The sequence below is a fragment of the Globicephala melas genome, chromosome 5, assembly GCF_963455315.2.
Source record: "Globicephala melas chromosome 5, mGloMel1.2, whole genome shotgun sequence".
Classification (NCBI taxonomy): Eukaryota; Metazoa; Chordata; class Mammalia; order Artiodactyla; family Delphinidae; genus Globicephala; species Globicephala melas.
Window position 1 is genome coordinate 23,107,062 of NC_083318.1, and position 288,358 is coordinate 23,395,419.

At 35.4% G+C, this 288,358-nt stretch overlaps 1 pseudogene; it reads right to left on the reverse strand.

Annotated features, from left to right (window-relative positions):
• Nucleotides 1-136,680: 136,680 nt before the first annotated feature.
• On the reverse strand, nt 136,681-137,069 carry LOC115857093 (large ribosomal subunit protein eL34-like; annotated as a pseudogene).
• Nucleotides 137,070-288,358: the final 151,289 nt, after the last annotated feature.

Sequence of the window (288,358 nt, forward strand, 5' to 3'; positions counted from 1 at the left end):
CATCTATCTAAAAGCAGATTCCTAAAGCACCAGGTAGGTTGAATTCATAGCAATGTCAAATCTGTCATGTAAAGATTAAGGCATTGATTAGGAAACAATAGGATGCTTCAAATTGGAAGGGTTAGATAATTCTAAGGTCTCTGAACTCCAGAATGCCCCCGTGTTTATCTAATTCTAGCAGAAGCATAACTTTCTCCCCATCATATGAAGATGCCTCTGTTTTCTATGGAGATCCTGTTACGATCACACAGCAGGTTATTATTTTTCAAGGAAATCTTGTCATATTCTACAGCAGTCATTATCTCCTGACCTATTACTAGATGCAGACCCCTGCCTGCCTCATGGGACCAATACAAAGTCAAAGCCAGGAGGAAAAGGGTAACAATGTCAGTGGAATTTCAAGACTTCCCTAATTTGTATTAAAAACCCTGGGAAATGTGTGTGGAAATTAAGTCTTATGGCGCTAGATAAGGAAGGGAGAGAACATGATTTAGGTGGGACTAATTTTTAATGAAATGCACTTAATGATGATTCTGGGTTCAGTTTACAAAGTTGAACATCTGGAAGCAATATCACTTGTGTGGTTGTTAAATGGAATCCAGGACTTGGTGATGGCTTACAAACAATGAATTGAGACGACAAGCCAGTCTTAGATGTAATGAATATTAAAGGACTCAACAAATTGGGTAGATACGTGTGGTACAGTGGATTCATCAAGAGTTTTTTTTGTTTTCATTTTTTATCTTGAGAAGACTGTTTATTTCAGAGAATAGATGTGATAGACATTCTTTAAAGTATAGAGAACTATATAAAATTACATGTAATAAAGATGGTTATGAGTACTACAAGGAAAAAAAAAAAACCACCAAAATAAAACCCAAACCCCAAAATTCTACTCTTCCAATTCTATGTCAAATGCAATTCCAGGGACTGTGAGGAGATGGAAGAGAAATAACAAAGATTGTTCATACAAAATGTAAACTCCCTTGAAGGCAGGGACAGAGTGGTATTGTATCTCTGGTGCTTACTACAATGTCTGACCATAGCATGCAGTTAATAAGAGGTTGTTGACTTAATAAATAAATACTCCCAATGGGCACAAAGGCCAAAGACAGCCACTTCCAATACAGTTTTCAGGAAAGGCTTCTACCACCAAGGCATTGAGAATACATAGTAAAGGGAAGCAGTCACATCCTCAAAAAGGCTGTAATGGGGGCAATAAAGGTTGGGTATGGTGACTTCCCTGGTGGCACAGTGGTTAAGAATCTGCCTGCCAATGCAGGGGACATGGGTTCGAGCCCTGGTCTGGGAAGATCCCACATGCCACAGAGAAACTAGACCTGTGTGCCACAACTACTGAGCCTGTGCTCTAGAGTCCATGCACCACAGCTACTGAAGCCTGTGTGCCTAGAGCCTGTGCTCCGCAACAAAAAAAGCCACCGCAATGAGAAGCCTTCACACTGCAACAAAGAGTAGCCCTCAGTCTCCTCGAAGACTAACACAGCCAAAAATAAATAAATAGATAAAGGTTGGGTGTGCCACTTTTTTTTTTTTAGTGGCAGTACCTCTTACATTTTCTGTGTAGATGATCACATTTTCTGCAAATGACAACTTTTGTGGGTTTTTTTGCCTTTCCAGTACTTACATTTTATTTGTCTTTTCTTGTCCTACTATATGGCCAGTGTCTTTAGTACAGTATTGAATAAAAATGTAGGTATTAAGTATCCTTATTTTATTTTGGATTTTTAAGTGGAATGCTTTTAATATTTTATAAGTACAATATTTACTGTGGCTTTTTTGTTGATATGATTTGTCAGATTAAAAGAAGTTCCCTTCTGTTCCTATTTTGCTAGGATAATTTAAATTATCAAATGCTTTTTTCTATATCAATTCCAATAATCATGTGGCTTTTCTTCCTTAACATTTGAATTTACTGAACTTCATATATAGAGCTCTTAATTTAAACTACTTAATTTAAACTATTAAACTATTAAACTATTCCCAATAAAAATCAACTTGGTCATTATATACTTATTTTAGTGTATTGCTGTATTTGGATTGCTTATGTTTTGTTCTTAGCTTTATGGTTTCAGGTCATATGTTCAAGTCTTTAATCTATTTTGAGTTAATCTTTATGTATGGTGTAAGATAGTTGTCGAGTTTTATTCTTTTGCATGTGGTTATCCACTTTTCCCAAAACCAGTTATTAAAGAGACTGTCCTTTCCCCACTGTATATTCTTGGCTCCTTTGTCATAAATTATTGAAATGTGGTCCCTAATTTTAATGTAATATTGGTAAGGAAGGAGCCAGGTAATAATAGTGTTTAATTGCCAGAAGAAAGGCAAAAATGTTTGCCATTCAATGCAGCAGCACTGAAGTATCAGTAGTAACTGGAATGGTCAACTGACCATGGAGTCCCTGGGACTTAAATAGGCCATCTTCCAAGGTCCTTTATTTAAAAAATTTATTTATTTATTTATTTATTTTTGGCTGTGTTGGGTCTTCGTTTCTGTGCGAGGGCTTCCTCTAGTTGCGGCAAGCAGGGGCCACTCTTCATCGCGGTGTGCGGGCCTCTCACTATCCCGGCCTCTCTTGTTGCGGAGCACAGGCTCCAGATGCGCAGGCTCAGTAGTTGTGGCTCACGGGCCTAGTTGCTCCGTGGCATGCGGGATCTTCCCAGACCAGAGCTTGAACCCGTGTCCCCTGCATTAGCAGACAGATTCTCAACCACTGCGCCACCAGGGAAGCCCCAAGGTCCTTTTTGGTCCATACAACAACATGAACTATAAATCTTGTGATAGGCTTGCTAGGAGTCACAATGATGGAGAGTCTTTTCCTTTCATCCAATCCCTGTCTTCCACCTGGTTATGAATCCCAACTCCTTTGGGGAGGCCTGATACACACCTGAGTACACACCATAAATCTTTCTCTTGATTGTTAATGAATTCACCAGAATCTTGTTAAGAAAATGACTGTGTAGTTGAGAAAGGAAAGTATGTAGAACTTTTGGAGAGGATAATAGATACCGGCTTGAGTTAATACTAGTTCTTGATGATTTAGAGGACTAGTGAGAATCAATATAGTATGCAGTATTTTGAAGGTTTAGGTGATAAAGTTTTGACTAAAAGTGATTTTAAAATTAGTATGGTGTTTCCATGAAACTAACTATTGTTTTTGTTCCTAGCTCCTGAGTGTGGTATATTTTCTCTGAAATTGGTAGACTCATTATTGGCTTCCAGACGCCTGGGGATAGGGATATTAAAGTAGGGAAGGTAGGGACTTCCCTGGTGGTACAGTGGCTAGACTCTGTGCTTCCAATGCAGGGGGCACAGGTTGGATCCCTGGTTGAGGAACAAAGATCCTGCACAGCAAAAAATTAAAAAAAAAAAAAAAAGGCAACTTAAAGTAGGGAAGCTAAATCCCTTGAATTAATACTTTGAAAAAAGATGAAGCAAATTCAATAATATATCCTTTAGGGAAAGTCAGATATTAGTATCACCCTAAAAAACTTGGAGGGTGGAAGGTTGATGATTCCTATTACATCCACATTTTACTTGCCTGTTTGTCCAAGATAGGACATGGAGAATGACAATATTTTAATGTAAGTTTTTCAGGAGATTTCTTTTGCTTAGTATAGGTTCATATACAACCTTTGTACTGGAGCAGATCAACAAAACCTATCATCTGGCATGTGGCAATAGGATTTAAAAAGGTTTTTCTTTTCTATACCAAATTCTACCCCCCTCCCACACGATATTAGAAGCAATTTACTTCACCTGGCAGGAGCAGAAATACATACTCATTATCTTGCCTCAAATCTTAGGCTGATTTCCCCTATTTTGGTCTTCATTGATCTGGATTTTCTCTCCATCTCATGGGTTTTCACCACCGGTCAACTGCACTAATGGAATCTTGATAACAAAACCAAGTGACAGAAAGTATCAGACTTAGAAAGACACATGTCAGAGGATAGGAGATAAACTCCATTAAATTAAAGGATTTGACATCTTAGTAAACTTTCTGAGTGACAGTAGTCCAAGTATGTTTGTAATGTCCTCTAGAATGCGTAAAAGTCCTTGTTGTATATCTCATTTCTTCTCATTTTGAAGGAGACAGGCTTGGTACATGTTAGCACCACTTCTTCTTCCTCTTTCCCGTCCCTCCTCTTCCTTTTTTGGTTTAGAGGCGTTGTATAGTGTTGGCTATAATGCTCTCATGCATTTACTAATATTTTTTAATGGAGTCCAGACTAAGCAAACTATCTCTGGCTGCTCTAAGATGGACAGTAAGAGAAGGTCATCCAGCTGTTCTACTCTTAGGGATAAGAGAAGATTCTCTAGGTGATTTGGAAAGCAAGTCCACCAGCTACTTGGCACATAGAACCTGATATATTGGACAGTGGTACTCAAAGTGTTTGTGACATATTGGAATGCAATATGAGACTTGTGGTAATCCTGAAGAAGGGAATTGTATGTTAGAATTCTTTTAGTAAAGCCATAGTATTGTATTCTTCTTTGGCAAATTACAGTTTCTTAGAGACTGCAAACCTAACAATGACACTTTTAGTGACAATGTGGTCTGAGATGTCCATCATGAACCATGTGGAAGCTGATCCACCAAGTGATGTTCAGAAATAGTCCCTCATCCGAGGACATGTACATATATGTACATACTATAGTGGACTCAAATCAGTCCTTGAAGCACAAGCAGTTGTATGAACAAGTATTCTGCTATAATGCCGACTCTTACCCCACACCTGTGGCCTCACACCGTGTTCATTTTGGCAAGTTGACCTATTTGTTGTTGTTTCTTTATGGTATATTGGCAGCTGCTTGCTTTTGATAAAGCAATATCATGCCTCTCAGGGTTACTCCCCAAAAGACAGTTGGGAGAGAAGTACCTCAATGGCACAACTTTGAGTGGCACATGTGATTATCCACTCTCCCTGGAAGGAGATATGACATGAGATATAATTCTACATCATTAGCCTGATGGGCTGACCAGATGGTCAGGGAAATAGAAAGAACATGATTGGAGACTTAGAACAGTTACAAACATGAATCTTTGCCAGAGTGTAGTATATTTGTTTTTCATGTGAACGCTCATGAAAGAGATCACCCTGTAGCTATGGCACTCAATAATAAGATAGAGAAGTGATCCCAGTTGAGGATCAGTTAACCTCTTTCCCCACTGCTTCTCTGAATGGGCTCATGATCAAAATGGCCATGATGGTAGAGATGGAGGTTATGTATAAGTTGAAAATGCAGATTTTGCCTTAGCAAGTTTGATCTGACTGATATCTTTGCTTAGCAACCAATCTACCAGAGAAAAATGATGAGTCCCTCATGTGATATTATAGGCTGGAGAGAATAGCCAGCTACCCTGTGACACGTCAGTTATATTGGACCTTTTCCACCGTGGAGGAAGCAGTTATTTTCTACCACTGGAATAGGTGCTTATTCTTTAAGTAGGTTTGCTTTCCCATCTTGCTATGGTTCTGCTAGCATTTCCTGCTACTCCTGCATTTATGCTTTATTGTCACTGGATATGAACACCACTTACTTTTCATTTAAAGGGATGAGGCAGTGGGCTTATTTCAGGAAGCTGTGACCCAGTCTTGCCATAAACTTCATCACCTAGAAGTAGCTGACATTTTTAGGAAAGTGGTGTAGTCTCTTGAAGACACAGTGGGTGACAATGTCAGTCTTATTTCCTGCATAATCATGAGTCTTAAAACAAGCAATAAAATGGAAGTGACAGACTTTACTATTATATCTAGTGACCCCCCCAGTCATGAAAAAATTAAGGCGGGTGGTCATTGTGTTGGCTGGTGGTCAGTCCTGATTATCAAAGGGGTAGAAAACTGTTGCTACATGGTTGGACAGGGGAAGTATGTCTGGAACCCAGGAACCATCATATCCTAGAACTGTCACATCCAGTACTTAAAAGTTAATAAGAGACTTTAACAAAATAATGCAGGCAGGTCCACTAAGACACATTTTTAAGGAATGAATGTTTTGTTTATCTCACCAAGTAAAGAGCTCTATCCAACTTATATCTGAGGAGAGGAAGAACATGTAATAATTGCAATGGAGAAAGGAAGTTATAAATAAGAGCTATAATCTTGTGACAGGATGAAGAAACAAGGTGTATAGGAGTGTGATAGCCACGTCTGTCTATATGTATGTCTGTCTCTTTATGTCTTTCTCCCTCCCTCCCTCCCTCTTCTCTCTGAGGTGTGTGTGTGTGTGTGTGTGTGTGTGTGTGTATTTATGCATGTGAGAAAGAGAGAAAGAAAAGAGAGAAGTGTGGTGTATCAAGAGCATATACTGTATGTATGTGCTGTATACATTTATAATTGGGCCCACAGGTTAGGGGATGTTAAGAGGGGCCTCTGACTGAAGTAAAGGGACATGAATATTATTCAGAGATGAATGCACCAACTGGGAAATTGGGTTCTTCCTTTTAGGAAGAGTGTGATAATGTGGTTTTTTGAAGTATGGTTGGGGTATTTTTAAGCTGGAACCTGTTACTACTATTGTTGTACACATTAAGTGTAGGAAGAAGTCTGTGAGTCCTACTGAATTACCAGAGATGGGAACTGTGGCCCATAGGTTAGATGGGTTCTCACCCATCCCCACCCACTTCTGGTGTGCCATCTTGTATCACAAATCCTAGAAAGGTAAATGCCAGATATTTTGTAACTAGGATTCCACATGTGTGATTTGTATTCCATCAATCATATGCACTTGCGCAACACTTGAGTTTGGAAGCTAGTTATGAGAGGAGAGAAGTGGCTACATGTGGGCCATTCTTTTTGCTAGCAGGAAGTGCCTGGCACTGTGACCCTGGGGCCAAGAGTTCTGTCATCATCTCCCTGATATCTGAATTACAGGTGAGGTGCTATGTTCGTGGAGCCAATGGTTGTTGCTCTCCACCTTCCTAATTGTTAGAATCTGGGATTGCTTATAGAAAAAAAAAGTTAAAATTAATTATAGGAACTCAACTGACTGAGTCTTTTGTTCATAGTGCTCTAATGCTTTGCTTTTCAGTGGGTGGCATTAAAAATAGGTTCCTCATGCTGCTGTTCTTTTCATTGATACTGAAATTTTATTTACCTCATGTTTATTTTCTTGTCTAATATCTTACCAAATGTCAATATATCTAATAGATTTATTAACAGCATACCCTGGCTAAAACTTCTGAGTATCATACTGTGTAAGCATACCTCATTTTATTGCATTTTGCTTTCTTGTGATTCATAAATAGTGTTTTTGTTTGTTTGTTTGTTTTACAAATTGAAGGTTTGTAGCAACTCTGCCTGGGCAAGTCTTATCAGTGCCATTTTCCAACAGTATTTGCTCACTTCATGTCCCTCTGTCACATTTCGGTAATTCTCACAGTATTTCAAACCATCCACCAGCAAAAGGATTATGACTTGCTGAAGGCTAGGATGATGGATAGCATTTTTTAGCAATAAAGTATTTTTAAATTAAGATATGTACATTGTTTTTGCAGACATAATGCTATTGCACACTTAATAGACTTACAGTATAGTATAAAAACTTTTATATGTACTGGGAAACAAAAGAAGTATATGTGATTCCCTTTTTGTGATATTCACTTGATTGCAGTGGTAGGGAATTATGTCAAATGTTTATTGCTTTTGGAAATGATTACTTCTGTGATCAAAAACAGATTAGCTTTTAAAAACATGGTTTTAAATATTTTAGCTGCTTTATTTACATAATTCTATTATAGAGAAAATAAAAAAAGTCACTCTACTTTATATGATAATTATGTTTCCATGATAATTATGTTTCCATGTCACTGTATGTATAAAGTGCTTTTATATACATCAGCTTTGAATTTTTGTGGATTACAGACCTATGAAATTTGAAGTATTTGTAAATATCATGTGTATTTTACAAAAGAAAAAATAATGAAATTCAGGAAAATTCTGTCCAACACCTAGGCCATAAAATTTAACAGTGAGAGTCTTCAGAGTATGTTCTACTATTTTAACAAAACTTTTTAGGTTTTTATTAAACAACCTCCCTAGTTTCTCACAATTTTTAAATGCATCAAAAACTCATTTATGTATAAGAAACATAAGTGATTAGAAGTTCATGATTTATCTTTCTAAATTTGCATTATAGAAAGAATTGATATTTTAAATAAAAATTTTGTTTTTATTGAATATTTTCAGTATTTAGATAGATATAACTTTTTAAACTTGACTCAAGCATATCATTATTTGCAATAAAAAATGATTTTGTTTTGCTGTATTGAAAATTAAGTGATTTTTAAAATGTGAGTTATGATTGTAACAAAACCATCTTGTCTTGTTTTTTTCCAGTAATATTGAGAAATCACATACCCAGGTAGATGAACCACTGACCTATTGTGGTTTAGAAATTTTTATACATTTTCACTATTAATTTTACTACTCCCTCCAGAATTTTTTCAGTAGATACTCAGTACTCATTGCCGCTGTAAATGAAGTATATCTAGGCAAGTAGGTAGGCAGTGCAGAAATTTGATACACAGATATGTTTAAAATATCTACACAGAAATCTGGCTTACATGGTAATTGTTTTTCACTATCAAGAATTTATTGTTGCTTTATTATAGTGGAACCTGAAACACTGCATGGAAAATACAGATAATCATCAAGATTCAGATATACTTCCCTAATGACTTCATATGATCTGCCACAAAATAAATGTTCAATAAGTGTGAACTGAAAGTTTTTGTGAGCTACCTTTGCAAATTATGGTCCCTTTCACCATGCTTACACACAAATAACCAAATCCATCAATGGTTTACTTTATCTCTTGAGAGCTTAGGGTAATTCATTTAATGCAATAAGCACTCAAGTGATTTCTTGTTAACAACAAATTGCAATAATCCACACAACCCTCTTATCTTTGTCTCAATAGCAATAGACTATATTTTCTTTGCCATATAATCCAATTTATTTTGTAAAATAGTCACATGAGCGGCCCCCATCCCTTGCAGTCTCTGAAGATAAAATATAAAGAGACACAAGACTCAAATGGCAATCTTTTATTTACAAAAATGATGAGGTATATGTGTGAGTTAGTATACACACATATGCATATATACAGATACACTTATACATACATACAATATATAAACACTAGTTAGGGAAATAAAATTACCATTTTAAACTAAAATGCAGTAGTTCTCATGGGAAATATTTCAGTGATGTAAAGAACAAAGGGTTTTATAATGGCTTTACTGTCATTTGTAGGAATATCTTAATAGGAATAAAATATTATATAAATGTTATATATACAAATTATTTGTAATTCTATATAATTTATAAATTTATATTTATACATTTCAAATTTATTGTAAGGCAATAAGTTTCTGCAAATATTTTCTGGTTCCAGCCAGACCCCGAAGGAAATGTGTTAATTTCTTTTTTCCTGTAGCCATTCACAGGTGGACCTGGTCAGACTATCTCCTGTAAGCTAAACAAAGGTATTTTAACTTTCAGGCATGGGAGATAGGGTTCCTGGAGATGGGCCATTATGTATACTTTAAGCTATAGGCAACATCCCTTTAGTGATTAACTTTTAGCAAAAGCAATAGAACACAAAGGTTAAAGTAAAAGAAACAGGTCCAATATGGAGTAAGATTTGTTCTTCTCTATTACAATAGGCTATGGGGAACACATCATTTTTGATAAATAGTCTTTTGCAAAGTAAAAAGGATGGATATCGTGGTTAACATTGCAAGCCAATACTTGGTGAATCATGTTTTTTAACATATCAGAAAATAGGGATACTACATAATACATGTTAATAGGACTTCTGCAGAGGCACTTCTCAAGGGTTTAAGCCTTTTTAAAATTAGGATATTCTATCAATAGAATATTTGTGTTTAAATCATGTAGGCAATGTAAATGATTAACTACATTTTCCATTTATCAATTTATACTTTAATTGTGAGAAAGCAAAGTTAGACAAATAAAATATTAAACATAGACATTTAATTCCATTTAAGATCAAATTTTGGTTCAGAGGAAATATTACTGTCACCTGCCATCTTCTGGCAAACTCTAATTCTTAATTCTTAAATTTAAAACAAAGGGATGGATATAGGGGGAATTCACAGCATCTCAAGAATCTGAATGTTCTCTTAAGCAAAGAAAATCTACATTTTTCTCTGCATTCCTTTAATTTCCAAGTTTTTAAATGAATAAGGACAATAGTGTGAAGTGAGCTGTTGCATTCAAGTTGAAAAAGAGCTTGAATTAAAGAAAATATGAATATCCTTATTGGGATAACTGTCAGTTGATCAAGCAGCTCGTTAAACATAATCCACCTATAGTCAGTTTATCAAGAACAATTGATCTACATTAAGGCAAACAAAACATTATATTCCTTTTAATTTTAGATCATAAAATATGTCCTAAGAAATGATTCTTTGAAATATATCTGCATCCTATTTGTCTCTACAAACTTACCTTAGTAAACCGTTTCTTCCCCTTTCCATCATTTCTAAAATCTATCTTCACGCCTTTATACATCAACCCTCTAATAATGTGCCTGTTAATTCCAACCACCAGATAGTTGCAAAATATTTTTAAGTAACAAAAAGTATATTCCTTTAAATTAGTTTAAGCTATACTCACATGCAACATTTTCCAATTATTTTAGACTAAATTTCTGTATTTTATGTATAAAATGCATAATAAAGGAAGCTTTTTTGCCTTTATACATGTATGCTCTTTTTTTTCTATGCACAGCGATGCCTCGATCTTTTATGACTCGACTCAAAGTCAACTTTTCTGGGAAACTTTCCTTGGCTGCTATAGGCAGAGTCAAGTGCTTTTATTTTGTTTTACTTCTTTGTTTTCTTCTAGATTCCTATAATTCTTTTGCTTGAGCCTCCTACCTGGACTTTAAAATGTGAGGGCAGGGACTTTGTCATCTTCGTGTCTGCAGCATTTAGCAAAGCAACTGCCACACTGTGATCACTTAAGCTTATTTTCAAAAATCCTTGCTGGTAAAAAGGAAAAGGAAATTATAATGTGAGTTACAGTATTTTCATTATGAAGTTGCATAGAAGGAGTAATACTGAAAAAGTAAGAGAACATAAATCATTTGTACATGGCTTTTCCCCCTATCTTTGGCAATATTCATTATGTGACCTAAGGCTTACAGTAACGTATGAAATTTGTTCTCATAAAACAAATACTATTTTGACACACTTTCACCCTCTTCTACCAACCGGCGTGTGAATTCTACATAGAGATGTGATTTTAAATGGTATATGTATATTTTAAAAACACACTATGGTTTAGGAGAAAAAAAATAATGCGAGGTAGTACTCTGGTTTTCTCCGCATTATATTCTACCATTCTAATGTGATTGTTGGCTACGTTTCCATTAGCAGTGATAAAGAATAACAGAAACATGAAGTTGGCACACAGCTGATGTTTGTTTACTGATATTTCAGGGAGATCAAGCATTTACTTGATATCTCTCTACACAAAGGCCAAGTCCTAGAGAATCTCATTACTTTGTCCATGGTCAAGCTGACCGGCTGAAAGATAATAAAAAAAGGTAGTCCCATAGCAGACTAAGAGAGTTATCAGGGAAGGCATCATTACTTCTCATGGTCTTTCTAAAAAAAATCCCTTAGAATTTCAGCTGAGAATATGATGTGCTGTGATGGCAACAAAATGAGTCTCTGTAAGTGCCTGCACCTTAGTTAGGTCAAGTACGCACCATGTTTTGTTGTCATTGTTTTCTTAGCCAATATATTCATATGTAAAGTTTGTTTCTAATCAATCAAGTTTCTCTGTTATGACCGACACTTATGTGTTTAACTCTACTAGCTATAATCCTACAATGGTATTTACATATTTTTTTACCTTTCTATAATAGTTTCATAGTGAACTGACTCTAATTTCATGATCAATACTCTGATCCACGTCTTAAGTACCAACGTCTTCACTATTTATAGCAATGATTTCATAGGATTTCTGTTTCTCCCTTAATTTCAATCCATGGTGAATACAATCCCTAGCTTGTTTTGCTTAAGACATCACTTTTATTATTCTGCTTAAAAATTTTAAATGTCTCCTGTTCTCTGAGAGATGAATTTGAAACTTTTATTTACATCTTCTCATTCTTGATCAACCAAAATTTCATCTCGTTTTCATACTTTTCTGTGGTACTCCTATATGCAAATTAGAACCCTCACTTTCCCTGACCATTTTTTATGCATTCCCATACCTGAGCCGTATGCCATTTTTCCTTCAGAAAAATTTTTTTGATCATCAAAAACCTAGATAGACTTGATTTTTTAATTTTTTATACAATTTTGAAAAGTTACTTTGCATTTTAGTTATTAAAAAATATTAGCTATATTCCGCATGTTGTACAATACGTTCTAAGCCTGTCTTACACCCAATAGTTGGTACCTCCCACTCCCTCAACCCGGTATCCCCCCTCTCCCCATTGGTAACTATTAATTTTGTCTCTATATCTATGAGTCTGCTTCTTTTTTTTGTTTTATTCACTAGTATGTTGTATTTTTTAGATTCCATGTACAAGTGATATCATAACAGTATTTACCTTTTTCTGTCTGACTTATTTCACTTAGCATAATGCCCTCAAAGTCCATCCATGTTGCTGCAAGTGGCAAAATTTTGTTCTTTTTTATGGCTAAGTAGTATTCCATTGTGTGTGTATATATATATATATATATATATATATATAAAATATCTTCTTTATCCGTTCATTCATTAATGGACACTTAGGTGGTTTCCATGTCTTGTAAATAGTGCTGCTATGAACATTGGGGTGCATGTGTGTTTTTGAATTAGTGTTTTTGTTCTTTTCAGATGTATCCCAGGAGTGGAATTGCTGGGTCAAATGGTAGTTCTATTTTTAGTTTTTTTGGAAGCCTCCATACTGTTTTCCACAGTGGCTGCACCAATTTACATTCCCACCAATGGTGTGCAAGGGTTCCCTTTTCTCCACATTCTTGCCAACATTTTTTATTTGTATTCTTTTTGATGATACCCATTCTGGCGGGTATGAGATTATACCTCATTTTGGTTTTGATTTGCATTGCTCTGATAATTAGCAATGTTGAACATCTTTTCATATGCCTGCTGGCCATCTGCACATCCTCTTTGAAAAAATTGTCTATTCAGTTCTTCTGCCCATTTTTTAATCCTGGTTTTTTTTTTTTTTTTTTTTTTTTTGATGTTGAGTTGTATGAGCTGTTTTTATGTATGTTGGGTATTAATCCGATATCGCTTCTTGCTGCTCTAGGCAGATTTCCACAGTGAGAGGCTTCAGCAGAACCTTGCCTGGAGTAGAAAGGTCTTTGGATGCTGATGAGGAGCGTAGATTGTTGTTTGGCCATCCTCATCCGCCAACAGCCTATATGTGTAAAATTCCAGAGAAAAAGATTCTAAAACTTTACTCTTAAAAATAATTGTTTTTTTTGAAAGGAAACCTCTAATATTACTCTTTAAATTACTTTTAGTGATATTTTTTAGTAAAAAAAAAATCACTATTTTTATGTTGTCAGCCCTTGTATAGTATCGGTACACTTTAAAAGTTTTTTTTTCCATTATTTTCTGGTCTCTCAGTCTGTCATCATTGCTTGCTTATTTGTTTTGTTGAAATGTGTTGCATTTAAATGCAACATTTTTCTTTTTTAAGATAGTTGACTTTGTATTTTAGCAATTCGACTATGTTGTGCTTTCTTTTGATTTTCTTTGTAATTATGCCATTTCAGGATGATTGAGCTTCATGGAACTGTGGGTGTTTATTTTTATAAAATTTAGAAAAATTAGACTCTTATTTCATCAAATATATTCTCTGCAACTTCTCTTCTTTTGAAACTTCAACTATATATAAATTCAGCCCCTTAAGAATATCCCACAGTTTACTGACACTTTGTTTACCTATTGTTTTGTTCTGAATATTTCTTCTCTTTGCTTTAGTTTGGAAATATCCAATGAGTTATATTTGAGTTTACTAATCTTTATTTTCCAGTGTCTAGTCTACTTTAAATCTCACATTTATGTGTGTGTATACATATTTTTTGACATCTTTATTGGAGAATAATTGCTTTACAACGTTGTGTTAGTTTTTGCTGTATGACAAAGTGAATCAGCTATACATATACATATATCCCCATATCCCCTCTCTCTTGCGCCTCCTTCCCACCCTCCCTATCCCACCCTTCTAGGTTGTCAGAAAGCACAGAGCTGATCTCCCTGTGCTATGCAGCTGCTTGCCACTAGCTATCTGTTTTACGTTTGGTAGTGTATATATGTCAGTGCTACTCTCTCACTTCATCCCAGTTTACCCTTCCCCCTCCCCGTGTCCTCAAGTCCATTCTCCTCCTAGAGAAGTGGAAATAAAACAAAAATAAACAAATGGGACCTAATGAAACTTAAAAGCTTTGGCACGGCAAAGGAAACCATAAACGAGACAAAAAGACAATGATCAGAGTGGGAGAAAATATTTGCAAACGAAGAAACTGATAAAAGATTAATCTCCAAAATATACAAGCAGCTCATGCAGCTCAGTAACAACAACAACAACAAAACCCACCTAACCCCCAAATGGGCGGGAAACCTAAACAGACATTTCTCTAAAAAAGATATACAGATTGGCAACAAACACGTGAAAGGATGCTCAACATCACTAATCAGAGAAAAGCAAATCAAAACCACAATGAGGTATCACTCCAGTCAGAATGGCCATCATCAAAAAATCTACAAACAAATGCTGGAGAGGGTGTGGAGAAAAGGGAACACTTTTGTACTGTTGGTGGGAATGTAAATTGATACAGTCACTATGGAGAACAGTATGGAGGTTCCTTAAAAAACTAAAAATAGAATTACCATATGTGTATACATTTTTTTAGAAAGTAATTTTTTAATGTTAGAATTTCCATTTGCTTCATTCTTTCCATTTTTATTCTGAAATACATCATCTAACTGTTAGGTCTACTTTATCCTATGATTTTAAAATATATTAATAATAATTGTAAAGTCCTTGTCTGCTACTTCTAATAATTGGTTTATCTGTGCTTATGCTTTAAAACACTGTCTTTTCTATTGATTACATTTTTTTTTTTGGTGGAGACTTCTAATCAACTTCTATTCACATTATATAACATAACTATATATATTGAAGCATAATATTTCTTTGTTTCATTCATTTATCAGAGAGTCCAAGCTTTTTCCTCTATGTGGAAGTTAGTTTGAGAAGTTAGACAAGTAAAGTTCGAGATTCCTTTTAAAATCGAGTTTGATCTCAACCATGGATTTAATTAGAGCCTCTGCCACTTCCACATTTTTTGGAAAACTGTGTCGTATGTGAAGTCTTTTTTGGGAGGCATCTGAAAAAATTCTGGGCTTGGATGTGATTTGGAGAAAATTCAGTATGTTGTTGACCCTTGAACAACAGAGGTTTGAACTGCACAGGTCCACTTATATGTGGATTTTGTTCAATAAATATGTACTATGATATTACATGGTCTGCCAGCTGGTCGAATCTGAGGATGCAGAACCATGAATACAGAGGGTTATATGTCAATTTTCAATTGCATGGAATGTTGACACCCCTAACTCCTACATTATTAAAGGGTCAATTGTACAAGTAAAATAATCAAATGAGAGATTTTAAAAAAGAAACAAAACAAATTCATCTTGATAAAGGAATAGTTAATACAAGCAAAAAGTAGGGCAATAGAGAACAGAAAAGGGAGAGAGAAATTGTCTCCTGGTATATTAGTCACGGTTCTCCAACTGGGAACAGAACCAACAGGAGGTGTGTATATATATATATATATATATATATATATATATATATATATATATATATATATATATATATATATATGGTTACATATTGCAGGGACTGGCAAGTCCAAAATCTGTAGGGCAAGCTGGCAGTCTGGAGATTCAGGAAAGAGACTTGAGTCTGAAGGTGGAAACTCAGGCAGAATTTCTGTATTCCAATCTGGAGGTAGAATTCCTTCTTCAGGATCCCTCAGGTGTTCCTCTTAAGGCCTTTAAGTGATTGGATAAGGCCCACTCACATGGAGGCTAATCCGCTTTATGTAAAGTCAATTGATTGTAAATGTTAATCACATATAAAAATTATCTTTACAGCAGCATCTAGATTAGCATTTGACCAAATGACTGGTCACTGTAGTCTAGTCAAGTTGATACAAAAAATTAACAATTATACCTGTAGAGTCAAAGAAAATTTTACAGAGAATATTTCAATTTAGAGTGCTCTGAAAAGGATGACTGAAATATGGAAGTAGAAGAATATGGGCAGGCATTTCATCCAAAAGGGATGGCAAGAATAAAAATATGGCAACCACTAAAATTTCCAATCATAAAGTGAAATTCCTTTGTGCTAATGCTTACAATTCAATTCCACTCCTTTTCAAGGACAGTTGTCCAGTTGACTGGAAAAAGGCAAAATTATATGCATAATACAATCACAAAATCTTAAAAGTTGACAACACATTAGTAATCATTTATTCCAAAATTACAATTAGTGTAGAATTTCTATATTATCCACCTGTCATTTGGAGACGTATTTTCCTCTTGATTATTTCCAGTTTGAACAGCTAACTCTCTTACAGGATTGATAATGCAAGATTTGTATATAATTTCTAAAACGTTCTCTACTTCTGAGAATGGCAATATTATAGTGGTTAGAGCAGAACACTGTAGTTGATACTTCTTGGCTCTAATCCAAGTTATAGCACTTATTAGCAGTGTGACCATGAGTATATTATATAAGTTTTCTGTGTCTCCAGGAATGTCATGTGTAACATGGGAATAGTAACAATACCTAAATTCTCAGAGTGTTGTTAGGAATACCTCAGATAGTCCAGATAAAGTGCTTCATCTTGCCTATATAACAGTCTATATCAGCTATTACTATTATTCTAACAGTATAACATTGTAACATTGTAATATTAATAATATAGCAATCATTCAAAAATAATAAGAAACAATATTACCTTGATGCAAGATGGCACCCCTGTAGTGGGGTTAGAACAGGATTTGTGCGAATTCCTCTTTCATAAGAAAAACCTTCTGATCATTTCCATTTCTACTGTACACATTTTCAATTAATTCGACTATTATTCATAAGGTAGTTTCTGTTCAAACCTGTGTGATTCTCATCATTATTCAAGATATACTGCATTTGCCAGTGTCCTTTTTGAAATGTGTTCCCTAGAAATTAAAGTTTTTCCAGATATGCCCTAATCAGACTGTCCCATTCAGAAGAACTATTTATTTCCTTGAGAAAACACTTTATTTCTACTTAGGCATCATAAGCTTGCTTAGGCTCCTCTCTACGCCTGCACAGTAAGTTGATGGCTTTGTGGTGTTTATAATCAACTGAAACTCATAGGTCTCTTCACATGATCCATTATTATGTCAAGTTCCTTATTCTTTTTTTTCCCCCTTTCTCTCTTTTTATTATCAACACTGTTGAATATTAACCATATATTTGCATACCTCTTTCTTACTTACAATGGAATATTGGAAGGCTTGATCATTAAGTGTGAGCCCCACCAAACTAGGACTCATACAACTCTCTCCCCCAGGCCTAAACTTGTGACATCCACTGGTTTCCTTTTCTTTTTTTTTGTTAGTTTCTGCTTTATAACAAAGTGATTCAGTTATATATATACATATATCTTTTCCCTCTTGCGTCTCCCTCCCTCCCACTCTCCCTATCCCACCATTCCAGCTAGTCACAAAGCACCTAGCTGATCTCCCTCTGCTCTGCAACTGCTTCCCACTAGTTAGCTGTTTTACATTTGGTAGTGTATATATGTCCATATATACACTACCACTCTCTCACTTTGTCCCAGCTTACCCTTCCCTCTTCCTGTGCCCTCAAGTCCATTCTCTGTGTCTTTATTCCTATCTTGCCCCTAGGTACTTCATAACCATTCATTTATTTATTTATTTTAGATTCCATATATATGTGTTAACATATGGTATTTGTTTTTCTCATTCTGACTTACTTCACTCTGTATGAGAGACTCTAGGTCCACCTCACTACAAATAACTCAATTTCGTTTCTCTTTATGTCTGAATAATATTCCATCGTATATATGTGTCACATCTTCTTTATCCATTCATCTGTCGATGGACACTTAGGTTGCTTCCATGTCCTGGCTATTGTAAATAGAGCTGCAATGAACATTGTGGTACATGACTCTTTTTGGATTATGATTTTCTCAGGGTATATGACAAGTAGTGGGATTGCTGGGTCATATGGTAGTTCTTTTTTTTAAAAAATATTTTTAAAGATGTTTATTGGAGTATAATTGCTTTACAATTGTGTGTTAGTTTCTGCTTTATAATAAAGTGAATCAGTTATACATATACATATATCCCCATATCTCTTCCCTCTTACATCCTCCCTCCCTCCCACCCTCCCTATCCCACCCCTCCAGGTGGTCACAAAGTACAGAGCTAGTCTCCCTGTGCTATGCGGCTGCTTCCCACTAGCTATCTATTTTACATTTGGTAGTGTATATATGTCCATGCCACTCTCTCACTTTGTCCCAGATTACCCTTCCCCCTACCTGTGTCCTCAGGTCCATTCTCTAGTAGGTCTGTGTCTTTATTCCCGTCTTGCCCCTAGGTTCTTCATGACCTTTTTTTCTTTGCTTTTTTTAGATTCCATACATATGTGTTAGCATACGGTATTTGTTTTTCTCTTTCTGACTTACTTCACTCTGAGAGACTCTAGGTCCATCCACCTCACTACAAATAACTCAATTTCTTTTCTTTTTGTGGCTAAATAGTATTCCATTGTATATATATGCCACATCTTCTTTATCCATTCATCTGTCGATGGACACTTAGGTTGCTTCCAAGTCCTGGCTATTGTAAATAGAGCTGCAGTGAACATTGTGGTACATGACTCTTTGAATTATGGTTTTCTCAGGGTATATGCCCAGTAATGGGATTGCTGGGTCATATGGTAGTTTTATTTTTAGTTTTTTCAGGAAACTCCATACTGTTCTCCACAGTGGCTATATCAATTTACATTCCCACCAACAGTGTATAAGGGTTCCCTTTTCTCCACACCCTCTCCAGAATTTATTGTTTCTAGCTATTTTGATGATGGCCATTCTGACCGGTGTGAGATGATATGGTCTTGTAGTTTTGATTTGCATTTCTCTAATGATTAATGATGTTGAGCATTCTTTCATGTGTTTGTTGGCAATCTCTATACATTCTTTGGAGAAATGTCTGTTTAGGTCTTCTGCCTATTTTTGGATTGGGTTGTTTTTTTTGATATTGAGCTGCATGAGCTGCTTGTAAATTTTGGAGATTAATCCTTTGTCAGTTGCTCCATTTGCAAATATTCTCTCCCATTCTGAGGGTTGTCTTTTCATCTTGTTTAAGGTTTCCTTTGCTGTGCAAAAGTTTTGAAGTTTCATTAGGTCCCATTTGTTTATTTTTGTTTTTATTTCCATTTCTCTAGAAGGTGGGTCAAAAAGAATCTTGCTGTGATTTATGTCATAGAGTGTTCTGCCTATGTTTTCCTCTAAAAGTTTGATAGTGTCTGGCCCTACATTTAGGTCTTTAATCCATTTTGAGTTAATTTTTATGTATGATGTTAGGGAGTGTTCTAATTTCATTCTTTTACATGCAGGTGTTCAGTTTTCCCAGCATCACTTATTGAAGAGGCTGTCTTTTCTCCACTGTATATTCTTGCCTCCTTTAGCAAATATAAGGTGACCATACATGTGTGGGTTTATCTCTGGGCTTTCTATCCTGTTCCATTGATCTATATTTCCATTTTTGGGCCAGTACCATACTGTTTTGATTACTGTAGCCTTGTAGTATAGTCTGAAGTCAAGGAGCCTGATTCCTCCAGCTCTGTTTTTCTTTTTCAAGATTGCTTTGGCTATTTGGGGTCTTTCTGTTTCCATACAAATTGTGAAATTTTTTGTTCTAGTTCTGTGACGAATGCCAGTGGTAGTTTGTTAGGGATTGCATTGAATCTGTAGATTACTTTGGGTAGTAGAGTCATTTTCCCAATGTTGATTCTTCCAATCCAAGAACATGGTATATCTCTCCATCTATTTGTATCATCTTGAATTTATTTCATCAGTGTCTTATAGTTTTCTGCATACAGGTCTTTTGTCTCTTTAGGTAGGTTTACTCCTAGATATTTTATTCTTTTTATTGCAGTGGTAAATGGGAGTGTTTTCTTAATTTCTCTTTCAGGTTTTTCATCATTAGTGTATGGGAATGCAAGATATTTCTGTGCATTAATTTTGTATCCTGCTACTTTACCAAATTCATTGATTAGCTCTAGTAGATTTCTGGTAGCATCTTTAGGAATTTCTATGTATAGTATCATGTCATCTGCAAATTGTGACAGCTTTACTTCTTCTTTTCCAATTTGGATTCATTTTATTTCTTCTCTGATTGCTGTGACTAAAATTTCCAACTATGTTGAATAATAATGGTGAAAGTGCGCAACCTTGTCTTGTTCTTGTTCTTAGTGGAAATGGTTTTAGTTTTTCAACATTGAGGGCGATGTTGACTGTGGGTTTGTTATATATGGCCTTTATTATGTCAAGGTAAATTCCCTCTATGCCGACTTTCTGGAGGGTTTTTTTTATCATAAATGGGTGTTGAATTTTGGCAAAAGCTTTCTCTGCATCTATTGAGATGAACATATGGTTTTTATACTTCAATTTTTAATATGGTGTATCATGTTGTTTGATTTGCATATATTGAAGAATCCTTGCATTCCTGAGATAAACCCCACTTGATCGTGGTGCATGATCCTTTTAATGTGCTGTTGGATTCTGTTTGCTAGTATTTTGTTGAGGATTTTTGCATCTATGTTAATCAGTGTTATTGGTCTGTAATTTTCTTTTTTTTGTGACATCTTTGTCTGGTTTTGATATCAAGGTGATGGTGGCCTTGTAGAATGAGTTTGGGTATGTTCCTCCCTCTGCTATATTTTGGAAGAGTTTGAGAAGGATAGGTGTTAGCTATTCTCTAAATGTTTGATAGAATTTGCCTTTGCAGCCGTCTGGTTCTGGGGTTTTGTTTATTAGAAGATTTTTAATCCCAGTTTCAATTTCAGTGCTTGTGATTGGTCTGTTCATATTTTCTCTTTCTTCGTGGTTCAGTCTCAGAAGGTTTGCTTTTCTAAGAATTTGTCCGTTTCTTCCAGTTTGTCCATTTTATTGGCATATAGTTGCTTATGGGACACTCTGTGCTTCCTGGACTTGATTAACTCTTTCCTTACCCATATTAGGGAAGTTTTCAACTATAATCTCTTCAAATGTTTTCTCAGTCCCTTTCTTTTTCTCTTCTTCTTCTGGGACCCCTATAATTCGAATGTTGGTGTGTTAAATATTGTCCCAGTGGTCTCTGAGACTGTCCTCAATTCTTGTCATTCTTTTTTCTTTATTCTGCTCTGCAGTAGTTATTTCCACTATTTTATCTTCCAGGTCACTTCTCCGTTCTTCTGCCTCAGTTATTCTGCTACTGATCCCTTCTAGAGAATTTTAAATTTCATTTATTGTGTTTTTCATGATTGTTCTGTTTGCTCTTCTGAGTCCTTGTTAAAGATTTCTTGTATTTTTCTCCATTCTATTTCTAAGATTTTGGATCATCTTTACTAACATTATTATGAATTCTTTTTCAGGTAGACTGCCTATTTCCTCATCATTTGTTAGATCTGGTGGGTTTTTACCTTGCTCCTTCATCTGCTGTGTGTCTTTTTGTCTTCTCATTTTGCTTAACTTACTGTGTTTGGGGTCTCCTTTTTGCAGGCTGCAGGTTTGTAGTTCCCGTTGTTTTTGGTGTCTGCCCCCAGTGGCTAATGTTGGTTCATTGGGTTGTGGAGGCTTCCTGGTGGAGGGGACTAGTGCCTGTGTCTGGTGGATGAAGCTGGGTCTTGTCTTTCTGGTGGGCAAGTCCATGTCCGGTGGTGTGTTTTGGGGTGTCTCTGGCCTTATTATGATTTTAGGTAGCCTCTCTGCTAATGGATGGGGTTGTGTTCCTGTCTTGCTAGTTGTTTGGCATAGGGTGTCCAGCACTGTAGCTTGCTGGTCGTTGAGTGGAGCTGGGTGTTGGTGTTGAGATGGAGATCTCTGGAAGATTTTCACCATTTGACATTACGTGGAGCTGGGAGGTCTTTTGCAGACCAGTTTCCTGAACTTGGCTCTCCCACCTCAGAGGCACAGCCCTGATACCTGGCTGGAGCACCAACAGCCTGACATTCACACGGCTCAGAATAAAAGGGAGAAAAAGAAAGAAAGAAAAAGATAATATACAATAAAATAATATTAAAAAATAGTTATTAAAATAAAAAACAAAAAATAATTATTAAAAAATCTTTTTAAGTAGTTAAAAAAAATGAAAGAAAGAAATAAGAGAACATCTAAACCAAAAAAGAAATCCACCAATGATAAGAGCTGAAAACTGTACTAAAAAAAAAAAGAAAAAAAAACCAGACAAACAGAACCCTAGGAGAAATGCTAAAAGCAAAGCTATATAGACAAAATCACACAGAAGCCTGCGTATACACACTCACAAAAAGAGAAAAAGGGGAAAAAAATATATATCATTGCTCCCAAAGTCCACCTCCTCAGTTTGGGATGATTCATTGTCTATTCATGTATTCCACAGATGCAGGGTACATCAAGTTGATTGTGGAGATTTAATCTGCTGCCCCTGAGGCTGCTGAGAGAGATTTCCCTTTTTCTTCTTTGTTCGCACAGCTCCTGGGGTTCAGCTTTGGATTTGGCCCCACCTCTGTGTGTAGGTCGTCTCAGGGCATCTGTTCTTCGCTCAGACAGGACGGAGTTAAAGGAGCAGCTGATTTGGGGGCTCTGGCTTACTCAGGCCGGGGGGAGGGAGGGGTATGGATGCAGGGCGAGCCTGCGGCGGCAGAGGCTGGCGTGACGTTGCATCAGCCTGAGGCGTGCCGTGTGTTCTCCCGGGGAAGTTGTCCCTGGATCACGGGACCCTGGCAATTGCGGGCTGCATAGGCTCCCAGGAGGGGAGGTGTGGAGAGTGACCTGTGCTTGCACACAGGCTTCTTGGTGGCGGCAGCAGCAGCCTTAGCGTCTCCGTCTCCTGCCCGTCTTTGGGGTTTGTGCTGATAGGCGCGGCTCGAGCCCGTCTCGGGAGCTCCTTTAAGCAGTGCTCTTAATCCCCTCTCCTCACGCACCAGGAAACAAAGAGGTAAGAAAATGTCTCTTGCCTCTTCCACAATTCCAGACTTTTCCCCAGACTCCCTCCCGGCTAGCCTTGGCGCACTAGCCCCCTTCAGGCTGTGTTCACGAGACAACCCCAGTTCTCTCCCTGGGATCTGACCTTTGAAGCTCGAGCCTCAGCTCCCAGTCCCCGCCTGCCCCGGCGGGTGAGCAGACAAGCCTCTCAGGCTGGTGAGTGGTGGTCGGCCCTGATCCTCTGTGCGGGAATCTCTCCGCTTTGCCCTCCGCACCCCTGTGGCTGCGCTTTCCTCCTCACCGAAGCTTCCCCCGCTCTGCCACCCGCAGTCTCCGCCCACAAAGGGGCTTCCTAGTGTGTGGAAACCTTTCCTCCTTCACAGCTCCCTCCCAGTGGTGCAGGTCCCGTCACTATTCTTTTGTCCCTGTTTTTTCTTTTTTCTTTTGCCCTATCCAAGTACGTGGGGAGTTTCTTGCCTTTTGGGAGGTCTGAGGTCTTCTGCCAGCGTTCAGTAGGTGTTCTGTAGGAGCTGTTCCACATGTATTTCTGATGTTATTTGTGGGGAGGAAGGTGAGCTCCACGTCTTACTCTTCCGCTATCTTGAAGCTCCTGTGTAGTTCCTTATTCTTATTTATCAGTAGTTGCCATGCACTTCATGTATTCAGACCAAAATGAGAAGGTTTTTTTTTTTAAATCCATACAAAGTTCCTCTACATTTATTACTTATTAAATGAACCGTTGTCGTTGTTGTTGAGTGTCCATGTCTTTACCAGTTCTCATTCTATTACCTTATTAAACTTGCCTCCTCTTGCTGGAAGTTATGGTTTGATAAATAAAACGTCTACATCTTAATCTAAAGCATTTAAAAACATTTCCATGAGTACAAGATCAAGATTAAGCCCTAGAACACATAATTATTGACACCTCCTCCAGAGGAGTAACTGATATGTTTAGACCCTTTTAGGTAAGATTGTTAGAATAAATAATAATTTATCTAATTCCTTTGCAATTTACTTCTCATTTATCTCTCTTGAACAGAATATTCTTGAAAAGAATATTTTGAAATGCTTTTCCAAAGTCCCTGCCAAATAGATAATCAATTTATATAACCCAAAAGAAAGAAACTATTAGTTTTTATTACTTATGTTTAGTAGATCTGTGTACTGCTCAAGGATATCCTCTACCTTCAATGTGCTCATAGTCATTTGGTTAAACATGCAATGAGCTCACAGAATAGAAGGCAATATTGATGGCATTCCAGGAAATGAAATGTTAGTGGCTAATCAGCAGAAGCTGCTAGCTCCTCAGGAGAACACTTGCTTTCCTTTCTTTCTGAGCCTCAACTAGCTGCATTTTCCAGGCTCCTTTACAGACAGAAGAAGCTGAATGGTTGAGTTCTAAACAGTGGAATTTGAGTTGAAATGATATCTGCTCTACAAGGACCAAGATTTTTAAAAGGCATATGTGTCTCCTGCATGTTCTCTGTCTCTCTTTCTGTCTATTCTGGATAGAGAGAATTATAATATCTTATGAAATAGATGAATGGATGCTGTTTTCTGAATCAGGACTGCTAAAAGGAGCCAGCTCTTCAGGAACACCTACTTTAACATGTTACGTGAGGGAGAAAAACTTATGCTGTGTTTGCTTTTTTATATATTTTTGGGTTTGTTTGATACAGCAGTTCAACCAACCAAACCAATCCATTCCATAATTACCATACAAAAATATTTTTAGCCCATGCTTAAAGAGCTTTAATAATGGGAAAAAAACTCACTCAGTTAAGTAATGTGCTTAGCCAATCAGAGCTCTGATTGTAAGAAAATTCATCTTTGTTAGCTGAAATATTTTCCTAAGGAGGCTTTATAAAATCCTGTTCTTCGTTCAAAGAACCACTCTTTAAATCTTTGCACAATGAGTATGTCTTTTGTCTGCTTCCTAAATGATGTGTGGTGCCTCACTTATCCCAGCAAAATTAAGAGAGCTCTGTCTTCCAGACCCAGGAAGACCTGTTTTTACAATATACAAATACCAAGTTTCAGGTATAGTGATTCTGTATCCCTTCAAAGTTACAGTTAACCCAAAATAATCTGCAGCATTCTCTCTGGAATACTATGAAGCATGTGCCAACCACCTTTGGGCACCATAGTGACCAAATGTGAGGAAACTTCTGGTGTTTAATTATCTGAGTCATAGACACCATCTGGCTCCTCTTCATGCAACTGATCTTGACCCAAACAAGTGAACCACTCTCAGGGTTTCTTCATTGAGGAAACAGACATCTCCAGGACATCTCAGAAACTCCACCATTGTTAAGCAGTAGGACCCCATTCCCAATTACTCTGCTAGGGGAAAAAGTTCTCTGAGGAAGGGGATGATGATTATTTGATTGCTTAGCCTTTCGACTGAATGACCACATCATTAAAAATAACTTCATTGGTCCATTAAAACAAGCCACAAACTCTGTTAGTTTTCTGAGAAATTGTGCTAAAATTTCTTTGTGCTCTGACATTACTCCTAATATCATTTTCACATATTTCCCTGACTTTCTGGCCCTGCAGTACTAGCCATTATTACCTTGATGTTTGTGAGGTTCAGGAATCCACAAGATCACTTCTGAAACCAAGTTTTGAAGTCCCCAAGATTACTGTCAGTTTTGATAAATCATCAGAGGAATTCACAGCTCACTGAAAGCTACTCTACTCAGGGTTATGATGTATTACAGTGAAAGGATGCAGATTAAAGTCAGAGAAAGGATGCATAAGGCAGGGTCCACACATGATCTTCCAGTTGTCCTTTCCCAGTGGAGTTGTAGACAGTGCTAATTTCTTTCAGCAATATTGTGTGAATATGCATGGAGTATTGACAACCAGGGAAGCTCACCTGAACCTTGGCTTCCAAAGTTTGATTGGGTCTTGGTCACGTAGCTACAACTGAATACCCAGGAGGTTGAGCTCATATTGAGTGACCCAAAGCCCCCAGTGTAAGTCACATTGTTAACATAAACTATCTGGTGTGGCCCAAGGCCCGCAGGTATACCTGAGGCACAGAGCTCACCTTCTAGAAGTTGAGGGCAAAGGCCAGAACTCTTTTTGGGTCAGATTAATCCCATACTGCAAAATACTTTACCTTGGGCTTCTTCTGATGTGGTTTAATGATAGTACATATGAAAGTTATAAAAGTCTATTTAATAACTGATTGATTCATTCAACAAATAACTATTGAATACTTACTACATACCAAGTTCTCTTCTGTGCCTTTCCTGATCTTTGGACTTCAGCTTACTTCATGTTTTTTTCTTGCCTGTTCTCTTGAGTTTGAAGTTTTCCATTGACTTAAGTGAGGATACTTCACTCATGATCCTAACAGAAGGAAGGTTATCCCAGCTGGCCTCCCTCATGGGATTTTGTTGGCACTAATTTGCCTGGAAGATACCTGACACTTTATTCCTAACCGCCTATGCGATCCCAGCCAATGCTCTCTCTCCCATTTCCTATCATTCTCCACCTCCTTCCTCTCCCACTCAATCCAGTTTCCACCACACTGGCTTCCCAACATTCTTCAGACACTTCCACATTAGGGATTCTGCACTAGCTATTCTTTCTTTTTGCAGTTTTACCCCACAGGTATCTATTTGAATTTCTTTCTCAACTCCTTCCTGCCTTTACCCAAGAGCCATCTCCTCTGGGAAGGCTTTCCTAATGCTTTATCTAAAATTGAAAACCTCTTCCAGAACTTTCCGTGCCCTTTCCCTGCTTCATTTTTTTCTCCTTAACATATAATTCAACTCAACATATTTAATATTTTAGTAATTATAATGTTTGTTAATTATTATGTTATATGTTATAATGTTAACTGCCTCTTCCCTCTAGAAGCAGACATCAAATGCCAGGAATTTTTGTCTATTTTGTTCACCATTTTTTTTTTTTTTTTTGCGGTACGCGGGCCTCTGACTGTTGTGGCCTCTCCCGCTGCGGAGCACAGGCGCCAGACGCGCAGGCTCAGCGGCCATGGCTCACGGGCCTAGCCGCTCTGTGGCAAGTGGGATTTTCCTGGACTGGGGCGTGAACCCATGTCCCTTGCATCGGCAGGTAGACTCTCAACCACTGTGCCACCAGGGAAGCCCTATGTTGTTCACCATTTTATCCTGAATATGTAGAATAGAACTTGATGGATAATAAATGTTCAATAGGTATTTTTTTAACGGATGAATAAATGAATGAATCTCTATGTATTTTCACATAAAATGTACTACTATTAAAAAATATCTTTTTTATTCAGTTGGATGCTTTAGATGTATCCTAAAGTGCATGCCTTTTTATTTAACCCCTTTAGCCTCATCTTTGAAAGTTTGTTGGGCTAGTTCAAGGTAGTCCAGGCTTTGAAGTCAGAAAGGTGTAGATTTGAATCTCAGTTTTTCCATTACCAGCTGAATGACCCAGTACACTTTAATAATTCCCTCTAACACTCAATTTTCGCAACTTGAAGTATAATATCTATGTCACAGAGTCATGAGAGTTGTGTCACATGAGAGACTTTCTTAATAAATGTGTTCCTTTATTTCCCTTTCCACTGGCATATTTTTAGACATTGATTTCATCCTTTAATTACTTCCACAATACCTCAGCTACATATGCTCAAAAAACCTGAAATCTTGCTCTCAATCTCTCTTTCCAAGATCATTGCTATAAATTCTTAACCTGACAAGGTGTAAAATACTCAATAGAACAGACTGTGAATGTGTTCCTAATGAATCCATTTGGCTGCTAGTAGTCAGCTGTTCTTTTTCAAAATATTAGTTAATCTTATATGTCCCATCAGGACTCTTTTTTTTTTTTCTTTCAGAAAAAAGAAAAATGTAAACAAAGTTGCCCATTCCCAGTGTTTTGGTATTTCTTCATGATTACTCAAATTTCTTGTGATGGTCAATCAATCCCATTTACAGTTACTTTTCATCTCCTTGGGATGACATTTTTCTGAGGCAGAAGACCTCATAGAGAGCAGTGAGATATACTCTGACAACTACTTTTCATGTCCTAGTTTTCACTTTCCCCTTATAGATGTTTGTTGTATATGTTTTAGTTTGCAAATTCTCTTCCTTCATGGGGAACACAGAAACAATAAGGTGGCATCTGTTTTTGCAATGTTAGTTATCAGTGTGACACCATCAACTCCATGGAGAGAGCCTAGCCATTCATTGTTAACCTTGTTCTGTATGCACTTAACAAATGCAATCTTTGAGCTTTTAAAAATTATTTTAAGTCCTCAGCTGATACTATTCTTAAAATTCTGTAATAGTCTCTAATCTTCTTCATATTGGTTTTGGTTCTTATTTCCATCTTATTAAGTGTTTTTATTTCCATCTTAATGTATTCTTCTAACATTTAATTTCCACAAAGCTCAGGTACAACTAAAATAATTTTTAAGGTAGACCCAATATTTCTTCCTTGCATATAATTGCATAGCCAGAAATACTTTTTCTGAGAGCATTCCAGAATTGCTTGAGTCACTGTCTGCCTCTGAGACATGAATTAGTACCTTTCTTATACCTGAACTTTTAAGTCTTTCTTCCAAAAGTCTAGGATACATTAATCATTATGCTCAGTCTTCAATTTCAAGGCTATCAAAATTCTGTGATGACAAAATTGCTTTCTCCCTAGGTTGCTGTCATTTCTTCCTCACCAACTAATTCTTTCTTTTTATTGGTATGAAATCATGAGAAATGAATCAGTGAATAATTCAGTAACTTCTTTTTCCCACAAAAGATCCTATTTCATTATTTCTCCATTGAAATGCATTGTTTTCAATACTTTATTTCCAGAGTAACATAATAGGCTATGTGTTCTTATTCTTAAATATTGAATTGCTTTTAAGAAGTTAAAAATACTAAAAGTAAGCCAAGGACCTCCATAACTAGTTTTAAAAGTCCTTGGTTGTAATGTCTAGTTGGACATATTTCCAATGCTTGGGAAAATAAAACTTTCAACACAATCAGAATTTTCAGTGGGTGTCTAGAAAGATGGAGTTTCATAATAACTATAATAGCTTGCCTCTGAGTCAGTTGTGTAATCTATGAGGAAGGTATTACTGGTACATTCTTGATAACTGAATTTTTAAATGTATATTTCTGCAATAATATAACTTTATTTCTCTCTTGAATCTTTCTTAAACATTGAATTAACTATGGTGAATAATGTGGTGACAGATGATATAATCAGATTGCCCTCGCTTAGAATCAAAATATTCTTCCTCAGATTTCACTGTTTCCAAGATTTCACTTCATCCATATATATTCCTGATATATTTCATTCACCTGACTCTCTACTGGATCTATTTATTTCAAACAAATGGAAGTGTATTTTCATCAACTATTAGAGTCGTGATATTCATATTTATATTTGTAATATGTCCATAAAATAAACATGCTATGTTTAAATGAGAATCATATTCAGCTTTATTTTTACTGACACAAATTTGTGATCAAAATGTTTGGAGGCCACTAATTTAGCTATTGCTACATTGATGCTATTTCACAGGGAGTGTACAGGCAAAGAAAAGTATTCCTAGTCAAAATTAATCGCTCAGTCCTCTATCTTCTCTCTGCTCTTTTTATCATAGTCATAATGGTTTTGCTGTCCTGTCTTGTAACGTTAATTGAGCACATGCCTGCCTTTGTACTTCATTGGGGTTTCAGCAAAATTGAACCAGTAGAATACTCCCTTGAAATTTTTTCTTCCCTTGGCTCTGGTATTATTACAATCTCGCAATTTTTATTCTGCTTTCATTTTCTCTGTCCCTTCTTCTCACACATTCCCTGTATGTTTTGTTTTCCCCAGGATTTGCCTTTGGCCCACTGCTGTTCTCATTGTACTACTTTTTCTTGGTATTGGGTTGGCCAAAAAGTTCATTTGGGATTTTCCGTAAGATGTTACGGAAGAACTTTTTGGCCAACCCAATAGTTTATCAAGCACCAGTGAGATTTCAAATACCTTGTAAATGCTGTTGACCCTCAGATCATCTTTTTAAAAATATTTTCTTTTCCTCCCTTTTCTCCCTGTCTCAGTGAATTAAACTACTACCAATTGTTCAAGCCTCACAACCCCTAACCTCCCTGCTGTCATTAAATTCTATGCTCAATTAGCCATAAATTATTATGGATTCCACATGCTTAATATCTCTTTCATTCACTTGCTTCTCTAATTTCCAACTGCCATTGCATTAATTCAAAATTCATCTGTTTTTACCTGGATCACTGGAATAACTTTAATGGAGTTCATCCTCATTCTGTCATGTGGAGCAGATTTATGGTTTCCAGTTTCAGCTAGGTTCTCAAAATTATTTGGCAATCCTTTTCCTTGTCACTCAAATGAATCTTGGCTTTATAGTCCTGACCTATGTACTAGCATGAGCACAGCTCTCTCCCCCACAATGTCTAGCAGTGATTTGGGGGTCTAACAATGATGCTTTACAAGTAACCGTATGGGAATTTGTCAGCTTCTGTCTTCATGGCAAATTGTCCCTGATTGGGTTGTTTGCTCACAGCTGCTTCTGTACAGCTGCTTGTAAGAAGCCTCATCATTGTTCCAACCTAAAATGCCAACATTCCTGCCAAGGAATTTATTTCTAGATATTCTGAGGATGTCTCATCTTTGGGATAATGGAATGATTCTGACTTTGTACTGAGGCAGGGAGAATGCTACACTTCATCACCTAAGCCCCAAAGCATAATAATCCAAATCTGTCTACTAGAATTTTGAAAGTTTCTGAGCCTCACCCCCTAATCATATGTGCACTCATTCAATCATGCTGCCACAAGTGTAGCAGACATCTATCAGCTTCCCTTGATCATGCTTTATTATTTTTTCCAATCTTTCCTTAGCCAAAATCTCACATGTAGTTAACAGATACAAAATGCAAGAAGATCGTCATTTTAACGGAATCCAGTAGATACTGAGACATGTTGAGGGGGATGGAAGGAGGGAGCAGAGTTTTTACTCCAAAACAGAAGTAGGAGCAAAAATATTCTTTGTTACCATTATCTGAACTCACTTGCCTTGTGGACTTCCCTTGGCTTATATTCTGAATATGGAACATTCTCTTTAAAGCCTAGTTTCCTTCTTTGTTGTTCATTTATCATTCTCCTTACTTTAAGTTGGATTCTATTGCTTCCAACTTCACAAAGAAAAAAACCAGTTCCCTAAATCATTTATTTATTTCTTCAACAAGCATTCACGGAGGGCCCGAAATATACTAGGAACTATACTAAATGTTGTGGCTATAACTATAAAACATACCTTTTTCTCCAAGAAGCTTACAGTGCAATAGGGGAAACATTAGTAAAGAAATAAGTAAAATTAAGTGTTAACACTGCTGTGGTAAAAATCCATGTAGAAATCAGGTGGCTCACAATGAAGGGATAGGAAAATTCTGTTGGGGATGGAAATCAAAGACTTTGTGAAGGAAGTGAAGTTTCAGAAGCCTGCATTTGATTACATAAATATTGGGTATCTATCCCACAGATATCTTAAGACTGTTTTGAGCATTAAGGTTTATAAAACATATGGAGTCCATTTGTAACATTTAAAACCTTAAATGTATGGTTTTATAAGCATGTGTATGTGTGAATACGTTTGCATGAGTATATTTTTGTGACTGTTCATGTGAATGTGTGAGGGGGAAGGGGCAGAGGGACAGAAGGGGAGGGGGATGAGGGAGAGGAGGAAATCATTCATGGCCACCTGTTAAAAATTGTTTTTGTTTTTCTGTTGTTATTCTAACCACACTGTGAATGGATTCTGTCAATTATATAAATATCATATAATTTGACCTAAATTGTTCTTGTCTATCCATTAAAGAACTCTTTTGAGCTTTCTATGTTCTCACTTTCTTCATTTATTTATTAGTTATTTAAGCTTTCATAGAGTACATACTTATGGAAAAGTACTGTGATAAAACTGTGAGAAAAATTAAGGTGGTTATCTAAATGAACAAGTTTGTTCTTAGCGTTCAAAGTAGTTTACATAGAAGGGGACGGACAAAATCATAGCTGAGTGTGAAATAGAGCAGTCCAAGTTTTCTAAAATTTTAGCATTGTTATTATTAAAAACCTTTTTATATTCACTCCTAATAGAGTAGTGAAAGAACATAGTAGTCCTCCTCTGCTTTGGGAGAATATTGCAGCTGAAGTATAAGGGAGAGACCCTACCATTAAGAGTGGTGTGCTCCTGGTAGAGGGTCTTGCTCAAGTTTCTTTATACACACTAACATGTATGTGATTGACAGCAGCTTAGAGAAATACCACTTCATGCATTTATGTGCAATAGAATAGAAAGCCTTACTTTCAAAAGCTATCAGGGTCTCTTATGGAAGTCATTAGTCTATAAAAGGAGGGAAATTTTTAAATTTTTGGCTGTTGCTTTTTGGTTATTGTTCCAGTCCTGCCTTGAAATAACACCACTGTAAGGGTCTAATATATAGCGTTGTGATTTTGTGATTTATAATAAGAACTATATATATTTGATCTTCCTCTAGCTTCGGGTACAGAGCTCCTAAAACTCTTGGAATGTCCTAAGTGATGAGAGCTAGAAAGTTGTCTTTTACATTAATGAGGTGGCTTCTGGACTCCACCTAAGGATGGAGACTGGTTGCCAGGAGAACCACCTATGTGATTAAAGAGTTGGAACTTTCAGTCCCTTTCCCCTGAACTTCTCCCAGTGGGGGGAAAATGGGCTGGAGGCTGAGTCAGTTGCCAATGGTCAGTGATTTAATTAATCATGCCTATGTAGTGAAACTTCCATAGAAACCCAAAAGGATGGGGTTTGGAGAGCTTCCTTGCTGGTGAGCACATGGAGATTTGGGAGGAATGGTGCACTCTGAGAGAGCATAGAAGATCCACTCCCTTTTCCCATATCTTACCCTATGTACCTCTTCCATATGTCTGTCCCTGAGTTAAATCCTTTTATAATAAACTGGTGATCTAGTAAGTAAAACGTTTCTCTGAGTTCTGTAAGCCACTCTAACAAATTAATTGAAGCCCAGGAGGGGGTCTTGGGAACCTCTGATTTATAGCCAGTGAGTCAGAAGCACAGGTAACAACCTGGGCTTTCGACTGTCTTCTGAAGTTGGAGAGGGTGGGCAGTCTTATAGGACTGAGCCCTTAATCTGTGGAATCTAATACTATCTCTGGGTAGAGAGTGTCAGAATTGAGTTGAATTCTCAAACACCTTGCTGGTGCCAGAGAATTGCTTGGTAGTGGTTGGAGAAGTCTCCCGCACCCCCCATGTTGGAATTGGATCCAGGAACCCAAAAAGAAGTGTATATTATATTTTTGAGTAAAGGTGTATTACTCTTATTTTGGTTAGGAAACCAGAACTTCTTTAAGGACTAGGGGAATAAAGTGATTCAATATAGAATCTGGGGCTTCTGTGAACGTGGAAAGAGGGGGTGAGGTGGGGGAGTTAGTGGCTAGAGGGGTGGAGATGAAGGTCAGGAGTGTCAAAAAACCAGCCGCTGATGACAGCAAGCCTGAAGCACTGAATAAGAGGACTCCAGAGTTGGTAGGGAAACTGCTACCAATTCTGGAAAAATATCTTATAAACTTTATCAGTCTTTAACAGAGAAGCAGGCAATTAGGGAGAAGTCTGAGAAGCCCCAGTGAGTGATCATCATGACCTCCTGAGAGAATCACAACTGCTTCCAAACCTGCTGGAGTTCATTCCCCTTTTGTTACTCTCTAACCCGGAAACAGATGTGAAATGGTGTTCTGGGAAATGTAGTTCCTGGCTTCTCTGCAATGTAGAGGAGTCCTTAGCAGTGGGTGCTAGTAGTGCAAAATGTACAGCTTAATGATCCAATGAGTGTGAATCGTGAAGCAGGACTTGATGTTTGCTATTCAATGATAAAAACATTGAAATTTATTTTGTAGTAAGAAAGTGAAATTGACTATACTTAAATTTTGCATAGTTTCTCACCATATTCTGAATATTTTGAAATTGAATGGCTCATAAAGAATATTAAGTTTTCTTCAGCCTGTAAAAAATCACAAGCCTAGTACACTGAATAGCATTATACTGAAAAATATTACTTATCTAACAAAAGTTTTTTTTTTAATTATCTTAACATTTGAATTTGGTTAAGTTGATGACATAAAATTATACTATTTCTGCTTATCACTAAATACATCATGACAAGAATGTATATGTGTATTTGTTCACCTGTAAAATCCAATTAAAATGCCATTTCTATTTCTAAAAATGTTTTCCTGAGCAATATGTGTCTATATATGTGTATGTGCATCTCTATATATGCATATATGTATGTAGATGTGTGTGCATGTGTGTATATATATATTCTCATATATCAAGCTATTTTGTCCACATTGCTAGCTAATCATAGTAATGGCATTTTTTATTTATAGCAGTCCAATTTATTTAATAAACACTGTTATTATCTGCACTCCTGAGGCAAATCCAATACCCCACACTAGTCATAATGCATTATTTTTGATACTCAGTATTCCCGGTGGTAGAACAGTGATTCTTTTCTTATAAAAATTCTGCCTTTTGGGCATCAACACTTTTCACCTTTAAATAAGACAAAATTGATTTTGTTGCGGCAGCCTAGGTTTTTGTGTAGACCTATGTTAAGATACTTTTTAAAATTAAATGTCAAATCCAGCTTGGCACTGGAACCATAGTGCATGCTTGACGTTTGAGGAAAAGCTGTCAGCTTGTCGCTCCTTGTCAAATTGCAAGCTGCGTCATTGTGATTAGTTTAGGCTGAGGGATCACTGTTGGGCAGGACTTCATATCACATGTGGCTCAGTACTGTGTGACTTGGGGGGGAAATTGCAGACAACATATTTGTCTTTGGGAGATTGAGTTTTATACTTTCAATTATTTAAGGTTTTTTTTTAGGTACTTTTCTCCCAGATGAACCAATACATCAGAAATCCTATTCAGAGTTAGGCATGAAAAGGAAAGCTGAAGTCTTTCTAAGTAGTAATTCTCATGAATCTTAGTGTCTGATACTATAGTTGAAATGGAAGATTTTTATTCTATTTGCCAGGGTGATATGTTATATTAATACTTTTTACATTTGGAAAATTTCAAACCAGAATGTAATTGGTAATTAACTACAAAGACTTGGAGAACTGAACATCTCAGTTCTTTACAATAACTCATTCCCTGTGGTGATAGTTTTCTGTGAGATTGTGTGGTCCTGTAATAAATTAGAACTCAGAAATAACTATCCAAATAATTAAAGCTTTCCACTTCTCCCAGAATACACAAACCAAAAGAAAAAGAGAGGAGACATTACCTACTCTTTCCCCACTCAGGAATCCAAAAGAGGATAGACACTGCTTTAACAATTAGGACAGCAAGCATAAAAGCAGAATTTGAAACTAAAATGAGTGACATAAAGGTGAAAGGGGGCAGGGGGGATTCATTCCCTGAGGCGGTACCCAGCAGCAGCCTTGAAGGTGTCTTGTGGTAGCAGCTGCAATATCCATGGGTAGTACTGGGGTCCTACTTTGTCTTAAAATCTTTTTTTTTTTCTATTAGTATAGCAGCACCAGGTTTCATTTGGTCTGAATGTGCTTAGTTTATCTTTTTCTACCATTGTGCTTTCAATCTTTCTGTATCCTTTTGCATCTCTTCTAAAGAGTGTGAAATTAGATTAAAAAAATTCAGTCTGATATTTGATTTTTTACTGGAGCATTTGGTCCATTTACAAGCAGTATAATTACTAACAGGTTTGCCTTTTCTATTTATCATCTAATTTTGAGTTTTGTATGCATTTTACTTGTTCCATTCTCCCTCCTTTCCCTCTCCCCCAACATCTTTGCCTTTTTTGGGATTGAGTGTTTTTACTATTTCCATTACTTTCCCTTCTACTTTGGAGTGTATATATCTGCTTTAGATGACTCTAAAAAGTATAGTACAAAGATTAAACTTATCAAACTCTAAAGTAAATGAATGACTTTTTCTACCTCCCAGAAAATACAAAGATTCAGATCCACTCATCACTCTATGCAAGTATTTAATTATATTTTTTACCCTGCAATATACTATTTTTATTATTTTATAAAGTCAGTATTTATTTACATTTACTCATACTTTTATCCCTTTTTGTGCTTTTTGTTTCTTCCTAACAGACTTTTGATCTGAAACTACCTTGTTTCTGAGTCAAGTATAACCTTATAGCAAGGATCTGCAGGTGGTAAACTGTCAGTTTTCATTTGTCTGAAAAAGGTCTTCCTGCAGGCTGCCCATAATATTTATCTAAAAGGTCTTTGTTTACCCAACTCATAACATTTATGGGAATCATAGCAAGAGATGAAATGGAAGGCTCTGGACTGTAGCATACCCCATATTCCCTTCCCATCCCCAGCTTTGTCCTTCACTGTGAGGACAAAGCCTTCACCTTGGGGACTTTGGGCAAGGCTCCTGATTGCCCCAGTCTAAGGGTAGGAGTATTTATTTTGTGGTCATTCATTCCTAAAAAATATTTTATCTGTATTAAATTCTAGTTTAATAAGTTCTTTTGTTTCTCAGTCATCAGAATTCTATCATTTGCTGTCCAGAGTCAGCTCTCAGCCTAAAGTCACTCATTTGAAAGTGATCTGATCTGCTTGTCTGACAACTTTTAAGATTTTCTATTTGTCTTTGCCTTTCTGAAGTTTCACTATGATGTGTTTAGCATGGATTTCCTTTTATTGATTCTGTTTGGGGTTTACTGGACTTGTTGAATTTGAGGGCTGGTGACATTAATGAGTTCTGCAATATTCTCAACAATTATTTCCATAAATGTTGCCTCTAACATTTAATCATTTCATTCATTCAATCATTATGTGTTTATCATTTACCATCCATATGAAAAGCGCTCCTCTTGGCACTGGGAATACAGGTCTGACCAAAATAGCCCTGCCCTAGTGTCACTTGCATTCTACAGAGGACAGACAAACAATTAACATACAAAAAAGCAAAATCCATAGCACTTAAAATGATGAATTAAGAAGAAAAATACAGCGGGAAAGAAGGTCGAGAGTGTCAGAGGCAGAGATGAAATTTATATAGTGTGTTCAGAGAAGGCCTCAGTCAGAGAAGGTGATTTGAGTAAATATATGGAAGAAGGAAGGAGGTGAGATTTTGATATATCTGCAAAGAGAGAATCTCAGGAAGAGGAATTCACAAGTGTAAGAGTCTTGATCATGTTCACAGATCTGTAAGGAAACTGACCAAGCTTATGCAGGGTAGTATTTTCATTTCTTCAATCCTTTCAAGAACAGCCAGTTAAGGTTCTCATACATAGAAGAAAACAATAGAATTGTTAATTTTCAATGAAGAGGCACATTAAACACAATATTCCTAGAGTAATAAGTGCTGCAAATGCTGATACACATACTACACACACACATATGACTATATCCTTTTTTGGTTTATTGAATGAAACTTAGTTTCTTCATAATAGCTAGTGGTCTATTTTAACACAGAGCAAGATGTTTTGTTTTTCAATGATTATTTTTATATTATTTGATCTAATCTTAAAATAGTGGAAATTTCATCCCATCACGTGAAAGTTCTCATATGTAAAAAAAAAAAAAGTTACTTCTAACATTCAATTAACACAATTAAAAAACTCTTTTGGAGATAAATTTGGGGAATGATTTTTCTCCTTTGGCTAGAAATGAATATTCCTTTTAAAATTCAGTTTCTACTTGTTGATCAAATTTAACCAAATTTAAGGTAACTTAGAATCTATACAGAAAGTGCATAAGTTTGTGTTTTATTGGCTTCATCATCTTTGATGGAGTTGGTACTAATTAAAGTGCTTTTAAATACTTTAAAAGAACTGCACTTGGGGAAAACGTTTTATCATCTTAAAATATTAGCTACAATTAATTTGCTTTAGCTCTTTTGTGCAAATGATTTATAGAATCTTCAGAGAAATGAGATGAAAGGTGTTCTTTCAGGTCAAGACTGCTTAACCAAATGAATGTCCCCTTTTCTTATCTGGGAATACTTATTTCCTAGAATCATAAGCAAAAGAGGATCCATGTATAGAACTTACTTTGCTTCTCACTTTACTTAAGACTTTATCTTACTTAAGCCTTTATCTTGGCAAAGATACCATCCTCCATCCCTGGCATCCTACTATGGTTCTTTGGGCTTCTTTTGTTGGGCTTCTAACCTTTTTCCTGTACATATCATTAAAGGTTTCATATCACATATTAACTTTAATTAACATCTGTATGATGATGATTCTAAGATATCTATCTCCATTCAAGGCTTCTCTCCTGTTCTAGGGACCTATATATGCAACTGCTTATTGGTTATCTCTGTTTTGATGCCTCAAGATTGTTTTATATTTACCCTATCCAATTTATTTTATTCCAAAAATCCCTTTCCTCCTCCCGTATTCTTTATTTCAGTGAATGACATTACTAGCTACTATGAAACTCGAGTGTAATTTATCTTTAACCCTGTTTTATTTCCCTATCCATATTAAGAAGCACCTGACCTTTCCAGAGAATAACTTTTATTTTTAAAAGCTTTACTGAGATATAATTCACATACCATATAATTCACCCACTTAGAACCTACAATTCAGTGGCTTTTAGCATAGTCGCAGAGCTGTATACCCATCACCAAAATCAACTTAGAACATTTTTATTACCCCATAGAGAAACTCCATGCCACTGTGCTATGTCACCCATTAATCTTATTTTTCACAGCCCTAGACAACCACTAATCTACTTTTCTTCTCTATAGATTTGTCTATTCTGAATTTTCATGTAAATAGAATCACTTTGCATTATGTTTATCAGTGTTATAGCATGTATCAGTATTTCAATCCTTTTTATGGTAGAATAATTTATCAGTGTATAAATATACCACACTTTATTCATTCCTTTATTCATCAACATTTGGGTCGTATCCGTTTTTTTTTTTTAACAATTGTAAATAACACTATAATAATCATTCATGAACAAGTTTTTGGTGGACATATGTTTTCAGGTATCTTGGGCATATACCTAGGAGTGGCTGGTGGAATCATGTGGTAGCTCTATGTCTAACCATTGGAAGAACCGGCAAATGGTTTTCCAAAACAGTTGCAGCATTTTGCATTCCCACCAGCAATGAATGAGTGTTCCAAGCATTTTTATTATTTGTCTTTTAGGTTATAGTCATCCTCACGTGTGTGAGGCAGTATCTTATTTTGGTTTTGAGTTGCATTAGCATGAAAGCTGATGATTCTGAGAATAGTTTTCATGTGCTTATTTGCCATTTGTATATTTTCTTTGGGAAAATTCTGTTCAGATCCTCTGCCCATTTTTAAACTGGTTTGTCTTTTATTTTTGAGTTCTGATAGTTCTTTATATATTCCAGATGCAAGTACCAGTTATGTATATCAACCAAAGATGGTCTCTGTGTATTTGCCCCTACAATGTTCATTTCTTCACTGCAGGTTAAGACTTGTTAGCTCAAAAGCCCACTGTGGTAACTCCAGTTTTTACACATCAATCCAAAAAGCAATTTTTAGCCATTTAGAGCCTACTTGCTTAGCACACCCACAAGACCTCACCCCACATCTGCTAGCAATAGATGACATAAGCCCAGAGCTATAAAGATATCAAGCAACACCCACACTTTAGCCAGCATAGCCCAATAAAGTTTGTATATGCTGCTGCCACCTCATGGTCTTATCTTTTTTCTTGATCAGTCCCCAAAACTCTCGAAGCCCTTATAGTACTTTATCAGATATATGATTTGCAAAATTTTTCTCCCATTCTGAGCGTTGTCTTTTTTCTTTCTTGATGGTGTCCTTTGAAACACAAAAGTTTTCAATTTTGATGATGTCGTTTCTTTTTTCTCTTTTGTTTTTGGTGTAATATCTAAGAAACCACTGCCTAATCTAAGGTCACTAATGTTTATACCTACTTTTTTTTCTAAGAATGTTATAGTTTTAGCTCTTATATTTAAGCCTTTGATCCATTGTAAGTTAAATTTTGTACACAGTGGGAGGTGGGTGCAACATCATTCTTTGTATGTGGGTATCCAGTTGTCCCAGCATCATTTGTTAAAAAGATGATCTTTTTAATACCACTGGTATTGATCTTTTTTTCCCCAGTCTTACTGTTGTTACTTTAGTTCATACCACCATTTTTTTCTGCGTTTATATGAAACAGTCCCCTAACTGACTTATATTTGTTTCATCTTGCAAATTTATTTTCTGTACTACAGCCAATGATCTTTCTCAAATAAAAATTCAGTTGTGTCCCTCTCTTGCTTAAAACTTAGTAAACTTCACTGATTGCAGGTACAGTGCAAATGTCTTAGTATGACACAGAAGTTTTGTCTTGTCTCCCACACTTGCCCCCTATGCTTCAGCTGTATTTTGTGTACATCAAGTGCAACCCCTTCCAATTTTGTGCCTTTCATATGCTGTTTCCTCTTCTGGGAAAATCTCAGTCAGTATTCTTTAGTTCTAATGTAGACATCAATTATTTGAGAACAGTTTCCTTAAACAACATAAGTCAGTTTCTCCGGTGGATTTGGACTCATCCTTATCATGGTGTTTATCACAGAGTACTATAATTGCCTGATGATTGTCTTTCCTCCTCAAGTTTGTAAATCCAGTAAATTGAAGGACTGCCTTTTTCACCCTGGTATTTTCAGGACTGAGCATAATATTGGGTACAAAGTAGATATTAAATTAACATTTACTGTATTGAGTTATTTTCCTGTATGTGAAACAAAGTCTGTAAGAAACCGTAATATGAGGCCAGTTTCGAAAGGCATAACACTGAGTACTGTAGAAGTAAAAGTATTGATTACTTAATGAAGAATAAGATTGCTATTCTCAAACAGTTTATTGTGCAATTTGCCGTGTTAGGTGTAAACCCATGGAGTATAATAAGCAATAAGTCATCTATATATTTCCAGAAAAAGTGTTGGAGAGGAGTAGCCCTTGATATTGAATACATTTAGAGCAACTTTATATTAGGTAGTTATATTTATTGGGAGGCAGAAAGACACTTGATAATTCAATACGTTATGGTAATTGGAATGATCACATTCGGTAGCATAATAGGAGGGCCTGGTCTAGCTTAAATATTTATGAATCTATGATATATTTGGGAAAATGAATGGCAAAAATTATTTTTAGCAACTGGTTAGTAATAAATGAAGAAAATAAAGCATTAATGTAATTATTTTGAGTATTTCATCTACATTTATTTCTGATATTTAGAAGCAGACAAACTGGTAACATTCCAAAATATCTCCCTTAGTTGGTAAAATATAAATACTTCAAAAGTTGTAGAGGTAATGGCGGTTGGGTTAAATCTCAGTTGCTCTGTTAGATAATTAGATCTCATGAATCTTTACTGTGTGGATTAACATTCAGCAAAGCCTTATATTACAGGCTGGCTGTTTTACTTAAATCATTTTATGCCATAGGGTAGAAATTAACCAGAAATTGAATGATGGTGAAACCTTAATAGCTTTAGTAGTTTAAGGCAATTCAAATAATTATACAAAGGAGGTTCTCAGAAAAAAAGAATCCATAATTTACAAAACTGAAATTTTTGCAAGATATTTTTCTTGTGAGTTATCCAATGTTGTAAAGGCAGTTTTACAAAAATATATATACGTAGGAACTCCACACCCAGCGAGGGTATTTTCCTTCTTTTTTAGTATTCCTGACCTTAGAATAATTAGTTTGTTGTTTTTGAATCAATATTCAAGGTCTTATTATATGTGGAACAGTTCCCAGCTCTTTGCCAACTATCTTCCTTGAGAGGAATAATTAGAAAATAGCGTGACCTTGGAGAGGCAGTAATATCATATTTAGGAAACTAGGCATGAGTGGTGTCATTCTCTGTGCCCACATAGGCTTTGGGAAAGCAAGTGTTTTTCTTCTTAACTACCTCAAGAACAGATGTGAATAAATAGTGTTTCACCAGAAGTAAAAGTAATCCATGGGAACTTTACAACATGCATGTTGCTGTCCATCAGCATTGCACATATAAATGATGCTAAATGAATTGGAGGTCACCTCAGTACCAGTGCCCCAGTGGAGAGGCCATTGGCACATTGATATAGATTTTCCTGCCACAACCTATTTCTATCTTATACTTGATCCAGTCACTCTTCGTTATCCAAAGACTACAACGAGGGATCAGCTGTAACTGTTTAACAATGTCATGTTCTACAGAGTGACTCAGACAAGGAGACTTTTAAAGAGCTCAGGTATTCACACAAAAATGCTACTGTAGGAAGATAATAATTAATATCATAAAGTCATAGCCCTATCAAGGGATCTCATAATTAATTCCAGCATATTATAGGATATTTTGGACATAGAATGGATGGATGGGTGGATAGACACCTAGAACCATTACATTTCCAATTTTCAAATGAAACTTTGCTGCTGATGAAGATAGTGACCACTGAAGAAAGACACACAATTTGAAATTAGAGAAAAATATGCTCAGAACTAATCAAATAGAAGGCAAATAATCAACAAATTATAATTAACTGGATAGAGACCAATAATTAGACTGCGTATTTTTTCCCATTCAGTTTAAAAAGTGATTATCAAATCATGGGGCTTGACATTTAAGTATAGGCATAATATGCCTATAATTTCTGAAACCCATATTTATTTATAATCAGCTTAACATTTGTTACTTTTTCTGGAATTTGATTGTTAGACTCAAGCGGTTTTTATGACAATAGTTTTAACGGGTTTCGATGAAAATAACTATGTAAACAAAATGGAATCTAATTATGTAAAGCTGATATTGCCACATATGACTGCTGTAGATATGTGTGTATATATATTATATATTAATACCCATATCTGTATGTATCAATAGCCATGTTCACTTTAGTGTACTAATATGAATATAGAGTGTCACTCCTACTGTATTTTGAAATGAGAAAAATTACGTTCAAAACATTTTTGAACTATCCACCCACAATAAACTTTAGAAAATCAGACTCTGAAATACAGTGCAATTAGAGTTTTAAAATAGTGCTATCAAATTTCACAACTCATTTGGAAGTTTTAGTGTCATCACATACTGTGCACATGGATGCCTTGAACAGGTTTTTGACTTCTTAATGTAGATTTTAAACAAAGCCTCTTTCAAAGCCACAAGTTGTGTTTGTGTCAGCAGTGGGGATACATAGAGTAGACATGTAAAACCTTGTCTTTAAACTGAGATCTAAAAGTATCTGAGAATCTAACAAACAACTGGACCCTTTGCAATCCATTAGATAATCAGACTTTGTCGAAAGTAGGAAAAGAGCGAAGGTGTTAAGTTAGGTCAAGAGGCACAATAAAATAACAAAAGATAACTTTGTATTATAGCTAGTGGTCTGAGAATTATTTTCAGTTTTTTCAAATATCTGATGTAGATGTGACTATAGGTAGCATTCACTGAAACTCAGCATCCTGGCATTCTCAAAGATGTGTCTGTGTGATTTTTCTTTAGAAGATGTTGTAGTTTCCTAGGTTTTGGCACCATGAAGTCTAAGTACAAGGTAACTTAGAAAATTCCCCCTCCCCTTTTTGGTGATTTTAAGGACGAGGAGCTGAACAGAAATTAATGTGTCTTGTTGATATACTTCTTATATTATAATAAAGATTTTAGCTTTGTTTTATGAAGGGATATAAAATTGAAGGGATTAAATTACACACAGATAGATATGCTGAGCTTCTCAATTTGGGATGTGCTGACAGTATAAACAGCTCCCAAACTCTGGGTTTTATGCTTTCATTTCCTTGAAGTTAAGCTACTTTCTCTTGAGCCTTAAAAGGAATCCAGCAATTTATATTAGCTCTTAATAAATATCCTAGCTACACAAATAACCAGGTGATTTTGGATAAACCTATAGAGTCAAACTTTAATGTTTCTAACAAATAAAACACATATATTTACAATATTCATAGTTATTATTGTGCTATAGTATCAGTAAGATTTTTAAGGCAAATACCTACCATTTAAAATACTTTTGGGGAAGAGTTGAGCACTGGGGAGACTCAGGAGAAGTTATGTTTTTTTATTTAAATAGATTACATAAACTTTTTTTTTTAACATCTTTATTGGGGTATAATTGCTTTACAATGGTGTGTTAGTTTCTGCCCCATAACAAAGTGAATCAGTTATACATATACATATGTTCCCATATCTCTTCCCTCTTGCGTCTCCCTCCCTCCCACCCTCCCTATCCCACCCCTCCAGGCGGTCACAAAGCACCGAGCCGATATCCCTGTGCCATGCGGCTGCTTCCCACTAGCTATCTACCTTACGTTTGTTAGTGTGTATATATCCATGACTCTCTCTCTTGCTTTGTCACAGCTCACCCTTCCCCCCCCATATCCTCAAGTCCGTTCTCCAGTAGGTCTGTGTCTTTATTCCTGTCTTACCCCTAGGTTCTTCATGACATTTTTTTTTCTTCTTAAATTCCATATATATGTGTTAGCATATGGTATTTGTCTTTTTCTTTCTGACTTACTTCACTCTGTATGACAGACTCTAGGTCTATCCCCCTCATTACAAATAGCTCCATTTCGTTTCTTTTTATGGCTGAGTAATATTCCATTGTATATATGTGCCACATCTTCTTTATCCATTCATCTGATGATGGGCACTTAGGTTGTTTCCATCTCCAGGCTATTGTAAATAGAGCTGCAATGAACATTTTGGTACATGACTCTTTTTGAATTTTGGTTTTCTCAGGGTATCCCAGTAGTGGGATTGCTGGGTCATATGGTAGTTCTATTTGTAGTTTTTTAAGGAACCTCCATACTGTTCTCCATAGTGGCTGAACCAATTCACATTCCCACCAGCAGTGCAAGAGTGTTCCTTTTTCTCCACACCCTCTCCAGCATTTATTGTTTCTAGATTTTTTGATGATGGCCATTCTGACTGGTGTGAGATGATATCTCATTGTAGTTTTGATTTGCATTTCTCTAATGATTAATGATGTTGAGCATTCTTTCATGTGTTTGTTGGCAGTCTGTATATCTTCTTTGGAGAAATGTCTATTTAGGTCTTCTGCCCATTTTTGGATTGGGTTGTTTGTTTTTTTGTTATTGAGCTGCATGTAAATTTTGGAGATTAATCCTTTGTCAGTTGTTTCATTTGCAAATATTTTCTCCCATTCTGAGGGTTGTCTTTTGGTCTTGTATATGGTTTCCTTTGCTGTGCAAAAGCTTTGAAGTTTCATTAGGTCTCATTTGTTTATTTTTGTTTTTATTTCCATTACTCTAGGAGGTGGGTCAGAAAGGATCTTGCTGTGATTTATGTCATAGAGTGTTCTGCCTACGTTTTCCTCTAAGAGTTTGATAGTTTCTGGCCTTACATTTAGGTCTTTAATCCATTTTGAGTTTATTTTTGTGTATGGTGTTAGGGAGTGATCTAATCTCATACGTTTACATGTATCTGTCCAGTTTCCCCAGCACAACTTATTGAAGAGGCTGTCCTTTCTCCAGTGTACATTCCTGCCACCTTTATCAAAGATAAGGTGTCCATATGTGCGTGGGTTTATCTCTGGGCTTTCTATCCTGTTCCATTGATCTATCTTTCTGTTTTTGTGTCAGTACCATACTCTCTTGATTACTGTAGCTTTGTAGTATAGTCTGAAGTCAGGGAGCCTGATTCCTCCAGCTCCTTTTTTCCTTCTCAAGATTGCTTTGGCTATTCGGGGTCTTTTGTGTTTCCATACAAATTGCAAAATTTTTTGTTCTAGTTCTGTGAAAAATGCCAGTGGTAGTTTGATAGGGATTGCATTGAATCTGTAGATTACTTTGGGTAGTAGAGTCATTTTCACAATGTTGATTCTTCCGATCCAAGAACATGGTATATCTCTCCGTCTATTTGTATCATCTTTAATTTCTTTCATCATTGTCTTATAATTTTCTGCATACAGGTCTTTTGTCTCCTTAGGTAGGTTTATTCCTAGATATTTTATTCTTTTTGTTGCAATGGTAAATGGGAGTGTTTTCTTGATTTCAATTTCAGATTTTTCATCATTAGTATATAGGAATGCCAGAGATTTCTGTGCATTAATTTTGTATCCTGCTACTTTACCAAATTCATTGGTTAGCTCTAGTAGTTTTCTGGTAGCATCTTTAGGATTCTTTATGTATAGTATCATGTCATCTGCAAATAGTGACAGCTTTACTTCTTCTTTTCTGATTTGGATTCCTTTTATTTCCTTTTCTTCTCTGATTGCTGTGGCTAAAACTTCCAAAACTGTTGAATAAGAGTGGTGAGAGTGGGCAACCTTGTCTTGTTCCTGATCTTAGTGGAAATGCTGTCAGTTTTTCACCATTGAGGATGATGTTGGCTGTGGGCTTGTCATATATGGCCTTTATTATGTTGAGGAAAGTTCCCTCTATGCCTACTTTCTGCAGGGTTTTTATCATAAATGGGTGTTGAATTTTGTCAAAAGCTTTCTCTGCAAAATAGATTACATAAACTTTTGCAAGCATTTTTCCTTTTCCTTTCATGGTGACTTGCAGCATGGACACATCCTCAGCTGGAGTTGACAAGTGCTCACAGACTGATTAGGAGACACATATTCCTGGTTTCTACATAGGAATATGCATTTCCAGTTGATATGTTCATTGAAGTAGGAAGCCAGCTAGAAATGCTAAGTTCTATTGATACGTTCTTCCATTTTGAGAAATGGATGGTAAGAAAAAATAATTTGCTTAGATTAAATTGGAGCAGCACATCTAGTAGTAATGGCCGAGAGGTTACTAATGCCACACTTTTAATTTCTAATTGATTTGTTCTGCTGGGTTTCTAAACAGTGATTGTGATAAATTTAATACAACGTACTAGACTTGCAGCCAAATACAAAAATATATAGCTATTAAAATTTATACTACTCAAACTTATCAGATCTTGTCTCAAAAAGTATATCCTCAAGGCTTGTTCCAGAAAATTTAAAACTGCTTTTCAAAAATCAGAAACCAGTGTTGTGCTCTAACTGTCCCCCTGGATTCTACCAATCTGGCCTCACTCCTGAAATTGTCTTCTCTCTCCACGTTGTCATCACCTTTTTTATTATTTTCTGAGACTTAACCTCATGATACAATTATGCTGTAATATCGTCCATTTTAAGAATCAGCAAACAGGCAATCCTCTCTTGATGTCATTTTCCTCTTTGTTGCTTAACACAGTGATTTTCTCTTTCCTGTTTCTTTACTCCGTATCGTAGCAACTTTTCTTAAAGGTGCCTCCCATTCCTTGCCTTCCATTCTCCTCTAATCAATTCCAATTGGAAGTGGTCGGCCCCATAGCTCTGCTAAAATGGATCTTGCCAATATCGTCAGTTACCCGTGTTGAAAGACCTGGTGGTCATTTGGTTTTTCTCATCTTACTTGAACTCTCAATACTGTTGGATAATGTTGTTGCACTGTTCTTCGTCCTCTTGATGCATTTTTTTCCTGGTTGCTGTAATACCTTGAATGCTTTATTTTCCTCCTCCATCACCAGCCATCGGTCAATTTTCTTTGTCAGTTCTTACTAATAGGCTTGATGTCCAAATTTGGGATGCCCCATGGCTCGGTTTTAAGTAAGCCTGTTCCTCTTTTCTGTTTATATGCTCTTCATAGATTATCTCCTCCAGTGCTTTTGTTTAAATATAACCTTTATGCTGGTGGCTACCAAATTAATCCCCTAGATCTACCATTCTTCTGAAATGCCAACTACCTACTAGGATGCTTAAGAGACATGTCAGAGTTAACTGACCAACACACAATCTTGATGTTCATTCTGACCCACAAATACATTTCTCCTCCAGTGCTTCCTTTCTTAGTACATATTTTCATTATCCTTGCTATTTGAAGTTATTTAAATATAATCCATTATCTTATCTCATCTTTATGACATCAATAACCTAACTTATCTCTCTGCTTCCATCTATATGCATTGTTAAAAAACAAATCTGGACTTAGGTAAGGAGAGACTTTATTCAAAAGGATTATTGCAAGAAGAGGGAAAGGGCAATAGGGAGATGAAAACTCTTAGAAACAGGGAATGCTTTCCTATCATGAGCTCTGCAAGCACCTGAGCAATTGGGCTAAAGAAGATTTTCTCCTGTGGGGAGGAATAAACAAGGCTAGGAAAATGGAATGTGAGGAAGGGGGATGAGAGGGTAGCTTGTAAGGATAGGAAATCAGAGAATATTTTATCATGAAGCCAGCCTGTTTTCAGGAGAGAGTGTATGCTGGCTCAGCCTGAAGGTGCGTCCAAGTTCAGGAGTCTTGGAGGAGGGAGAAAAAACTGACCATGTTTCATTAACGAGCATTTTATTCTGATTGATCAGTGGCACAAGCAGTTCAGCCAATCATTTATAAAAGGGGATTTGGAGGGTCTGTGTCTGGCCTTGTGAGAGGTAAATGTGTTGTGGGGTATCTGTGAGTGTTACTAAGTCTTCGGGGGAAGGATGTTTCTTTGCAGTAAGCCATTTCCAAGAACACAAAAAGGGGGATTTCTTAACTGTCACTGTTTTCCAGGAGCACAGGGCTTAGGTAAAATTCAGTGTTGACAGAAGTGTCCTATCATCTATTCTTCATTGATTGGGGAGAATTATCTTTCACAGAGTATTTGTTCCATAATTAAAAGCTTTTCATCTTTTCTTTTTTTTCATTTACAATGAAATCTAAACTTCTCATTATCTTCAAAGCCCTATCTGATTAGGAACCTGCTTTCTCTGAATTCATTGTGGGATTCATTCCCTCTTTTCCAGTATACTGAGAGCCCCTGGCCTTCTCAGTATTCTTCAAACAAACCAGGTTCTTTTTAAGACCTAGAATGTAAGCTCTGAAATCAGGGACTTGTGTGCCTGGTCTCTGGCAAGCTCTATTCTCAGAGATGGAATTTCCTTGATACATAATAGCCAGATATTAAAACAACATTTTGATGAATAAACACCTTAGGTGTTAACATATTTTCATGAATGGTTCTCAATTTGTATTTCACTTGATGATATATTTTGACAGAAATTCAGCTTTGACTCAGGTTTACTCACTAATTATTGAAGTACAGTGGAGTTATAAAATTTTTTTGTGGGAACCATGTGACTCCTGTACCCTAGATTCATTATTTCCTATGGATATTTTAAATTTTTTCTTACTTTAAAGAGAAGAAATAAAGTATTATTTCATGCATGATCATGGTAATGCCCCCAAATTTTATGTTGTAGCAGTTGAGAATATTTCAACTGTTACTCTATAGACCTAAAAGGCATATTTGCACTGCCCTTAGCCTGTGTTCTCTCCTTCCCATTTTATAATGGTCAGAATACAACAATTTTCTGTTCACAAATAATTTCTCCTCCTCTGCACTCCTGGGTTCAAAGTAAAAATCTAAGTCACTTCTAGCCTATAGCATTTTGACTGAACTCTGTTAACCAGGAAATAAGAATAACTTTTTCATTCCTTTCCCAGGTATTTGGCAATTTTCTATAGTCAGAAGGAGTTTTGTCATTAAGAGTTCAGTGACTTTTGAATGAATCTGTAATATGGAGACAGTAATTAATGTTTGAAGAATTCTGTTTATATTTCTTGTACAAAAATCCTTTAATGGCACAGTTCAAAATGCCTCATCACTAAAGAATTCTGGATTATTGGTGATATATAAATGTTGAATAAAGGGAGGAGGATTGGAAGCCAAAATTATCTGGGATTATGAAGGACTACTCATCTAAGAGTAAAATATTTAGTGTTCTCATAGGTTTGACACATTCAGATTTGATTTGAACCACTGTTGATGAAACAGATCCAACACATTGGATGGCATTCAGCTGCACAAGAACATAAAGTGGTCAGTGTTAAAATCAGCCAAGGCAAGCACATCATGATTTCAGGTGGCTAGGACTCTAGGAGCAGAACAGCAGCCAGCACTTAGGTGTATGGAGAAGACGCTCCAAAGTCAAGTCTGGGAAGGACTGAGTCGGATGCCAGGTCAACAGCCAAGAGGTCCAGCATTCTACTATCCAGACTCAGTGTATAATTGTGGTTCTAAATAGGAAATTGGATCAAGCTGACAGAGATTGAGGGAAGAATGCCTGAATTTCAAAAAAACAGCCCTAGAAACATACAGATAGCAACCTCTGGATAGTTTTCTTATCCTGGTCAGTGTTGGTTGCAGAAACTGGGTGAGGCCAGCAACGTATCGAAGGGACTCAATGCCAGCAGCCAAGTAGGCGTAAAAAAAAAATGTCGGTTCAATGTTTACATAATTCTGGAAAGCATCTTTATCAAGCTTCAGCAAATTATCACTTTCACGTAATATTCTCAACTCACACTAGTACAACTAAGGTTTATATAGATAGTGTCTATATTTGCCATGAACACATGCATATGTGGCATCCCTGCTTTTGACACTTAGTACATTTGTTTATACTCTGCCATTTACTTTCCTCCATTTTGCCTAATTTTGCAATATGATAATGGGAAAATATACCTGCAGTTTGCATTTTATTTTCATTACCTCTTGTCAAGAAAAAAAAGTTTAGTTTATAATCACTTATTACAATGGTATCCTATTCTGAATTCTGCGTGTGGACTTGTTTCCTTCAATTAGCAGAGTATTGACAGTTTGAAAAAATGTATTTAGGCAGATCATGTATTCTCCAGTTTTCTATAGTCCTGACAACTCCGTTTTGTGTTAACCCAGCTGCTGCCTAACTTTACAAAGCCTGCCTGGCCACAGAGCCATTTAAAATTTAAACCTTTGCTTTATATGCATGGAATGGTATGAGGACGAAGGTAAGCACTGGAAAGAAAAATGATTTTTCACGTATTTGCATCTGAAAACCTATTTTATGCAGAACCAAACTAAGCATCTGATACACTGCATCCTTACAAATAGAGTTATAATCACTTTGGAATTAAATAGGAAGAGGTCCTATACTTAAATAAAGCTTTCTTTATTATATTTTTTCTAAACTATATAGCCATATTAATTTATTTTCCCCCTTTGCTTTCATGATATCAAAGCAATGCATACTCATTTTGTGAGTTTTCAAAGTGCAGAAAAGAGTGGAGATATAGGAAAATTGACTCTTAAATACATCATACAGATGTAACCAATGTTGAAATTATGGTATATTTCTTTCATATTTTTTATACATCTTTATGTATCTATGTATACATCTTATATATCATACCTATATATGAATATAAATATGCAGATATCTAATCTCTTTTTTAATTGAAAATGGATCAAAACAAAAGGAACAAAATGTCTTAGTACTGTTTTATTTTATTTTTGTTATTTTCATTCATTTGATTTAATTTTTAGATTCCCCATATAAGTGTAACAAATTATTTGTCTTTTTGTGTCTGACTTATTTCACTTAGCATAATGCCCTCTAAAACCCTCCATGTTGTTGCAAATGGCAAACTTTCATTCTTTTTTTAAAATTTTTAAAATTTTATTTTATTTACTTTTTTATACAGCAGGTTCTTATTAGTCATCAATTTTATACACATCAGTGTATACATGTCAATCCCAATCTCTCAATTCATCACACCACCATCCCCACCCCACCCCCACGGCTCTCCCCGCTTGGTGCCTATACGTTTGTTCTCTACATCTGTGTCTCAACTTCTGACCTGCAAACCGGTTCATCATTTCTAGGTTCCACATACATGCGTTAATATACAATATTTGTTTTTCTCTTTCTGACTTACTTCACTGTGTATGATAGTCTCTAGATCCATCCACGTCTCAACAAATGACTCAATTTCATTCCTTTTTATGGCTGAGTAGTATTCCTTTGTATACATACACCACATCTTCTTTATCCATTCATCTACTGATGGACACTTAGGCTTCTTCCAATCTTGGCAATTGTAAATAATGCTGCCATGAACATGGAGGTACATGTATCTTTTCAATTAATGTTTTTGTTTTCTTTGGATATATACCCAGCTGTGGAGTTGCTGGATCATTTGGTAGCTCTAATTTTAGTTTTTTTGAGGAACCTCCATACTGTTTTCCATGGTGGTTGCACCAATTTACATTCCCACCAACAGTGCACAAGTGTTACCTTTTTTCCCTCATCCTCGCCAACATTTGTCATTTGTGTTATTTTTGATGATAGCCATTTTGACAGGTGTGAGGTAATGTCTCACTGTGATTTTGATTTGCATTTATCTGATAATTAGGGATGTTGAGCAACTTTTCATGTGCCTGTTGGCCATCTGCAAGTCTTTTTTGAAGAAGTGTCTATTCAGGTCTTTTGCTCATTGTTAATCAGGTTGGTTGTTTGTTTTTGGCACAGAGCTATTTATATTTTGGATATTAACCCCTTATTGGTGCTATCATTTGCAAATATTTTCTCCCATTCTGTAGGTTGCCTTTTTGTTTTTTTGATGGTTTCCTTTGTTGTGCAAAAGATTTTAAGTATAATTGGGTCCGATTTGTTTATTTTGGCTGTTCTTTTCCCATAGGAGACTGATCCAAAAAACGTTGCTACGATTTAAGTTAGAGTGCTCTGCCTATGTTCTTTTGTAGGACTTTTATGGACTCTAGTCATACATTTACATCTTTAATCCATTTTGAGTTTATTTCTGTATATGGTGTGGAGAAATCATCCTAATTTCATTCTTTTTACATGTAGCTGTCCAGTTTTACCAGCATTACTTATTGAAGAGACTGTCTTTTCCCATTGTATATTCCTGCCTCCTTTGTCATAGATTAATTGACCATAAGTGTGTGGGTTTTTTCCTGGGCTCTCTATTCTGTACCATTGATCTATGTGTCTGTTTTTGTGCCAATATCATACTGTTTTGATACCTTTGTAGTATAGTCTGAAGTCAGGGAGTGTGATACATCCACTTCTGTTCTTTTTTCTCAAGGTTACTTTGGCTCTTCACGGTCTTTTGTGTTTCCATACAAATTTTAGAATTATTTGTTCTAGTTTTGTGAAAAATACCACTGGTATTTTGATAGGGATTGCTTTGAATTTGTAGAGTGCCTTCGGTAGTATGGTCATTTCAACAATATCAATTCTTCCAATCTGTGAACACAGTATATCTTTCCATCTGTGTATGTCATTCTCAATTTCTTTCATCAGTGTCTGAGTACAAGTCTTTTATCTCCGTAGTTAGAATTATTCCTAAGTAGTTTATTCTTTTTGATGTGATGGTAAATGGGGTTGTTTTCTTAATTTCTCTTTCTAATAGTTCACTGTACCTGTATAAAAATGTAGTAGAATTCTGTATATTAATTTCATGTCCTGCAAATTTACTGAATTCATTAATGAGGTCTAATAGTTTTTTGTGGCATTTTTACGATTTTCTATGTATAGTATCATGTCATCTGCAAAGACAGTTTTCTTTCTTTCCAATATGTGTTCCTTTTATTTGTTTTCCTATCTGATTGCTGTGGCTAGGACTTCACATTACTATGTTGAATAAAATTGGTGAGAGTGGCAATTCTTCTCTTGTTCCTGATCTTAGAGGAACTGCTTTCAGCTTTTCACTGTTGAGTGTGTGCTTATTATATATGGCCTTTATTATGTTATGTTCCCTCTATATCCACTTTGTGGAGAGTTTTCATCATAAATGGATGTTGAATTGTGTCAAAAGCTATTTCTGCATCTATTAAGTTGATCATATGATTTTTATTCTTCAATTTGTTTATGTGGTGTGTCACATTGACTAATTTGCAGATATTAAACCATCCTTGCATCCCTGGGATAAATCCCACTTGATCATGTTGTATGATTCTTTTAATGTATTGGTGAATTCAGTTTGCTAATATTTTGTTGAAGATTTTTGCATCTATGGTCATCAGTTACCGCCAACCTATTGGCAGGCAGAGCCTGTCCTGCTGTCTCTGGCTATAGGGCCCAGGGCTTCCAGAGCTGGTGTCTGCCTGCTGGTGGGTGGGGCCAAGGCCCAGGGCTTTCTGGGGCTAGTGCTGGCATACTGGTGGGTGAAGCTGTGTCCCAGGATCTCTGGCTGCAGGGCCCTTGGGGTCCCGGAGCTGGTGTCGGCCTGTTGATAAGCGGGGTCAGTTCCTGATACAGCTGGCTGTGGGGCCTGGGGCATCCTGAAGCTTCTATTGGCGCACTGGTGTGGGGTCCAGATCCTGGGGCTGCTGGCTGAGGGGCCCAAGGTGTCTCAGAGCTGGTGTTAGCCTGCTGGTGAGTAGGCTGTGTTCTGCCATGGCAGTTTCCTGGGCTAGGATCATCCTGGTTTGTGTGTCAGCCCACTGGTGGGCAGAGCTAGGTCCCAGGGTCTCTGGCTGCAGGGCACTGGGAGTCCTGGGGTTAGTGTCTATGCATTGGTATGTGGGAGCAGGTCCTGAGCTGTCTGGTGGACAGGATGTGTCCTGGGATGGCTGTGGGCTCAGGGAGTCTGAAAGCAGCCTGCCTGCTGGTGGGTGGGGCTGTGTCCCTGCCCAGCTAGTTACTTGGTGTGAGGTGGCCCAGCACTGGTGCCAATAGGCTGGTGGGTGGTGCCAAGTCCCAGCACTAATAAGCTAGATGAAGGTTTCCAAAATGATTCTTGCCAGCACCAGTGTCCACATGGTGGAACAAACTCTTCAGAATAGCTGCCACCAGTCTCTATTTGCCCAGGGTGAGCTCCATTGCCTCCTACCTTTCCAAGAGATTCCTCAAGATCAGCAGGGGGTCTGACCCAGACTCCTTTCAAATTACTGCTTCTCCCTTGTGTCCCAGAGGGTGTGTGATTCTGTGTACACCCTTTAAGAGTGGAGTCTGTTTCCCATAGCCCTCTGTGTCTCCCAGAATTAAGCCACACTGGTCTTCAAAGCCAAACATTCTGGAGGCTCCTTTTCCCACTGCAGAACACCTGGGCTGGGCAACCCGATGTGGGACTCGGACCCATTGCTCCTTGGGGAGAACCTTTTCAATTGTAGTTATCCTCCCATTTGTGGGTCACCCAACTGGGGGTGTGTGTCTTTTTGGGGAAGGAGGGTATGTATCTTGACTATACTGGGACCCTGCCCCTCCTGCCCATCTCCTTGTGGTTCTTTCTTTATATCTTCAGTTGTAGAAGATTTTTTCCTGCAAGATTCTGTTTTTTCTCATCACTAGTTGCTCTGTAAATGGTTTTAATTTTGGTGTGCCCTTGGAGTGGGCTGCTCAGTGTCTTCTTACTCTGCCATCTTGGCCAAGTTCCTCCCAATGTCTTATTTTAAATGGATATTATTCAAAACACAAGAGGACTGTTGTAAATAATAATGCATGGTAATATTATTGTGTATATGTTTTATATTATAGTATGTATAAAACAGCTTTTTATTCAGCATAAATTATCTTGACTTGAGTGATTAAAAGTGATTTGAGGCATTGATATGATTTATATTTATTTGTATGTGATTTATATATTTTGGAAATATGTAATTATATAAATAATACCCATATTTGTATTCCTCTAATTTCCTAGAGTTGATGCATTTCAGTAAATAAGAAGTCAAAAGGCTATATTATAAAATTATTTTAATTTATTTATCTGTTTTAAATTAGAGTCATGAGGAGAGATTAGAAATTAACTATTTAAATTTAATAATTTAGCAGACCATGATGTTTAGTCATAGAATAAATGATCTAAGTTTAAATTACTAAGGATAGACCTGGAACCAAATGTTAATTCATTTTTGAACTGCATTTTTAACTAATAAAGCTTTACTTTGTATTAAATATTTAAAGATAGGTTATTTTTTGGTAGAAAAAATTTATTTAAATTCTGAAGATTTTAGGTATCAGTAAAAAGAGGCTGTGTGATCTAGCAGTATACCACATCTTCCATTGGTAACTGTCTACATTGCCGGTACAACAAAATACAGAGATTATGTCAAGAGAAGTAAAACCTATTAGTAATGATAGTATCATAAATAATTGCCTGTTCTGGAACAGTGGTTTCTGTTGTGGAGTAATGCTTCAATGGGGCACAGAAAAAGACAATTAAGCTGTTGTTCATACTTTATTTTCTAGTAAGAATAAGAGAGAAGTTAGTACCTTAAACTGGACAGGGAGTAGGTATCTTCACAGTTCATAAGTTGTCCAGCCATAAGTTCATATGAGAAGCAGACCTGACAAGTATTTTCAGTCAAAACACGACCATGTATAAAAAAAAAAAAAAATTAACATCTTAATAAAAGTATTCATTTTCTCAAAAAGGCAAGAGACCTAAAATTTTTTAAATTCATGGTTCAAAATGTGCCCTTACACAGCTCATTGTCAGATTGGTCACATTTCTACAGTGGCTTTTGCTGCCAATGACCCAATGGTGGAAAGTCTGTTATTGTTTATGGCTTATGTCTCTCATTTGTCTTCAGAGGATTGTGACGTGTTGCAATTTATTTGTGCCAAATTTAATGGATAGTTCAGATCTTTGTTTTATCTTTGCTACCTATCACAAAATACACAAGTGGATTAAACTTTTCCAAAAATAAACTCTAAGTTGAAAAGTAAAACTAATGCTGTAAATAAAAGTGGACAAGTTCAATGGCAGAGCTGTGATTTATTTGTTTTAATATTCTTCAATGCCAGAATATAAGAAAAAATGAGAGCAATATAATCATACATATAAATGAGTTGGTCAAAAATTCAAATTATAAAGAGAGGTATATATGTATACTGTTAAAAATCAACCTTACTCTGAAGCATATTTGCCCTGAGATATTTGTGAATTTCTGAGCACATTTACTTAAAATAAATCTACTTAAGTATTGGTAATATGTGTTTACAATTTTAATTTATAATAGTTATTTTGGTTTTCCTATCTATACAGGGTCTGAAACCTTTTAATTTTGCTCCTGAAACTCTAGTGTCTAAAACAGTGGAACATAATAGAATTTCACTAAATATTTATTGAGTGAATGAATATTATGCATGGGGATAAAAATAATGAATATTTTGCACACCTATAAAAATATTAAAGATATAAATAGCATATGTATATGTGTGTGTACATAGATATATAAATATAATTGTTAACTGCATCTGTCAATGTGAGATGCATAATCTACTAATGTTATGTAAAACCAACCCAAATCAGCCTCACTGCTTGGATAATTATATCTAGGTATCTTGAATCAGATAAGCCATTTGAGTTTATCCAATCTGACTATACTTGTATTTGTATCTGGGAAGAATAGTTCCGGCCCCTAAAACATAATTGTTGTAAAGCAAAACCATTAGATGAGCTGGAAAAAGGCACATAGCTCCTGGAATTAGAATGGCACATGATGGGTGAGGAGACAATGTTATAAAAGCTTCCTGTTAGGGAAGCTGGAAAGAGAAGGTTTGGCCACAGTGTCAGAAAATGTGAAAGATAAGCAGAGCAGTAGCATTTGATCCACTGAGGAAAGAGAACTTCAAAGGCTTACTTTCACCAAACATTGTTCTAGATGCTTCCTCATCAGCCCCCTCACCATATGAGAGGTGTGTTTCCCTGAATGATAAGAACCAGACATAAATAGTATTCCACAGCCTATTTTATTTAATTTAAATTTTTTTGTATCTCTCAAATATTGCAAAAATGTATTTTCCACCTCTCCTTTTTTACAATTTCCATTTTTTTCCCGTAATGCTCACAGAAACTTTCTTTAGAGAAAGCATGTTGGTTATTACCTGTTGACCTCTTCCTTTTTAAATGTCTTTAGATCAATTTTATAAAGAATTTTTTCAGCAGCAGTAAAATATAGTATTTCCTTTTGTTTCTAAAGAAAGCTTATGCTGTTAATAGCATATCTTAAATTCATTGGTAACATGAAAAATGACAATCCTTTTCATTTATGAAGAATTCTAGTTTTAGCTTCACATTTTGAAATCAAACTTAATTTTTACTTATAAAAGCACTCAAGTTTCAAAGGGCTTAGCTAATCAAGAAAACATTAGGATACCACACGCTGAATTCCTTGAGAATGTCTAATGCTTGGGGTCAGGTGTTTTTTTTCTTTCTGCTTTTGAGAAACACTGATTAAAGCTGACAGATTTTTAGTTCCAGGGAATGGAGTTCAATGTTGTGTGGTATATGTCAACCAGTTAAAAGCGAAATTTAAGTCCATTTATTCATTAATAACAAACTTTCATTGTACTAGCTGCTAATATTGTGCTGGTGAGTAAAAGAATCTTGGTTACTGTCCTTGATCTGGCAGGGATGGCAGATGAGAAACAAGCAAGAACAGTGAATTAATATTTAAAATGAGATATGAAGACTTTTTAAGGAGGTGGCAATGAAGTGTGCCTTCTGTTAAGAACCGAGTTTACATCAATTCACTTCAAGAAATATAAGTGCAGTGATATATACAAGGCTGTAGAATAGACAAAGATACGAAGAAGAAAAGTAACAAGCATGGACCACAAGGAGGTTGCTGAATGATGGCATCCATGCCTATTTAGAATGTTTGTTTTTTTAAAGATAAGCCTTTCTTTCTTATTTATTTATTTATTTCTGACCACACCAAGCGGCACGTGGAACCTCCCTGACCAGGGTTCCAGCCTGTGCCCCCTGCAGTGGAAGAGCATAGTCTGTAACCACTGGACCACCGTGAGTTCTGTGCTTTGCTGAAATGAGTGCTAAATTCAGCTTTTAACTTACTACATTACCTACTTATTACATTATGTAGCTAATAGGAAGTTAATCTTATCTTTTCACGGTAAGTTACTCAGACAAATAAGTTCCTCTTTTTTTTCCAAGTAGAATTCTAGTTATCAATAGAATTGATTTGGGGGAGGGGAGTATTTTTACTTTTAACAATGAAAAAAATTACCGTGAATTCAATAATGCTTAAATGTGTTTTATTCAGAGGATACTTGCTATATATTTGAAGTCTATATATATGTTATCTACGTAATGGAAGTATTGTGCATATGTGGTTGCAGTGGCTTATTGTTAAAGCTGGAAAACATTACTATATTTGCCTAAACTGGAAAACATCACTAAATTTAACTTTATTTCATGGTGATGGAAAATCTCATACAGTAAAATGTGTTTGATGTTTCAAATATGTAAAAGATATGTTGAGTGTGTGTGTGTGATACACACTGTCATTTACATTTGAGAGATGCGTATATATTTATATTGTACATGTGACTGAATTTTTAAGAACTTATTTAGTTTTAAAAACAGCACTTGACACAAATGAAATAGATATCACCTCAGGGGAAATCGAGGCTTAGAATGGTTTGAGGACTTCTCAATATCACACAGCTGTGAGAAATAAAGTGAAAGATTGACCCTTACTTTGTTAACCATTATTCAGGTTCATATTATTAGTTTCTTATGCTGAATTTATATTCATATAACCTAGAAATATGCCTTTAAAAGGCATTGGCACATTTTCTAAATTATGCTTTTATATTCATGTAAATACCAGTGACAACCTCGAATTTATTGATTTTATTGTAATGAGGATTGAGGAAGGTGGGTAGCTGTTTTTTGAATTAAGCAAAAGAAGACACTAATAATCTATCTTGGTATATAAATATTTTGCAGTGTTTGATGATCTATGTGAAATCCCAGTTGGGCACTAAGAAATGTTCTATATTTTCTCAGATTTTCTTCCAGCCATGAGATTCTGTACACTGATATGAATGATGCTGGTAATGTTGAAATAGTGTGTTCTAAGTTTGGGGAATTTAGTTGTCATTGGCTTAAAATAGATTTTTTTGCCTGAATCACAAAGCATTCTTTAACTTGGACCCTAGGCACTTCTAGTCTGGAAGGAAGGTGTACAGATTACCACTGTGAACTTAGTCTAGCTCTCATCATCTGTAATTTTAAATGAACCTTTAATGACATATTACATTCTGCTGTCATCTCAGTTAATCAAGTATCCCCTTAAATTGGAAGTTGATGCTTTAGTGGATTTAACAGATTGTACAATGAAAAGGTTAACTGAAACAATTAGACACTATTCTGTAGCCTGAAAGCAAATAATGTCACCTGCCAGAAAAGATGGAAATAGCAGGTGAATCACCCCAGGAGCATATTTCTTATGCTCTGATTCCATGTTGTTTGACTACTCATAACTGCCAGGGGCTGAAAAGAGCCTAAAAAGGTCTTACTTATAGGAAATGGTGAAACCAACAGAGTGAAATGATAGAGAAAAATCTCAATTTAATAGTTTGGAAAATTATGCTTTTTGGTAAGATGGATTTGTAATTTTTTTTAAATGCAATTTAAAAATGTAATAATAATGAAAAAAAAACAAGCAGTGATCCCTCTATGAGAAGCATGTCCACAGGTTCTTTGCTTGAGTGTTTGGAGGGAAATGTTTGAAGTAAACAAAGCTTCTTGCATTTCCAGAAAATATCTGCAGGTGGGGGAGATGGTGTTCTTTTGAGGGGTATTTGTGACTCCACTGTAACTCAGATCCTGTTTTCCAGTCTAACTGTAATTCCATCTTCTCAGCAACATTGTTTGTCTCCACATTCTGTTGCTTGTGTCTTTCCAACAGAAAAGCCTTCTCTGACGCACCACTGTAATATATTTCCAAACCTGCAATGTCCACTCACATGCAGGTGCTCCACTGTGATATTTCCAGTTTAAGACATTAGGAGTAATGACATTATTGCTGTTGGAGAGCTTCCTTTTATGTGAATACTTCTCACTGGGGCGAGAGGAGATCTCAGCTTAAAAATGTGTTTTCTATTTATCCAATTCAGAAGGATAGCACTGCCTCTTCATTATGACACTGAAGAGAATATAAATTAATATATTAACAGGTAAACACCATAAAATGAAAGACCATCACTGGCTAGGGAATGCTATTTGGGCATAATATTTTGTCTCTTTTTATTCAGAATTCTAATTACAGCTATTATGTATTAAATCTTTTTTTTTTTGGCGCTAGATATTGCAGGGCTTTTTCACATAACACCCATTTTATATGCTCATTATAAAAAGGAGCAAATGGAAGCTCAGGCAAAATTCCTTCCTAATGTTTCAGAGCCGTAGCACTATTGTTAGACTGAAAATACCAAACTGTCAATGCTGAGCAACTCTCATACCTTGCTGATGAGTGTGTGAAATGGTATAACCACTTGGAAAATAGTTTAGTTTTATCTACTAAGTCTGAACATATGCATACCCTATGAAACAGAAATGTTATATCAAGATATAAACTCAAGAGAACTGAATTCACACATGCAACAAGAGACATGCTGTTACTATTATAACAAAATGCTTTGAGAGGAAGATAAGATGAAGGAAGTCACTGTGTTTCAGTCTGGCTTCAGCTTCTTTGAACGTTACTTTATAAGAACACTCTCTGAGTCAGTAGGTAAGATCAAAAGAGATACCTCAAAAACATGGGACTCAGGGTGGTTGGAGATTTTAGCATGGGGCTTACATATTTATTTAAGGAATGACATATTTAAGCATTATTGAATTCACGGTAATTTTTTTCATTGTTAAAAGTAAATATTGAAGGCAAATATTGGAAAGCATAAATCAGTATAAGACCCTTAAAATTCAAGCAATAGGAGTGTGTAATCTGATATCTTTTCCAACTTTGTGATTAATCACCTACTTGCACTTGCATAATAATACTTGCTAAGGACAAATACCTTGAATAGCTAGTAGAGCAAAATTGTTGCTTTCAGAAAATAGTTTACAAAAAGTTTGTTTCTGTAATATACGTTGGTGGAGTCCAAACCTCATATTAAGTTTTACTCCTAAAAAATCCTTTTTTTTGTTTGCAAACGTAATTTTTTGAAAAAGAACTTAACACCTTGGGTGACATGACTTGAATTTCATTTTAATGTTGCTTTGATAACTTATCCATTACAATCAAGTACGTGCTCTGTTTTCTATCCATATTTATTGAACTGCAACAAAAAATGGAAATGTATCCAACCCTTTCCCTCTTTTCCCTCCCAATAGCCCATATGTATGTTGCAAATGCACTGTTCAGAGGAAATATGGAAGTGTTCCTCGATCCACAGGGAAGTGCATAGAATAAATTAAATGAATCAGCACAGTATACCCTTTGATCTAATGGGTCCAATATGAGTAGTATTTCAGGACATTTGGTAGGAATTAAAGGATACAGATCCTTTCTCTGGATGGTGTTTTGTGCACTTGTAAGAACGAGAATAAAAGTGCTGTATTTATTTTGCTATCATGATCTGAGAATGAATTTGACTTATGAGTAGGACAGAGCTAAGGTAGTCGCTCTCTCTCTCTCTCTTTCTCTCACGCGCGTACACACACACACACACACACGCACACGCACACGCACACAAACAAGATGTGGAGTCTTTATAAACTGAATGTTAACCCTGAAACATCTCTTGACATTTAGTCATGTGGGACATTTTCCTGCATCTTTTGCTAGTTTGATTTGGTATTATTAAATTTTCAATCAAAACTATATAACTGATGCCATATTTGGTACCAAGAATGAGGTTTCACAAGTAACAGCCTCTAAAATACTGGATTGCCCGAATTCTGTTAGGATATGGTAGGTGAGAAATTGAAGATACTAGTTATTTAATTGCTCAACATAAGGTTAAAGGATTTTTCTTTTACTGTGGATCTCATATCATGTACCTACTGAGGCTTTGGTATTAGGGGAAGTGAGTCAAAAAGGTTTCTAAAGCTAGAACCTCTACTAAGAAAGAGCCAAGCTTGCTTTGCAGCTGTTTTCTGAGTCAGAGAGAGAAGGAAAGTTTTGCTAAGAGTTGCTCTTCTGTTTTTGGTCTACAATCCAAATGTACTGAGAGTTTGATAATTCAGGTACTTGAATGGTCAGACAAGCTTAATTTTGTACAGGAGGTGAAGATAGTGTTAACAGGGAAATGGGAGACTTAGTAGGAGAAAATATGGGGAACTAAGAATTACATGACTCCACTGGCCTAAAAGCCATGAGCATCATCTTAAGAATTCCCTGCATGATAAAATAACTTCTTACACTGTGGAAATGAAATAAAAATGTAGGCTTAGGGCAAGCATATAGATAGGCATATTTTACCAACCCAATCATTAATTCAAATTGCTCCAAGAGACAGACTGCTTTAAAAAGATCCAGATGAATAATCAGAGCACAGAAGATCAATAACAACTACTAGGAGGGAGAAACCTCCAATTCTAGTTCTAGGTTCAAGGTCTATGATTAAGTATGATTTCTGGTTTGGTTTACCAGAACACGGAATTGACCAAATATAAATAGACCTAGAGTTAGCTGTGATTTTAAAGGAGGTATATTTATAAATAAACCCAAGCCTGGTAACTAACAACCTATGATTGGTCAATTGTGTATTTCCTAGGCACCCAAAGTTGCACTAAAAGAGCTGGGATGCTCAAAAAAATATAGCCTCAATTGGTTAGTCTCTCAAATGCCAATTGCCATTGTTTACATAGAATAAAATTGACAAAGATTATTCTCGATATTGACAGAATTAGGGTTCATGTAGAAAATGGATCTAGGAGGCCCTCACTAGAGTTAGAACCAATACTGCCAAATTGGCCATTCAAGGCCATTCTAGAGCAGTAGATGCCTTTGACTTCTGCTTAGGAGGTGATGATACGTGGTGTATATCAGTGGCTAATTTTCCTCATAATCAAATGAGAATTTTTATTGGACAGTATTAGAGTATATTGGAAGTCAATAACTTAGCATTGATCCCTAATTTACTAGGTTATCAAGAGCTCAATGCAGAACTAATAGGACTGCCATCATCCAGAAATCCTGGATGCAGAACTGGTTACAGTATATTTAAGTTAGGGAGGGAGACAGTAGGTTTCAAGTGGGTGCTTCTTATTTAGTATATGTTTGGGAAGCGAAGAGGTGAAGCACAACTGCCACCTTTGCTTGCTGTCCTAGCATCCATCACTCTTTCCTCTTCTGTCTGCTTCTATTTCCATCAAAGAGCCATTTGCTTTGAGAGAGGTTGGCTTCAGTGTTGGCTCTAGGGTTTGAGTACATTATTTAGCTTACTATTATAGGTGTTACTGAAACTTTCATAGACCTGAAAGAACCTTTAAAAGCATCCGATCTCCTTCATAGAACTTCTTGTGTTTTTGCCCCTTCATTTCCTGTAAATGTTTTTCTAACGTGACCAAAAGGAAGCCAACTATTCATGGAAATGTTACTGTTTAGCACTCTAGAAAAATGATTTGGTAAGAGAGAGATGTATTGTTAAAGTAAGGTGTTATTAAATATATATATGTATATATATATAATGTTCTTTACTCTATGACCACAGGTAAATAAAGGTAGCTATAAATAGCATTACTCAAATTATTTCCAAGCATTCTTTCTTAATGGGACCTATAAGACTAAATTCAAGGCAGAGAGAAATATTTAGATAACTAGGTTTTTTAAAAGTTCCAAGAATGTGTCTTATGGAAAATAGTTCTCGAAGATAATATTGTGTGAACTCTTTCTTGTCCTATTTCTTTCAGTACTGGCCTAAGACTTTTAAAAAGTAACTATATATTATAGGATTTATGTGCACAAGAAATAAAAAAATATTTTTGTAATATCCTCCCTGAGGGAAAACTTTTTATTGTTATTTATTGAGCTGCCAGTGATTAAACTCGGTTTACTATAAAACATGGGGGTGGACATGGTCCCTGAGCCTTGCAAAGTATTTGAGTTTCAGAGGTGTTTTAAATTTTTGTTGAATGGTAAAAAGTTTCTGACTTCCTATGAATCAAATATGCCCTTTGATTTCCTGATGCTTTCTAGCCAGCATTCTGTTTAATTGTTCAACTTTAGGGAAATACATCCAGTGGTTTCGCCTGTGAATCATAATCACACTGGTTAAAAGCATTCTTGGGGCCCGTTCTCCTCTCATTTAGCACCTCCCATGGTACAGAGTGCGGAGTCTACCCTGCCTTCAAAAGTCCTCCTGTGCTTGGATCCTCCTAGTGGGGCAATGAAAACACGCTGAGCATTTGGTCCTTCAGTTCCCATTACAATCCCTCTGAATTTCAGTTGGCAGACGATGAGACACTATTTACTTAGATTATATTTAAGGAGGAACTCTGTGAAGTACTTGAAAGAAAACTGCCAAGATAAAACCTTCTGGGGAAGAACTTATTTTATTTTATTATTGTTATCCATGACATCTGAATATATATCATGAGATTGTTTAACAGAATGAGCCTGATTTTCTTTCTCCTCCACAGAAAGGATAGCAGATTGGCATAAAAACATGGCGCAGGAGAAGCTTGGCTTGGCTTCATATAGAGTGCGTGAGGACGTAATTTTACCAAATCAAGAGTGTGCACCATTGGGCAGACTTTCAGGCCTGCTGCGCAGGAATTGATCAAGCTGCAGCCGAGTCTTGCCCTTTTGTGCATTGATCTTCTCCCCTCTGTGTGATCACACAGTATGTCCAGGATTAAGAGAAGAACACAAGAAAGCCTTAGGGAATCGATGGACGGTGGAGAGTATTCTCTAATCCTATCATTTTGGCCTCATGTTTAGAAGTAAGAGGTTGAATTGTTAACATACTTATGGGATCAGATTGTTTATTTAGATAAAAATTCATAACAATCATTCTCGGTCATTTTGTGGGAGATCAGACAGGATCAGATTTAGGCTAAGAAGCCTCTCCTCAGGAACATGCACATATGTGCCTATGCTACCACACTAGGTAAGGGTGTTTGCAAGTATGGAAAGGTGAATATGTGCAATTTTAGAAGTACTGATTTAAGGCACACATTTTATATTTCTACATGTCATTTCAGGTTTAAGGACTGGGAAAAAAAATTCCAGCAGGGAGACTGCAGTTGTCACTTCTGTTATTTATAAGATAGCAGGTGCTTAAGGTTTTGTGGTTTCATGTGCCTTCCTCTTTAGCATGTTTCCAGGGCTGTGGTTCATAAGGCCAGGACAGTTAGTTTCATATCTTTAAGGACGCTGAGAATTCTAAAGTCATGATCTGTAGTTCTGAATCATAGGCAAAGTACAGAGATGTGGGATAAAGGGGAGAGTTGATGATCTATTCAGAGTGCAAACACTCTACAAAAATCAATTAAATAATAGTGAATAAAACCAAATTTGACATCCCATCTATATAATTCAAAATGCAAAAATCTCTGAAAAACAAGGTGATTTTTATTCCTGGATATGTGTGATAAATTCATGTGGCTTTAAAATCTGAGCTGAACTGATGGAGTATATGGAATCTTTATGCTACTTATCTTCAGTGCAGAAACATCAGTATGTTTGTTAATGAGGTACTTCCCCAGATAATTCTGAGAATGTAATATAAATTATGATTTTGTACTATATTTCCTTTATAAAATCTGAAAAAAAACATTCCCTGAAATAGATCTGGACCAAGTCTAGATCTGTATTTTCATCTTTGTGTGCTAAAATATTAAGAAATACAAGTGTATTTGAAAATCTCACACTGAATCATGCATCTAGAATTTTTAAATTAATTTAAAAAATATATCCCTTTTATATAAGATGTATATAAAACATTACCTTCACCTTGTCTTTTCCTGACATAAGAGAGAACCAACCAAATGGCATTACCTACTTAAGATAAGGATCCTTAATGTACCCTTGAAAAGAGTCCCTTGAGAATTCATGTTCACGGGCAAAGGCAATCTGAATTGGTGGGGAAATTGTCAGGTATGGAGTCATAAACCAACTACTTTAAAAACCATATGCTTTTAACTAATTCACTTAGATTTTATGAAACTCAGTATTCACACTTGAAAGTGGGAGATTATATATGTCACAGATTATTGAGAGAATTGAAGTAAGTCAGATTATAGAATGCATATAAAATGCTTAGGGAATTTCTATCTTACACACTTTTATAATCAGCTCAGAGAGAGGTGGAAGACAGATTAAAAAATGTAATATCTGAGAACATGTTCATAATTATTTTTCAAAGCTATTTTCATTAATAAGACACAGTAGATGAGAACTCTGATTATTCTCCCTTGCAGTAGTGGTTATAATTTTGTATGCATGTGTATCAGAGTGCTATTCTAAGCACTGTGAGAGCCCTATGAGACAAGTAGTATTGTTGTCCTATTGCTTTATTGCAAATGAGAAAATGAAGGCACAGAGAGGTTAAGTAACTTATCCAAGGTCACATGGGTAGTAAATGGCAGAGCCGTGATTTGAATCCTGACAGCTTGAACTCATAACATTCATATTATGTTATATACACTATGCTATAATGCCTCTCACTGAAAGTCAATTGTATGTGGAAGTCTCTTACTACAGATGTGGCAAAGCATAGATGAAAATAGCTCCTTGTTGACAGAATAGTTCTTCAATGAGATCCTATTTTCCATTCAGCATTGTATTTTGCTATATTGAATGGTCATTGCAAGGGTGAAGAGAACTAATTATTAGTTTGTGGAAAAAAGATCAAAGTCCACAGTTTGCTGTGTGGACCAAAATGAATTTTTTTTTTAACTTTTGTAGATAAAAATAGCATGTTTTATATTTCACTTATCTGGTTTTGGATGTAATCTTTCTGAAACTCAAACTTCAAAAGTTAGCTTCTTTAATAAATGATAATGGCTTTCTAAATTAAAATTCTAGATTTGTTATATCTCTTTGAACTGGAGGCAATTACTTAGCTTTTTTGTGTCTCTTAAAATCACAACAATTAGTGATAGAGTTATGGTTTGAAGTCTGTGGTGTAGGGTTATAGAAGTTGTAAATGATTCAAAGGATAATGCATATATAATACTTAGAATTCCTAATTGTTTTATTTTCATTATTTCTGCAGACAATGAGCTGAAAAGATATTTAACCATTTTGTGTGATTCTTTTTACAACATGTAACGACATCTGTGATCAGCAGACAGTGCTGCCTTCATTTTCCTGAGCAGCCGAACAATTACTTATGAGATGTGATCGCAGAAAGCTTTCCTGATTTAAAGAAAGCGCTGCAATATTGTCCCATAACATGAATTTCCTGTGCCTTAAAGTGCACCTCACGTGTCATTCCATTCTTTTTAAGGCTCCTCTTTACTGTCTTTTCTTTTGTTACTCCAGCTGTTATTCAGTTCTTGGCTCTGTCAGCTGGATTGTGTGTGTTATTTGAGGTTAATTAAAATTAATGATGAATTATAAATTGAGGTGCAAAACTCAGGGCAGCAGCAAATGGGAAAATTTCAAACTAGTTGTATGAAGTCTATGGGACACCAAAAGTGTTGGACATTGTCGAAGATAAAAGCAGAGCCTTGTGGGAAGTGTTGAGTTTATGCAGTGAAGTTGGCATCTACTTTTTGGTTCTAATTATATTCTCAACTATAAAATTCAGAAATCATTTTTACAAACAGACAAAATGATAGTTATTGCAGTCATTTAAGGGAGCACATAAAGTAAACACAAGCAATAATAACATAACGCTGCATTTGGCAAGTGTGTTTATTTTTGGCTTCAAAATTTGTTTAGTAGGACTTCCATGACAAAAATAATGAACTTTGTATCTTTTCCTTAGATTTCACATATCTTTTAAATACAAAATAAAATATTAATTTTCTGGAATTATGATGCTTGATTTCAGTTGTTTGAGTGGTTCTTTAAAAAAAACAAAATGTACTTAACAGTCATTCAATATTTTTGATACTTATATGTTATTTTATGTAATAGATATTGTGGGATTTCTCTATAAGTTCAATGCTGTGCCTATGGTTAAAAATAATTATAAGAACTCTGATTCAAATACTGAGCTTCCCAGTATGATAGCCACAAGTCATATGCCACAAACCAAATAATTAAAATGAAATACATTTTAAAATTTATTTTTTATTTATTTAAATTTATTTAAAAATAAATTTTTATTTCCTCTAACACAGTAACCATATGTCAAGTACCAAATAGTCCCATATGGCTAGTGGCTAAAGTATTGAACAGTGCAGATGCAGAACATGTCCATCATGGCAGAAGGTTCTATGAGACTGTGAACTTAATTAATTCAAAATAATTGCGCATGACTTTGGTAAATACTATATTAAATTGAAGTATTTGGTTTATGTAATTACCTATTTTAACAATATGTGTATATTCTGATAATTGCAGTCCTTATCCTGACAATGTGGTCATTTTAGTAAGTCACTGAAAAATTAGGATTTACTGGAAATGAGTCATACTTTACCAGAGTAATGTAGGTTTATTAATATTTTTCTATTAATCTAATTAAAAAATAATTTTTTGAACATTTTATTCTAACAAAGTTAATAAAATTCAGGAGGACTTAATCAAGTAATAAACATATAATTGTGAGTATATGCTAGGTTAAATGTATGACATCCTATTAGCTGTGGTTCAGAGAACTAAAACCTAGGACAAAACAAAGTCCTTAGTCTCAAACAGCATATAGTCTAATTATAATATGGCATATATGCAAAAAGTTATAAGGCAAATATTATATTATAGGGCTTTTGATGAGAGATAACAGGGCTTGAAAATCAGGGAAGGTTTTGTGGAGAATGTGGGATTTTAGATAGGTCCTGATAATAGCAAGATAATAAAAACAATCTATGGTAAATTTCCGAAAGCAACATGTTGACTGTTCAGTGTTTTGAGATACTTAATTTAAAAAAAACCCTGAAAGCAACATTTAGAATTTATCTAGTTGAATCATTCTCAGTTCTATCAGAACTAATATCTATTTTTAAACAAATATTTTTAATGCCCCATGATCAAACTGGCTTTAACATTCTCCTAAGATTGATTAAATTTTAGACTGGATTTTTCCTGACTATGGGCCCCTGACCTCCCTTTTCTTACTGCATTTACTTTGGAAAACTTGAGATTGAAAATTCTTTCTCTGACTTTAAAATGCAGATAAATCTCAGAAGCCTCTTGCCAGTTTTACAACTCAGGAATGCCTTTCCCAAGTACCTGGGAGCCATCCCTCTAAAAGGTAATCATCAAGAAAGATAGCACCCCTATCTCCCAGGTTCTGTGGGAGAGTAGGAGCCTAACGTGGAAAAACAATTAGCAAACATACATGGCCTAATTATGTTTATCATCCTCTCCACTAATGTCCTCTAGTACTTTTCCATTGGCTCACCGTGCTTAAAACAGGGTTGAATTTAATCTCTCTCCCATATTGCAATAGTCTTGAATAAAGTCTTCCTATATTTTTATCTCTATCCAGTGCAGGTTTTCTTTGAGAACCCATGTTAGTTTCCTATTGCTACTATAACAAATTCCCACAAACTTACTGACCTAAAACAACACAAATTTTTTATATTCTGGTTCAGGAGTTCAGAAGTCCAAATGGGTCTCACTGGGCTACTGTCAAGGTGTTGGCAAGGCTGTATTCCTCTGGAGGCTCTAGGGAACCATCTTTTCCTTGTTTTTTCCAACTTCGAGAGTCTGGTTGCATTCCTTGGTTCTTGGCCCCATTCTCCATCTTCAAAGCCAGCAACTGGATCACTGTGACCTCTGCTTCTGTCACCACATCTGTGACTCTGGATCTTCTGCCTTCTTCTTTCACTTATGAGGATCTTTGTAATAACATTGGGCCCACCTGGATAAACCAGGATAATCTCATCTGAAGATCCCTAACTCAGTCACATTTACAAAGTCCTTCTTAGTATATACAGTCACATAATCACATGTTCTGGTGATTAGGACATGGACATCTTCAGGGGAGGGGGATATTGATCTTCCTTGAAATATTTGGAAATTAAATATAAAATAATCTACCAGTAAATGCTTTTTTTTTTTTTTTTTGTGGTACGTGGGCCTCTCACTGCTGTGGCTTCTCCTGTTGTGGAGCACAGGCTCCGGATGCGCAGGCTCAGTGGCCATGGCTCACGGGCCCAGCCGCTCCACGGCATGTGGGATCTTCCTGGACCGGGACATGAACCCGTGTGCCCTGCATCGGCAGGCGGACTGTCAACCACTGCACCACCAGGGAAGCCCCTACCAGTAAATATTTTGAAAAAGCAAGATAATGCCCTGACTTTGATAAAAAGGAGTTATAAAAGCAATTTAAAATAAATAATATATATGTATTTCAATATGTAAATGGGAAAGAGATGCTCAAAAGTAAAGTGGTCAAATGCTTATATCTACTTGTAATGAATAAGTTTGAAGATAAGTAACACAAACAAACAGCATATAAGTATTGTCACTATTTTTTATATTTAACATTTGGAAGTAAAGGTTACATAGATTTATTCACACACATACACACACATACATGTATACAAAAATCATAATGAATGGGAAATATAGAAAAACAGACTCACTAGGGAGTGTTATATTAGTAAATACAACAAAAGTCTTTTCTGTCAGTAGTGTAATCTTCCAAAATGATGAACTCATGGGAAAAAATAAGGTAAAATTATGCCTCAATAGTCAGGGAAGCTTCATATCTGGAAAGTCAGTAGATACTGAAACCATCTAAAATGCTATGTATTTATATGTAAAATAAAATATTTTAGCTTTAGATAATCAAAAACGGATTGTTTTACCCATATAAATGCCTGATCATACAGTCAAAACTTGTGTAGGGTATACAGTAATTTTCATTGTTTACAGTTGTACGACATAATTTGAATTCCTGGTACCCATGCTCTAAATAATAGTATGCCCCTTGTACACACACACACACACACACACACACACACACACACACACACACACACACATACACACAGACACCAGCATCCCAAACTTTCCAAAATAACTATTGCAGGCAACACTTCTCACCCTTGAAAGTCACCAGTCTTTCCAAACTTCTCATTTTATAGAGGAATACACTGCAGTTACCATTGATTAAGTGATATTTGGAGATTTAGTCTAGGAGCCATTTCAAGTGCTAGGGATACACTAAAGAACTAAATTTACCCAAATTTTCCTTTCTCAAGGGATTTTGTTTTTGTTGTGAATATGACAAAAATAATTTACAACACAGAAAATTGTGTCATATACTAGAATTCGGTTGTTTATTCATAATGCAGTCATTAAACAATGTTTATTGTGTACTTATTTTGATCCAGGCACAAAAGCATACTTGAAAAAAGGTAGTGCCATGCCAAGCATGCTAAAATTTTGGTAATTTATTTATTTATTTATTTTGCTGTTGAGAAGTGAGACTGTCTTGAGCATTATCTGATTTGTATTTAAGTAAAATCACTCTGTTCAGCAGAAAATGGAGAATGGTATAGACGATTGGGAGGAGATTTAAATCAGAGGAACCGATTAAGAGTAGATTAGGTTAGAAATGATAGTGAGTCAAAGTACAGTATGGCAGTAGGTAGGTAGAAGTGCATGGACTTCACATATATAACAGAGATAGAACTGATAAGACTTACTGAAGTATTGAATTTCTGAGATACTGTAAGGAGGCATTTTCAAGATTGACTTCTTGGTTTCTGAATTAAGAAAATCAGTGGCACTTACTGATAGAGAATTCAGGAGGGTGTGTGGTAATCCATGGAAGGAGGAACTTGAACGTTATTTTATTTGCCAGTATTGCAGGGTTGAAATCCACATATTTAAATTTTTTTTGCAGAATTTGAATACTTGCATTAAATTAAGGTTTATGCATGATGTAAATAAAAGTAGATCATTAGAAAATAGAAGGGCTTGATTCTTAAGCACTTTTCATACATACAGGAACAATTTTTTATTGAATCTCAGCTTCTCCCTAGGAAATCACTAAAAAAAATTCTGACAGATAATTAAACTAAAAATATCAGTTCCAACAATATTTAATACCAACTATTTTCTTCTTTAAAACTCAGGCCAATAAATAAGAAATGACAATTGTTTTTGGAAAATATTTCACCAAAAAGACTTTTTTTTGCACAAATTTTACCTCTAGTCAGCACTTTCACATATTTGTGTTTTTAGATTATTCCTCTGTACTATCACATTTAAATATGCCTCGAAGTCAGTAATGAAATTTCCTTAGTTGAAAAAAAATACTCTGATGAGTAAAATAGAGAGAAAAGAACAAACACTCAAGTTACTGAGAACTTACTCTGGCACCTTTTTTTTTTTTTTTTTGCGGTATGTGGGCCTCTCACTGTTGTGGCCTCTCCCGTTGCTCAGCGGCCATGGCTCACGGGTCCAGCCGCTCCGCGGCATGTGGGATCTTCCCGGACCGGGGCACGATCCCGTATCCCCTGCATCGGCAGGCGGACTGTCAACCACTGTGCCACCAGGGAAGCCCACTCTGGCACTTTTTTAAAGCCCTTGTTACAGATGAAGTCACAGAAACTTAAACCATTAAATGAAACACCAAAAGACTCACCATTGAACAGGAGGTTGTCATTCAAAGAATTAAATCTTACTAGTTTGCATATACCTTCCATGATTGTCTAAAGTTCTGGCAGTTCGAATGTTGGCAATACAAATGTGTCAGTTTGCAAAAGTAATAGATTGCATTTTTTCAATGAAGTAAAGAAAGACAAATCAATAATGCTCTGTCCTGTTTAATATGTTAATATGTTACTAATTTCCACTTTATTTACCATGATTTGTATGAGATTATACAATTGCAGATAGATAAATATTGTGAAATCAGGAACAGCCACTACAGCAGTCTGTTACACCTCATTATTTAAAACTAAACACATACACACTCACACAGTCAACACAAACACATATGTGGCATATAATGCTATGAAAACCTTATTATTACAAACTGTTCTGTTACTTTCTGTTAAGGCAGTTTGCTCCTTTCTACTAAATTTGGAATTCCTATTGGTACGTCTCATTCCGTTATTAATGAGAAATTTAGGGGCCTCAGGTTCAGAGAGAACACAATTCAACTCCTATTCTGCCACCTATTTTGCATCCCTCCCTCCTTTATTTTGGGTAATTTAATCAACTCATCAGAATTCTGGTTTCCTTCTCTATAATATGATGATAATATCTAATCTCAATGGATAACCTTTAGAATTTAGTTAATTTTGAAGATTAACTGAGATAATGGATAGGTATTTCCTAATTTAGTGCCTGGCACATAGAGATTGCTCAGTAAAGAAGAGGGACTATCTAGAAGTTGTGCTCTTTGACCAACATCTCCCCACTTCCCCCACCCCCAACCTCTGGGAACAAACATTCTACTCTCTGTTAGGCTTCTTAAGACTCCATATATAAGTAATACTATAGAGTACTTGTTTTTCTCTGTCAGACTTACTTTTCTTAGCATAAAACCCTCAACGTCCATCCGTGTTGTCCCACATGGCAGGATTTCCTTCTTATGACAGAAGAATATTCTATAGTACAAATACACCACATCTTCTTTATCCATTCATCCATTGATGGACATTTAGGTTGTTTCTGTATCTTGGCTATTATGAATAATGCTGCAGTAAACATGGGGGTGCAGATGTCTCTTTAAGATACTGATTTCATTTCTTTTGGATATATACCCAGCAGTGGGATTGCTAGATCATATGGTAGTACTAATTTCAACTTTTTGAGGAACCTTCATACTGTTTTCCTTAGTGGCTGTATCAATTTACATTTCCAACAGTCTACAAGTTTTCCCTTTTCTCCATGTCCTCGCCAGCATTTGTTATCTCTTGTCTTTTTGTTGTGATTATGGTTAATAATACTGTATTACATACCTGAAAGTTGCTAAGAGAGTAGCTCTTCAGTGTTCTCACCACAAAAAAGAAATGTTAATTATGTGATGTGATGAAGGTGTTAGCTAAAGCTACAGTGGTAGACATATTGTAATATATAAGTGTATCAAATCAACACATTACATACCTTAAATTATTTACACAATATTATATATCAATTATATCTCAGTAAAGCTAGGGGAAAAGGGCCTATGATATAAGTCTTGCATAAAATTCTCAAATTTTCTTACTTCTTTTCTGGATAGTAATAAAGCATTTCAGAAAGAGAACAAGGTGGAAAGAACATCTTTGATATCTAGTCTCATGGGTGGCTCCAGTCTCTTCAATTATTAGTCATTATATAGCCCTTCTCACATTGAATCAAGACTGGTCATATGTGATTAATGGAATTCAGCAAAAGTGACAGTATTTGACTTCCAACACTAAGTTACAAAAGGCATTGCAGCTTTTACCTTGGTCTTCTGGACAGGTTAGTATAAAGGAAGTAAGAAGTCATACTTGAGAATACTCAAGATACCCTGCAGGGAGATCTATGTCAGGAGGAGCTGAAATACCCTTGGCCAGTAGCCAACACCAACTTGCCATCCATCTCTGGAAACCACCTTGAGAGAGGCTTCTCCAGCTCAAGTCAAGCCTACTGATGATTGTAGCCCAACCTTATGAGAGACTCCACAGCCAGTAATGCCTGAGTCACTTCTGAAATCCTACCCTACAGAAACCATGAGAGACAACTAATGATTATTGGTATTGTAAGCCACTACGTTTTGGGGTGATTTGTTATGCAATGATAGGTACCTAACAGAGACTTTTGTACCAGGCAGAGGGGTGCTTCTGTAAAAACAAAAAAAAGACAACAAAAAACCCTAAATGTGTGGCAGTAATTTTGGAACCAAACAGCAGGCAGAAGTTGAAATGGACTTGAGGAGACTATCAGAGGAGACCTGAAAGTCCTCGAGGAGCCTGTGAGAGAGTGATGAAAGGAAAGTGAAGAAAACATTACTGGAAACTTGAAGAAAGAGGATCATTGTTGAGTAATAATAAAATGTTTAACAACGCTTTAGTCTGCGGAAATGTGGAATTTAGAAACTCTGTCTAATTGACTGGATGATATAGCTAGGGAAATTTCTAGCCAGAGTGTTGAAGGTGCCACCTGGCTTCCTCTCTCTGATTAAAGTAAAAAGTGAAAGGAGATATGTAAGCCAAAGGAAGATTTGTTAAACATAATGAAGGCAGGATTTGCAGAGTTTGACATTTTTTTCCTCATTCACAGCCTTTCCAGATGGCAAGAGAAATGGCAAGTGGCTGCCAGGAAAAGATCAAATGTGTGCTACTTCCAGGAAAACGTGATCTAAAGATGAAGCCAAGGTTGAAGCCATACAATTCTTTAAGATGTCAGAAAAGTCTAAGACAGTTTCTCTAAGAACCACTTGGTCATATTAAAGCCCACTAAGAATCTTAACAGTGAGCCTCAGAGATCTTCTTCCTTTAAACTATATGTGTTATAAGAATTTTGATGGCATTGTCCCTTACTTACCTTAGTATATTCTCAAGAAAGACACTGACTTATCTCAAAGAAATTTGTGAGTGACACATTTATATAATGAAATGAACCCTCATAAGACTCATATGAGACTCACAAGGTTTTAAAGAAGATTATACTATCATAAATACCTTCAGTTTCAATTAAAAATGACAGAACACAATATGAAAACAGGCACATGGACTCTCTTACTGTTATGAACAAGAACAAGTTGGAAAAACTCAGCTGCAAACAACAGCCATTTCTTATGTAAAGACAAGGATAACACAGAGGGTAGAATCTAGAATCCAAGGGGCAGAACAAGAGGCAAGACGAATTACTCCTGGTGAGTAGGGATCATTTTTAATTAAAGAATCATGGGCCTGGGAAAATTCCAGAATTGTATGAAATAACGACAGCTGTGTGCTCCCTTTTTTTCTTTTTGAAAATAAAGGTCTAGAGAGGTGTTCTCTCTTATCATTGTATCGTAGATGTATGGAGTTGGAGGGGGTGGGTAGGAAAGAAGTTAACTTCTCTCTTCAGTTCACAGGTCCTCACTTGAAAAGAACTTCTTCTAGGTGGTTGTACTCCAGCAATCATACCTGCAGTGTTTTATCTACACTTGGAAGCTGAATTACTGCTGATATGAGACATTTTAGGGTCTTGAGAAGGGGAAAATGTTTTTACATATAGAGGGTCATGAATTTTAGGGGCTGGTGAATAAACTCTGGTGTCACACTCTAAGGTAGACTCCAATGTTGCTCTCCTCCTGGTATTCCGTCCTTGCTTAGTACCCTTCACATGAAATCAGGGCTGGCCCTTTGTGCCCAATGGAATATAGTGGAACAGATGAAGTATGACTTCTATAGGAAGGTTATAAAAGGCATGCAGCCTCTGCCTTGGACTTTGGGCTGCTTGATTTTGGGAAAGCCAGACACCACGCCATGAGGACATTCAAGCTGTCCTAGGGAGAGGTCTATATGGAGACAAGCTCCAGCTACCAACTATCAACCACTACCAGTTTGCCAACAATGTAAAATGTGTGATCCACCTTGGAAGAAAATTGTCTAGTCCCAATTAGTTCTTCAGATGACTGCAGCCCAGATGACAAGTGATTGCTACCTCATGAGAGACCTCAAGTTAGAACATGTCAACTAAGCCACTGAAGTTTCTGACCCACAGAAATAGTGAGAAATAATAAATGGTTATTGTTATTTTAGTTAAGTTTCAGGATGAATTAATTTATTTATTATACATCTTTATTAGAGTATAATCACTTCACAATGCTATGTTACTTTCTGTTGTACAACAAAGTGAACCAGCCATATGCATACATATATCCCCACATCCCCTCCCTCTTGAGCCTCCCTCTCACCCTCCATATCCTACCCCTCTAGGTCATCGCAAAGCAACGAGCTGATGTCCCTGTACTATGCTGCCACAAGCTATCTATTTTACATTTGGTAGCTTATATATATTGATGCTACTCTCACTTCACCCCAGCTTCCACCCCCTCCCTGCTGCCGTGTCCTCAAGTCCATTCTCTATGCCTGTATCTTTATTCCTGTCCAGCCACTAGGTTCATCAGTGCCATTTTTTTAAATTCCATATATATGCATTAGCCTATGGTATTTGTTTTTCTCTTTATGACTTGTTTCACTCTGTATGACAGACTCTAGGTCCATCCACCTCACTACAAATAACTCAATTTTGTTTCTTTTTATGGCTGAGTAATATTCCATTGTATATATGTGCCACATCCTCTTTATCCATTCATCTGTTCATGGACATTTAGGTTGCATCCATGTCCTGGCTACTGTAAATAGTGCTGCAGTGAACATTTGGTACATGTCTCATTTTGAATCATTGTTTTCTCAGGGTATATGCCCAGCAGTGGGATTGCTGGGTTGCATGGTAGTTCTATTTTTAGCTTTTTAAGGAACCTTCATACTGTTCTCCTTAGTGGTTGTATCAATTTACATTCCCACCAACAGTGCAGGAGGGTTCCCTTTTCACCACACCCTCTCCAGCATTTACTATTTCTAGAGTTTTTGATAATGGCCATTCTGATCGATGTGAGGTGATACGTCATTGTAGTTTTTACTTGCATTTCTCTAATGATTAGTGATGTTGAACATCTTTTCTTGTGCTTCTTGGCCATCTCTATGTCTTCTTTGGTAAAATGTCTATTTAGGTCTTCCACCCATTTTTAAATTAGGTTGTTTGTTTTTTTTGATTTTGAGCTCCATGAGCTGTTTGTATATTTTGGAGATTATTCCTTTGTCCGTTGTTTCATTTGCAAGTATTTTCTCCCATTCTGAGGTTTGTCTTTTCGTCTTTCTTATGGTTTCCTTTGTTGTGCAAAAGCTTTTACGTTTAATTAGGTCCCACTTGTTTATTTTTATTTTCATTGCTCTAGGAGGTAGGTCAAAAAAAATCTTGCTGTGGTTTATGTCAGAGTGTTTTTCTGATGTTTTCCTCTAACAGTTTTATAGTGTCCTGTCTTACATCTATGTCTTTACTCCATTTGGAGTTTATTTTTGTGTATGGTGTTAGGTAGTGTTCTAATTTCATTCTTTTACATGTAGCTGTCCAATTTTCCTAGCTGGGAAAAGGCTGTCTTTTCTCCATTGTATGTTCTTACATCCTTTATCATAAGTTAGGTGACCATAAGTACGTGGGTTTATCTGTGGGCTTTCTATCCTGTACCATTGATCTATGTTTCTGTTTTTGTGCCAGTACCATACTGTCTTGATTATTGTAGCTTTGTAGTATTGTCTGAAGTTGGAGAGCCTGATTCCTCCAGCTCCGGTTTTCTTTCTCAGGTTTGCTTTGGCTATTCAAGGTGTTTTGTGTTTCCATACAAATTTAAAAATTTTTTGTTCTAATTGAAGAATGCCATTGGTAATGTGATAGGGATTGTATTGAATTTGTAGATTGCTTTGGGTAGTATAGTCATTTTCACAATATTGACTCTTCCAATCCAAGAACATGGTATATTTCTCCATCTGTTTATGTCATCTTTGATTTCTTTCATCAGTGTTTTATAGCTTTCAGAGTACAAGTCTTTTACCTCTTTAGGTAGGTTTATTCCTAGGTATTTTATTATTTTTGTTGCAATGGGAGATGGGATTGTTTCCTTAATTTCTCTTTCTGATGTTTCATTGTTAGTTTATAGGAATGCAAGGGATTTCTGTGCATTAAATTTGTATCCTGCAACTTTACCAAATTCATTGCTTAGTTCCAGTAGCTTTCTGGTGACATTTTTAGGATTTTCTATATATAGTGTCATGTCATCTGCAAACAGTGACAGTTTTACTTCTTTCTTTCCAGTTTGGATTCCTTTTATTTCCTTTTCTTCTCTGATCGCTGTGGTTAGGACTTCGAAAACTATATTGAATAAGAGTGGCGAGAGTGGACATTCTTGCTTGCTCATGATCTTAGTGAAAATGCTTTCAGTTTTTCACCATTGACTATGAGGTTTTCTGTGGGTTTGTCATATATGGCCTTTTATTATATTGAGGTAGGTTCCTGCTATGCACATTTTCTGGAGAGTTTTTATCATAAATCGGTGTTGAATTTTGTCAAACTTTTGTCTCCATCTATTGAGATGATCATATGATTTTTATTCCTTAATTTGTTTGTATGGTATATCACATTGATTGATTTGCATATATTGAAGAATCCTTGCATTCTTGGGATAAATCACACTTGATCATGGTGTATGATCCTTTTAATATGTTGTTGGATTCTGTTTGCTTGTATTTTGTTCAGGATTTTTGCATCTATGTTCATCAGTGATATAAGTCTATAATTTTCTTTTTTTGTGATATCTTTTTCTGGTTTTGGTGTCAGGGTGATGGTGGCTTTGTAGAATGAATTTGGGAGTGTTCCTCCCTCTGCAATTTTTTGGAAGAGTTTGAGAAGGATAGGTGTTAGCTCTTCTCTAAATGTTTAATAGAATTCGTCTGTGAAGCCATCTGGTCCTGGACTTTTGTCTGTTGGAGGATTTTAAATTACAGTTTCAATTTCATTGCTTGTGATAAGTCTGTTTATATTTCTTAATTCTTCCTGGTTCTGTTTTGGAAAATTGTACCTTTCCAAGAATTTGTCCATTTCTTCGTGGTTGTCCATTTTATTGACATATAGTTGTTTGTAGCAGTCTTTTATAATCCATTTGTATATCTGAAGTTTCACTTGTGATTTCTCCTTTTTATTTCTAATTTTATTGATTTGCGTCATCTCCTTTTTTTTCTTCTTGAGTCTGGCTAAGGGTTTATCAATTTTGTTTATCTTCTCAAAGAACCAGCTTTTAGTTTAATTGATCTTTGCTATTGTTTTCTTCATTTCTATTTCATTTATTTCTGCTCTGATGTTTATGATTTCTTTCCTTCTACTGACTGGGTTTTCTTTGTTCTTCTTTCTCTAGTTGCTTTATGTGTAGGGTTAGATTTATTTGAGAGTTTTCTTGTTTCTTGAGGTGAGATTGACTTGCTATAAATTTCTCTCTTAGAACTGCTTTTGCTGCATCCCATAGGTTTTGAGTTGTCGTGTTTTCATTGTCATTTGTTTCTATGTATTTTTAAATTTCTTCTTTGATTTCTTCAGTGATCTCTTGGTTATTTAGTAGCACACTGTTTAGCCTCCATGTATTTGTGTTTTCTGCAGTTTTTGTCCTGTAATTGATTTCCAATCTCATAGTGTTGTGCTCAGAAAAGAAGCTTGATATGATTTCAATTTTCTTAAATTTTCCAAAGCTTGATTTGTGTCCCAAGATGTGATCTGTCCTGAAGAATGTTCCATGTGCACTTGAGAAAAAAGTGTATTCTGCCACTTTTGAGTGGAATGTTCTATAAATATCAATTAAATCTATCTAGTCTATTGTATCATTTAAAGCTTGTGTTTCCTTATTTTCTGTGTGGATGATCTGTCCATTGGTGTAAGTGGGGTGTTAAAGTCCCCTACCATTATTGTGTTACTGTAGATTTCCCCTTTCATGGTTGTTAGCATTTGCCTTATATATTGAGGTGCTCCTATGTTGGTTGCATAAATATTTATAATTGTTATATCTTATTCTTGGATTGATCCCTTGATCATTATGTAGTGTCCTTCTTTATCTCTTGTAACAGTCTTTATTTTAAAGTTTATTTTATCTGATATGAGTATTGCTACTCCAGCTTTCTTTTGATTTCCATTTGCATGGAATATCTTTTTCCATTCCTTCACTTTCAGTCTCTGTGTGTTCCTAGGTTTGAAGTAGGTCTCTTGTAAACAGCATATATATTAGTCTTGTTTTAGTATGCATTCATGCAGTCTGTGTCTTTTGGTTGGGGCATTTAATCCCTTTACACTCACGGTTATTATTATTATTTTCGTGGTATGCAGGCCTCTCACTGTTGTGGCCTCTCCCATTGCAGAGCACAGGCTCCGGACACACAGGCTAAGTGGCCATGGCTCATGGGTCCGGCTGCTCCATGGCATGTGGGATCCTCCTGGACCAGGGCACGAACTTGTGTCCTCTGCCTTGGCAGGCGGACTCTCAACCACTGCGTCACCAGGGTAGCCCTGAAGGTTATTATTGATATATATGTTCCTATTACCATTTTCTTGATTGTTTTGGGTTTGTTTTTGTGGGTCTTTTTCTTCTCTTGTGTTTCCCACCTGGAGAAGTTTCTTTAGTATTTGTTGTAAAGCTGGTTTTGTGGTGCTGAATTCTCTTAGCTTTTGCTTGTCTGAAAAGCTTTTGTTTTCTCCATCAAATCTGAATGAGATCCTTGCTGGGTAAAGTAATCTTGGTTGTAGATTTTTCCCTTTCATTACTTAAATTATATCCTGCCACTCCCTTCTGGCTTGCAGAGTTTCTGCTGAAAATTCAACTTATAACCTTAGGGGGATTCCTTTGTATGTTATTTTTTGCTTTTCTCTTGCTGCTTTTAAAATTTTTTTCTTTGGATTTAATTTTTTGTTAATTTCAGTAATATGTGTCTTGGGGTTTTCTCCTAGGGTTTATCCTGTATGGGACTCTCTGTGCTTCCTGGACTTGGGTGACTATTTCCTTTCCCATGTTAGTGAAATTTTCCACTATAATTGTTTCAAATATTTTCTCAGACCCTTTCTTTTTCTCTTTTTCTTCTGGGACCCCTATAATCCAAATGTTGTGCATTTAGTGTTGTCCCAGAGGTCTCTGAGGTTATCTTTCTTTCTTTTTTCTTTATTCTGCTCCTTGGCAGTTATTTCCACCATTCTGTCTTCCAGCTTACTTATTCGTTCTTCTGCCTCAGTTACTCTGTTATTGATTCCTTCTAGCATGTTTTTCATTTCAGTTATTGTATTGTTCACCTCTGTTTGTTCTTTAGTTCTTCTAGATCTTTATTAATAATTTCTTGTATTTCCTCAATCCGTGCTTCCATTCTATTTCCAAGATTCTGGATCATCTTTACTATCATTACTCTGAATTCTTTTTCAGGTAGATTGTGTATTTCCTCTTCATTTATTTGGTCTTTCAGGTTTTTACCTTGCTCCTTCATCTGTGACATATTTTTTTGCTGTCTCTTTTTTTTTTTTTTTTTTTGAAGGGTGGGATTGTGTTCCTGTCTTACTGATTGTTTGGCCTGAGGCTTCCAACACTGGAGTTTGTAGGCTGGTGGGTAGAGCTGGATCTTGGTGCTGAGATGAGGACCTCTGGGAGACCTCACTCTGATGAATATTCCCTGGGGTCTGAGGGTCTCTGTTAGGTCAGGTTCAGGCTTGGAACTCCCACCACAGGAGCTTTGGCCAACCTTCAGCTCATGAACCAAGATCCTGTAAGCCGCAGAGGGTGGCAAAAAAAAAAGAAAAAAAGAAAAAAGAACAATAACAAAGAGTAAAAAATAAAATTAGACTAGGAAACTAAAAGATATTTAGAAAGAATATAAAAAGAAAAATATAGATGAAAAAAACAACTGGAAAGTAAAACAGAACCACAATAGTAAAAAAGAGGAGATAAAACAAAAAGGTGGAAGGGACCTTGGATGTGGGGGTGGGCCTTAGGGGCAGGGATTAGGTGGTGGGCAGGGCCTATGCTTAAGACACACAGGGTTGGAAAAGGCCCTAGGGGGGTTGTGGTGTGGGGCTTAGACTCAACAAAATAGGTGGATCCCAGGTCTCAGAGGGCTGGGGACTCAGCCTGGGAGGCCATCAGGCTTCCCAGACCTGAGTTGGTGGGGCAAACGTGCTCTGCTCCTCTTTCGCTCCTTTGTCCTGGAGGGCCCCTCCTGACTGCCTCTCCTGTTGTCCCCTGGCCTCCCTCCTATGCCCCCAGGACCAACCCAGCCCAGAGGGGGCCTCTGAGGGTGTAGAACCTGGCCTGAGAGCTGGTAGGCTTCCCAGGTCGATTGGACAGGGGAAACGCTTGGCATGCTCCCCACTGATCCTATCCCCCAAGGATCCCTCCAGGCGTGGGAACCCCTACCCCCCGTCACCCCTCAGGGGCACTGGTCCTTTCTGGCCTCCACTTCTCCTTCCCCCTCAGTCCCCCCACATCCTACTGGTTGGCTTGGGGATTCCTTCTGTCTCCTTAGGCATTGAGGTGCCCCACCAGTGTCCAGCAGGTACCCTAGTTGGGGGGAGATGCAAACACCATGTCTTCCCATGCCACCAGCTTTACTCTACCCCTCAGGATGAATTTATGTAACTATCAATGATATCCCACTAAAGCATGACTGATTCAAATTCACACTTTTTCCATTCCAAAAGGTAAATATATTTGTTTATCTTCAAACATATTAAAGAGAAATTTGGTATCAGACAACATATTGTATAATTTCTAAGATGTTGATCTGGCCTTTGAATAGGGAAAGTGAGAACTGTAAAGAGTAATTCTTGGTTGAAATAATTGGTGAGAGATAAAAATTAATTTATATTGGTCATATGACCTGGCTAAAATATAATTCCTAGTGTAAATTAAACTTTATATGCCTAAGAAAAATGAAGCACCTGAGTTCAAACCTGAATTAACTCTTGATTATTAAAGTATCATAGAAGAAAATAAGTCCCTGGAAGAAAGCCCTGCCTCTGATGTAATTAACAACCTTAGTGGAGAGTAGCAAGTGTTCTGATAATTAGGTGTTGCACATGCATGTAAAGGCTAGCAATAGAGGACTGAATCCTGGTCCTAAGGTGGAACTATTTGTATGAGCCCAATATGATGATCTGAATGGTGCACTGAGATCTAGTCACCCTCGTTATTGTTTTGCAGAGAGGAACATTGTGAAACTCATCATGTTTGTCCTCATATAAAGTTGTCTATAATTTTAGAGGTCACTTATTCTATCGGAATGACAAGGACCTTTGACACAATGTGTTTCATATGTAAAAATGTGTCAAATTTCTTCATCTCTCCTACTTAACTGTTTTCTATACATTTTGTGACTATGCAGAGTTTGTTAGTAGGAGTGAGAAAAATGATGTTTAGGATATATAGAAAGTAGATTTAAAAGAAAATTGCTAGAGAGAGCCTCATAACCACTATCAACTGCAATATTTTTTTCCTATTTATTTATTTAATTATTTTTAACAAGGTATAGTTGATTTGCAATATTAGTTTCAGGTGTACAACATAGTGACTCAAAATTCTTATAGATTATACTCCATCTAAAGTTATAAAGTATTGGCTATATTCCCTGTGTGGTATATCATTGTAGCCTATTTATTTTATAAGCTTTGTGACCTATAATTCCCTACTCCTGTTTGACTCCTTACCACTTCCTTCTTCCCATGGGTAACCACTAGTTTGTTCTTTTTATCTGTAAGTCTATTCTGTTTTGTTGTATTCATTCCTCTGTTTAAGTCTTTAGATTCTACATATAAGTGAAAATGTACAGTATTTGTCTTTCTCTATCTGACTTATTTCAGTAAGCATAATACCCTCTGGGTCCATCCATGTTGTTATAAATGACCAAATTTCTTTTCTTTGGCTAAGTAGTATTCCATTGTGTGTGTGTGTGTATGTGTGTGTATATATATATATACACACACACTACATCTTTATCCATTCATCTGTTGATGGACACTTAGGTTGCTTCCGGATATTGGCTAGTGTAAATAATGCTGCTATGGACACTGGGGTGTCTGTATCTTTTTGAATTAGTGATTTCATTTTCATTGGATATATACCCAGTAGTGGAATTGCTGGGTCATATGGTAGTTCTACTTTTAGTTTTTTTGAGGAAACTCCATACTGTTTTCCATAGTGGCTCTAATAATTTACATTCCTACCAACAGTGTACAAGGGTTCTCTTTCCTCCACATCCTTACCAACACTTGTTATTTGTGTTCTTTTTGATGATGGTTATTCTGACAGGTGTGAGGTAATATCTCGTGTGGTTTTGATTTGCATTTCTCTGATAATTAGCGATGGTAAGCATCTTTTTTATGTGCCTGCTGACCATCTTTATCTCTTCTTTGGAAAAATGTCTATTCAGGTCTTCTGCCCATCTTTTAATTGGGTTATTTTCTTTTGGCATGGATTTTATGAGCTGTTTATATATTTTGAATATTAACCTCTTATTAGTATCATCATTTGCAAATATATTATTCTATTTAGTAGGTTATCTTTTTGTTTTCTCATTGGTTTTCTTTGCTGTGCAAAAGCTTTTAAGTTGAGTTAGGTTCCATTTGTTTATTTTTGCTTTTGTTTCCTCTGTCTTAGGAGATAGATCAAAAACATTTGATATAATTTGTCAAAGAATATTCTGCCTATGTTTTCTTCTAGGAGTTTTATGGTTTCCGATCTTTCATTTAGGTATATAAACCATGTTGAGTTTATTTTTGTGTATGGTGTGAGACAATGTTCTAATTTTATTCTTTTACATGTAGCTGTTGAGTTTTCCTTGCACCACTTATTGAAGAGACTGCCTTTTTTCCATTGTATATTCTTGCCTCTTTTGTCATAGATTAACCACTACAAGTGACTGGGGTTATTTCTGCATTCTCTATTATGGTCCATTGATCTATTTATCTGTTTTTGTGCTAGTACTATACTGTTTTGATTACTGTAGCTTAGTAGTATAGTCTGTTAGGGGTTGGGATATCTCAAGCTCTGTTCTTAAGATATTTTGGCTATTTGGGGTTTTTGTGTCTCCATAAAAATTTGAGAATTATTTGTCCTAGTTCTCTGAAAAATACCATTTGTATTTTGATAGGGATTTCATTGAATCTATAGATTACCTTTAATAGTATGGTAATTTTAACAATATTATTTCTTCTAATCTATGAACATGGTATATCTTTCTAACTATTAGTGTCATCTTCAATTTTTTTCATCGGTGTCTTATAGTTTTCTGAGTACAGATCTTATATCTCTTTAGATAAATTTATTTCTAGGTGTTTTATTCTTTTTGATGTGATGGTAAATGAGATTGTTTTCTTAATTTCTCCTTCTCTTAGTTCATTGTTAGTATATAAAAATGCAACAGATTTCTATATATTAATTTTGTATCCTGCAACTTTACCTAATTCATTGATGAGCTCTAGTAGATTTTTGGTGTCATCTTTAGGATTTTCTACATATAGTGTCATGTCATCTGCAAACAGTGACAGTTTTACTTTTTTCTTTCCAGTTTGGATTCCTTTTATTTCTTTTTCTTCTCTGATTGCTCTGGCTAGGACTTCCTACACTACATTAAATAGAAGTGTGGGGAGTGGGCATCCTTGTCTTCTTCTTGATTTTAGAGGAAAGGCTTTCAGCTTTTCACTGTTGAGTATGAGGTTAGCAGTAGGCTTATTATATATGGCCTTTATTATATTGAGGTATGTTCCCTCTATACCCATGTTTTTGATAGTTTTTATCATAAATGATGTTGAATTATGTCAAGAGTTTTTTCTGCATCTATTGAGATGAACATGTGATTTTTATTCTTCAAGTTGTTAACGTGGTATATCACAATGATTGATTTGTGGATAATGAACCATGTTTGCATCCCTGGAATAAATCCCGCTTGATCAGGGAGTATAATCCTTTTAATGTATAGTTGAATTTGGTTTCCTAATATTTTGTTGAGGGTTTTTGTATCTGTGTTCATAGTGACATTGGCTTGTAATTTCTTTGCTTTTTTTTGGTAATATCTTTGTCTGGTTTTGGTATCAGGGTGGTGCTGGCCTTGTAAAATCAGTTCTAAAGCATTCTTTCCTCTGCATTTTTTGGGAATAGTTTGAGAAGGATAAGTGTTAACTCTCTGTAAATGTTTGGTGGAATTCACCTGTGACGCTATCTGGTCCTTGACATTTGGAGTTGTTTTTTGTTTTGTTTCTTTGTTTAAATGATTGATTCAATTTCATTAATGTTAACTGGTCTGTTCATGTTTTCTGTTTCTTCCTGGTTCAGTCTTTGGAGATTGTTCCTTTCTAGGAATTTGTCCATTTCTTCTAGGTTGTCCATTTTATTGGCGTTTACTTGTTTGTAGTAATCTCTCATGATCCTTTGTATTTCTGTGGTGTCAGTTGTAACTTCTTTTTCATTTCTAATTTTGCTGACTTGGGCCCTCCATTTTTAAAATTTTTTTGATTAGTCTAGATAAAAGTTTATCAATTTTCTTTATCTTTTTCAAGAACCACCTTTTGGTTTTATTAATCTTTTGTATTGTTTTTTAAAATCTCTATTTTATTTATTTCTAGTCTGCCCTTTATTTTTTCCTTTACTAATTTTGGTTTTTTTTTTTTTTGTTCTTCTAGTTACTTTAGGTATAAGATTAGGTTGTTTATTTGAGATTTTTCTTGTTTCCTGAGTTAGGCTTATATCACTGTAAACTTCCTTCTTAGAATTGTTTTTTCTGTAACCCATAAATTTTGGATAGTTGTGGTTTTGTTTTCATTTATCTTCAGTTTTTTTTTAATTTCTTCTTTGATTTCTTCTGTGATCCATTGGTTGTTTAGTAGCATATGGTTTACCCTTCACATGTTTGTGTTTTTTGCATGTATATATATATTTTTTGTAGTTTTCCAGTCTCATAATGTTGTGGTCAAAAAAGATACTTGATAGGATTTCAGTTTTCTTAAATTTACCTTGACTTGTTTTGTGTCCAAGCTTGTGATCTTACTCCCTGTATTTCACCAAATTCCATTCATAATGTGTCTTCCCTCATTGGGTGATATGGTAGCTGATGATTACCTTGTGTGTCCACAAATGCTTGGTAGGGGAAGATATGTCAAGTTTTAACGTTTTTGTTTGACAGATGAAATATACAATTGTATGTTTGTACAATAAGAATGGTAACTATTCAACATCTTCTATGTGGCAGGAACTGCATTTATGTTATTTTGTTCTTTACTTACAATAACCAGAGTTTCCATTAGAAAAAATAAATTAGTTTTCTTAAAAGACAAGTGAGGGCTTCCCTGGTGGCGCAGTGGTTGAGAATCTGCCTACCAATGTAGGGGATGTGGGTTCAAGCCCTGGTCTGGGAAGATCCCACATGCCGTGGAGCAACTAGGCCCGTGAGCCACAGCTACTGAGCCTGCGCGTCTGGAGCTTGTGTTCTGCAACACAAGAGGCCGTGACAATGAGAGGCCCACGCACCGCGATGAAGAGTGGCCCCTACTCGCCGCAACTAGAGAAAGCCCTCACACAGAAATTAAGACCCAACACAGCCTAAATAAATAAATAAATTAAAAAAAAAAAGACAAATGAGTTGGCCAAAATCACACAGTACAAGTGCAGGGATTTTGACTCATTTCTCTGATTCCTGAGAGGGGATTGATTCTTCTGCACTACACTACCTCCAACTTACAGACTGATCCTTGCAAATATATTTTTGTGGTACTTTTGTACTACAGGGTCACTGAAGTAGTGAAATACCCATACTATACTTCAAAAGCAGTAGCATCAAGACAGTTTCCTTTTTATAAAGAGTTGTTTTCAAACCAGATGCTTGTGAGTTAGGCACTTCTGTCAGGTTTTCATCCATTCAGAAGATAGTTCTTGAGAACACTGAAAATACCCTCTGGAGATTTCTTTCTCAATATTACATTACTCTATTGGACAAAAAGTTCTGTTGCTGGGACCTGATTCTTCTGAGTTCAAAATATATTATGGGTGGGAATAATTTGAACAAATGTCTCATAGCATTGGAGGGGAAAAAAACTACAAACAAGCCTCAAGAGAAAATCATTTCAGTGACTTGCCAAATTCGAAGAATGAAGCCATTATACCTTAAGCTAACAGTTAAGGCCTTTCACTGTCTGCCCACAAATTGTTTTCTTCACTCCTATAATCCTATTACCCAAAGCCAAGTACCATCCTTACTAATTCTCCAAGTGTGCATGGTTCACCTTGTCTGAGACTGTTCAATCTAACAAACCAGTTGATATTTGTTTAAACAGAGCTTCAGCCTAAAGTGCATTTCATTTCTGTAGCTTATAGCCTTAAAAAATGAAGGCAGTTTTATGAAAATACCATTCTTTTCCACGCCTTCTATGAAAAATCTCAGCCTAGATTTATGGCTGTTTACTCACATGGCCTATGTAAGTTATTGGGCATCTTTCAGTCTTAGCACTTATTGCTTCCTGTCTTTTATTTTTAGTTATCTTTCCAAAGGTTTACGTATTGTTTCCCATTTAGAGTGTAAATTCAAATGAGGATAAAACTTGTACTGTGTGCTGTTGTGAACCCTTAATAAACCCTACCACTGTTGTTCATGCAAAGTATATAGACAGTCATTTAATACTATTATTTATTAATTGTATTGGTGATATGCCTATAACTGTAAACAAATCAAAAGTTTTCTAATATATAATGAACAATAATACCATAAACATTCCATTCTTATGTGAATATAGAAGTAGGACACTATTGATTTAGTGGTAATTAAGATGTTTGGGGAACTGTCAGACAAATTGGTATTATAGCCCAATTTTATAGGGTTGAAAATATTTTATCTATGTAAAGTTTACATATGAAAATATAGTAATGTCCACAGGTCTTTAGTATCACTTAATGATTAGTTCTATCCAAGAATTTATGTAGAGAAGTGATACTCTGCTGTGGAGATCTCATGTGTCACAAACTCAGATGTACATGAATTATTTTAACCTATATTTTTCCCTGTAAGTTATGAATCCTTTGAAATAAGAATAGATATATGTATACTAGATCTGTTTTTTAGACTGAATTCCCAAGGTGGTTTAGAGAATTTGAGAGATTAAGAGAGTGAAGACTCTGCTCTTGTAAACGAGACCTCAACAGGTGAATTGGGCTGTACATAGTTGTACTTTTCCAGTATGATATTTCAATATTGGAAGTCTATGGTTTATATCCAAAGAGCCAATTTTGATGAGAAATATGATGGAACACACTGTTAGGTATTGGGTATAGTTTTAATGGTACTATCAGAATTTAAAATTATATTTTATCCTAAATGACAAATTATGAAATATTTTATCCTAAGGATTCATTTTGCATGACATTCTTTCAATTTTATGTTTTCCTCTGTTGGAAATCCCTTAACATTTTTTTTCAAAGGACCAGAAATAATATAATCAAGAGAAAAATGTTTATGAAGTTAAATAATACCAAATAAGAAGATGTAGTTTCAGCAAGAGTAATGAGATGGGACATTCATTGATACCTGCTTTCTCCTGTTAATGAAATTATTTAAAATATTACTATGTACTTCACAAATAATTCAGAGAGATACATTTTGACAAAAAAGATATATATGCTTTATGTTATTGATTCAGAAGTACATTTCTGGTTATTTCTGTTTTTTTTCTTAGGATTCTCTAAGACATATATGCTTTACCTAAATATACAATAGCATTGTATTCTATACATAATATAAAGTAATACTTCAGGAAGTTTACACCCTTGGTTGTAAAAATAGAGGAAGAAATAATCCTCAAGAAATTTACAATTACATGGGGAAAATAAGAGAAATAACATTGTGGGACCAAATTTGAGAAGTGCCAAACTATGGTCACTGTGTTGGCCTGACTCACTATTGGCTCTGAATCTCTCCAACCCATGCAAATAGAACACATTACTCTCCAATTAAATGTCCTATTTCAGATCTGAGGACCAATTCTGCCTTTAGGCTGATGGATTATAAAGATCTCCATATCTATAGCACATTTTTGGAAATACATTTTTTTCTTTCGGCAACTCATTCTGCCAGATGCAGATCCCTAAGAAATACAGCTGGGGGCATGACCCAGCCAAATGCACATTCTTATCTTTGTCCCATCTTATCTGTGTATACGGGCTCCATAGATAGAAAGGAACTTAAACTTTCTTGCTGAAGTCTAGAACCTCAAGCGAGTTTAGAGGAATTATCTCTGCCCTGGGCCCCTACCAGTATTTCTTTAAAATATGCCTTCTGAAGATTGAAGCTCTCACTCTGTGGATCCCCCTGAACTTTTATAATCCCCACACTCTTCCTTTGCAAAACCCAACTGTGGAGTCAAACTATACATTCTGTGTGAACAATGGCAGGCTGTCTATGTCCTCTCCTCTTGGAAGTAATTTTTTCATTTTAATGTACTAATTAGATTCTATTGTTATTATTACTTAGGTGATGAACGATGTCAGTTAAGGAGAAGAAAACCAATAACCAAACATTGTTATTGACTATATGATTGATAATAATATGTTGTAAATATGCACACAAAAATATGAAAATATCATTGAAATAATATCATAAAATGTTTAGGTTAGTACTGAAATTATTTTTTAGTCAAAATATTTACTTTTTTTTTTTTAAACTAGAATACCTTTCAGGTTTATACCAGAAAGTATAAACCCCTCTTCTCACCCTTATTTAGTATAGAGCACTTAATCAAATTTTACAACACAATGTTTTGTTTTTTAAAGTGAATTTTAGCTTATTCAGTTAGAATAATATCCACAATATAGATAAGAAAGATAGACTCAACTTTTTACCGTTGATCTTCTATTCATGCTAGAAAACTTCATAAAGTTCATGGAAATGGCAGTAGTTATTCTCCTTTCAGAAACTTTGGTTACAGTATCAGGAGTTTATTTGCTTTTGTTGTTTTTTAGTATATTTTAAAAGATAATAGCTTCTAAAAACAATCTTATTAATGTAAAGTTTTAAATGTAATATTCAGTATCTACCATAATGGGTATGTATCTCTCATTTCATATTTTATTTCTCTGTTATCCTTTTTTCATTGTCAACTAGTTGTACAAAATATCTGCATGTCGTGTACTTAGTTGCAAATATATGTTGTCCATTGTACTCTTCAAATTAATATCTATTAACAAATTGATACGGGTAACTAGATCGGTATGGGATGAATAGGTTTCTGAAAGTACTGCCTAGAGAATGGCCTCACTTTCGGCCAACTGTCTTGTAAAGTGCCGTATTGATTTTGTTATAAGGAACATTTGAAATTCTGAAAAGAAATCAATAGGAGGCCCAAATAATTTAGATACTATCACTTAAATCAATACTAATGTATATTGCTTTCCATTAGCTATTTGATGTGACATTTTGAAGTATATATTTTGTGATTTATGTTATTTATATAAGTTGGTTATAAACACTAAAAAGTGATCTTTTATATACCTTATTTAAAAAGTATAATTACTTTAAAATATTGGCTTTCATTGTGACTTTGTTAAATAATCAAAATAAAGACTTCTTTGGATTTTGTCTTATTGTTTATTAAAGCTCTCTCAAAATAAGAGAATAATATAGCCACCCATTTATACTTTCAAAGTTTTTTTAGAAATGTAAAGAGAATTTTAGAGTTCAATAACATTTGAAAAAAAATTAGGTTAAGAGAAAACCAATTAATGAAAATCATATCCGAGTCACTTTGAGATGACCAAAATGCATTTTATTAGTTTATTTGTTTATGTTATTATTTAGCAGTCATGATAATTGACTGTGGTTACCAAATATTTTTTCCATTAATCAAACTGTGTTTGAACTAGTGCACAAAATTACAAAGTTGCTTGGATTTGACTGGTTTAAATAGTCTCAGATAATTCATTTATTCAATTATTCTAAGTCAGTTCCTTGTAACTGATAAGCTATGTTAATACATAATCTTTTAAAAAATATGCAAGTTTCTTAAGTAAGCATATTTAATATGTTTAGATAAGGAAAACTCCATATAATATCTTAAAATTCTATGATGTCCGATTACATTTTTAATATGAATCCCTGCCTAGCTCTTAGAAAAGGTTCATAGTGTCAGCTTACATATGAATAAATTAAAATTGATAAAAAATAAAAATCAATATTGGTAAGTTTATTTTTTAATATATTCCTTTTAGTGACTAGTTAAGTATCATGGGATGGGGGCACTGAAGTCCCTCATATCTAAATGTGAATCACATCAGTGACTTTATAACCTTGAGCAAGTTCTTCAGCCTTAGAGAGCATGTTTCCTATTCTATAAGTGATAAAATAGCATCACTTACCTCATAGGGTTTTGTTGGGATTTAATTAAATCACGCAACATTAAGATCTTAGAATACATCCTGACAAATAGCATTTTTTAAAAATGTAGGTTAAGTTTTATTTTAAAATTGTTTCACTTTTGAAAGGATAATCCCTCGGTGTTTGTCATAAGTTTAGAAGCAGTTGTTTCTATTATACTTATCTACCATAGCCTTTTAATAGGCTATCAATTATCAGATAGTAAACTTTCTCCTCAGCAATGATTTTTGAGCAGAATGACAAAAATTTGGTTGTGTATCCCTTACCTTAGGAAGATAATGGTATAGAAATCAAAATTGCTTATTCCCATGATTGTACTATCTTCTTCTATCACCTCAGTGATGTGGTGTGGGCTTGTGGGGAAGCTGGGCTGAAGGTAGAGTGGGCCTGAGGCCAGTTTCCGATGGCCACTGTTATCCACATTCCTGGGGAAGATCGATGACTCTGGACACAATGACAGCTTATATACAGCAGCTGTTCAAACTCTTCTGGTCACCCTATACTGACCACTCTAGACAGAGTAACCATATTGGGCACCCTAAATTCTTAGGATAAGTTGTAAAACACTTTCAGCTTTCTGTGAATTCCTACTTGCCCTCAGGAAAAACATATCTGATGATATGTTAATATGTGTGTGTGTGTAAATACATATGTATGTAGATATATGTCAGGGTTCTTCAGAGAAATAGAACTAGTAGGAGATATGTGTGTGTGTGTGTGTGTGTGTGCATGCACACGTGCATATATTTATTTATTTATAGATGTATGTGTATATAGATATGTATATATGAGAGAGAGAGAAATGAATGAATGAATGAATATGGGGGAGATTTACTGTAAAGAACTGGCTCATGTGATTATGGTGGCTGAGAAGTGTTGACCCAGGAGAGCTGATGGTATAGTTCCAGTCTAAGTCCAAAGGCAGGAGAATACCAAAGTCCAAGCTCAAAGACAGTCAGGCAGAGAAAAAGAATTCTTTCTTACTCAGCCTTTTATTCTATTTGGGCCTTCAACAAATTAGATGAGGCTTACCCACGTTAGGGAGGGCAATGTTCTTTACTCAGTCTATGAGTTAAATAGGTTTACATTTTTTAAAGATGATTTGTGATCAGAATCCAAATTCAACTGACTAGAGGGGGTAGGCAGGTGGCATAATGGGTAAGATAGGCTTGATATGCACAAAAGGGAAGAGCTGTGATAAATTGGAGGGCACATTCTCTTTCTGAAGACACTCAAACTTAATTAAAATTAAATATCTCCAGGATAGATATGCCTTCAGACATCTAGTCTGTGACACTTGTCTAGATGCTCTTTGGAAAACAAATTGTAGGGAAGGTGAATAGGGTTGCATGGGTTTTTGTAGGAGGCTACTTCAATAACTGAGGCCAAAGATGATGTAATCTTGGAAGATTGATGGCAATAGAAATAATGACAAGTGCATATATTTTAGATATGTTTTGAAGTTGTAACCAATAAAACTTGGATTGGAATGTGGAGAGAGGAGAGAGAAAAATGGGGTAATTAAGTGTAACTTTTAGGCTTTTGGATGAGCATCTAGTTTATGGTGGCATTTTCTGAGAATGGAGAAGAAACAGGTTTGGGGGGAGTAATTTCAGTTTGGATATGCTACATTTGAGGTAACTATCAAATTTCAAGCGGAGACTTCAAACAGTTGTGTACATAAATATAAAAGTCTAGAAATCAGAGGAGATTCTAGTGCTAGAACATAATTTTGGAAGGCATCAGTATGGAGCCATGGGACCAGATGAAATCTTTTGGAGAAATGCTGTTGATATCAAGGACTGAAAACTCAAGCACTGAGAGAAAATGTGGAGGAGTATATTCAGCAAAGGAGACTAGGAAGGAATAGCCAAGGGGTAGGAAGAAAACCCATAAAATGCAGAGTCAAGAAGTCCAAGAGAAGAAAATACTTCAAAAAGAAGGGAGTGGTCAACCTCAAATAAAGTTCTAAGAAATATTCTATGATGACAACAAACAGGAATCAATTGGCCAATATGAAGGTCTTTGGCAACCTTGATAAAAGACATTATAGTGATTGCAGAAGACAGAAATCAAAATGGTGCAGATTAAAAAGTGAAAAGGAAATGAGAAGATGGAGATGTACTTGCACATTTTTAAGTTTTTATGAAGAGAAGAAATGGGGAATATCTGGCAGGACATTCATAGTAAATAGGAAATTTTGTTTTGTCTTGGTTTTTACAGAATAATGATAGCATTGTCTTTCTTTTTATTACAGAATAATATTAGAACATTACAATATTGAACAGAAAAAAGTCATATAGTAAAACAAGGACTGACATCCTTAAAGTGAAAGGGAATGCATAAGGAGCCCACAGGGAAGAGGTGCTCTGAGAACTATAGTGATATTTCTGCTCTGTAACAGGAAGACAAAGAATATGTGTATAGGTTTAGTCATATTTGTAGTTTTGATGGTAGGAGATGAGGGAGTCTGTTTATACTTCACTGAGAAAATGAAAGCAGTTTAAAGACAAGCTCATCAGATGAGAAAGGAATGAGGATGTTGGAGAACTTAGAAAAGCAGACTTTGTGAAATCACCCTTATAATGTATGGGAAAGTGCACTCACTAGGGAAGTGTAATAGGATTGTTAAGAAGTGTTCTTTTGAACTTTGTGGTTATGAATTAAATTAAGAAAAGTCCACACAGTTGCGTGATTTTCTCCCACTCTTTCAGGTGGTCCTATGTAAACAAAAAAAGCAGATATGTAGGCTGACCTGGTGTATTAGTTTCCTAGGGCTGCTGTAACAAAGTACCACAAATCTGGTGGCTTAAAACATAAATTTATTTTTGTCTCCCACTTCCAAAGGCTAGAAGTAAGAAGAAATCAAGGCATTAATGCGGCCATGCTCCCTCTGAAACCTATAGGGGAACACTTTCTTGCCTGGTTTACTGACAGTTTCTGGTATTCCTTGGTATACAGCTGCATAATTTCAATCTCTGCCTTTGTAGTCACACGGCATTCTCTCTGCATGTTTCTATCTTTAAATGGCTGTCTTCTTATAAAGGCACCAATAATATTGGAATAAGGGCCAACCTTACTCCAGTATGATCTCTAACCTAACTACTTACAAATGCATGGAACCTGTTTGCAAATAAGGTCATATTCTGAAGAACTGGGGTTTAGGACTTCAGCAAGTTTTCTTTGACAAGGGAACACAATTCAACCCATAACATCTGGGTTGATCTTTGCCAGGTGAGTATGACTGAGGGAGAAGCTAAATGTTAACTCTTCTAACTCCAGGAAAGTCAGGTTTGTTTTTAGAACTTTTTCTACACTTATAAAATGAGAGAGTTTGTCTTGATGGTCTTTTATGTACCTTCCAACCTTAACATTATATGATGTATCTATCTGTATTCTTAAACTTCATTTTAGTCTAAGGGTAGTAAAGCTTTCCACTCATTTTAGATAATATAAAAACTTTTAATTTTTTCTTGATCTATTTCTACAGCACAAAGTGAAATGGACATGTAGATTTGGCTATTTTAGGGAGATCTAAAGAAAATAAACAGTTAACACAGGCATCATAGGATTGAAATATTTAGCTTGCTTATCTATATTTACTGTTACTCATCAGGAAATGGTTATACTGCATGAGTAAAGAAATAAAATCAGCAGAAATAAAACTGGTGGTTGAATTGGGGTCTACATGCTAACTTTAGTCCTTAAACTAATCATAGGACTGACACTATTAACCTTATCTTTATATGATGCAGTAAATTATATATTGCAGTTCATTGATAGATGCAAATTGTAGTTTATTAGAGAAGTTACTCAAGTGTTATATACAACAAAAAGAATTTATTGTTGTAATTTTTATGATTTTAGTATCAATAGAGAAAAGAAAAAAATATTACAGCTCAAAAAATACATCAGCTACTGGGATGACACTTATTTTTCAAAGACTGTACCTTGCTTCTAGTTCTTCTTTTTAATTTTAAATTATCTAGCTTGCTGAATATCTGTATTCTGCAGCTTTTTTTTAAAAAGCTTTTTGGATTAACATTGCCTTTTGTCTCAGGAAAAAAAGTGGCATATATTCTTTTTGATGGATTTATTATATGAATGACAATGATGCTATTTGATTGGCTACACTGTGTATAACTTATGCTCCAAATTATTATGGAAGTGTTTGTATTGAAAGGTAGCAGAAAATTAAAAATACAGAGGCAAGTACCTTCTCTGTCCATACAATCAAGTGAAATTGGCATTTTCTATAGTGTAGTAAAAATTTTCTTCAGGCCCTGTGGTATTCTTAAAGACAAAATGCATTAACAAATGGAATTAAAATACCTAAATATGATTATTAACACTTTCAAAAATGAGAATTATCCCTTTTATTTTTTTAATAATACTGTTGTAAAAATAATACATATACATGAGAAAAAATATACAGTGTGAAATCGTTCCTGTGTCTCCAGTGACTATTATGTCCTGGGTCAATCTCTATTCTCTTCTCCTCTAAGTATCTAAAGAAAGTTTCAAATATGCTTTCCTAAAAGTGCACTTGCTAGCATTTGATTCTTGCATTTCTCTGTGTCCTTGACTCCTCTATAAACCAAACTACATGGAACTCCAAAGTTTTATTTGACTTTTTATTAAGGGATAAACTTGTGAAGTACAGGCTTCCACCACTGCTTATCAGTTCACACCTATTTATTGTCAATCTATAATAATATAACTAAAATATATACAATAAATAATATATAAAGTAGTATTATAAACATTTTTATTACAGGTGGACAATAAATTACTATTGTTATTAAAATGTTGGCACTTTGTTGATTGTATAATGTATATAAGGACATTTAATTCAGGTTTCTTATTAAGAGTTTACATTCTATTTGGGGAGAAAGCAAAAAACTGTTTTAAAACACAAACTTTGGGGACTTTCCTGGTGGTCCAGTAGTTAAGACTTCACCTTCCATTGCAGGGGGTGCGGGTTTGATCCCTGGCCAGGGAGCTAAGATTCCACATGCCTTGTGACCAAAACAACATAAAATAGAAGCAATATTGTAACAAACTCAATAAAGACTTTAAATAAAATGCTCCACATCAAAAAAAAAACCCATGAACTTTGGATTCAGGCAGAGCTGAGTTCAGATCCTAATTTTATCATTTACTATCAAACCAAAGACACTGGGCTTTGTCTTTTTCAGGAGAAATCCAAAGCAAATTAGCTCAAGCTTAAAAGGGAATTATTAATTATTGTCAGGGCTAAGATTCCTTTCAGTAACTGCTCGATCCAGGAGCTCAAACAAGTTAGGCAAAGTTCTGTTTCTTGCTTCATGTGTTAGTTCTGATTTCCTCAATGTATTGATTTCAGTCTGCATGTAGTTTCTTCTTTAATATTCAGAAAAGTGGCCACTAGCTGTTCCACACATACACCATTTGTATATGCAAGATAAAGAATGGTGTACTGTCTCCTACTACCCTCATTTCAAATCTGAGGGAAGAGTCTGGTTAGCCTAGCTTGGCTCACGAGACTTCCCATGTGGCACGAGAGGACTAAAATGCATTATAGATTGTCTTGTCAAGATATGTGGAACAAGAGGGCTTCCCTGGTGGTGCAGTGGTTGAGAGTCCGCCTGCCGATGCAGGGGACACGGGTTTGTGCCCCGGTCCAGGAAGATCCCACATGGCGCGGAGCGGCTGGGCCCGTGAGCCATGGCCGCTGAGCCTGTGCCTGTGCTCTGCAACAGGAGAGGCCACAACAGTGAGAGGCCCGTGTACCGCAAAAAAAAAAAAAAAAAAAAAAAGATATGTGGAACAAGAAAGTGTAGATTGCCAAAGGAAATATGGTTGAAAAAAGTAGGGTATAAATGAGACTATGGGAATCGAAAAATAGCACAAATCCAGCTACATGTTCAAATTCCAGCTTTTTCAACTTTAAAATCTGAGTAATCACACTTATCTCATGTAAATGTATGTAAAGTGTTTGGCGTAGTACCTGGGACATAGTGTGTATTAATGACAGGATTCTTATTATAATTATTATATTATAATCGTTTTTATTACTTGAAATAATGACTACTAATACTCATTTAATGCACACAGACATGTACCAAACACTCATGCTTGATAGTAGAGAACTAGAAATAAATCAAATTTCCTTCTTTGGCAATATATTAGACTACATATATATATATTAGACTTTTGCATATATTAGACTATAATTTGAAGGTATTTCTCTGTGTACACCTACATACATGCATAAACATGGGGGGAAGAAAGGTAGAGAAAGAGGCACTTAGCAAGTATACATTATACAAGATACTGTATTTGACCTAGAATCATTATATGGGAGTGCAGAAAGAGAGTGTTTGATTTTAAAATTTTAGGCCAGAGACGTCTTCAAAGAAAAGATAATGAAGCGAAAATTTTCAAACATGCACAGGAGTTTTTTAGTCAGAGATAGTAGGAAGGACATAGCAGCATGAGTGATGGCTAGAGGTATGAACAAGCGTGGAAAGTTCAAGAGACTAAAGGCATGTATTCATCTATTGCTGCAAAAAAGAAATTACCACAAATTTAGCAGCTTAAAATAGCACATTTTTTAAAAATCTCATGGTTTCTGTGAGTCAGGAGTCTGAGAATGGTTTAGCTGGATTCTCAGCTCAAGATCCCACAAGGCTGGAACCAAGGTATCAGCATAGTGCATTCTCATCTGGAGGCCTGACTAGGGAAGAATCCATTTCTATGCGTATTTAGGTTGTGGGCATAATTAATTTTTTATGACTGTTTGACTAAGGTCCTCATTTTCTTGGTGGTGGTTTGTCAAGGCTACACTCAGCTCCCATGTGCCACCTGCAGTTCCTTGCCATGTGGCCGTCTTCATAGACTCTCTCACAACATGGCAGCTTCCTTCTTCAGAGCCAAGAAGGGAAAGTCTCCCTCTCTCTCTGGTCTGCTGAGGTGGGGTCTTATGTAATGGTCATATTTACTTCCTATTGTTTTTTCCATATAACACAGTCTAAGCCTGTAATGTCCCATCATGTTTGCCATAATGTGTTGGTGAGAAGCAAGTCACACTTGATGAGAGGCAGTGAAACAAAGGCATAGATCATTGGGGAATCTTCATAGGATATGTTTGCCACAGGGCAGTTGAATAAAGCTTGGGCTGGGAATTAGTCATGAGGATAGAAAACAGTAAATAGAAGCCGTATTATGAAAGGTCTTGAATTTTTTGCTAAGAGATTTGAACATTATTTTCCAGGAAATTGAGTATCATTGGGAAATTTTAAGCAAGGAAGTGGCATAATCAGATCTGTGTTTGGGAAAGACAGCACTGCTGAGATAATGAAGAATGGGATGGAGTAGGGACAAAAGGGAGGCAGGGAGATTAAGGTAAAAGGCAGGATCACACAGCTTATAAGGAACCAGAAAGAGTGGGAATGGGAATGGAAGATTAGTCATAGAAGATTCAATATATTGAATTTAAAAATGTAATTCAAATTTGTGCCTAGATACCACATCAATAAAAAAGATAAATACTTGTTTCAAATATGTTCTTCTCTAATAAATTACATTTTAAAATTTCATTTAAAAATGTTATAATGTTCATTCACTTGACATTGAAAGTCCATTAAAAAGTAAATGATTTCATAAGTTTCCAGTGTGCTGTGTTAATAATGATGTGTTGCCCAAATGCCACAAAATTTGCATATTCAATGAATATTTGCATATTCAAACAAACAGTATTTGTTTACCTTTTATGTTAAAATAAAATATGAACATTTCGATAATATTTTACTTAATAAAGACAGAGCTTAGAATTTTGTGAATATTTTGGCTATGCATGAGTCACTTTGGCACATACATTTGTAGTACACATATTTGGCCCATTTGTATTTCATCTTTAGAATTGGGAAATTATTTTGCAACTGAAGATACTTTATCCTTGAAATACAGGATTGAGCACAAATATTATATATGAATTGCCACATTGCCCCTTTAATTCAGATAACATTTCATTTTCCCTTTGCAGGCTGATGTTCCTTTGCCTTGCATATGCTGTGAGGTCCTATGCTGACAGCAAAGCTGAATACCAAAACCATCTGTCAGGACCCAGGGGAGTTTGCTATTTTTCACTGCTTCCTCATTGTGTAAGGTCAATACTACAACAAGGTATGTTTCAATAAATATGCAGTGAGAAGAGAAATTGTCTCAAAGTAGGAACTACCAGCTGTCAGTACAATTAGTTACAAAAGAGCAGGGAAGTAGCCTTGAGGGCTTACAGATTCATTTGGGAATTGATTTCCATGGGGTTCTGAGCTTTGTTCTGCAGAATGTCTTTTATCAAAAAAGAAGTATATGTTGAAAGTGGCATATTTTAAAATATTTCTTTCTACATAATCTCTCAAGCATTATTGTTACAGATCTATGTACATTTTGTTGTTGACAGATACAACTGTAGGATATAATGTATATATATTTTTTTCTCCAGAGAAAAAAGGCTTATTATGTTTAAAAGGAAAAAAAAAGAGATTTGTGTTCAGCCATCTGTGGTGCTGGCTGTAGGTTAAGAATATTGTCATTGGAGCACTGATTCCTGAGATAATTAATTCTAAAAGGACTAAGTTAAGTATTAATGACTTTCAAGAGCAGGGAAGCCCGGTGAAACATATGCCACTCCCACATTAAGTATACTGTTTTTTTTTCTTCAAAAAACTGCAATAATCCATTGCATTATTTTGAGGTTGGTTAATATTTTTAAGAGAGAATAACGAAAAACACTCAAGGTCAAATAATTATACACTGTGCCAATCTTAAATATCAAAAATGGTGTCTTCATTCTTTTACTCTTTTCCTGAGTATGATTAATATTTTGGTGCAACCCTATGTAGTTTCCACTTTTCGTGGCAAATTATAAGCAACTGTCTTTCTCTATCCTTTTCTACACAAAATAGATCATTTTGACTCCAGTGATAAATACTTTAAAAGGAATAAACAGCATGTTCCAGGTATTTAGAAGCAACAAGGTACTGAGTACCAAGACAATTTGTTCATTAATATGGAGGAGAGAGTTAAAAACAAACAGGAATTGTTGGTTGTAGGTTTTCCTGGAACTACAATTTGCCTAAGCTACTATCTCCTAACTGCTGCTTTTGTAAGGACAAAGAAAACTTAAAACTAAAAGGCTTAATGCTGTCTGAAAATAAGGGAAGTGATTTCCCTCCTCTCCTTTTTCTTAGAGAATTTACTTTAGACAAAGCTAGGTAGGCCTTTTGTCAATTTTTGTTACCCAGGAATTTTTTCTCAAGGACGTGGTCACCATCTCTTTCAAACGTGGTCGTCAAGAAAGATAGGGTCCCTGTGTCCCAGCTGCTCTGGGAAGATCGGAGTCCAACTGCAGTGGGCACCTTGCCCTGAGCAGCAGAGCAACCTCCTGACATAACGTAGGAGGAGTTTGTTTTTCCTCAGGATAAACCCTGTAAGTTGAAACAGATGGCCACCCCAATTACCAGGTAGAGTTAGCATAAACTATTTGTGACAAAAGGCACTGTCCAGTCATTGTGCTTGAAGACTACTCACTGTCGATCTTGTAATGAGTTGTATCTGCTTGGCTGTATAAGAAAGGAAGATTTCTGTCTTCCCAATTTATTAACAGATAGCCAATGGAATGTATCACATTTTGGTTTAATGTTTATTCAATAATATAACTGTTTTCGGACTCCACTGCATTCGTGGAGAGGTTTTCTGGGTTGAGAGGAAAAAAATTTTTTTTTGGTTTTGTAGTTTTTTTTCCCTTTTAAATTATATTTCCCTGATAGTTTCTTTCCCTTTTACAAGTAGAAGTCATTAGGGATAAGGATTGTTTACAACGTGGCACTTCTTTATTTACAGCCCACTAAAGATGCTGTGAGTATTTGTGCATTATATTTTGTTTGTTCATTCCTGCCAATACATCTGTCTTAAATATTTAAATCAGATAAACAATTGTACTTGCTTAGAAAGAACTTCAGTGCATGGTTTATTGTAAAGACATGATGTCAATACTAATAACTAATCAAAATTACTACATATTCTAGTAGGATTCTGTCAAAAAGTGTCTTTTGCATTTCTTGTGTGTATTCTAAATACATTAAGATTTTCATAAAATTTATATGTTTTATAATTCCAAGGCATTCAAATATAAACTTTAGAAGAGACTCTCATATTCTGAAAATGAGTTAAACATATTTAAATGGCAAATCTTTATTTTCTCGAATAACCTACTGTTACAATGCCACTTTTTCTCCCAAGAATATCATGCTGTGATTATGTTGAAATCGATATGGTGCTTTTAATGGAGTAGGTAAAATGGCATGATGGTTAAAAGCAGGAGCTTTGGAGTCAGATTTTGTAACTTAAAATCCCAGCTTTACTTTTTGTTATCCGTGAAAACACTAATGTATTACTTGGTCTCTAGGCTTCAGTTTCTTCTTTAAGGCAAGAGAAATGTGTCTTGTCAGGCTCCTTACAATGAGACTTTGTGGTGGAAATTTGCCTGCAGGAGATTCATTGGGGATTGCTCACAGGAACAGCACCTCTAAGGAAATAAGGGAAAGAAGTTGAAGTCAAAAGAATCCTTAGCTGATCCTAGGTAGCTCTGGAGCTAGGGTTGTCCTTCAGAAGTATCCCAAATGAATGCAAGAAAGTTGGGCTGTTGTATTAGGTCACTGACCACTCAATAGTGTGGGCTGTTCCCCCAGTAGGGGCATAAACTTAAATGAGGCAGTCTCTTGGGCTCCAGAACATGTCCTGGAGAAACAATAAGGTGCAAACCTTTAGCAGCCAATACTTCCAGCAGCTGGGGGAATAAATGCTTTGGTCCTGAAAGGGGGCTAGAGGTGAATCCATCTGGGCAGCCTAACACAGCATCCATTCAAAAAGATATTACTACCTATATATTTGTTTTAATATTTAAAAGAAATCTTCGGTGTAAGCCCTTAGCTCATACATAGTAAATACACTAAAAATGTTAGCTTGTAAAAATAGGTAAGTTTTCATTCTAGGTAATTTATTTATTTAGATTAAAATGAAGTTTATGTCTGAAGTGTACTGTTGGCTTACTAGAACTTTTAAAACACAATTATCATTCTAGGGAATTTTCTTTGGGAATGACCTTTAGCTTTCATAGTGAATTTGAAAATTTCTTTTGTACTAAACTTGTCATTAAGATGAGCCATTTTTATACTCTGCAGGAGTTTCAAAACTTCTGACCCAAATTATGGCAGAGATTTTCAAATTCTGACAATTCTTTAAAGATTCAAGACAGAATAAGACAGAGTATCAATGATGTTGCTCCTGTATTGATAGCAATCTATTATGTTGACGGAGAGCCATTCCATAAGCGTGGGTCTGTATTACAGCAATAAGTTTTTGTTATTTAAATAAATCCTAAAACTAATTACTCAGTGGAGTGCTCTTCATCAATGGAATCAACTTGAGAGGCATTATATATATTTCAATTTCTATTTTAGAATTTTCCATATGGCCAGTTTCCTAGCCATAAGCACACAAAATTTAAGATTAATATTCAATAAGACAATTTTGGACATAAAGTAAACTCCCCCATCTAACTGACAACTATTTTCATCATGCCTAGTTTAAATATTTTTCTTATTGTCATATTTAAATCAAATATATTCACTAGACACAAGATTGGACAATGTGAACTTGAATATCATCCATGTTAAATGGGAGGTGGCGCAGTGTAGTGATTTTGAGTTTGATGAATTTGGTGTAAAATTCTTACTATGCTACTTATGAAGTATGTGTGATCTTGAGTAGTTTATTAAATCTCTCAAGGCCCAACTTTCTTCATCTATGAAAAAGACAAAAATACATCCATCTTTTGGTTTTTGTGAAGATACTATCAAATGGTGAATTTAAATGAAACAAACAAAATAGTGTTTGATATAGACTTTCTTAAATTATGCTTGGCTTTATTAATAGCTATTGTGGTGACCCAAGCCCTGAGGGCAATTTTTAAGAGAAATTCCAGAAAATGTTTTGATAATGGGAAACATTATTAGAATAAGTATTTAGCCTCTGAACGTGACCATTTTGGAAAGAAAGACACTCATCCAAAGGTATAAATATTGGGATTAAAAAAAAAAATTATGTTACTTAAAGGCATAACTGCTGCAATGTGGCTTACCCTCCGAGGGCTGGATTTTCTTTGGAGAAACGAAATGAAATTTGAGATTTTTGTCACTAGATGGCAAACTTTAATATAATCCCACAAATTCCTTCCTTTAAAAAATGTGTCAAATCTGCATTTTTCTTAGAGAGGAGAAATTCCCCCCATAGCGTTAGCCTTATTAGTGTACAAAAAACTTAAGCTCTTAATATTTTTTATAAGTGTTAACTCTATAAAAATCACATAAGAAATATTGTATCAATTTTAAAGATAGAATATAATATAAATGTACTTGAGGATAATTAGTGCTTTATTTCTTTGAATAACTTTTCTGTGCTATTATTAAATTTACTCCAGTTTGTTTACCTATTTTATACCTCTCCTACATGAAGACTTCTGTAAGAGCCCTTCAGTACAAAAAAGAAAACAATTTTCTCAGCTTTGGGGCTCCTACTGAAAGTTGGGAATCTTGCTGTGTTCCTGCAAGCTCTTTATCTTTTTATCCTTTATTTAAGTAATCAAAAAACCTCGAGTCTCGTCTCTCTATGAAATAGTTAAGGCCACTGACTGCCTTCATTACACTAGGGGAAAATGCACAGGAGCTGGATTTTTCTTTTCCATTCTGCCCTTTATCTTCCTGCAAAAAAACATTGATTTCCCCAGAAGAATTCTTTGTGCCTTTATTCTGATGACTGTGTCTTATCTGGCAAATGCTACACACAAAAAGATGATGTTATAGACATGTTACTATAGAGAAGTAATGTTCATTTCCATTTGTGTTCATGTGGATTTAGAAGACTGATCATTTCATGATTATGTCCCTTTCTGTTTCATTTTGCTGCTGACAAATTTAAAGGTTGTTTAAATGAACTGTTGTTTTTGTTTAGCAACTACATCATTTGCTGAAGCATAAGCTGTATTCAACTAAACCAGTTAGGAGATAAAGATAGATATAGACATATCTCTATCTAATATAATCTATCATCTATCTACCATAGAGTAAACTGAAGTTAATTCAAGTAACTCCATTCCCTAATTATGTAGTTGTTTTTATTTTCTAGCCAAAGAGCTAGATTTTGCATTTATCCCTGTTGAATTTCATTTTGATAGGATCAGCCCATCCTTTCAACCTAAGAGCATGTAGATTCTCTAGCTCAGCAGTCAGCAAATTATAGCCAACAGGCCCACGGCCTGTTTTTGTAAATTAAGTTTTATTGGAACACAGCCACATGCTTTCATTTATGGAATTCCTATTGCTGCTCTCATGCTACAGTGGCAGAGTTGAATAGTTTCAACAGAGACCTCATGACCTGGAAAGCCTAAAATATTTACTATCTGGCCCTTTACAGAAAAAATCAGCCAAACTCTGTATCTAATCTAACCTGTTAACTATTTTTTCCAGATAAAATATGCAAGTAGTTGTGCAAAAAAAAAAAAAAAAATTAACTGCACTAACAGTTTAAAGGTTGAAAGGGATCTACTCATTAATATATAAAACAGAAGTGTATTTTGGTTCTCACTGCCATGAAAATAAGTGACTAAGATTATTAGCAATGATATTAAATTTTGACTGATGATTACTCTCTCCCTAGTATCTGACTCCAACAATGCTTCTACCACACAGAGAGAGTGGTCCACTGAACCTCTTCATCTTCATTACCCAATACTCCTCTTAAACTCATTCCTAGAGCAGATGGAGATTTCATAGGGCCTGAGCTGCAGACAATTTAGAGGCCTTTCTTATGATGAAGAATAAAAAGTCAAATATAAAATTAGAAATGAAAATGAATCTCAGATAAATATTCTAAATATAGCTAAAATTAAGTAAAAATGGGAAAAATCTCAACAAATTGCAAATTTTAAAGTTAAAAAATACCACAAACAGCTAAAAAAACAGAAAAATAGCACATATGATATTAACTGTTTGACTCACCCTTTAATGTTTCTTATTTAACACTTTTAGTTGTAATTACTTCTTTTTATGATAATGGTTTTGTAATATAATTTCCTGTAGAGAGACCAGAAAGATTTTTTTCCAGCGTGAATGGTCAAAATTTTTGTTTTTAGTATTAATAGGTTATAAAAATGTCAACTTCCCAAATTGTGGTTAGTAATACCAAGTGATTTTTTAAATTGTCAAATGTGGAGAAAGCTGTATCAGATTTTTTTCATACACAAGCTGAAAGGTTCAAATGACACTGTGTATTTTGTCTCTATACCTGTCCACTCCCCAGCCACATTTACCTAGTTGCAAATGCTGTAAGCTACTTCAGTATCTCAGTGTGGCCACTGGTCCAGCACCTTTGTGTCAGGGCTCATGGTATGTGGTAGGAATATTCCTGGAAAACATTTTTATATTAGAACAGTTAACATCAGTCACCATACATAATTAAATTTTTTTTCTTGTGAGGAGAACTTCTATGATTTACTTTCTTAGCAACTTTCAAATATGTAATACAGTATATTAACTATAACCACCATGCTGTAATTATATTCTCATGACTTACATATTTTATAACTGGAAATTTTTACCTTTTGACCCACTTTACCCATTTTGCCCACTCCCTACTCGCTGCCTCTGGCAATCAACTATCTGTTCTCTTTATCTATGAGCTTGGTTGTTTGTTTGTTTGTTTTTTAGATTACACATATAAATTAAATTATACAGTATTTGTCTTTCTCTTTCTGACTTACTTCGCTTTGTATAATGCCCTTGAGGTCCATGCATGTTGATAATGGCAAGATTTTATTCTTTTTTATGGCTGAATAATATTCCATTGTGTGTGTGTATATCACATTTTCTTTATTCATCTATTGGTGAACACTTAGGTGCGTGATGAACACAATAGTCCTTATCTTGGCTATTGTAAATAATGCTGCAATGAACATGGGGGAGCATACATCTTTTCAAGTTAGTGTTTTTGTTTTCTTTGGATAAATTCTCAGAAGTGGGATTGCTGGGTTGTATGGTAGTTCTATTTTTTAATTTTTGAGAAAACTCCATAGTGTTTTCCAGACAGACTGCACCAATTTACATTCTCACCAACAGTGCATAAGCGTTCTCTTTTGTCCGCATCCTTGCCAACACTTGTTATTTCTTATCTTTTTGATAATAGCCATTCAAACAGTGAGTTATCTCCTTATGGTTTTGATTTGCATTTCCCTGATGTTTAGTGATGTTGAACATCTTTTCACGTACCTGTTGGCCATCTGTATATCTTCTTTGGAAAAATGTCTATTCAGATCTTCCATTTTTCACTCAGAATGTTTTTTGCTATTGAGTTATATGAGTTCTTTATATATTTCAGATATTAACCCCTTTCAGATACATGATTTGCAAATATTTTATCTCGTTCAGTAGCTTGCCTTTTCATTTTGTTGATGATTTCCTTTACTGTGCAGAAGTTTTTTAGTTTGATGTAGTCCCACTTGTTTACTTTTACTATTGTTGCCTTTGCTTTTGGTTTCAGATCCAAAAAATCATTGCCAAGACCATTGTCAAGGAGCTTACCCACCTATGTTTTCTTCTACGAGTTTTATGGTTTTAGGTTGTCTTTAATCCATTTTGTGTTAATTTTTGTGTATGGTATAAGACAGTGGTCCAGTTTCACTCTTGCATGTGGCTGTCCAGTTTTCTCAGCACCATTTATTGAAGAGACTGACCTTTCCCCATTTTATACTCTTGGCTTCTTAGTTTCTGCTGTTTTTAAGGCACTCAATTTGTAGTAATTTGTTATGGCAACCATCGAGTACTAAAACACCTTTCTAGACCTGAATGGTTCAGAAAACAAAACAAAGCATATGCACAGGCATACACATTGACACAAATGTACAAATACACACACACACACAACCACGTTTTCTAACCTGAGGTGGGAAATGGCACCTAATTTTCTAAACTGGCACTCCAGTTTTTCAAGACATTTTGATTGTTTTAAAATGTTTGCTAGTTATTTGTGTTGGAAGACAATTTTCCTTGGGTTTCTTTTTCTGTACCTTGTGTGAGCAAGCTATAGAATTTTCTTACTTTTAGACTGTCTTCTCAAAGATGTTTGAGTTGAAAACAATCTTGGAAAATAGGGATAGTATCTCTCACATAGGAAAGGACAGACATATTACTTACTCATTATTCAGTATTGGGATTCCTAAGCTCTGAGTCTTCTATAATGCAACCCTCTAAGCATGCAGGTGTCATCTGGCCCTCTTTATGTGGCCCTGTGAAAACTGGGGCTTGTGGCACCAGTGCAATGTTGATACGCTGGCTAATTTTTTTGCCCTGAGTAACAAACTGTTAGTCTCTGATCCAGGAGTCTCACATCTTCTACCAGCATCCACAAAACTGTGGCAGGCTAACTTGTTAGCTTGCAAGTAGTATAAAGTCTTGACAAATTGGTCTACTTTTCAGTAGTTTTCTTAATTTGTATGACCACCAAACATACTCTCTGGCCTTTGTCTGTGTTATGAGTTGATGATGAATACTTATAACTGTCTGCTAAGCATCATTCCCCAGAGGACCCATAATATCTCATTCGGGACATGTCCCAAAATTGAACTCATAATTTTTCCTTCAAGTACTCTTTCCTCCTTTTTTGAAACCTCATTTAATGTGATCACCGTTTCACACTTGAGTAGTACTTGCTTCTTATTTCTTCTGCTTCACAAAACCAGCTAATATTTCCTGTTAATTTTATTTCCCGAATTGCTTGTTATAAACTCCTTTCCTGTCTCTGCCCTTGTGTTAGTCTAGGTCCTTTGAGAAACAGATGCCAAGATGGGATTAAACATATTAGAATATTATTAGGGGAATTATCCATGTGTGAAAAAGTGGTGTGAATTCTGGAACGGCTAGAAGAGCCGTTGGGTCATGATGCATGATTGCCCTTGAGAGAAAGAATAAAGAATGGATGAGAGCATCCAAGAATGTCATGCAGTCTGAGAGAAGCTGGGAAAGCAATGGGAGATTCTCAGGGTCAAGCCAGCCCTCAGAGGATCTTCCTGTCCCTGAGTAATGAGCCTGCCTTAGTGTTCTGCTGAGAACTGCAATATTCTGGAGGACAGGCTGTGAGAAGCATGGGTTGGCATAAATGCCACAGGGTGGCCTAAGTCACTTACTTTCCCTTTATTTAGAGTCTGTAAAATGCTTTCTCCTGATTGCCACAGCCTCATGCAGGATTGTGTGTTTTAACAATAGTTTTAATATTCAACCTTACCCAGAAACTCACTGTGCTAATCTGTCTTGAAACATGTTCTAACAGTTATGTTCCCTAAAGTAAAAAATCTGACCATTTACCTCTTCATCTGAAAGTATCAGTATTTTCTTATTCTCAAACCTATCCTTCAATGTCCCATACCTTTCAAAGAATATGCCTACCTTGACATTTCAAGCAAGAAAATCCCAAGCTCTGCTCTCAAATTTGATTAGTTAATTGCACATAGTAACATTTTTGGGACCATTTTATCTGACGTTTAGTGACATAACCAAAAGTTTATAAATTTTAGCATTGGGTAAGAGTTTCCTTGTGCCATTTTCTCTGCTTGGTGTTTTAAATTACAGTTACAGCACTTGCAACTAGAAGTCTCTTGGTTAGGACCCCAAGCTCTTCTATGCACCTTATCTTTCACTTCATTCCTCTCAGGCTTCTGATTTTGATATTAAAATCTCTGCAGTAGCATGTCTGACAAATTAATTAGATCTCAGACAGCTCTTGTGGAGAATCTCATCCTCCTTCGGGCTGTGGAACTCATCCTTTCAGGGCAGAGACTGGAGTACACATGGAAATACACTTGCATTCTCATGGCTTTTGCCAGTAATTAATATTCATCTAATAAAGACCTGGTTTTGTTCTCTTCATAAATTTCAAGTGGATCATGCATTATAGATGTATGCTCACTTTTATTATTTAAAGGTTTTAAAAAAATATAATAGGACTGAATATTTAAAGATTTTTGTTTTCTTTTTTCCTTTTAGAATTTTTCTGGTATTTATTATTACAGTTTTATTTTTCCAAATCTTAATTGCCTCACTCTCAATTATTTAAAGAATTAAAAAATAAAAGTAATTGTATTTAACGTTTTCAAATTTGGTTGTAATTTCATTAAAATTAGATTAAATGTAAAAGTCAATAAAATGACATAGTATTTATATTTTCAAAGAATATTATTACTAAAATATTCAAAATCATATATTAAAGTTAAAAAAGAATGATGTACATTGTAATTGAAAAGTGAAAATAAAAAATTTTAAATAAAAGTTTTACTTAATTTTAGGCATTTTAATTAAGTTATGAAATATTTTCTTTTTTTTGGATTGGAAGAATTAATATTGTTTTTTTCTTGTTTTGTTTTGTTTAAATTTCTTTACTTTTTAAAAATATCTTTATTGGAGTATAACTACTTTGCATTGTTGTGTTAATTGCTGCTATATAACAAAGTGAATCAGCTATACGTATACATATATCCACACATCCCCTGCCTCTTGTGTCTCCCTCCCACCCTCCCTAACCCACCCCTCTAGGTGGTCACAAAGCACCGAGCTGATCTCCCTGGGCTATGAAGCAGCTTCCAACTAGCCACCCGTTTTACATTTGGCAGTGTATTTATGTCAATGCTGCTCTCTCACTTCCCCCAGCTTCCCCCGCCCGCCGCCGTGTCCTCAAGTCCATTCTCTGTGTCTGTGTCTCTATTCCTGTCCTGCCACTAGGTTCATGAGTACCATTTTTTAAAATTCCATATATATGCATTAGCATACGGTATTTGTTTTTCTCTTTATGACTTGCTTCGCTCTGTATGACAGACTCTAGGTCCATCCGCCTCACTAAAAATAACTCAATTTCATTTCTTTTTATGACTGAGTAATATTCCATTGTATATATGTGCCACATCTTTATCCATTCAGCTGTCGATGGACATTTAGGTTGCTACCATGTCCTGGCTATTATAAAAAGAGCTGCAATGAACATTGTGTACATGACTTTTTTTGAATTATGGTTTTCTCAGGGCATATGCCCAGTAGTGGGATTGCTGGGTCATATGGTAGTTCTATTTTTAGTTTTTTAAGGAACCTCCATACTGTTCTCCATAGTGGCTGTATCAATTTACATTCCCACCAACAGTGCAAGAGGGTTCCCTTTTCTCCACACCCTCTCCAGCATTTATTATTTGTAGATTTTGTGATGATGGCCATTCTGACTGGTGTGAGGCGATACCTCATTGTAGTTTTGATTTGCATTCCTCTAATGATTAGTGATGTTGAGTATCCTTTCATGTGTTTGTTGGAAATCTGTATATCTTCTTTGGAGAAATGTCTATTTAGGTCTTCTGCCCATTTTGGATTGGGTTGTTTGTTTTTTGGATATTGAGCTGCATGAGCTGCTTGTAAATTTTAGAGATTAATCCTTTGTCATTTGCTTCATTTGCAAATATTTTCTCCCATTTTGAGGGTTGTCTTTTCATCTTGTTTACGGTTTCTTTTGCTGTGCAAAAGCTTTGAACTTTCATTAGGTCCCATTTGTTTATTTTTGTTTTTATTTCCATTTCTCTTAGAGGTGGGTTAAAAAGGATCTTGCTGCGATTTATGTCATAGAGTGCTCTGCCTATGTTTTCCTCTAAGGGTTTTATAGTGTCTGGTCTTATATTTAGGTCTTTAATCCATTTTGAGTTTATTTTTGTGTATGGTGTTAGGGTACTTCTAATCTCATTCTTTTACATGTAGCTGTCCAGTTTTCCCAGCACCACTTATTGAAGAGGTTGTCTTTTCTCCATTGTATATTCTTGCCTCCTTTATCAAAGATAAGGTAACCATATGTGTGTGGGTTCATCTCTGGGCTTTCTGTCCTGTTCCATTGATCTATATTTCTGTTTTGGGGCCAGCACCATACTGTCGTGATTACAGTAGCTTTGTAGTATAGTCTGAAGTCAGAGAGCCTGATTCCTCTAGCTCTGCTTTTCTTTCTCAAGATTGTTTGGCGATCTGGGGTCTTTTGTGCTACCATACAAATTGTGAAATTTTTGGTTCTAGTTCTGTGAAAAATGCCATTGGTACTTTGATAGGGATTGCATTGAATCTGTAGATTGCTTTGGGTAGTATAGTCATTTTCACACTGTTGATTCTTCCAATCCAAGAACGTGGTATATCTCTCCATCTATTTGTATCATCTTTAATTTTTTTCATCAGTGTCTTATTGTTGTCTGCATACAGGACTTTGTCCCCTTAGGTAGGTTTATTCCTAGATATTTTATTCTTTTTGTTGCAATGGTAAATGGAAGTCTTTCCTTAATTTCTCTTACAGATTTTTCATCATTACTCTATAGGAATGCAAGAGATTTCTGTGCATTAACTTTATAACCTGCTACTTTACCAAATTCATTGATTACCTCCAGTAGTTTTCTGGTAGCATGTTTAGGATTCTCTATGTATAGTATCATGTCATCTGCAAACAGTGACAGTTTCACTTTCTTTTCCAATTTGGATTCCTTTTATTTCTTTTTCTTTTCTGATTGCTGTGGCTAAAACTTTCAAAAGTATATTTAATAATAGTGGTGAGAGTGGGCAACCTTGTCTTGTTCCTGATCTTAGTGGAAATGGTTTCAGGTTTTCACCATTGAGGAGGATGTTGGCTGTGGGTTTGTCATATATGGCCTTTATTATGTTGAGGTAAGTTCCCTCTGTGCCTACTTTCTGGAGAGTTTTTGTCATAAGTGGGTGTTGAATGTTGTCAAAAGCTTTTTCTTCATCTATTGAGATAACCATATGGTTTTTATCCTTCATTTGTTAATATGGTGTATCACATTGATTGATTTACGTATATTGAAGAATCCTTGCATTCCTGGGATAAACCCCACTTGATCATGGTGTATGATCCTTTCAATGTGCTGTTGGGTTCTCTTTGTTAGTATTTTGTTCAGGATTTTTGCATCTATGTTCATCAGTGATAAATTGGCATGTGGTTTTCTTTCTTTGTAACATCTTTGTCTGGTTTTGGTATCAGGGTGATGGTGTCTTCATAGAAGGAGTTTGGGAGTGTTCATCCCTCTGCTATATTTTGGAAAATTTTGAGAAGGACAGGTGTTAGCTCTTCTCTAAATATTTGACAGAATTCGCCTGTGAAGCCATCTGGTCCTGGGCTTTTGTTTGTTGCAAGATTTTAAATCACAGTTTCAATTTCAGTGCTTGTGATTGGTCTGCTCATATTTTCTATTTCTTCCTGATTCAGTCTCAGAAGGTTGTGCTTTTCTAAGAATTTGTCCATTTCTTCCAGGTTGTCCATTTTATTGACATAGAGTTGCTTGTAGTAATCTCTCATGATCTTTTGTATTTCTGCAGTGTCAGTTGTTACTTCTTTTTCATTTCTAATTCAATTGATTTGAGTCTTCTCCCTTTTTTTCTTGATGAGTCTGGCTAATGGTTTATCAATTTTGTTTATCTTCTTAAAGAACCAGCTTTAGTTTTATTGATCTTTGCTGTTATTTACTTCACTTTTTTTCTTTATTTCTGATCTGATCTTTATGATTTCTTTCCTTTTGCTAATGTTTTTTTTGGTTCTTCTTTCTCTACTTGCTTTAAGTGGAAGGTTATGTTGTTTATTTGAGATGTTTCTTGTTTCTTGAGGTAGGATTGTATTTCTATAAATTTCCCTCTTAGAACTGTTTTTGCTGCTTCTCATAGGTTTTAGGACATTGTTTTTTCATTGACATTTGTTTCTAGGTATTTTTGATTTCCTCTTTGATTTCTTCAGTGATCTCTTGGTTATTTAGTAGCATATTGTTTAGCCTCCATGTTTTTGTATTTTCTACAGTTTTCTTCTGTAATTGATATCTAGTCTCATAGCGTTCTGGTGAGAGAAGATACTTGATATGACTTCAATTTTCTTAAATTTACCAAGGCTTGATTTGTGACCCAAGTTATGATCTATCCTGGAGAATGTTCCATGAGCACTTGAGAAAAATGTGTATTCTGTTGTTTTTGGATGGAATGTCCTATAAATATCAATTAAGTCCATCTTGTTTAATGTATCATTTAAAGCTTGTGTTTCCTTATTTATTTTCATTTTGGTTGATCTGTCCATTGGTGAAATTGGGGTGTTAAAGTCCCCTACTATGATTGTGTTACTATTGATTTCCCCTTTTATGGCTGTTAGCTTTTTCCTTAAGTATTGAGTTGCTCCTATGTTGGGTGCATAAATATTTACAATTGTTTTATATTCCTCTTGGATTTTTTTTTACCATTGATCATTATGTAGTGTCCTCCTTCTTTGTATTTTGTAATGTTCTTTATTTTAAAATTTATTTTGTCTGATATGAGAATTGCTACTCCACCTTTCTTTAGATTTCCATTTGCATGGAATATCTTTTTACATCACCTCACTTTCAGTCTGTAGGTATCCCTAGGTATGCAGTGGTCACTTGTAGACAGCATATATATGGGTCTTGTTTTTGTATGTATTCATCCAGTCTATGTCTTTTGGTTGGAGCATTTAATCAATTTACATTTAAGGTTATTATCGATATGTATGTTTCTGTTACCATTTTCTTAATTGTTTTGGGTTTGTTTTTAGGTCTTTTCCTTCTCTTGTGTTTTCTGTCTAGAGAAGTTCCTTTAGCATTTGTTGTAAAGCTGTTGTGGTGGTGCTGAGTTCTCTTAGGTTTTGCTTGTATGTAAAGGTTTTAACTTCTCCATCAAATCTGAATGAGATTCTTGCTGGTTAGAGTAATCTTGGATGTAGTTTCTTCTCTTTCATTACTTTAAATATGTCTTACCACTCCCTTCTGGCTCACAGAGTTTCTGCTGAAAGATCAGCTGTTAACCTTATGGGGATTCCCTTTTATGTTATTTGTTGCTTTTCCCTTGCTGCTTTTAATATTTTTTCTTTGTATTTAATTTTTGATAGTTTGATTAATATGTGTTTTGGCATGTTTCTCCTTGGATGTATCCTGTATGGGACACTCTTCCCTTCCTGTTCTTGATTGACTGTTTCCTTTACCATGTTAGGGATGTTTTCGACTATAATCTCTTCAAATATTGTCTCAGTCCCTTTCTTTTTCTCTTCCTCTGGAACCCCTATAATTCGAATGTTGGTGTGTTTATTTTTGTCCTAGATGTCTCTGACATGGTCCTCAATTCGTTTCATTCTTTTTTCTTTATTCTGCACCGAAGTAGTTATTTCCAGTATTTTATCTTCCAGGTCACTTATCTGTTGTTCTACCTCAGTTATTCTGCTATTGATTCCTTTGAGAGAATTTTTCATTTCATTTATTGTGTTGTTCATCATAGTTTGTTTGCTCTTTAGTTCTTCTATGTCTTTGTTAAATGTTTCTTGTATTTTCTCCATTCTATTTCCAAGATTTGGATCATCTTTACTGTCATTAGTCTGAATTCTTTTTCAGGTAGACTGCCTATTTCCTCTTCATTTTTTTGGTCTGGTGGGTTTTTATCTTGCTCCTTCATCTGCTGTGTATTTCTCTGTCTGCTCCTCTTGCTTAAGTTACTGTGCTTGGGTCTCCATTTCATGGGCTGCACGTTCGTAGTTCTGTTGTTTTTGGTGTCTGCCCCCCAGTGGGTAACGTTGGTTCAATGGGTTGTGTGGCCTTCCTGGTGGCTGGGACTGGTGCCTGTGTTCTGGTGGATGAGGCTGGATCTTGTCTTTCTGGTGGGCAGGACTGAGTCTGGTGGTGTGTTTTGGGGTGTCTGTGAACTTAGTATGATTTTAGGCAGCCTTTCTGGTAATGAGTGGGGTTGTGTTCCTGTTTTGCTCGTTGTTTGGCATGGGGCACCCAGCACTGAAACTTGCTGGTCGTTGAGTGGAGTTGGGTCTTAGCATTGGGACAGAGGTCTCTGGGAGAGCTCTCACTGATTAATACTACATGGGGCTGGGCAGTCTGGTGATCCAGTGTCCTGAACTCAGCTCTTCCACCTCAGAGGCTCAGGCCTGACACCCAGCTGAAGCACAAATACCCTGTCAGCGTCACTGCCGTGAATGTGCTGATCTCCATTATGAAGTCAGATTATGAGGGTCTACAATAGCTGGTCAGGTAGAACAGGTGGACTTGGTCACAATTTGTCTATGAGGCTGTCTCCTGCAGCCAGTGGCTGAAAGAGTAGGTCTTCGCATGTGCTGCCAGACTCTTAAACGTTTATATAGAGGTCTCCACTGGGTTCAGTAATGGACTTGGTACAGATGGTCTCAAGAACACCTTACTCTCAAGGTTGTGTGCTTGAAACTGCTCCTAAGTCTGAGGGTCTAAAGCTGCAGGAAGACGAGACTGCCCTGCGCTGACTGCAAGCTGTGATTCTTGCCACGAGCCCTGTTGCTGCTGTTGTGGAATCCGGCTTCCCCTGCCACTCTGTCTGAAGCAAGATCCTGGAGCAACATCCCACTGGGTGCAGCAGACTTCAGGCAGGACATGGCAGCAGGCTTCGCTCAAATATTTTCATAAAAATAAATCTCTTTACAATATAGTGAACATTATGTAGCCAAAGAAAAATTGGCATTATGCTTTGTTGTAGTTAATTTTATGTGTCAACTTGACTGGCCCACAGAGTGCTCAGATATTCGGTCCAACATTATTCTGGGTGTTTTTCTGAGGTTGTTTTGGATGAGGTTAACTTTTAAATTAGTAGACTGTGTAAAGCCCTTGCAGGACATTTGGTCCTATTCCAAACATCCATTGAAACATCCTCTAATGTGTTAAATTATGCAAACACTTAACTTCACCAAAAGGATTTTAAGTTGTGGTACTGTCTGAGACATTTGGCTCATGCCAAAATACCTTGAAATTTGGTACTATCCAAAATACCTACTGAGACGTTTGGTCCATGCTTTGTTAAATAATACAAGTATTTAACATTTTTGAAATTGTATTTACATTATTTTCATTGTAATTCATGATGAATTTTGTATTTCACATTTATTCTTGTTCTTTCTTGCCACGAAGTTTGGCAGGGCTGCTCTTAAGTCAACAAACAATTGCTCCAACTATATAGAGCTGATTATTGGCTTTGTATTTGTCATATCTGATAACAGTTTGGGTTATATGCATTTGATTTTGCAGCATATTGATGGGTCTTGTTCTTTTTTTATGCAGTCAGCCACCCTATGTCTTTTGATTGGAACATTTAGTCCATTGACATTTAAAGTAATTATTGATAGGTATGTACTTATTGCCATTTTATTACTTGTTTTACAATTGTTTTTATAGTCCTTTATTCATTTCTTCTTTTTATTTCTTCTCTTGTGCTTTGATTAATTTCTTTAGTGGTATACTTGTGTTCTTTTCTCTCCAGTTTTTGTGTGTCTACTGTAGGTTTTTGATTTTTCATTGCCATGGAGTTCATATATGCTGACCTGTAACTATATCTACTTTTTTTTTTAAGCTGGTAGTCATTTAGGTACAAACACATTTAAAAAGATCTACATTTTATACTCCCCTCCCCCACATTTGTGTCTTTGATGTCATATTTTATATATTCACTGTTTATTGTAGTTATAGTTGTTTTTGTAATATTTTTGTCTTTTAATCTTTGCTAGTTTATTTAAGTTGTTGATCATCATCCTTTACTCTTTATTTGCATTTACTAGTAGGATTTTTACTTTCTTATAGATTCTTGCTTCCTGATATAGCCTTTTCTTTTTGTCTTAGAAAAGACGTTTTAATATTTGTCTTTGGTTAGATTTAGTATTGATGAACTCTTTTAGTTTTTGTTTGAGAAGTTCTTTTTCTCTCCTCCAGTTCTCAATGATAATCTTGCTGGCTAGAGTATCCTAGGTGGCAGGTTTTTCCCTTTAAGCACTTTGAATATAATGTGACATTCCCTTCTGGCCTGCAAAGTTTCTGTAGAAAAATCAGCTGACAGCCTTATGGTGCTTCCCTTATTTATGACTTTTTATTTTTCTTTCTGCCTTTATTCTCTTTATTGCCATTTTAGTTATGATATGTCTTGATGTGGGTCTGTTTTGGTTCATCTTGTTTTGGAAACTCTGTACTTCCTTTATGTACACATCTGCTTATTTCTTCAGGTTTGGGAAGTTTTCAGCCTTAATTTCATTAAATGCATTTTCAACGCCCTTATCTCTCTTCTCCTTATGGGACCCCTGTATTGTGAATGTAGATACACTTGATGTTATCCCAAAGATCTCTTAAACTGTTCTCATTTTTTACATTTGTTTTTCTTTTTGCTGTTCTGATTGGGTGATTTGTATTATTCTATCTTCCAGATCACTTATGTGTTGTTCTATATCACCTAGTCTGCTGTTAATTCCTGCTACTGTGTTTTTCATTTCAGTTATTGTAGTCTTCAGTTCTGACTAGTTCTTTTTTATATTTTTTAGCTTTTTGTTAAAATTCTCAGTGATCATTTATTCCTTTCCCTAATTCACTTAGAATTTTTATTACTAACACTTTGAATTCTTTATCTGGTAAATTATTTATTTCTGTTTAATTATTTTTTTTTCAGGGCTTTTATCTTGCTCTTTCAATTAAGACAAATTCCTCTGTCTTTTCATTTTGCTTAATTTTCTCTGTCTCTATGAAATTAGGTGAAATAGTTACCTATTGCAGTCTTGAAGGGGACGTCCTTATGTGAGAGTGTCCCTATACAGTCTGCATGTGCCCTGTGCCTTTGGTGGGAGAGCTGGGTGTGATGTGAACACAAGTCATGTCTTTCCTTACAGTGTGCTGGCAACTATCACCTTCCTAGGAAGTAGGGCCAGAGAAGGAGGGGCCAGTGCCAGAGCCAACTGTGAGCCAGGCTTCTCCTCTACCCATTGGCCATCACCACACTATCAGGTTCAGGGGTGTGTCCCAAGTTGCTGGACAGAAGCCACGAGGGTCAAGTCCAAGCTGGTTCTGTTCTTTAGGTATGCATTCTCCCCACTCCCAGCACCATCATTCTTGCTCCAGAAGGGAGCAGTACTGGCAGAAAAGGGGCCCACAGTCTGTTGGCATGTGACTTAGAGTGGGCTGCAGGGGTCTGGCTGCAGACAGAAGCTTTTTTTTTTTTTTAAATATTTATTTATTTGGCTGTGCTGGGTCTTAGTTGCAGCATGTGGCATCTTTAGTTGCGGCATGCATGTGGGATCTAGTTCCCTGACCAGGGATCAGACCCAGTCCCCTGCATTGGGAGGGAAGATTCTTAACCACTGGACCACCAGGGAAGTCCCCAGGTTGCTTCTGATGTGCTGCTTGTGAAAACTATAGTAATGGCTGTCCCTGCCCTGCTCAGAGGCCAGTTCAGGTCTGAGTCTCCTTCATCCTTCACAGCCAATCTCTCCCTCTGTCCTCTGCTGCTCCTGCCTTGATGTGGACGTGTGCCACATGGGAGGTGGTGCCCATTTATCTCCGGTTCTGGGTCAGAGTGGGAACTGTGGTGTTTTGGCTGCAGACAGAGTTCAGGGCTGCTTCTGATGTGTTCCCTGTGTAAGCACCAGTAACAGCTTTCCCTGCCCTGTTCAGTTGCCACTTTGGATCTGAGCCACCGCTGTGTCTCATGGCTGAGTGCTTTCCTTGGTCGTGACAGCCCTTGGTCCAGCGTAGAACCGCGACATGAAGCAAGCAGGCTGGAGCTTTCACTTGGCTTGGGCTGGGTCTCATACAGGGATGCTCATAGGAAGCCAGTCAACCACTAGTACAGTTTGAATCCATCCTGTCCACCCTGTTTCAGGAGTAAGCAAGTATGCACGCACTCCTCACAAGCAGAGTCCAGGCTTCCCACAGCCTACCTGTTAATCCCAGCAGCCTTCCAACAAGCCAAGGGGACTTTTTTCCCCTGTGTTTGTACCCAGGGCTGGATGCCCAATATGTGGCTCCAACTGTTCACCCTCCAGGGTGGATCTCCCCCTGTGTAATCTTCCTTTCCCTCTGAGTCCAGTCCCAGGGGCACATGTCTCAACCCTTTTTGTCCCTTCTTACCTGATTCTATGTGGACATTTCTTACATCCTTGGTTGTACAGGAGTCTTTCTGCCAGTTTACAGTTAGTTTTCAATGAAATTGTTCTACTTGTAGATGTATTTTTGATGTGTTCATGGGAGGAGGTGAGTTCTGTGTGTTCCTACTCCATTATCTTGATCAATAACTAAAACACTAGTACCTTTTACTCCTATCTCTTTTAAAGGAATGGAAATGGTGACAAAAACCATTACAATGTAGCACTGGCTTTTGTTTTTATGAGTATATTACTTCTGCCATATTTTGAAATAAAAATATATTGCCAAACAAAGGGGAAGAGGTTTTTTGTTTTGTTTTGTTTTAGTAGTCATCTGACTAATGGTTGCTGGTTTACTGGACGGGGAAACCTTACTGATGTCTTATGAATTCAGTATCCATTTTGACCAGGTCAGATCAGCCAGTAGCTAAGCACTAGCCAATTGGCAGGTAACTGTGGGCATCACATCCACTAAAACCTCTCCAAATAGCAGCAGACACTTCTTGTGATTTACGACAATCATACCTCTATAGGACATCTATTCAAGGGAAACATTACCTCTTAACCTTGGGCAGTGGGATAGATGTAGAGGGTTTAATTAGATGCCCAGTAACCCCTCTCATGGCAGCTGTTATACCTGACCACTGTGTGGTGGGAGAGACACACTCTTCTCATTCTTCGAAAATAAACAAGATGCTCTGTAAAGTGTTTATGTCAACATGTTTGCCACATATTTTACATAGTGGCTTGAACAAGCTCCTCCTTTTAAACTCCACCCTTATTTAACAACTCAGCCACATCCAGTCAAATGTCCAGTGACATATAAATGCACCATGCATCATGAGATCCCATTCTCATTTGTTGTCCTTTGTCCTCTAACTATAGGACTCCTTTTGGTACTCCTAGTTAATACAAATCTCACTCTTCTGCAAGATCAAATCCTAATCCATCTACCTAAACCCACAGTCCATTACCAACTAGGCTACAGAGGCAAGAAGGTTTATTTCTGGCACTGCAGCCACAGCACAATGATTGGATCAATAAAACATGATAGTATTTTTAATGTATTCATCCTGTAAACCAATAGTATTAATAAACTTTGTGGACTATTTGAACTTGGGGATGTTTTCTAAGTGTAAGTGTTTTTGAAAGGACAAAATATCAAGGACCATTTTGCATGGACCAAATATGTTGAACATTTTTGATAGAACCAAATTTCAAAGACCTTTTGGCATGAACCAAATGTTTCAATGGACATTTTGGACAGAACCAAATGTCTGCTAATTGTGTAAAGCAGACTGTCTTCTTTACTGTGGGTAGGCCTCATCCAGTTAGTTGAAGGCCTGAATAAAGAAAAAAACTGACCCTCCCCCGAGTAAATGAGAATTCCTTGATTCCTTCCTTCTCTCTCTTAGTCTTCCATGTGGGACATTGTTTATTTCCTGCCTTTGGACTTCAACTGAAACATTGACTTTCCTGGATCCCCAGCTTGCCAACCACCCTGCAGATCTTGGAACTTGTCAGCCTCTGTAGTAACATGAACCAATTCCTTCTAATAAATTTCTCTTCTCTCTGCCTTACCCTGTCTCTCTGTCTCTCTCTGTCTCTCTCTATATATATTTTAATGGTTTTGTTTCTCTGGAGAACTCTGACAAATACCTATTTCATGCATACACAAGTTTAGAAATAGAACAGAATATTTAATAGTGAAAAAAATTCCTCAGCCACCGCATGCCATTGTTGTGACTATTGTACTAACTTGTGGGTACCTTGGTATCACACACTCGGGCATCAAGAAAAACAGTAAAGCAGATGCTTGACACTGTACCTCATCATGCAAGAATCTATTACATTCTTGCTATCAGAGAGGAAGGATTTGACAAGTTAATTAAATTGTCTTTTTTCTTATCTAAGCACTTCCATCACACAGGTCCTCTCTGCAATGCAAAATAATATTTGTCTTCAGCAATGACAGCAACAGCTTCTGCAAACCTTCATGACATTCAGATATAGTTGTGTTTTGTGATGAAGAATTAGACATATAAAAGCAGACATACATAGTGTATGTGAGTGCTGGCTAGTGCATCCCAAGTGAAAGAATTGTTTCTGTGGTGTGTGTGTGTGTGGGGGGGTGAGTGGGTGTGTGCATGCCTGTATGTATTTCTATGCCCATAATTTCTGATGCTCTTAAAAATGATGGATACATATCAGTGGTTCCTCTTGCCTAGGTGTCATGATGGTAGTGATAGAATCAGCCCATAGGTTTACCAAATTTGTTGGAGTTTAAAACTTTAGGGGCCAACATTATGCTTTCCCTATATGCTATAGACTGAATGCTTATGTTCTCCCAGAATTCATATGTTGAAATCTAATTTCCAATGTGATGGTATTTGGAGATGGGACCTTTGGAAGATAGGTCATGAGGGCAGAATTTATGCTGTTGGGAGGAAAAAACAACAACAAAAAAACCCCTCTTACCCTTCTAAGTTCTTCTCGCTAGTCTAAGAATTAAATTGACACGAGACAGATAAACAGGAGAAAAAAGACAAAAGTTTAATAACATGCATACATCCTGTACACGTGGGAGAGATCCAGGGAAACTAACTTGCCAAAATAGCCAAAGTCCTCACCTTAAATATTATCTTCAGCTAAAGACAAAAGAGAATGTTGGGGAAGAGGTTTGGGATTTGGAGGAAGGCAATTTATATGGAGATAAAAAAGCAGATGTTTGGTAAACAAATATTTGCTGGGCCCTGCAGAGACAATGGGGCAGAGTGGACTCTGGTTTCTCCCCCACCACACCTAGCCCATATTCTTTGTAGATATCTCTGTGGATAGCACTCTTCTTCGAACAGACCTTTTATCTTAATTCTTTACGCATCTAATGAAGGAGGCCCCAAAGTGCTCCCTCACCCCCTTCCACCATGTGAGGTTACGGTGAGAAGGCTGTCATTTCTGAGCCAGGAAACAGGTTCTTGATCTTGGACTTCCCAGTCTCCAGAACTGTGAGAAATGCATTGCTGTTGTTTACAGGCCACTAAATCTGGTATTTTATTAAAGCAGCCTGAACAGACTAAGATGGTATAAAAGAGAAAGTAGACCTACTTGGGGAAAGACACTGTGTTAATCTTAGTGCTTCAATGTTAAGCAACAGACATGGTTTCTAACATTGCATTTGTTACGATCTAATGATGTGTACATGTGTTAAACAGATAATTACTCATAGAGCCTTGCTAGGAACTATATAGTAAAGTTACAAGGTACAATGGGCATTCTAATTGGTAGGCCATGGATCACTGCTATGGCTGGGAAGGTGAGTATCATGATGATCTTGGGTGGCCTCGGCCTGCAGTGGCTTGAAGCAGGATTTCAGTTCCCGGCAAGAGATTGAAGTCAGGCCGCGGCAGTGAGAGCGCTGAATTCCAACCGCTAGACCACCAGGGACCAGTGGCCAGAAACAAGGTCCAGCAGCTTTGTATAAATGAATTTCCACATGGAGACGGAAAGTGGTGAAACAAGTAAAGTGTTTATTAGGAGGGAAAAGGGTACTTGTGGATAGACACAAGGGTGGACTCAGAGAGAGAGAGTCATGCCCTTGTGGTAGTTTGAATCACATATATGAGGCATTTCTTCTGGGTTTCCTTTGGCCAATTATTTTGATTTGCCTGGTTCTGAGTCCATATTTGGTATATCTCAGGGTCCTACCATGTGTGTGCATGCATCTCTTAGCCAAGATGGATTCTAGTGAAGAGGCCTATGGGTAGGTTGACATTACTTACTATGAGGTGGCGCCCCCTCCCTTTTTGACCTTCACAGAGCCTTTCTGCGCGTGCATAGTTGGGAAGGTCTGCTTGACTTTGAGAATTAGGATTACGTGGTCTTTTGTCTCTTATCTGGGCAGGGCTCAGCTCTTCTCTCGCTCTTGCTATTTTGGAGTATCTGTCCACAGGGAGCAACTCCAGTTGCTCAGCCTGGGGCCCATCTATCTCCTGCCTCAACGAAGGTTATTTTCTACTAGATACATATGTTAATGTTGAAGAAGGTAGTTTCCCAAAGTTAGAGGATTATCTGATAATATAAATATTCTCTATTATGAGAATCAACATTTAGGAATATTTCTGAAGAATGAGTATCAGTGAGGGCTGGAGTCTTCCCTTTGAACTTTATTGCCACATAATTTGTTCTTGGAGTTATGAGAATGTATGAGGACCTCAGTGACAAGGTTTAGCCTGAATGTAAGTGAGAAGAATGTCCAGAACAATTTTAGCCTTTTATCTTCAGGCAAATAAAACTGAGCCATGCTAGCTAGAAAACAAAGTTTGGTTAGAATGATTAAAGCAATTTCAAAGTTTCCTTGGCAAAGGCTGTACCCTTATTATGTTTAGTTGAATTATGGATCATGCTTTTGTAGCTCTGTAGACTTCCACAGTGTCATTGTGCTCTGGGAACTGATTGTTCCCACAGGTGTTTAACCATGCCTTTAGGATGAAAACAGTTCAAACAAGTTAATGAAATCTTTATTATTAACTTGGGAAATTTTAGAATAAATTTCTGAGAGAAGATCAACAAATAAGTACATCAGCGAAAATAACTGTATCAATAATTGGGAAATTATGAGCCAAATATAGCACATTTAATATGTATCCATGTAGAGTCTGAAACCAGAGTTCCAGAAATAACTGCAAAATCTAAGAGGTCACAATGCCTCAATAGAATCACATACAATTTAGGTATTTAAATTTCCAGTAAGTTGAGTGTGTGATAACAGTAAAAAGTAATGGCCAAACATGCTAATAAGTACTTTAATAGAAGTGTAGCCTCTAGAATGAAAGAGGTAATGTATTCATTTTGTTTTTTGAGTTTTAGACAGGCAAATAAAAAGTATTATGATAAAATGGAAAACATTTAGAGGATAGTTACAGGAATGATGAGAATACAAAACCAGGAGATTTTTTTATCCTGTAAAAGAGAAAACTCAGTTGTCTTTATGTGAAAAATCATCCTGAAAAACTAGGTTACCCTGTTCTTCAGGTCCTGGCTTCTATTTAGATAAGGTTGTCAAGAAAGAGAAGTTGTAGTAGGTGACATTTTATCAGAGAAGTGAGGGAGGTGATGGGTTGAGCAGAATAAAGACCTGGAGGAAATAAGTTTGGTTTGAGAAAACAGCAACTCACAGCCTAAGGCCGGAATGAGAAAAGGGTTTGGAAAATAATAAGATTCTATACACATATACATGTGTTAAAAATACCACATGTGTGCATAACACAGATATATTCAACTATATATGTGCTCTGAAAATCCTTTCGACACAGAGCAGTCTAGAGTCTTAGGTTATAGGTGTTACTTACAGTGGAAGAAAGGTTGTATGAAGCTTTTCGGCAATGAGATCCCTCAAATAATTGGTGATGCTTTCCTAAATGGTGGTTCAATAAGGGCAATTAATCCTTTAGATTATTTTCAATGATATAATCTAGAAAAACAGAGAAATTCTACTTTTTTTAGCTGAAAAAAAGTTGGAGTTGTAATGACTGTTTGAAAATTCTTTCATATCCATTTAAGCAAAATTGTTGTGATTCAAGTTCATTTTCTATGTGAAATAGGAAGACTTAAAAAATACAGTAAACGACTATTCAAAAGCAGATTATTGCAAATATTTCTCAAGTTTTTGATTGACATGCTTATCACCGACTTTGCTAAATTAACTCCTTTGTTAATATTGTCTCACCTTCTTGACTCCCAGAGGTTATTTCAGGATAACGTTCTTGGGTAAATTTCAATCATACTTCTATAGGCAAAAATTACCTTTTGCTTGATTATAATTTCCCGAGGAGTATCTTAAAGATTACATCAGATCTGTTCTCATGTGTGAGTACTGCATTCAATCTGATTAAATAAATGAAAGAAATAATTTAAATTTAGCAGATGAGATAGTAGAAAGGTCTGTAGTTAAAAAAAACTTATTTTTCTAAAGCATAAATATCTTCCTTAAGTCATGTGATATTTTACAAAGTATTTTCGTATGTATACCGATTTGATCTTCACAAAAATGTTTCAGTAGAATAGGTATCATGTATATTATTTTGAAAATCAAGAAACAGATTCATAGATGTTCAGCACCTTTACCAAGTGAGTAAGAACTGGAACCACAAACTTCTTACTTCCAGCTCAAGGTGTTCATACTTTTTTTCAATCACTTTCTTAGAAATGTTTTACTGAAAAAAAGAATAAACTGATCAATTAAGAACAAAGAATGATCTAAGCAAACTGGATTAACATATGATCACAGATATCAATTTCTATGACATCCAACATTACATACTTTCCCTACTTTTTGAAACTGTCTTCCCTTGGCCTCCCAGAACCTGGATTCCAATCAATCTTCTAATCCTTTTTAATTCCTCTTGGTGATTTATCCTTTCACTCTCTGACACTCAGTGTTCAACAGGGTTTTATTCTTGCTTTGCTTTGCAGCCTGCATACTCTTCCTTAAGGATCTCAAATATCTACTTCCAGAATTCACCTGCCTTCCCAACTTCCAATTTGTATTCTGAGTAGGATATATATCATCTATTGATTGTAAGGTCGGATCTTAACAAACGGCACCGCGAAACAGAGGAAAGCTTCGTGAGCTTTATTAGGGAGCGCTCCCGGGCTAGGTTCACTGGTCCGAGAGAAAGGGGCCAGAGAAGTCGCGTCCAGTACTGGATGAGGGGGATTTTTATTGGGGTAAAAGCAGAAGGCGGCTTGCAAGGGGAGGGGGTGGTTTGCTATACAGGGTAATTCCTTATTTGGTGAGGATACAACAGGGCCAGGTGTTGGTTGGTCTGTTGTGGGACGTAAGCCCATTTTCCCTTCCCGTCAGCCCCATTGTTTTCTGGGCAGGAAGTTAGAGTCTCTTGTTGATTCCCAGAATAGGTGAGGTCATTATGTCCCGATGCCTCTCCTACCTCATACTGGTCGATGTTTTCTCTTACCCCCCGGGCCTGCTTTCACCCGGGCCAACGGACCTTACATTGATGAAGTCTAGAAATGTTTACGAAAACAATTTATTGGAATGCAATATAAAATTCAACTAAAAATAAGTTTAAAAAAGTTTTACCAGCATCAAGGAACAAAATTTGGAATCCAAGACTTTGTGATTAAACCTTATTGACCTGTTCTAAGAATTTTTAAAATTCAAGAATAAGAACCGGAGAAAACTAACATGGTTATTATTAGCAGAAGGAGAGAGGAACTCAAGGATGGGGGTCCCTGTCACTGAAGTGATCAGGACCAAAGAGCATCAAAATATACACCCTGTGTAAACATGGAATTTTCTGTCTGTTCACTGCTCTGAACTTGGCACCTATAATCATGGTAGCCTATAGTAGTTGTTTAATCAATATTTTCTCAACGAATGAATAAATACAATGCTGGAACAGAGGACTATTACTGACAGTGTGTATGATGGATATTCTAGCAAACTTTTTTATTAAATTCCATTTTCTTTAAAATGTATTCAGTTTTTAAAAATGGCAAGTTTGGGAATGAACTTGTCCAGTGTGTTATTCTTCCTTCCTCTAACTGAACATAACCATCAAATTCTATGACAACATCAAAAACCTTGTATATGACAAGTGTACATTTGAAAAAAGGGTTGAATGATATATAACATGTGCTTTTACTTCTTGACTGGATCAGATTAGTATTGATTTGCTTTGTGTTTAAAGCAAAATGTTTTATGCCTCTTTGAATGTATTCTTTCCAGCTCATTTATTGTTGATGGAGAACACAAAGTACCAATCATAATTTTCTTATTTCATGGATATCCTGTTATCAATGGCAATTCTGAGATTATCAGAGTAAAAATGAAGTGTGTAGAGAGGACCAGTTAATAGTAATGCCTAAGCGATGCTTGGGTGTAGATTTTAGATTTTGGAAAGCTTGCTTTTACAGATAAATGTGTTTTTTTAATTGTACTTATTATTAATTAAAATGTTGTCATTTGCCTTTTTTTTGAAACAGAAAATTTTGCTTTATCACAGTGTTACGATTGGCCTAGTTTGACCATATGCCTGTTCTCTAGTTAGGAAAAGATGGGGAACCTAATAGGCCCACTTGATTTTATCCAAAGGCAAAAGATAAGTTTCCCAAAGGACGTTGGGTACTAATAGAGGAAAGAATTATTTTTTGGTCTGGCTGTTTTCTTAAACAGCTGTTTTAATTATGTATTTTACATACAGTTGGAATTTCAGTTTCAGAGTACTAGGAAGCAGGAATTAAAGGAACAGAATGAGGATCTTTAGCCAAGTGATGAAAAGACTGAGAAGAGTTGGAGTTCATCAGTTTTAGTGATATCTCTTAACAATGTAAAGAATCCATGGTATTTACACTGCAAGATTACATCTTGTGTTTCTATAATACTGACAAAATATAACTGATACTTTGTAATATTACTTATATAATAAACAAAAATTTACCTACAATATTTTTTTAAAAAACATCAATATTGAAAACATATGGTCATATATTTTTGACATTGTGTAAAGTAACTCCATGCTGTATTTTGGTAAATTTGGTTTTTCTGAAAACATTACCAAAGACAAGCAACTATGGCATCCATATTACTAAAAATATTTACTTTCGTTTCAAACAAGTTTTTTTTATTTTATTTTACTGAAGTATAGTTGATTTACAATGTTGTGTTAACTTCTGGTGTACAGCAAAGTGATTCAGTTATACATATATATTTTTTTCATATTCTTTTCCATTATGGTTTATCACAGGATATTGAATATAGTTCCCCTTGCTATACAGTAGGACCTTGTTGTTTATCCATCCTATATATGATAGTATGCATCTGCTAATCCCAAACTCCAATCCTTCCCTCCCCCATGTCCCCCCACCCCGGCAACCACAAGTCTGTTTTCTATGTCTGTGAGTCTGTTTCTGTTTCGTAGGTATGTTCATTTGTGTCATACTTTAGATTCCACATAAAACTGATGTCATATAGTATTTGTCTTTCTTTTTCTGACTTACTTCATTTAGTATAATAATCTCTATGTCCATCCATGTTGCTGCAAATGGCATTATCTGATTCTTTTTTATGACTAATATTCTACTGTATGTATATGTATGTGTGTGTATACACACACACACACACACACACACACACACACACCCCACATCTTCTTTATCCATTCATCTGTCGATAGACATTTAGGTTGTTTCCATGTCTTGGCTATTGTAAATAGTGCTACTATGAACATACAGGTTCATGTATCTTTTTGAATTGTAGTTTTGTCTGGATACATGCCCAGGAGTGGGACTGCTGGATCATATGGTGACTCTATTTTTAGTTTTTTGAGAAACTTCCATACTGTTCTCCATAGTGGCTGTATCAATTTACATTCCCACCAACAGTGTAGAGGGTTTCCTGTTCTCCATGCTCTCTCCAGCATTTATTGTTAAATGAGGTGTGTTTTTTTTGAGAGAAAAATAAGATTTTAATTTTCTTTTTTTTTTTTTTTTTGAAGTTACCTGTAGGAGGAAAACTTTGAACTCAGTGGCATCCGGTGTGTATGTTGAAGGGGAAAGTGGGACTATGTTAGGGAAAAAACCTGTCCTGTTGTATTTCCTTAGGCCATTAGAAGCATAGCAACAATTACTTTGAGTTTTACAAATCCCTGGGCTAGTTCTTTATTCATCTGCTTGTGAAATTAGCTCTATAAATAGTAAATGAATGAATGAAAATTAAATTAATAAATGTAGAAATTAAAATACAAACTAATAACCTTTATAAAATAAACAATGATTACTTCAATGAGGAATGACATTAATACATATGCATTGATAGTAGAAAAACCTTAATTTTCACAATGCTTACTCTTTTAAAATTTATTTAAATGCTTTTTAAAAATTTACAATTATATATTTTGACATACAGAAAATAATATAACCTGTGCTAGACTACAAAATTGGCTGCAAAGACTTGCCTTCCCAAGAAGAGGTAGATTTTCTGCCCTTGACTCTGTATTGGCCACACAGCTTTATTTGGCCAACCAGACGTTAATGAGCATATCATAGGCAGATACTTGAAAAATGCTTGTAAATTGGTGTTTATTCTTTTGTGACTCTTGGAAGTCTTCCAGCACTGTGTTAAACACCCCTGGATAGCCTGAGAGAGAATAAGTGATTCTTCTGAGCAAAGACACAAGAAGTCTCCACCCCTCCAACCATGACCCTAACCCCTGCTGTCCTGGTAGCTACTGTAGGTTCAAGTGTAAGACCAGGTGAACCAGAAGAACTGCCTAGCTGAGGTAAAGAGCCATTGTTTTAATCCATCAAGTGTGAAGTGCAATCAGCCCTCTGTATTCATGAATGTGGAGGGCCAACTGTACTATGCCATTTATATAAGGACTTCAGCATCTTCAGATTTCGGTATCCAGGGTGTTCCTGGAAACAAATCCCGCCCCGCCGCCATCCCCCCACCCAAAATATTGAGCGATGACTGTAGTTTGTTACATAGCACTAGATAACTGATACATAAATTAGAAACAGAGTGTTCCCATAACAGGAACAGAAAGCTTGTGGTACTGAATGAAGGAACAATGGAAAATATTAAAGATGCTGTTAGCCTTTTCACTCTCCTGGGCTCCCTCCTCTGTTCCTTTCAGACTTGATAAGGATCCCATCTGTTAACTTTGGGACTGTAGTATACAAGGTTTCAAAAGCAGTGTGTTGCATTGCGGACACTTTCTGTCACTGGTATTCCATGTGGGTAAGAGAGAAGGGACAATTTGTCACTTCCAGTTACCTCCTGACAAGGACAAAACTACTGTAGTACACATCCTACCAACTGACATTCTTTTCTAAACTCTTCTGATAAAAAGCAATTGTAAATCATGACTGTTTAGAAACTATATCTTTTATTTACCATTGAATTGGTTTCTTGGTCACACAAAGGAATTGAGATCATCAAGGGGCACTGAGGAAATTCATAAAAGAAAAACCAAGTTCTCCTACTTTATATTTTGCTTTGAATTTGTCCACGGGCTATTTAGTAGATACTGAAGATTACCTTGTGCACAACTTGGGAATTTTGGGAGTGAACTTGGGTTTGTTACTTAAAACTTTCTAAACCTCCTTGTTTCTCAACCATAAAATACATCCATTAAAAAATCACTTTATAATGTTTCTGTGAATATTAAATGAGATAAAGTATATAAAGTATTTCCTGAATAACTTATACTGTCATATGAATTTCGATGATGATGATATCAGTGGATATGTCAACACCTGAGGTAAAGTATACATGCTGTAATTGTCTTAATTCCCACATATAATGTGTGATCATGTTAGTCAATAAATTTCCATAATTGGGGGAGAAAAAGGTGCTATTAACAAAGCCTGGAAAAATATTAAGCAAACTTTGTGGATGCTGAAATTTGTCAAGTAAATGGCAGGATGGAAAAAAAGGTCAAAACTGTCAGCGACAATAACTTGGAGACAGAAATGAACTAATGAACTTGTCATTGGCAACATGATTTCCAAGCAGAATGTTGAACATGTCTATTGTTTTCTTTTATCTGCCTAAAATAAATAGGCTCCAGGAAGAGAGAGATGAGCTAAAGAAAGAATGATTCAGTTTGCCAGAAGAATTTAGAGGGAATGTAAATGGGCCAGAAAGTGATAAACTGGAAAATGAAACTGTTTGTCTTCAGCTAAGGGCAGATTCTTAAAATAAATAAAAAACTGGAAGATGAAAACCAAAGAATTGCCAATGAAACTTTGCATCAGGGTCACGATGATCAAAGCAGGGTCATGGCATCAGATCAAATCTAGGGTGTTGGCTTTAGACCCTTTGTTAAGACCTCTAAAGATTTAAGTAGTTGTATGTGTTCAAAATCGAGAGAAGTCTGTCTGGAAAACAATTAGTGATGTGGCTTTTATGAAGCGCAATGGTCTATTATCTGATACACAGATAGCCTATAAAGATTTTTAAAGGCAGTTATGTCAGTTAAAAGGATCCCATCTTGAAACAAAGGGACCAAGAAAATTGCATAAAAGCCTCTGGGCCTTTTATTTTCTATGGACAGAAAACAGGTTGAGTAATCTTCTCAGCTTTTCACAGAGAAAAGGTAGAATTTCTCAAAGGATGAAGCCAAGAACCTGGTATGAGGAGTTAAGAGCCAGGTATGGAGAAGAACAGGAAAATAGATATTCTTATGGTAATAGTAGAGATTCAGTTGTGAACTGGGAGCCAATTCCAGGGAAATGACTAGGTCCTGTCCCCAGGGTAAGAGAACCTGGCAATGTTTACCCAGGAGTAATTTATAATAGCTATGGACCAGTGACTGCTATGTACCTCTCATACATCCTCCCTGTGAATGGGTGTCAACTGCAGTTATGTTGCCCCTCTTTCATCATTGTATCATGTGCATGTGTGTGTGTGGGACAGATAGCAGATAACTTGCCTTTTTAGTTCATAGGGCCATGAATTAAGAGAAACCACCAGAGGGACATCATCTGTATTCCCATTAATAGAGACCGTGAGATCCTTTACTTCAAGCTTGATGTGCAATTCAGTGAGATTCTGGAGGATCCTGGGGTAGAAATGAACATATTTCAGGCAGGAGGAATGTGAACAGTTGTGATCAGGAGAATTGTGGTGTTTTTGCAGAAATGATGACAATAGTTTGAGCTCCTTCCATCAATAGATGGAATCTATTTACCCACGTTCACCTCTTGAATCTGGATTAGCCATGTGCCAAAGGCTCTTTAGCAAGTATGATGCAAGTAGAACCTTGAAAGATGCTTGCACACTGGATTTTACCTCTTGTGGTTTTTGAATCCGTCCTTCCACTTTTTTTTTTTTGGCGGTACGCGGGCCTCTCACTGCTGTGGCCTCTCCCGTTGCGGAGCACAGGCTCCGGACGCGCAGGCTCAGCGGCCATGGCTCACGGGCCCAGCCGCTCCGTGGCATGTGGGATCCTCCCGGACCGGGGCACAAACCTGTGTCCCCTGCATCGGCAGGCGGACTCTCAACCACTGCACCACCAGGGAACCCCCTCCTTCCACTTTTTGAACAAGCCTGGTGTAGCCTCCTGGCAGACAAAGCTGCCCTAGATAAGGGCCTCCCTATAGCGACCAGACCCATGAAGGTCTGGCAGTTGACTACAAACACAAGTGAGCCCAGGAGAGACTTAGCAGTGGAACCCATCAGTTAAACTCATCCATAAAATCAAGAGCTTAAATAAATGGTGTGTTTTGAGCAAAAAAAAAGTTTTGGAGTGGTATGTTATACAGCAAAAGCTAACTGTTCAGCATCATCCTGGATTTAAAATTGCTGACATTTTGTTATATTTTCCTCCAATTTTTTTTGTAAAAAAAAAAAAAAAAAAAATTACAAATTAATCTGAAGTGAGAATCCTCTCTTTCCTTCTCTACCCAGAAGTAACCACCATCGGGAAGTTAGCTTGTATCATTTTTCTGCATATAACATATTTAACCTTTTGCAAACAATACATAATATTTTATAGTTTTAACATGTTACAGAAATGAGATCCACAGCACTTTTATTTTCTCTATATTTTAATTTAGAAAAATGAGTATGGTTTGGAACTATAGTCATTCATTCATTCATTTTTTAACATTGATTGAAAGACAAATTCACAGGATATACAGTAGTTGATAGAAATCTTGAAAACAAAAATGTATGAAAACTGGTCTCACTGAACCAGTAGAATGATAGAGTAGCTAGGGTGACACCTTTTAAATATTAAGTCACTCTTCTGTTGGTGAAATCATGTAGTTTCTATTCATCTAATCTTATCTTGGTGTCTGCTTGGTGGAGTATCCAGACCATCATAGGGCATTCCCTGATAATTTTCAGTAAAACTTTACCCCATCCTTCTAGTTTCCCTAGCCAGCTTCATTTTTCTTATTAATACCTATCCTCTTATCTATTTTCTGATCCTTGAAGGCAGAGAACTTACCCATTTCTTTAGTTTCTATAATGCATCATCTGTATTAGTTCCTTTTATGTGGTTGGCTAGAGATATCTGTTGAATGAATGAATGCATATGGAAAGAGGCCTAAAGCAGCTGTGGATTCTGCCTATCCTGAAACACAGTGATGACGACAGCAGATTCTGTGTTGCTAAACAGCCCTGTTGCTAAATGACAAAAAAACATTTTAAGCATGTTATGAGAATCTATTGCTTATCTAGTAATGGTTGAATAATAATTTAAAACTTTGAGCTGTTAAATTATTTTTTAAACTCTCTAAGCAGTCTATGCACAAAAGAGCCTTGGTATTTTTGATACCCACTAAAGTGGTGTAAATAGTAAACACTGAATCCTCAAAATGTTACTTTAATACACACTTCATTCCAAGGGACCACAATGATGAGTTAAGTCAATGTTTTGCCACTATGTGCCATGGAATACTCACATCCTTTTCCTAATGCTAATCAATTCTCTACTCACTGACTTCAAACTCACTCAAATGAGATGACCCATTTCAAATTCCCATTTTTTTTTTGTTTGTTTTTTTTTTCGGAGTGCGGGATGCCTGTAACTTCCTCCGATGTAAATTACTGTATTGGTCATCCTCCCTACACTATGTCAGTAGATTCCACTCTCACAAGTTTAAACAGGAAGATTTATCAAGAAATATTAATAAGCTTCAAGGAACAATTCTCAGACCACAACACAGAACTCTGTGGTTGAGCAACTAAAGCTCTGATACCCCCAGTACTTCCATCACAATTAGAAAAGGACTGTCATAATAATTTATCTTACTTTATTAGTTTTTAAACTGTTTTGTTACTCAAAAAAGCTTTATTTTTTAATTTAGGTTTATGATTCTGTGCTCATGCCTTCATCACTTTGACAATGTTTCTGTTCCTCACTAAGGAAAACACACTTGATTCTGTCATGGACTTATTTTGCACATATGCATCCAAAGTAGGCCTCACTGACATGTTTTTTTTGTTTATTTTAAACTACCTCATAAGAATTTCAGTTCTCACAACATGAAGCCCTTAAAGTCAGCCTGTGCACAGCCCACATGCGTTGGTGCTTTCCCAAACTTCCTGTTGGAAAGGTAAACAATTCTATTACCAGAGGTTCAGGACAGCCTAGGTTTGTTAGAGGCTATATTGTCAGGTAACTTACAATAGTACATCAAACACTGGACCATTCTGAATGCCTTTAGGCATATCTCTGGAGGAACAAAGGGTCTCCATTATTGCCAACCTCATGAACTCACTTCCCTTGCTTCTATGTGCTCCAGTAAGTTGGGTGCCTTATACCTGGCTGTTTTTCTGATGTAACTTACATATGAATCAGGACTCACACAGGTGCATCAAGTTGGCAGAACCTAAGTCACATGTCTGCTAGCTAGCAGAAAAGGTGATTGGAAATGTAGGGTTTCAATTTGGGAAAGTAAGATTCACAATTTAGGGAGCTATTGAAATGTAGAAAAGGTGCTTGATAGCTTTGAGACAGCTCTTTGTGGCAGATTGCTGCTAAACTTAGTATCCAACATCTAATAAAATAATAGCAAACACACAGAGTTTACTGTGTACTCTTTGTACTATGTACAAATTTGTTTCTATGAATTCTGCATATGTTATTTTTATCAACGCATCTCCCCTGCATGATTGATACCATTATTTATCCTATTTTATGGATGAGAAAACTGAATCATTGAGATTTTAAAGAACTTACCAAGGTCATAGTGATTACACATGACAGAGCTGAGATTCAGACACAGGTAGTGGTTTAGAAGTCCAAATTCTCACTTTTAACCAAGATATGCATAGCCTTTTGCAGATGTGTATATAAACATCATCAGCAAATCAATATGGAATAGGCAAGAGAAAATGAAAAATGGGTAGAATTTGTGCATAAGAAAGTCACAGGAACTGAACAAAGATGGTTAATAAAAATGGATTATTAATGTTATAGACAGAGCTATGATATAATTATTCATATTTCTTTGGTCCCAATACACACGTTAACTGGATAAACCATATTCATCTTAAGAAACTGCCTTAGACATCAATTTCTCAAACTTCATTTACTAATTCTTCAAATATATATTTCAAATCCCCTTCAAACTGCCCCATACTACTAGCTATCAAAATAGTTAGTCCTTTGTTGTAATTGTTTAGTTTTTTGGTGTTAGCCTTAGGAAGACATTTTGACATGTCCTCAATGGGGTAGTTAGCATTCATCACACATTAACCATTCAATAAAAGTTGTTATATATTGTTAAATGTAATAAAAATGTCTGCTATTGACTCTGTAAGAATTATTCAAAAATTCTAGCGCCCTTCCCCTTTAGAAATTTCTAATATATGGTGACAAAAAGTAAAATAACATAACTTCTCCACACTAGAACCTGCTCTAATCTCCTTACTTAGAGTTTTATTCTATAACATATATTAGCATGTTTATTAAACCAACAGAGATTGAAGTTCTTTGAAAGGAAGTAAAGAAAATACTACAAATTGTAATGATTCCTAATCAAAGCAGAAGATAATGAAATCTTGCCAGATAAAATTCACCCACCTAGTGGATTATAATAACAAGATGAAAAGAGAGGGAAAAAAAAGATTCAAAGGGCTCTCATTTTCATATTGAAAAAAAGCTATTCTTGAAAGATTAAATCTACCTTTGAAATGAAAGTGATTTAAAATCAGTCTCAATTAGGTTAAGTTGCACTTGATGGGATTTCCTTTCTCTAAAACTTCTTATATCAACTTCTCTATCTGATTTGACTATTGTGTGCTTTGCATATGAATGTATTCCTGTGTTAAGCTGTCTGAATTCATTTAAATTTGATTTAACTTGGTTAACACTAATAGTCTGTTTTGACCAACAAAAAAAATTGCTCTAAAAAATCGAAGACAGTAAAAGTACATGAAAGTTTTTATATCTGTCAGAAATGTATTGGCTATGAGATAGTATTAAAATTGCACAGGTTGAACAATTCTTGTAGAAATTTTCATATAAAAACAAGCAAGGGTGAGAATTTAGTACTAAAGAGCAATCACAACAATATTGTAGATTGTAGATTGTGATGAGACATATGCTTTTTTTACTGAAGTATAGTTGATTTGCAATATCATGTTTCAGGTGTACAGCACAATGATTCAGTTACACACACCCATATACACACACGCATACATTCTTCTTCAGATTTTCATCCCTTATAGATTATTACAAAATATTGAGTATAGTTCCCTGTGCTATATGTTGGTTATTTTATATATAGTTTTGATTTTAAAACAATATCTGCCTGCTTTTGAGAGGAACTTGTGTGTATTTGGTTCTTTGAGGGAGTACAGTCAAATTTTCCCAGAACCACACAAGACCCAACAAGACCAAGGGCTCTAGAAAATACCAGTGGGAAATGCTGATATGGGAGTCTGAATGAGTCTAACTGCAGGGGGTTTGGTTTCCTATGCTGAAGTCCAGGCTGAAATTCATTGTTCTCCAGCCATGGGACTGCTCAGGACTCCCTCCCACAGAGCCCCTCTCCTAAGGAGTAGATCTGAATATGGTGCTCTCTGGGTAGCTTGTTTCAAGAAAAGAAGGAGGGCAAAAGGGGAAGACTGACTTATTTCGAGAGTTCCTTTCCTAGGTTTCTGATTCTGTAAATCTATTCTCTCTACTTGCGATCTAAGTGGAGGAGTATGTTAGGATCCAGCAAGATCCAGAGTAGCGCATTTCCAGGAGGGTGAAAAAAGTGTTACTCTCCAACCGTGTAGATCTGACACTTTAGTATTAAGTTATTAAGGCCTGCAAAGTTACCATAGAGCACCCTCTGAGAAATGGTATGTGCTATGAGAAAGGTGTTTGGAATCCAAGGTAGAGCTTGAAACTACTGGGCAGAATGAATTGACTGGTTAAGTGGTGTATATTTGCTTGATAAAAACAGATTCTATTAAAGCCTCATACTGGAGGGGAGAATACTATACCAACACAGGAAAACTGGGAGAAGAACTTAACACACTATCTACTAAGGAAGGGCTTGGGGCAGTGGGGATGGGAGTGGAAAAATGAGGGCTTCCTATTCCTAGTGCTTTTCATGTATTTAAGACTTGTTTTGTTTTTTCCTTTTCTGGTATTCATCTGTTCTCCTCTGCCTGTTTTTCTCTTGGGATTTTGGTGTTTTTCTTACTAATTGTAGGAGTCTTTATATAGTAAGAAAATTAAGCCTTTGCTGTGATATGTGTTGTATCACATGTTTTTTCCATGTGATCATTTCTCTTTTGACTTTGTTTAATTTATTCGTTTTATTTAAGGTGGTTATTTTAGGCACACAGGAAAAACATATATATATTTAGAAACAGAAAACTAAAGTACAGCTATTTCACAACTGGCATCAAGTATGTGTGCATGTGTGAAAGAGAGGGGGGGAGAGAGAGAGAATTGTCCTTAATCTATTTCAGAAGTATGAACTTCATTTGAGGGCATTTAAAATTATTGATCTTAGTCAGTTTTTTTAGTGGTCATTTATTTCAGGAGTTGACTTTGATTTAGATATTTTTTTTCAAATGGTAAATGGTGTATACTTAGTACTTTACATTGATACCTATTTTGTCTTGTTTGTGTTGTATGTGTTTGTGAGAGCTGTTGGGATTATATATATTTAGGAAATTAATTAGAGCTTTGGGGATTGGTTTGTGCAAAGGAAAGCATAACAATTGGTTCAATATACTTTTATGGATAATTTTTTCTGTGCAGTACATTTTATACCTTGACAAAATAAGCAATTTAGGGTATGCAACAATGATTTAGATGTATTATCTCTATCTGCCAATTTTTACTTTATTTATATTTCATATCCACAATTTTAGTTTTCAGATAGATGATAATAGGATTTGGAGCTTAATGGATTGCTATGCTACTGTTTCAACTTTAATGAGAGGTGATTAGTGAACTGCTACCTCTGCTTTCTAAACCAGTTGCTTTCAATGAGGCCCATCAGGAACACTTTGTGAATAGGCATTGCTTACTTTCTTTTAAGCTTAAGTAGAGCCTTGTCACGCATACTTTTTATAGTTCATAGTAATAAATTTTCAAATGATCATGTAAACTGAAAAACAGTTTAAATTTCTATAATCTGACAAGATATTTTAGAAGCTCATAATTTTATTAACATGGTGATCTCAACCAAAAAACACAGCTGTTTAATTTATACTACTGGCCACCTTCTGTGCAATTAAACATATCAGTAAATGATAAAACTGCAGAAATTACATTAAAATAATGCTGTAGTCTAGAACTGATGATGAATCTATGCAACTCAGCCTAGTATAAAGACAGTCGAATTGATAGTAACTTCAACAGCTTGCATTTTCATCATTTATACCATATTTGAAATACCACAGAGTAGAAGATGGGTTTTAGCTTGGATAATTGACGTCAGTGGAAAAGTGAAAATTGTTTCATGTGGCCCAGAAACCAGTCACCTAGTGAAAGTCCTAATTAAAATATAAGAAATATTTATTAAACTACTATTGGTGAGTAACGAAGATGTAACAACCTTAAGTAGGTTCTATTTTATTATTTTCAATCTTTATATTTAGCTCCAAGATAAATTTTACAAGAGATGCTTGTGGAAGGCAATGCTTTGTGGAATTGCTAATTCTGGTGTTTCATATAGAGGAGACAAACTATAGCAGATACAACACTTTTAGCTTCCATTACTTAAAATTATGAATACATACTTTTTCTTAAAAATAAAAAGTGGCATACACTGTACTTAAAGCTAATTTCGTCTTTGTGCACTTTTTCTCTTTGGAGAGAAAAAATAAAGCAGTATGCACTGCCTAATTAAAATAAAGAAAATATCCAATAGGCGTATTGAGCCTTGAAGTCTTATTTTACAGATTATTTGATATCTATTTACAAATCTGGATTTGAGTCTTTAAAAAATAATTTTGAGTCTGCAGTGCTTGATTCCAGGTCTTTATGAGAAATGTTTAGATCCATTCAACCCAAATAACTAAGGAGCCCTGTGCTAAAACAAAATAGGCTTTTACAGCCTTTTTAGAAATAAGTGTTCCTAACTAACCTTCCTGCTATGCTTGGCAAGCCCAGTCTTTCCATTTTCTGTACAGTAACTAGAGTATTCCTTTTAAAATAAAAATCTTGACAATATCAGGTACCTGTTTCAAACATTAGATACTTCATACCATGGACTCCAAATCTGCCTCCAGGACTTCTTTATCACATTCTTATTCCATCTTTATCACATTTCAATTTCCCTCTTCCTAGTTGCAGTCTACCATGCTAACATTCTTTTCATTTCTTCAAAACAATAAACACATTCCTGCCTCTGATGTTTTAACTCTTGGCCGGAAGTGCTCACTTTCCCAGGTATCTGCAGAGCTCACTTGATCCTTTGCTATGTGTCTCTGATGGGATGTCATATCTGAGAGCTTTTCATTCATCACTCTGTAAAACTGATATATTAGTCCCTCCCATATTCAAACTCTTTACCCTGTTTTATTCTTTTTACATCACTATAATTAACTTACATTTCTATTTCTTTATTATTTTTCTCTTGCCACTGGAATGTAATTTGCATGTGTGAAGAAACTTTGCCCTTGTATTTACACTTGTACCCCCTATACATGTTTGCTATACAAATGCTTACTAAACATTTTTTGAATGAATTAAATAGTAATTAAATGAAACAAATAGAATGGTCAATGAATTAATTATCTGTAGTTTATGTAAAAAGTACTGGCATTTGAAATCAACCTAAGGAAATTTTATGACAATATTGATGAGGTTAATGTTTGTATGCAAAAATTAAATTTTGTTCCATAAAGAATGAGAGCTGTTTCTTCTCCCTTTTTCCATTCAGCTTTTTTTGGGGGGTGGGTGGGGAATGGTGTAGTGGGGCTTTTCTTTTTGTTCTGAATTGCTTATAATAACTCAGGTCTAGGAACTTTGTTTTCTCAAGTCCTCTTGCCTATGTGGTTCTGGGTTGGAATTGGCCAAAACAGGAACATATGTGGGGTTTAGATGGTAAAAGTGAAGAGGAAGCCATTACTCTTAGATTGTCATGATGGGCAAACTGGGTGATACACAAATGCAGATGTGCCCAAAGGGCTTGAACTCCTATCTTGTCTTCCCAATCTGTGGCTCCACCCACCATTCAATAGTAACACAAGACAACTGTCTAATATTTGACTGCAGCTTCCTCAGAGTTAGCAGCTTTCTTGGACCTCACTATGAAACTCTTCTTTGCAGACACACTGGGCTACCAGATATTCACAGCTTCTAAGCTTTTTCTATAGAATCATAAATACCCACTCACATCACTGCTTCAGGTTATTACAGTTAGTGATTTTCTCAGGAGGTTATATTTTTATATAACAGCCAGGATCAAACAGTATAGAAAGTATCTCTGACTGACTACTTTGAAACTTTTCTTTTCCTCACTTTGCCACATTTGTGTAAGTACTCATTTCTAGGGTAAACAACTTATTCCCATAACACTGTTAGTGGCTCTGGTTTGATGACTAAACTCTGACTAATAAAACTTTTATGACTTAATACATGTTATCTGTCATTATACTTCTCTATCCTGTTTGATTTTGGCCACTATATGTAAATATAACCTCATTAAAAACAAGTTGTACTATATATGTATTTGTATATGTATATGTGTGTGCATGGATGTATAGCAGAACTTAAAAAATTTTTTAATTAAGCAGAAAAAGGATTTGTATCCCTTTTCCTATCTTCAGATTGTTAGAGGAGTCTTCTACCATATTTTGTAACTCCAAAATGGTTATAAATTCTAATTTTGTATTTAATATGTGAAGATGCATAATCATTAAATCTAGTCAAACTGTTGTCACAGCACACTCTTCAAATTTGCTGAATCTCCAAAGTAAATAAAAATGCCTTAGTGAATTAGAAGACCTAACAAGGATCCGTGTAAGATGCAGAATACATTTGATCTTAAAACAATCGTTTTTATTCTTAAAATCTGATCTACCAGATCAAAGAAGTATTTTTCAGTTTTAACTGGAAAAAACAGAGCAAGTGAAATATTCTTCTGTACCATAAAAAATTAATGTTCACAAGAGCAGGTTGGTGGATTTGGTTTTCTTTTTGACTCTTTTTCTACTTGAGAATATATTTAGCCTACCGGAATATAATGTGTTTAGAAACACCAGTATTGTGTAGGCACATCGTATAATTTTACATTATTGCTTCATTTTTTACAATTTTCCTATATTTTATTTGAGGTTCTGAGAGCAAGTAATAATCTATATATGGTGTTTTGTGATGAATCTACCTAAAGATATAAAATTTTTCTGCACCTCCATGTGCACACATATCTACTCTTATTCAAGAACATCTATCCTAGCACAAAGTTGTGTCACCACCTTTTCATTTACTCATGTACTCAAAAAGATTTATTGAATATTTATTTGTGCCAAATATTTAAAATATATCAGTAAATCAAAAAGGTTCTATCTTCACTAAAGTTATAATCTAGTAGGGATTACAAACAACTAAACATATTATTTAAGTGAGGTGTGGTCAGTGTGATTAAGAGGGAAATACAGTGAGTGTGCACAGTAAGCATATTGATATGAGTACCTAAAGGAATGTTATTTCAACTGGAATCTGACTGAAGGTTAGAATGTATTCAGATTAGGTGAAGTGGGGAGAAATGTTCCAATCATAAAGTCTGAGTTAGGATTCAGGGATATGAAAACACCTTAATTCATCTGGAGCATGGATTAAGACTGGGGAATGGTAGGCAACAAGGGAAATCAGAGCTAAAGAAGAATTAACAAGATTTGAATGGAACTTTAGACTTTATCATGAGGGCAAGGGGAAGACATATAAGAAATGACATACCAACATTAAAATTTATTTTCAAGAAAATTATCTTGCTGCTGAGCTGAGAATAGTGAGGGAAGAAGGGACAAACCTGGAGGCAGGGAAGCCAGTTAGAGAGCAACAGATGACTCTTCTACACTCTGATAGTGAGGATGGAAATAACCTTTTCTACCTAAAAGGTATTTACAAAGGGTAACATAGGATTTGGTAGTTCAGGGAATGGGGTTGAAGGAGAGGAGTCAACTTTAACTCCTAGATTTTGAGCGTGAGTAAGTGGTCAGAGAGACATCATTTTGTGCCATGTGGAATACAGGAGGCAGAGCTGTTTTTGTCGCTGTGAGGATGACGAATAGTTCATTATGTAATTCTTAAGTAAGATTTATCCATCTAATCCTAAATAGTATATAATCTATATTATTAGATTTGTCCTATAGGCAAGTGAAGAAATGGCAAGTGAGGAGTTATCTGGAAAGAAACATGGGCTTAATTAGTATTTTAAACATTTTAAGGTATAAAATGTGATGATTTAATATACATTGTGAAATGATTATCACAATCAAGTTAATTAACACATCTACCTCCCCACATAGTTGTATGGTGTGTGTGTGTGTGTGTGTGTGTGTGTGAGACGAAAACATAAGATCTACTCTCTTAGCAGATTTCAAGTATACAATACAGTATGATTACCTATAATCACCAAGTTTAAGGTGCAAAATGTGTTGATCTGATACATTTATATATTGCAATATGATTACCGCCATAGCATTAGCTAACACCTCTCTCATGTCACATAATTATTATTTCATTTTGTTGTGAGAACATTTAAGATCTAGTCTCTAAGTAACTTTGAAATGTGTATACTCCAGCTTTGTTGACTATAATCACCATGCTGTGCATTAGATCCCCAGAACTTATTCAGCTTATAACTGAAAGTTTGCACCCTTCGGCCAACATCTCCCCATTTCCTCCATCCTTAAGCCCCTGGGAACTATCGTTATACTCTCTGGTTCTATGAGTTCAACTTTTTAATATTCCACATATAAGTGAGATCATACAGTATTTGTCTTTCTGTGTCTGGCTTATTTCACTTAGCAAAATGTCCTCCAGGTTCATCCGCTGGCACAAATGATATTTGTTTTTATGCTATTTAGTTGTATGGGTTCGTTATATATTTTGGATATTAACCCCTCACCAGATATGTAGTTTGCAAATATTTTTTCCCATTCCATAGTTTACCTATTCGTTTTGTTGATTGCTTCCTTTGCTGTGCAAGTTTTAAAATTTGATATTGTCCCACTTGATTTTTGCATTTGTTGCTTTTGCCTTTGATATCATATCCAAAAAAAACATTGCCAAGACCAGTTTCAAGGAGACTCTTCCCTATGTTTTCTTCTAGAAGTTTTACAGTTTCAGGTCTTACATTTAAGTGTTTAATCCATTTTGAGTTACTTTTTATGTAAGGTGTAAGAAAAGGGTCTAATTTCATTCTTTGGTGTGTGAATATCCAGTTTTCCTAACACCGTCTATTGATGAGACTGTCCTTTGTCCATTGTATATTCTTGGCTTCTTTGTCATAAATTAATTGACCATATACATGTGGGTTTATTTATGGGCTCTCTATTATGTTCCATTGATCTTTGCACCTGTTTTTATGCCAACACCATACTCTTTGATTACTATAACATTGTAAAATAGTTTGAAATCAGGGAGCGTGATGCCTCCAGCTTTGTTCTGCTTGCTTGAAATTGCTTTGGCTACTTGGGATTTTTTGTGTTTCCCTACAAATTTTAGGATTGTTTTATCTGTTTCAGGGAAAAATGCCATTGAAATTTTGATAGGGATTGCAGTGAACCTATAGATCTCTTTAGGGAGTATAGGCATTTTAACAATGTTAATTTTTCCATTTCATGAACACGGGATATCTTTCAATTTATTCATGCCTTCTCCAGTTTTTCATCAATGTCTCATATTTTCAGTGTACAGGTCTTTTTCATCTTTGGTTACATTTATTCCTAAGTATTTTATTGTTTTTGATTCTATTGTAAATGGGATTCCTTTTCAGATTGTAGTTGATGTAAAGACATTTAAATGATTTTGTATGCAGGCTTTTATTCAACTTTATTGAATTTATTAGTTCTTAGAGCTTTCTGGTGGATTCTTTAGGATTTTTTTTTCTTTTTTCATAGCATCATGCCATCTGTAGAGATTATTTAATATCTTCCTTTCTGATTTTAATGTCTTTCATTTCTTTTTCTTGCCAAATTGTTCTGGCTAGGAAATCCAATACTATGTCAAGAGTGATAAGAGTGGGCATCCTTTTCTTGTTTCTGATCTTAGAGGAAAAGTTGAAACGTCCTTGAATCCCAAGGATAAATATCACTTGATCCTGGTGTATGATCCTTTTCATGTACTATTGAATTCAGTTTTGCTAGAATGCATTGTGGAACTTTGCATCTATGTTCACCAGGGTAATTGGCCTATAACTTTCTTTTCTTGTAGTTTCCTTGTGTAGGATATGGGATGACAGTAATGCTGGCCTTATAAAATGTGTTTGGAAGTTCCCTCTTTAATTTTTTTGGAAGAGTTTGAGGAAGATTAGCTTTAAACATTTGGTAAAATTTACCAGTGAAGACATCTGGTCCTAGGCTATTCTTTGTTGCAAGGTTTTTTGATTACTCCTTCATTCTCTGACTCATTATTAGTCTTTTCAGATTTTCTCTTTCTCCATGATTCAGTTCTGGTCAGTTGTATGTTTTTAGAAATTCACATATTTCTTCTAGGTAATACAGATTGTTAGTATGTAATTATTCACAGTAGTCTGTTACGATTTTTGTATTTCTGTGGTATCATTGTAATATCTCTGTTTTCACTTCTGATTTTATTTATTTGAGTCCTGTCTCTTTTATTTCTTCTTGTTAAATCTAGCCAAAGTTTTCTAATTTTTTTGTACTTTTACAAAAAGATATCTCATAGTTTCTTTGATTTTTTTTTTCTATTGTCTTTCTTGTCTCTAATTCATTTATTTCTTCTCTGCTACTTATTTTCTGTTTTCTGCTAATATTGGGTCTAGTATGTTCTTTTTTTCTAGTTCCTTGAAGTATGACATTAGGTTTATTTTTTTGGGGTGGGGGGAAAGGAATAGGGACTTTATTCAGAAAACCAGAAGACTGAGAAGATGATGGACTAGTGTTCCAAAGAACCATCTTACCTGAGTTAGAATTCAGGCTTCTTTTATACTAAAAGGGGAGGGTGTGTGCTTGGTTGTTGCAAAATTCTTGGTGCCAGAATCCTTTGTTCTTGCAGCTGTCCACGTAGGTCAGGTCACAATGTTCCTATAAACCTCCAACAAGACAAATGTTAGTCTCTGTTCTGCAACTTAAAAAAAAAAAAAGTTTCTATTGGAGTATAAGTGCTTCAAAATGTTGTGTTAGTTTCTGCTGTAGAGCAAAGTAAATCAGTTATAAGTATACATATATCCCCTCTTTTTAGATTTCCTTACCATTTAGGTCCCCACACATCAATGAGTAGAGTTCCCTGTGCTATAGAATAGGTTCTCATTAGTTATCTATTTTACACCTAGTAGTGTATTTATGTCAATCCCAATATCCCAATTTGTCCCACCCCTCCTTCCCCCCTTGGTATCCGTAAGTTTGTTCTCTACATTTGTGTCTCTATTTCTGCTTGCAAACAAGTTCATCTGTACCATTTTTCTAGATTCCACATATAAGTGATATTATACGATATTTGCTTTTCTCATTCTGACTTACTTCACTCTGTATGACAGTCTCTAGGTTATCCATGTCTCTGCAAATGGTACTATTTCAATCCTTTTATGGCTGACCAATATTCCATTGTATATATGTACCACATCTTCTTTATCCATTCCTCTGTTGATGGACATTTAAGTTGCTTCCATGTCCTGCTATTGTAAATAGTGCTGCAATGAACATTGGGGTGCCTGTATCTTTTTGAACTATGGTTTTCTCAGGATATATGCCCAGGAGTGAGATTGCTGGGTCATATGGTAGTTCTATTTTTAGTTTTTTGAGGAACCTCTGTACTGTTCTTTATAGTGGCTCTACCAATTTACACTCCCAGCAACAGTGTAGGAGTGTTCCCTTTTCTCCACACCCTCTCCAACATTTATTGTTTGTAGATTTTTTGCTGGTGGCCATTCTGACCAGTGTGAGGTGATACCTCATTGTAATTATGATTTGCATCTCTCTAATAATTAGTGATGTTGAGCACCTTTTTATGTGTTTGTTGGCCATCTGTATGCCTTCTATGGAGAAATGTCTTTTTAGGTATTCCACCCATTTTTTCATTGGGTTGTTTTTTGTTTCTTTGAGGTGCACTGTTTATTTTGAAGAGATGTTTGTATATTTTGAAGATTCATCCCTTGTCAGTTGCTTCATTTGAAAATACTTTCTCCCATTCTGAGGGTTGTGTTTTCATTTTTTTTATGGTTTCCTTTGCTGTGCAAAAGCTTTTAAGTTTAATTAGGTCCCATTTGTTTACTTTTGTTTTTATTCTCATTACTCTAGGAGGTGGGTCAAAAAAGATGTTGCTGTGATTTATGTCAAAGAGTGCTCTGCCTAAGTTTTCTTCTAGGACTTTTATAGTGTCCAGTCTTACATTTAGGTCTTTAATCCATTTTGAGTTTATTTTTGTGTATGGTGTTAGGGAGTGTTTTAATTTCATTCTTTTACATGTAGCTGTCCAGTTTTCCCAGTACCACTTATTAAAGAGACTGTCTTTTCTCCATTGTATACTCTTGCCATCTTTGTTGTAGATTAGGTGATCATAGGTGCATGGGTTTATCTCTGGGCTTTCTCTCCTGTTTCATTGATCTATATTTCTGTTTTTTATGCCAGTACCATACTTTCTTGATTACTGTAACTTTGTAGCATCAGGGAGCCTGATGCCTCCAGCTCTGTTTCTTTCCCCTCAAGATTGTTTTGGTTATTTGGAGTCCTTTGTGTTTCCATACAAATTGTGAAAATTTTTGTTCTAATTCTGTGAAAAATGCCATTGATAATTAGACAGGGATTGCACTGAATCTGTAGGTTTCTTTGGGTAGTATAGTTGTTTTCACAATATTGAGTCTTCCAATCCAAAAACATGGTATGTCTCTCCATTTGTTTGAGTCATCCTTGATTTCTTTTATCAGAATCCTATAGTTTTCTGAGTACAGGTTTTGTCTCCTTAGGTAGGTTTATTCCTAGGTATTTTATTCTTTTTGTTGCGATGGTAAATGGAATAGTTGCCTTAATTTCTCCTTCCAGTTTTTTGTTGTTAGTGTATAGGAATGCAAGAGATTTCTGTGCATTACTTTTGTATCCTGGTAACTTTACCAAATTCCTTGATTAGCTCCAGTAGTTTTTGGGTTGCATCTTTAGGATTTTCTATGTATAGTATCATGTCATCTGTAAACAGTGACAGTTTTACTTCTTTTCCAATTTGGATTCTTTTTATTTCTTTTTCTTCTCTGATTGCCATGGCTAGGACTTCCAAAACTATGTTGAATAACAGTGGCAAGAGTGGACATCCTTGTCATGCTCCTGATCTTAGAGGAAATGCTTTCAGTTTTTCACCATTGAGAATGGTGTTTGCTGTAGGTTTGTCATATATGGCCTTTATTATGTTGAGGTAGGTTCCCTCTCTGCCCACTTTTTGGAGGGGTTTTATCATAAATGGGTGTTGAATTTTGTCAAAGCTTTTTCTGCATCTATTGAGAAGATTATATGGTTTTATGCTTCAGTTTGTTAATATTGTGTATCACACTGATTGATTTGCATATATTGAAGAATCCTTGCATCCCTGGGATAAATCCCACTTGATATGGTGTATGATCCTTTTAATGTGTTGTTGGATTCTGTTTGCTAGTATTTTGTTGAGGATTTTTGTATCTATGTTCATCGGTGATATTGGCCTGTAATTTTCTTCTTTGTGACATCTTTGTCTGGTTTTGGTATCAGGGTGATGGTGGCCTTATAGAATGGGTTTTGGAGTATTCTATCCTCTGCAAGTTTTTGGAAGATTTTGAGAAGGATAGGTGTTAGCTCTTCTCTAAATGTTTGGTAGAATTCACCTGTGAAGCCATCTGGTCCTGGGCTTTTGTTTGTTGGAAGATTTTAAATCACAGTTTCAATTTCAGTGCTTGTGACTACCTTTCTAAGAATTTATCCATTTCTTCCAGGTTGTCCATTTTGTTGGTATATAGTTGCTTGTTGTAGTCTCTTATGATCCTCTGTATTTCTGCAGTGACTGTTGTAACTTCTCTTTTTTCATTTCTAATTTTATTTATTTGAATCCTCTCCCTCTTTTTCTTGATGAGTCTGGCTAAAGGTTGATCAATTTTGTTTATCTTCTCAAAGAACCAGCTTTTAGTTTCACTGATCTTTGCTATTGTTTTCTTCATTTCTATTTCATTTATTTCTGCTGTGATTTTTATGGTTTCTTTTCTTCTACTTACTTTGGGTTTTGTTTGTTCTTCTTTTCCTAGTTGCTTTAGCTGTAAGGTTAGGTTGTTTATTTGAGATTTTTCTTGTTTCTTTAGGTAAGATTATATTGCTAAAAACTTCCCTCTTAAAACTGCTTTTGCTGCATTCCATAGGTTGTGGGTTGCTGTGTTTTCATTGTCATTTGTTTCTAGGTATTTTTTTATTTCCTCTTTAATTTTTTTAGTTATCATTGGTTATTTAGTAGCATATTGTTTAGCCTCCATGTGTTTGTGTTTTTTACAGTTTTTTTCCTGTAATTGAATTTCAGTCTCACAGCGTTGTGGTTGGAAAAGATGCTTGATAAGATTTCAATTTTCTTAACTTTATTGAGGCTTGATTTGTGACCCACGATGTGATCAGTCCTGGACAGTGTTCCATGTGCACTTGAGAAGAAAGTGTATTCTGCTGCTTTCAGATGGAATGTCCTGTAAATATCAATTAAGTCTATGTGGTCTAATGTGTTGTTTAAGGCTTGTGTTTCCTTATTAATTTTCTGTCTGGATGATCTGTCTATTGGTGTAAGTGGGGTGTTAAAGTCCCCCATTATTATTTTGTTACTGTCGATTTCCCCTTTTATATTTTTTAGCATTTCCCTTATGTATGAGGTGCTCCTATGTGGGGTTCATTAATATTTACAATAGTTATATCTTCTTCTTGGATTGATCCTTAATTATTATGTAGTGTCTTTCCTTGTCTCTTGTAATAGTCTTTATTTTAAAATCTATTTCATCTGATATGTGTATTGCTACTCCAGCTTTCTGTTGATTTCCATTTGCATGGAATATCTTTTTTCATCCCCTCACTTTTGATCTGTATGTATCCTTAGGTCAGAAGTGGGTCTCTTGTAAACAGCATATATACAGGTCTTGTTTTTGTATCCATTCAGCCAGTCTATGTCTTTTGGTTGGAGCATTTAGTCCACTTACATTTCAGGTAATTATTGATATGTATGTTCTATTGCCATTTTCTTAACTGTTTTGGGTTTTTTTTTTTGGATGTCTCTCTTTTTTTAAATCCCTTCCTCTTTTGTTTTCTTCTCTTGTGTCTTTTGCCTAGAGAAGTTCCTTTAGCAATTGTTGTAAAGCTAGTTTGGTGGTGCTGAATTCTCTTAGGTTTTGCTTGTCTATAATGCTTTTGATTTCTCCATCAAATCTGAATGAGAACCTTGCTGGGTAGAGTATTTTTGGTTGTAGGTTTTTCCCTTTTTCATTTGAGATATTGCTTTTTTCTTAGCATATGCATTTATTGCTATAAACCTTCCTCTTAGAACTGCTTTTGCTGCATCCCTTAAGTTTTGGTATGTTAAGTTTCCATTTTCATTTGTTTTGAGATATGTTTTATTTCCATTTTTATTTCTTCTTGTCCCATTTGTTATTTGAAAGTATTGTTTAATTTCCATATATTTGTAAAATTTCCACTAGTGATTGGTTTCTAAATCTAATATCATTTGTGGTTAGAAAAGATACTTGATATGATTTCAGTCTTCTTAAATTCATTAAGCCTTGCTTTGTGGCCTAACATATTTTCTATCCTGGAGAAGGTTCACTGTATGCTTGAGAAGAATATGCACTCTACTACTGTTGAATGGTCTCCATTTCCATTAGTTTCATTTGGCCTATAGTGTTATTCTAGTTAGCCAGGACTGAGGTTGGCAGGCCTGTTACCTGAGGCATGGGTGAAGATGATTCCGGATGGGTCCCTTTGGTGGATGTGCTGGTAGCAGGAGGGTTCTGCCTGATCACTGCTTAGTACCTGGGTAGGCATAACTACTACTGGACTGCAGGTGGGCAGGCCTGAAGCCAAGTCAGGGCTGCTTCAAGGTCTGCAGTCAGACAGGTATTGGGCCTGCCTCTGCAGGAAAGATGAGAATGTCTCCCAGTAGATCTCTGAGCAGGCAAGGCTGCTGCTGGACTGCACCTGAGAGAGGCTGAAGCCAAGTCACAGGGCTGTTGCAGGCTCTGCAGCAAGACTGAGATCAGAGGGCCAGCCTCAGGGCACAGATGCGCATGTCTCCTACCTGGCCACTGGATGAGCAGGTCTGTCACCAAGAGGGACTGGAATGAGATCATAGACTGCTTCAGGATCCACAGCCAGAACTGAGGTTGGCAGGCCTATTCCCGAAGGCATGGGTGGATGTGATTCCTGCTGGGTCCGTTGGTGAATGGTTCTGGTGGCAGGACCAAGGCTAAACAGGGCTATAGCCAAATCCACAGGGGGACAAGGTTATTTCTAGGTTTGTAGCCAGAACCATAGTCAGTGAGCCTACCATCTAGGCATGGGCCTGCCTTCTCAAAGCTGCCCTCTTTGGTCTTGGGCTCTCCCAGGTTTTCACAGTCTTTTACCTGGATCCTTAAGCTCCCACACAGCTACTTTTGTTCATGCTTGGCTGCCACATTATTTTTGCTGATGAGGGGTTCAAGCAAAGGAATCTCCTATCCCACTGTCTTGCTAATGTCACTCTCCAGGCCTTAAAGTTTAATTTGATTCCACTTTTGTGTGAGAGAGATTTGATTATGATTAAATGTAGGTTTGCTGAAACAAGTAAAGGGGGATGGAGACCTAATCAAAACTTGCCTCCGAGATTATTAAAGCTGTCTAAATACTTTTAATTGTGTCAAAAATGCACAAGGTTATTTAGAATTAGCTTGCGTTAATTTGGCTTATTCTTTTAAACATCTAAAATATTTGTGAATTTGAAGAAGTAAAAGCAAACTTTCTAAATTGTTATCAAATGGCTAAACAAATTTAATTTCTTCTTTCACCAGGATAAAATTGGTGATGATTTCTTCCAAATTTTGTGGATATACACATTCAAACAGATATTTTTTCTTCTTCAATAAGTTCCTGTTCTGAATAAGCAAATAATTAAGGATCAAAACACTTCTGTGGAGGTAGAAAGAGAAATGTTCTCCAGTGTATATCTCTAGGAGGAATCTTAATAGGGAAGAAGAGGTCAATAAAATAAATACATCATCTTCATTAGGTATTTTGTTTACTCAAGTTTGAGGGGTTTTCTTTTCCTTCAATGACAGATTCAAATGTTAAACCTTGTTTATATTTTCATGTAATGACTTCAAACAGTAGAATAATTGGTTGATGCCAGTTGTGTACATTGTTCTCATTATTTTTTTTTTTACTTTGCATATCCAGAAAGTGTTAAAGTCGCCTTGACTTATATAAGAACAGAGGAGAGTCATAGCCTACTCCCTGAGAATCTTATCAAGGTTCTATAAACTATGAAAGAAACAAATATTTATAAAATACGAAAATACAAAAAATGGGAAATAGAATGTTTTCTATTCATCTCCTTATTTAGAACACATAAACTTTTATTATATGTGTACATATTGCACTCTTTGGCATATAACTATTAGGGCACATTATGAAACTACATTTTTATATATTAATATGCTACAAAGTGTGGTGCAACATATATGAAATTCCACAAATCTTTAGAGACTAAAAATAGAGAAAAACAGTGGGCAATATCTTATTTTCCTTCTTGGAATGAAGAATGCTTAGTGAATTTGTGAAGAAAGAGCTTCTGTAGAAGAGAAGACATGCTCTGACAAAATGTGGGGAAAACTGTCCTAAACAGCTGATTTTGTTTTATCATAAAAAATGTATGGCTCTGTAAATAAGATCAAAGGAAATGAATTGAAGATCTGTAATCAAATCTCTCACAAAAGTTTTTTAAGCATGGATCATTTCATTTCTTTGCAAATATTACAGCTAATTAGCTGATGTTGATTCCATCAATTTGTTTTTCAATCGTTCTTGGGATACTGTTAAAGTAGGCTTTGATATTATACTAACAATTCTCCAATGATGATTTTCTTTAATCATGATATTGTTAAGATGGTGCCAAAGATCTGGAAAAGTTCCAGGTTTCTGGTTACCTCAAAGAACTTAGGAAATCAGGTTTGTATATTGAACTCCAAAGGAGCATTTGAGGCATGAACTAGAGTGGGAGATTCCATGATGACATGGTTCAGTGTTTGGATATTCATTTTTGTATGTTCTTTTCTAAATTTTTCTCAACTGTAGGACAATAAAATATAGCTGCCATAGGCACCAAAGCACAAGATATTGACAAGGGGAAATTAGACTATGTGGCATTTATTTCTGACAAGAAAAATGAACATTAATGACTGTCACATACATTTCTCACAAATTCTTTCTACCAAATACATCAATTCACGGATTTAACTTTGGTGGTGGTCATTATTGGTATTTCTTCTTTCAGCTTCCTTGCTTCACAGGCCCTAAAGTAGGTCTATTGATTTATTTTCTTTTTAAAAAGACTTTATTTTTTAGAGCAGTTTTATAACAAAATTTCAAATGTTGAATCAGTCTCACATATCTGGGGTAAATAACACTTGGTTGTGATGTGTAATTCCTTTCATACTTTCTTGGATTCAATTTACTAATATATTGTTGAGGTTTTTTGCCTTTATATTCATGAAAGATGTCGATCTGTATTTTCTTTCCTTGTAATGTCTTTGTCTGATTTTGGTATTAGGATAATGCTGACCTCATAGAATGAATAAGGAGGTATTCCCTCTACTTTTATCCTCTGAAAGGGATTGTAGAGAATTGGTATAGTTTCTTCCTTAAATAGTTGGTTGAGTTCACCAGTGAATCAATACGGCCATGGTGCTTTCTGTTTTGAAGGGTTGTTAACTATTGATTAATTTTTTTAAATTTACAAAGGTCTATATTAGGACCTTCTGTTCCTTCTGTGTGAATTTTGGCAGATTGTGTCTTTGAAGGAATTGGTGTATTTCACCTAGGTTATCAAATTTGTGAGCAAAGAGTTGTCCCGTTTATTGATTTATTATCCTTTTATGTCCATGGAATCTGTAGCGTTGTGCCCCCTTTAATTTCTGATACTAGTAATATGAGTTCTCTCTCTTCTCTTTTATGAGTTATTTCTCTTTTCTTCTTCTTTTCTAATATATGCATTCAAGGCTATAAATTTCCCTCAAATTTTGATGTTTGATTTCTACCTACTGGATACATTTATTTCTTTTAATTTGATTTTTCTTCTATTTTTATTGAGATGTAGGTGACATACAGCACTGTGTAAGTGTACAGCATAATGATTTGACTTACATCATGTAATGATTATCATAATGAGTTTAGTGAACACCCATCATCTCATATAGATACAGTATTAAAGAAATAGAAAAAAAAAATTTTTCTTTGTTATGAGAACTCTTAGAATTTACTCTCTTTTCCCCCCCAAGCTTAAATACATGTTTATTGAAAGCATTCATTAGTTTACATACTGAATGGGACATAATTCATGTATTCTAAATGACACATTATAAAATGCATTTATGAATTTCTGAACTAATATCAATTACAACATCACTAGTTCAATATTTTATTTAAAATAATATTTTAGCCCACTAAGATTGAAAAAATATTTAATAAGTATATGATTCCATTATGACACAGAGTAACACAGTAATAAAAATGTACATATTGTAGTTGGACTACCTATAATTTTACAACGTACAGCCTTACTTTACTTTTTAAAAATTTTTTATTAAAGTATTGCTGATTTACAATATCATATTAACTTCAGGTGTACAACATTGTGATTCAGTATTTTTATAGATTATACTCCATTTAAAGTTATGACAAAATAATGGCTATATTTCCCTGTGCTGATCAATATATCCTCGTTGCTTATCTATTTTATACATAGTAGTTTGTATCTCTTAATCCTATACCCCTATCTTGCTGATCCCTTCTTGCCTCTCATCACTGGTAATGACTAGCTTATTCTCTATCTCTATGTTTCTGTTTTATTATGTATATTCATTTGTTTTATTTTTTAGATTCCACATATAAATGATAACAGAATATTTGTCTTTCTCTGTCTGACTTATTCTACTAAGCATAATACACTCTAGGTCCATTCACATTGATGCAAATAGCAGAATTTCATTCTTTTTTATGGCTAATATTCCATTGTGTTTAATATTCCATTGTGTGTGTATACACACACACATACAGAAACACCACATCTTTATCCATCCAGCTGTTGACGGACACTTAGGTTGCCTCCATATCTTGGCTACTGCAAATAATACAGCTGTGAACATTGGGGTGCATTTACCTTTTTGAATTAGAGCTTTTGTTTTCTTTGGATATATACCCAGCAGTGGAATTGCTGGATCATATGATGGTTCTACTTTTAGTTTTTTGAGGAAACTCCATATTGTTTTCCATAATGACTGTGTCAATTTACATTCCATCCAACAGTGTGCTAGGGTTCCCTTTTCTCCACGTCCTCACCAACATTTGTTATTTGTAGACTTTTTGATGATAGCCATTTTGACAGATGTGAAGTGATATCTCATTGTGATTTTCATTTGTTTTTCTCTGATGCTTGGTAATGTTGAGCATTTTTTCATGTGCTTGTTGGCCCTCTGTATATCTTCTTTGGAAAATTGTCTTTTCAAGTCTTCTGCCCATTTTTAAACTGGGTTGTTTTTATGTTTTTTATATTGAGTTGTATAAGCTGTTTATATATTTTGGATATTATCCCCTTATGGGTAATATCATTTGCAAATATTTTCTCCCATTCAGTAGATTATCTTTTTGTTTTGTCATTAGTTTTCTTTGCTGTGCAGAAGCTTTTAAGTGGAATTAGGTCCCATTTGTTTATTTTTGCTTTTTTTTCTTTTTGCCTTAGGAGACAGATCCAAATAAAATATTTCTATGATTTATGTCAGTGAGTGTTCTGATTATGTTCTCTTTTAGAAATTTTATAATTTCAAGTTTTACATTTAGGTCTTTAATCCATTTTGAGTTTATTTTTGTGTATGGTATTAGAGAATGTTCTAATTTCATTCTTTTACATGTAGCTGTCCAGTTGTCCGAGCACCACTTATTGAAGAGACTGTCTTTTCTCCGTTGTATAGCCTAACCTCCTTTGTCATAGATTAATTAACCATAACTGTGATTTTATTTCTGGGCTCTCTATTCTGTTCTATGTCTGTTTTTGTGCTGCTGCCATGCTGTTTTTTTTTTTTTTTTTTTGCGGTACACGGGCCTCTCACTGTTGTGGCCTCTCCCGCTGCAGAGCACAGGCTCCGGACGTGCAGGCTCAGCAGCCATGGCTCACAGGCCCAGCCGCTCCGCGGCATGTGGGATCTTCCCGGACCGGGGCACTAACCCATATCCCCTGCATCAGCAGGCGGACTCTGAACCACTGCGCCACCAGGGAAGCCTGTTTTTGTTTTTATTACTGTCTCTCTGTAGTATAGGCTGAAGTCAGGGAGTATGATTTTTCCAGCTTTGCTATTTTTTTCTCAAGATTGCTTTGGCAATTTGTGGGTCTTTGTGATTTTATATATATTTTAGGATTATTTGTTCTAGTTCTGTGAAAAATTTCATGGGTATTTTGATAGGGATTGCATTAAATATGTAGATTGTTTTGAGCAGTATGAATACTTTAACAATATAAATTCTTCCAATCCATGAATACAGGATATCTTTCCATTTCTTTGTATCATCAATTTCCTTTATCAAAGTTCTATAGTTTTCAGAGTGGTTTTTTTTTAGGTCTTTCACCTCCTTCATGAAGTTTATTCCTAGGGATTTTGTTCTTTTTGATGCAATTTTAAATGGGATTTTTTTCTTTGCTTTCTCTTTCTGATAGTTCATTATTAGTGTATAGAAAAGCAACAAATTTCTGTATATTAAGCTTGTATCCTGCAAATTTACTGAATTCATTTATTAGTTCTAGTAGTATTTTGGTGGAGACTTAAGGGTTTTCTATATATAGTATCTTATCATCTGCAAATAGTGACAATTTTACTTCTTTCCTTCCAATTTGGATGCCTTTTTCTTTTCTCATTTCTGTGGCCAGGACTTTAAATACTATGCTAAATAGAATTGGGAGAATAAATATCCTTCTCTTGTTCCTGATTTTCGAGAAAAATCTTTCAGCTTTTCACTGTTGAATGTGATATTAGCTGTGGGTTTCATAAATGGCCTTTATTATGTTGAGATGTCTTCCCTCTATACCAACTTTGATGAGAGTTTTTATCATGAATGGATGTTGAACTTTGTCAAATGCTTTTTCTGCAGTTATTAAGATAATCATGTGATTTATTTTTTTCCTTCCTTTTGTTAACGTAGTGTATCACATTGATTGATTTGTGAATATTGAATCCTTGCACCCCTGGAATAAATACCACTTGATCATGGTATATAACCCTATTTATGTATTGTTGAATAGAATTTGCCCATTTCTTCTCTGTTGTGCATTTTATTGATGTATAATTGTAGTGATCTCTTATGATCCTTTGTATTTCTTTCATGTTGGTTGTAATTTCTTTTCCATTTCTGAGCTTATTGATTTGGGCCTTCTCTTTTTTATTCTTGATGAGTCTGGCTAAAGGTTTATCAATTTTGTTTATTGTTTCAAAGAATCAGCTCTTAGTTTCATTGATCTTCTTTTATTGTTCTTTAGTCTTTTTTTCATTTATTTCTTCTATGATCGTTATTATTTTTTCCTTATACTAACTTTAACTTTTGTTTAATTCTTCTGTCTCTGGTTCCTTTAGGGATAAGGTTAGGCTGATTATTTGAGAGATTTCTTGTTTCCTCTAGTAGGCTTTTATTTCTATAAATTTCCCTCTTAGAACTGCTTTTGCTGTATCCTACAGATTTGGGGTCACTTTGTTTTTGTTTTCAATTGTTTTTGTCTCCAGGTATTATTTGATTTCTTCAGTGATCCATTGGTTATCTAGGAGCATATTGTTTAGAATCCACATGTTTGTGTTTTTGCAGTTTTTTTTATTTGTAGTTAATTTCTTGTGTTGTGGTGGGAAAAGTTGCTTGATATGATTTCAGTTTTCTTAAATTTACTGAGACTAGTGATCTATCCTGGAGATTGTTCCATGTGTACTTGTAAAGAATGTGTATCCTGCTGTTTTTGGATAGAATGTTCGATATAGATCTATTAAGTACATTTGGTCTGGTATGTCATTTAAGGCCAGTGTTTCCTTACTGATTTTCTGTCTGGATGATCTGTCCATTGATATCTGTGGGGTGTTAAAAGTCTCATACTATTATTGAACTACTGTCAGTTTCTCTGTTTGTATATGATAATACTTGCTTTATGTATGTAGGTACTCCTATGTTGGGTGAATTTTTGTTTAAAGTTGTTAGATTTTCTTTTTAGATTTATCTTTTGATCATTATGTAATGATCTCTTGTTACAGTCTTTGTTTTAAGGTCTATTTTGTCTGATGTAAGTATTGTTACCCCTGCTTTGTTTTCATTTCCACTTTCATGTAATATCTTTTTCCATTCCCTTACTTTTAGTCTATTTGTGTCTTTAGATCTGAAGTGAGTTTTTTGTAGGCAGCATCTATAAGGGTATTGTTTTTATACCCAATCATCCACCTATGTCTTTTGACTGGAGCATTTCATCAATTTAAAGTAATTGTTGATATCTATGTTCTTACTGCCATTTTGCTGTCATTTTGTGTGTTTTGCAACTTTTTTTTGTCTCTTGCTCTCCTCCCTTGTGATACGTGTTTGTTTGGATTATTTCTCTTTTGTTTTTGTTTATGTATTATAAATTTTTGTTATGTTTGAATTACTTTCTGTTTTTGTAAGCATATCATTATAGGTTTTTTGGTTTGTTGTTATGCTGAGGTTTATATAGAAATCCATATATATATGATATTTTTTCATGTATATATGAAATTTTTTAAAGTTTCTGATCTTTAAAGTTTGAACCCATTTTAACAACCTTGAGTTTTACTCTCTAACTCTCACATTTGCTATTTTTGACATCATATTTTACATCTTTTTGTTTTGTGTATCCCTTAACTATCAATACTTATTTTGAATATAGATGATTTCACTCCTTTTGTCTTTCCTACTAGCTTTATATGTGGTTGAATTACTACCTTTGTTGTATATTTGCCTTACCAGTGAGATTTTTTTCCTTTTGTAATTTTCGTATTTATAGTTGTGGCCTTTTCTTTTCTGCTTAGAGAGGTCTTTTAACATTTCTTGTAAAGCTGGTTTGGTGGTACTGAGACCTTAGCCTTTGCTTGTTTGTAAAACTTTTGATCTCTCCATCAAATCATAATGAAAGACTTGTCAGGGAGAGTATTCTTTGTTGTACGTTTTTCAATTTCATCCTTTTAAATATATAATGCAGGACCCCTAGTCTGGGGAGACAGATGTGGGCTTAGACCCCTTAATCCTTGGAGAGAACCTCTGCAATTGTAATTATCCTCCCATCTGTGTCACCTACCCAGGCATATGGGTCTTGACTATATCACATCTCTCTCCCTTCTACCAGTATTGTTGTTGTTCCTTCTTCATATCTGTAGTTGTAGAAGATCTTTTCTGCTGTTTTTCTCTTCTTTCTCATCAATAGTTGCTCTGTAAATAGATGAATTTTGGTGTGCCCATGGGAGGAGGTGGGCTCAGGGTCTTTCTATTCCACCATCTTGGCTTCTCCTTCTGGATATGTTCATTTCTGAGAGGGTGCTATTGAAGTCTCCAACTATGAGAGTGAATTCATCTATTTCTCCTTGTAGTTCTATCATTTTTTACCTCACATAGTTTGATCCCCTGTTGTTAGGTACATTCACGTTAAGGATTGTTATGTCTTCTTGGAGAATTGATCCCCTTTTCACCATGTAATGCCCTTCTTTATCCCTGGTAACTTTCCTTACTTTGAAGTCTGCTGTGTCTGAAGTTAATATAGCTATTCCTACTTTATTTGGTTAGTGTTAGCATGGTATATTTTTCTTCATCTATTTATTCTTAATCTATATGTGACTTCATATTTAAAGTGGGTTTCTTGTAGACAATATATAGTTTTGTTTTTTGATCAACTCTGATAATTTGTCTTTTAATAGGTATATTTAGATCTTTGAGATTTGAAGTGGATATTAATATAGTTGGATTAATATCTACCCTATCCATTACTATTTTCTATTTGTCACCCTTGTTCTTTGTCCTATTTTTGTCTTCCACTCTTTTTCTGCCTTTTATGGTTTTAATTGAGCATTTTATATGATTCCAATTTTCTCCTTTTTAGCATATCAGTGTAACATACCAGTTATACTACTTTTACTTTTTTTAGTGGTTGCATTAGTGTTTCCAATATACATTTACAGCTAATCCAAGTCCTGTTTCAAATAACACTGTACCAGTTCTTGGGTAGTATGAGTACCTTATAATAAAAATATAATTCTAATGACTCCATCCCATACCTTATTTCACTGCTGTCACTCATTTCATTTATATATAATCATATACAAATATATATATATGATATACATAAACATACATAATCGAGTATATTGTTGCTATTATTATTTTGAGCAAACTGTTATCTGTGAGATCAATTAAGATAAGAAGAAATTTTTATTTTACCTTCATTTATTCTTTCTTGGATGCCCTTCCTTTCTTTATGTAGGTTTGTATTTCTGACCTATATATTTTCCTTCTGTCTAAAAACTTATTTTAATGTTTTTTGAAGATAGGGCTACTGACAACTAATGCCCTCAATTTTTCTTTGATTGGGAAAGTCTTCATTTCTCGTTGATGTTTGAAGAAAAATTTCACAGGTACAGAATTCTGGGTTGTTGGGGGGTTTTGTCTGAACCCTTTAAATGCAATTAATCCTTGAACAATACAGGTTTCAACTCTGAAGGTCCACTTACACATTCATTTTTTTAAATGAAATCATATTATGTCACTATATAATTCAATCCACAGTTGGCTGAATCTGTGGATGTGGAACCATGGATACAGAAGGCTGACTCTAGCATTATACTTGGATTTTTTACTGCAAGGATGATAGGTACTCCTAACCCCGGCTTGTTGAATGGTCACCTGTATTTTGCTCCATTATCTTCTGGCTTGCAAATTTTCTCAGGAGAAGGCAGATGTAATTCTTATCTTTGTTCTTCTATAGGTAAGGTTGTATTTTTCCACTTGCTACTTTCAGGATTTTTTTTTTTTTAATCCTTGATTTTCTGTAACTTAAAAGTAATTTGTCTACGTCTTGGGTTTTTTTGTTTTGTTTTGTTTTTCCTTTAGCCTGCTTAATGTTCTATAATTTTAATTTTCTTGGATCTGTGGTTTGTTGTCTGACATTAATTTGTGGGAAATTCTCAATCATTATTGTTTCAAGTATTTCTTCTGCTCCTTTTCCTCTTCTTTTTCTGTTATTCCCATTAAACATAGTTAACCACTTTTGTAATTTTCCTACAGCTCCTGGATAGTCTGTTCTATTTTTTTTTTTGTCTATATTTTCTTTGCTTTTTAGTTTTCAAGGATTCTACTACTGATATATCGTGTAGCTCAGTGGTCCCCAACCTTTCTGGCATCAGGGACCGGTTTTGTGGAAGACAGTTTTTCCATGGAGAGGGGTTGGGGGGCAGGGGGGGATGTTTCAGGTGGTAATGTGAGCGATGGAGAAGATCAGATGAAGCTTCGCTCACTCGCCCACCACTCACGTCCTGCTGTGTGGCCTGGTTCTTAACAAGCCGTGGACCAGTACCAGTCTGTGGCCTGGGGTTGGGGACCCCTGCTCTAGCTCACAGTCTTTCCTCAGCTGTGCTCAATATACAAATGAGTCCATCAAAGGCATTCTTCATTTCTGTTACGGTGTTTTTGATCTCTAGCATTTCTCTCTGGTTCTTAGAATTTTCATCTCTCTGCTTACGTTGCCCATCTGTACTTGCATGCTGTTTACTATCCACTGGAGCCCTTTGCATATAACTCAGAGTTGTTTAGAGTTCCTGGTCTGATAATGCCAGCTTCCCTGCCATGTCTGATTCTGATGTTTGCTCTGTCTCTTCAAATTGTGAGGATCTTTTGCCTTTTGGTATGCTTTGTAATTTTTTCTTGGTAGCCACACATGAGGTACCAGTTAAGAGGAACTGCTATAAATAGGCCTATATTAATGTGGTGGGGGGAGAGGGAGGATTCTGTATGATTAAGTCTCAGCCGTTTAGTGAGCCTCTGTCTCTGGACTGTGAACTCTGCAAGTGTTTCTCATTTTTTTTCTTCCCACTTTGGATGTTTATAGTGGGCTGGAGTTGGGTATTTCTCTTCCCCAGGTCAGTCTCCAGTAGTACCCCAGTTTAGGTTAGGCTCTGCTTAATTAATTTCCCCTGACAACAGGTCTTGTTAAGAAGAGCAAAGTGCTCTAGTGTATTTCAAAGTGGTTCCTTTTCCCCACGCCCTGCCACAAGACCCAGGGAATTTTTCCATAATATTTATAATATTTACTGTGGGAACCTGGTAAAGCTCCTTATAAATCTCATAATCTTGTGTCTCCCTTTCTCCAATAACTGGGTCCCCTGGTGTTTTTATGTCTCAGAGTTGTCCACTCTGAGTCTCCAGCAATTCATCAATTACAATTTAGGCTTTGCTATTCTGTGAGTGGTTCCTGAGGCAGTTTGCTCTCAAGTAACTCTGCTTCAAGGGTAAGCTGTGATTCCATATTCAAGAGTCTGTCTCTCCAATCTTAGATGTAGTGGTTTGCTTTGGTCCTTCCCTCTCTTATCCAAGAAGAGTTGTTAGTTTTTTCAGTCTGTTCTGCTTTTACTTGTTATTAGGATGGAGTGGTGACTTCTAAGCTGCTTACATGTAGAACTAGAAACTGAGAAAGTAGATTATCTTATAAGTACAAGTGCCAGAGAACAGAATTCAATATGCTATATTCACTTTCAGTGGCTCTCAGCCATGGTTATTTTCTTTTACTGACTTTCTCTTCATATGCCACCAAAATTAATCACAAAATTTCAAAACTGGACAAAGTTAAAATTGGACTCTTTTGCAAAGAATTTAAATAACAAAACAAAATAGATCCAGAACTGTGAAAATAAAGTAGAAACCTCATAATGTAGTTCTGAGAGGAAAAATCCTTAAGTAATTATATTTTCTGTTGCTAAGCAAAATTATAATTTTACAAATAATGAAAATAAAGAAATATTTTAAGCTTTTTATGTATAAATTTGTGCATCTCAGCCTGAACATTGTACTTTTTAAAACAGTAAGTAAAGGAGGAGTTATTTTTAGCCATGCACTGTAAGTCTCTTTTATGCCAGTTTTCCACTTCGTCTCAACACACTTCTCACTAACTAGCTAGCTTGACACATAATTTAGGGGAGAAAAATTGACCCATTTGAATAATTTTTGTAAATCCATATAGTACAGATAATACACAGAAGATTTTAGGCATTTATCTGAGGTCACAGAGAAGTATTTAATCTGTGCAAGAGAGAAAGATCAGATGAAGGCAGACCCCCAAATATAAACGAGGTGGGGCATTTCTAAAGTTACTAAAATATATATCACATACCTGAACAAAGAAAATAATTCAGTTTCTTGGTAAGAACCAACATTTGGGAACTACCAATGGTTATAAGGATGGTAACGTAGTTAGGTCTAGAACTCTCCACCATGAGGTAACAATAGGCCTAAGAAGTGAGTTAAAACTAAAGCTGCAGTGAGTTAATCAAATGGCCTTATCTGAAGAGAGAGGTGGAATTAAAACATGGTAAGATTTAATACCTAACTGGTGTTAAAAGAATACATGGTATTTTGTTTTAGGGCATTCACACTCTTTCATACCAAACCTGCCTTTGGCAGTGGACAAGACAAATATACTGTACCTTACTGCTGAGAAACTTTTCCCACTGAATTTATTAATGGTGAATTTACATTTTAATACAATTTTTTCCTCTTTATAAAATAGAGCAGATTTATTCAGATTAACTCTTTTGAACTCTGCTAGTGCCTTCAATTGTACAGCAGTCTCTAGTATACCTTTTATCCCACTGGACTTTAAAAGTAAATATTCCATGTTTAACATTCATGTAGTTTAATTATATAATTAAACTGTTACTTTAAATTTATATTAACTAGAAATATTTTAGATAGTTATTCATATATGGATTATATATGCATACACATGCATACATATATTCATATTTTATTCTTTAACGCTGAAAACTACTCATCTGAATTTGTCTTCATACAAGACCAAAATAATAATTTATTATTAATACAAAATAAAATGTCACTTATAAAGTACATACCGAGTACAGGTGTTTTTCAAAGATTTTTATCTATCTTGTCTCTGTTAAACCTTGCCATAACCTTATAAAATAGATCATCCATTCTATTTTCAAATATGGGAACTGTGGTACATTGAGATTAAATAACTTGACCAGAGTAATTTGTTGGTAGTGATGGAGTCAGAATTTAAACCTACAAAATCTGACTTTTGAATCTGTCTGCTTCCTAGTATACTACATTGCCTCCTCAGCTGTGAATTAGATATGTTCCTAAGATATAATACCAGGAATAGATGGGAGAGTATAAAAATTTTATTTTTAGTTAGCTTTGATTAAAGAGAGATTACAAAAGTGGGCATTTTTACATTATGGAAAAAGAGCATTGTCTATATGGCTAGCAGGAGCTGTGAGATAAGGAGTCTATAAAGTTGTACTTGCTTATCTTAGACTTCAGTGTAGTGATTTTGAGACAAAATATTTCAAAGCTCAATAAATTTCCTTTCTGATTTTACTGGAATTATTAAACACCAAACTGGTATTTAAAAACAGCAAACATTCAGTAGACAAAAATGGATACACTGAGCAACCATGTTTCAGTAGACTGTTAAAGACAGAACAAGGGAAATATAGAGCAGGTGGAAAAGAGTGTCTCTCTGGTGTTGTCACAGAATAGTACATAGATGCAATCACAAGGTTGGGCAAAGATATTCCAAAACCAAAACAGCTTGCAGGAAGGCCCTGATTCATTCGTCATTTCTGGGTTGCTAGTCATTTGCATGATTGTTCGCAAATCAATTTCTTGCTCATCCTCTGCTCTATTCTGAGTAGCCAGAGGCTAACCACTGCACCATATCCCAAGTTCCCTTGCTCACTGGCTCTGGCAAATATCACAAGGAGAGATTGGAGGCTGGAGAGCCAGAGAAGCCAGAGATTTTTTTCTGTTTCTATCTATGTCCCTGGAAAGGGCTCTATTTCCTCTTTGCTTTCCCATTTTTTTCTGTTTCTGTCTGTGTCCCTGGAAAGGGCTCTATTTCTTCTGTGCATCTAGTTCCTATGGCAGTTCTTCTTCTGTTTTAACAGTTCCTGCCTAGTGGCTCAGACTCCTGGGCTCTGGCAAACTAAGGGATGGTAATGGTTTCCTTCTCTTGCTAAACTCTGGATTGTCTCACAGTGTCTCATTGTTCGCCCTTTCAATTCATCTAATAACTTCATAACTTTCATAACTGTTCTCCATAACAAATTTCCTACATGAAATTTCAGTCTGGGCTTTGTTTTCCTGACTGGATTCTATTGATTTAATTTATCTGGGTAAATAAGTAGGATAGGAGTTATAAGAAAAGTACTTGTTTCAAGTGCGTATGGAAATTCCAGGTGTTATAATTCATTAAACAGATGTTTTGACTCTTTAAATAGGTCTGGAAACACAAAGTGAGGCCAGGACAGGAGTTAAAAGAGAAAATTAGCACCATATTGTGAATGAAAGCACCTATACACAGAACATAGAGGAGAAAAATGTCTGAGTATAGATGTTCTAAAGGAATCAAATCAAAGGGTGAGCTGATGAAGAAGACTGGTAAGGAAAACTTGATGAGGACATGAGAGAAAGATGGGAAATATATGTATGTATATGAGAATTATATATATGTATATATATATATATAATTCACCAACATACAGTATTTAGAGAACTCCAGTAGAGATAAGGGCTGAAAATTTTCCACTGTATTTGGAATTTAGAAGGTAATTGGTCTTATTAGTAAAGAGAGGGAAATTTGGGTGAGAAGTCTGGAGAAATATGCTAAAGTTGGAGATCTATTGTTTGAGAAGAGGGAACTGCTAAAATAAATAGTTAAACGAAAAGTATTAAGGACTGAAAAAGCATGATCTATTTTTATTCCATTCAGGATTTCTCAGTTTTTTGAGCATAATATTTGATATGGTCAGTTGTATCAACAAGTCAAGTTGGGTTGACAAAAAATGCAAAAAGGAAGGCTCTTGAAGGTTCTGGTGATACCAGATTAAAAAAAAAAATCAGACACGGATCCACAATCAAGAAGAATGTGAGACAAATAAGGAGTTAAAGCAAGGAATAAATTGTTAGTCCAGTGGGCTGGGCATCATTTCAGTGTAGAAGAGGGGAGTTCTGTCATCTGAAAGGAAGATGTCGCCATTGCTCATGACTGATGAAGGTGTAGGAGAAGGAACAGCCACCATCGAAGATGGCTGCAAGAAAAATAATATCTTTTAGGAACAAAGAGATGTATAGGACAAGGGGATGTAAAAAATTATCCGTGTGGAGGTTAAGGATGAAGGAGAGTTTATTTATGATGGACTGGGGGATCCAGTGACCATAGTGGTATGGATGTGAGAAATGTCAGTAGTGGAATGATGAATTTGTGGGAGTAATGTGTAGAGTAGTATAGAAAGGATAGAGTGACTTAACGATTACAGTCATGATTGCATTGTATCTCCTGTCTTGTACTTCTGAACCACTCTAAGTTATGAAACATCCAAGGGGTCTCTCTTCCACCTCTGATTAAAATGGAGGCCCCAGGGCACTTTATGTTCTTTAAAGTTATCCATACTGATTTTTATTTATTCTCTGACTATCTTTTTAAGTTTCTATACACTTGAGTACATGTATGTGTATGTACATGTATATGTGTGTATGTGTGCTTGTGTCATCCTGTCTCAGCTATTCTAGAAGACTTTAAAGATAATGAAGTACTCATTTGTGAATTAGACATTCAGACAAAGTTAAGAGTGAAATTTAAGGAGAAGGGGTTAGCAAGAACTTTTTTCTGTCAATTTTGCTTTCTGTGTGGCTTATCAAGGAATTGTCATCTTACCTACAGATGTGCATAAACAAACACACATGAAAGAGGGAAATATATTAATTATGAACTCTGGAACTCCATTTAATGGTGAGATTCAGGAAAAAAAATACTAATTACAATTTAAGTTATCTACAGGACATGTTGGTGGTTTCTACCTTGTTATGCCAACTTGGTGATCCTCTTATACATCTTTTTACCAGACTTTTCTTTTTGCCAGGTGTCTACAGAGACGGCCAACTCATCAAACCAAAATGTGTTTAATCAGGAAATGTTGCAGATAAAAACATTGCTAACCTTTACAAAAATAATTTGAAAATGGTTTTGGATTATAGACTTGGACTATTTCATACTAACATTTCCTTTCACTAGCAATTATAAATGACATTTGGCAGTTTCAGAAAGACCACCAAAGCTTAAATCAAACATTTGAAAAATATCATCTCTATTCATGCAAATGATTCCTAAACACTGCAATAATTTGTCTGCATTGCTTCCAAGAAAACATTCCAAGCAATATTTGAAAGAAAATAAAATCCTAATCTTTTACAGTTCCACTGCGTTGAATTCCAGGAAGAAAACGCAAGCACAGAGTTTAGCTGTCCTCTTACAGGAATCATTTACCCAAGTGTACGTTATGCAGGTATTTAGCTACGTAAGCCTGGGCACAAAAGCCCAGGTGTCTTCAAGTTGAAACAATACTCTGTCCTCTTTTCCTGGACTCCTTTGTCCCTCTTAGGCATGAGGGCAAACAAACTGAGAGATTAGGTCAAGTTCACTCTAAACAACAACAACAAAAACCCTCTTGAAATTCTGCACAAGTATTTTCTAACTAAAAGGGAGACAAATAGTTCTGCCAAGTTCTTTTACATTTTGTGTTAGGAAGAGAAAATAGCAAAGCTAAAAATATAAAGTAAGAAATATGGAGCCTAGGAGAGATACATCATAGCAATTCTTTTATTTTTTTCTATAGAAGATCAAATTTATTTGGAATTTATAGAGGATGCATATGCTTGCTTACAATATGGAAAATAAAAAAGAAGATAAAAGGGCAGGAAATGGAAAGAAAGAAAATATATTAAAACTCTGTACTGGGTAATGTGTTTGATAGTTTTGTAAACATTTAGTTTGCAATTTTCTGAAATTTTTATTAATTCCACCATAATTTTCATGGGAAAAATGTTCTCACAGAATTTACTTTGAATGCAAAACACCTAAAACAGAGTAATCATCCTAAATTTCCTCTTTTGGAAGCTATTGGAAATAGCATCAATGCCTCTACATCGCCAGATAAATGTCTGAAAATGTTCAAAAAGATGGTAGGAAGTTTTTGGAGGAAGAATATAATTATCATACATTATAATCTTCCTATCAGTGCTTGAATTCCATTTACATTCTAGATTAATATTCATCAGTTGTGTGTTTCTTATGGTTTCCACAAGAAATTACCACAAACTTAGTGGCTTAAAATAACCGAATCTTATTCTCTCATAGTTCTGGTGGCCAGAAGTTCAAAATCCAGGTGCCAGCAGACACTCCTTAAGAAGCTCTAGAGGCAAATTCTCTCCATGCTTCTAGATGCTAGTGGTTGCTGGCTTCCTTGGCTTGAGGCCACAGCACTCCGATTTCTCTTTCATCTTCACGTCACATTCTCTTCTGTGCCTGCCTTCTCCTCTGTGTCTCTTATAAGGTCCTCTCTCCTTGGATTTAGGGCCCATTTGGAAAATATGACCTGGATCTTAACTTAACTACATCTGCAAAGATTCTTTCTCCAAATAAGATAACTTTCATAGGTTTCAGGGATTAGGATTTGGACATATCTTTTGGGGGGTTATGAGTCAGCCTACTCTATCTACCAACTGTAATGTCTCTGGTGAAAAAGACTTATTTTTTTCCAAGATGACTTGCTCAAGCTATGATGCCTGCCTTTATTTCATTGAGTTGAAATTTGCTTCCTTATAGTTCTATCATAATGATTCCAATTCTGCCATTTGAGGCCCCATAGAATGAGTATACTCTCTGTTCTACAACATAGTCTCCCAAATATTTGAAAGTTGTAATTTCTCCGGAAAATGATTTTGGTTAAAATTGAGACATTCCTGAATTCCATTTCCCTTTATTTCTGGATTTTTTCTTTTTCATCTTATTCTTAGTGAGCCACTCTTCTTCCTTCAGGACTGACTTGAGGCTTATCGATAGCTATGACTAGTTTACTATCATATTAATCACAAAATGCCACAGTGTTTAATGTAATAATACATTGTCTCTTTGCAGTGCATTATTCTATTTCGATATTTATATAAACATCAGGATAGATTATATGCTGTTTCCCTAGACAGATTGAATTTAGAGGATTATTTTTTAAAACTTACTGCTGTTTCTTCTATTTGTACTAAACTTCCTTGGTAATTTATAGCAGATGTCATTCCTATTCTCTCAAGAGTTGGTGAGACCCAAACAAAACTATTAATTTCATTCTCAAGAAATCACATTCAATGATCTTAGAGGCAGTACAGAGCTACAGATAAAGTATCATAAGACATACTCTGTGGGGTGAGAAAACATTGCAAAAGGAAGAACACACAAGCTTATACAGGAAAGTTGATTTCAAATGTAGTGACAAATGAAGAGGTGTGCTCATATAAATTTAAGGGAAAGTAATTTAGAAATAAATGATAAAAATTAGTTGAAATATGCTATTATATTACTATTAATGCTGTTTGAAATCATTCCTTTTTAAGTCATTTTATTTCAATTCATAATAAATGTAAACCATAATTTAGGCTTAAGAAATACATAAAATCTGCCAAACTATTGTCACCTTAAAATATATTAAAGGGAATTCCAGACTTTGGGATTTTCTGAGAACTGAATCCTTGATATACTATCAAGAGTATAGATTTGTAAATGTTCTCATATTTCATGTTAAAATATGGGCAAAAAATTATCTCAAATATATTCAAATGACCCTTACCTTAGTTGCAACAGAAAGGATTGTGATGGATATAAACACATATGCAACATTGCCAATTTCATTTCCAACCTCCTTCCACCAACATATATTTTATATTAACATCAAGGACTTGTTCCTTGGAGGTAATTAATGTATTGTAAAATGAAATGAATGAATGGCCTTGGTATTTGTATTTGCTACCAAAGAATTTGGTTTGACAAACTATACTAATGGAAATGCTAGGTGTCAAAGTAAACACAGACAAGAAGATAATGTGTCAAAAAATATAATTGTTTTTTTTTTGTGTAAAGTCCCAAACAATGTTCCTGACCAACAGGCAGCTTTCTTCCTAGTGGTCACCAAGAAACACAGATGATTATTTTCTCCTGTACTATATACTTCCCACCATGGCTTCCAAGGTCTCTGTGCTCATCCATATTGAACCAAGGATAAGCGCATGAAGAGTCAGAGTGCAGGCTTTTATGGGTTAGGCCTGGAAGTGGGGCATGAGGCTTTCACTTTGTGGCCAATCCAATATATTGACTAGAATTTAGCCATATAGTTATACCTAATGGCCAGGGAGTCTGGGAAATATGGACTAACCTTTTGCACATAGAGAAGAGAAACTGGTTTTAGAGAAGCGTTACCAAGTCTCTGCCATATCAAGTAAAATGCTTTATTGAAAAATACCATTTAAATTAATTTATTGGTTTTAGGGTATATGGTAATAGTTATTTAGGAATCATGGATAGCTATATAATTTGTGGGGCTCAGTGCAAAATTTAAAAATGGAAACTCTTGTTCAAAAAGAAGAAAAGTGCCATTAAATATACTAAAATATAAAACTTTTTATTTTAAAAATCTTATATTACTTATAAACCTAGTAGGAGTTAATAGTGATACATGGTTTTAATAGTATATACTGTATCTGATGAACCCTCCAGGTGGAAAAAAAATTACTGGACACAAATGTAAAGCAACGCTTATAAGGTATTTAAGACAGCAATCCAAACAGGCAGGAAGTTTTGCAGGACGATGATCCCTAAAAGGAAATAAACCCCTAAGATTAACTCAAATTCAAACTTTTCTCAGAGTGCATTACTACAATTTTGGTTCAGGGAGATTGTACGTAATCAGAAAAGTGCAGGGTCAGAAATGACAGAGTGCAGAATGCTCAGGACTGGCCAGGAAGTTAAAACACACAGGACAAAAATCCAGAGAGAAGGTATTGTCTGGGCATGCACAGGATGTGCACTTCAGGAAGCAAACAGCAAAGAGTAACTGGGGAGCTGAAGAATTGAGAAGAGATTTCAGCAACTGTGTAATCCTGACGAAAGAGAAAGTGGATTTCAAGTCTCATCATGGTGAAAGTACTTCAGAAAACATCTCAGACTTTCAACTGTGATGATGGTAGGACCATGACTTAGGAGTAATGGTTACTACTCAAGAGCAAATGTTGAGCTCTACTATGACATATTTTATATTGTGATATTTATACCATGTTGAGCTCCCCATGGTGAAGTCCATGTGGCAATGAACTGAGCATGGTCTCCAGCCAACAGTCAATGAGGAATTGAGGCCCTCAAGCAAGAGCCCATGAGAACTGAAATCTGTCAATAATCACATGAGTAAGCACTGCTGCCCTGATGATATCTTGGTTTCTGCCTATGAAAGTCTCTGAAGCACAAGATTCAGCTAAGTTATTCTCAGATTTCTGGTCTATAAGAACCATGAGATAATAAATATTGTTTAAACCAGTAAGTTTTGGAGTAATATGAAATAGTATTGAATAATAGATAATAAATAAGTAAACATAATAAAAGTAGATAACTAAAGTGGTTATAATACAAACATAAAACTGAAATAGTCTTAACTAAGCCTCAAATCTAGCCTGGACAGAATGAAAGTGATCAACTGGCATTCTGTCTGCCAAAAATAACATTGACCAGAGCCTGTACGGCTTTTAATATACGATGTTTGGCATCTGCTCAAAATTTATGAGACATGATAAAAATGGGAACACATGACTGACAAACAAGAAAAAATAATAACAGACTAGATAATAAAAAGAGACCAAGAGTTGATTAAAAGTTCAAAATAATCACTGACTTGAAAATAATCAAGTAGGGGACATGTAAAGTATACAGTATGTCTGTAAAGCATATAATATAATTTTAAAGCATAGTTTTGAGCTCTAAACGGACACTTTAGAAAGGAAGAAATGTTAAGTCATTGATTTAAGCTTTCATTTCAAGAAGTTTGTGGGGGGAAAAAGCAAGTTAAGCTCAAAGAAATAGAACAAAAGAAATAGTAAGAGGAAAGGGGCATGAGATAGATATAAAATATAAAATAGATCCAGAATTTGATTCTTTGAAAATTTTAATTAAATTGATAAATCCCTACCAAGTATTATCAAGAAAAACAGATAACATAAATTTTTTATACCAGAACAAACAATAGAGCATCAATCCAGATCCAACAGATAAAAGGATATTACGACTAATGTATACCAATTAAGTTAAAAATTTTGAAATAATGGACAAATCCTTATAATACATAGCTCACCAAAATTGGCATTAGAAGAAAGAGATAATATGAATGGTCCTATTCAACAAATTGGATCTGTAATGGAAACCTACAGTCACACATCCATGCACGTGCACCTATCTTTAAGCTCACATGGTTTACAAGGAATTCTTCCAAACATCTAAGAAAGGACTTGTATCAGTCTTATCAAGTTTTTCCTAATAATAAAATTGGAATGACTTCCCAAATCACTTTTTGATTCTACAATAACCTTGACACTAAAACTTGTTGAAAGCAGAAATTAGAAGCAGATATCTCTCTTAAACATATACACAAAAACCTAAATAAAATGTTCACAAATGTAGTTCCTAATTCAAAGTGGTATACAAAAACATTTACAGGTAGTCACCAAGTAAGTTTAATTTCGTGAATGTGAGGCTGGTTTATACTGAAAAATCAACGAAGTCATCACATTAACAGATTAAATAAGAAACAAAATGTATAATCATCTTAAGGTATGAAGATAAAGGATTTGATAAAATTCAATACTTGTTCATGATAAAAATTCTTAGAAAACTTTAGAAATAAAAATTTTCATTACATGATAAAAAGAATCTTTAAAAAAAACTCTACAGCTAAAATTATATTTAATGCTGAAATAGTCAATATTTTCCCTTTCAGGTTGGGAAAAAGACAAGGATATCCATATCACTTCTAATCAAATCTGAACATTATTGCCACTAAAATAAGGTAGGAGAGAAAGAATAAAAAACAAATATTGAAAATGAAGAAGTAAATATTTGGAAAATCCAAAAGTATCTGAAATAAGCTATTAAAATTAATAAGCAAAATTAGCTAGATCATGGGGTACAAGGTTATCAAAAATATTTCTATATGCTAACAACAATTGGAAAAAATCCCATTTATAATATTACCCAAATCATCAATTATTTAGGGATGACTAACAAAAGATATGTTAAATATCTATGAGTTTTAAAGTATTATTCATTGACATTGAATGAGAGAAATGGAAGGATAAACTATATTTACTGATTGAAAAATTAAATATTTAAAAAACACCAATTTTCCTAAATTCCTCTATAGGTTTTTTTTTTTTACATCTTTATTGGAGTATAATTGCTTTACAATGGTGTGTTAGTTTCTGTTTTATAACAAATTGAATCAGTTATACATATACATATGTTCCCAACTCTCTTCCCTCTTGCATCTCCCTCTCTCCCACCCTCCCTATCCTATCCCTCCAGGTGGTCACAAAGCACCGAGCTGATCTCCCTGTGCTATGCGGCTGCTTCCCACTAGCTATCTATTTTATGTTTGGTAGTGTATATATGTCCATGCCACTCTCTCGCTTTGTCACAGCTTACCCTTTCCCCTGCCCATATCCTCAAGTCTATTCTCTAGTAGGTCTCTGTCTTTATTCCTGTCTTACCCCTAAGTTCTTCATGAAATTTTTTTTTCTTAAATTCCATATATATGTGTTAGCATACGGTATTTGTCTTTCTCCTTCTGACTTACTTCACTCTGTATGACAGATTCTAGGTCCATCCACCTCATTACAAATAGCTCAATTTCGTTTCTTTTTATGACTAATATTCCATTGTATATTTGTCCCACATCTTTTTTATCCATTCATCCGATGATGGACACTTAGGTTGTTCAATCTCCTGACTATTGTAAATAGAGCTGCAATGAATATTTTGGTACATGACTCTTTTTGAATTATGGTTTTCTCAGGATATATGCCCAGTAGTGGGATTGTTGGGTCATATGGTAGTTCTATTTTTAGTTTTTTAAGGAACCTCCATACTGTTCTCCATAGTGGCTGTACCAATTCACATTCCCACCAGCAGTGCAAGAGGGTTCCCTTTTCTCCACACCCTCTCCAGCATTTATTGTTTGTAGATTTTTTGATGATGGCCATTCTGACTGGTGTGAGCTGATATCTCATTGTAGTTTTGATTTGCATTTCTCTAATGATTAATGATGTTGAGCATTCTTTCATGTGTTTGTTGGCAATCTGTATATCTTCTTTGGAGAAATGTCTATTTAGGTCTTCTGCCCATTTTTGGATTGGATTGTTTGTTTTTTTGTTATTGAACTGCATGAGCTGCTTGTAAATTTTGGAGATTAATCCTTTGCCAGTTGCTTCATTTGCAAATATTTTCTCCCATTCTGAGGGTTGTCTTTTGGTCTTGTTTATGGTTGCCTTTGCTGTGCAAAAGCTTTGAACTTTAATTAGGTCCCATTTGTTTATTTCTGTTTTTGTTTCCATTCCTCTGGGAGGTGGGTCAAAAAGGATCTTGCTGTGATTTATGTCATAGAGTGTTCTGCCTACGTTTTCCTCTAAGAGTTTGATAGTTTCTGGCCTTACATTTAGGTCTTTAATCCATTTTGAGCTTATTTTTATATATGGTGTTAGGGAGTGATCTAATCTCATATTTTTACATGTAGCTGTCCAGTTTTCCCAGCACCACTTATTGAAGAGGCTGTCCTTTCTCAACTGTACATTCCTGCCTCCTTTATCAAAGATAAGGTGACCATATGTGTGTGGGCTTATCTCTGGGCTTTCTATCATGTTCCATTGACCTATCTTTCTGTTTTTGTGCCAGTACCATACTGTCTTGATTACTGTAGCTTTGTAGTATAGTCTGAAGTCAGGGAGCCTGATTCCTCCAGCTCCATTTTTCGTTCTCAAGATTTCTTTGGCTATTCTGGGTCTTCTGTGTTTCCATACAAATTGTGAAATTTTTTTGTTCTAATTCTGTGAAAAATGCCAGCGGTAGTTTGTTAGGGATGGTGTTGAATCTGTGTATTGCTTTGGGTAGTAGAGTCATTTTCACAATGTTGATTCTTCCAGTCCAAGAACGTGGTATATCTCTCCATCTGTTTGTATCATCTTTAATTTCTTTCATCAGTGTCTTGTAATTTTCTGCATACAGGTCTTTTGTCTCCTTAGGCAGGTTTATTCCTAGATATTTTATTTTTTTTTTGCAATGGTAAATGGGAGTGTTTTCTTGATTTCACTTTCAGAGTGTTCATCATTAGTGTATAGGAATGCCAGAGATTTCTGTGCATTAATTTTGTATCCTGCTACTTTACCAAATTGATTGATTAGCTCTAGTAGTTTTCTGGTAGCATCTTTAGGATTCTCTATGTATAGTATCATGTCATCTGCAAACAGTGACAGCTTTACTTCTTCTTTTCCAATTTGGATTCCTTTTATTTCCTTTTCTTCTCTGATTGCTGTGGCTAAAACTTCCAATTTTGAATAATAGTGGTGAGAGTGGGCAACCTTGTCTTGTTCCTGATCTTAGTGGAAATGCTTTCAGTTTTTCACCACTGAGAACAACGTTGGCTGGGGGGTTGTCATATGGCCTTTATTATGTTGAGAAAAGTTCCCTCTATGCCTACTTTCTGCAGGGTTTTTATCATAAATGGGTGTTGAATTTTGTTGAAAGCTTTCTCTGCATCTTTTGAGATGATCATATGGTTTTTCTCCTTCAGTTTGTTAATATGGTGTATCACGTTGATTGATTTGTGTATATTGAAGAATCCTTGCATTCCTGGAATAAACCCCACTTGATCATGGTGTATGATCCTTTTAATTGCTGTTGGATTCTGTTTGCTAGTATTTTGTTGAGGATTTTTGCATCTATGTTCATCAGTGATATGGGCCTGTAGTTTTCTTTCTTTGTGACATCCTTGTCTGGTTTTGGTATCAGGGTGATGGTGGCCTCGTAGAATGAGTTTGGGAGTGTTCCTCCCTCTGCTATATTTTGGAAGAGTTTCAGAAGGATAGGTGTTAGCTCTTCTCTAAATATTTGATAGAATTCGCCTGTGAAGCCATCTGGTCCTGGGCTTTTGTTTGTTGGAAGATTTTTAATCACCGTTTCAATGCCAGTGCTTGTGATTGGTCTGTTCATATTTTCTATTTCTTCCTGATTCAGTCTTGGCAGGTTGTGCTTTTCTAAGAATTTGTCCATTTCTTCCAGGTTGTCCATTTTATGGGCATAGAGTTGCTTGTAGTAATCTCTCATGATCTTTTGTATTTCTGCAGTGTCAGTGGTTACTTCTCCTTTTTCATTTCTCTTTCTATTGATTTGAGTCGTCTCCCTTTCTTTGTTGATGAGTCTGGCTAATAGTATATCAATTTTGTCTATCCTCTCAAAGAACCAGCTTTTAGTTTTATTCATCTTTACTATTGTTTCCTCCATTTCTTTTTCATTTATTTCTGATCTGATCTTTATGATTTCTTTCCTTCTGCTAACTTTGGGTTTTTTCTTTCTCTAATTGCTTTAGGTGCAAGGTTAGGTTGTTTATTTGAGATGTTTCCTGTTTCTTAAGGTAGGATTTATTGCTATAAACTTCCCTCTTAGAACTGCTTTTGCTGCAACCCATAGGTTTTGGGTCATCGTGTCTCCGTTTGTTTCTAGGTATTTTTTGATTTCCTCTTTGATTTCTTCGGTGATCACTTCATTATTAAGTAGTGTGAAGAAGAAGTCCATGTTCTAAGAAGTCTGTGAATATTACCTTAATGTCAAAAGGGACTGTCAAATGCAGTTAAATTAAGAATCTTGAGATGTGGAGATTATCCTGGATTATAACGTGGGCCCAGTGTAATCACAAGTATTCTTATTAGAGGAAGGCAAGAGATCAGAGTCAGAGAAGACAATGTGACAGTGGAAGCAGAGTAATATGCTTTTCTTGGATGGAAATCACAGCCCGTTCTCCTCTGAGTTGTTATAAGTAATGATTAGAACTGAGGACATCAACCTTCCCTAGAGAGCTGTCTTTTACATCAGGTAGACAATCTGGGGACTTCATATCGATGTGTTTTAGAGAAACTTAGGAATTATATCTCCTTGTTGTAGGACAATGACTCTAAATTGAAATACTATTACATTAAAACTTGCTTACTTTAGTTATATAATTAAAAACTGTAAACAATTTCTGGGACAACCAAAGCTGTAAATCCATAGAGGTCAATTCTTGTATGTAGGAGAGGAAAAATGAGGTTCCATGTTGGAAATCTGTGCAAGAGTGAATAAATATCACTAGGTAAAAAAGACATGTTTTGGAGAGTAAGGTCCTACTCCTATAACGGATGCAATAGTTGAGCCAGCCTCCCATGAACTAGAGAGGATGCATACTGCAGAATGTAATGTTTATTTAGGAACTTGTGAATTAAAGAGTCTAAATATAAACACAACTTATATATGATTACAAAAAATAATGTAATTTATAAGACATGGCTCATTGGTCTATATTTGAATTCCTTATTGCATGGGGTCATTTTCCTTTAAAAAATGATTTTTTTAGTCAAAATGCCTTAACTTCTTTATGTCATGGCCTTTACCTTTATCTCCTCCCTTTGAAAAATTATATATATATATATGTACATTATATATGTATATGGTGTAAAATACACACATATATAGATCATTTAAAAATCATATATGTAATCAATTCTAAATACAGTCTTAGTTTCATTCTTTCATTCTATTATTGTTAAAGATGAGATTGGCATAAAGGGGTAAATGTGCATTAAGAAAAAAGTGTCTGCTAAGTTTTCATTTTCTCCCTGGTAGTCTGTCCTGTTGCATTTCTGATAAACCATGGTTGTCATGTGTTTAATGAATTTTCTTATGGCAAGCTAGCATCTCTTTGTTTAAAACTACTCACTGCTTTCAGTTGGGACTGGCTGTTGATCACAGCTTTGGTACAGCAAAACACTTGTGTCCAATCCCTTCATCCCTTCCTGCTATTTTGAAGTGGACTATAGGTCTGTCACTTAGACAATTAGATAAATAATAACTGTTGGGTTTATTGTTTTTGAAGGTCATTTTTTGCAATACCTCTGCAGTGTCTATTAAAAGACTGATCAACATCTATTGGATAGAAAACATAAATTCTTTATTGAAAACTAATTGAATCCTGAGACAGAAGAACACAAATATAAAAAATATATTGCCTTTTCCCATTTCCAAAGTTCACAATCTGCTGGGAGATATTTGTTAGAATAATGTATGTGTTTAATTTCATATAAATAAGCAATCCAAGCTTTGAGATCTGATGCATACTTTGTGCATTACTACTCTACAAATTAGTTGTGATCTATAGTTTCACTCTTTTTTAGAGAAATAGAAGTTTGTCTTTTTTATTCTTTGATTTACATTATTGATCTGGGACCATCTTAATTTTCCTGTAACCATGTGTATCTTCATAATATAGTAGGAAACACTGGGCACCTCGCTTCGCTATTGCTTTGGCACTTTCGTCAGCTTCTTGCCTTGTGTACTTCCAGCAAGGCGGCAACTGAAGATCAATGTGGAGAATAACAAGGACCTCTCAGGGCTGTAAAACCTCTCCTCTTGAGTACCATTGCTACATTTGTTCCACAAAAAGAAATTTATGAATACTACTGTTGTATCTTTATGACACCATAAGCTAGCTTTAAGGGTTGGAGTAGATAATTTACAACACTTCTGTTTTGCTAAATCCTGCCACAGTTTTTGTCTCTTTGTTTATGACTTGCACCTAACTAAACAAGTACACATTAGTTATAAGCATCTTCAAAGCACTACCTGTGATAGGTTATTCATTTGCTTAAAAGAGTTGACAAAATTCTTACATGAAGTTTTCCCAAAATACTGGCATTGTATTTGTGGCAGTCACAGTTACTGATGCAAAAGCAAATCATGATCCTTTCCACAGTGTAGTCATTGCTCAAGACTGGCAGCCCAACCCATATTAACATTCCTAGCAACAGAAGGTGAACATAAGAAATGCCTATATTCCCAGCCAAAGCAATTAAGATGTGAATATGATTTTTCCACCTTTTCTATTCTCGGTTCTGCTGGCTGAATGGCAGTGGACAACCTTGAAAGCCACATGTTGCAGATGTCAGAGACTCTATCAGACCCTGTTCTTGAATTCCTGTCACCAGCCAAGTCCACTGCCTTTTCCCTTTCCTGGCACAGATCAGGAACGTACACTTTTGAATTCGTGTGATTGAGAAGCAAATTTCTATTGTTTTAGGCCACAGATGTTTCTTTTTAAAAAAATTTAATTGAAGTATAATTGATTTACAATGTTGTGTTAGTTTCTGATGTACAGCAAAGTGACTCAGTTATACATGTATACATTATTTTTCATATTCTTTTCCATTATGGTTTATCCCAGGATATTGAAAACAGTTCCCTTGCTATACAATAGGATCTTGTTGTTTATCCATCCTATATATCATTGTTTGCATCTGTTCATTCCAAGCTCCAGATCCTTCCCTCCCTGGCCCCCACCTTGACAACAACAAATATATTCTCTATGTCTGTGAGTTTGTTTCTGTTTTGAAGATATGTTCATTTGTGTCATATTCTAGATTCCACATATAAGTGATATCATATAGTATTTGTCTTTCTCTTTCTGTCTTACTTTTCTTAGTATGATAATCTCTAGGTCTATCCTTGTAGCTGTAAATGGCATTATTATGTTCTTTTTTATGGCTGAGTAATATTCCTGTGTGTGTGTGTGTGTGTGTGTGTGTGTGTGTGTGTGTGTATACCACATCTTCTTTATACATTCATCTGTCAGCAGACATTTAGGTTGTTTCTGTGTCTTGGCTATGGTAAATAGTGCTGCAGTGAACATTGGGGTGCATTTATCTTTTTGAATTATAGTTTTGTCTGGATATATGCCCGGGAGTGGGATTGCTGGATCATATGGCAACTTTAGTTTTTTGATGAACCTCCATACTGTTTTCCATAATGACTACACCAGTTTACATTCCCACCAGCAGTGTAAGAGGGTTCCCTTTTCTCCACATCCTCTCCAGCATTTATTTGTAGACTTTTTAATAATGGCCATTCTGACTGGTATGAGGTGGTACTTCAATTTAGTTTTAATTTGCATTTCTCTAATAATTAGCAATGATGAGCATCTTTTCATGAGGCCACAGATATTTCTATTGTTTACCTTATCTAATACACTGCTGAGTATATTATTATCATTATCATCAATATTATTATTTATCACATAGTTAATTTAGGTTAAGAGAACACTAATCTCTATCCTATATGTGGTAAGTACAGAAATAGCCATTATTTTGGGCCCCAGTAATTCTGAATTATGATCATTCAGTACTATCTTGGTTGAAATTTACCTTTGCAATGTCAGTGAACAAATGACTAAGTAAAATAATGAGTTGGGCAAATACTATTATGAAACATTGTAGGTACTACAGGTATATATTTATTTAACATTGCCAAAAATATAGAACATTTGGAGTAATTTAGCTATATACAGTACAGATTAATAAACCCAATGTCAAAGACAGAGGCCTAGGTGTGACTTCAGAGTCTGCCATCTTAACTGGATGATTTTGTACAGGTCACTTAATTTCTCCACTTTATTATTTGAAAACATGAATATATCAATTATACCTATGTTGAAATATTACTCAGCATTGACAGAGATCACTGCTACAACTGAAGAGACTCGATTCTGAGCCCAGTTATACTGAACAAATTTTGGTGATGTCAGACATTCTATAGGAAGGGTGGCACACGATAACTCACTCATAAAGTAGAAATGAGGTCATGAACAGCATGCTTTGTGGAAGGAAGGAGTTCAGGAAAAGTCTACCACACCCATGAGCAGATTGCTTCACTCTGCATTGAGTCGGTGATAAAGCCCTCTGAGTACCTCCCCACTCCCACTGTTGTGTGGCCAAGCCCATGACTCTCTGCTATTAGGGACTGTACAGGCTGCTTGGTTTACTTATGAGCATCTGGATTGAGTACCATTTTACAAGAAAAATCAGCAACAATATGCCCGGCAGATGATAAAACCTTAATGAAAGAAAGCAAGGGCAAACCTGAACAGCGAGAGAAGTTGAACTATTTATCAGTGGAAGCATAGTTAGGTTCCCACCATCAGGGAAATGTAGGGATAATCAAACACTCTTAGGTTTTAGTCAATAGCTTTGCTGTATGGTTAGGCAAATAGACCCCAGATAATTGTACAATAAAACTCATCTTTTGGGGACAATTATGAAAATGTCTATGAGAATTTTGAAGAAGTAGAATGAGTTATATGAAGCCCACTGAAAAAACTCAGTTGTCAACTCAAAAGCAATCGGAAAGCTAAGGCAAATACTTAGATCCCTACTGCTAGCTAACTGGCTTCATGAAAAGAGGCCAAGCACTGTTGCGCTAAGAGGTAAAACAGTCACCTGCACCCAGTGAAACAGCTACTATGATTTTTTTAAAGTTGCATCCAATGTAAATCAGAAAGAAATTCATTGAAAATTCCTTGAGTTAAATTCCCCAAGGATAATGGACATACAGAGCAGGTGACTGGATTACTTTGGACCTTTACTGGCAATCTCCAGTTCTCCAACTTGATGCTAATAGGGATTATTCTATTCTAGGGATTGCTTGTTCTATAACATACAACTTCAGAGAACACAGTTAAATATATGAAACAGAAAATTCTCAATATTTGCTATCGAGGCCACCTAGATGTACTTCTTCTGGTCATGGTACACACTCTGCTGTACAGAGTCATCAAGGAAACTTCTATCTTATCACTTTCAGAGCACTGGTCTTTATGAACATTAGAATTAGTATTTGAAACATGTGATACTTAAAGTAGTTAATGGAAGAGGTTTTAAGGATTAGCTTAGTAGGTTAAATGCATTTGTAAAGAAATTGAATATAAAAATAAAGGGGTGCAGATTCTATTGGAAAAGATTATGGGGTCAGGCGATAGTATGAGGGGATGGGAAAGGATGCAATTACACTATTGTACATCTTTCATATTTCACACAATATTTAATTTTGCCGGGTGTGGTGATAGAAGGCCCAGTTTTAGATTTATTCATGCCCAAAGAGGAACATACCAATGGCCAAGACATCTAAGGAGACATATTCCTAAAGGAGTTTGGCATGGGTGATGGCATACCTATGTAGCAAAATTAGAATCATCTATGAATACCCTCTATTAGCAAGCAGCAGAGAGAGAGAGAGAGAGAGAGAGAGAGAGAGACTCTAATTCTTTACCTGACAAATACCATGCATCTGCTTGTGTGGGTCCAAGGGTTAGCATAGCTGATACTGATGTTGTCTAGTGCTGTAGACAAATTGTCCACCTGCTGATTTAGACATCACAACTATGGAGGAATGAGTGTGGGAAGATGGCTAAGAGGTGCGATACTGAAAGCAATGAGGTCCCAATCCTTTTCTCCACTCAGCTCACAGAACAATGGGAGCTACAATTATACCCCTGGTAGGAGATTGGAGAGGTTTTCTCTGAAGAAACTGAATAGCCGAGGAGAAAAAGAAATACAGTCTTAGAACACTGGTTATATACCAATGCAAAAGGAAAACCACTGGAAAATCATCACAGATTGATGTTTACCAGTAGACAAGTCCAAAAGCACAATTATTATCCACCTATAATCACTTCGTTATTATTTTTACATCTTTACTGGAGTATAATTGCTTTTCAATGGTGTGTTAATTTCTGCTGTATAACAAAGTGAATCAGCTATATGTATACATATATCCCCCTATCTCCTTCTTCTTGTGTCTCCCTCCAACCCTCCCTATGCCACCTTGCTAGGTGGACACAAAGATCTGAGCTGATCTCCCTGTGCTATGTGGCTGCTTCCCACTAGCTACCTATTTTACATTTGGTAGTGTATATATGTCCATGCCACTCTCTCACTTCATCCCAGATTACCATTCCCTCCCTGTGTCCTCAAGTCCATTCTCTATGTCTGCGTCTTTATTCCTGTCCTGCCCCTAGGTTCTTCAGAACCATTTTTCTTTCTTTTAGATTCCATATATATACGTGTTAGCTTACAGTATTTGTTTTACTCTTTCTGACTTACTTCACTCTGTATGACAGTCCCTGGAACCATTTACCTCACTACACATAACTCATTTTGTTTCCTTTTATGGCTGAGTGATATTCCATTGTATATATGTGACACATCTTCCTTATCCATTCATCTGTTGATGACACTTAGGTTGCTTCCATGTCCTGGTTATTCTAAAAAGAGCTGCAATGAACATTGTGGTGCATGACACTTTTTGAATTATGGTTTTCTCAGGGTATATGCCCAGTAGTGCAGATGCTGGGTCGTATGGTAGTTCTATTTTTAGTTTCTTAAGGAACCTCCATACTGTTCTCCATAGTGGCTGTATCAATATACATTCCCACCAGCAGTGCAAGAGGGTTCCCTTTTCTCCACACCCTCTCCAGCATTTATTGTTTGTAGATTTATTGATGATGACCATTCTAACTGGTGTGGGTGATACCTCATTATACTTTTGATTTGCATTTCTCTAATGATTAGTAATGCTGAGCATCCTTTCATGTGTTTGATGGCAATCTGTATATCTTTGGAGAAATGTCTATTTAGATCTTCTGCCCATTTTTGGATTGGGTTGTTTGTTTTTTGATATTGAACTGCATGAGCTGCTTGTATATTTTGGAGATTAATCCTTTGTCAGTTGCCTCCTTTATAAAAGATAAGGTGACCATATGTACGTGGGTTTAACTCTGGGCTTCCTATCCTGTTCCACTGATCTATATTTCTGTTTTTGTGCCAATACCGTACTGTCTTGATTATGGTAGCTTTGTAGTATAGTCAGAAGTCAGGGAGCCTGATTCCTCCAGCTCCATTTTTCTTTCTCCAGATTGCTTTGGCTATTCGGGGTCTTTTGTGTTTCCGTACAAATTGTGAAAAGTTTGTTCTAGTTCTGTGAAAAATGCCATTGGTAGTTTGATAGGGATTGCATTGAATCTGTAGATTGCTTTGGGTAGTATAGTCATTTTCACAATGTTGATTCTTCCAATCCAAGAACATGGTATATCTCTCCATCTATTTGTATCATCTTTAATTTCTTTCATCAGTGTCTTATAGTTTTCTGCATATAGGTCTTTTGTCTCCTTAGGTAGGTTTACTCCTCAGTATTTTATTCTTTTTGTTTCAAAGGTAAATGAGAGTGTTTCCTTAATTTCTCTTTCAGATTTTTCATCATTAGTGTATAGGAATGCAAGAGATTTCTGTGCATTAACTTTGTTTCATGCTACTTTACCAAATTCATTGATTAGCTCCAGTAGTTTTCTGGTAGAATCTTTAGGATTCTCTATGTATAGTATCATGTCATCTGCAAAGGGTGACAGTTTACTTCTTCTTTTCTGATTTGGATTCCTTTTATTTCTTTTTCTTCTCTGATTGCTGTGGCTAAAACTTACAAAACTATGTTGAATAGTATGGTGAGTGTGGACAACCTTGTCTTGTTCCTGATCTTAGTGGAAATGGTTTCAGGTTTTCACCACTGAGAACAATGTTGGCTGTGGGTTTGTCATATATGGCCTTTATTATGTTGAGGTAAGTTCCCTCTATGCCTGCTTTCTGGAGAGTTTTTGTCATAAGTGGGTGTTGAATGTTGTCAGAAGCTTTTTCTGCATCTATTGAGATGATCATATGGTTATTATCCTTCAGTTAATATGGTGTGTCACATTGATTGATTTGTGTATATTGAAGCATCCTTGCATTCCTGGGATAAACCCCACTTGATCATGGTGTATGATCCTTTTAATGTGCTCCTGGATTCTGTTTGCTAGTATCTTGTTGAGGATTTTTGCATCTATGTTCATCAGTGATATTGGCCTGTAGGTTTCCTTTTCTGTGACATCGTTGTCTGGTTTTGGTATCAGGGTGATGGTAGCCTTGTAGACTGAGTTTGGAAGTGTTCCTCCCTCTGGTCTATTTTGGAAGAGTTTGAGAAGGATAGGTGTTAGCTGTTCTCCTAATGTTTGATAGAATTTGCCTGTGATGCCATCTGGTCCTAGGCTTTTGTTTGTTGGAAGATTTTAAATCACAGTTTCACTTTCAGTGCTTGTGATTGGTCTGCTCATATTTTCTATTTCTTCCTGGTTCAGTCTCAGAAGGTTGTGCTTTTTTAAGAATTTGTCCATTTCTTCTAGGTTGTCCATTTTATTGACATATAGTTGCTTATAGTAATCTCTCATGATCCTTTGTATTTCTGCAGTTTCAGTTATTACTTCTCCTTTTTAATTTCTAATTCTATTGATATGAGTTTCTCCCTTTTTTTCTTGATGAGTCTGGCTAATAGTTTATCAATTTTGTTTGTCTTCTCAAAGAACCAGCTTTTAGTTTTATTGATCTTTGCTATCATTTCCTTCATTTCTTTTTCATTTATTTCTGATCTGATTTTTATGATTTCTTTCCTTCTGCTAACTTTGGGGGATTTTTGTTGTTCTTTTTCTGATTGCTTTAGGTGTAAGGTTAGGTTGTTTATTTGAGATGTTTCTTGTTTCTTGAGGTAGGATTGTATTGCTATAAACTTCCCTCTTAGAGCTGCTTGTGCTGCATCCCATAGGTTTTGGGACATTGTGTTTTCATTGTCATTTGTTTTCAGTATTTTTGCTTTCCTCTTTGATTTCTTCAGTGATCTCTTGGTTATTTAGTAGTGTATTGTTTAGCATCCATGTTTTTGTATTTTTTACAGGTATTTTCCATAATTGAAACCTAGTCTCATAGCGTTGTGGTCAGAAAAGATACTTGATATGATTTCATTTTTCTTAACTTTACCAAGGGTTGATTTGTGACCCAAGATATGATCTGTCCTGGAGGATGTTCCATAAGCACTTAAGAAGAAAGTGTATTCTGTTGTTTTTGGATGGAATGTCCTATACATATCAATTAATTCCATCTTGTTTAATGTATCATTTAAAGCTTATGTTTCCTTATTTATTTTCATTTTGGATGATCTGTCCATTGGTGAAAGTGGGGTGTTAAAGTTCCCTACTATGATTGTGTTACTGTTGATTTCCCCTTTTATGGCTGTTAGCATTTGTTTATGTTTTGAAGTGCTCCTTTGTTGGGTACATAAATATTTAGAATTGTTAGATCTTTTTTTGGGTTGATTCCTTGATCATTATGTAGAGTCTTTTCTTGTCTCTTGTAATAGTGTTTATTTCAAAGTCTTTTTTTGTCTGATATGAGTATTGTTGCTCCAGCTTTCTTTTGATTTCCATTTGCATGGACTGTCTTTCTCCATCCCCTCACTCTCAGTCTGTATGTGTCCCTAGTTCTGAAGTGGGTCTCTTGTAGACAGCATATATATGGGTTTCATTTTTGTATCCATTCAGCCAGTCTATGTCTTTTGGTTGGACCATTTAATCCATTTACATTTAAGGTAATTATCGATATGTATGTTCCTTTTACCATTTTCTTAATTGTTTTGGGTTTGTTATCGTAGGTCTTTTCCTTTTCTTGTGCTTCCTCCCTAGAGAAGTTCCTTTAGCATTTTTTGTAATGCTGGTTTGGTGGTGTTGAATTGTCTTAGCTTTTGCTTGTCTGTAAAGGTTTTAATATCTCCATTTAATCTGAATGAGATCCTTGCTGGGTAGAGTAGTCTTGGTTGTAGGTTTTTCCCTTTCATCACTTTAAATATGTCCTGCCCCTCCTTTCTGTCTTGCAGAGTTTCTGCTGAAATATCAGCTATTAAGCTTATGGTGATTCCCTTGTATGTTATTTGTTGCATTCCCTTGCTGCTTTATTATTATTATTATTATTTTTTGCGGTACGCGGGCCTCTCACTGCTGTGGCCTCTCCCGTTGCAGAGCACAGGCTCCGGAGACGCAGGCTCAGCGGCCATGGCTCATGGGCCCAGCCGCTCCACGGCATGTGGGATCCTCCCAGACTGGGGCATGAACCTGCGTCCCCTGCATTGGCAGGCGGACTCTCAACCACTGCGCCACCAGGGAAGCCCCCCTTGCTGCTTTTAATATTTTTTCTTTGTATTTAATTTTTGAGAGTTTGAATAGTATGTGTCTTTTCATGTTTCTTGTTGAATTTATCCTGTGGGGGACTCTCTGTGCTTCCTGGACTTGATTGATTATTTCCTTTCCCATATTAGGGAAGTTTTCAACTATAATCTCTTCACATATTTTCTCAGACCCTTTCTTTTTCTCTTCTTCTTCTGGCACCTGTATAATTCGAATGTTGGTGCATTTAATGTACCAGAAGTCTCTGAGACTGTCCTCAATTCTATTCATTCTTTTTTCTTTATTCTGCTCTGCTGTAATTATTTCCACTATTTTATCTTCCAGGTCACTTATCTCTTCTTTTTCCTCAGTTATTCTGCTCTTGATTCCTTCTAGAGAATTTTTAATTTCATTTATTGTGTTGTTCATCATTGTTTATTTGCTCTTTAGTTCTTCTAGGTCCTTGTTAAACGTTTCTTGTATTTTCTCCATTCTATTTCCAAGATTTTGGATCATCTTTACTATCATTACTCTGAATTCTTTTTCATATAGACTGCCTATTTCCTCTTCATTTGTTTGGTCTTGTTGGTTTCTACCTTGCTCTTTCATCTGCTGTGTAGTTCTCAGTCTTCTCATTTTGCTTAACTTACTGGGTTTGGGGTTTCCTTTTCAGAGACCGCATGTATTTCCGGTTCTTTTTGGTGTCTGCCCCCATTGGGTAAGGTTGGTTCAGTGTGTTGTGTAGGCTTCCTGGTGGAGGGGACTGATGCCTGTTTTCTGATGGATGAGGCTGTACCTTGTCTTTCTGATGGATAGGACCATGTCCAGTGGTGTGTTTTGAGGTGTCTGTGATCTTATTATGATTTTAGGCAGCCTCTCCTCTAATGGGTGGGGTTGTGTTCCTGTCTTGCCAGTTGTTTGACATGAGGTGTCCAGCAGTGGAGCTTGCTGGTCATTGAGTGGAGCTGGGTCTTAGCGTTCAGATGGAGATCTCTCAGAGAGCTCCTGCCAATTTATATTATGAGGTGCTGGGAGATCTCTGGTGTTTCAGTGTCCTGAACTTGGCTCTCCCACCTCAGAGGCTCAGGCCTGACACCCGACTGGAGCACCAAGACCCTGTCAGCTACACAGCTCAGAAGAAAAGGGAGGAAAAAAAAAGAAAGAAAAAAAATAAATACAATAAAGTCATTAAAATAAAAAATTTAAAAACTCATAAAATAAAAATATTAAAATAAAAAGAAGTGAGCAACCAAACCAATAAACAAATCCACTAATGATAACAGGTGCTAACATCTATACTAAGATAAACTTAAAAATCAGAAACTATTCAGTGGCATACAGCAAACCCCAAGTCTAAAGTTGCTCCCAAAGTCTACCACCTGAATTTTGGGATGATTCATTGTCTATTCACATATTCCACAGTTGCAGGGTACATCAAGTTGATTGTGGAGATTTAATCCACTGCTCCTGAGCTGCTGGGAGAGATTTCCCTTTCTCTTCTTTGTTGGCACAGCTCCTGGGGTTCAGCTTTGGACTTGGCCCCACCTCTGCATGTAGGTCACCCTCTGGCATTGTTCTTCACCCAGACAGGAGAGAATTAAAGGAGTAGTTTATTAGGGGGCTCTGGCTCACTCAGGCTGGGGGGAGGGAGGGGTATGGAATGCGGGATGAGCCTGTGGTGGCAGAGGCCAGCGTGATGTTGCAACAGCCTGAGGGTCTCCATGTGTACTCTGCGGGGAAGTTGTCCCTGGATCACAGGAGCCTGGCAGTGGTGGGCTGCCCAGGCTCCCAAGAGGGGAGGTGTGGATGGTGACCTGTGCTTGCACACAGGATTCTTGGTACCTACAGCAGCAGCGGTAGCTTTTCATGCCTGTCTCTGGTGTCTGTGCTGATAGCTGTGGCTCACGCCTGTCTCTGAAGCTCATTTAGGCGGTGCTCTGAATCTCCTCATGCACCCCGAAACAATGGTCTCTTGACTCTTAGGCAGTTCCAGACCTTTTCCTGGACTCCCTCCCAGTTAGCTGTGGTGCACTAGCCCCCTTCAGGCTGTGTTTACACAGCCAACCCCAGTTCTCTCCCTGGGATCTGAACTCCAAAGCCCGAGCCTCAGCTCCCATCCCCCATCCACCCCAGCCATTGAGCAGACTAGCCTCTCAGGCTGGTGAGTGCTGTTCAGCACTGATCCTCTGTGCGGGAATCTCTCCACTTTACCCTCTGCACCCCTGTTGCTGCGCTCTCCTCCGTGGCTCCGAAGATTCCCCCCCCCGCCCACCCCCCTTTTCCACCAGTGAAGGGGCTTCCTAATGTGTGGAAACTTTTCCTCCTTCACAGCTCACTCCCAGAGGTGCAGGTCCTGTCCCTGTTCTTTTGTCTATGTTTTTTCTTTTTGCCCTACCCAGGTACGAGGGGAGTTTCTTGCCCTTTGGGAAGTCTGAGGTCTTCCGCCAGTTTTCAGTTGGTGTTCTGTAGGAGTTGTTCCACATGTAGATGTATTTTTGATGTATTTTTGGGGAGGAAGGTGATCTCCACGTTTTACTCCTCCGCCATCTTGAAGGTTCTCTGTAGGCAATTTTTAAATGACTGTTTCAATTTCAGTACTTGTGATTCATCTGCTCATATCTTCTATTTCTTCTTGGTTCAATCTTGGGAGGTTGTACGTTCTAAGAATTTATCCATTTCTTCTAGGTTGTAGATTTTATTGGCATTTAGTTGCTTGTAGTAGTCTCTTATGATCCTTTGTATTTCTGTGGTGTCTGTTGCATGTTCTCCTTTTTTATTTCTAATTTTATTGATTTGAGTCCTCTCCCTTTTTTTCTTGATGAATCTGGCTAAAGGTTTATCAGTTTTGTTTATCTTTTCAAAGAACCTGCTTTTAGTTTCATTGATCTTTTTTTATTGTTTTCTTCATCTTTATTTCATTTATTTCTACTCTGATCTTTATGATTCATTCCTTCTACTTACTTTGGGTTTTGTTTGCTCTTCTTTCTCTAGTTGCTTTAGGTGTAAAGTTAGGTGGTTTTTTTCAGATTTTTCTTGTTTCCTGAGGTAAGATTTTATTGCTATAAACTTCCCCCTTATGACTGATTTTCCTGTGTCCCATAGGTTTTTTGATCATTGTCCCTTCATTTTCATTTGTCTTTAGGTATTTTTTGATTTTGTCTTTGACTTCTTCACTTGTCCATTAGTTGTTTAGTATCATATTGTTTAGCCTCCATGTGTTTGTGGTTTTTATATTTCTTTTCCTTGTGATTGATTTCTAATCTCATCCATTGTGGTCAGTAAACATGCTTGATATGATTTCAGTTTTTCTAAGATTACCAACACTATCTTTGTGGCACAGCATGTGATCAGTCCTGGAGAATGTTTCATGTGCACTTGAAAAGAATGTATGTTCTGCTGCTTTTGGATGGAATGCTCTATAAATATCAATTAAGTTCATCTGATCTAGTGTGTCATATAAAGCATGTGTTTCCTTATTGATTTTCTGTCTGGATATTCTGTCCATTGATGAAAGTGGAGTGTTAAAGGCCCCCACTATTATTGTGCTACTCTCAATTTCTCCTTTTATGGCTCTTAGGATTTGCCTTATATACTGAGGTGCTCCTATGTTGGGTGCATATATATTTACAATTATTATATCTTCTTCTTTGATCCCTTGATCAATATGTAGTATCTTTCTTTCAACAGTCTTTATTTTAAAGTCTATTTTGTCTGATATGAGTATTGCTACTCCAGCTTTCTTTTGATTTCCATTTGTATGGAATATCTTTTTCATTCCCTCACTTTCAGTCTGTATGTGTCTGTAGAACTGAAGTGGGTTCTCTTGTAGACAGCGTATATATGGGTCTTGCTTTTCTATCCATTCAACAGAGTCTCTGTCTTTTGGTTGGAGAATTTAATCCATTTACGTTTAAGGTGATTATTGATACATATGTTCTAATTGCCATTTTGTTAATTGTTTTGGATTTGTTTTTATAGGTCTCTTTTCTCCCCTTCTTTTGTTCTCTTCTCTTGTGATTTGATGACTAACTTTAGTGTTATGCTTGGATTCCTTTTTCTAATTGTGTATCTATTGTAGATTTTTGGATTGTAGTTCCCATGAGATTTTGATATAGCAGTCTATATATATAAACAAGATTGTTTTAAGTTGGTCTTTTAATTTAAAATGCATTTCCGATATCCTGCATTTGTACTCTCCTCTTCTCACTATTGCTAGTTTTGGTATCATATTTGTGTGTTCATGATTTCCTATTTTTACTGTATGTTTGCATTTACCAGTGAGCTTTTTCATTACTAATATTCTTGTTTCTAGTTATGGCCTTTTCCTTTCCTCTTGGAGAAGTTCCTTAACCATTTGCTCGTCTGGTGGTGCTGAATTCTCTTAGCTTTTGCTTGACTGTAAAACTTTTGATTTCTCCATTGAATCTGAATGAGAGGTTTGCTGGGTAGAATATTCTTGGTTGTAGCTTCTTTCTTTTCATCACTTTAAATATATTGTGCCACTCCCTTCTGGCCTGCAGAGTTGCTGCTGAGAAATCAGCTGATCACCTTATGGGAATTCCCTTGTATGTTATGTGTTGATTTTTCCTTTTTGCTTTCAATATTTTTTCTTTGTCTTTAATCTTTTTCAGTTTGATTACAATGTGTCTTGGCATGTTTCTCCTTGGGTTTATACTGCCTGGGACTCTCTGCACTTCCTGTGCTTGGGTGACTATTTCCTTTCCCATGTTAAGGAAGTTTTCAGCTATTGTCTCTTCAAATACTTCCTTAGGTCCTTTCTCTTTTACTTTTCCTTCTGGGACCCCTATAATGCAAATGTAGGTGCATTTAATGTCCCAGAGGTCTCTTAGACTGTCCTCATTTCTTTGCATTTTTTTCTTTATTCTGTTTTGCAGCCATTATTTCCACCATTCTGTCTTCTAGTTCATTTATTCATTCTTCTGCCTCGTTTATTCTGATATTGATTCCTTCTAGTGTACTTTTCATTTCAGTTACTGTGTTGTTAATCTCTGTTTGTTCTTTAGATCCTCTAGCTCTTTGTTAAAAATTTCTTGTATCATCTCAATCTGTGCCTCCATTCTTTTTCTGAGATCGTGGATCATCTTTAGTATCATTACACTGAATTCTTTTTCAGGTAGATTGCCTTTCTCCACTTCACTTAGTTGTTTTTCTGGGGTTTTATCTTGTTCCTTTGTCTGGAACATATTCCTCTTTTGTCTCATTTTATCTATCTTTCTGTGTTTGTTGTCTTTGTTCTGCAGGCTGCAGGATTGTAGTTGCTCTTCTTTGTGGTGTCTGCCTTCTGGTGGGTGAGGCTGGTCCAAGAGCCTTGTGTAGGCTTCCTGGTGGGAGAGACTGTTGCCTGCCCGCTGGTGGGTGGAGTTTTGTTTTGTCTCTCTGGTGGGCAGAGCTATGTCAAGGGGTATGCTTAGAGGTGGCTGTGAGCTCAGGAAGACTTTAAGCAGCCTGTCTGCTGATGGGCGGGGCTGTTGGTTGTTCGGCCTGAGGCATCCCAGCACTGGAGCCTACAGACTGTTGGGTGGGGCCAGGTCTTGGTGTCAAAATGACAACCTCCAGGAGAGTTCACACCAATGAGTATCCCCCAGTATCTCTGCAACCAAGGTCCTTGTCCCCACAGTGAGCCACAGCTACCCCCTGCCTCCCCAGGTGACCCTCCAAGACCAGCAGGTTGGTACAACCCAGGCTGCTATGAAGTCACTGATTGTTCCCCAGGTCCTGGTACACATGGGACCTTGTGCATGCCCTCCAAGAGTAGAGTTTCTGTTTCCTCCAGTCCTGTAGAATTCCTGCAATCATGCCCCACTGGCCTTCAAAGACAAATGCTCTTGGTTCTCCTCCTCCCAATTCCAGGCACCCAGACTGTGGAGCCTGATGTGGGGCTCGGAACTGTCATTCCTGTGGGAGAACCTCTTTGATATAATCATTTTCCAGTTTGTGGGTCTCCCACTCGATGTGTATGGGATTTGATTGTAAACCGAATGCATCATTCCTATTGTCTTCTTGGGGCTTTTTCGTCTTTGGATATAGAATATCTTTTTTTTTTTGTAGGTTCCAGTCTTTTTTATCAATCGTTGTTCATCAGTTAGTTGTGATTTTGCTGTTTTCTTGAGAGGAGGTGAGCTCAAGTCCTTCTACTCTGCTGTCTTATCTCTGCCCCCTGAGTAGCATGGACATTTTAACAATATTAATTCTTCCAATCCTGAACATGGGATACTGCTGTATATATTTATGTCTTTTTCAGTTACTTTCATTAACATCTTGTAGTTTTCAGTGTAGAGATATTTCACCTTATTTAATTTGTTCTTAAGTATTTTCTTGTTTTTATGCTATGGTAAATGGGAACATTTTCTTTATGACTTTTTCAGATAATTTATTTTTAATGTATAGAAAAATCCTGTATTCATATATTAACTTTGAATCCTGAATCTTAACCAAATTTGTTGATTACTTCAACAGTTTTTTTGGTGGAGACATTTGGATTTTCTACATGTAAAATCATGCGTCTGCAAATAGAGATAATTTTACTTCTTCCTTTCTAATTCTGATGCCTTCTATTTCTTTTTGTTGCCTGATAGACCTTTCAAGGGCTTTGATTACCATATTAAATACGTGTGGTGAAAGTGGGTACCTTTGTCTTGTTCCTGATCTTAGAGGAAAAGTTATCAACCTTTCAAAATTGAGTATAATGTTAGCTGTATGCTTGTCGTATATGGCCTTTATTACATTGAGCTACATTTCATCTATGTCTCATTTGTAAAGAATTATTATTATGAATAGATATTAAACTTTGTCAAATGCTTTTACTGTGTCAACTAGATGATTATTTGATTTTCTTCCATTCTATTAATGTTATTTATCACAATGATTGATTTGTATATGTTGAAATATCTTTGCATCCCAGGTATATATCTCACTTGATCATGGTAAATGATCTGTTTAGTGTGCTGCTGAATCCAGTTTGTTAGTATTTAATTGAGCATTTTTTCATCTATATTCATCATTGGCCTGTAGTTTTCTTTTAATATCTTTTTCTGGCTTATCAGGATAATACTGGCCTTATAAAATGAGTTGGGGAGTGTTCCTTCTTTTTCAATATTTGGAAGAGCTTGAGTAGCATTGACATTAATAATTCCTTAAGTGTTTAGTACAATTCACCAGGGAGCCATCTGGTTTTTGGCTTTTCTTTGTGGAGAGATCTCTGATTACTGATAAAATCTCCTTACTAATATTTAGTCTGTTCACATTTTCTTTTTCTTCCTGATACATTGTTAATAAGTTGCATATTTTTAAGAATTTTTCCATTTGTTTTTGGTGATCTAGTTTGTTGGTATGCAGTTGTTCATGGTAGCCTTTTGAGTTTCTTTGTATTTTTGTGGTATCAATTGTAACATCTCCTTTTTCACCTATAATTTTGTTGATTTGGATAAGCTCTTTGACAAATCTAGCTAAAGTTTTGTCAAATTTATCTTTTCAACCAATCATCTCTTAGTTTTGCTAATCTTTTCTGTTGTTTTCCTGTTCTCTAGTTCATTTATTTTCATTCTAATCTTTACTATTTCCTTCTTTCTGCTCACTTTGGTCTCAGTCATTCTTTCCTATTTTCTAGGTTTTTTAGCCATAGAATTAGATTTTTTTTTTTTAGGATATTTCTTGTTTCTTAATGTAGACATTTACTGCTATAAATTTCCCTCTTAAAACTTCTTTTGCTGTATCTCATAAGTTTTGTGTTTGTTTGTCTCAAAATAATTTCCCCTTTAATTTCTTTTATCTATTGGTTGTTCAGGAGAGTGTTGTTTAATTTCTGTGTACTGTGAATTTTCCAATTTTCCTCCAAGTATTTCTATTTTCATAACATTGTGGTCAGAGAAGATACTTGGTATGATTTTAATCTTTTTGAATTTGCTAAGACTTGTTTGTGGCCTAACATATGGTCTATTCTAGAAAATGTTCCATGTGTGCTTGAGAAGAATAAATATTCTGCTGTGGGTGGATAGAATGTTCTGTATATGTCTGTTAGGTGTGTATGATCTATGATTTTCTTCAAATCCACTCTTTCCTAATTGAGTTTTTGTCTAGATAGTGTATCCATTATTGAGAGTGGTGGTATTAATATTCCCATCTCTTATTGTGTTCCAATATATATTTCACCTTTTAGTTCTGTTACTTTCTGCTTTATGTATTTAGGTACTCTGATGTTAGGTGCATAAATATTTACAGTTGTTATATCTTCCTGATGGATTGTCCCCTTATTATTATAAGTTATATAATATGATGTCTGCAACTTTGTCTTTTTTTTATAGTTTTTAGTTTACAGTAATTTTGTATGATGTACGTATAGCCACTACTGCTTTTTTTGGTTACTGTTTACTGGAATATTTTTTTCCATCCCTTCACTCTCAATCTGTTTTTCTTTGAGTCTCTTACAGGCATCATATCAATGCATCTTCATTTTTTACTCATTCAGGCATTCTGTGTCTTCTGACTGGAGAATGTAACCCTTTTATGTTTAAAATAATTACGGATAGATAAGGACTTACTGTTGCCATTTTTATAATTGTTTTCTCAATGTTTTTTAAATCCACTGTTTTTTGGGTCTGATAGTGCTGTCTTGTGTGAGTGTGTGTGTGTATTTTGTGGTATCAGTGTGTGTTGACTTCTTTATCATTTCCCTTTATGCTATTACCACAGATTTTCCCCTTGTGGTTATGAAGAGGCTTACAAAAATACCTTAAATTAAAACACCCTATTTTAAACTAACAACTTCAATAGCATTTCTAACTAACTTTACACTGTTACTTCTCCTCCTCCTCACATTTTAGGTATTGATATTACAGTTTAGGTATTTTTATATTGTGTAACCAACAATAGATTATTGTTGTTATGGTTATTTTTACTATGTTTTTTTACTCTTAAACTAGAGTTGTAATTGAATTAATCACCACTTATTACCATATTACAGAATTTAACTTTGACTTTATCATTAACAGTGAGTTTTATGCTACCTCCTTATGTTTTTAGGATGTTAATTAGCATCGCCTTACTTCCAGTTAAAGAACTCCCCTTAGCATTTCTTATAAGGCAGATTGAGTGGTCATGAATTCCTTCTCCTTTTTGTTTGGGAAAATTTTATCCTTTTATTTCTGAAGAACAACTTTGCTGGCTGTAGAAATCTATTTGGACTTTTTTTTTTCTTTTAATATTTTGAATATATCATCCCATTCTCTCTTGTTCTGAAATGTTTCTGTTGAGAAATCCACCTGAAATCTTATAGGTCATTAGAGCTTTATTAGATTTTTTTTTGGTGGTGTCATGTTTGCCTGATTTTCTGTGATCCTTAATTCCTTACATTGGTATCTGCACATATGAATAAGTGATCTTCTCTCTCAGATGTTAAAGGTTTGCTTTGGCAGACTGTTCTTTGCCAATTAGCTCAGTTTGGGTTTCTGGACATGTCATGTAGTCTCATCCTTGGATTGGGACAGGTTGTTATTAGGGCCTATTTTTGGATGATGCCACTGCCTGAGCTCTGAGATTGGGGTGAGGTGTTGCTGCTGGATGGGAAGAGATGGATAGAAATTCTTTCTTGGTTCCCTACACAAGACTAGGATGGGCTCTGTTGTTGCCTGGGTTCTCTAGTTATGTTTAGTAGACAGTCAGAACTAGGTACTACTCAGTAGTATGAGTCTTCCCTGCCAGGGACCCAAAGCCCAAAGACTGCATGGCTCACTGTTTGAAGACCTGAATCAGGTCAGACTGTGCACTAAATTCCTTAGCCAGATGAGGCCACTAGCTTTGCTGTGCAGGTGGGGAAGACCACAGGTCATGCTCTCTGTTCAACTGCCACTGTGAAAAGGGCTGCTGGATGCACTACACATCTTCCCATGTGCTCTGCTTAGATTCTCTGGTTGGATGAGTTGAAGGATTTTTCAGGAATGAGTGGGATTATGAATATGTTTCTCTGCCTGTGCTTGGCAGAAGAACTGGCTCCAAGCCAGCAAGGCTCTTTGTTTGTGGTCTTGACTCACGTTATTCATACCCCAAGTTCCCTGCCCAAACATGGCCACTAGCTTTGTTGTGAAGTCTGTCAACTCGGCCTGCAGGACTGCTCTGCTCAAGCATGCTCAGCTACAGATTTCCAGGTGTTCTGCCCAGGCTTTCAGGTTGGGCAGGACTGGGATCTACACTCAGCAATGAAGTTGGGTTAGGAATTAGCTCCCCTGCCTGGATGGAGCTGTGGAACCCTCTGTAGCTCGAATAGCTCTTTGAGGTCTTGACTCAAGCTGACCCACTCCCCTAGTTCCATGGCCAAACAGTGCCACTTACTTTGCTCTGTGAGTGATCAGTTCTATCTGTTCTACTCTGCTGGAGCATTGCTGGGATATGCAGTTTCCAGGTGTTGTTGCTAGCCTTTCTGTTCAGACAGGACCAGGAGCTACACTGAGCAGTGGGCCAGGCTATGATCAGCTACCCTGCCTGGCTGAGAGCTGATCAGCGTCCAGCATTGACAAGGCACTTCGTTTAAAGCAGACCTGTACCCTGCCCATTTCCCTAGTCAGAGTGTGCCATTGACTTGACTCTGCAGATGAATGAAGCCACTGATTGAGACTACTATTTGAGTGCTACAGGTAGGAACTTGGTCTGCTAAAATCTGTGTGCTGGTTGTTACAAGCCTCTCCCACTTCTCTATCACAATCAGATTCCCAGTGTTCAAGCCTTGGAGATTCCCCTGCAATTCCCATGGAGTAAGACTGGACTGAGGGCTCCTGAGAAGAGACTATAACACTGGTGAAGCTGGATGTTCACACTGAACTCTCTTTAACCATTAGAGAAACTCTAGGCTCAGGGGAGACCTCTCAGCATGGTGTTGCACAGGCCTGGGGAGGAGCAATGTGATCAATGTGTAAGGGCTTCTCTTAGCCTTCTAATGCAGCCTCTCTTGGTCTCTGTGGTGCAGGGGGAAAGTGTTTCAGTCTATAGTGTTTCACCCCTATATTCTAGGACTCTCTCAGTGGTGTCTTGATCATGAAAAGTTGTTAGTTCTTGCGAGCAAGAGTGCAGTCAAAATCAGCCTATGTTGCCATCTTGGTGATGCCAATTCAAGTGTCAGGAATTTTACAAGAAAATTAAATTTAAAATGAAGGACTTAGAAGTCATTCTGAAAAAAAATGACTGGGTCAATGAAATAAAAACAGCCTTTCTTAAAAACATTTTTTTTTCAGATTTCAGTAATACAAATCTTTAGGTTTTGGGTGTCTTTATTACCCAAGTAAACTTAGGGTGAATCTTACCTGAATTGCTTTCAGCCATAGAACAAAATATATTCTGTTGTATGTAGTGAAAAGGTAAAGGGTCTTTTCCAGTTTTAGTAAAAAAAAAAAAAAGAAAAGAAAAAAAAGAAAAGATATCTTAATTATAGCTTTAATTAATCTATGAAACATACCTAGATAGAATTTTGTGGTTTCTGACTTTTAGTTTTTAATTTCTGCTTTGAAATTGTGACACTGCCTTTGGGTATAAATCTTTAGAGATAACGTGGTCAGTCTTACTCTGATTTCTGCCTTTGCCTTTGCTTAATAGCAGGTGTTATCCAAGAAATGAATGTCAACAAAAATAAAAAGTAAATAAAGATATTATGTCATTAGGTTTAGATTTATAGCAACATTATAATAGCTTTGAGAGAAGTTTTAAAATCAGGATAAAAATAATTTACTTCTATAAAAAAATGATTAAGATATAAAATAACTGAGAAATACCTATATGTTGCATGCAAAGGATGCTGAAGTACAAAGATGCCTGTTACCAAGAGGGCTTCAATGTTCCTCTTAGCTTGACTAAACTTTAGACAGTCTTCTTCCTGCCTCTAGGTCCCTGACCACCCACTCACCCAGACCTTTATAGAATCCAGATGACCTAACTACAGAGATCCCTCTCCTCTCTTTTCTTAGAGCATTTATTTAAATAGCTTTTAATTATAAATTTTTTCTCTCCCCCTTTTATATGTAAATATTTTCACAAGCCTCTTGCCAGCTTTACAACTCAGGAATATCTTTTCTCAAGGACTTGAGGGCCATCTCTTTGAAATGTAATCATTAGGGAAGATAGTGCCCCTTACTGCAATTTCTGTAGGAGGATAGGAGCCTAACTTTATTGGGCATCTCGATCCAAGTTCCAAACTACCTCTTGTCATAAAGATATAAGAAATCTATTTTCCATGGATAAAGCTAACACAGTCACCCCAACTACCAACTGAATTTAGGATGAACCAGGTGTGACAAATGATGCTGTGAAGTCCATTTACTTGAGAATTAGTTATTGATATTTAAAACCTGTATGTAATGGGTTTTTATCTACTTAGCTATATAAAAGTGTAAGTTTCTTTCTGTCTTTGTAATCTCTTAGTGGATTACCTGTGCTTTACATCACATTCTGATTTAATGCTTATCTGATAAAAAAGAAAAATCTTTCTCTTCTATGTTTGTAGAGAATTTTTTTGATTTGGGAGGAGATTTTGGTTTTAGTTATAGTGCTGGTGATGGGGACTAGATGTATGGAAACTACTGAGTTGCTTAGATCAGCTGGAGGTCTGTGGCCACACAACGCTCAGAAAAGAGACCATGAATTAGAAAAAGTCTGTCTCTAGCTCTCCATTATTTTGGAATACTAGCTAAATAGACCCTCTTCTCTAAATTCAAGATATTACTATTGAATAATCATGGGTAATATGGGTTCTAAATTTCCATCAGGATCACCATACAGCTATAAAATATGGAAAGCCAGGAATGTTGCCTCAGATATTCTCTTAAAGAGCTAATGATTCTACATCACATTTGGAATGGATAAATGAGAATCCAGTTACCTAAGGATTGTTCCTTTGATTTGGATAAAATAACACGTTTGCTGGGGTTCTTAGATAGAAATTATTCCAAGCAAATGAATGACTGGCTCTATGGGATAAAAATCATTCTAAGGAAAAAAAAAATACTATTTAGATAGCTAGAAGAAAAGATTGAGGAAAAATGGAAGAGGAAATCTAAAAATTAAAGGCAACTTCCTTTTCACAGAACTTTTCACCTTTCTCTGCAGTGCCCACTACCACTGCTTCCCCTGCATCTATTTATCCCTCCCTGCCTCACACTGACTCTAGGGAAGAGGTGGGGGATGACCTTTGAGAAGAGTGGGTCCCTTTATTAGTAGGTTTCCCATAAAGGGGGATGAGGGTACAACTTCTTTAGCTGGTAATGATAAATTTCCTTTTTTGAGGACACAGATTTTTGCATCTCATGGCCTAGCCCTGAATCCACTTTATATCTGAGTCCAGATTTCACCTCTAAAAGTCCCTTCTCATCCCCACACCATGTAGCTAGGTAAGCAGATAAGATAAGGAAACCTAATTAGGGAACAATGGAGAACTTGGATGGAAGGCCTTACACCTACATGAAGGCAACAGGAAGGAAAGTTGCTACATTAGTCACTTGGGAAAGGGCAAACAAATAAGATGATAAACTGATGAATGTTAATATGAAAGGGAAACCAACGTGCCACATAAGTTATAATTTTCTCATCTCAATATGAGGAAAATTATCCCTTCCTATTTGTATTGCCAGCAAAGATAATGTCAGTGAGGAGTTACCCAGGACTACTGGTTAATTCAAATGCTCTTCTCACCAGCTGTTATTACTCACTTAAAGGCTTCTTTTCCCCATACCACAGAAGTACTCTACAGCATGTTTTAGTTTACAAAACCACACATGGGAATGTGCACTGACTACTGTGTTAGAATGCTGCGGAATTCTGAAACCCACAGACTGCTCCTTTGACAAAGCAAGCACATTGGAGTCTAAGAGATCACCACATCAAGACGTATGACAATAAAAGGGTATGATAGACAAGGAAACCAACCATCCACCACCATCCCACAACTATGACAGATATAAGGGCATTAGGGACACATCAGAAGGGGTTGCTAACAGCTTTACTTGAAGGCTTTCCAAGTAAAATGGGAGAAGTTATAGCACTGTAACCTCCTCAAAAATCTACTGATTTTGGTAAAGAAAAATATCATTAACACCACATAAAAAGAGTTTAACCTTAGGAAGATTTAAAGTTTTAATGCTTTTCTAAGATGTAAGAAAAATTAGATTCTTTTATAACTTCTTACTGCATGGAGAAGAAAAATTAATATCTTCATTTATAATCCAGTCACAGTTTCAAAATTTTGAAAGTGAGAATATACTAATTAAGATTTTATACAATGTATGAACATAGATTTAATAACAACTTTCGAAGAGTAAACTTCAATCCAGAGTCTATTTTACAATTCCAAATAAGCACATGTTTTTAAAACTTTATTTTTCTAAGTAGTATTGTATTTAATATTCAAATTATCATTAAAGCCATATAACATGTTTCCCACTATGTATAATGTATAAGGTCTGATATTTTAAAAAAATACCATACCATCTGTCTAACAGCATAACAGTATCTATAATAGATATAGTTCTGATTTATATTTTGGTATAATCATATAAATCAACAAAAATAAATTTAACACCTGGGGATTATAAAATCAAATAAGCTACATCTATGATAAATTCTATTTTGATATTCACTTAAGCAAAAATGACGTGTATTCAAGTTTGCTGATTCTTTCTTATTCATCCTTGAGCTAGTCACTGAAGCTAATTTTTCATTTCTGGCATTGTACCCTTCAGTTCCATTATTTCTATTTTGTTCTTTTTTATGGCTTCTATTTTGTTATTAAACTTCTAATTTTGTTCATGCATTATTTTCCTGATTTTGTTTAGTTGTCTATCTGTGTTGTCTTGCATCTCATTGAACTTTTTTAAGATGAATATTTTGAATTTTTATTAGGTAACTCACAGATCTCCCTTTCTTTGGGGTCAGTTACCATAGTCTTATTAATTTCCTTTGATGATGTCATATTTGCCTGATTTTTCATGATCTGTGTAGGCTTGCATTGATGTCTGTGTAGAACCAAACTTTAATCTTTACAGACTGGTTTTGATATATATGTTATTGAAGTATAGTTGATTTACACTGTTGTGTTAATTTCTGCTGTACAGAAAAGTGAGTCAGTTATACATATGTATATTCTTTTTCTGTATTCTTTTCCATTATGGTTTATCACAGGATATTGAATATAGTTCCCTGTGCTACACAGTAGGACCATGCTGTTTATCCATCTTATATATAATAACTTGCATCTGCTAATCCCAAACTACTAATTCTTCCCTCCCTCATCCCCTTCCCCCCTTGGCAACCATAAATCTGTTTTCTATATCTGTGAGTTTTACAGACTGGTTTTGAAATGTAGAGACATTCTCCTATCCGTTTCCCCAGCTGAAGGGATCACAGTTAACTGGAGTTGGAGCTGCTTACATGCCTACTGCTGGGTCTGCAGTGTGGCCTGCAGTTGACAGCCTTTTGCTAGGGTCTTGGACAGTTGTGGCTCATGTCTTGTTCCTTGGCAGGTGGGCCTGACTCCAGGACCCTGTTCAATGAGGCTGATACTGGGACAAGGGTCTGCAGACAGTGGGACTGTTACTAGGTTTGTGGACAGTGTGGCTCCTGCTGAGTCCCTGGAAGGGCTCCCACTGGGTCACTAGGCAGGAACCTGGACAGGCAGGACCACTTCCAGAACATGCTAGGAAGGGCTGGAGCCAGGCCATAGGGCCACTTCAAGATGTGCAGTCTGACAGATCAGCCTCCACTAGCATGAACAGGCACATCTCCCAGTGTGTCTCTAGGTAACTAGGATTGTCCCCAGGTCACAGCTTAGAGTTGTTGGAGCTGGGCCACAGGATACTTCAGAGTCCACAGGTAGGGCTAAAGTCAGTGAGCTTGTTACCCAAGGAAAGACCAGGTAGTACTGCTCTTGAGTCTCTTGGCAGTGGTGCTGGTGACAGGTCAAACAGGTCTGTAACTGAATCCAAGGGGGACAGAGGTATTTATGGATCTGAAGCCAGGACTATGACCACTGAGCCTGCCACCTGGATGTGAGCCTGCCTTCTCAAAACAACCATCCTTGGTCTTGAGCTCCACCTGGGTTTTAAAACCTATCTGGACCCTGTGGCACTCACAAAGACACATTAGTCTGTGGATGGCTGGCAAATTATTGTTACTCGGGAGGGGATACAAGCAGGGCCTTGGACCTCTTCTACTGCCATCTTGCTTGTGTCACTCCCAAACTCCCTGTTTTTTAATATGATGGACTCACATGGTTCAATCAAAACTTCATTAAGTTTTAGTTTCATTTAATTTACATGGTTAATATGTCAGATTGATAAAGTGCTGTCTATACAAAAATCTTTGTTTTTCCTTTTCACTTGGGAAAATCCAGTCACTGGTTGAGGATTTGGGAGACTTAAGCAGTACCTATACACAAGAAGCAGATATCTGATGTGCATTCATATCAAGCCCTCACCATTGGAGGGTAGATGAACTTTAAAGCAATTCCAGCTCTAATTTTTTTTCTATAGAGCTACAATATCTTCATAAAAATATAATCCATATGAAACTGTGTATACAGTGAAGATATGACTTCACTGATTTCAACTACAGTTCTCTTAAGCTTTCCATTTAAAAACCATGTGCATGATTTCAGAGAAAATTTTAGAAATTATAAATCATACTTTTATGTCAAAGTATATTTTTGGTAAAATTATGAAACTTGAAATTATTTTTTAACCAATCAGAGGCAGAATTAAAGTTTTTATAAGAACTTAGGTTTTCAAATGCTAAGTTGAATTATTAAAATGTGTACTGTATGTATTTCTGGCATTTTTGCCTTCAAAAGTCATACAACTATTATACTTTGAACAAATGTTTCTTAATTTATAAAGTAGATATAATAACAGTTATTTTGCAGGACTGTTTTGGAAATAGATTATATAATGTGTGCTATTGTCTCACACATCATTAATAAATACATTTTTATTTTGGTGAAGTAATTTCTGTTTATTAAAGTTTATAATTTTAACAACTTTTAATTTTTAGTGGCTATATTTGCTAGCAATGGTGTGGTTCAGTCTAAAACCAATAAATTTTTTTTTGTTGTTATGATATTTAATTGTCATTTTACCTTTTATTTTATTTAAAATCTTTATTGGAGTATAATTGCTTTACACTGGTGTGTTAGTTTCTGCTTTATAACAAAGTGAATCAATTATATGTATACATATATCCCCATATCTCTTCCCCCTTGCATCTCCCTCCCTCCCTCCCACCCTCCCTATCCTACCCATCTAGGTGGTCACAAAGCAGCAAGCTGATCTCCCTGTGCTATGCAGCTGTTTCCCACTAGCTATCTATTTTACATTTGTAGTGTATATATGTCCATGCCACTCTCTCACTTTGTCCCAGCTTACCCTTCCCCCTCCCTCTATCCTCAAGTCCATTCTCTAGTAGGTCTGCATCTTTATTCCCGTCTTGCCCCTAGGTTCTTCATGACCATTTTAAAAATCAATAAATTTAAAGCACACGTCAGTTACAGTGCAATTATTTGACTATAGAACAAGAAAGCAAGGGTATATTCCACCATGCCAGTTTTTGAATAGATATTGTCTAAAATAAAATACACACACATGGTATATAAAAGATAATTTATGCACCCATATTCTTTATGTACCAACTTCGGAAATAATAGGTCTAGGTATTGATATATTCATTTTAAGTTTCTATTATAAGTCTCCTATGTCCCTATAGATATGTGTGCATGATATAAATAACTGTTAAAGGAAATAACTTGTCTTTTTCAGTTATTTTATGCTCAATTTAGATTAGATTACATATTTATATTTAAGATATTAACCTTATCCTATGAAAAATTGTTGAAGGTCACAACTTAAATTTCATTAATTAAAAGTAAAAGCACTTATTTTCTCTTAGGTTATAGGAAGACAGTCATTACTATACATGCTGGTATTTTCAGAATCAAGTTCTGGGTCTTCTTTTTGTTTTTCAGGACTTTTATAGACAGTATTTGACTATTGTCTCAGGACTATAAATAATATTATAAGTTGGTAACTCTTAAACTCATATCCCTAATGCTGAATTGCCATTGGAGCTCTGGATTCATAGCCTACATGACCTCTATACTTGAATGTCTAACAGAAATTTCAAACCAAACTTAGTCAAATCAGAACATTTGATTCCATCCTTTACCTCAAATCTCCTCCACTATTTTTCTTATTTAAGAAAACATCTCAGCTACCTATCCAGTTGACCAAATCAAAATACAGAAGATCCTCAAGGAGTGTCTCAAGTGTGGTCAAGAAGCATTTTCAGAGAAGTTGAGATTATAGATTTTGTTGAAGATCCAAGCTTTGAAGGACAAAGTGAAAGTTTTCCAGGTACTGTATAGATACAGAATATCAGGATATAATAGTGGAGGTACAGATAGAGCAATAGGAAGAATGTACTATGTGAGATAAAAGGATTTTAGGAGTTCTGGTTTCCTGTAGTAAATAACATTAATGGACAGAATGGTAGATAATTTACAAAAATGTCTGATCATTTTATTCCCTATATCCATTTCTGTTTCAATATGACCTTGGGATAATCAGTCTATTTATGCACTATTTATATCTCAGATGGTCTTGTAACTTGCTGGTTAATAGCATCTTAAGAAAATGACCATGTACATTGTTAAACCTAGGTCTCTGCATGTGACTTAACAAAATGCAACCATGTAGGACAAAGCCATATCAGCCCCAGTTGCCCAAGGTGAGAAAACAGACAAGTAAGAAAACCCAGCTAAGATCAGTAAAGCTAACTTCTTGCTGAGCTTCAGATGACAACAGGCATTTGAGGGAGTCCCACTGAGACAAAAATGATCTCCCAGCTTAGTAAGGACTGATGTTGCCACCCCAATAAATTGTGAGTTAAATAAATAGTTTGGTTTTCAGCCATCAAGTCTTGTAATTACTGGTTTTGCAACAATAAATGACCAATAAATGCACCATGCATGTAGTCCTAGCCAATTCAAGACAGACAGTGGTGATAAGGCTGTGAATGTTAGATGTTAAGGAAGGTGGTTTTCTAGGTCCTCCTTGGTATGTGGACACTTCTGTGGATGTCTTGATCCCTAAAGATAAAAGCTAAAGAGCCTATAGTACGAGTCTTACTCTGATCCTTTCAGAGCTTAATCTTAATCCCTGTTGGTGTAGATTAGGAGACTTTAAGAAGACTTATTTTATTGCAGATCTTAATACATTCAATGGAAAAGATTAGGTCATCCCTATTTCTTTGTTAAAATAAACCCTCTTTATACAATGGTGTTGAAAATAAATATACTTTGCTCCTTTTAATACCAGTTTTAAAATAGAAAAAGAAAACACTGACTAGCTGAATACATTCAAATTTTTTATCTCTTCTTGGACCAAAGGAAGAATATATTACACAGTATCACTTAAAATAGATTTAAGGTTTGTAAATAGTTTTGGTCAATGTATGAATGTTTCTTGGACTTTTTCTTTGGGATCTTTAGCTCACACTTTCTCTTCTGTGTGGCTAAAAGTAAAGGACTCTGGTATAAAGAAGCCACACAAGAGAAGGAAGCCAAATCCCAGAGTTATCACCTGGAGAGGATCCAGGAGAGTCATGTAATCTGTACTGGAAATTGGTGTGACATAAATATTTTATTCTATTAAGCAACTGAAATAGTTAGGCTGTTTATTACAGCATCTAGTGAGTATTAACCTGTTTAATAAAGGTACATATGTTTTGCATGACTCAAAAACTCTAAGTACTACTTTTCTTGTATATCACTAGTTATTCCATATCCAAAGGTACTTTCTTTAAAGAAGTCCAGATTTTATACTATTAAAATTAATAATATGCTACATGGACATGACTATGTTTATTTGTACTTTATTTAATTCTACTGCTTTTTTTTTTTTTTTTTACTGTTTTATACATTACAGTTTACAGGAAATGCAATCTGCACTGTTATGGATGGGAACTTCATGTCTTGCTTCACTGGATTCCTATTCTCATTGTGCATGGCTGCCCTTAAAACATGAAGTATGTAAAAGAATGAAATTAGAACACTCCCTAACACGGTACACAAAAATAAACTCAAAATGGATTAAAGACCTAAATGTAAGACTCGACACTATAAAACTCTTAGAGGAAAACATAGGCAGAGCATTCTTTGACATAAATCACAGCAAGATCTTTTTTTCACCCACCTCCTAGAGTAATGGAAGTAAAAACAAAAATAAACAAATGAGACCTAATGAAACTTAAAAGCTTTTGCATAGCAAAGAAAACTATAAACAGCTCATGCAGCTCAATATTTAAAAAACAAACAACCCAATCCAAAAATGGGCAGAAGACCTAAATAGACATTTCTCCAAAGAAGACATACAGATGGCCAAGAGGCACATGAAAAGCTGTTCAACATCGCTAATTATTAGAGAAATGCAAATCAAAACTACAATCAGGTATCACCTCATACCAGTTAGAATGGGCATCATCAGAACATCTACAAACAACAAATGCTGGAGAGTGTGTGGAGAAAAGGGAACCCTCTTGCACTGTTGGTGGGAATGTATATTGATACAGCCACTATGGAGAACAGTATGGAGGTTCCTTAAAAAACTAAAAATAGAACTACCATATAACCCAGCAATCCCACTACTGGGCATATACCCTGAGAAAACCATAATTCAAAGAGTCATGTACCACAATGTTCATTGCAGCTCTATTTACAATAGCCAGGACATGGAAGCAACCTAAGTGTCCATTGACAGATGAATGGATAAAGAAGATGTGGCACATATATACAATGGAATATTACTCAGCCGTAAAAAGGAACAAAATTGGGTCATTTGTAGCGACCTGGATGCACCTAGAGACTGTCATACAGAGTGAAATATGTCAGAGAACAAATATCGTATATTAATGCATATATGTGGAATCTAGAAAAATGGTACAGATGAACCGATTTGCAAGGGAGAAATAGAGACACAGATGTAGAGAACAAACATATGGACACCAAGGGGAGAAAATGGTGGGGGGGGTGGTGGGATGAATTGGGAGATTGGGATTGACATAGATACACTAATATGTATAAAATAGATAACTAATGAAACCTGCTGTATAAAATAAATAAATAAAATTCAAAAAAACCCATGAAATTTGAAGCAGTTATGATTGCAAACTGAGTCTGCTTATAACCATGGTTTATAATTGGCATGATTTCTTCCTGACTTGGAGATGATTATGTTACATTAGAGTATATTGGGTAGGGATTTTGTACAGTTTTTTTACTGAAACTTGCGAACCTGTCAACCATGTTGAAGGAAATACAAAGCAGGGCAACACGTGTTTAAGCATTTTTCTAAGTAGCTTATGTGTTAGTGAAATATTTCCAAGAGCTCCTAGTACAGAAATACTAGACTGTTTCTTCTAAATAAAAGATTAACTCTAAAAGTGAATACCAAAGAAGGAAGAAGGAATTGGTGAAACCAAAACATGGTGCTCAGAAACTGCTCTTTGTCTATGATGACCTCTATTACGACACCTGGGGTTCGCATTCTCTAAGTATGAAAAAAGAATTTCACACCACATTAAAACATAATTCTTGCTACCTTTAACTAGATATTTTAAAATCAATATAGACAAAAATCTAATTTTCACATGATTTTGAAAAATAGGCTTAAATGATAATAACTATGATAGTTATAATGGATGCATCTATCTACCTACACATTTTCTTATAAGGCTTTAAAATATATCTATACCAGTTTTCACAGTACAAAGAAACAGACAAAATATGCATAGTTCAACAAACTTCGTGGAGAAGTCTTTTTACAACTTATAGTTTCTTCTCCCTTTATAGATTGATGTTGATCATTGGCATGTCTCCATATGTCCTTTGGGTCAAATTTCTTTTTCTGAAATGGATATATAAACACAGACACAAGTGTTCCTACCAAGTGCCCTTTGGCCTTACCATTTTCAGAGCCAGTACTCGTGAGCTTTCAATGATCTTTAAGTGATTTGCTAGTGGCAACATGACACTCTTTCACCAAAATACAGCTTCCCTGGAAAGGAGATGGTCTTTGAAACTCTACCTTTTCCATCAAATACTTACTGTCCTCAGATCAAGCTCTCAGGTACTCGACAGAGGGATTCATGTGATATTTATTAAGAAAGTTTGTGATATGACTGTATAATGTGTTAGTGTTCTTAGATGAACAAGCCAGGGCTTGGTGAAAATACATAGGAGGGCTGCCAGCCACGGTGGTTTCAAACACTGGCAAAGCAATAAGGGTGAGATTTTAAATAAAATGCTTCCACGAATATATTATACAGAACACTTAACAAACACATATTTACAAAATAAAAGAGAGAAACAGAAGACCTTAGAAAGGAGAAAATATATGATTTCTCTAGGGTAGGAAGCATTATCTGTACTCACATTTTTATAGACTGTTTTGTTAACTATAGCTACGTGATTTTGTGACATCAAGAGAAATATTCAGGAAGAGGCCCAGAGTTTATGAAAATACATCTATTCTCTTGCCATATGCTGGGTATTTATTGATAGTATACACAGCAAACAACCCTTTCTCCTTTGCTGCTTTTTCTTATTATTTCCATCTGTCAAACAGGGACTCTCTAGGATCAGCTGGAAAAATTACTTCAAAGAGAATGTTGCTTGTGAACCTCAAGTTATAAATCGTATGCTCTGAAAGTTCCTTAATCACATTATAATTATGTTTTATTCATTCAAAGCTGTTAAAGCATAATGCTCTTATAACAAATGTCTTAACTTAAATATTAATTTATTGAAAAATACTCAAATTACTCATTTTTAAAAGATCTACTTTAGGATAAAGTTATCTTAGTCAAATAACTATATATGTTAGACACAGTGAAGAATATGTTCATAGTTTTGACTCTTTTAAAATGTTAATCTAACTTTTTTTTAACTTATAACTATGCTTTCCTAGTTAGTTGAGAAAAAAGTTAATGAAAAGTGTCTCATTAAACTTGAAGAGACACTTGTGAACATGTTAATAAAAAACAACTATCAGTTGTTTTCTCGTCATATGAATAACATGACTTAGTTTGTATACATTCTAGGATAAATTTAAGGAGAGTTTGTAACATTTCACCTCAATTGTTAGTTTGACAAGCCTGTCATAATTGTCCTACCACCTGTTCACTTGCTCTTTGCTTAAGTGAAATTAGCATTTGGCTCCTGGTAGCCAAATTAAACTTGAATTAAAGTAAAAATTACTTACTTATTAATGTATGTGTGAATGTTTGTTTATATTTTGCTATCTTTATATTGAATCTTGAATTCAATATAAACTGTCTTGAATCTCTTTTACTTCAGATAACCAAGGTATGATTTTAAAAACTTGAATAATATATGAAATGTGTTATACACACCTCCATGGGACCCAAAAGTCATAAAGCACACTTATTGTGTCCAGCCTGAGATAAGATTATACAAAGGATATTAGATGAAGGTTTATTTATAGTATGTTCACTTACAAAGATAATATGGCACTGTTAACTTTGTAATTGGCCCCTTAAAAGTTACAAATCCAGTTTCCACTCTTAAATTAGATCTCTCCTTAAGAAAATTAGTTTTTTCTACTCTTTAATGATGTATTACTAATCTTTCCTTCTCATTGTTTCATTTCATGTTTATCCATTTGCAAATGACATGACACTATATGTAGAAAATCCTAAGGATGCCACCAAGAAACTACCAGAGCTTATCAATGAAGTCAGTAAAGATGCAGGATAAAAAATTAATAAACAGAAATCTGTTTCATTTCTATACACTAACAATGAACTATCAGAAATAGACAGGAAACAATTCCATTTACAATCATATCAAAAAGACTAATATACCTAGGAATAAAACTACCTAAGGAGGCAAAAGGCCTGTACTCAGAAAACTAAGATACTGATGAAAGAAATTGAAGATGGCACAGATGGAGAGACATATCATGTTCTTGGATTGGAAGAATCAATATTGTGAAAATGACTATACTACCCAAGGCAATCTATAGATTCAATGCAATCCCTATCAGATTACCAAGGGTATTTTTCACAGAATTAGAACAAATAATTCTGAAATTTGTACTGAAACACAAAAGACCCCAAAGAGTCAAAACAATCTTGAGAAAGAAAAATGGAGCTGGAGGAATTGGGCTCCCTGACTTTATACTACAAAGCTACAGTAATCAAAATAATATTCAGGAAAACAGGAACATAGATCACTGGGACACGATAAAAAGCCCAGAAATAAACCCATGCACCTATGGTCAATTAACCTACAACAAAAGAAGTAAGAATATACAATGGAGAAAAGACAGTCTCTTCAATAAGTGATGCTGGGAAAACTGGACAGCTACATGTAAAAGAATGAAATTGGAACACTCCTTAACACCATACAAAAAAATAAAATGAATTAAAGACCTAAATGTGAGGCTGGATACTATAAAACTGAGAGAAAAACATAGGCAGAACACACTTTGACATAAATCACAGCAAGATGTTTTCTGACCCACTGCCTAGAGTAATGAAATAAAAACAAAAATAAACAAATGGGACCTAATGAAACTTAAAAGCTTTTGCACAGTAAAGGAGACCATAAGCAAAATGAAAATCCAACCCACAGAATGGGAGAAAATACTTGCAAACAAAGCAACTGACAAGGGTTTAACCTCCAAAATATGCAAACAGCTCATGCAACTCAATATCAAAACAACAACAACAACCAAAAAATAACAAACAATCAAAAAATGGCCAGAAGACTTAAGTAGACATTACTGCAAAGATGACATACAGGTGGCCAAGAGGAGCATGAAAAGCTGCTCAACATCACTAATTATTAGAAAAATGAAAATCAAAACTACAATGAGATATCACCTTGCAAGAGTCAGAATGGCCATCATCAAAAAATCTATTATACAAACAATAAATGCTGGAGAGGATGTGGAGAAAAGGGAACACTCCTATACTCTATGGAAAACAGTATGGAGGTTCCTTTAAAAATGAAAAATAGAGCTATCATATGATCTAGCAATCCCACTCCTGGGCCTATATCCAGAGAAAACCATAGTTTGAAAGGATACATGCCCCCAATGTTCACTGCATTGCTACTTACAATAGCCACGTGAAAGCAACCTAAATATCTATTGACAGATGAATGGATAAAAAAGTGGTGTGTATATATATATATATATATATATATATATGTGTGTGTGTGTGTATATATATATATACACACACACACATATATATATATACACATACATCTATCTATATAATGGAATATTACTCAGCCATAAAAAATGAAATAATGCCATTTACAGCAACATGGATGGACCTAGAGATTATCATACTAAGTGAAGTCAGAGAAAGACGAACATCATATGATATCACTTATATGTAGAATCTGAAAAAAAAATGATACAAATGAACTTATTTACAAAACAGAAACAGACTCACAGATTTAGAAAACAAACTTATGGTTACCAAAGGGGGAGGGATAAATTGGAAGTTTGGGATTGACATATACACATTAGTATATTTAAAATAGATAACCAACAAGGACCTACTATATAGTACAGGGAACCCTGCTCAATATTCTGTAATAACCTTAATGGGAAAAGAGTTTGAAAAAGGATAGATACATGTATATGTGTAACTGAATCACTTTGCTGTACACCTGAAATTAACACAACATTGTTATCAACTATACTTCAATATAAAACAAAGATTTTTTAAAAGATAGAAAATCCAAAACCAGTAATCCCAGATCTAGCCTAAAAAAAGTAGAAAAATAAGAGCAAATGAAATCCAGATTAAGCAGAAGAAAATGAGTAATAAACGAGAGAGCAGATATCGATGAAATTGAAAACAAGAGATCAACAGAAAAAAATTAATGAAACCAAAAGTTGATTCTTTGAAATGATTAATAAAAATAAGCCTCTAGCAAGGCTAACTATGAAAAAAAGTGAGAGAACACAAATTTTTAATATCAGAAATGAAAGTGGGGATGTCTCTATAGATCCCATGGCCATTAAAAAGATAATAAAAACATTATGAACAACTCTAGCCCACTAATTTGAAAATCTAGATAAAATTAACCAATTCCTTGAAAGACACAATCTGCCAAAACTCACTCAAGAAGAAATAGACAATCTGAATAGGCCTATATCTATCTATGAAATTAAATCAATAATTAACAACTATCAAAACAGAAAGTCTCAAACCCAGATAAGTTCATTGCTGAATTCTATCAGACATTTAAGGAATAAACTATACCAATTTTCTACAAACTCTTCCAAAATACAGAAGCAGAGGGAATACTTCCTGATTCATTCTATAAGGCCAGCATTACCCTAATAACAAAACCAGATGAAGAAATTACAAAAAAACAAACTGTAGACCAATATCTGTCAAAAACATAGATGCAAAAATTCTTAAAAAGTATTAGCAGTTAAATCCAACAATGTATAAAAAGAATTATACACCATGACCAAATGTGATTTATCCCAGATATCCAAGTCTGGTATTACATTTCAAAATAAAATAATGTAATCTCTCGCATCAATAGGATAAAGAAGAAAAAATCACATGATAATATCAGCAATACAGTAAAAGCATTTGAAAAAATTCAACATTCATTCATGATAAAAATGCTCAGTAAACTAGGAATGGAGGGGAAATCCCACAACTTGATCAAGGAAATCTACAGTAAACCTACAGCTAAAACCATACTTAATGGTGACAAGCTTAAAGCTTTCTCAGTAAAATCAGGTAGAATGCGAGGATGTCCCCTCTCACCACTGCTTTTTGACATTGTGCTGGAAGTCCAAGCTAATGAAATCAGGCAAGAAGAAAAAACTAAAGGTATACAGACTGAAAAGGAAGAAATAAAACTGTCTTTGTCCTCAAATGACATAACTGTGTAGGTAGAAAATCTGAAAGAATAAACAAAAGACTCCTGGAGCTAATAAGTGATTATATCAATGTTGTAATACACAAGGTTAATATACACAACTCAATCACTTACCTGTATACCAATAATGAACAAGTGGAATTTGAAATTAAAATATATACCATTTACATTAGCACTGAAGAAAATGAAATACTTAAGTATGAGTCTAAAAAATACGTACAAGAGCTATATGAGGAAAATGACAAAACTGATGAATGAAATCAAATAAGAACTAAATAAGTTGAGAGATACTCCATATTCATGGTAAGGAAGCCTCTATATTGTCAAGATTCCATTTCTTCCCAACTTGATCTATAGCTTCAATGGAATGCCAGTCAAAATTCCAGCAAGTTATCTTATGGATATTGACAAACTGATGCTAAAATGTATATGGAGAGACAAAAGACCCAGAATAGCCAACACAATATTGAAGGAGATGAATAAGATTGGAGGACTGACACTATTTGCCTTAAGACTTGCTGGAAAGCTACAGTAATCAAGACAGAGTACTACTGTTGAAACAACAGACAAATAGATCAATGGAACAGAATAGAGAATCAGATATAGATCCACATTAATATAGTCAACTGATCTTTGACAAAGAGAGCAAAGACAATACAATGGAACAAAGATAATCTCTCCAACAAATGGTGCTAGAACAACTGGCCATCCATATGCAAAAAAATTAATCTACACACTGACTTTATACTTTTCACAAAAATGAACTCAAAATATGTCACATTTAGATAAATGTAAAATGCAAAATGATAAAATTACTAGAAGATAACAGAGGATAAACCTAGATGACCTTGGGTAGGGCAATGCCTTTTTAGATACAACCCTAAAGGCATAACCATGGAAGAAAGTATTGATAAGCTGGATTTTATTAAAATTAAAAAGTGCTCTGTGAAAGAAAAAGTGAAGAGAATGAGAAGGCAAGCCACAGACTGGGAGAAAATATTTGCAAAAAACACATCTGATAAAGGACTCTTATCCAACGTATACAGAGAACTCTTAAAACTCAACAAGTAAACAAATAACCTAATTAAAAGTTTGGTCAAAGACCTTTACAGACACCTCACCAAAGAAGGTATACAAATGGCAAATAAACATATGAAAATATGCTCAACGTAATGTTATCAGGGAATTACAACAACAAGAAATACCACTACACACCCATTAGAATGACCAAATGCTGGCAATGATTGGAGCAATAGGAATTCTCATTCATTGCTAGCGAAAGTACAAAATGGTACAGCCACTTCATTTCATAAGACAGTTGGGAGCTTTCTTAGGAAACGAAACATATTCTTACCATATACCACAAAATCACACTCTTTGGTTTTTATGTAAATGAGTTGAAACCTTATATCCCCAGATGTCTGAATACCTCCTCTTCTTTTTAACTTGCATCATAAATTCTAGCCATCTCAGCAATCCCAGATGCCTATTTCTTCCTCCTCAAATCACTCTACCTGGGCTTCTGCTCCTGTACCACCACTGGAAAATTGACCTCAGGCAGGGAGAAGTAGGGTTCAGCTAATGTGTTCCTTTTTCTCAAAGATGACATGAGTGTGCTGTCTGGTGCACAATACCTGTAAACAGTTTCTTCATATATTTCAACAAGTTCTATTTCCTTATATTACATGAGGGGAATTCTGAAACCAACTACTGTACTCTGTTATGGCCAGGAGTCCCTTACCTCTATGCTCTCTAGGCTTGTCATTTTTGTTATTTTGTTTCTGCTGTAATGTCACTATTTCTGATTATCCTACACGATGCCATACCTGTTTAGCCCCTCCCCAAGTCGCTATTTTTCACATTTCTCATCTTAACATTTAAGAATACACTCTAGGGTGGAGATTAAAGCTACAGTGTGTGGAACAGGATTGCCAGAGTCTTCATGTCAGCTTCAGTATTTAGTGTGCAGCTTTGCTAAGTTACTTTTTGTTAAGTGAGTCTTTGCTAATACTATATACTTCAGTTTCATAATCTTGTAAAATTAGAGATTATAATTGTACTTTTCACATTTGTTCTTATTAAATTTAATGAGGTTACATATATAAACATTTAAAAACACATAGTGCCAAATAAATGTTAGCTACTCAGTGTTCTCCATAGAAGTTATTTTAAATTATAGTTATTTATTTTAATATCTCTCTTATTAGAATTTAACTATATGACAATTGGGAACTTGTTTATTAATCACTTTATAACCAGAATCTAACATAATGCTTTGAACATAGTAGGAAGTAGTAAATATTATTGAATGAACACATGAATGTGTTTGAACAAATTCATCATTATATTCACTAAGAAAAGATAGGCGTATTTATTAATTACAGTGGGGTTATCAAAGTAACATGTCACTGGACATAAGAATTCATGTAAATTATGGCAGAAATTTGTTGCCTCATTTTTTTTTCCTTAATACTTTTGAGATTTATTCATGTTGTTGCCAGTATCAGTGATTTGTTCCATTTTGTTACTATTATTCCATTTTATGGATATAAAGCAAGTTGTTTAGTGGTCCATTAGTTGTTGAACATTAGACTGATTTCTATTTTTAGGTTATTATACACAAAGTTGCTTTTTGTGGATATGTTTTTATTTATCCTGCAAATGAAATTATTTATCTGGAATGAAATTGCTGTATCAGTTTTCCAAAGTAGCATTAATTTTTAAAACTCCCATCAGAAATATGAGCATTTCACTTGTTTTCCATCATTGCCAATCTTTGGTGTTCTCATAATTTTGTTATTCTAGGGATTTTAGTGTATTTTTGAAAGGGCATCCAATATAGTATTAATTTACATTTCCTTGATCACTGTTAAACTGGGGGATATTTTCATGTGATCAATGGCTATTGATATGTATTCATTGGTGACGTGTCTGTTTAAAAAGGAGAAATGACAAAATCAAGGACTCTCTGAGATGTCAGGGAATAAATGTCATCATTTACTTGGTTTTGAAAAAAATACTTATCTGAAAAGGGAAAACTACTTTAAGGCTTAGGTCTATCATTTTTAACAACAGCTTTATTTCTGCTTTACAATGTGTATGACTAAATAAGTGGTGCCTAAAATGTTTCTTTTACAAGTAAGGCTAATGCAGGCTAGCACCAGATTTATTGAATAGCTCCTTTAATGCATATTTTAAAATTGGTAAATGTAATAAAGCTGACATTGAAATTGTGTCGCTGAAAAACAATGCATCTGTTACTGGATTATCTTATGATTTAATTATTTGTAAAGAATAAAAGAAAAATTGAGTTTTAAACTACATTTACAATTGCAACTCAAAACTATAATGAGGTACCACCTCACTCAGGTCAGAATGGCCATCATTAAAATGTCTACAAATAACAAAGGCTGGAGAGGGTGTGGAGAAAAGGGAACGCCCTTGCACTGTTAGTGGGAATGTCAGTTGATGCAGACAATATGAAAACTAAAAATAGAGCTACCATATGATCTAGCAATCCCACTCCTGGGCATATATCCAGACAAAACTATAATTCAAAAAGATACATATACCCCTATGTTCACAGCAGCACTATTCACAATAGCCAAGACATGGAAGTAACTTAAATGTCCATTGACAGATGAGTGGATAAAGATGTGGCACATATATACAATGGAATACTACTCAGCCACAAAACACACAAAATAATGCCATTTGCAGCAACATGATTCAACTAAAGATTATCATACTCAGTGAAGTAAGTCAGAAAGAGAAAGGCAAATACCAAATGATATCACTTATATTTGGAATCTAAAATATGACACAAATGAACCTATCTACAAAACAGAAACAGACTCATGGATATAGAGAACAGACTTGTGGTTTCCAAGTAGGAGGGGGTTGAGGGAGGGATGGATTGGGAATTTGGGGTTAGCAGATACAAGTTATTATATATACAATGGATAAATAACAGGTCCTACTCTATAGCACAGGAACTATATTCAATATCCTATGATAAACCATAATGGAAAAGAATATAAAAAATATACATGTATATGTATAATTGAATCACTTTGCTGTACAGCAGAAATTCACTCAACATTGTAAATCAACTTCAATTAAAAAATTAAACTATACTTACAGTAATCTTTTGACACCCAAGGATTCCAAATTTAAATGATTACAAACTATATCATTCAAAAGAATTCCAGATATTTTTGTTTTTTAGCTGTCCTTTATAGTTCTAAGTCATAACCTTCCCTTGTCACCATGTTGTTATTTATTTTGTTATTTTAAATAGAATAATGAAAATCTTTCTATGTATTTTATAAAGGGTCATTAATGAGATAAAAAATAATTTATTCATAGCATAAGGTTATTAAATTCTTCAATTTCTTTAATAGTGAACATTTGATTAACTAAAATCACTAACATTAGATTCCTACGATTTTCTAATCATTTTACTAGAAATTTTGATATAAATTATAAAATAGGTGATTTAATTAGAATTTGTTTAGAGAACTGATACTAATTTCTCACTTGTGAATGTAAGATATTGATAATTAAAGAACATATATTAATAAGTACATACAATGGATATTAGAGTGAAAATGAAAATACAATATTTAATAAATTGTTACAGAATATCCTAACTTTACTGAATAAATGTACATATGCATACAAAGGTATAGATTTTGAAAGTAATAAAAGACTGAATGTAATAAAATACAGAGCATGAGACATCCATGTTTCTTAAATTCTATTAAAATTTTGAGTCAACATTTTTAAAATATTTATATTTGAAGGATTATAATATTGTGATAAATGAAGTCCTTGACATATTGCCCAATTTGGGTTGATGGGGAGAGCACTAGAAGACACTGTGCAAAACTTATCCCTTGAAAGATATTCTGTTGCAATTTCATAATATCCCATAATGTTATAGCTTTGATTTCCTGCTCATTACAGGATCCAGGATCATCAATATCTAAATAGTACCATACACATACTGGGCTACCTATAAATAAATGTGGAATAAATTAAAGAAGAATCAATTAACAAGCCTATTCTTGTTTAAAGGTCATTTAAGCAATTCTCTGTTCACCAAAATATATACTACTTCAAGTTGATATTATATTAAATGGTTTATGTTAAACAAAATTCTTTGGATATTTGTTTAATTCCTGAAATGAAACTCTGCAAAAAATCACTGATTTTTACTGCATGCAAGATACAATATTCCAGTTCATTTTCTCAAAAAACTTGCAACTTATTAGGAGGAAATACCATGCATGCTACTACATATAATTTACATGAAAAGCCATAAATTCTTTAAGTGTAAAAACATCTGGTATTTAAAAACTTAAAATTTAGAATAATAGAAATTATTCTATTAAGAAAAAATAATATAAACTTCAAGATGAGGAAGAATTAAGTATGTGTAATGTTGGCTTCTGATAGATGAGTCAGGAATACAGACAGTAATATGGGACAAGACAACAGAAAAGTATAGGGTGTATTCAGGGAATAGTATTTAATTAATCTGGTTTTATAACTTGAGAGTGACTATAATTTAGCAACCTTATTTTGGGGTAGTATGAGTGGTTTATTTGAAGGGACCGAAGTCAGTGGTGGCAAACTAGTGAGCAAGCAAATACTTCCTCGAGGCAATGAGGCAAGATAGAGAAGTTTTTAACTGCATTAGTGGCCTTGTTAGTGAAAACTAATTGATGATTTGCAGCAATACAGAAATTAAATCACCAAAACTTTGTAAAGAATTGATAAAGGAGGAGGAGCTATCGCAAACCTTGAGGTTTTGAAACTTTATGGAAGGTGTCATTTAAGAGAACTAGCTAGAAGAAAAGGGAAAATCTATTTTGGTAGTGGTTGTTGGATTTAATTCTGGTTATGTTGAGTTTGAAGTACTGGGGCATTAATTTGACTCTAGGATATTTTACACACCTTGGATTTCAAACAGACTTTTACTGAAAATGTCAAGTGATAATTCAGACACATAGAATTGAACATTATTGCATATTCTTTCTATAATTTTATTTACTCACCTTTATTTCACAGATTGACTCTCTCTAGAGTCTAGACTCCTTTTTTTTTTCAAATTAAGTGACTCAGTGTAAAATGTGGTGTTTGATATTTTAAACTTTAAAATGAACCATTTTAATTGCATGTTTAAATGTTCTATTAACTTTAATTCTAATGAAGTTTCTATAATTACATATTTAATATTTAGTAAATTTATACAGATGTAATGCATTATTGGAAAAAGATTGTGTGAACTAAACAAGAAAATTGTCTTTGAAAATCTGGTCTTAAAAAAAAGCAGCACTTCCTATACTTTATTTATTTTTTATATATACATTTTATTCACGTAAGCTATTCCCTCTCCTGGAAATATCTTCCTCCCACTCTTCTCACTCTTCACTCTTTCTTTCAATGCTCAGCTAAAATTAAACTCCTCAGCCATGTTCTCAACAGCCCAGTATAATCTCCTGTTATTTCCTTACTTCATCATGGTTGTCACTTTTTATGATTACATGTCTTCTGATATGGTTATTTCCTAAATCACCACTAGATTGTAAACTCATGAAGCAGAGATTATATCTGTTTTGTTTACAAATATAAAAATCAATACCTAACTTGCTATTTATTTGCAATGGGAATTTATTTTTGAGTGAATGAATGAATACTGGTGGGCAAACCAGTAAAATACAAACTTCATGACCTACTAAGTAATTTATACATCATACACCTGTTCTGATACTTGAGTGTCTTATTTCCAAGGATATTAAGCATGTGTGACAGATATGAACAAATTTATCACTACATTTATCTCATATAGCTCAATTTAACTTTGATAAATATATGAATCTCTCAAAATCTGAATACTCCATTTGCAAGCTGCTCTTCATTTCCTTTTAAAATCTTTTACATTAACTATTATGTACCTTCAAATTGACACTGCCATGTTTAAGTGGTTCTAGGTTGTGCCAATGATATGGAAGAGCAGAAGATTTTTGTGTGACTATTTTGGTTTTATAATTAATTTGAGTGGTTTGAAGTATGGTTTGTTCATGGAGTCATTGGAGAGGAATATTATTAAAAGCCAAATGGCAGCACAGTTTACAAGCCTAGCAGGCACAAAATCATGTCCTAGTGGAATATTTTTTAAATGGTTTGTTTCCCCTCAATAATGATCAATTCCAATAATCTCGCTATTTTTGACTTTATAACTGACAAATATATTGCTCACTGAAATTCTGTTTGAAAACTTTGAAATAACATTGATCGTTTTGGCAGCAAATTCATTTATCAAAAATATCTTTAGGGCTTCCCTGGTGGTGCAGTGGTTGAGAGTTGACCTGCTGATGCAGGGGACGCGGGTTCATGCCCTGGTCCGGGCAGATCCCACATGCCGCGGAGCAGCTGGGCCCATAAGCCATGGCCGCTGAGCCTGTGCGTCCGGAGCCCGTGCTCCGCAACGGGAGAGGCCACAACAGTGAGAGGCCCGCGTATCGCAAAAAAAAAAAAAAAAAAAAAAAAAACTTTAATGTTTAAATGGGAAATTAAAAGATATCTCAATCAAATTGCTTAAAAAGTAGAAATTCCTAGATATGTTCCTCAAAAATTAATCTTTCTTATTTTACTTTGGTCATTTATTATTTTACTTCATTTATAACACCTATTTTTAATAATTCATTGTTATTTGAAATCTCCATAGAACCATGTTCTCAAAAAATATTCATTTTTATTGTGCATTTATTTAAATACACAGTGTTTGCCATACATGAGCAAAGAACAAATATTCCAATTATGCTATCAAACGGAATCTAAGATTACCTTAATTCAAAGGGTAGATTAATTTGGCTAAATTTTAAGAGTGTCTTTTAACAAAATATATCACGTTGAAGAAAACACATTTTCTTAGAACATTATCTAAGTATGGTGTTATAGATATGATAACATATAGATATAATCTGAGAAACTTATACAATTGCTTTGGAAAGGAGAAACCAAAACTACTATTCAACAATAAAAAGCAACAAACTATTGTTTCATATTACAACTTGGATTATTATCAAAATAATTATACTGAGTGAAAGAAGCCAGGCAATAAAGAGTAATATACTGCATGGATTCATTTGTATATAACTGTAGAAAATGTGAACTAATCTATACTGGATGAAATCACATCAGTGTTTGCTTGTAGAGGGGAGTTCTGGAAAGGGAGAGAAAAAGGGGCAAAAGGGCACTGCTGGGGTGCTAAATAAGTTCACTATTTTAATTTTGGTGACGGTTTCATGGGTATGTATCAAACTGTACACTTTAAATATGTACAGCCTTATTATGTATCAATTATAACTCAGAAAAGCTACTAAAGTAGTAAATTGAAAATAACTATTATTAATTAATCAATAAATGTTTACTGAAACCTAAGCTTACATGTCTGTAAACATTGAACAATTAAAAGAGGAAAAAGAAGATAAAGAGAAAGGTAAGATAAATGTGAGATTTATTAAAAGCTTTATGTGTCAAGTAGTTTTCTAGCACTCTAAAAGCATTATCTTTAGTGTTTATGACAAAATATTTACACAAAATAGGAATTTAACTGACAATAAATGTAAGAGTTCAGGTTCAAAGTCAAATGTCTCTGAAAACAAATGATTCACCCATGCTCATATATATTTTCAATTTAAAAATATTTTAAAATAAATTATTGTACTTATGTTTGAAATTTAATATTTGATCATTTTAAAACATCATAATTTCTATTTAATATGCCAATATCTAATATAGATTGATAGTATCTAAAATAATAATATAAAATTAGATATTTATAGAAATATAGAATTTATAGAATTTTATAGAAAAATATTAGCAAATATAATGTTTGATTCTTTGAAAAGATAGACATAATTGTAAACTCCTAACTAGTCTGGTTATAAAAAAAGAGATTACACAAATTGACAACATCAGGACTGAAATATGAGACAGGTTATCACCATAGATTTTATAGACATTAAGAAAATAATAAGAAAATCTTTAACATCTTAGATGATATGGATAAATTTTTTGGAAAAATAACTTAAGATAGACATAGTGAAAAACAAGCAGATGTGCTTAACACCACATAAATACCTAGGCATATTAGTAGGAAATTTTATATTAGATTAAAGCAAGAGCAAATAAACAGTAAAAGACTTCAGGGAAAAGAGCATGACCAGAGAGAATGACAGATATTTCATATGATATAACAAGAAATCTTATTAATCCTAAATATGTGTGTACCTGACAAGAACTTAAAATTCTGTGAAAGCAAAACTATCATAAACAGAAGGAGAAACAGGAAGAAAAGGTACAATTACTGTGATTTCAGCACTCCTGACTCAATATATGATATGAAAGACTGGAACCACACTAATAATCAACTTGATCTAAATTACATATATAAAACACTCCATAAAGAACTTCAGAATGTACATTGGTTTAAAGTACGCATAGAACATATTACTGATCATAAAACAAGCCTCAATGAAATTAAAAGAAGGAAAAACATACACATGGTATTCCTGGGCAAGATTAAAATTAATTGGAAATTAACAACAAAAACATAAATCATCCCAAATATTAAGAAATTTAAGAACACACTGTAGGACTTCCCTGGTGGCTCAGTGGTTAATAATCCACCTGCCAATGCAGGGGACATGAGTTTGAGACCTGGACCAGGAAGATCCCACATGCCGCAGAGCAACTAAGCCCGTGTGCCACAACTGCTGAGCCTGTGCTCTAGAGCGCACAAGCCACAACTACTGAGCCTGCATCCACAACTACTGAAGCCCGTGTACCTAGAGCCTGTGCTCCACAACAAGAGAAGCCACTGCAGTGAGAAGCCCACACACCACAACGAAGAGTAGCCCCCACTCTATGCAACTAGAGAAAGCCCATGCACAACGAAGACCCAATGCAGTCAAAATAAATAAAATTAATTTATAAAACAAAAAAAATAAGTTAAAAAATTTAAAAAAACACTGTAAAAATGGATGGTTATGATAAAAATCATAATTACAATTTTTAAAAGAGATATGTGAATTCAATAAAACAATATTTGCAGTAAACACCTAAAGCAGTGCTATGTGTGATATTAAGAAGTAAAACTTTTGCCATCAGTAATAAAAGATACACGTTGATAAGTTAGAAAATGAAGAGAAATTTCTAAACAGAGCAGATAAAAGGAAGGAAATATTAAAGAAGAGAAATAAATAAAAGAAAAAACTGACTAAATAGAGTGGGAGGCAGTATGCTAAGAAGAGCATCAAGGCTCCTATCCCTTGTGTACATGTCCTGGAATGAGTTCATAGATTAGAGAAAAATGATTAAAAACATGGATTCATTTTTATATCCAAATTATTTTGCTTTTTACTCAGGTAAAAAAGAAACAAAAATAACCCTCTATATGGATCTGTTTGTACTATCCTCACCCTGCACTTTCATTAAACAGTTAGAATGTATGTAATGCATAAACTGCCAACTTTGAATGCCTTGTTGGAATATTTGAAGATTTTGTTTCAGAAAACAACCAGTGGAATTTATGTGACTTTATTTAATTGTTTAATTCCATTTCATCTCAGTGGAGAAACCATTTAGGAAAGCCAGCTTTCATCTAAATAAATTTATCCTTAATTTTTTTTTTTTAATTTCTGGTGCAAGTTTAGACGTAGGAGCTTGAGCAAATTGAAAAATAATATTTTTTCTTCTGAAAGAGCAAGAGCATGTACATTATCCTGACAGTTATATGAAAAGAGAAATTAAAGTAATATTTTACAGCTTAAAAAAGTAGAAAGGCATATTAAAAAGCAATGGTAAATAAATTTAGGTTAACTGTATTATCATGTGTATTTGTCTCATAATTTTTGAATATAATTGAAAATAAATATGTAATTTAGTTATTAAATGCTTGAGTAAAAGTGTTATAATATTTTAAATTGCTCTTAAAATAATGGTCAAAATATTTGTTTTGAAATCCAATTAACTTTAATAAAGAAATTTGGGGAGAAATATTTCAGAACTTTCAAAAAAATTTTTTTAAAATAATCACATTCATTACTTTGGCAATAGAGAAATTTCCTTATAAAGGGATCTAGATGGGAGAGAGTAGAAAGTAGTACTGATTTATGACTTTAATTTTTTTGAAGAGATACCAAGATTTATCAATACTATATAAGATATGTTCTAGTACATCTGACTCTTCATACTGACCCTTACTTCATAGCACAGACTTCTAACTGTTCCTTGTGTTTTTCTCATAAGCAAAGCTTCTTTCTTTGAAGGAAAATATACAGTGGGATTGTAGAGATATTATTCTTGAACAAATAAGTAATAATCAAGGGAGAAAGAGTCAAGAAAGGGCCTTGATTTAGCAATTTTTCCTGAGGGAACCAGGGTAAAGAATATAAAAATAAGGAGCAATAAGAAAAAAGTGTTTCAAGAGTTAGATGTTTCTCATATATGACATTGACCTATTTATTGTCTACATTAATATAAGAAAAATTATAATTGTTTATTATCCATAATGTTAAAGCTTTAGTGGCTTCTGTAAGAGAACACATGTATCAAGGTAGTAATTCAAGCTACAATGAAATATTTCTTTTTTTTAATGTAGACAATAATTCTAAGGAATATGGAAAAGATACATGGGTGAGTGTCATCTCAGATACTGTCTTCAGATAATATGCAGACAGAGCACATTAATAAATAATTTAGCCAAACTCTAGAAAATTTCTATTTAAAATCTCTAGATGAAGAAAATGGAAAGAAGGAGGGCAGAAAGACACTGAGGGGCACTGCCCTTACCTGGATATTTATTCAAAGTCTCTGTAGCCCAGAATCTAATAGAATAAAGGAAGTATAATAAAACCAGTTAGATTAATAAACTCTTAGCAAAACCTTTGTTTTTTCAATATAAATGTACTAGTTTCTTTGAGCTAATAAAATAAATTGCTTGACAAATGCTGCACTAATCAGAAAAAAAAACAGGACAAAAAATGCAAATCTTTGTGGAACTCTATTGTGTTTTAAGGCTTGTGTCTATTTTTTTTCAGATACAGTATTTAAAGTATTCTAAAACATGCATACATTTATGAATCCATTTGAAGATTCCTTGTTTATTTTGCCTTAATTAAGAATATTTTTGTATTTTGTAGGTACAAAAAAGGAACACTAGGAAGGATGACAGATGGGTGAGATACAGCTTGCTAGAAGACTTTTGGCCAGTATCTACGGGCCCTTCCACAGACGCATGGTAGTGAGGGGTGTAACACTGCAAGATAAAGTGCCAGATCTTGCAACAGAAATGATCTAAAATTGGATTTTCTAGTGAACAGTATAAGTCCTTCCCTAGCCAAAATAATGCTGTGAAACCATCGTATTTTTTTTGCTGAATATATAACTGACATTTGTGACAAGCTAGCTTTTGTTACAGCTAGAAACATGTATCTTCAATATTATTGTTCTATATTTATATGATTAATGGTCAAACTGCAAGACTCAGAAGACAATGTAACAGTCCACTTTGTCACAAAAGCTTTCATTTGAAAGCACTTTTACTTTTTTTAGACAAAAACGACAAGCCTTTCTTGTCAACAGAATGACAGAAACAAAAGTGGAATGTTTACCCAGATCTGATCTAAAATGTTTGTATTATTTTGCAATACACAAGTTAGCTGAACTGTGCATTATAATATGGCTCTGAATGCAGTTCTTCTTCACCTTTTTGACTATGGGGCCATTCATGTGTTCCCCCCAAATTATAAATATATTGACTTTCAACCACTAATATGTGAATAATGGGTGAATTGTATGAGTTTGCATTCTGCATGTAAAATACATATTTTTACTATTTCCTGTAGCATGGGAAATAATTTAAGAATATTTATAATTATGATATATGTGTAAATGATGGCTACCTTATGGAATTTGCCTGAACTTTTATACTGTTCCTATTTTGATCTAATGAAAAATCAATTTAGTATGACCGGAATGTACCCCAGGCTTATTCTATTCAGACGGTAAATAGTAGCATTTATATGTCAAACTTTGAGCCTAGTGATTAATATGTTCAGCAAGTTAGATTTATCATTTATTAAATGATCTGAAATTGGAGATTAGTATTGTAATTATTTATAAAATTTAATCTAAATACATGGGGAATAAGTGATTTCTGTCTCCAGAGATAGACGGTCTTAAGTATCATTTTAGTAACTGTCACCTCCTGCATGTTAGTATCTCTAAGCTTCAGTTTCCTCATCAGTAAAAATAGAACTAATGAAATTACTTCTGATAATTTCTGTGGGAATTAAAATAATCTGCATAAAATAATAGCACATCTCCTTGCACATAGAAGGAGCTCAATTAATTTAGCTCATTAAATTTAGCTATTAACTGAGATTTAGACTCAAGAACTTTGTACTTGGTGAGTTCTGAAGAGCTTTTTTTTAAATAAAAAGTTTTCTTAATTTACCTTCATAAAATAGAGATCATCATAAGTCTTTTTTTCTCCCATGTTCATATATTTGCCTATAGACTCATTCATTGAACAAATATTTAGTATCTAATTCCCTATACTGGCATTCTATGCCTCCTAGCTTTTTTCTGACTTTAATCTAAACACTTTAGTGTTCTACCTATAGGGAATGTAAGTGCTGGTCATGCTGATGTCTACATACCTGCATAGAAGATATGATATTTTTCACTGTAAATAAAATTTACATTTGTAAATATGTCTCAATTTTTAAGTCTGGTATATTCCCAAATTGTGCAAAGTTGAGGACCAACCCCTGGATCTAATTAAATCTATCAAAGTAAATAACCTGCCTAAATATTAGGCAGATTTTCCTGGTAATATTACCACCTCACATAATGTCCTTTGTTCACATTGAAGTATGAATGATTTAAACATTCTTATTTAAAAATTAAGAATTACTTAAGCTTTTACTAATGATGAGAAGGTAATAACATTCCTAAAACATCTAATCAAAGGGACAAGGCACCTGGGACACCCCAGCACATACCCACTTCAGCTCCAGCCATTCCGCCAAAGCGGCCTCCATGCAGCATGGCCTGAGACCCCATGGCCTACACCCACTTGAACTCCAGCTATCCTGCCATGGAGGACACAGCAACACAGTTGTATTCCCCAACACAGCATGCCACAGGAACCCCCCCCAGCCCATGATTGCTCTAGCCATAGCTTTCCTGTCAGGCATCTCTGTGTGGCATACCCCAGGATCCCCCAGTCCCTGCCCACTCCACCTCCAGCCATTCTGTCAAGGTGGCCCAGAATAGGGAGTTTACACAAAGGATGCTCCTATACAGGCCCATGTCTTCAAGACCAGAAGAGGTAGCAATTTCACCTAATTCATAGAAACAAAGACAGAAAGTCAAACAAAATAAATATATAGGAGAATATATTCCAAAGTAAAGAACAAAATATAACCATAGGAAAAAGTTATCCTTAATGAAAAAGAGATAATTCATAATATAAAGAGTTCAGAATGATAGTCATAAAGATGTTCACAAATTCGGGAGAAGAATTGAGGAACACAGTGAGGACTCCAACAAAGAGTTAGAAAATACAAAAAAGAACCAATAAGAGCTGAATAATATGATAAAAGAAATGAAAAGTATACTAGAAGGAATCAGAAGCAGGCTAAATAATACAGAAAAATAGAACAGCAATATGGAGATAAAATAGTGAAAATTACCCAATCAGAGCAGCAAAAAGAAAAAAGAATTTTAAAAAATAAGGATAGTTTAAGGGATGTCTAGGACAGCACCAACTCTACTAACAGTCACATGATGGGGATCAGAATGAGAAGAAAGAGAGAAAGCAGCAGAAAATGTCTGAGGAAATAATGGCTAAAAACTCCCCTAACCTGGGGAAACAAATATCCAGGTCCAGGAAGCATGAAGTTGCAAACAGGATAAACCCAAAGAGATCCACACTGAGACATATCATAATTAAAATGACAAAAAATTAGAGAATTTTAAAGGCAGTAACAGAAAAATAACTAGTCACATACGAGGAAAATCCCATGAGGCTATTAGCTGATTTTTTAGCAGAAATTTTGCAGGACATAAGAGAGTGGCTTAATATATATTTAAAGTGCTGAAAGGAAAAAAAAAAAAACTTACAAACAAGAACACTCTACCCAGCAAAGTTGTTACTCAGGATCAAAGGAGAGAGAGTTTCCCAGACAAGTAAAAACTAAAGGAGTTCATCACTGCTAAACCAGCCTTACAAGAAATGTTTAAGGGTCTTTTTTAAACATAAAGAGGGTCATTACTAGAAATAAGAAAATACATGAAAGGAAAATCTCACAGGTAAAGGTAAATATACAGTAAAAGCAGTGGATCAGCCACTTTAAAAGCTACTATGAAGGTTAAAAGACAAACGTAGTAAAATCAATTATAATTACAATTAGTTAAGAGATACACAAACAAAAAAAGATGTAAAATATGACATCAGAAGCATAAAACCTGGGGGGAGAATAAAAAAAATAGTGTTTCTAGAATGCATTCAAACCTAAGCAACTATTAGCTTAAAATAAAATATATATATATGAAAATCGTGAAAAACAAAAACCTACAACAGATAAACAAAAATAAAGTGAAAAGAACCCAAATGTAACACTAAAGAAAATCATGAAACCATAAGGGAAGAAACTAGGAGAAGAAATAAACAGAGAAGGACTACAAACATGAGCAGAAAACCGTCAATAAGTATATACCTATCAATAAGCACTTTAAATGTAAGTAGACTAAATGTACCAATAAAAAGACATAGGATAGATGAATGAATTGAAACAAACAAAACCAAGTTCCATTTATATACTGCCTAAAAGAGACACATTTCAGAAGAAAGGACAGACACAGACTGAAAGTGAAGACTTGGAAAAAGATATACTATACAAGAGGAAATGAAAAGAAAGTTAGAGTAGCTATACTTATATCAGACTAAATAAGACTTTAAAACAAATACTGTTCTAAAAGACAGAGAAGATATTACATGATGAAGTCAATACAAGAAGGGGATATGACATTCATAAATATTTATGAACCTAATATTTTATATATATATATAAATTACATATTTATAAACAATAAAGCAAATATTCACAGATATAAAGGGGAAATTGGCAATAATAAAATAATAGTAAGGGATTTTAATAACCCACTTACATCCAGACAGAAATTTAATGAGGAAACATTGGCCTTAAATGACACATTGGACCAGATAAACAATAAATATATATAAAACATTCCATCCAAAGCCTGCAGAATACAATTTCTTTTCAAATGCACATGAAACACTCTCCAGGACAGATCATAGGTTAATCCACAAAACAAGTCTCAATAAATTTTAAAATGCTGAAATCATATCAAACATTTTTTTCTGACCAAAACAGTATGGAACTAGAAATCAGTTACAAGAACAAACCTGGGAAAAACCCCACAAGCCTGTGGGGACTAAGGAACATGCTACTAAACAACCAATGGGACAATGAAGAAATCAAATATGATATCAAAAAATACCTTGAGACAAATGAAAGTGGAAAGAAAACTTTCCAAAATCTATGGGATGCAGCAAAAGCAGTTATAAGAAGGAAGTGCACAGTAATACAAGTTTACCTCAAGAAATAAGAAAAACCTCAAATAAACAATCTAACTTCATACCTAAAGGAACTAGAAAAAGAAGAAAAAACAAAGCCCAAACTTAATACTAGTAGAGAAATAATAAATGTCAGTCTGTAAATAAATGAAATAGAGACTGAAAAAAACAATAGAAAGATCAATGAAACTAAGAGTCGGTTCTCTGAAAGCACATACAAAATTAATAGACCTAAAGACAGACTCATCAAGAAAAACAAAGAGGGCTCAAAATCATAAATGAAAGGAGTTACAACTGATACCACAGAAATAATCATAGGAGACTACTATAACAATTATATACCAAATAAATTGGGCAACATAGGAGAAATGGATAAATCCCCAAAACATACAATCTTAGAAGAAACAGAAAATCTGAAGAGACCAATTACTAGTAATTAAATTGGATCAGTAATCAAAATAACACAAAACAAATTAAAGTCCAGAACCAGACAGATTTACAGGTGAATTCTAGCAAACATTTAAAGAAGAGTTAATCCTTCTCAAAATATTCCAAAAAACTGAAGAGAGAAGAATGCTCCCAGACTCATTCTATGAAGCCAGCATTGCCCTGATACCGAAACCAGACAAAAAGACTCCAAATAAAGAAAAAATTACAGGCCAATATCCTTAATGAACATAGATGCACAATTCCTCAACAAAATATTAGCAAACTGAATTCAACAGTACATTAAAACGATCATATGCCACAATCAAGTGGCGTTTATTCAAGAAATGCAAAGATGGTTCAATATCCATAAATCATTCAATGTGATACACTATATTAACAAAACAAAGGATAAAAACCATATGATCTGCGTCATAGATGCACAAAAAGCATTTGACAAAATTTCTCATCCATTCATGATAAAAGCTCTCAACATAGTAGATATAGAGTGAATGTATCTTAACATGATAAGGGCTATATATGACAAACCCAGAACTAAAAATATATTCAATGATGAAAACCTGAACATTTTCCCTCTAAGACCAGGAACTAGAGAAGAATGCCCACTCTTGCTACTTTTATTGAACATGGTGTTGGAAATCCTAGCCACAGGAATCAGACAAGAAAAAGATACAAAAGGCATTCATTTTGGGAGAGAAGAATTAAACCTGTCACTATTTGCAGATAACATGAATATATATATATATATATATACCCTAAAGACTCCACAAAAAAATTCTTAGAATACATGAACTCTGAAGAAACTAGGGTAGGGCCAAGATGGCGAAGTAGAAGGACGTGCTTTCACTCCCTCTTGTGAGAACTCCAGAATCACAACTAGGTGCTGGACAATCGTCGACAGGAAGACACAGAAACTCACCAAAAAAGATACCCCACATCCAAAGACAAAGGAGAAGCCACAATGAGACGGTAGGAGGGGCACAATCACAGTAAAATCAAATCCCATAACTGCTGGGTGGGTGACTCACAGACTGGAGAACACTTATACCACAGAAGTCCACCCACTGGAGTGAAGGTTCTGAGCCCCACAACAGGCTTCCCAACCTGGGGGTCCAGCAAGGGGAGGAGGAATTCCAGAGAATCAGACTTTGAAGCTTAATGGGATTTGACTGCAGGATTTTGACAAGACTGGGGGAAACAGAGACTCCACTCTTGGAGGGCACACACAAAGTAGTGTATGCATCGGGACCCAGGGGAAGGAGCAGTGACCACGGGAGACTGAACCAGACCAACCTGCTAGTGTTGGAGGGTCTCCTACAGAGGCGGGGGGTGGCTGTGGCTCACTGCAGGGACAAGGTCACTGGCAGCAGAAGTTTTGGGAAGTACTCCTCGGCGTGAACCCTCCCAGAGTCTGTCATTAGCCCCACCAAAGAGCCCAGGTAGGCTACAGTGTTGGGTTGCTTCAGGCCAAAAAACCAACAGGGAGGGAACCCAGCCCCACCCATCAACAGTGAAGCGGATTAAAGTTTTACTGAGCTCGGCTCACCAGAGCAACAGTCAGCTCTACCCACCACCAGTCCCTCGCATCAGGAACTTACACAAGCCCCTTAGATAGGCTCATCCACCAGAGGGCAGACAGCAGAAGCAAGAAGAACTACACTCCTGCAGCCTGTGGAACAAAAACCACATTCACAGAAAGATGAAAAGGCAGAGGGCTATGTACCAGATGAAGGAACAAGATAAAACCCCAGAGAAACAACTAAATGAAGTGGAGACAGGCAATATTCCAGAAAAGGAAGTCAGAATAATGATAGTGAAGATGATCCAGGACCTTAGAAAAAGAATGGAGACCAAGACTGAGAAGATGAAAGAAATGTTTAACAAAGACCTAGAAAAATTAAAGAACTAGCAAACAGAGATGAACAAGACAATAACTGAAATGAAAACTACACTAGAAGGAATCAATAGCAGAATAACTGAGGCAGAAGAACAGATAAGTGTCCTGGAAGACAGAATGGTGGAATTCAATGCTGCAGAACAGAATAAAGAAAAAAGAATAAAAAGAAATGAACACAGCCTAAGAGACCTCTGGGACAACATTAAATGCAACAACGTTCACATTATAGGGGTCCCAGAAGGAGAAGAGAGAGAGAAAGGATCCAAGAAAATATTTGAAGAGATTATAGTCGAAAACTTCCCTAACATGGGAAAGGAAATAGCCACCCAAGTCCAGGAAGCACAGCGAGTCCCATGCAGGATAAACCCAAGGAGAAACACACCGAGACACATAGTAATCAAACTGGCAAAAATTAAAGACAAAGAAAAATTACTGAAAGCACGAAGCTAAAAATGACAAATAACATACAAGGGAACACCCATAAGGTTAACAACTGATTTCTCAGCAGAAACTCTACAAGCCAGAAGCGAGTGGCATGATATACTTAAAGTGATGAAAGGGAAGAACTTACAACCAAGATTACTCTACCCAGCTAGGATCTCATTCAGATTCAATGGAGAAATCAAAAGCTTTACAGACAAGCAAAAGCTAGGAGAATTCAGCACCATCAAACCAGCTCTACAACAAATGCTAAAGGAACTTCCCTAAGTGGGAAACACAAGAGAAGAAAGGGACCTACAAAAACAAACCCAAAACAATTAAGAAAATGGTCATAGGTACATACATATCGATATTTACCTTAAACGTGAATGGATTAAATGCTCCAACCAAAAGATACAGGCTTGCTGAATGGATACAAAAACAACACCCATATATATGCTGTCTACAAGAGACCCACTTCAGACCTAGGGACACATACAGACTGAAAGTGAGGGGATGGAAAAAGATATTCCATGCAAAAGGAAATCAAAAGAAAGCTGGAGTAGCAACACTCATATCAGATAAAATAGACTGTAAAATAAAGGATGTTACAAGAGATAAGGAAGGACACTGCCTAATGATCAAGGGATCAATCCAAGAAGAAGATATAACAATTATCAATATATATGCACCCAACATAAGAGCACCTCAATACATAAAGCAACTGCTAACAGCATTAAAAGAGGAAATCGACAGTAACACAAAAATAGTGGGGGACTTTAACACCTCACTTACACCAATGGACAGATCATCCAAAATGAAAATAAATAAGGAAAAAGAAGCTTTAAATGACACAACAGACCAGATAGATTTAATTGATATTTATAGGACATTCCATCCAAAAACAGCAGATTAAACGTTCTTCTCAGGGGAAAAAAACGTAAAAAACACAAACACATGAAGGCTAAACAATACGTTACTAAATAACCAAGAAATCACTGAAGAAATCAAAGAGGAATTCAAAAAATACCTAGAGACAAATGACAATGAAAACACGACGATCCAAAACCTATGGGATGCATCAAAAGTAGTTCTAAGAGGGAAGTTTATAACTATACAAGCCTGCCTCAATAAAGAAGAAATATCTCAAGTAAACAATCTAACCTTACACCTAAAGGAACTAGAGAAAGAAGAAGAAACAAAACCCAAAGTTAGCAGAAGGAAAGAAATCGTCAAGATCAGAGCAGAAATAAATGAAATAGAAACAAAGAAACCAATAGCAAAGATCAATAAAACTAAAAGATGGTTCTTTGAGAAGATAAACAATATTGATAAACCATTAGCCACACTCATCAAGAAAAAGAGGGAGAGGACTCAAATCAATAAAATTAGAAATGAAAAAGGAGAAGTTACAACAGACACTGCAGAAATACAAAGCATTCTAAGAGACCAGTACAAGCAACTCTATGCCAATAAAATGGACAACCTGGAAGAAATGGACAAATCCTTAGAAAGATATAACCTTCCAAGACTGAAGCAGGAAGAAATAGAAAATATGAACAGATGAATCACAAGTAATGAAATTGAAACTGATTAAAAATCTTCCAACAAACAAAAGTCCAGGACCAGATGGCTTCAGAGGTGAATTCTATCAAACATTTAGAGGAGTTAACACCCATCTTTCTCAAACTCTTCCAAAAAATTGCAGAGGAAGGAACACTCCCAAACTCATTCTATGAGGCCACCATCACCCTGATACCAAAACCAGACAAAGATACTACAAAAAAAGAAAATTACAGACCAATATCACTGATGAATATAGATGCAAAAATCCTCCACAAAATACTAGCAAACAGAATCCAACAACACATTAAAAGGATCATACACCATGATCAAGTGGGATTTATCTAAGGGATGCAAAGATTCTTCAATATACGTAAATCAATCAATGTGATACACCATATTAACAAATTGAAGAATCAAAACATATGAACATCTCAATAGATGCAGAAAAAGTTTGACAAAACAGCAAAAGTAGTCTTGAGAAAGAAGAACAAAGCTAGAAATACCATGCTTCCTGATTTCAAACTATACTACAAAGCAATACTAATCAAGACTGTATGGTACTGACACCCATTTATGATTATAACTGTCCAGAGTGTGGGCATAGAGGGAACCTACCTCAACATAATAAAGGCCATTTAAAAAAATCCCACAGCAAACATCATTCTCAATGGTGAAAAACTGAAAGCATTTCCTCTAAGATCAGGAACAAGAGAAAGATGTCCACTCTCACCACTATTATTTAACATAGTTTTGGAAGTCCTAGCCACGGCAATCAGAGAAGAAAAAGAAATAAAAGGAATCCAAATTGGAAAAGAAGAAGTAAAGATGTCACTGTTTGCAGATGACATGTTATTATGACAGAGAATCCTAAAGATGCTACCAGAAAACTACTAGAGCTAGTCAATGAATTTGGTAAATTGTAGCATACAAAATTAATGCACAGAAATCTCTTGCATTCCTACAAACTAATGATGAAAAATCTGAAAGAGAAATTAAAGAAACACTCCCATTTACCATTGCAAAAAAATGGGTAGGAATAAACCCACCTAGGGAGACAAAAGACCTGTATGCAGAAAACTATAAGACACTGATGAAAGAAATTAAAGATGATACCAACAGAGGGAGAGATATACCATGTTTTTGGATCAGAAAAATCAATATTGTGAAAATGACTAAACTACCCTAAGCAATCTACAGATTCAATTCAATCCCTATCAAATTACCAATGGCATTTTTTACGGAGCTAGAAAAAGAAATCTTAAAATTTGTATGGAGACACAAAAGACCCCGAATAGACAAAGCATTCTTGAGGGAAAAAAAACGGAGCTGGAGGAATCAGACTCCCTGACTTCAGACTATATTTCAAACCACAGTAATCACGACAATATGGTATGGCACAAAAACAGAAACATAGATTAATGGAACAAGATAGAAAGCCCAGAGATAAACCCACACACCTATGGTCAACTAATCTATGACAAAGGAGGCAAGGATATACAGTGGAGAAAAGACAGTCTCTTCAATAAGTGGTGCTGGGAAAACTGGACAGCTACATGCAAAATAATGAAATTAGCACACTCCCTAAAACCATACACAAAAATATACTCAAAATGGATTCAAGACCTAAATGTAAGATCAGACACTATAAAACTTTAGAGGAAAACATAGGCAGAACAGTCTATGACATAAATCAAAGCAAGGTCCTTTTTGACCCACCTCCTAGAGAAATGGAAATAAAAAGAAAAATAAACAAATGGGACCTAATGAAACTTAAAAGCTTTTGCACCGCAAAGGAAACCATAAACAAGATGAAAAGACAGCCCTCAGAAGGGGAGAGAATATTTGCAAACAGATCAATGGACAAAGGATTAATCTCCAAAATATATAAACAACTCATGCAGCTCAATATTAAAGAAACAAACAACCCAATCCAAAAATAGGCAGAAGACTTAAATAGACACTTCTCCAAAGAAGTCATACAGATGGCCAAGAAGCACATGAAAAGCTGCTCAACATCACTAATTATTAGAGAAATGCAAATCAAAACTACAATGAGGTATCACCTCACACCAGTTAGAATGGACATCATCAGAAAATCTACAAACAACAAATGCTGGAGAGGGTGTGGAGAAAAGGGAACCCTCTTGCACTGTTGGTGGGAATGTAAATTGATACAGTCACTATGGAGAACAGTATGCAGGTTCCTTAAAAAACTAAAAATAGAATTACCATATGACCCAGCAATCCCACTACTGGGCATATACCCAGAGAAAAACATAATTCAAAAAGACACATGCACCCCAATGTTCATTGCAGCACTATTTACAATAGCCAGGTCATGGAAACAACCTAAATGCCCATTGACAGACGAATGGATAAAGAAGATGTGGTACATATATACAATTGAATACTACTCAGCCATAAAAAGGAATGAAATTGAGTCGTGCATTGACCTAGAGACTGTCATACAGAGTGAAGTAAGTCAGTAAGAAAAAAACCAATATATTAATACATGTATGTGGAACCTAGAAAAATGGTACACATGAACTGGTTTGCAGGTCAGAAGTTGAGACACAGATATAGAGAACAAATGTATGGACACCAAGGGGGGAAAGCCACAGGGGGTGGGGATGGTGTTGTGATGAACTGGGCCACTGGGATTGACATGTATACACTGATGTGTATAAAATTGATGACTAATAAGAACCTGCTGCATAAAACAATATATATAATAAAATTCAAAAAAAAAAGAATAAATGAATTGTGTAAAGTCACAGATATCAAAATTAATAAACAGAAATCTGTTGCATTTCTATACACTAATAATAATCTATCATAAAGAGAAATTAATAAAACAGTTCCATTTACAATTGCTTCAAAAAGAATAGAATGCCTAGTAATAAATTTGACCAGGGATGTGAAAGATCTATACTCCGAAAACTGTAAGACACTGATGCTAGGATGTAAACTCAACATAAATAAATGGAAAGGTAACATGCTCATTAATTTGAGGAATTAATATTTTTAAAATATCCATACTACTCAAGTCAATCTACAGATTCAATGCAATCCCTATGAGAATATTTATGGTATTTTTTGCAGAACTAGAACAAATAATTCTAAATTTGTATAGAACTAAGAAAGAACACAAACAGCAAAAGTAGTCTTGAGAAAGAAGAACAAAGCTAGAAATACCATGCTCCCTGATTTCAAACTATACTACAAAGCAATACTAATCAAGACTGTATGGTACTGACACAAAAACAGACACATAGATCAATGGAACAGAAGAGAGAGTTCATAAATAAACCCATGGATATGGCCAATTAAACTGCAACATAGGGGACAAGAGTCTACAATGGGGAAAAGAGTTTCTTCAACAGATGGTTTGGGGAAAACTGGAGAACTACATTGAAAAGAATGAAATTAGGCCTTTTTCTTACACTATATATAAAAATAAACTCAAATGGATTAAGATTTAAACGTAAGACCTGAAACCATAAAATGTCCAGAAGAAAACTTAAGCAGTAAGCTCTTTGACATTGGTCTTAGCAACATATTTTTGGATCTGTTTTCTCAGGCAAGAAAAGCAAAAGCAAAAATTAAAAAAGGGAACTACACCAAAATAAAAAGCTTTTGCACAGCAGCAAAGTAAACCATTAATAGAACAAAAAGCCACTTACTGAATGGGAGAAAATACATGCAAATAATACATGCAATAAAAGGTTAATATCCAAAATATATAAAGAGCTCATACAACTCAACATAAGAAAAAAGGACAGGGACTTCCCTGGTGGTGCAGTGGTTAAGAATCCGCCTTCTAACGCAGGGGATATGGGTTTGAGCCCTGGTCCGGGAAGATCGCACATGCTGTGGATTAATTAAGCCCATGCATCACAACTACTGAACCTGCACTCTAGAGCCCTCAAGCTACAACTACTGAAGTCCAGGCACTAGAGTCCATGCTCAGCAACAAGAGAAGCCGTCATAATGAGAAACCTGTGCACTGCAATGAAGAGCAACCCCTGCTAACCTAAACTAGGGAAAGCTCGTGCACAGCAACAAACACACAACACAGACAAAAATTTAAAAAATAAAAAAATGAATTTATTAAAAAACACACAAACAATCCAATTTAAAAATGGACAGAGGCTCTGAATAGACTTTTTTCCAAAGAAGACATCCAGATGGCCAACAGGCACGTGAAAAGATGTTCAACATCACTAATCATCAGGGAAATGCAAATCAAAACCTCAGTGATGGGCTTCCCTGGTGGCGCAGTGGTTGTGAGTCCGCCTGCCGATGCAGGGGACACGGGTTCGTGCCCCGGTCTGGGAGGATCCCATGTGCCGCGGAACGGCTGGGCCCGTGAGCCATGGCCGCTGAGTCTGCACGTCCGGAGCCTGTGCTCCGCAATGGGAGAGGCCACAACAGTGAGAGGCCTGCATACCACAAAACAAACAAAAAAACAAACAAAAACCTCAGTGAGATATCATCTCACACCTTGCAGATTTGCTACTATCAAAAAGATAAGAAATGGGGAGACCTTCAAGATGGCGGAGGAGTGAGATGTGGAGATTGCCTTCCTCCCTACAAATACATGAGAAATACATCTACTTGTAGAACAACTCCTACAGGACACATACTGAACACTGGCAGAAGATCTCAGACTTCCCCAAAGGCAAGAAACTCCCCATGTACGTGGGTAGGACAAAAGAAAAAACAGAGACAAAAGAATAAGAATGGGACCTGCACCACTGGGAGGGAGTTATGAAGGAGGAAAAGTTTCCACACACTAGGAAGCCCCTTCACTGGCGGAGACAAGGTTGGCGGGAGGGAAGCTTCAGAGCCATGGAGGAGAGTGCAGCAACAGGGGTGCTGAGGGCAAAGTGGAGAGATTCCCGCACAGAGGATTGGTGCCAACCAGCTCTCACCAGCCCAAGAGGCTTGTCTGCTCACGCGCCTGGGCGGGTGGGGGCTGGGAGCTAAGGTACCGGCTTTGGAGGTTGGGTTCCAGGTAGAGGACTGGGGTTGGCTGTGTGAACACAGCCTGAAGGAGGCTAGTGCACCACAGCTAGCTGGGAGGGAGTCCAGGAAAATGTCTGGACCTGCCTAAAAGGCAAGAGACCATTGTTTCGGGGTGCACCTTTACAGAGAAGCAAAAGCTAAGAGAATTCAGCACCACCAAACCAGCATCACAACAAATGCACAAGGAGAGGGGATTCAGAGCACCGCCTAAAGGAGCTCAAGCCGCGGCTATCAGCGCAGGCCCCACAGACGAGCATGAAACGCTAAGGCTGCTACTGCAGCCACCAAGAAGCCTGTGTGCAAGCACAGGTCACTTATCCACACCTCCCCTCCTGGGAGCCTGAGTAGCCTGCCACTGCCAGAGTCCTGAGATCCAGGTACAACTGCCCTGGGAGAACACATGGCACGGCTCAGGATGGTGCAACATCATGTTGGCCTCTGCCACCACAGACTCGCCCCACATTCCATACCCCTTCCTCCTTCCGACCTGACTGAGCCAGAGCCACCTAATGAGTTGTTACTTTAACCCCATCCTGTCTGAGCGAAGAACAGACACCCTCAGGCGACCTACAGGCAGAGGCGGACAAATTCCAAAGCTGAACCCCAGGAGCTGGGCGAACAAAGAAGAGAGGTCAGAGAAAATATTTGAATAGATTATAGTTGAAAACTTCCCTAATATGGGAAAGGAAATAGTTGATCAACTCCAGGAAGCACAGAGAGTCCCACACAGAATAAATCCAAGGAGAAACATGCCAAGACACATATTAATCAAACAATCAAAAATTAAATACAAAGAAAAATATTAAAAGCAGCAAGGGAAAAACAACAAATAACATACAAGGGAATTCCCATAAGGTTAACAGCTGGTCTTTCAGCAGAAACTCTGCAGGCCAGAAGGGAGTGGCAAGACATATTTAAAGTGATGAAAGGGAAAAACCTACAACTAAGATTACTCTACCCAGCAAGGAACTCATTCAGATTGGACAGAGAAATTGAAACCTTTACAGACAAGCAAAATCTAAGAGAATTCAGCACCACCAAACCAGCTTTACAACAAATGCTAAACTTCTCTAGGCAGGAAGCACAAGAGAAGGAAATGACTTACAATAACAAACCCAAAACAATTAAGAAAATGGTAATAGGAACATACATATCGATAATTACCTAAAATGTAAATTGATTAAAATCTCTAACCGAAAGACATAGACTGGCTGAATGGATACCAAACAGGACACATATATCTGCTGTCTACAAGAAACCCACTTCAGACCTAGGGACACATACAGACTGAAAGTGAGGGGATGGAAAAAGATACTCCATGCAAATAGAAATCAAAAGAAAGCTGGAGTAGCCATACTCATATCAGATAAAATACACTTTAAAATAAAGAATGTTACAAGAGACAAGGAAGGACACTGCCTAATGATCAAGGGATCAATCCAAGAAGAAGATATAACAGTTGTAATATTTATGCACCCAACATAGGAGCACCTTAATACATAAGGCAAATGCTAACAGCCATAAGAGGAGAAATCGACAGGAACACGATGATAGTAGGGGACTCTAACACCCCACATTCACCAATGAACAGGTAATCCAAAATGAAAATAAATAAGGAAACACAAGCTTTAAATGATGCATTAAGCAAGATGGATTTAATTGATATTTATAGGACATTCCATCCCAAAACAACAGAATACATTTTCTTCTCAAGTGCTCATGGAACATTCTCTAGGATAGATCATATCCTGGGTCACAAATCAAGCCCTGGTAAATTTAACAAAATTGAAATCATATCAAGTATCTTTTCCTACCACAATGCTATGAGATCAGATATCAATTACAGGAAAAAAATCTGTAAAAAATACAAATACATGGAGGCAAAACAATACACTAATTAATAACCAAGAGATCACTGAAGAAATCAAAGAGGAAATCACAAAATACCTAGAAAAAGTTACAATGAAAACATGATGACCCAAAACCTATGGGATGCAGCAAAAGCAGTTCTAAGAGAGAAATTTATACCAATACAATCCTACCTCAAGAAACATCTCAAATAAACATCCTAACTTACACTTAAAGAAATTAGAAAAAGAACAAAATAACCCCAAAGTTAGAAGAAGGAAAGAAATCATAAAGATCAGATCAGAAATATATGAAAAAGAAATGAAGGAAACAATAGCAAAGATCAATAAAACTAAAAGCTGGTTCTTTGAGAAGATAAACAAAATTGACAAAGCATTAGCCAGACTCATCAAGAAAAAAAGGAAGAAGACTCAAATCAATAGAACTAGAAATGAAAAAGGAGAAGTAACACCTGACACTGCAGAAATACAAAGGATCATGAGAGATTACCACAAGCAACTATATGCCAATAAACTGAACAACCTGAAAGGAAATGACAAATTCTTAGAAAAGCACAACGTTCTGAGACACTGAGCCAGGAAGAAAGAGAAAATATAAACAGACCAATTAGAAGCACTGAACTTGAAACTGTCATTAAAAATTTTCCAACAAACAAAAGCCCAGGACCAGATGGCTTCACAGGCGAATTTTATCAAACATTTAGAGAAGAGTTAACACCTATCCTTCTCAAACTCTTCCAAAATATAGCAGAGGGAGGAACACTCCCAAACTCATTCTATGAGGCCACCATCACCCTGATACCAAAACCAGACAAAAATGTCACAAAGAAAGAAAACTACAGGCCAATATCACTGATGAACATAGAAGCAAAAATCCTCAACAAAATACTAGCAAACAGAATCCAATAGCACATTAAAAGGATCATATGCCATGATCAAGTGGGGTTTATTCCAGGAATGCAAGGATTCTTCAATATATGTAAATCAATCAATGTGATACACCACATTAACAACTTAAAGGATAAAAATCATATGATAATCTCAATAGATGCAGAAAAAGCTTTCACCAAAATTGAACACCATTTATGATAAAAACCCTTCAGAAAGTAGGCATAGCAGGAACTTACCTCAACATAATAAAGGCCATTATGACAAACCCACAGCCAACATTGTTCTCAGCAGTGAAAAACTGAAAGCATTTCCACTAAGATCAGGAACAAGACAAGTTTTCCCACTCTCACTACTATTATTCAACAAAGTTTTGGAAGTTGTAGCCGCAGCAATCAGAGAAGAAAAAGAAATAAATCCAAATTGGAAAAGAAGAAGTAAACTGTCACCCTTTGCAGATGACATGATACTATACATAGAGAATCCTAAAGATTCTACCAGAAAACTACTGGAGCTAATCAATGAATTTGGTAAAGTAGCAGGATACAAAGTTAATGCATAGAAATCTCTTGAATTCCTATACACTAATGATGAAAAATCTAAAAGAGAAATTAAGGAAACACTCCCATTTACCTTTGCAACAAAAAGAATAAAATACTGAGGAGCAAACCTACCTAAGGACACAAAAGACCTAGATGCAGAAAACTATAAGACACTGATGAAAGAAATTAAAGATGATACAAACAGATGGAGAGATATACTATGTTCTTGGATTGGAAGAATCAACATTGTGAAAATGACTCTACTACCCAAAGCAATCTACAGATTCAATGCAATTCTCATTAAACTACCAATGCGATTTTTCACAGGAATAGAACAAAAAATTTCACAGTTTGTATGGAAACACAAAAGACCCTGGATAGCCAAAGCAATCTTGACAAAGAAAAACGGAGCTGGAGGAATCAGACTCCCTGACTTCAGCCTATACTACAAAGCTATAGTAATCAAGTCAGTATGGTACTAGCACAGAAACAGAAATATAGATCAATGGAAAAGGATAGAAAGCCCAGAGGTAAACCCATGCACAAAAACAGAAAGATAGATCAATGGAACAAGATAGAAAGCCCAGAGATAAACCCATACACATATGGTCACCTTATTTTTGATAAAGGAGGCAAGAATATATAATGGAGAAAATACAGTCACTTCAATAAGTGATGCTGGGAAAACTGGACAGCTACATGTAAATGAATGAAATTAGAACACTCCCTAACACCATACACAAAAATAAACTCAAAATGGATTAAAGACCTAAATTTAAGGCCAGACACTATAAAACTCTTAGAGGAAAACATAGGCAGAACACTCTATGACATAAATCACAGCAAGATCCTTTTTGACCCACCTGCTGGAGAAATGGAAATAAAACCAAAAATAAACAAATGGGACCTAATGAAACTTCAAAGCTTTTGCACAGCAAAGGAAACCATAAACAAGATAAAAGACACCCCTCAGAATGGGAGAAAATATTTTCAAATGAAGCAACTGACAAAGGATTAATCTCAAAATTTACAAGCAGCTCATGCAGCTCAATATCAAAAGAACAAATGACCCAGTCCAAAAATGGGCAGAAGACCTAAATAGACATCTCCCCAAAGAAGATATACAGATAACCAAGAAACGTGAAAGGATGCTCAACATCACTAATAATTAGAGAAATGCAAATCAAAACTACAATGAGGTATCACCCCACACCAGTCAGAACGGTCATCATCAAAAAATCTATAAACAATAAATGCTGGAGAGGGTGTGGAGGAAAGGGAACCCTCTTGCACTGTTGGTGGGAATGTAAATTGATACAGCCACTATGGAGTACAGGATGGAGGTTCCTTAAGAAACTAAAAATAGAACTACCATAGGATACAGCAATCCCACTACTGGGCATATACCCTGAGAAAACCATAATTCAAAATGAGTCATGTATCACAACGTTCATTGCAGCTGTATTCACAGTAGCCATGACATGGAAGCAGCCGAAATGTCCGGCTGCTTCAACAGATGAATGGATAAAGAAGATGTGGCACATATATACAAGGGAATATTACTCAGCCATAAAAAGAAACGAAATTGAGTTATTTGTAGTGATGTGGATGGACCTAGAGACTGTCATACTGTGTGAAATAATTCAGAAAGAGAAAAATAAATACCACATGCTAAAACATAACTATGGAATAAAAAAAAAAAGTGGTTATGAAGAACTTAGGTGCAGGACAGGAATAAAGACGCAGATGCAGGGAATGGACTTGAGGACATGGGGAGGGGGAAGGGTAAGCTGGGACAAAGTGAGAGAGTGGCATGGACAGATATACACAACCAAATGTAAAATAGCTAGCTAGTGGGAAGCAGCCACATAGCACAGGGAGATTAGGTTGGTGCTTTGTGACCACCTAGAGAGGTAGGATAGGGAGGGTGAGAGGGAGACACAAGAGGGAGTAGATATGGTTATATATGTATATGTATAGCTTTTTTACTTTGTTATAAAGCAGAAACTAACATACCATTTTAAAGCAATGATACCTCAATAAAGATGTTTTTTAAAAAAAAGAGCCATTTATACAGTAAAAAAGACAAAAAAAGATAAGAAATAACAAGTGTTGGCAAGGATGTGGAGAAAAGGGACCTCTCAGGCACCGTTGGTGGGAATGTAAATTGGTACAGGCACTATGGAAAACAGTATGGAAATTCCACAAAAAATTAAAACTACCATACAATCCAGCAATTCCACTTCTGGATATTTATGTGAAGAAAACGAAAACACTAATTCAAAAAGATATATGCATTCCAATATTCCTTGCAGTATTATTTACAATAGCTAAGATACCGAAGCAACCAAAGTGTCTGCTGATAAATGAATGGATAAAAATAATGTGATACACACGCATGTGTGTACACACACACAATGGAATATTAGTCATAAAAAGTAATGAAATCTTGCTATTTGTGTCAAGACTGATGGACCTAGAGCATATTATGCTAAGTAAAAGAAGTCAGACAGCAAGAGACAAGTACCTTATGATTTCATTTATATGTAGAATCTAAGGAACAAATGAACAGACACCAAAACAGAATCAGACTCATAGACACAAACTGGTGGTTGAGAGGGTAGGGTGTGTGGGGATGAATGAAATAGGTGAAGAGGATTAAGAGGTACAAATTACCAGTTATGAAATAAAGAAGTCACTGGGATGTAAAGCAATGATGCAGAGAATATAGTTAATAATACTGTAATAACTTTGTATGGTGATAAATGTTAAGTAGACTTATCATGGTAATCAATTTGCAGTTTATATAAATGTCAAATCATTTTGAAATGTGTACAACTAAAACTAGTAATTTAACTATACTTCAATATAGAAACAGCAAAGCACACTCCTTAATTAGGCATTATTATGTATCATTAAAATAAAAACATCTATAAATATTTCAAAATTATACTTATTATAGAAAATAGTATAAGTATGTATTTTATATACATAGTGCCAACTCACACAGTTCAGCCATTATTCACAAAATACGGATTGAAAGTCAACAATTTATTTCCATATTTAATGGGCTATTAGAGGTTGTGCAATTAGTAGAAGCCATGTGTTAAGTAAGTGTGGTCTGTTCTATTATAAAAAATACTTTTTCCTAAGCATTCTCCTACTCTCATATATTTCTGCTTACATTGTTTTTGCCAAAATTGGGCCACTTGCTATCTTTATAAGCAAGAAAAGATGGGGAGATAAGTATATTTAATTAGGTACATTTATAAGTTTTTTTGAAGGAAAATGGTTATCAAATAAGTAACTATTCATGCACTTTGAGAAGATTATAAATGCCAGATTGCTGAGTAAAGAGAAAAGCTGTAAACAAGACAAAGGTGAATCAACAAAGTTAATTAGTGATTTCAGAAGTAGCAATGGCAAAAAAAAGGAATACAGCATGCCTTGTTTTATTGGGCTTTGCAGATATTTTGCGTTGCAGATATTGTGTTTTTTAAAAATTGAAGATTTGTGGCAGCCCTGCATCAAGCAGTTTTATCAGCTCTATTTGTCCAACAGCATGTGTTAACTGTGTGTGTCTGTGCACAGTTTGGTAGTTCTTGCAATATTTCAAACATTTTTTATTATTATATTTGTTATGGTGATCTGTAATCAGTGATCTTTGATGTTACTATTATAATTGTTTTGGGGCACCACAAACTGCACCCATATAAAATGGCAGACTTAATAAATGTTGTGTGTTCTGACTGTTCCACTGATTAGAGTATAGTTGATTTACAATGTTGTGTTAGTTTCAGGTGTACAGCAAAGTGAATCAGTTATACATATACATATATCCACTCTTTTTTAGATTTTTCTCCCATATAGGCCACTACAGAGTATTGAGTAGAGTTTCTTGTGCTATACAATAGGTTCTTATTAGTTATCAACTTTATATATAGCGGTGTGTATATGTTGATCTCAATCTCCCAATTTATCCCTCTCCCTTTCCCCCTCAGGCCTCCCTATTCTCTGAGACACAACAGTATTGAAATTAGGCCAATTAATAACCCTACAATGGCCTCTAAGTGTTTAAGTGAAAGGAAGAGTCATTCATCTCTCACTTTAAATGAAAATCTAGAAATGATTAAGATTAATGGGGAAGGCATGGTAAAATACAAGAAAGGGTGAGAGCTGGGCCTTTTGCACCAAAAAGTTAGCCACATGAATGCAAAGAAAAATTATTGAAGGAAATTAAAAGAGCTACTCCAGTGAACACACAAATAATAAGAAAGCAAAGGAGCCTATTGCTGATATGGAGAAAGTTTCAGCAGTCTGGATAGAAGATCAAACCAGCCATGACATAAATTTAAGTCAAAGCCTAATCCAAAGCAAAGATCTACCTCTCTTCAATTTATAAAGGCTGAGAGAGGTAAGGAAGCTGCAGAAGAGAAGTTTGAAGGTAGCAGAAATGGGTTCATGAGGTTTAAGGAAAGAAGCCGCCTCCATAACATAAAGGTGCAAAGTGAAGTGGCAAGTGCTGATGTAGAAGCTACAGTAAGTTATCCAGAATATCTAGTTAAGATAATTAATGAAAGCAGCTACACTAAACAGCAGATTTTCAATGTAGACTAAACCGTCTTTTATTGGAAGAAGATGCCATCTAGGACTTTTAAAGCAAGAGAGGAGGAGTCAATGCCTGGCTTCAAAGGACAGGCTGGCTGTCTTGTTAGGGGTTAATCCAACTGGTGACTTTAAGTTGAAGCCAATACCTATTTACCATTCTGAAAATCCTAGGGCCCTAAAAATCATGCTAAATCTACTCTGCCTGTGCTCTATAAATGAAACAACAAAGCACATCTGTTCACAACATGATTTAATGAATATTTTAATCTCACTGTTGAGACCTATTGCTCAAAAAAAAAAAAAAAGAGATTCCTTTCAAAATATTACTGCTCAATGACAATGTACCTGGTCACCCACGAGTTCTGATGTAAAAGTGCAAGGAGATTAATGTTGTTTTCATGCCTGCTAATATAACAGCCATTCTGCAGACCATGGATCAAGGAGTAATTTCAACTTTCAAGTCTTATTACTTAAGAAATACATTTCAGGGCTTCCCTGGTGGCGCAGTGGTTGAGAGTCCGCCTGCTGATGCAGGGGACACGGGTTCGTGCCCCGGTCCGGGAAGATCCCACATGCTGCGGAGTGGCTGGGCCCGTGAGCCATGGCCACTGAGCCTGCGCGTCCGGAGCCTGTGCTCCGCAATGGGAGAGGCCACAACAGTGAGAGGCCCGCGCACCACAAAAAAAAAAAAATAAAAAGAAAAGAAGTACATTTCATAATGATATACATCTTCCATAGAGAGTGATTCCTTTGATAGATTTGGGAAAAGTCAATTAAGAACCTCCTAGGAAGGGTTCACATTTCTAGATGCCATTAAGAACATTTATGATTCATGAGAAGAGGTCAAAATATCAACAGTGACAGTAGTTTTGAAGATGTTGTTTCTAACCCAACTTCGAGGGGTTCAAGACTTCAGTGGAGGAAATAACTGCAGATGTGTTGGGAATATGAAGAGAAATAGAATTAGAAGTGGGGTATGAATATGTGACTGAATTCCGGCAATCTCATGATAAAATTTGTAGGAATGAAGAATTGTTTCTTATGGATGAGCAAAGCAAGTGATTTCTTGAGCTGGAATCTATGCCTGATGAAGATGCTGTGAAGATTATTAAAATGACAACAAAGAATTTAGAACATGATATAAATTTAGTTGATAAAGTAGTGGCACATTTTGAGATGGTTGAAAGAAGTTCTATGTGGGTAAAATGCTATCAAACAGCAATGCTTTCTACAGAGAAATTGTTCATGAAAGGAAGAGTCAATTGATGCAGCAAACTCATTGCTGCCTGATTTTAGGAAATTGCCACAGACACCCCAAACCTCAGAAACCACCATCCTGATCAGATGGCAGCCACCAACATCGAGGTAAAACCCTCCATCAGCAAAAAGATTAGGACTGACTGAAGGCTCAGATGATGGTTAGCATTTTGTAGCAATAAAATGTTTTTTAGTTAAGGTACATACATTGTTTTCCTAGACATAACTGTATCGTACACTTAGTAAACTACAGTATAGTACAAACAAAAGTTCTATTTGCACTGGGAAACCAAAAAATTCATGTGACTTGTTTTATGACAATACTCAATTTATTGTGATAGTCTGGAACTGAACCTGCACTATATCTGAACTATACCTGTATATGTGAGAAAAATGTTAATGAATAACTGAAATGACAGGTTTTTTTTGGATTTTGTGAAATAGGAAAAAAAGTACAAAACTGATAAGAAGAAATAAATGAAAGACCATCTTCAACTTTTAAAATACTGAGTTTTAAATCTCATTACAGTTGCTAAATAGAAATGTTAAATATGAGAAATGTTATGACTTGCAAATTAGAAATAATTATGCATTTAGGAAAGATATAAATATGGCTAAAGTCTATAGTAAAATAGTTGAGTCATTCCAACTTAACACTTAGAAAAAAATAATGCTGTTATTCCTTGAGACCCATAATTATTTTTAAATTGTCTGTAATAATAGTTTGGTAGAAATTTTATTTAGAATATTTGAATGAATTGATTTGGATTTAAATTCTTATTTTCTATCTTACTTTTAAACATTAATTTCAAAGTTTTTTCTAATTATCAAATTACCTCTTGTTCTCAGGTTGAAAATTTCTACTTTTGTTGCCTTCATTGCCCCCACCCTCGTGATCCACCCCTAACTCCTTGGGGTGGTTTGTATACACAGTGTTTTAATTTCTCTTCCATTTTACCATGCCCATACATGTTGATACAAATTAAATATTAAGATAACGGGTTGGTCATATGAGAGGTGATGATATTATAAAAACATTAAAAATAACATATTGTTAATACATGTTCAAAGAAACTTAGGAAGCTATTAAAAACAATATTGGATTATCCTAAATTCTCTTTCTGTTAATAATGAATTAGATATTTCAAACCATCTCTCCTTTCAAGGACAGCTAGAAAAGCTAGACAAAATACATATTTTTAAAACATCTGCCTAAATGCATCAAAAAAGTATAATGGTTTGGAAGAATCATGGTGCCAAAATAAGAAAAAAAAACAAACAGATAAAACAGCCTATGGGGTTACTTTTCCTCTCTGAGCATCTGTATATTCTGTAAAATACTGCCAGAGTAAAATAGGTGAAAAAGCTTCTGACATTCTTAGCAACTATGATAATAGAAGATTTCAGAGGCTTCTGAGGAAAGAGGCATTGGTAAAATGTCAAACACTTTGTGTTTAGAATCAAAAGTGTACACTCTAAGAGTAAAAATAAACAGAAAATAAGACCTGATCAGAATTGAAGTTTGCAGATTTCCACTAGTGCCCTACCAAAACAAAAGTAATCCTTCTATTAAAAAAGTTAACATAGCCCTAGAAATAAGATTACCTCTAAACTTAATTTTTTCATAGACAATGTCCAGTATTCAATAAAATAAAATTTGTCACATGAATAGAAAATATTAGACACACATTAAAATGACTCTGCTTCAGACTCATAGACATAGAGAACAGACTTGTGGTTGCCAAGGGGGTGGGGTCAGGGATGGACGGGGAGTGTGGGGTTAGCACATGTAAACTATTAAATGTAGACCTGATAACAGTAGGTCCTACTGTATAGTACAAGGAACTATATTCAACATCCTGTGATAAACCATAATGGAAAAGAATATAAAAAATGTAAACATATTTATAACTGAATCACTTTTTGTACAGCAGAAATTAACACAACATTGTAAATCAACTATACTTCAATAAAAATATGACTCTGCTTCATATGCTGGAAAAGGTAAGAAGCAATATAATGGGAATTATGATAAAGAATCAAATGGAAATCCCATAACTTAAAAACCACAAACCAAAAATTATACAATCGAACAGAAGGAATTACAACAAAATGTATTAATTAAAAACAGAAATATAGGTCAGAGGAATATATACAAAAGCAGGTGTGTGGGGGCTTCCCTGGTGGCGCAGTGGTTGAGAGTCCGCCTGCCGATGCAGGGGACACGGGTTCGTGCCCCGGTCCGGGAAGATCCCACATGCCGCGGAGCGGCTGGGCCCGTGAGCCATGGCTGCTGAGCCTGCGCGTCCGGAGCCTGTGCTCCGCAACGGGAGAGGCCACAACAGTGAGAGGCCCGTGTACCACAAAAAAGAAAAAAAAAAAAAAAAACAGGTGTGTGAAGACAATATGATCGAAAATGTAGAAGAGATGTAGGGAACAAAGTGATGAGGTCTACCATATTTAATGAAATCTCAGAAGAAGGCAAGAGAGAATGAAGTACAGTAATATTTGAGGAGATAATGGCTAAGGATTTTCTGAAACTAGTGAATTATATCAAGTCAAGATTAAAGAAACCCTATGAAACTCAAGCAGGATAAATACAAATAAAATCATGTTGAAATACATCACATGAAAAAGCTTAAATCTATAGTAAACAGATATCTTTGAGGTATTGAGATATGATAGATTTATTTTAAAAGAAAAAATAGAGGATCAGCTGTGTTTAGAGGGAGATTTAGGCAAATAAGCAATGAGGAAAAACTGAAAAACAGTGAGTTAAGCATCTATCTCAACAAAACAGACATGTAAGAGTAAATTAAACCCAGAGAATTAGAAGAAAGTATAACAAGGCAAGACAAAAAATTAATGATATAGGAGAAAATAAAATAGAAGGGGTAAAAAAAGTAAAAAGTTGGTCCTCAGAAAAGCCTAATGAATTTGATAAATGCCAATTTAGAAGAGAGGGGTTATATAATCAATACCACAAATAAAAGAGGTGATACCAGAATAGTACAAGACATAAAAAGGGTGGTGCAAAGAGCACTGTATAATCAATATTTTCTCAATAAATTTAAAAATTTAGAAAAAGTTTTAGAAAGTAAAAAATGAAAATGTCAATTGACCTATGAATAAAAATTATTAACTTCCCAGCAAAGAAATCTCCAAGACCAGATAGCTTCACCCATGAATTCTATTAAGCATTGAATTAAGAATCTTGTGGGGCTTCCCTGGTGGTGCAGTGGTTGAGAGTCCGCCTGCCGATGTAGGGGACACGGGTTCGTGCCCCGGTCCTGGAAGATCCCACATGCCGCGGAGTGGCTGGACCCGTGAGCCATGGCCGCTGAGCCTGCACGTCCGGAGCCTGTGCTCTGCAACGGGAGAGGCCACAACAGTGAGAGGCCCGCATACCGCAAAAAAAAAAAAAAAAGAATCTTGTGAATTCTTAGAATAATAAAAAGATAAAATATTAGTTACTCATTTTATAGGGCGAGCATAATCTTTTTTTAAAAAACATTTATTTATTTATTTATAGCTGAATTGGGTCTTCATTGCTGTGCACAGGCTTTCTACAGTTGCGGCGAGTGGGGGGCTACTCTTCATTGCAGTGCGTGGGTTTCTCATTGCAGTGGCGCACAGGCTCTAGGTGCGTGGGTTTCAGTAGTTGTGGCCTGTGGGCTCAGCAGTTGTGACTCACAGGCTCTAGAGCGCAGGCTCAGTAGTTGTGGTGCACGGGCTTACTTGCTCCGTGGCGTGTGGGATGTTCCCGGACCAGGGCTCAAACCCATGTCCCCTGCACTGGCAGGCAGATTCTTAACCACTGTACCACCAGGGAAGTCCCTGGTGAGCATAATCTTGATAACAAATCCTGACAAGGATATTAAGATTATGGAAATCTGAAGTTCAATTTTAGTAACAGGCATAGAAACAGCAATCCTAAAGAAAATAATAATATTTTGAATACAGTAAAATAATAAAAAGATAATACATTAAGACCAATCTGGATTTTCTCAAGCAACGCAATGTTGGTTCAAAATTTTTCAATCAATCAATGTAATTCAACATCATGAAAGAATAAAAGAGGATATCACAATAAATATCTCAATCAACCCAGAAAAATAGTTTGATAATATTTAATATCCGTTCAAAATAAAATGTCTTCAACTGGGAATAGAGTGGAGCTTTCTAATGTAATCAGTTGTAAAGAAAAACAAACCAAAAATATTGCATTAATTAATGTTGAAGTAAATGATCTGAGGTCAGGATTGAAACAAACATACCCTGACTTCTACAACAATAGAAACTAGAAATGGTGATAATGGGTAAGTGCAATCACGCAAAGGAAGTGAATTTTTAATGGTTGTTTTACATAGATTAGATGATCAAATACACAGAAAATTAAAAAGAAACTATGAAGAACTGTTATAATAAATAAAAGAATTGAACAAAGTTCCTGAGTAAGAAATTAACATTCAAAATTAATTGTATTATATATGCCAGGAAGAAACACCTAGAAAATAAAATAATAAGGGATAACATGTATTCTAGAATCAAAAATTTTCAATGCCAAGGAATAAATCTAACAATGGTTATATAGGACTTCTACACAGAAAATTTTAATTATTGAGAAAATTTAAAGATAACCTAAATAAATGGAGGGATATGCTATGGTTGAGATCACAAAAAATTAATTGCAGAGAGAGAAATCCAAGGATAGGCCTCTGGGGTATGTCAAAGTTTAGAGGTCATGGTGAAGAGAAGGAGAGACTGAGAGGAGAAAATAAGTATAAATTTGGTGCTATGTAAGCCAACCAAAGTAAATATTTAAATGGCAAGAGCTTGATGACCTGGATCAAAGGAGGCAGACAGGTCCAGTGCAATAGATGCTGTGCATTGACCACTGGTAACCATGATAAGAGCAGTTAAGTGACACGATATTTTCAAGTAAGAATGAGAGAAAATCAAGACAGAGCATAAACTTAATCCTCTAAGGAAGGGTTTTAGAATCTGAGCGTCAGGGTCCATTCTCTCTCTCTTTACTGGGGAGAAATTTCTGGTATAGAGGCAAGAAAGTGATAATACAAAGGAGAAAACTGGGAATTGCTAGAGCAATGTCCTAGAGCAGGTAAGAAATTTAACTTTGATTAATATCTACATTGAAATATTAAACTCACTAACACTATTATATACCATGTATATTCATCCACTAATATCCCAGCAGCCGTCATACTAATGTATCATATGCATTAAGAGACAAAATAAAGCTTAGGGAAAAGAGACAGCTATTGGATTGACTATCGTCATAACTGGGAACCTTATGCTGGCAGATAATTACCACTCATGTTGCATAACATTGTTTCAGTATTTTCATTACTATTGCAAAAAATTGTCTTAAATGTAAAATTTACAATCAGTTTTATTAATTTGTTTGAATAACAATGTGAATATATTTTCTCTAAAGAAATTAGTAAAGTTTAACCACATAAAGTCTTCTGAAACATTAGCCAGCCCCCAATTCACTTAAAAAACATAATTATTTTGATATACAAATGTGCATAAGTATTTTTCTGAGACTCAATTTCCAGAGGTAGAATTTCAGAGTCTAAAAGCAATCTCATTTCAAGTCTTTTGCAATGCACTATTAAATTAATGTTCACAAAAACTGTAACAATTTATATAGCTACAGGCAAAGCAAAAGTACTGTTCATCAGCAGTCTCCACAACCCTACCTGGTTTTACTGGACTTTTTGGTGTATATATATATATATATGAAGTTTTTGGTAATTATTTTTACATCGCAATTTTCATTTGTTCAATTCTCTCCTAGATTTAACAAGTAAAATTTATATCTTCAGAATAATATGATGTCTCCTAGCAGGTTTGAGAAATGCTTTAACAATTAAGTTTGCTTTTAGTTAAGAATGGGTGAGTTTTGAACAATCTCTTCTTGCATAAACAAAAGTTTGAGAACTATAAGGTATAATTTGACAAAGAAAGATTTTTTTTTAATAATCAATACATTGTTCTAGACATGGTGCTTTTTAAGAGTTTTTATTTCCTTCCATGGTTCTTGGTTATTTCCTTCAGTTAAAAAGAAAAAACCAAATATTACTCTCTCTGCTCCTTGTAACAGTTTCATTTTTTCTCATTTTTACATCTTCATGTATTCCTTATTTATATTTTTATGCTTTCACATTTACTACTTAAATCAGTTAAAAAGCTGTAAGATTTCCTATGAGTATAACAATAAGCCACATTCATATATTTTAAATAACATTCTCAGTTTAAAAATTATTTTAAAAATAGTCAATAATTGACATTCTAACTCCCTTTTTGCTCCATGTTATTTAATATTTAGTAATTTCTCAAATGACTTTTTGGGATATGGGAGGGTCATTTTTTATACAGCTTAACCAAATGTATCTTGTTTACTACAACATATAAAACAAACACAAGCAGGCAAGAAATTAGAGTCCAGCTTATATACATAAGAGAAACATATTAAGGTTAAAATATTATGTGAATGTTTTTTCATTCATTTCTAATTTATTGTCTGTTTAGATCAGAGTGATATAAATCTGTTACATTAACATTTGTAATTTCAGTTTCAATTTTATATAATTATATTTATTTTTTGTTATGAACTGAATATTTGTGTCCCCCCCCAATTCCTATGTTGAAACCCTGCCCCCCCCATGTTATGGTATTAGGAGGTGAGGCCTTTAGGAGGTAATTAGAATTAGATGAAGCCATGAGATTAGAATCCCCATGAATGGGATTAGTGGCCTTGTAAGAGTCACTGAGAGTGCTTGCTTCCTCTCTCTGCTCTCTGCCATGTGAGGATAAAAGAGTTATCAGTCTGCAACCCAGAAGAGGATTCTCACCAGAACTTGACCATGCTGGCAGCCCAATCTCAATCTTCCAGCCTCCAGAACTATGCAAAATAAATTTCTGTTGTGTGTAAGCCAACCAGTCTATGGCACTTTGTTCTAGCAGCCAAAACTAAGTTATTTTCAATAACTTAATCAATTAAATATTGAAAATAGTATTATTAACTTATGACATTTTTTGTGTTCCTTTCCATTTCTCCTGGTATTTTAAGAACATTTTTCTAATATTTTAAGAACATTTTTCTAATGTTAATGTTTTCTAATATTAATGTTTCATTCCCTTATGAATTCCCTTATAATATTAATGTTATTTGGAGCATAGACATTGTTAATAATTTTTTCTCCATTTGGAGGTTCTTTGTTTAGTTCTGCAGTTTTAACCTCAATATGTTTCTCTGATGTATATAAGTTGGGCTCTAATTTCTTGCTTATATTTGATATATTGTAGTAAACCAGATAGGTTTGGTTAAGCTGCATAAAAAATGACCCCCCCCCACCACACACACACAGATCTCAATGGCTCACAGCAACGAAAGTTCATTTCTACCACCTACTACCTGTCCAGCATGTTCAGCTGGGACTCTATCTCATCTCACCTCCATTTCTGCCCCAGAGTGATGAACAGTCTCTATCTGGAGCATCAGCAGTTGCCATGACAGAAAGTTTCAGGTTTAAATATATACTCAGAAATGACAACCATTATTTCATCTGGCATGGCATTTCATCGGCCAAAATAGGACATGTGACTATGCCTGGACAGCAGGACAAAGACTCCTAATCCTCCCATAGGGAGAGGCAATGTAAGCAAATGAACCAAAATATGTGGAAGCAATTAATACAGTGTGCCTTGTATATTTTTACACATAAATTTACTATCAACCCTTATGAATAATTTTGTTTCTAGTATCTTCAAAGGCTCGGATGGTTGAAATCACTGATAACATCTGAGGTAATGCTTTTTAAAAGGAAAGTTTTAATCAATTTACATTCCTAGGTAGAAATAGCATGATTGCTCAATCTTTCATTTTCTTATATTATTTTTATTAAAAAAAAATGTTTCCTTGTCTTTGCTTTGTATCTTTATAGATGTCAAAGGGCATGAATGATACTTCTTTACAAATGTATTTAAATTCTTTTTCTGTGTATATAATAGTATTATCTTTAATTCCTTAAAGGAAAATAATATAATTGGGCTTTACCTTTTTGTTTTATACTTGAGATTAGATTAGTTTCATTCCCTTATGAATTAAACATTTAATATTTATTTGAATATTACTATAAAATCCATTAATATCTGGCCATTCTAATTTCTTTGATTTTATTGTGGTTTTTTATTCATTGACTTCTTATCTATATCTTATCATATTCTATCAAACACACTATCTACCTCAATCCTTAAATGCTGTTTACTTGTATTCATTTAAAATGTTATTTTTTTCTGCATTACATTTTAAAGCCTGTATAGGAGTAAATTCAACATTTCTCATTTTGTGGATTTTTTAATAATGTAGAAAGTATTTAAAATCATTCTTATTTTTTAACCCTCTTTTGTTTCTTTATGGGTTTGAACTCTCTCACCTCTCTTTTTTTCATACCTTTGTGTATTTTGGACCTGAATCTGATAATTTTTAAAAATATCTATTTCCCTTTCTATATCAACATATCTATTATATGGATTTCTTTAACCAGTTTTTTATGTAGTTTAGTATTTTCTTCAATTAGCTTTGAGAAATCCTTGTATATAAAATACAACATAGAAATTTATTGAGAAAATATTGGATTCTTTTCTCTGCCCAGGGTTTTGAGAGTAATTCAATAGGCTCATTGTTACAATATTGGATATCCTTTTCAGTTTAGTAGCACTTCAATATGTACAAGATAGCCGTAACATCAATTCTGTTATTTGAAATTAATCACAGGAATGGTCTACAAGACTGTAATATTTGACTTGAAATGCTGCTCAGAGACCAAAATGTTCTTCCAATTTGTAATAGTTTGTGAGAGTTTGAGGACACAGACTATAGTATATTAACTCTGCTAGACAGTGTAAACTATAGGGAATTGCAAGATGCTTTTCCTCCTTTTTCTTTTGGAGAAAAAAAATAGAAGAAATATAGGCTTAAGTAGAAAGATAAAAAAACCTGTATCATCTGTTTTTTGCTTGACTTTTCAGAGATAACATTTCCTTTGATTGTTGTCTTAACATGATTATAGAAAAATCGTTTTTACTCTGGATTTTCAAAATGGGCTTTATCTGCCACATTAAAAAATTAAAATCACTCTATTTGATCCCCCTTCAAAAGAGCAAAATTTGTTAATTGGAACACCATCTAAATTTATTATTGAATCCTCAATAGATCAAGTTCAGCATTTATTTTTTGATAAATGTCTATATATTCATTATCATAATATTCATTCCATAATATGGAAAAGGCTATAGAAAGAATATTGATTCCCTAAGAAATATATGTTTTCAGCTTCAGTAGCTCAAGTTGAAATGTATGAGATGAGATTGGTGCTGGAATTCACTAATCCTTAATCAAAACAAAGCAATACATAAATATGCCTGATCCAGGATGAATATGCTCTAAAGATATTATGAAGAGAATAAAAAAGACAAGTAAAAGAAACAAACATGGAGAGGTACAGTGTTCTCACTTGGGAATCTTTTATACTTATATGAATAAACCATCAAGCTTATTTTAAAAATCCTTAACTATTTGGACATATTTTTGACACAAATGTCAAAGAAAATTTGTTTTACTGAAAAGTATGTAATACAATTAAAGTCATATTTTTTCAGCAGTATATGAAGTTACATTAGACACAGTGATTGTCCCAAATGATATCAACAGCAATTTTGAATAGTAAATTATTTCTTTTTACTTATTTTTCCAAAGTGGAAATTTCAGATACTCTAAAGGTCAGATTACTTCTCATAATTACAACAGCAACTTTTTGTTCCAATGTTTAGTACTTTCTAATTACATTTCAAAGTGTAAATTTCTTCCACAAACTACCCACTCAGTGTTCAAGAGAATTTGGAAAAAGATATATTAAATGAACTTTCATAATGCTAGCTTTAAAAAAAGGTAAATCCTCAGTACTTATGACCTATACAATAAATTAAATACTACACTTTTCTTTGCAGGTTGTTTTTGTTGTGCTTTTCATCCAAATATATTTGACTCATATAAAAATATGCCACAATTTATAACTGATTCACTTTGCTGTACACCTGAAACTAACACAACATTGTAAATCAACTATACTCCAATAAAAATTTTTAAAAATTGATGTCACCAGGTCCATAATGAAACATCAGGGATAAAAGTGACTGACTGAGGAAAATTGAGACCACGCATTATGGAATCCAGGAATCTAGAAGGAATGATCATTTGCCTTATCACTTAAAAATGTTTTTGTCTGATTTCACAGTATGTCAGATATTTTGATTGTCCCAGAGAAAAAAATAGAGACTATTTGATGCAAGTATTTAAAAAATCAAATCAGCAACTTTTTATTGTAGTTTGTTTACATACCACACCACCCACACACAGGCTCTAAAGTCAGGGATTACACATTTTTTAATTTATCCCCAATCCTCAAAATTATTATCGAGCATGGAGCAGAAATCTCAATTTATTGAGCAAATAACTGGATATCAGAAATTAAAAACCAAAGCCCTTAGAGTTTACATAGAAGAAAGTTTGGTGTTTACTTTCAATTTTCTTCTGGTGTGAAGTGGGTTTAATACCATGCAACAGGATTTAGTCCTAAATCATTTCGTGGGTGATGAATTATGTGGAAAGCATCTAAGTGGTCAATAACTCATAGCATTTTGGCTTCAATTAAAATTGCACCTTTTCTTGATTGTGAGAAGTTGTGATTACTTGAAATTAGCAGCACCTTCAGGATACTGAATTTAAAACACAAGGCAATCCCACTGCCACACATAGGTAATTCCAAGGTAAATTTATAGACCTCTATGGCTCCTGTGCAGCCTACCACAGACTGTAGCTTTCAGTTTTATACTTTGGCTTTAGCTCTTCTCCATAGTGACTAATATGACTGGCAGAAACCATCCCTACTGACCAGGCCAATCTGCAGAATATCAACAGATGACTGCACTGATTAAGAATTCAAGTAGAAATGATTCCATACTGGCTCTTCATCCTATCTGCTCTCAGATTGATTCCTTGGTTCTATCAGCTGTATTTTCCAGGATCCTTTGTCATCTGGCTTCTGACTGAGTTCAGCCAATGGCAATCACAGTCAGAAAACTGGAGGATGGAAGAAAGGGAGAAGCCATTTTATTTCTGACAGTTATGATCTTGGGAAGAACAAGTGTTACCTGAAATTTGAATAAACTTGGAGTCCTATATTTAATCTGGTAACCCTAACCCAGAATTCCACCTTGAGGCCTGCTTCTTCTCTGTGGCTTCAAGTAGCAATATCTCCTCCCTTTGTCTCTTCAGCTTAATGGTGGCAGCAGCTTCCAGTGTTGCTATCTTTGGACTGTCTCTCCATCCCCCTCATCCTTCCTATATCCTATCAGATGGAATTTTATATAGGGAAGAATAATTATACAAGACTCAGAAAAATAGGGGGGAACCAAATGACAGTATTTGAAGTTTCTGATTTGTAAAGGACTCAAATCACATAATTAAAAAACGTTGGCACACTACAAGAAGATATTTGCAGTATCTATAATCAACACATTTTATTGCCTTGAATATGAAAGGAACTGCAAAGCATACAGAAACATCAGGAAATCCAATTATAAAGTGGGCAATTAAGTGAATAGGCAATTACAAAAATGAGAAAGAGAATCAAATAAGAAAAATGAATAAATGCTCAGATAAAAAGTAATCTGAGTCACACAATTTAAAATAATAAGATTCTATTTTCTATCTATTAGATGGACAAAAAATAAAATTCCCATAATCCTTTCTCCGTATTTCAGAAAGTGGTCCATACAGCATTGTTAGTGGTTCCTGCCACAACCTCAGGAATATGTTCAATGTCTAGAGCCCTTGAAATCCTGCAGAAGAAGTAGAATAACCACAGATTCTTCTCTGTGTGATGGGTGTCACTAAAACTGAATTTCAGATGGAAGAGTGTAAAAGAAAAGTGATGGCATCTGCATCATAAGTATACTATGAACCAGAGATGCTTCTGCTGAAAGCTCGTGCTATTGTGGCCTCTGAAAATCTGACTGATGTCAGAGACATATCCTCTAGCAGCACCAGCCGGCATGCTGTACTGAAGTTGACAGCTGCTCCTCAACCTCATCTATTGTTGCATGCTTCATTCCCAGCGTCTTTACTAAGCAGACTCAGACAGCTTTCTGGGAGCCCCATCTTTTGTTGGGTACTGATTCCAAGGTTGAGCTCTTATCAAGGCATCTGACTGTAGGTTAATCACCATGGCTCTGTTTAATACAGATTCTCTTCTGCATTATGTGGACACTGTCACACATGCAACAACAAGGAGACACTCATTGTGTCTGATGTAGTGGATGCTGGCTCAGGGAATCCTGCTCTGTGTGGCAACATTCCTCTTGGACACATGTTGGAAATCATGCCTGTCCCCTGCTCCTATAGGTATATTGAAGAAATTAAAAAAGAAAAAGTAAGTTGCTGCTGAAGAGGCTGTAGCCAAGGAGAAGAGTCAGGGTGGATGGATTTTCCTCAACTCCTGAATTTACTGTTATTCCACTTGAGGCTGTAGACCGGCCTAAAGTCTTGAAGGTTTCCTCTTTGCCTAATCAGTCAGCTCTTCCCTATCAGAGTCCAAAGTTCTCAGCATGTGACTGAAGACAGGTAGGCAGCAACATCTGCTCAGGGTACTGAATATCCTTTTTTATTTTTTTAACATCTTTATTGGAGTATAATTGCCTTACATTGTTGTGTTAGTTGCTGCTGTATAACAGAGTGAATCAGCTATATGTGTAAATATATCCCCATACCCCCTCCCTCTTTCGTCTCCCTCCCACCCTCCCTATCCCACCCCTCTAGGTGGTCACAAAGCACGAGCTGATCTCCATGTGCTATGTGGCTGCTTCCCACTAGCTATTTTACATTTGGTAGTGTATATATGTCAATGCCACTCTCTTACTAAAAATAGAACTACCATATGACTCAGCAATCCCACTACTGGGCATATACCCCGAGAAAACCATAATTCAAAGAGAGTCATGTACCACAATGTTCATCGCAGCACTATTTACAATAGCCAGGACATGGAAGCAACCTAAGTGTCCATCAACAGATAAATGGATAAAGAAGATGTGGCACATATATACAATGGAATATTACTCAGCCATAAAAAGAAATGAAATTGAGTTATTTGTGGTGCTGAATATTCTTAATCTCCTCTTCTTCCACAGGTTTTTAAGTAAATATGGTGTGTGTGTGGGCGGGTGAAATAAAATAAGCATAGGATTCTATTTTTTAAATCACATGACTTTGAATGCAGGCAAGAAAGCAAGAAAAAGGAATATTCACACACTGATATCAGTGATTTTGGAATGGAAATAGGCACTTTTTTGGTAAAAGTAAATCACTCATAGCTCTAAGTCTTATACATGTATAGAAGGAGAGCTTTACAAGATGATTTATTTTAACATTGTTTGTGTTAACAAACAGAGATGGGCTCTGCTGTGCAGTGGTCAAGTGAGAAACTAGATCTATTAGAGGAACATGGTTAAATCTGAAAAATATGGTTAAACAACAATAATAAAAAAGAAAACACTAAGATTTATTGTGCATATCATCTGGGTAAATTTAAAACTAAATGATTATGAATACTATCAGTATTTCACTGATGTAAATACTTAAATAAATATATAGAAAAGTATACACTGAAACAAGCAGGTGTACTATTGAAAGAATTGAGGGGATCTGTATAAGGGAGAAATAAAAGACCAAAAGCTGGCAACCAATGGGCCACAAAGATAGCACGTCATAAACCTAAAAGAATGAGCAACACAATCTGTACTTCTAAGTCCATGTTTGCTAAAACATAATAAAGCTACCAGGTTAATTTAATTAACTTAAAAATGCTTTCTATCTCCATTTAATTGTAGAGTAAACTTGGTACTTGCTGATGTACATAAACACTGGTTTGTAATCATACAAACTGAATATGGTTGACTGAGAACATCTAATTTTTATATATTTGAATATAAACATGAATTCAAAAATACAAAATAAAATCAACTTAAAGTTGTTTCTGATAATTCATTTGTTTATAAGATTTAAATTAGCCTTCAAAATTATTCTGAGATTATCTTATGTATAATTGATATTGGAAATGTTTTTAATTTAAAGTATAGCACAGATACAAAAGATGCAATTAATTCAGCATATTTTAATAAACAATTTTAAGATAGTTCCATGTTAACATGTTATTTTTGACTCAAAAGTTTGAAAGTCATGATTAAACTATCATCTCTAAGGCAAGATATAGTGCACAGTTCTTCAGAATGCTTAAAACTCCCGGAAATATCATTGACTCTCCTGTATACCAGCAATGAACAAGTAGAATTTAAAAGTAAAAACACAATATTATTTACATTAGCACCAAAAAAAATGAAATACTTAGGTATAAATCTAACAAGATATGTCCGCAATCTAGAGAAGGCAAAGTATACAACTTTGATAAATAAAGTCTAAGAACTAAATAAATTGAGAGATATTCCATGTTCATGGATAGGAAGACTCAATATCATTAGTATTTCAGTTCTTCCCAATTTGATTTATAAACTCAATGGAACTCTGATAAAAATCCTAGCAAGTTATCTTACAAATATTAAGAAACTGATGCTAAAGTGTGTATGGAGAGGCAAAAGACCCTGAATAGCAAACACAATGCTGGAGGACTCATGTTACTTGACTTTAAGACTTACTATAAAGCTACAATAATCAAGAAAGTGTGGTATTGGTAAAAGAATAGACAAATAGATCAATGGAACAGGATAGAGAACACAGAAATATACCCACATAAATATAGTCAACTGATCTTTGACAAAGGAGGAAAGGCAATCTAATAGAGCAAAGACAGTCTCTTCAACAAATGGTGCTAGAACTTGACATCCACATGCAAAAAATGAATCTAGACAGAGAACTTATACCCTTCAAAAAATAAACTCAAAATGGATCACAGACCTAAATGTAAAATGTAGAACTATAAAAATCCTAGAAGATAACATTGCAAAAAACCTAGAAGTCCTTGGGTATGGTGATGACTTTCTAGATACAATGCCAAAGGCATGATCCATGAAAAAAATTATAAATCTGAATTTCATTAAAATAAAAACTTCTACTCTGTAAAAAATAAATGGTGAGAATACAAGCCACAGACTGGGAGAAAATATTTTCATAAGTCACATCTGATAAGGGACTGTCATCCAAAATATACAAAGAACTCTTAAAACTCAACAATGAGAAAACAAACAACCTGATTAAATGGGCCAAAGACCCTAAGAAACATCTCACCAAAGAAGATATACAGATGGCAAATAATCATGTGAAAATATGCTCCATATCATATGTCATCAGAGAAATGCAAATTAAAACAACAACAAAATACCACTACAAACCTATTAGAATGGCCAAAATCCACAACATTTGCAACACCAAGTGCTGGAGAGGGCGAGGAGCAACCAGAACACCCATTCATTGCTGGTGGGACTGTAAAATGGTACAGCCACTCTGCAAGACAGTTTGGCAGTTTCTTACAAAACTAAACATAATCTCCCCATACAATCATTACAATACCCAAGGACATCTAGGTTTTTTCTAATGTTATCTTCTAGGGTTTTTATAGTTTTGCATTTTACATTTACGTCTGTGATCCATTTTGAGTTAATAACACTCCTTGGTGTTGATTCAAAAGAGTTGAAAACTTACATCTATGCAAAAACCTGCACATGGATGTTTATATTAGCTTTATTCATAATTGATAAAACCTGTAATCAACCAAGATGACCTTCAGTAGGTAAATGGATAAACTGTTTCACATCCAGACAATGAAATATTATTCAGCATTAAAAAGAAATAAGCTATCAAACCATGAAAAGACATGGAGGAAACTTAAATGCATATTAGTAAGTGAAGGAAGTCAATTTGAAAAGGCTACATACTGTATGATTTCAACTACATAACATTCTGGAGAAGGCAAAAATATGGAGACAATAAAAGTTTCAGTGGTTGCCAAGGGTTGAAGAGGTGAAACACAGAGTATTTTTAAGGTAGTGAAAAAAAGGGGCAGTCATCCCTTGGTATTCACAAGGGATTAATTCCAGGATTTGCCACTGATAGCAAAATCCTCAGATGTTCAAGTTGCATAGTTTGCCTTGCTCTCCACATTGAATTCTGTGGATTCAACCAATCTCAGATTGTAAACATAGTACACAATACCCAGTTGGTTGAATCTGTGGATGCTGAACCCATGTATACATAGGGCCAACTGTACTCTCTATGATGCCATAATGCATACTGGCAGATCCATGGCATTGTACATTTGTCCAAACCTATAGAATGTACACACAAAGAGTGAACCATAATATCAAAATGTAAACTATGAACTTTGGGTGATTATGATGTGTCAATTCAGGTTCATCAACTGTGACAAACTTACCGTCATACTCTAGTGGTGTATACTGATAACGGGAGAGACTATGCATATGTGGAGGCAGGAGTTACATGGGAAATCTCTGTACCTTCCCTTTGATTCTGCTGTGAGACTTTAATGGCTCTTGAAAAACAAGGCCTTAATAAAAACATTCATTGATTCAAAAGCTCATGTCTGTGAACCCTTATCCAAATAGACTGAAAATTCAGTGTCAATTACCCATTGTTATGGGTTGAATTTTGCACCCCTCCCCACCAAAAACAATAAAAAAAAACCCTCAAACATTTGTTGAAGTGACTGTATTAGGAGATAGAGTCATTAAAGAGGTAATTAAGTTAAAATGAGCTGAATAGGGTGGCCCTTCATCCAATATGACTGGTACCCTTATAAGAAGAAGAGATTAGAACATAGATAGAAATAAAGAGAGGATAACGTGAAGACAGGGATAAGACAGCCATCTCAAGGCAAGGAGAGAGCCTCAGAAGAAACGAACCCTGCCAACACCTTGATCTTGGACTTCTAGTCTCCAGAATTGTGGAAATAAATTTCTGATATTTAAGCCACCTAGTCTGTAATACTTTGTTAAGTCAGCCCGGCCAACTAATACACCCTTGATAATGTATTTTTCTTCTCTGTGGAAGAGATGAGAGAGTTGTTAAACTTTGGCACAAACAGGAGAGAACAATACTCCTGATCATTTAGAACATATTTGCTTTAATATACAATTAAAGGACACTAGGGCTTTGTTCAGTAGTTAACAAACAAAATATCGTCATTATTTTTAACTTCTGTATTCTCTGATAAAATGGAATCATGTACACTTTGGGGTCAGTGATATAGTCAAAGGGCCCCCAGAACTTTATTTTATTCATTCAGTCACTTTTGCAATAGTGAACATCTTCACTATGGGAAGGATACACTGAATTTTCAGAGTTGCTAAAATATAATTAATTTGTTTCTAGATCAAATCCCAAATACCTTCCACATAAACATGGAATGATATAAAAATAAAGCACTAATGCTCTGTTAAAGTCTGAGGAGGATTTGAAGGCAGATCTATGACAGTCAAGGGACAACCAGCAGTGTGATAAATCTTTGTCCAGGGGAAATAAACAGATTTTAAATAAAAGCAATTATTAAAACATTTCCCCTTGTATGACTTTCATAAATATTAAACTTTAAAAAATATATTCCTTGAAATGGAGTATCTCTGTGTTTAATCAATATATTTGTTGGGTGTGAAACCACAAAATGTAAATGGAATACAGACATAATATTACAATGATATCTAATATATTATCTTTTGATATTCTCAACTTTATAATAAAGCATAGCTCTTATCTCAGTGAGAGGTGGATGCATGTCAGAAATAAGGAAGCCTCTGCTATACATCCAACCAAAAACTGGACATGGTATCATAACAGACGTATCATCACAAAATTCTCAGGCAGAGAATTTACAGGATTCTTTTTGAAATATCCACTCTGTCTTCTTCCTCTTGCTCTTTCTAAGTATGAAGAGGTGTTGACTGTTACAACTAAAGGTCAGAGCACTGGTTCAGGCAACTACGGACAACAGTGGAGGCAGCAGGGTATAAAGTCAGTTGTAGAGAGAGAATGAAGGATGTCTGTGGTTTGTAGTTAGAAGCACAGGGCCTGAGGGGGATTCTGGGCAGATATACTTTGTTTGACCAGCACACTAACTCTTTATGAATGTCCATGATATTGCCATTAAATGTTGTTTGAATGTCAATGCACTTCCCCAGCTGGCCAGAGACCACACCACTTCCATTGTTTCTGGCCTCTGAGGGCATCTGTGACTGAGGTCTCAGCAGTAAGAAATGTTTATCCTTCTATAAAATGTGTACTTTAGTACATCAAACTAAATGTCAAATAGATAAAGTACCAAATGTATTACGAGTGTATTATTATATAGAGAGAGTTAAAAGTTTTGTCAGTCAGGGTTGAACCAAGGAGCAGAACCAGATTATATAAATACATACATACACACATGCACATACATATAATTTACTACAAGAAATTTGCTTATGCAATTGTGGGGGCTGACTAAGCCACCCAAAATTCCACCAACTAGTTGAGAAGGGAAGATCCATGGAGAAGTGAGGGTGACTGCAGACCAAGCTGCTGCTTCAAGTCTTTGAAGCTTAGGAAAGGGCTTATCTCTCTTTAAAGGAAACCCACTTGATTAAGCCAGGACCATGTGAGATAACTTCCATTTTCATTAACTAAGAATTAATCTACTTGGAACTTTAATTACATCTGTAAAATTGCTTCACAGCAGCACCTACACTCATGTGTGACTGAAGAACTGGAACACAGTTTGTGTGTGTGCTACAAAATGGCTGCTGCCTCCTTTCCACCTACTAACACATAGGAGTGAATATGTCTTGTAACCCACTCTATCTGGAAACTTACTAAGAAAAAAAATTTGGGGGAATGTATTAGCCTAGCCAAGTTGATATGTAACAAAACCAACAACAGAAAAATAAACTTGCTCTATATTTATATATGTGAGTTCTCTTATTTCCTATTTAACTCTTGTCAAACATTATGGATCCATACTCTTGCTTGGAGTTTCAGAGATATAATTCTTCAATTCTACTTCTCTGAATATATCCCAAAGTATTGAAAACAGTAACTAGCAGAGACATCTGCACCTCCATGTTCATAGGAGCATTATTTACATTAGCTAAGTCATGGGGGAAAAATGTCTGTCAATTGATAGAGAAATGCATGAAGAAGTGGTACATATATACAATGGAATAGTATTCACTCATGAATAAGAAGGAAATTTTACAATTTGTGACACTATGAATGGACATTGGGAGAATTATACTAAGTGATAGAAGTCAGACAGAAAGAGAAATACTGAATGATCTTACTTATATGTTGAATCTATTTTTTTTTTTAAAGATAAAGGTAAATGAAAAAACATAATTACAGAAATAGAGGTCAGGTCAGTGTAGGTATGGAAATTGGATGAAGTTGGTCAAAAGGCACAAACTTTCAGTTATAAGATAAATAAGTACTAGGGATAAAATGTACAACATGATTACTATAGTTAACATTGCTGTATGTTAAGAGAGTAATGCTGAGTTCTCATCACAAGGAAAAAAATGTTTCTTTTCCTTTTTTATTTTTCTATGTGTTTTAAAAATTTTTTATACAACCTTTAAAGGTTACACTCCATTTACAGTTACTACAGAATAATGGCTACATTCCCTGTGTTGTACAATACACCTTTGTAGGCTATTTAACACCCAATAGTTTGTACCTCTCATTCCCCTATCACTTTATGCCCCTCCCTCCTCTCCCCACTGGAAACCACTCGTTTGTTCTCTATATCTGCAAGTCTGCTTCTTTTCTGTTATATTTAATAAGATGTTGTATTGTTTAGATTCCACATATAAGTGATATCATATAGTATTTGTCTTTCTCTCTCTGACATATTTCAGTTAGCATAGTGCTCTCTAAGTCCATCCATGTTGCTGTGAGTGGCAAAATTTCATTCTTTTTTATGGCTGAGTAGTATTCCATTATAAATATGTATAATATCTTATTTTTTCATTTATCTGTTGAAGGATACTTAGGTTGCTTCCATATCTTGGCAATTGGAAAGAGTGCTGCTGTGAACATGGGGGTGCATGTATCATTTTAAATTACTGTTTGTTTTTGTTTAGATATATACCCTGGAGTGAAATTGCTGGGTAATATGGGGGTTATATTGTTAATATTTTGAGAAAAATATTTACTGTTTTCCACAGTGGCTACACCAATTTACATTCCCACCCACAGTGTATGAGGGTTCCCCTTTCTCCACATCCTCACAAACATTTGTTATTTGTGTTCTTTTTGATCACAGCCATTCTGACAGGTGTGGGGTGATATATCATTGTTGTTTTGACTTGCATTTTGCTGAATACTAACAATGTTGAGATCTTTTCATGTGCCTGTTGTCCATCTGCATTCCCTCTTTGGAAAAATGTCTATTCAGGTCTTCTGCCCATTTTTAAGTTGGATTATTTGATTTTTTGATGTTGATTTGCTTGATTTATTTATATATGTTAGACATTAATCCCTTATTGGTCTTATCATTTGCAAATATTTTCTTCCACTCAGTAGGTTGTCTTTTCATTTTGTCAATGGTTTCCTTTGTTGTGCAAAAGCTTTTAAGTTTAATTAGGTCCCATTTGTTTATTTTTGCTTTTATTTCCTTTATTTTAGGAGTGGGATCTAAAAAAATATGGCTGTGATTTATGTCAAGGACTGTTCTGCCTATGTTTTCCTCAAGGAATTTTGCAGTATCTGGTTTTACATTTAGGTCTTTAATCCACTTTGAGTTTATTTTTGTATACGGTGCTATCAGTTAATATGCTACACCAAGTTAACCAATTGGGAAATAAAAACAATATGATCATCTCAATGGATGCAGAAAAAGCTTTTAACAAAATTCAACATCAATTTATAATAAAAACTCTCCAGAAAGCAGGTTTAGAGGGAACATACCTCAATATAATGAAGGCAATATATGACAAACCCACAGCTAACAGTGTATTCAATGGTGAAGAGTAGAAAGCATCTCCTCTAAGATCAGGAAAAGACAAGGATGCTCACTCATGCTACTTTCATTCAACATAGTTTTGGAAGCCCCAGACACAGTTATCAGACAAGAAAAAGAAATAAAAGGAATCCAAATTGGAAAGGAAGAAGTAAAACTGTTACTGTTTGCACATGACATGATACTAAATATATATAGAAAATCCTAAAGATGCCCCCAGAAAACTACTACAGCTCATTGATGAATTTGGTAAAGTTGCTAGGATACAAAATTAATACACAGAAATCTGTTGCATTTCTATACACTAACAATGAAAGAAAGAGAAATTAAGAAAACAATCCCATTTACCATCTCATCAAAAAGAATAAATCACCTAGGAATAGATCTAACTATGGAGCTAAAAGACCTGTACACAGAAAACTATAAGAAACTTGTGAAAGAAATTGAAGGTGACACAAACAGATGGAAAGATATAACATCTTCTTGCATTGGAAGAATCTATAAAGTTAAAATGACATACTACCCAAAGCAATCTACAGATACAATGCAAAACCTATCAAAATACCAATGGCATTTTTCACAGTACTAGAATAAATAATTTTAAAAGTTGTATGGAGACACGAAAGACTGAATAGCCAAAATAATCTTGAGAAAGAACAGAGCTGGAGGAATCATGTTCCCTGGCTTCAAGTTATACTATAAAGCTACAGTAATCAAAACAGTATGGTACTGGCACAAAAACAGACACATAGATCAATGGAACTGAATTGAGAGCCCAGAAATAAACTCATGTGCTTATAGTCAGTTAATCTATGACAAAGGATTTAAGAATATACAATGGGGAAAAGACAGTCTCTTCAATGAGTGGTGCTGTTAAAACTGTACTACTACATGTAAACGAATGAAATCAGAACATGCTCTAACACCATGTATATTTTTTTCTATCTATATTATGAATTTAACTAAACTTATTTTGGTAATCTATTCACAAACATATGAATCACTTCTTTATGCTACATACCTTAAACTTCTACAGTGTCTTTTGTCAATTTTGTCTAAGTAAAACTGAATAAGAAAAAACTTTCTGATATTTACCCAAACATGTAATATTTCTAGACATCTACATCTATAATAGTTGTAAAAATATTTTGTTTTGTTATTACTTCTGCTAGTTTGTGTATATCACTTAATATTTCAGAGATTTAGCTCTTTGCCTTAAAATGTGAGATTATGATATCTGCTTTAGTTAACTCACACATGAATTGTAAAGACAAGTAACATGATGAATATGCAGGAGCTTTGTAATTTACAATTTTGGAGTGGAATTTCTTTAATTTTTTAAGAATTATACTTTTCACAGATTTATTCTGCTTAGCTAGATTTACATCAGGAAAATATAAAGTTTTTTTTTAAACAAAATCTTCATTTTGGTTAATTGTTTTGAAAATATGCTGACCATTAAGTTGATGATTTGATTAAAGGGTTGAAAATCAATACTTGAAATAGCAATACAGTTGAGAAAATAATATTAGTAAAATAGAAAATTCCTTAGGGTTTGCTAGGAAAATTCATCATAGTCTCACATAACATTATTGAATAGAGGGGTTAGAAGGCAACTAATTGGTAATTTCAGTCAATTTCAATCCACCATGCTTCACATGCATAGGTTTTTTTAAAATTAACTATAAATAATTCTACTCAACTACATAAAGTATAAATTTAAAATACCAATCATGCTTCATCATGTGTCAAGTTCTTAAGATATGTGAAATCTTAGATTTGTAATATCGAAATTTAATCTAAATTTGCAGACCTGCAGAGGCCAAGAAGTGCCCATAATCATTAAGATACTTGGCATTGTAGATGGAACTTCACAAGTTACAATTTGATAATTGTTTTTTAAAAATTATTACTTCCAAAATTTTCTATTTTTTAACAAAATTAAAACTGTTCCAGAAGATGCTTCACATTATATGTCATCAAGGAAATACAAATTAAAACCACAGTGAAATACTACTATAAATCTATTAGAATTGTTAAAATCTGGAACAGTGACCACACAAAATACTGTGGAGGATGCAGAGCAACAGGAACGCTAATTCATTGCTGGTGGGAATGTGAAATGGTACAGCCATTTTGAAAGACAGTTTGAGGGTTTCTTATAAAACTAAACATATTTTTACCATATCCAGCAATTGCACTTCTAGGTATTTACCCAAAGGAGTTGAAAACTTATGTCCACACTTAAACCTTTTCAAGGATGTTTATAGCAGCTTTATTCATAATTGCCAAAATTCAGAAACAACAAGATGTCCTTTAGTAGGTGAATGTATAAATAAACTATAGTACATCTTGCAAATGGAAGACCGTTCAACATTAAAAAGAAATTAACGGGTTTCCCTGGTGGCGCAGTGGTTGAGAGTCCGCCTGCCGATGCAGGGGACACGGGTTCGTGCCCCGGTCCGGGAGGATCCGGCATGCCGCGGAGCAGCTGGGCCCATGAGCCATGGCCCCTGAGCCTGTGCGTCCGGAGCCTGTGCTCCGCAATGGGAGAGGCCACAGCAGTGAGAGGCCCGCGTACCGCAAAAAAAAAAAAAAAAAGAAATTAACTACCAAGCCATGAAAAGACATGGAGGAATAAATGCATATTACTAAGTGATTAAGCTAATCTGAAAAGGATATATACTGTATGATTCCAACTATATGACATTCTGGAAAAGGCAAAACTATGGAGAAAAACTGATTAGTGGTTGCTGGGGTGTGAATAGATAAGTAGCTTGAGCACATATATTAGGAACAGGGAAAATACTCTGCATGATCTTGTAATAATGGATATATGTCATCATACATTCATCCAAACCCATAGAATGTTCAACACCAACAGTGAACCCAAATGGAAACCATGCACTTTGGGTGATTATGATGTATTAATCTAAGTTCATTCTCGGTTTAAAAAAATGTACACTCGGGTGATGTTGATGTTGATAATTGGGGAGGCTAAGTATGTGTGAGTCATGGGGGTACATGGAAAATCTCTGCACCTGTTCTCAATTTTGTTGCAAACCTAAAACAATTCTTAAAAAAGTAAAATCTTTAAAAAAAACACAAAAACTACACAAGTTACCTAATGTTTTTTTCACCTAAATAAAGAGGTAAAATAAGGCAAACTCAAAAAGATGAGTTTATTTGGGAATAGCAAAGGAATTGCAATTTGGGACAAACAAATTGTAGCAAGCTACAAGTTAGTCCATGAGGGTTTGGGGTAGGTAGTATTTATGAGCAGGAAATGTTGAGGGGAGAGTTCAGTTAAAATCAGTTAATGTAAAAAACAAATGGAGACCAGCCCTGAAAACTTCCTGAGTAGACAAAATTAGTCCAGTCACACAAATAAAGCTTAATTCAGTTCACTTAGTGAGACCAACCTAACATCTGGGTCATCTCTTGTTGATGCCTCTGGCAAAACTTCCCAAGGTTAATATGAGACAACCTCTGATTACCTCCCCCCCCCTTCCCAGGTCATCCAAGAAAAGTGGATGTATCCTATCAGCTTTTTGTAAATCAGGCATTTGCAGGAAATCCGTCTCTTAGTCCTTAAGCTTTGTCTTCCGGAAGGCACATGTGTGCGATTCTCCATTTTATATCCTCTGGTCCTGTTTTAGATTGAAATTCTTTTACGTTGTCATTTACCTAGTTGATCATATTTATTTTATCCTACATACATGTTGTCTTTTGCTTTATCTTGCATAAAATATTCACAATATGATCAATGAAAACAAAATGCTTTGTGTAAGTCAACTACTAATAAATTTAAGTATTTATTAATATCTATATAATAGATTATATATAGATATATATGTAATACTATATACAGTAATTTAATGTATTTATATATGAGATAATTTAAAGTTTCAAAATTGTATTATTTGATACTAATTTTTAGAAGTATTTTTATAGCTGTGAAAGATTAGGATTATTTCAAATAGAAATGGAAATTGTGATAATATGTTTAATTTCTTCCATTCTTCTACTATACATCTGAGATAGGAGGTAAAAAAAAAGACAAGTATTTTTTTGAATACATGTCAAATATGAAAAACTAAAATAGTTTTAACATTTTTCATGCTATTTTTCTATCCAAAATACATAAAATACTTTACTGTAGTTCATAGATTTAATGGTATTATCTTAAAATTGAGTTGTTTTAAATTTTTCTTTGAATTTTAACACTGAAAGCAGGCTAAGAATGGCAGAGGAAAATACTTCACTTATTGTTAACTGTTTCAACTAAAACACTTGAACACATAGGCTCCCTTAAGTGTGGCATTAAGGGAATTTCTCTATGAGACTCTGAAATCAATAGACTTGTCAAAAACTTTCTAAGAGCAGCATTGTGAAAAACATCGTACTTCACTGGATGGAAACACAACCTCAACAAAATTATTTTTAGAGTGAAATTGTTTCAAGACATGTTTTGACATGTTTTTTTAACAATTACAGATATTTCAAAACCTGAATGCTACTACAGTCAAATAAATAATTCAAATATTGCAACTAGTTTGAACTACTGTTTAACAGAGTTTTCATTATCCATGCAGGAACCCCTTGTTTTTTCCATGCACGTCATTTCTAGTTATACTTATAAAAACACCATACTGAAATAGCTTCCCTCACATTTTGTGATAATGATGTATTACTTTGCTTCCCTAAATGGGGAAAGAGAAAGCCATGGGGAAAGAGAAAGCCATGTGGAAAGGCCCTGGAGAATGAGACTATATATATATATATATATATATAGAGAGAGAGAGAGAGAGAGAGAGAGAGAGAGAGAGAGAGAGAGACCAGAAAAAGAGGCACTCAGGTGCCAGACATTCAGCACCAGCTAAAAACAAAAACAACAAAGTTTTCAGACATACTTGTTTAAAATTTTTTAAATAAGTTTATTTATTTTTATTTTTTTATGTTTGGCTGTGTTGGGTCTTCGTTGTTGTGTGGGCTTTCTCCAGTTGTGGCAAGCAAGGGCTACTCTTCCTTGTGGTGCGTGGGCTTCTCAATGCGGTCGCTTCTTTTGTTGTGGGGCACAGGCTCTAGGTGTGCGAGCTTCAGTAGTTGTGTCACAAAGGCTAAGTAGTTGTGGCTCGTGGGCTCTAGAGCACAGGCTCAGTAGTTGTGGCACACATGCTTAGTTGCTTTGTGGCATGTGGGATCTTCCCAGACCAGGGCTCAAGCCCATGTCCCCTGCACTGGTAGGCAGATTCTTAACCACTGTGCCACCAGGGAAGTCCCTTCAGACATACTTTAAAGGAAAAAAGAATCCAGGGCTTTCTTGGTTCTAAAATAAAACTGTTTCCCATTCAGAACCTGCCTCTCCAGAAAACAAGAATCTCCAACAAGGAAATGTCTTCTGGAAAAAGATCAAATCCATGACTCTGATAGTAAGCAAAGCCTTGGGATAAAGTTCAGGTAAAGTGTGCAGCTGTAAGATCTTTTATTGAGACCTCAGGAAGATTTAAGAGACACAAAGACCTCTAAGAACATTAAGACTATACCTTGTACCAACAAAATAACTGGGGTCTAAAATTCTTCAGGAACATATCCCACAGCACTTTGACTGATAGCCCAAGGTATAGCATAGGTATACTGATACAGTATTCCATATTTTCTATGTTTATATGTTACTTTCTGGGAATAAGTAAAGCAGATATTTTTTTAAAGCTATTAGGTTAATACAGTGATGTAAATAATTGAAAAAATATCAATTATGAACTTGAGATTTTTTTTTTTTTTACTATTTAAAGATTATCCAGTTTCCAGTAAAAGATAGTGATGTAGGAGTATCCTGAATTCCTCCCACAGGCACACCCAATCTTTGGCTACATATAAAACAAATTCCGCTGAAAAAACCCCAAAACTAGCTGAGTGACTCCTACGTATTGGTCAAACAAGAAAAAACCCACACCAATAGGGTAGGAAAGGATGAGACACACAGTATCACCAGAATCCCCACCCCTGCATGGCAACCTGAAATTGGGAGGGAACTCACAACGCTGAGTTTCTTCCTGAGGAGTGAAGTGTTTGAATCCCACATCTGGTACCCCAACTTTTAAAACCTGCACCTTAGACACAAGCCCCTAAAACTTCTAGCTGTGAAAGCCAACAGGGCTTGCATCAAGAAAACCCACACAGCTATAGTAAACTGAGAAACAGTTCTTAAAGGACTTGTGTGCATAAACCCACACACCCCAGGGCCCAGCACAGAGGCAGTCAACTGAAATGAACCCAGACTTCATGAGACAGGGGTTTATTTTCTTGTATTAAAACACCAGACTTAGGGGCAAGCACTGAATTTCATATACGTGTAGGGACCTACTGCAATACCCTCTAAAGTTGGAGGCTGCAGGACACCATCTTTGCACTCTCCATGTGTCTCACTCCAGCTCACCTGTATCTCCTGGAAGAAGCTTGCACACTTGTCTGGCTCCCTGATTTTTGCAACTATTGCCCAGGAGGTACCTCTAGATTGCCTGTCTCCAATGGCCATTAGGGTTTATGCTCACGAATCCCACATGATTGTAACAAATGAAGAAGGTGTTCTTAACTGACCACCACACCCAAGGCATAGCAGATAAGAAACAGACTGAATGACCCAGTCTTTCTGTGAAAGTTTGCTAGCTTATCTTCATAACTGAGACCTGAGCGGGTAGGCTTCTAATTAAACATACATCTTAGGGCTGAATGTAATCCTTTCCCCAGACTTCGGAGAGTAGATACTATCTTTTCACATTCCCTCTGTCATGCTCCAGGGCATCAGTATCTCCTGAAGGGGAGCTTGTAGTCATGTCTAATACCATGATATTTTCTGTCTATGTGCCCTGGTTTTGTGATTGCCACCCAGGGGATGTCCCCTGGTTCCTTTCTCCTGACGGCCAGTGTAGCTTATGTTCATGAGTTGAATGAGACAGTACAAAAAAAAAAAATAGTTCTTAACTGGCTACCACCCCAGGGCTCAGTGCAGAGGGAGCAGATAGAAAACCCATCTCTCAATCTTCCCCTCAAAGCAGTATATTTGCATACTTTAAAACCCTGCTGCATGAGGGTCTGGCTTTCAATCAGCCTGAATCTAGGTGGTGACTCGGATCCACACTTTGGGGGATACTGATACTTTGGGTTGTCTTGTCACAGCCTCAACTACTGGGACCCACTAAAAATTAAATAGGCTGCTTGGACAATCACAAAGGTTTGAGAATCAACCAAGAGCTAGGGCAGAGTTGAACAGTAAGTATCATCTCCTATACAAGACCACTCCTTCAAGAAGGCAGAGGTGGTTGCTTAATGCACAGAAATAAACACAGAGAGTGAAGGAATATGAAAAAACACATGAATATATTCCAAATTAAGGAACATGATAAGACTTCAGAAAAATACATTAATGAAAGAGAGATAGGTGACTTACATGAAAGACTGAAAAAATAATGGTCATAAAGATGCTTATTGAACTCAGGAGAAAAATGTGTGAACAAAGTGAGAATTTGAACAAAAAGATAGGCAATACAAGAAAATACCAAATAGAAGTCACAGAGATGAACAGTGCATCAACTACACTGAGCAATACGCTCAAGGGATACACTAGGTAAACAAAAGAAAGGAACTCATACAAATGAGAAAAAGAAAGAGTGAAGATACCTTAATGGGCTTAGGGAAAATATCAGGTGGACTAACATTTGCATTATAGGTGTCCCAGAGTAAAAGAGAGAAAAAGGGGCAGAAAACTTATTTAAAAAAATAATGGATGAAAAATTCCATAAGCTTGGGAAGGAAATAGACGTCTAGATCCAGGAAGCCCAGATAATCCAAACAAGTTGAACTCAAATAAACCCACAACAAGACACATTGTAATTATAGTGGCAAAAATTAAAAACAAGGAATCAAGAGAAACACAAGAGAAAAAACAGTAAGAGAAAAAACAGCAAGAGAAAAATGACTTATTATATACAGGGGAACTCATAAGAGATTATCAGAAGATTTCCAGCAGAAACTTTGCAGGCCAGAAGGGAGTGGCACACTATATTCAAAGTGCTGAAAGAAAAACATCTGTCAACCAGTAATACTCTCAACAAGGTTGTCACTGAGAGTTGGAAAGATAAAGAGTTTTTCAGACAAGCAAAGCTAACAGACTTCATCACAACTAGACTGGTCTTACAAAAAATATTAAAGGAAAAATTTTTTTGTTATTTATTTAAAAATTTTTACTGAAGTATAGTTGATTTAAGATATTATATTGGTTTCTGATGTACAACATGGTGATTTAATTTTTTATAGATTATACTCCATTTAAAGTTATTATGAAATAATGGGTGTATTTCCATGTGCTGTCCTTGTTCCTTATTTATTTTATGCATAGTAATTTGTATCTCTTAATCCCATACCCCTTTCTTGCCCCTCCACCCTCTTATCACAGGTATCCACTAGTATGTTGTCTGTATCTGTGAGTCCCTTTCTGTTTTGTTACATGTATTTGTTTGTTTTACTTTTTGATTCCACATATAAGTGATAACATAGATTATTTGCCTTTCTCTGACATATTTCACTAAGCATGGTACTCTCTAGGTTCTAGTGTGTTTTTGCAAATAACAGAATTTCATTCTTTTTTTATGCCTGAGTAATACTCAATTGTGTGTATATATATATATACCACCTCTTCTTTATCCATTCATCTGTTGATGGACACTTAGGTTGTTTCCATATCTTGGCTATTGTAAATAACGCTGCTGTGAACATTGGGGTGCATATATCTTTGCAAATTAATGTTTTTGTTTCCTATCAATATATACCCAGCAGTGGAATTGTTGGATGATATGTAAATTCAATGTTAATTTTTTGAAGAACCTCAATATTGTTTTCCATAGTAGCTAGAAACTACTAGGGCTCATCAATGAATTCAGTAAAGTGGTAGGACAGAAGATTAATATATATAAATCAGTGCATTCTTTTCTATACACTAATAATAAACTACAAGATAAAGCAAGAAAATGATTCTGTTTAGAATCTCATCAAAAAGAATAAACTAGCTAGGAACTTGGTTACAGGAAAGTAAAAGACCTACACTCTGAAAACTATACAGCACTGATGAAAGAAATTGAGATGATACAAAGAAATGAAAAATACTCTGTTTTTGGATTGCAATAATTAATAGTGTTAAAATATCCATACTACCCAAATCAATCTACAGATTTAATGCAGTCCCTATCAAAATACCACTGGCATTTTTCATATAACTAGAAAAAATTAACCTAAAGTTTATACAGAACCACAGAAGACTCCAAATGCCAAAGTAATCTTGAGAGAAAAGAAGAAAGCTGGAGGTATCACACTCCCTGACTTTAGACTATACTACAAAGCTACAGTAATATAAACAGCATGTTACTGGCACAAAAGCAGACATGTAGGTCAATGGAACAGAATAGAGAGCCCAGAAATAAACCCATGCACTTATGGTCAATTAATCTATGAAAAAGGAGTCAAGAATATACATTGGAGAAAAGACAGTCTCTTCAATAAATTGTGCTGGGAATATGGGACAGCTACCATAGGAAATTTTCTCACACCATATACAGAAATAAACTTATCAGAAAAAAACTTTAAGACAATGACTGTAATAAGGGACAAAAAAGTTCATTACATAATGATAAAGGTTGTATATAAGAAGGGAACAAATGTAACTATTTATACACCCAACAGAGGAGTACCTAAATATATACAGTAAATATTAACAAAACTAAAGAGAGAAATAGACAGCAATAAGAGTAGGGGACTTTAATACCCTACTTTCATCAATGGCTAAATTATCCATACACAAAATCAATAAGGAACCATTGTACATAAATGACACATTACCAGACTAATAGACTAAACAGACATATACAGAACATTCCATCCAAAAGCAACAGAACACCACTCTCTTACACCACACATAAAAATGAACTAAAATGGATTAAAACTTGAACATAAAACCTAAAACAATAAAACTGTTAGAAGAAAACATAAGCTTCTTGACACTGGTATTGGCAGTAATATTTTGCATTTCACACCAAAAGCAGAGGTAACAATATAAAAAATAAAGAAGTGGGACAGTAGCTGAATATAAAACTTCTGCACAACAAAGGAATCCATCAACAAAATGAAGAGGCAACCTACAGAATAAGAGAAAATATTTGGAAATCATGTGTCTGACAAGGGGTTAATAGCCACAGTGTATAAGGAACTAATATAACTCAATACCAAAAAAATCAAACAATGCAACTAAAACATGAGCAGAAGATCTGAGTGCACACTTTTCTGTTGAAGACCTACAAGATGGTCAACAGGTACATGAAAAGGTCCTCAATATCACAAATAATCAAGGAAATGCAAATCAAAACCAGTGAGAGATATCTCACGCCTGTTAGAATGGTTATTCTCAAAAAGACAACAAATATCAAGTGCTGGCAAGGATGTTGTGGGAAGGGAACATTTGGAAACAGTTAGTGGGAATGTAAATTGGTGCACCTCCTATGAAAAACAGTATGGAGTTTCCTCAAAAATTTTAAAGTAAAATTACCTTATGATCCCACAATTCTATTTCTTGGAATTTATCCAAAGGAAATGAAAACACTAAAAAGATATATGCACCTCCCATGTGCGTTGCAGCATTATTTATAACAGTTAAGATACAGGAATTACCCTAATGTCCTGTGAAGATGATAGATAAAGAAAATGTGGTGATACATAAAATGGAATATTATTCAGCCATAAAAAAGAATGAAATCTTACCACATGTGACTAATGAATGATCCTTGAAGGCATTATACTAAGTGAAATAATTCAGACAGAGAAAGTAAATGCAGTATGACCTTATTTACATGTGGAATCTAAAAAAATAAATAAAACAAAAACAACAAACAAAAATGACTGAACTTTTAGGTACAGAGATAGACTGGTGGTTGCCAGAGGTGGGGTGTGGGAAAAATGGGTAAAAGTGGAAAAAGTTCAAGCTTCCAGTTATAAAATAAATAAGTCATGGAGATGTAAGGTGCATCATGATGACTATAGTTAGTAATATTGTAATGTATATTGGAAAGTTGCTAACACAGATTTTAAAAGTTTTCATTTTAAGGATAAAAAATGTGTAACTGTGTGTGGTGATGGATATTAACTAGACTTATTGTAATGATCATTTTACCATATATACAAATATCAAATCATTATGCTGTACCTCTGAAACTAATATATTGTTTTATGCAAAAAAAAATCCATTGTCTGACTGTTAATTTCTTAACTACTTTGGTAGTTCCCAGTAATAGGAAATAAAGTTATAGGCTTTACATTTAAGTAATGTTTGGAAGTTAGATAAATGAATCAAACAAAAACAATAATGTGTTAAATGTTCAGTCAAGGATTGCAAAGATCAGTATAGGAGACTGGGAAGATATGTTAAGAATAGTTATGAAGAAGTTAGCATTTCAAAAAGATCAATGAAACTAAGACTTGGATCATTGAAAAGATAAACAAAATTGATAAACCCCTTAGCCATTCTCATCAAAGAAATAAAAAGAGGGGGCCAAAACAAACAAAAATAATCAGAAATGGAAAAAGGAGACGTTACAATGAATACAACAGAAATACAAAGGATCACAAGAGATTGCTATGAACAATTATATGTTGGTGAAATTGACAACTGAGAAAAATGGACAAATTCCAAGAAATGTACAGTCTTCTAAGACTGAACCAAGAAGAAATAGAAAATATGGACAGATTAAGTATAAGTAATGAAATTGAATCAGCAATAGAAAAATCCCCAACAAATAAAAGTCCAGGACCAGATGGCTTCACAGGTAAATTCTACCAAACATTTAGAGAAGAGTTAACACCTAGGCTTCTCAAACTATTCCAAAAAATTGCAGAAAAATAACTGCTTCCAAACTCATTCTATAAGGCTAGCATCACCCTGATACCAAACCTAGACAAAGATATCACCAAAAAAAGAAAATTACAGGCCAATATTACTAATGAACATAGATGCAAAAATCCTCAACAAAATATTAGAAAACTGTATTCAATAATACATTAAAATGGGACTCCCCTGATGGTCCAGTGGTTAAGTCTTCATGCTTCCACTGCAGGGGGCATGGGTTCGATCCCTGGTTTGGGTAACTAAGATCTCACATGCTGCATGGCACAGCCAAAGAAAATAAATAAATAAATAAATAAAAATTTAAAAAAATTATTTAAAGGATCACACACATCATGATCAAGTGGAATTTATCCCAGGGATACAAGAATGTTTCAATATTCACATATCAATTAATGTGATATACCACATTAACAAATTAAAGAATGAAAATTATATAATCATGTCAATAGATGCAGAAAAACTCTTAACAAAAATCAGCATCCATTTAGGATAAAAACTCTCCAGAAAGTAGGCAAAGAGGGAACCTACCTCAACATAATAAAGGCCATATATGACAGAACCACAGCTAAAATCATACTCAATGGAGCTAAAATCATACTCAATGGTGAAAAGCTGAAAGCATTTCCTCTAAGATTAAGAACAAGACAAGAATGCCCACTCTTCCATTTTTATTTAACATAGTATTGGAAATCCTACTGATGAAAGAAATTGAAGACAACACAAATGGAACAATATACTGTGTTCATGGATTAGAAGAGTTAATATTATCAAAATGACCATACTACCCAAGGCAATCTACAGGTGTAATGCAAACCCTATCAAAATACCAATGGCATTTTTCACAGAACTAGAACAAGTAATTCTAAAATCTGTTTAGGAACACAAAAGACCCTGAATGACCACAACAATTTTGAGAAAGAAGAACAGGACTAGAGGTATCACCCTCCCTGACTTCAGACTGTAGTACAGAGTTACAGTAATAAAAAAAAGTACAGTACAGGCACAAAAATAGAAACATAGATCAATGGAAGAAGATAGAGAGTCCAGAAGTGAATCCAGGCTCATATGCATAATTAATCTATGACAACAAAAGCAAAAATATACAATGGGAAAAAGACAGCCTCTTTAATAAATGGTGTTAGGAAAACTGAATTATTCTCTCACACCATGAAGAAAAATAAATTCTAAATGGATTAAAAACTTGAATGGCAGACCTAAAACCATACAACTTCTAGAAGGAAACATAGGCAGTTCATGCTTTGATATTGGTCTTTGTAATTTTTTTGGATATGTCCCCTCAGGCAAGGGAAACAAAAGCAAAAATAAACAGATGAAATTGTATCAAACGAAAAAGCTTTGTACACTGAAGGAAACTACCAAGAAAATGAAAAGGCCACCTAAGAAACAGGAGAAGATATTTGCCAACTATATATCTGATAAGGGGTTAATGTCCAACATACACAATGAACTCATACAACTCAATATCAAAAAAAACAAGCAACCTGATTAAAAATGGACAAAAGTTTCTGAATAGACATTTTCCAAGGAAGACATACACATGGCCAGAAGACACATGAAAAGATACTCAACATCACTAATCATTAGGGAAATGCAAATCAAAACCACAATGAGGTATCACCTCACACCTGTCAGAATGGATGTCATCAGAAAGACAACAACAAGCGCTAGCAAGAATGTAGAAAAAAGAAATGCTTACGCACTATTGGTGGGAATGTAAATTGGTGCAGCTGTGATGGAAAACAGTATGTAGATTCCTCAAAAATTAAAAATAGAACTACCATATTATCCAGATGTTGCACTCCTGGGTGTTTATCCAAATAAAACAGAAACACTAATTAGAAAATATCTATGTACCCCTATTTTCATTGCAACATTATTCACAATAGCTGAGATACGGAAGCAACCTAAATGTCCATCAACAGATGAACGGATAAAGAAGATGTGGTACATAAATACACAATAGAATATTACTCAGCCATAAAAATGAATGAAATCTTGCCATCTGTGACAACATGGATGTTATCATGCAAAGTGAAATACATCAGACAGAGAAAGACAAATGCTATTCGATTTCATTTATATTTGGAATGTAAAAAACAAAACAAATGAACAAATATAACAAAACATAAACAGAGCTATAGATACAGAGAACAAATAGGTGTTTTCCAGAGGAAAGGATGGATGGGAGAGGAAAGAAATAGGTAAAAGAGTTTGAGAGGTACAAATTTCCAGTTGCAAAATAAATCAGTAATGGGTATGAAATGTATAGTGTGGGGAATATAGTCATTAACTGTGTAGTATCTTTTTTAGTTACATATTGTAACTAGATTTATCATGGTGATCAGGTTGGTACCTATAGAGATAGCAAATCACTGTGCTGTATAACAGGAACTAGCATAGTGTTGTAGGTAATTATACTTCAAAAACAAACTCATAGACAAAATGATCAGATTTGTGGTTACCAGAATTGTGGTGGGGATATGCGGGAGAGGAAATTGGATGAAGGCAGTCAAAAGGTAAAACTTCCAGTTATAAGATAAATAAGTACTAGGTATGTGATGTACAACATGATAAAGATAATGAACACTGCTCTATGTTATATATGGAAGTTGTTAGCAGAGTAAATCTTCAGACTTCTCATAACAAGAAAAAAAGATTTTTCTATTTCTTTAATTTTGTATCTATATGAGATAATGGATATTCACTAAACTCATTTTTTTAATTACTTCATGATGTATGTAAATCAAATCATGCTGTCAACAAATTTGTACAGTTCTGTTTGTCATTTATATCTCATTAAAACTGGAAGAAAATAAAAAGTTAACATTTGAGTTCCATCTTAAATAATGCATGGCCTAATACAACTGGAATATGATACCTTGTCAAACACTTTGCTGGATCTGGGGTTTCAGAAGGGAAACCTAGTGTGGTACATATAGAGAATAAGTAAACAAAATAGTTTTCTTTAGGAATATACAAAGACTCCTTTCACAAGAAACTGATCAGTTTAGCTAATCTATACATGACGATGCCACCTTGAGGTGGGAAGTAGCAGCCTGGTAAGGTTTTGGAAGAAAGAAGAGCTAGCCCTGCTGCTACATGGTGAGGGAGGGAGAAATGCATGATGTATTTTCACAGAAAGGGGCTAGGCAAGATTGTAAAGCTGACTGTAGGTCAAGGCAAAGATTGGGGAATTTTATACGGTGTGATGGGAAGCCAGAGAGTAGGGAATGATATGATCTAATTTTCCATTAGAAGTTCTAATATGTGGATAGAGAATTTTGTAAGGATGCAAACATGGAGGTTAGTGAACCTTTTGTGAGGGTATTGGGTACATTAATTTAGAGTGGACTAAAGAAATAATAAAGAGGATAAAAAGATATTTTTAACATAAATTGTATTACTTCTGTCTGAAAATACTTCAATTGAAATAGGAAGGTTAGGAAAGTGGTTATTGTGAACATTATAGATGATGTGATATTAGTAAGGCTCAGCTATAATTTCTATTATATTAATCAACCATATTTATACAAAAAGCCTTGTCCCCCACATCAAACAATGGTCAAAATGTCAGAGGAATTACATTAGCAAGATGGCCTAGTAGAAAGCCCTGGAA